Source organism: Carassius carassius, chromosome 15 (assembly GCF_963082965.1).
Source record: "Carassius carassius chromosome 15, fCarCar2.1, whole genome shotgun sequence".
Classification (NCBI taxonomy): domain Eukaryota; kingdom Metazoa; phylum Chordata; class Actinopteri; order Cypriniformes; family Cyprinidae; genus Carassius; species Carassius carassius.
This window is the reverse complement of record NC_081769.1, coordinates 31942838-32182837: the sequence shown is the minus strand read 5'-3', so window position 1 is coordinate 32182837 and position 240000 is coordinate 31942838. Positions and strand designations below refer to the sequence as shown.

General features: G+C 35.5%; 5 protein-coding genes and 1 long non-coding RNA gene across 15 annotated transcripts; 4 read left to right on the top strand and 2 right to left on the bottom strand.

Annotated features, from left to right (window-relative positions):
• Positions 1-6453: 6453 nt before the first annotated feature.
• znf385d (zinc finger protein 385D) lies at positions 6454-100613 on the top strand. 6 transcript variants are annotated; one of them, XR_009437722.1, is made up of 10 exons: positions 11676-11961; positions 14036-14210; positions 52288-52430; positions 70877-70984; positions 77002-77170; positions 92574-92840; positions 94345-94526; positions 95372-95473; positions 99910-100247; positions 100375-100613. XR_009437722.1 is itself a non-coding variant. In XM_059568525.1 (9 exons), the coding sequence occupies exons 2-9, from the start codon at positions 14117-14119 to the stop codon at positions 100138-100140; spliced, it is 1296 nt and encodes a 431-aa protein (XP_059424508.1). In that variant the 5' UTR covers positions 11676-11961; positions 14036-14116; the 3' UTR covers positions 100141-100613. The 6 variants fall into 6 exon arrangements, 5 of the variants coding, with proteins under 5 accessions (XP_059424512.1, XP_059424508.1, XP_059424511.1 ...); XM_059568525.1 differs by having other exon boundaries at positions 99910-100613; XM_059568529.1 differs by lacking the exons at positions 11676-11961; positions 14036-14210 and adding an exon at positions 6454-6642 and having other exon boundaries at positions 99910-100613.
• A 14760-nt stretch (positions 100614-115373) lies between these two features.
• Positions 115374-122279, bottom strand: rab5ab (RAB5A, member RAS oncogene family, b). The gene is made up of 6 exons (XM_059568524.1): positions 122191-122279; positions 119418-119647; positions 118315-118466; positions 117618-117740; positions 117367-117460; positions 115374-115926 (listed from the first exon to the last, which is right to left on the bottom strand). The coding sequence occupies exons 2-6, from the start codon at positions 119581-119583 to the stop codon at positions 115811-115813; spliced, it is 651 nt and encodes a 216-aa protein (XP_059424507.1). The 5' UTR covers positions 119584-119647; positions 122191-122279; the 3' UTR covers positions 115374-115810.
• A 1345-nt stretch (positions 122280-123624) lies between these two features.
• Positions 123625-126662, top strand: efhb (EF-hand domain family, member B; the record flags this gene model as incomplete). Its single annotated transcript, XM_059567196.1, is given in 7 exon segments — positions 123625-123684; positions 123920-124098; positions 124195-124277; positions 124280-124330; positions 124459-124588; positions 126211-126294; positions 126396-126662. Coding segments are annotated over 7 exon segments (708 nt in total), but the record flags the coding sequence as incomplete, so codon positions are not given.
• Positions 126663-131422: 4760 nt separating this feature from the next.
• Positions 131423-136582, bottom strand: si:dkey-82o10.4 (uncharacterized protein LOC797793 homolog). The gene is made up of 5 exons (XM_059567129.1): positions 136085-136582; positions 135175-135246; positions 134973-135099; positions 134200-134344; positions 131423-131923 (listed from the first exon to the last, which is right to left on the bottom strand). Exons 1-5 carry the CDS (start codon positions 136457-136459, stop codon positions 131845-131847), a joined length of 798 nt encoding a protein of 265 aa, XP_059423112.1. The 5' UTR covers positions 136460-136582; the 3' UTR covers positions 131423-131844.
• A 31306-nt stretch (positions 136583-167888) lies between these two features.
• On the top strand, positions 167889-225081 carry satb1b (SATB homeobox 1b). Of its 5 annotated transcripts, none has more exons than XM_059568521.1 (13): positions 167890-168312; positions 178563-178801; positions 181745-181921; positions 183362-183488; positions 184766-184814; positions 189218-189329; positions 190079-190156; positions 194012-194463; positions 201138-201350; positions 205489-205560; positions 206532-206687; positions 219346-219552; positions 224026-225081. In XM_059568521.1, the coding sequence occupies exons 2-13, from the start codon at positions 178591-178593 to the stop codon at positions 224587-224589; spliced, it is 2418 nt and encodes an 805-aa protein (XP_059424504.1). In that variant the 5' UTR covers positions 167890-168312; positions 178563-178590; the 3' UTR covers positions 224590-225081. The 5 variants fall into 5 exon arrangements, with proteins under 5 accessions (XP_059424506.1, XP_059424504.1, XP_059424502.1 ...); XM_059568519.1 differs by having other exon boundaries at positions 184766-184889; XM_059568520.1 differs by lacking the exon at positions 167890-168312 and adding an exon at positions 176429-177344 and having other exon boundaries at positions 184766-184889.
• Positions 225082-231707: 6626 nt separating this feature from the next.
• LOC132157866 (uncharacterized) lies at positions 231708-233643 on the top strand. The gene is made up of 3 exons (XR_009437635.1): positions 231708-231890; positions 233382-233441; positions 233528-233643. It is a non-coding gene; the product is annotated as an uncharacterized LOC132157866 (long non-coding RNA).
• The last annotated feature ends 6357 nt before the right edge of the window (positions 233644-240000 follow it).

Here is a 240000-nt window from a genome sequence, read left to right as displayed (position 1 = left end):
AAAATCATGATTGTGATTCTGAATCGGCTACAGGATGCTTCGTTGAAATCACAGGAAATGCAATTTATTTAAAATCCAATTCAAAGCAATTCATCATTCACATGTTTATTTTTTTATTTTTTGTGGCAAAACAAATAATGAACTATTTGAAATAGTTATGTATATAAAAACAAATTCTAAATTTAGTCTTATTTTTTGATAACTTAATATGAATATTGATATAAATTTTTTTTAAAGGTATTGATTTGATATTTAAATACCTAAAAAAGCAGTTCTGTTATCTGAATGTTCCAATTTAAAGTCTTCAAATATGAGCCAAACATCTAGAAAAATACAAATCATTTATGCATTAAAATAATTAATATATATTATAAATACATTTTTACATATATTTAATTTTTAGACATTGTTTTGACATTATGCAGAACTTAAATTCATTTCACCTTAATTATACTTCCTTAAATTCAAATTGCATTCACAGTTCTGCATCCTGTTTGATGCCTCAATAATAATAAAAAAAGATAATCTTAAAGTCGCATGTAATTTATTTTTGAATGGTGCATAATCCTGGTGAGATGCTTTGATTCTGCGATGAAGAAAGTTTGAAATACAAGAGATCCTTTTAGATTCACAGAGGAACGTAAGACAAACACCTGAAGGATGAAAGCAGACTCTGACGGTAATGTGGCTCTTTGGAAAGAGAACTGAAAGATTCTTAGCAGGGAGACTTTGCTCTGTTGTCTCTCGGGAGGAATGAATCTGTCACCGCTGTCACTGTTACTTGATTTAATGAGATAATGCTTTTTCTCCCCCTCCAAACAACTCCAACATAAAAGTGCTGTAAGGGAGTTTTTATGGATTGGCTGGCAGAAAATGTCCCAGCGGTCTGACAGATATCAGTGAAAGCTGTCTCTGTGAGAGAACGACACTCTTTAAAGCTCACGAAACAACCTGATGGTGCGACATTAACGTTTAGCAAATCAGAGGAGTTTGAGTTTGAGCACTTTCTGTCTGTCAATCATGTCGAGCGTTCAGCTTCAAGAGCGTTTCGTATAGGCTAGATAATGCATCCTTTCTGAAGTCCTGCTAAATTACTTTGTTTTATTAATTTGACTTTTTTGTTGTTGTAATAAACATAATTATTTTTTGCATTGCTGTAATGCAATTTATGGAGACGCAGTGACACATTTTGTCCTGAAAGTACATTTGTATGAAGCGTTTCGGGACTAAACAATTATATAATTTCAATGTCAACAATATGGTTTTCAGGAAATAATATGGTCATGAAAGTTTGAATCTATTGATTCTACGTATATATAGATAGGCTACATAAGAAAACACTTCTTTTATCAGATTAATAGATGTATGTTTAATAGTAAATGTTGTCAATTAAAAAACTACACAAATTTAAAAGTTTAGATTTTTTTTTTTTTTGGAAATTCCTATCATAATTAGTGATTGTAATTGTAAATTACAATATTTTGTATTCTTTTTAAAATTATTTTTCAAATTTATGTTTTAATATAATAATGTATTAAGGTATTAATACAACAATAATAGTTTTTTTTTTTTGCATTGCATTGCATTGCAGTAATGAGATTTGAGGGTTTGTTCTACATTTTGTGATTCATGGTTGTTTCAGTAAAGCCTCCTGAGTCAAACTGTTATTTTATTCAGGGAAGGGTGTTTGTTTGCTTTGAAATGGCTTTTTATGTGATGATGGCGTGACGGTGAATCTCATTTCTGCTCAGGTGAGTATGAAATAGAGGAATATTTTCAATAGTTTTGAATCTTTTCACTTTTGATGGATGGATGGTTTCAGTGTTTACAGTAAAGTGTTTTTTAATAAAAGATAAAATGTAGTTTCCATATATATAATTTTTTTTTTTTACTTTTTTTTTTTTATTCAAGATCTCTTTTTTAGCAAGTCAAGACATCTGCAGTCAAATGCTGCTCAAGACTAAAATACTGAATAAAGTAATTCAGTTTAGTTGATCACATCAACTTTGGACTATAGACACATTTCACAGCCATAAATTGGCACAATACTAATTGTAAACTACATTTCTTTACTATAAATGTTGCTTGCTTTTATAATTTGTTATATAATGCATTGATATTCAATGAATTTAAAACTGAAGCAGGCTTGTTAGAGGGCTGTAATATAATGTTTCTCCAGCAGAGAGCAGTAGCGGATTGGAGCGTCATGATTTTCTGAAGTAAATTAACTCTATTTAACTCTAACTCTATATATAACTCTAAAGCTATTTGCTTTTGTTTTTCATGTTATATAGAAAATACATCACAGATGATCAGTGAAGCTCCTCAGCTATAATCCATCTGCCTTGCCTATTTAATTTGTTCATAACCAAAGAGCAATTTCTGCATTCAATTCTGGAAAAAAAGAAATCTAATTAAAAACAATGGCCTCATCCCATTCTCCAAATGTTTGAATTGCAGCTCAGGTACAGCAGAAGATCAGTGGTGTACTTACACTGCAGTCTGCAGCTTTTCCTCGTGTTAAAAACGTATTTCATAGCACAAGTACTTCTGTAGTGGCAACTGATTGGCAACTGTTATTTTCTTCTCAGCCGTGGGAGCAGCTCAGAAGTAAGCCATCAGCGGCTCTGTGCTCAAGTGAAAAATGGATTTTAAAAAAATCTCATTTTCCTCATATTGGAGGCGTTTATTTTACAGTCCAGTACAATTCCAATAACGCACGAGCAGTTTGCTGATGGTGGCAGGACAGTTTGGGTCAGAGGAGGGCACTGCTGACATTTCACCATGCTGTTTATCGATGTAGCCCTGTAGATCTGATATGACATGTAGTCAAAAAATGGACACTGGAAATGTTTTTAGGCATTGAAGGAGCATTCTTCTAAACCTAAAGCTACTTCTTCAGAGGTACTTTCTTTATACTTAAATTCTGCAACAATGATTTTAAATATTCAGTGAAAGCGTTCAGAAGCATATATATATACACTGTAAAAAATGACTGTGATTTTAACGGTATAAAACTGTGAAAATGCTACAGTACAAACCTGTTTACTGGTTAACGGTAATTTCCTGTAAACTTTACAGGAAAAAAACGTAAACTTACATTCCCAGAATTCTCTGCGTTGCATTTCAAATTTTGTTTGAATTTGATGGTTTTTCTTTGAAATAACTATGTTTCTTCTTAATTTTTTCTCATCTGTTATGTTAATTAGGGTTGTATGTTACATAAAATGTTGTTAAATTAATGGTTATTGCATATTTCAGTTTAATGAGTCTCACCATGATGGTGTTTAGTGCTTGTGTGAATGACACCGTGCACCTTCTATGTATCTTATTATTTAAAAGCTGCTTGTGATGGGCTTTGTTTTACCACATGACTCTCTCATCACCACCTGCTTTTGGTGGTTACCAGTGTAATACAAAGGTACAAAACAGATTTCAGTGCTTCAATAAGTTCGTATATTAATATTATATCAGTTAAATTATGGCATTAAACTGTAAATATAAAATAAAACATAAAATATATATACTGTATAGACACACACATGACATTTTCTTACAATTGTGAGTTCTGAAATTAATTATAATATCAACATATTTAGCTTGTTTACTTTGTAATTATCATTATGAATGTGTATAAATTACAACTTTAAAAATAAATATTAAATTAACTAGTAATTAAAAATTAATCACATAATATAATTAATTAAACAGACAGGTTTCTGCAATTATTTGTGATGAACAACCTAATAACTTAATAAAATGATTAGGTAATGATAATATGTACGTATGTATGTGTACATTTGTGTGTGTGTGTGTGTGTCTAATAGGCACCTAACATCACCAGGTGTATTGATTAGATGAGTCATTTTGTCTGAATTACACCGCACAGCTTATCTCACATATAAAGCACAGATTTACTTCTGATATAAGCAATGCCAGACGCTTGTCTTTGTAGTCTTGCTATAACAAGGAGACTGAAGAGTACTTAATAGAAATAAATAATAAAAAATTGCTGCATCAAAGGGTTTCTTCTCGCCACATGCCAGGGTTTCTTTGAAGTGCTCTGAATAACAATTTAAGACAGAGATCTTAAAGTTTACAGGGCCAGTTGTGGAGGAAAAGTCTCTTTACGAGGCTCAGGATAAGACCTGCTGCCAGGGCCGAATAATACAATGTCAGATAGAGGAACGAGAGAGAATATGCTGCTTCTTTTCTAACTGAAATGAGGATGTTTTGGTTCCAAATTCATGCAATCCTTAACACTAGACTGATGTTCAATCTAATATCTTCACCCTGCAGCGCGTCGAGGGCATCTTCAATATGGAGAGGATCAGGTTTGTGTTCAGAGATGGATAACTCGTTCGGGAGATAAAGTAGATGATAACTTAGACGATGGTGCTCTTTACTCTTTCTGAATGGCGGGGTGGAACTTCAAACACACATTTATCCGGCTCAGACAGAGTCTCGTGGCTCTTAATAATGAATCCTGTGAGAGATCCTGAGGCCTTTGGTGAAACTCCCTCCAAACACTCATTCGAGCGTCTCCCACACAACATGAATGTTTGTTTTTAATCGCTCTTAAGGGAATTTGTGTGACTAATATTCCCGGGGCCATTAGCAAAAGGCCCATTAGCTGTAAATTGCTAATAAAAATGTAATGAACTGTGTTTTGAATATCTTTTCTTTGATCTTAATGGACACGTTTGGCAAATTACAGGTGTTTTTGTGACCTTTTGCTGGTCAGGACACATTTTAAGGCTTTGTTTTTATTTCCAAACCATTGCATTGAAAGACGCAAAGCAATATTTGAGACTTTTTGTCCCCTTAGTCTGTTAAATAACTTAATGTAGTCCATAAATTAGCGTCATTAGTCTCCAGTGATATTACTGAAATTATATTGTGCAAATGGAAAGATTTGTCGCCATGTGTAGTAATTATAAACTTGCAAATGAATTTTCTATTAGTCAAAAAGCGTTTTCCCTTTGCAATTAATTCAGGGTGTGTTTACTACTAGAAACTCATTTCTTATCAAACAGACGAGCAAACATCAGACTTTTTACAGCCGTTCATGCCAATTTCTTCTCATTGACTCGAGAGCTGACTATTGTGTTTGTTTCACCTCAGGTTCAACTTCATTTCCTCTGTGAAAGTCTAGAAGTGTCGGCTTTCCACATCCGTGCCAAGTTTGGTTGTCAGCAGGGTTTAAGATGAATTAAGAGAGAGTTTTACACCCAGAGGAGTTTCTGCCAAGTCCCTAGAGATCCAAACCTGCAAGGTCAGCTAATCCAGTCCTGACACACGACTCTCTGAAACTAGATTGCCAAGGGGCTGTAGATTCCTTCGGTTCAGTTTGAGTTCTGCACAGACTCTCTCCCAAATGAAAGTTCTTCAGTGGTTCTTCGGAGGACCATACGTTCAGCAAAGAACCCTTTTAAAAGCCATTTTAACTGTATACGATTTACACTGTACAAGGTATTATTGGACTTGGTTATATAGTTAATTAGATATTAAAATAAAAATTATTTATTATATATATATATATATATATATATATAAAATTAATAAAAAATAATTAATTATATATATATATATATATATATATATAATTAAAAAGTTAATAAAAGGTTATTAAGTTAATAAAAGATAATTCAAATAAATCAAATCTATATGCACACACACACACACACACACACACACATATATATATATAAAACAACACATTTTACCAATAAAAGGATTTAAAAAAAAAGAAATAACACTTAATCAGTAAGGACAGAATTAATCAAAAGTGGCAGTAAAGACATTTATGATGTTCTATTTAACATATATTTAAAATTTATATACATTAAAAAATATATTAAGCCACAAAACCTTTTTAACATTGATGATGAACATTTTTTTCTTGAAATCAAGGATTGAAGACTGAAAAATCATCTGAAAATTCAGCTTTGCATCAATGATATATAGAAAAAGTATTTATTATATAATATTTCACAAAATTACTGTTTTTACTGCATTCTTGATCAGATAAGTGCAGCCTTGGTGAACAGATGAGGCTTAATAAAAACGAAACATATGGAACCTACTGTTACATGATTCTTCTATGGCATTAGGCTCTAAATTCCTTCTTTTTTTGAACCTTTATTTTTGAATAATAATGCTGAGCAGGATCTCACTAGCCTAAGGAGGAGCTCTGACAGAGCCGACTGGCCTCATCGTGCCTCTCATCTTAAAAGTAGGAGTAGTCTGAGCTTAACCTTGAGTTGATCTGGAGCTGATAGATGGATGGGGCTGATTGGAGATAGTGGTCTCTGCTCTTCTTTTCCCAGGGCGACAGGAGTTGGTCCTTTACTTCACCCTGGAGTCATGCAGATGTTTCGGGCCCGGGCAGGATAAAGCTAAAGGTAAGCAAGGGGCTGGGATTTGTGCGGCGGTTTCACTGCAATCAGCTTAGAGAAAAAGAAAGTTATTCCGGTCCCTAAAGCTTCCGATTGTGCTGTGCCGATAGCAGCGGGTGACAGGAGCACTCATTGATTATCTGTCCCAGAGCTCGTCTGAGAGACATTCTCTTCCTCCGGCCGATAGCAGAGACTACAGCTAATTGACCTTGGAGCGTCTGCACTCTTAACGGAATATTAACAGGTCTGGAGAATGCTTTGTGCTCCGCATTGTGCAAAAACACAATGGGAAAATAATTGATTTGTGCTTCAGTTGCATGTTTTTAATTAAAGCATTAAGTGCATGTGCTCTACTCGTTTATTTTTAGCAACTGCAGACTCTTTTAGTCCAGCAAATCATTTTAGTTATAGACATTGTGACGAGTGGGGCGGGGCCGAGGGACATGGGAGCGAGGCCGGTGGAGTGATTGGAGATGAACTACACCTGTTCGACCCACCGGTCTCGAGGCCCACGGAGGAGATGGAAGGATATAAAACTGGAGCGACGACAGTGAAGGACGAGAGAGGACCAGGTCTGGGCTTTTAGTTGTGTTTTAGGTTTTATTTGCGCGCACCAGTCGTCCGTGAGGGGCTGGTGCGCTGTTTTTGTGTTTATTTTGTTATTAAAATGTTTTTGATTGTCCGCCGGTTCCCGCCTCCTTCTTCCGGATGAATACAAAGGTTTAATCATTACAGACATACATACATTTATTTATTTATGCAAAAAGAAGTCATTGGTAAATGTAAATGCATTGTGTACTTAATATGTAAACTATTCAAATGAATGATATTATGTAAATACATATTTACTTAATATTTATATATTTTATTCATATAATATTTCTTTACATAATATTTATATATATGTTTGAGCTATTGATTCATGCATATTAATAAAATAAATGACGAAAATATTACTGTACATTCAAATTTGTTAATATTATAAATGACAAATATATCACTTAAATATTATATGTCATGAATTTTTAAATATATAAATATATATACAGTATATATATACATGTAATGTGTATTTATTTAATATAAATAGTATTATTTAAATATTTTAATAAATATTTATAAAATAAATAATTGCCAGATACTAATACAAAAAAATAAATAAATACTATTACTAATAATTATACATTTTCTTTTGTGTGTTTTATATATATTTATCTGGCTAAAAACAATTATGCAAATATACATTTAAAAGTATTTATTAATATAATTTAAATAATACAATTTAGAATATGTAAAATTTACAAATTACTTAAATTTTTTATTTACATACAATTTTTTTTAAAATAATCTTAATGTTTCATATTCCTAATTTATACTATGAATAGTATGCATGAATCAATTCATATGTCCCTTCACTGATATTTCCATACTATAAATGTATAAATATCAGTGAAGGTACATATGAATTGATTCATGCATATTATGAAACATTAAGATTATTTAAAAAAATTGTATGTAAATAAAAAATTTAAGTAATTTGTAAATTTACATATTCTAAATTGTATTATTTAAATTATATTAATAAATACTTTTAAATGTATATTTGCATAATTGTTTTTAGCCAGATAAATATATATAAAACACACAAAAGAAAAAGAAACAGCAATGACATATCAATAAAGGTACATATGCATTGATTCATGCATATTATTCATAAGTTAAAATGGCAATGTTTAACATTAAAATTGCACAAAAATATATATATATATATGATATTAAATTTTAATTTGTTTGTGAGCTAAATAAATGCTTAAAATGTACAATTCATAAGCATACTTTCATATCATTCATAAACTTAAGGAGGAATATGATAAATCCCCACTTGATTTTTTCCTAATCATCATTTGTTTAATGTTCACTAAGGTTTGCCAGACTCATAGAAGAGGATCCAAAATGTCAATTTTCAACAAGTTTTTTGGGATGGCTGGATCACTATTAAAGGAGCTGTAGAGAAGATAAACAGCTAATACAAAAGAACTGCTTCTTTCCGAACTCTTTCTGAGAAGGTATGCACATCTGAGATCATTTGTTTCCATCTCTGGAATAGTTTCCCTCACACCTTGTGTAATTGTCCTATTCCCACTTAAAAAGTTACCTCTTAAATTATAAATCATCTCAAACAGTCTCCTAACTTGGCAGAATGCTGTCCTGGATAGCTTTAACTGACCATATTTCTGAAATGAAAACTTCTGAGGTTAGTTCAAAATAGCAATCATATTTTCATTATTTTAACAATAATTGTCATTATTGTTAAAATAATGATAATTCTGGTATGCATATTTTGACCAATCAAATGTCAAAGATCTCAATATGTGCTCACACTTTTCCTATATATATATATATAATATGTGATTTTTTTATTTATATATAATCTTCACACTAAAAAAAAATGGATATTTTAGGAACTGTTTACTGAAAGGTTCTTTGTGGAACCAAAAAATGGTTCTCCAATGGCATCACTGAACGCCCCCCCACCCCCCATCATTTTTACATTTCTAACATTTACTCACCCTCAGACCATCCATGATGTAGATGATTTTGTTTCTTCCCAAGATTTGGAGAAATGCAGCATGCCATCACTGGATCCTCTGCAGTGAATGGGTGCCATCAGAATGAGAGTCCAAACAGCTGATAAAAACACCACAATAACATTTACATATTTAGCTGACGCTTTTATTCAAAAAAAACTTACAATTGTTATATATGTCAGAGGTCGCACACCTCTGGAGCAACTAGGGGTTAAGTGTCTTGCTCAGGGACACACTGGCGTTTCACAGTGGATTCGAACCCGGGTCTCCCACACCACAGGCATGCGTCTTATCCACTGCGCTAACACCACCCAATAATCCACAAGTTACCCACACCACTCCAGACCTTCAGTTAATGACTTGTGAAGTGAAAATCCTTGAGTTTGTTTATTTTTACCATTGGTGAGCAAGAGATGTACTGTAATGCTACATTTCTCCAAATCTGTTCCATTAAAGAAACAAACTCATTCACATCTCTGATGACCTTTTTTCAGCAAGTTTACATTTTTTAGCTGCATAGGAGCAACACCTGAGATGAAGTTCATACTAGAATGAAACACAAATGAGAACCCCATTAAGTCTCCTGAACTATGAAAGAGTATCCTCTTAGCAATAACATTTTGGTCCGGGCAACCCTGAGGCTGCTGTTACATTTAGACAGACTGGTGTTTACCGAAGCCATTCAGGTTAAGTGCTTCTGTTGAAGGGTACAGCTGCCCTACTCCCACCTGGGAAAAGAGGTAATGCAATCACGATCTCCTTGCCAAACTATAGATTTGAAATGAGCTATATGCTATCGGTAAGCGCTGAAATCTGCTGTTGGGAAAGCCAGAGCGGTGACGTGGCTTTATATCGCCTCCTGCCCCTGTAGCGCTGAAGAGTGGAGAAAATTGCATATTGATAGGCGAGTCATAATTAATGATGATGAGCTTAGCGGCAATGCTATCTGCACAGGATCCCATCCAAATGCAGGGTGTGATTATGCCAAAGGCTTCATGTTGAGTCGGCCAGCTATTTGTCAGGCTGTTTCACTTGAATCTGTGGCAAAGTTTTTATTTGGTAGCTGCACTGAATGAAGCAGCACGTTGGATGGTCAGTGGTTCAGGAGGGACCTTATGAGATGAGCTCAGGCCTGGTGTTGATTTCAGAAATCAGTTGATTTGTTATTGACTAAGAAGCTTTGAGTAGTTACAGCTGGAGTAATAAACTAAGACATTTATGTTTGGTTTTCCTTTTGTTTTGTAATGTGTCTTTCATTCCATTCCAACACTCATGCACTGAAAATAATAACAACACAATACTAAATATTTACAGTTTATGTTTATTACCTGTAATATTTTAAAACTGTATTTATACTGTATGCAGCTGAGAAACTGATCGAGACGTACACCTTAATGATAATTACTTTATAAGTTTTACATACTGCATCACTGTTTTTAATATCAATTTGCCTACAGACTTGGATGAACTGAGCAATAATTTTTTCTCATATGTTGCCTTGGGGAGTCTGATTAATTAGCGAATCGCTTCATCCTAAATGGTTGAGTTGGAGAATCAAATATATTTTTGGTGAACCACTTTTTTTTTTCTAAATGATTCTCTTATATGTTGGCGATTCAAATAAATTTTTGGTGATTCGCTTCATCCTAAACGGTTCTCTTTCTATCATAAATTGTATTTGAGAGTCTGATTCATTCTATTGAATCACTTTATCTTAAAGGGACAGTTCACCCAAAAATGAAAATTCTGTCATTAATTACTCACCCTCATGTTGTTCCAAATGCATAAGACCTTCGTTCATCTTCAGAACACAAATTAAGATATTTTTGATGGATTCCGAGCGCTCTCTGACCCTTCTGTAACTTCCTTTAATTTTATTAAATGTCTTCTTTTGTTGTGAATATGTTGTATTGTGACACATTAATGTTGCAGTCTTCAATTTTTGCTCTGAACCATATTATGTTACACTGGGGAGTCGGATGCATGTTTATTGCGATCTTTGGGAAGTCTGATTTACCCTTGTGAGTCGGTTCGTCCTGAACGGTTCTCTTTATGATGCTTTGGAGTTTTGAGAGTCATTTTAGGGAATCGCTTCTTTCTAAACGGTCTTCCCTGTGTTTAACACTCATTCCCCTGATCTCTCTTATTATGTGTAATGCTGGAAAGTCCGGTTCATTTTCATGAATCAGTTCGCTGAGGTACATTTACAGATACAAGTCCTTGCAAAGAATTTCAGGTTTTCTATTTTTAAATGGAATATTTTGTTAAATTATGTTTTTTTAAATTTTTTTTATCCCTTTTTTTAGTCTGTGTTTAGTGTAAATGTATCTGTTCATTGAATTTGTATATAACTGTATCATTGAACAGTTGGATAATTTAAATATATATTACTCTTCAGCAGCTTAATTGCAATTTGTTTTAAATTCTATGTTAGGTAAAAAATGTTAAGCCTGAATGCACTGTAAGTCGCTTTGGATGAAAGCATCTGCTAAATGCATAAATATAAATATATAAATATATGACCTGCTAGACTTAAATATGTTCCTTATCTGCATGAAAATGATAGATTTAATGTATATTTAAGTGATTGGTTTGATATGTTTGCATTATGTGATATGCAGATTTCTCATGCATGATGAATGTTTGTATTGAAGTTTTGATTTAGTTATGATGCTGAGGTCTCGAAATTTTGCTATCGAGTGATCCCTAGTGTGTTCTGGATGCCTCGATTTGATATGTCTGGGCTGGTGTGTATCAGGTAATATGTGTGTGTGTGTTTGTGGGCCGTGGGGGACAGGGCTTTGTGAGAGTGATGGTCCGTGTCTACAGGACCACAGTGAGGACAGTGTCACTGTGACTGATGGCGGGAGCTCTGAGAGGGGCTGTGGTGGAGGTAGTGGAGCGTGTAATGAACGCTAACTCACTCTCTGTGGTTTCCTCTTCCGTCACATCCTTGTACAGCTCTCCTGGGTCAGGTACACCCGCTGAATGCACAAGCGTCTGTTTAATGAGCTGTGATAATTGCACTGCTTTGCTCATCCAATCAGAGTTTAGATTTGCACCTGGACGTTTTAGAATCTTAATTTTACTGTTTTGAATCTTTTTAATTCAAGTGTTTTATAACATCCTATTTCGGTGTCTGCATCAAATCACATTTACTAAAGTGACTTTATTTACATATAAATTGATTATGAATAAGGCACTTGGTATTTGTAAAGTAGAAAAATAAATATTTTGTTGACTAATAATAATAATGAAAAATTCTCATGCTGCAAAGCAGGGATTACCAATTCTTTTTTTGTCAGCTGAACACCTTTTATGACAAAATAAATTTTTTATAAATATTTTAATAATGAAATATTTTATCTTTTTTAGTAAGTGTTGTATTTTTGCTCATTTTTATTTATTTGTAATATTATATTTAAAATATGTTTTTATACTTAACTAATCTGAGAATCCCGGTTTGGGAAACCCTGCCTTAATATATATATATATATATATATTTCTTCTGCTCATCAAGCCTGCATTTATTTGATCAAAAATACAGAAAAAACAGTAATATTGTGAAATATTATTACATCTTAAAATAATAGTTTTTCTATTTGAATAAACTTTAAAAAAATAATTTATTCCTGTGATGCAAAGCTGAATTTTCAGCATCATTCCTCCAGCCTTCAGTGTCACATGTAACATCAGTCTATCACATGATCATTTAGAAATCATTCTAATATTCTGATTTATTATGAGTGTTGGAAACAGTTCTGCGGTCTAATATATTTGATCAATAAAAGGTTAAAAAGAACTGCATTTATTCAAAATAAAAATAAAAAAATTCTAATAATATATTTTCTAATAATATATTTTCTTTACTATCACTTTTTATCAATTTAACACATCCTTGCTGAATAAAAGTATTGATTTTATTTAAAAAGAAGAAAGAAAGAAAAAATTACTGACCAGTAGTGTATATTGTTATTACAAAATATTTATATTTAAAAAACATAGCTTCTTTTTCTTTTTTTTCTGTTTTTTTTTTACTTTTTATTCATCAAAGTATCCTAAAAAAGTATCACATGTTCTGAAAAAATATTAAGTAACTGTTTCCAACTTTGATAATGAATCATCATATTAGAATCATTTCTAAAGGATCATGTGATAATGATCCTAATAATTCAGCTTTGCATCACAGAAATAAATGATAATTTAAAGTATAATATATTTTAAAACAATTATTTTAAATTGTAATAATATATCACAATATAAACATTTTTTTCTGTATTTTTGATCAAATAAATGCAGGCTTGATGAGCAGAAGAAACTTTCTTTCAAAAACATTAAAAATAGTAATGTTTCCAAACTTTTGCTCTGTTCTGTTCTGTACTGTACTGTATATATATATATATATATATATATATATATATATATATATATATATATATATATATATATATATATATATATATATATATATAATTAAAATTAATGAAAATTACATTTGTAGAAATTGCTACTTTAATTAGTCAAGGGTGCATTAAATTGATCAAAGGTAAATACATTTATAGTGTTACAAAAGGTTTCTATTTCAAATATCACCTGTTCCTTTAAATTTTCTATTTATCAAAGAATCCTATCAAAATGTATCATGGTTTACAAAAAAAATTTAAGCACAGCAACTGCAAATCAACATGTCATGATCATGACATCATCACTTTATTTATATGTAAGTTATGTCTGTTAAATAATCAGAATTGATTTGCTGTTTTTGAATGTTTCAAAGTTCTAAACTTTTATTCTAAATTCCACAGAGTTGATTGTTTTCAGCACATTGTCAGTCTGTTATTGTTAAATCATGGATTGGGAATTTTCGTTATCTCAAGCATCACATTAAAACAAAGCAATATCTGATTGGTCACTTAACATGTCAATCTTCCTACTTGTCAGAGTCTCTTCCTGACTGGTTCTTTGCCAGAATATACAGACAATACTTACGCTAGTCAAAACTCTTTCTTCATATCACTAGTTCTTCAACATCCCTCTGTTTTTCCTCAGCTAGTCTCCTTTAGTGTGACCTTGTGGCCAGTGCTGTGGTGGGCTCACCGTGACACTTCATGCTGCTGGGTGTCAGCGCTGATGATGGTTGGCCTTCAGTCCCAGATGGCTCCCATATGTTTGAACACACTTTCAGAGTTTGTGATTGATCCCTTCCATGCTAAACACCCTCACGGTACACACCACACCCTCTTCCATGCATATTCACTCAGTATGTTCTTGGCTTTAATAATGCACACACACACACACACACACACATTGTTTATAGGCTGGTACTTTTCATACGCGTCCTTGCTGCATTGACAGGTTTGTGTGATGAATAGTCGAGCACTTGTCTTTACCCGTGGTGTGCGTTCTGTTCTCTTAGAGCGTGTTTTAAATACAGCTTGTGTCAAGTCAAAAGGTTCCTCCATTCATCTGCAGACACCAGCGAAGTGCTGCATGGGGAAAAATTGTGCAAAGGAGGCAGATACCGCATTATGAGCTGCAAAATATATGATGTGGTACGAGCAGCAGGAAATAGTAGGTTCTGCACAGTAACTTAACTAAAAAATAACTTTACCTTTTTTAGCAGCTTGACAGTAGCTCAGAATTTTTTTTTTGTATATTTTCAAATTTTTTCAAACAGTATAAATCAATACACTTTTATATTAATTTAATTTAGTAAATGTAATATATAATACAACAAATGTATATTATATGTTATGTTGTTTTAGAATAAAAACATCAGTAATGCATTAACACAAATCATTAAATTCAGTTACATTCAGTAATAAAGTTGTTAATTGGTGAGGTTGACACAAATGGAGAAATATATGTGCATGTCTGTTTAAAGACACTTAGCAGGGGGTTATTTATTTGAATCACTTGTACAAAAATAGAAGTGCATTAATGTGATTTTAAAAATAAAAACATTTTATTGCATGTAAAGTAAAAATGTTAAGTAATCTATATATATGCATATACAAAATTAAAAATATATTTTCCTGCTTTATCGTTGTTAACTAAAACTAAAATGGTTAAAAAGTTTTTGTTAATTGAAATAAAGCTGAAATAAAATGTTAATAATAAATACAATTTGAAATTTGAAATCTTGGCAGAAATAAGTTAAAGCTAAATAAATAGAAAAACATACTATAACCTTAAATTAATAAAAAAAAATAATAATGAAAGTGCATATCACAATTGCTAAAACTTATATAAATATTTTATTAAAATGTAAAAAAAAAAATTAAGCAAAGATTGTATATAAATAATACTAAAATTTCCTTTTAGTGCTGCTTTTTATTAATTGTTTTTACTGTGGTTTTACAACTACAACCGAACTGCTTCAAAGATTGGCATGCTCAAAAGTGCCTCAACTTCACAAAAGCTTCCCTAACACTCGTTCTGCAAACTTTTTAAGGAAATGCATCATACCTGAATAATAAATTACTGCTGGTTCTGATGCAGAGGAGCATTGTTTCGAAATGGAAAAATGAGGAATGCTGCATGTGAAAGTTGTCATGAATATGGAGATGATAAACATCTGGAGTCTGTGTTTGTTCTACGGCTCTTCCAGCTTGTTCTTAATGTATATATTAATGTCCGTTGGTTTAACACGTGGCTCATGAAAGTGTCTGATGAATTCTACTCATGTCAGCTCTGTACAGACCAGAGCGCTGTCAGACTCTGCTGCAGTGGTTAGTTAAGATGATTGTGGGCTTTGAGCTCTCCCAGTGGACTCGTGCTGTGTTTTCAGAGACTGCTCCTGTTTTACATGCGGTCTAACCAGGTGTGATTTGATATATGGTGACTTTGTTCTAATCATCTGGGAGAAGTCTGTAAGTCGTTCAAATTCTAGCCCGGCCCACAATTGGTCCAAAATAGCTTGGGGCTCAGCTTATTTCTGCATAATCTGAAAACTAATATAACAAGTATGACACAAAGTCTATTAGCAACCATAATAGCAAAAAATAAATAAATAATAATAATAAAAAAAAAATATATTTTTTTTTTATTTTATTTCCAGAAATTCTGTGTTGTCTATTTAAATACTTCTGGATTTATGATTTATAATTTTTTTTAATTAAAAACAGTGGTAATCAAACAATTTATTTTACAATTACAATTTTACAATTTTACAATTTATTTTTTGGCAAACAAGTCCAATTTTTATAACCATTTTATAACAGGAAAAATGAATAGAATCAGTTTTCGTCTTATTTCTGCAGGATGTAAAACAACTAGTATAACAAGAATGACAGAAAATCTCTAGATAGCAACAATAATTGCTTAAAAGTGAAATATTTTAACTTTTTGATCATAAGTTGAGTTGATCACTTCATACGCAAATACATCTGACTTTGTTGGAAATGCTGGCAGCATTTTCAGTTATTATGCACAGTTAATTTCTGAATCTGATTGGAATTTGATTACAGAACACAAAATTTCAAGTGGAATTTAAGTGTAAGGAATTACAATCAAAATGGAATGTGAAAATGAGAAAATAATAAATAAATACAGGAAATTGTGAGGAAACTTCTCATGCGATCATCTCATCAGTCTTAGCTTGGGGTGGCATTATCGTTATAACAGAAAATCTTAGAGAGATCTTTAGACAAATGAGTTTTCTTTCCAGCCCTGCTCTGAAGTCCTGTATGAGATTAATGGGATCCCTTCAGGAGGGCTGAGAGCACCAGGATGACAGTATAATTGCTCCTCTTTATTCCCGATGCCTGGAGTAGACTCATATAATCATATAAATATTATATGGTTTACATTATCTTTATGCATTTGATTGTCATATTCAACACGTAGGATATGAGATGTGCTGTTTTTACTCATCCAGGGGGGTCATTCCTATTCTGAAGTACTAAGTTTAAAAGTTACTACAATGATTTCCATCTTAAAAGAAATGTGAGTTTAATATTTTAGCCAATATATTAGGACATAGATTATTGGAACATGACCTACACTGGTTTAATGACCTCACCGTTAGATAAAACCAGAAGGCGTTCACCGTATTGGCTTGGCACGCCGTCAGGTCTTTTATTTAACTGGATGGTTTTGAATTTCCCTGCCTCTCGCCGTGAGGCTTTTAAACGAGCTCAGTTTGTGGCTCAGCATTGAGGGGGTGAGCGTCCATCAGTGGCACGTACGGGACGGGAAACCTTTAGCTCACTGTTACGATTGTTCTGGGAAGGTCAGGTGCAGCGGAGTGGAATGAGAATAGAATGAGATGACAAGGCTGAGAGATAACACACAATAGAGGGGAACCTGGGTCACGGCACTTTGTTTTACTGGATCTTTAACACTCAGGACAGACTCGGCTATGATATAGTGCTCACAGCAGTGCTACTCACTTTAAAGGTCGCCCTGCTGTTGCTTCAGAGAAAATTATCCCTGCAATGATTGATCCTTATAAATGCTGGAATAGCCATGCATTTTTGTTCTGGTTATGCTTACATGTTTTTGCTCGCCTTGATGGTTTTATGGCGTATGTTTGATCATGTTTTTTCTCTTGTGTTTGCATGCATTTTAGTTTTTTAAACAAAAGCTCTTAGAAATTTCTGAAAGAAAGAAATCTACTTTTCCTTGATGCCTGTCATCTGTAGTCATGGTGACCGTTTGCATAATGCATGCATTGCACTCGGAGTCACAAAAGAGCACGGTGCAGGCATGTGTTGATTTTAGCAGTCGAAAATCACCCCTGACTGCGTTTTGGTCACAGAAAACCGACAAAGTGAAAAGAGCTTAGAAAAGAAATAGCTGTATTCTATTATTGACCCTTCCAGGATTTGGTGATCATTCAGTCACATGATTTAATTCATATGCAACCAATCCATTATTAATCAACATCCATTATTTGTGATAGCTTGAGGTTTGATCTTATTTCTGCAATATTTCTGCATAATATGAAAACCTAGTATAATAAGTATGACACAAAATCTCAACATATGCAGCAACTATAATTGCAAAACAAATTGAGCCAAATATTTATATGCTTACTGCATGTTCAGGTGTTACCGCCTGTTTCTGAATCTGATTCAAATTAAAAAATGTGGAATTTAAAATTTCTAAGCTTACAAACATAAAACCAGATCAACACTGCCCCAGGATTTAGAGATGTTTTGATTGCAAGAATTAATGCAAATGCGGTCAATTCATTATTAATCAACATTTATTATTTGTGATAGCTTGAGGTTTAATTCTTGTTTAATATTTATGCATAAAATGAAAAAAAAAGTAGCAAAGCAAATATGACAGAGCCTCAACATAGCAACTATAATTGCTAAAAAAATATTTCTATTTTTATTCTGTGAACAATACATTTTTTAAACATTTTTTCCTGCCGTTAATTACGCCATACGCAAATTCATGAAATTGGAGGCAAAATTGTAAAGTTTAATTTAAATGTAAGGAGTTAGAATCAGATTTGAATTTGAATATTTGAAAATCCAAATAAATAATGACTGGAAGTGTAGTTTTCATTTTAAATGTTTTCAAAATCATCTTTTGTGTTTTAAGTATTGGAACAATGTGACAGAATTGGAATCATTGGTTGATTTCTTTATTCAGTAATTGAAATTCAATATCCTATTTGCTGTGGCCAATTGAAATTCACTTACTATCATAGATACTTTGATTTAAACTCGGTGATCCAAATGGCACGAGGGAAGTCGTGGCCTGGTGGTTAGAGAGTCGGACTCCCAATCGAAAGGTTGTGGGTTTGAGTCCCGGGCCGGCAGGAATTGTGGGTGGGGGGAGAGCATGTACAGTTCTCTCTCCACCTTCAATACCATGACTTAGGTGCCCTTGAGCAAGGCATCGAACCCCCAACTGCTCCCCGGGCGCCGCAGCATAAATGGCTGCTCACTGCTCCGGGTGTGTGCTCACAGTGTGTGTGTGTGTTCACTGCTCTGTGTGTGTGCACTTCGGATGGGTTAAATGCAGAGCACAAATTCTGAGTATGGGTCACCATACTTGGCTGAATGTCACTTCACTTTCACTCACTCACAAACATCATTGCGCTTTTAAAATAAGCCGCCACATCTGATCCATAACCAGAAAATGTTCCGACATCATTGCATGGCATCGTTTTAGCAGCGTAACTCAAAACAGTGTTTCACCAATAATAGGCTGTGCATTCACCATGAGGAAACTAAATCAAGAAGATCTGCCTCATTCCTCTCCGTTTGCCCACGCAGAAGCTGCTCTTGCCTGATTGTTTTTTTGGGGTTACAGAACCGAGGAAATTCAAGGTCTCATGGCGAGTCTACAGTGAGAGCCTGGCCTTAATTACAAAAGGATGATGGGAGGGAGTGCAGAGACGGAGGCTTGGAAGGCAAAGATTTGCACTGGGATCAAAGGGTAGATGAGGGATGACGAATATCCGAGAGCCAAGGACTGCTGGAATTCCATCTAACCCTCAGGAGATAGAAGTGTGTTTCTCGCCGATGTGCTTGGCGAAAGGAGAAAAAACGTGGAAATACAAAACAGGTGGAGTTTACTTGCTTAAAAGGCTAACAGTCTGTTGAAGCGCAGCACGGATCTGCATCCAGATCTTGCATATTGAAGGATCTGGTGTGGTAATTATCGTCTCATCTTCCCGGCGTTCGCAATCAACAACCCGGCGTATTTCAGCGAGGCAAATCTGCATATTTATTTGCTAATTTCCTCCCTCTGTTGACCGTTGTTCACTTCAACAGAAGCTGAATGCTTCGAGAGGCCTAAAAAACAGGAAACCGAGTCTCTAGGCTTTTCCTGATTTCAAACATGCACGCTCCCATCAGCTTTGGGAAGGCATCCCAGCTCCGTCACTGCAGGACTCCTGATGGTTCACACACTGAAAGCCTGGGTGGGTTTTTATGAGAGAATTCATTGTGCTCGGAGTGCTGAAGGACCCAGGCTTTTGGGGGAAAAAAGCAAAACCTCTTAGAAGACGTGCCAGAAATGTGACATCCAGTGACAAACCTTTGTTAGAAGAGCATTTAGTTTGACAAATGACATTTTGGATGGGATCAGGAATATGGAATTGATTATTGCGCTTGCTTGTTTGTTGAATATGGGCCTTGTTGAGGGGTTTGCGAAATTAGCCGCTGCCTGATTTGTTCCCCATTGTGTTTGTGTGACTAAAAGTTCTGGATATGAGGAGAAGAACATTTTAGCAAATTTAAACAAAGGGTCTTGAGGAAATTGCATTCACCTCTGAATTTTAGAGGTCATAAAGAGAGTTATTGAATTTTTTTTTTCCCTCTGAGCCGTTGTCAAAGCGATGACATTGGGCCCCGCTATATGTATTAGACTATTGGAGAAGAATAACTAAATTTAGCCAACATCTTAAACAAGTCCATATGAACAAAAGACATCTGTTCTGATGGAGCCCATCTGATTCTCGTTTCAAACCTTTGCATGAATTTTCTTTCTTTGCCTCTTGCTTATTTTATTTGAATTTAAGACATTGCTTGTGCCACAGTTTTAGGGAAATATATTGCAAATATACGGTAATGCAATGACAGTAGTTGTTGCCAAAATAAATGTTGCAGTTCCTTTCCAATCTCATGACCTCCAGCAGGTTTCATTGCATGTTTAAAACTGGAATTACTCTGGCTCTCAAAGGCCTCTTTGCTATTCTGGCACTTTTTAAAAACTTTTATTGCATAATTGCCTTTAGTGAACAAACGTTCGAAGTGAATTCAGTAAGCTAACCATCTCTCCGCCTCAGTACACAATGTTTTTTGGCCATGTTGTGTGTAGAGTCAGTGTACTGTTCTCTATCTGAGGAAGAAATGTAATTTCGCGGACAGAGTTATGTATTGCATTGCCCTGCTTTTTCAATTTCCGGCCCCAGCTGGCAAGTCGGCGGTCCCATTTTTGTTGTTTCCAGTATAAGTTCTCTTGATTTGACTTCGCTCTCCAAAAAAACAGACCACACTAGAGTTTTGTAGCTGTTGCAATATGGTGCCAGAAAACAACTAAGCATCACTGTAAAATCTTTACAAGGTTGTAACTAGTTTTTGTGTTGATTTTGAGTGATGATTCAGTCAGCATTGTGCAACATTTGGTGTTTATAACGATGCTGGGAATGGCAGGCTATTGATGTTCTCATATTAAAATAAAACACCAGATATTATGTAATCAGCACATGGCGTCTGTTATAGAACAAATGTAGCAATTTGAAATTATGCATAAAGCTGTTTAGATCTGTAGCATGCAGAATTCCAAGTGATGCAACTTGAAATTGATCTTGAGATATATATATATTTTTTTTAAGTTCTTTATGTCCGAAAAAGATCAGAAGTTTTAAGTTCTTTATGTCCGAAAAAGATCAGAAGTTTCACATATTAGTCTCAGGTGTGTGTAACATAATGTAAGGAAAATCCTGAAGAGACACTAGTCTAATGTGATTTGCTGGTTTTAACTGGTTTGCACTGGCCTTCCTGCTCTAGATGGTTGTTAAACTCAGATAATATAGTATATATAATACTAAATAAATATACTGTTCAAAAGTTTGGGGTCAGCAAGAATTGCATTGTTTTTTATTTAGCAAGTATGCAGTAAATTGATCAAAAGTTTTTAATATAATTTAATATAATTTAAACATAATTTTAATAACAAAATATGTATATTTTATGAAGAAAATGTATTTCTTTTTACACAAAAAATATCAAGCAGTGTAACTATTGTTAAAAATGATAGTAAGAAATGTTTCTTGAGCAGCAAATCAGCATATTAGAATGATTTCTGAAGGATCATGTGACACTGAAGACTGGAGGAATGATGCTGAAAATTCAGCTGCGCATCACAGGAATGAATTACATTTTTCAATATATTTGCATAGAAAACAATGTTTAAAATTGTAATAATATTTCACAGTATTACTGTGTTTGACTTTACTTTTGATCAAATAAATGAAGCCTTGGTGAGCAGAAGAAACTTCTTTCCAAAGCATTCAAACATCATACCAACCCCTCATATATGTTCATACATTTGTGTAGATGATGAAACATGCAATATTAATGTTTTACAGCAGCTAAAAATGTAAATGTTTAAGTAATTTACACCTTTAGAAACTTACAAATGTTTACAAATCCTTTGAGATGCATATCATTTTGAGTTCATGGTTGGTTTGATTGTTTTTATGATAAATGCTTCACATTTATTAATGCTTTCACCTCATTGTAGATTATAAGTATTTCATTGTGTTGACTCCTGAATGCACACACACACACACACACACACACACACGCACAAACACACACACACACAAATATCAGTAAATGAGTGAAACACATGTTAATGTTTCCCATAACATCATCAGTGTTCCACTGATTTTTCATGCATGTTGAGCCCTGATGATAACAATATTCAGCCGTGAAAATGACGTTTATTAGTCCCATCTGGAGTCCGTTTATAAATACATTTTACTATTAAAAATGTCTGTCTTGGACAAAGGGATTCTGTCTGGGTTTTGAACTCGGTTACCTGCAGTTGTGACCAGAATTAATGCATGCAACAGCTATATGTATGTAAATGGATTTACATTTTACATGCTGTTGATATTGTTCATTTAGGTGTCTATTGAAAGCTATGGAAATGAGATCATCCTGGTTTAGAAGGTTGAACATCCTGACCAGCTGGCGAATGCTTACAACCCCTTCGGAAATATTAAACAAGACCAGCTTGACTAGTGGAAACCAGCCTGATTGCCTACTAAGAGAAGCAGACCACTATACGCTGTTTTTACTGCAGGATTTACTTCCCATTTCCTCCACTTGAGTTTGTGTGAAGCACATGGCCAGTAAATATCCATCTGTTTATCTCTTTCAACTATTGCTGTTTTTCTTGTTTGTCTAGAATACGTATATTCTCAAAGGACTCTCTTATGAATAATTCACACTCTTCTCTGCTTCTCTTCACACTAATGTGACACAAGAAGAGGAGTTTTTAAATAATACAAGGATACAGATGTCTGAGGGCTTCCATTTGGCACAGATTCATTGTCTTTCCAATAGACTTGATGGGTCATGCTTTGTTAAGAGGACACTTTAGTCTCCAGCGCTTCCTGGATTTCACTTCTATTCCACTCTGTTCATAGCATGACACTGCAGAAACTCAATTTAAAATGTTTCAGTCCAGTGCTAGTTTATTTTGACACAGTACATCTACTTCTCTTTGCAGTTTCCTCTTCGCATGCTATACAATTTAAAGAAACAGCACAACCAAAATTTAACATTGTATATGCCACCTCTTTTTTCCATACTTTCAAGAAGTACACTATGGGAATGGACTGCTCTTGTGGTGTATTTATGGTGTTTTTAGACTATGACAAACATTATGAAATCATTATGAGAAAAGAGCTACATGAAGATTCTCCATTTGTGTTCCAGATAAAAAAGAAATGGGCTTGAAATCACATGACGGTGAGTCGAAATGTTTTTTTGCACATATTCCATTATCTTGAGTCTCTGGGGGAGTTTAGAGATGCTTTGTATAAATAAATAAAAAATGTTGTGCACTTCAGCTCTTCTTTATCCACCTCATGTCTTTCAAAAAAAAAAAAAAGAAGGGAAAAAAGATTTTATAAATTTAAAATTTATAAAGATTTATAATACATTTTTAAATTATTTTTAAGCTAAGGAATCATGCTTTTTTGGTTTGTATATGGTATTTTTGTGAGTGTGGTTTTTTTAATCACTATAAACTGTTGTCATGTGGAAAAGATGCATGCAATTTCTCCTGGCACAATAATAGGCATGACAAAATATTCATTTTTGGCAGCATTCATTTATCTTGAGTTTTCTGAGGAAGCCGAGATGCTTTCTTCAAATAAATACACATGTTGCAGTCTTAAGTTTATTATTACTCTACTGGGGGATATTTAGTTTTTGCATTTTAAATCATGCAAACATTTCATGAATTCTTTCTTCACCTCATGTCCTTCCTTCTGAGAAAGGAGATCTTGCGTAAAAAGAAATCGGACATATTTTCAAGATTTCATATAGACTGCTTTTTTTGGCTCATTTATGTTTTTGAGTTTGACGTCAGTATGAATTGTTGTTGAAATGAGCTGCATGCAGTTTATTATTTTGTATCCATATAATAAAGAACATGGATTTGGCACAACATAAACATTTTGTCATCATTCACCCTTATTTTTATGCTTTCTGTAAATAATTGCATGTGTTAATTAGTCTGAAGTTTAATTGTACTCTACTGAGAGAAATTTTCGTTTTTGTGCTTTAAATCATGCAAAGCACTTCATTGCTTCTTTCTCCAACTTATATCACTCTAAAATTCCTTCTGTGTAAGTTTTTGATACTTTATACCACAAGAGTCTGCCCTTTTTGCTGTTGTTTGAGTTTGACGTGGTCTTTATGAATTGTTGTCACACTGAAAAGAGGTGCATGCAGTTTCTCCTTTTATATTAACATTAAATTACATCATGACTTTGGCGCAACACAAGGAACAATAATGATGACAAAATAATAAGAGTGTCTTTATTTTCAGTTTTCTGAGGAAGTTCAGAAATCGTTTGTGTAAATAACTACACGTGCAGTCTAACGTTTAATATTATTTTACTAAAGGAAATATTGATTTTGTGCTTTAAATAATAGAAACACTTCATGGCTTCTTTATTCACCTCATGTCACTCAAAACGTCATTCATGTTTTTTTTTCTTTCTGCATTTATGATGTTTTTGTGTGTTTTTCCAGCATGACTGGGTCATTATGAATTGTTGAAAAGAGCTGCATGCAGTTTGTTCTTTTATATCCACAGAATAAAGAACAACATGGATTTGGCAAAACCTGAACATTTTGTCATCACTCACCCTTACTTTTGGCTGAAAACCCTTTTTTGTCACTCTTCTGGGGAAGTTCAGAGATGCTTTGTGTAAATGAGTTCACGTTGCATATTATTTGTACATAAAATGTTGTTTCAAAATGTCTTCTGTGGAAGGAGATCTTGGGAAAAATCTGCCTTGATTTCAACACTTTATAGAGTCATATAGACTGTTTAGTTTTTTGCTTCAATTATGTTGTTTTCATGTGTTTTTTGATCTTAACGTGGTTGCTATGAATTGTTATCATGTGGAAAAATCTGCATTTTCATCCTCATACAAAAGATTGTCATGGAAAAGGCACAACATGAAAGTAAATGATGGCAAAATGTTTATTTTCGGTCTAATTCCTTTCCTGAAATTGAAGGCATGCATTGTGTTTGTGGCATCAGTCAGATTGAAACCGCGTGTGTCGTCCTCCTCCCAGTGTCATCACTCAAGGCCTTTTCCATTCAGCTCTCTGACTGGTAATTACAAGCGCTCATCTGTGTCTGCCTAATAAACATCTCGCTGGAATTCCTCAAGGACATGCTTCCCTCCACGTCCCACCCGACACAATGACCGTTTCTCATCTGTCATTTAAGCAGCATCCCGTGCAACTCTCGTCCTTCCGTCCAATCTTCTCTTCCCTGTGTTGGGATGGCGATTGATACTGAGAGAGGAACGTTTTCTTTTAGTACTTGGAGAATAATTGGTCCTGTAATTATTTATGATGATAATGATATTTTTTGTAAAACCATGTGTTCAACTACAAGTCCTCTGTTGATCGATCTCTCAAATAATGATTCTGTGGTGCTTTTATAACGTTGATCTGTTTCGTTGACAAGACAGATCAGGCTATGTTTTGCTATGAAACAAAGTCTCAGCCTTTACATGTGTCATTTTTTTAAGTTGTGACAAAGCAGCACTTGAACTGATCATCTCTTCCTCTTTACTAGTTATAGCACGAAATAAACTTGAATGAACATCAGAAGGTATTTTGCTTAAATTGCTAAAAAAAACATCAATACACAGTATTTTTTAAGTTCAAGTCCACCGAAGTTAGTCTACTCTCCTGTCTTATTTGTTTGTTGGACAAAATGGCAGATTCTGCATTATGATTGGTCAGATTGCCTGTCAATCAAACTCCCGGTGACGGGTCAGTTGGAGATTGTTGGATTTGCCGTCGTTTTTGCTGTTCTGTATGAAATGTAATCAGTTGATTTTGATTTGGACGTGATTAGAGTAATGACTTCAGGGAACAAGTCAGGAATCATTCACTGATTCTGTCAGAGATTCGTTCATTGTCTTGAGAAAGGCTGATGGCCAAGACGTTGGTTTAATAAATAAAGAAGCCTTAGAATCTGAGTTAAGTTGACTTAAATAGAGGTTTGACTTGCATCTTGATATTTAGATGTGTTTTTATATTTTGATTCAATTGTTTCAAGCCAAATAGTGATTCCAACAGATAATTCAAGAGTAGGAGATTTGTTTATTTCTTTTTTTCTTCTTGAATTTAGCCTTTTTCTCTTGTTTTTTCTGTATTTTGGTCTCATTTATTTCGTTTTTATTATTGTAGTATTTATTTATATTGTGTAATACGCACTTTGCTATGTGCTTTTGTTTTCTTGAATGTTTATATTTAATAATACAGCTGTAATTTATTTATTTATTTATTTTAATTAGTTGTCAAGACAAACCTTTTTGTAAGTAATTGTTTTTAATGTAATATTTGTGTTTTATTTTATTACCTTAGCTTCATTCAAGTTAATAAAAAATGTTCTGGTGTATTTTAATACAGTGAAAGGATGTAGACGTTAAACACTCGTTAATGTAACAGAATGGTGTGAAAATCTTTTATTTTTCCAGAGACACTTTAGTTTCACAGGACACACAGGAAAACTTTAACAGAAGAGTTTGATCTTTATCAAAGTCATCTTTCAGTAGCTGGAAGGATAAGATCATCAGTCTTGGGTTCAGTGGCTTCCTGCCGATTTATTGTATATAACGGCTGTTAGAAAACTGTAAATAACCTTGATCTTTTGATTGTCCCAGATTTCAGCTAAATTTATGGACTTGAGGATATCCTGTGGAAGATCTTTGACGCTGGAACAGCATCAAGAATTTGGAGACGGTCCCTGAAAAACATCATAAAGCCTAGTGGCGTAAAAGCAGTTTGAGTGTGATGATGTTTGATAGTGGAGCAAAATGTTGCGTGAGAGCTAGGGCTGAGCGATTATGAAATTACGCCACATTGTGAACATTGTGCTATTTATCTGGCTGTTATGTTTCAAATTTGTGTCAGCCTAGTTTTGCAATTCATTCCCTTGTCGACTTTACCTTGTTAAGTGTTATTAAGACAGTAGCATCTCTGGTTTAACTTTAAATAGCAAAAACAGTTGGTTAGGGAATAAAATAATATTGTGAAATAGGCCTTTTATTAAAATTTGAATATAGCAGTTTTCTATTTGAATAAATTGTAAAATGCAATATATCTCTGTGTTCAATGCTGAATTCACAGCATCATTACTCCAGTCTTCAGGGTCCTTCAGAAATCCTTTTTAATTTGCTGCTCAATAAACATTTCTTACTATTATCAGTGTTGAACACAGTAGTGCTGCTTAATACTTTTGTAAAAAAAAGTGATACATTTTCTTTTTCAGGATTATTTGATGAATAAAAAGTTGAACGTTGAAAGTTTATTTAAAATCAAAATCTTGTGTAAGTTGTGTTGCATTAAGATCTTTACTGTCACATTAGATCAATTCAATGCATCTCTGCGAAACCCCCCCCCCCCCCAAAACATTGATTCTAAACTCTTCCAAGTAATTTTTGCTGTTTATTGCTGTGTATTTTCGTTTCATTCAGTGACTCACCAAATCACTTATTTAACCAGTTCGTGTTAAATCACTGATTCATGCGTTGCTCGAAGAGGTGCCATGGTTAATAACACCTATTTATGTGATGGTGCTTAGTTAAAAAAATATGCCACAATAAATCAAATATTGATTGTGTGATTAATTGCATATGTCATTAAAAACAGTCCTAATAAATATTGTGATGCATATTAAATATCATCAACAGGCTTACAGTATCAAGATATATTGGAGTCGTTTTGTCCAGCTCTAGGCATAAACACAGTTCAGACTGTGATGATGTTGTTAATGGAGTGAAATGCTGAGTGGGTACATGAATCCATTAGAAAGCTTAATATCAGACTCACGCTGCTCATCCAAGCCGTCGATGATCACCTTCTACTACAAAGTGTGTCTGAAATCAACTTGCCCATAAATAGCAGTTAGAAGAGGCTGGTGCTTTATGACCATTCAGAAGCACACAGGAATCACTCTGGCTCTTTATAAAAGCGCTGTCTCTTCAGCATGGCGTCTAAAGCCGTGTGTGGTTCATGCTCACCCCTGGCCGTGTGTATCCCTCTCTCTCTCCTGCTCGCAGGAAATGTGATTACAGACAATGTTTTGGTCCCTGTAGGAGTTTCGCACGGCCGTGTTATTTCCTCTGGCACAGACATTATCAGCGAGACAAACTCGCCAAACATTGTCCCGACTCTCCAGTCGATATCTGCATCCCAAAGCCACCTTTGTCATTTTAATTTCGTCTCTGCTGACTCGGCTGCCCGTAGTACGCGGGTTGTATTTTTTCGGGCTGGTTTTAAACTCGCGTATATCAAATCCATATTGACCTGGCGTGCTGAAGGCTTAAGAAGCTCTGGCAGAAATCAATCGGCTTCATCTGTACTTTCCGATCCGTCACCGTGTGGCTCTGCTGATTCATGTTTACAAAATCTCACCCGGTGCCAAACCCCAAATTAACGGCCAATTGGCTAAACTAAAGCGAGCAAGACAGCTGTGGGTTATAAACATGAAAAAAGAGAAACAAGAGCCTGAACCGATTGAGATAATTGAATTTATTACATTAGTTTTCAATTGGTTCTGCGTTACTCTCCACGCTGATGATTTAAACTGTGAGATGCTGGATATTGATCTCTGTCAGCAGCACTCATTGTTTGTTTTGGTAAACTTTACAGCCATTTATTTTGTTGAATATTTGTTGTCAGACTGTGTCAATTTTCCACTAGGTAGGCAGCATGGTAATAAGACACATTAGTTTGGTCAAATTAAAAGACAATTTAGAAAACAAATCCATCCAAGATAGTGTATTTAGTAAGCAAAATATTGGTTTCTATTCATTCTATTAAGTTAAGAATTGTTTTATTCAGTCAGTGAATCTATAGTGTAACTCAGATGGAGAATTACAGAGCATGAGTTGTTTTTTGAGCATGTTTTTTGGAGAAAAATATTAATGTATATTTTGATGAGTTGAAAATTGTTTTATTCAGTCCAGTGATTCTTTAGAGAATTCCCTCAGATAAGACTTGCTTTTGAGTCTGATCATAAGATACCGCTTTTGGGCCAAATTCAAAGGCATTTGGAAATAATCCGTCCAAGATATTATAGAAAAGTTGATTTGTATTTATGATATTGAGTTGAGAATCAATCAACGAGTCAATATACAGTGATTAAAAGAATAAGATAGATCTTTTTTTATATAATTTGTTTTAGTACATTTTTTATTCATATTCATTCAAGTTGAGAATGTTTTATTTGCTCTGGTGAGTCATCAGAGAATTCATAAAAATAACAAAAACTTTTTTTGAGTGTTTTGCAAAATGTAAATGTAGAAAAAAATCTATTCAGTATAGTATATAAAGTTTGAGAAGCAGTGATTTACATTCATTATGATAAATTGAGAATTCTGTATGTATTTTTTTTTGAGAGAGAGAAAGAGAGAGAGATTGATTTATGTCCTTTCACTACCAGAAAGTATTGATAAAACAATGAAAAAGAGATACAAAATACAATACAAAGTGGACTATTTATCCAGTGTTTGTGTGTGCTGTATATTATGCTGATGCTTTCGAGAACTGTCTAAAGATTCATTATTTCTCTGAGCACTTGGTTGAATTCTATTTATGCACAAATCCTTCACTCCGTTCTTCTTTCTTTCTGTTGACTTTCGCTACAGAATTTAGATGAATGGCTTTAAAATGATATAACAAATTCTGAGTTATGACATCTACCAGCTGAAACTGACCCTGCTGACCCCTGAAAGCTTTCATGCGCCTTCCTTTGCAGTTTTTCTCGCTGTTCTGTGTGAACGCCCTCTTGCTTTTTTACTTACATTATTTACAGGACATGTGCCAAAACTAAGTGGTTGTGTAAAAGTTCAGGCCTGAACCGCAGATCTTCCACTGATAATTCACAGCACTTCTTCTAAAATATCTGTACATTAGGCCACGCTGTTGCTGCAGGCGCTTGCTTCTTCCTGTTTGACATCTGGTGTAGTCCGTGAGTTGAACATGCTGGAGTGGAGATGATGTCAGGCCCACATAAGAATTTAATTATCAGCTGTTCAGCTGGGAAACGGTTCTGTAGGATTTGGCTACATTCATCTTTTTCCTCCCGTCCCGAGACTTCTCCATGAAAGGAAATGGTGTGTTCTTGCGTAATGGGTGACGGGGCACTTATAATTCAAATGAAAACAAATAAACGTTTTTTTTTTATTTTGCCTTGCAGTTGCTAAAGTATTGAACGTATATCTGGTTTCTAGGATGTTCCAGATGGTTGTAAAGATGGTTACCCATATAGAACATAATATTCTAAACCCCAGATAGGGCTCGAGTTCTTCCTTTAATGTAAATTGAACTGCACACTACAAGACTTGCACCATGTGGCCGATGCTCTTCAAGTGTGCAGTTGCAAACGTGACATGAATTTCAGTGTGTTTTAAAATCTGTTCAACAAGTCCTTAAAGAAATAGTTCACTCAGAAATGAAAATTTGCTAAAATCCAACATGTAGATGAGCTTGTTTTTCATTAATAACAGATTGTAGAAATTTTGCATTGCATTTATCATAGCTCACGACTGGATCCTCTGCAGTGAATGGGTGCCGTCATAATGAAAGTAATCCACACTACTCCAGTCCATCAATTAACATCTTGTGAAGTGAAAAGATGCATGTTTGTATGAAAAAAATCAATCAAAATGTTTTTAACTTGAAACCATTGCTTCCAGCCAAAATATGAGTCCATAAATATGAGTCGCATTAAAATCCACCCAAATCATTTTTTGAAATCTGTGCCGATTTCTCTCCTGATTCAGATGAGACAACTTTTCACTAGAGGAAAGAATATTATTGATTATGGATTATTAGCCAGAAGTAACATTTAAACATTTAACATTTAAAAACTTAATTTATGATTAAACTAATGATGGATTAGCTTATTATATATGCAGCTTTTTGCACAAGACATTAACTGATGGACTGGAGTAATGTGGATTACTTATTGTGATATTTTTATCAGCTGTCTGGACTCTCATTCTGACGGCACCCATTCACAGCAGAGGATCCATTGGTGAGCAAGTGATAGAATGCAAAATTTCACCAAAACTGTTCTGATAAAGAAACAAACTCTACATCTACATCTACATCTTGAATGGCCTGAGGGTGAGTGCACTGTGGGCAAATATTTATTTTTGGGGAAATACTGTATTCCTTTAAAAAACAAAAAGATATAGACTACAGTATATAAGTATCGAGTATCAGCTCTCTTAAACAAGTGTACACTTAAGTTCTCAATCATGTGCATAGTAAATGATTGCAGGATGAGTTACAGTCAAAATTCAAATACTTTGGGTTTATGGTCTAAGTTTGTTTGATCACAGTCTGAAAAAAAGCACTTTTTGTGTTGTTCTCTTGATGATTTGTTGGTGTGGTTTGACTGGATTCAGCACAGCTGGTTAAATGTAGGTGATTTATCTGCAGTTGTGAAACGCTGAGACACTTTTGGTATTTAGCAGTCTGATAAGATCTTCTGTGCGACTTCTGTTGAAAGCGCAAACGCTTCTTTGAGCCCCATGATATGAAACGCATCTCTGAGCCCCAATAAATAACTACCTTGTTTTCTCACAGCTCTACCTATTTACACGCAGCAAAATCTTATTAAAAAAGAACGGCATGAGAGAGTAACAGCACGAGGAGGACAGCGATCGCCGCCGGAGCGTGTTTAATCTCAGTTCTTAGAGCTGTACGAGTGAAGTGGGGAAGTGATGCAGACAGAAATGCGATCCATATCACAGTACAGTTACCTCACTCAAAATGTGCTTTTAATAAAAGAGCTTTATGCGAATCTTTGGACTACAAGGATCAACACAAGAATTTTCATACATTGTACACATAGGAAGTGTGTTACAGTGAGTTTACTGTTTACTGTTAGGAGGGTTTTTCACGCACTAATCTTGGTGCATTAATAAATATCACAAGAGCAATAATGCGGCTGTCCTGAATATCATTATATCTTCAGGTATTCACAGTCTATCTATCTATCTATCTATCTATCTATCTATCTATCTATCTATCTATCTATCTATCTATCTATCTATCTATCTATCTATCTATCTATCTATCTATCTATCTGTCTGTCTGTCTGTCTGTCTGTCTGTCTGTCTGTCTGTCTATCTTATTTTTTTTCCATCCATCCATTGTTCTTTCTATCATTCTGTCTTGTTCCATCCATCCATCCATCCATCCATCTATATCTTTGTCTCATTCCATCATCCCTTTTTTCTTTCTATCATTCTGTCTTGTTCCATCTATCTATCTATCTATCTATCTATCTATCTATCTATCTATCTATCTATCTATCTATCTATCTATCTATCTATCTATCTATCTATCTATCTATCTATCTATCTATCTGTCTGTCTGTCTGTCTATCTGTCTGTCTATCTCAGTCTTTTTCCATCCATCCATTGTTCTTTCTATCATTCTGTCTTGTTCCATCCATCCATCCATCCATCCATCCATCATCCATCCATTAATCCATCCATCCATCCGTCCATCTATATCTTATCTATCTATCTATCTATCTATCTATCTATCTATCTATCTATCTATCTATCTATCTATCTATCTATCTATCTATCTATCTATCTATCTATCTATCTTAGTCTTATTTGATCATCCATCCATCCATCCATCCATTGTTCTTTCTATCAGTCTATCAAGAATTGTCTATCTGTTGATTGTTCTATTGTTCATTCTATTTCTGTTGTTCTATCATTCTATCACATTCTCTGTCTACAAACCTTCAAACTTCAAGGTTTTTAAACTTCTTCCCCCAAAACCTTCAAACAGTCCTTTGTCAAGTCAGCATTCAGAGATTCTCTCGAAATATTTAGTTTCATTAGTTTCTAGTCTAAATAACTTTAATTTGACTTCCCTTAAATTTTGAATTGTGATTCTATTGAAGTACAACCTGTACACTGCACAACTTTAGTTTATTAAAAAAGCACACTGTAACCTTGACATGTTGCCTTTTGATTTTGACATCAGTTTTTGATTTAGCAGACCTGAAACAGCTGCTGATCATAGAGTTTGATGGGAGCTGCTCTCTTCATGTTTCATTGGTTGTCTTCATGTGTTTCTCTGTTAAATGTAAACAGCATATTCACCTCTGCATCTGTAGGCGTCTGTCAAACCCTCACACCAACCATTACAGCCCACAGTCACAACCACCAGCAGCCATTAACACTCATGCTTGTGTGCACTTATATCAGAATATATTGTTTTAGACTGACATTCTGATGCGATGAAAACAGGTCACTGTATTATTCCTGCAGAATGACTTCACCCAAGGCCATTTCTGCTGATGGAATCATTAGGTTATTTAATTTATATATGAGAATGGCTTTTGTGTTTACATCTCACAGTGAAAGTAAGAAAGGGTTAATGATGTTATATCTATAGAGAGAAGGGAGATTGTTTTGCTCCAGTGTTGCTCTTTTTGTTAAAGATCAGGTACTAATGTTTATTTTGCTTAGAAGAAATAAAAATGTACACAAATAAGTAAAGAGATGTTATATAGTAAGTGTACAGAGTAATACAATGAATGTGGATATCAGCTCAGTTCATGTAGAGATTATATTGAAATCTTGATTGCAGTATTATATTTGTGAATTGTTTTGGATGCAAACTTTGTCAAATCTGAGCACAGTTTGAGGAGTCTGAGAAACAATGGTGGATAATGGTGCTGATGTCACTTTAGAGTTCAACTGCCTGCCGTCCCGTGTCTCTTCTTATTTACTGTATGTACATTTAAACTCTATTTACCAGATCGAAATTCATGTGTTCTGTTTTGTGAAATATTCTGTGAAAGATCTGAGTGTATGAAATGTGTAAAATCAAGTGTGACTACAGAGAGTTGGATTGCTGAAAGCACATTTGGACCTGTTGGAAATCCTCAAAGGTCAGCTTATGTTTCTGTCAGAGTTTGTTGAAGCTTTTCTCCATTTTCACTGATGGAGCCTCACTTTCATAAAGAGGTCTTCATTTGCACTCTGTTTCAGTTCATTTATATAAAGGAGAAACAAATGAGGTGTGGGTAACTTTGCGTTTGAGTTACATAGAAGCTTTATGTTTGTGTGTTCACAGTATGTTAACTTTGCGTGTACATTCTGTATCCAGCAATGCAACACACTTGGCTTTAACTTCCATTTCTAGTGCCATGAATGATCACAGAAATCACAGCTGCAATCTCTCTTTTGATTTGGACTTTTAAAAATTGTATAAAAATTCAAGATAACAATTATTTCGATTTAAAAAACCATATATGTCGTATATTCTATGGCATCTATTTAATTTTATTCTTTTTTTTTAATTATATTTTTAAAAACATGCCAAAAAATGCAGTACAGGAATCTGTTTTTTTATATTTTTTTATAATTGTTTAATAAAAATAGTTAATGCTATATATACTGAGTTTATTTATTTTATATATAATACCCTATATGTATTGAGCAAACAATAAACTATTTTTGTATTTAAATGCCATGTATATGAATGCCATGTATACTGAGCAGGATTCACCAAGTAGTTTATTAAATTATTATGTATTATTATTACTATTATGAATTTTTATTATTTAATAGTAAATGCTTTATGTATTGAGAAGGATGTGTGAAACAAGTAAACAGTAAGCTATTTATGTATTTATTAAAAATAGCAAATGCATGGCTCTCTACACGTTATTTAACTAAAAATGCCCTATACTGATTAGGATTCAGTAGTCATTTTTTTAAATAAAAATATTAAATGCCATATATACTGAGCGGGATTCAGCAAGCAGTTTATGTTATAACATTTTTATATGTATTTTGTTAATAAAAAATGCTATGTGTACTGAGCAGGATTCAGTAAACAAGCAAACAGTAAACAAGCTGTTAAGTAACTAATTAATTTATTTTATTAAGACATATAGCAAATGCATGGGTCACAACACATTTATTTTATACATTTATTATTTATTTATTTATAAATTTATTTATCCAAAAATATACTGAGCAGTTTTGGTGTGGGACACTGCACTGGTAAGTCACAGAGAAGTACTTTAAGTTAAATCTCTCATCCTCTTTTGTGTATCTCAGATCGCCGTTCCTCACAACACACACAACCTGCCAGTTGATCAGATAGCTGCGTAACTAATGAAAAGCGTCATGAAAGTGACAGAGAGATTAATGAAGTTTCCCATGCTGCACTTTGCATGTGGTTCACCGTGGGCTCCTCTGGGCACAGCTGCTGTTAAATGCTATTCATGGTGACAAATAATGCTCTATCTCAGCAGTGACACCTCAGAGTCAAGGTTAAAAAACACATTTGCCAGCCTGGATGAGCGAGGATCTGCAACTATAGATATGGAATAAATGTATTTACTGGCAGCCGGCTGGAGGCGGGACGAGAGGCACGGGAGCGATTGGGAATTTGGGATTAATTGAAAACATCTGTGCGACGATGCAAAAAATCTGCCATCTCCTATAGCTGCAGGCGAGTGTAACGCGCATCCCATAGAGGCAATGAGTTCTGTTGTTGCTCTCTTTTTTGTTAGTGTTTTGTTTGTCCTTACTCTTGAACTCTGTTAAGTGGATGAGAGCACGTTACGATCTGTTTTAGCTCTGCATACGTGTTTGTTTTGTTGTTTGCAAGCAAAGCCTCTGATTTGTAGGCAGCGCATGCGGGCGGCTTTCAAACGGTCAATTCCTCCTGACCTTCAGAAAGAATTACAGTGAACCAATCAAGGAAAAATCTGAGTGAGAGCCAAGAGGGGAATCAAGGTCAAGTGTACGTGTGTTTTTGTGTCTGTGATGACATATTCTCTTAAGATCTTATGCAGACATGTTTTCTTGGTTATTTATATACTGCCATTGACTTATATAGTTTGTATTTAAAGACTAAAAGTAAAACCTTTTGCATATTTAGAACATTGTTAGTGATTTTTTAAAGCCAGCATCACAATTATAAATTGCTAGTGCTGAAAGCGGTAGTGATCTGGACCAATGCTTAGACTTTTGTTGCTCTAGCAATTGTTGACCAGCAAAGGGGCCTATATATCGGGGACCTGAGCCATATATAGAGACTAAACTAGTAAGCCACTGCTGCAAACCACCCACAACACAATCACAGCAGTGCAGAGCACTCCAGCAACAACTTTGCAACCAGCTTGAATACTCTAGCAATGACCTAGAACATACGACACTTTAGCAACAAGCCAGGGCACATTTTCTAATGTAAATTTGAAAATCATATACCACTAAAATACAACAATGCCAACATCTCTGGAAAGAGGTTGGGAGAAGTGATATTTATGTTGGTCAAGTGAGCAGCTCATGGCAGGGACTTCTGAAATGGTTGAAACTAGCGATTTGCATTTTCCCAAAACATTGTGTTCAAATATTTGTGCTCATAAAAAAAATGAATATTCAAAAATTTGTTTATTTAAAGGGGACATGAACTGAGAAATCTAAATTATCTTGATCTCTTGACGTATAAGAGGACATTGTGCTATACGTTTCAGACCCCAAAACTTCCTTGTTATGCCGAGTTCACACCGCACGATTTTCAGACTCGTCGGATCTGGGGTAGCATTCAGTTGCTGCTGAGTTCACATTGCATGATGGATCAGCATGACTTAACAATAGGAAGAATCGCAGACAGCTCTGTCTGGTATGCAAACTATGTGTCACAACAAAACACACCCAAGAAATTATAAGGAAATAATGCAAAAACTTGCATGTTTCAGACCGGAGTTCTTGTGCGAGATTACAATTATTTTAAAAACTATAGCCCGCAAATTGTCTGTGTGCTGATTTCCAGCTACAAGGAGAAAAAGAAAAACAGATTATGCAGAAGGGAGATGCGGGAAAAGGGATTGTGTGTTCTTCAAAGAGAGTTGAGGTTAATAATAATTTAGCAGTAACTGTAATGCTAATGTTGCGGCTGGTCAAAAGCAAATGTTTTTGCTTGTTTCTGTATGATATAACTACACATATCTATTAAAATGCTGATATTTTGGTCCATACCTCCTCCCCGAAATTCCCTCTACCCTGTTTCTTGCTCTCTCATTGGCTGCAGGACATCGCCAATGTAGTTTTCAGTCAGAAATCCTTGCACACAGCGTGATTGTATATTGTGAGAGAGGCAAATGCATGTCTACTCAGAAACCAAACGATAAAGAAGCTCCGAAGACAACAAGGTGCTGTGAAGTGCTAAGTTGTGAAAAAACAGTCTTTACATTGCCTTCCTTCTGATCCCAAGATTAGTAAAGAGTGGATGAACTTTATTTTTAATATTTAAGTTCATGACCACGTCAGTAAGAATCTCCTTATTCTGGGAAATGCAGATGAAAGTACCTTAAAGGTTTACTCAACTGAGCTTAGTCTTGTTTCAAATGTATGTATGTCTTCTGCTTCTCAGGACTAGGGACTCAGAACTCTGCGTTTTAGTGTTATGATACTGTAATTTCTAACTTTGATACAATACCTTGAAAAATGCTGATATCCAATACCATTTTTGATACAATAGGGGAAAAATGGCACAGCATTAAGGGCATAACATTTTCAGTCATTATTTAAAGATAAATATAGGCTAGAACATGACAATGAGTTATATTTGTACATTAATGACAATGTCCTGAGGTGGTAAAACACTGGAGAAAAAAACTGGCATAGTTCAAACATACAGTTATAAAAGTGTCACTGAAGTTTTACAGATGCATTATTCATATCTGTCATTGAAGAATATTTATTTCTCTGAATAAATACGCAAATGGGTGTGTTGTAGTTTGCATCAGTTTTAAGGTTGCCAAACACAGTTTAGATGTATTTTTGTGATCTGTCTTTTTTCACCTACTGCTGCTGCATACAAAGGTCCTGAGGAATTTTTATGGCGGTCACAGGCCAAAACTTTAGGCATTAGTCTCTAGATGAGTGAAGGGCACAAACTGCATGTGGACCAATGAGAAGTCTTGTCCTTCCTGGGCTTGATGTTTTCTTCTTGAACTCAAGAGATGTCTGGCCATTGTCTTAGCATCTTTATCTGATGGCGTTGATCAGTTTGCTTATGTTGGTCCACCAAGATCCAATCAAGATGTAGCAAACCGTTGTCCAGTGTTATGGTCGAAGTGGGGGCCCCACCCTAAACTGGGCCGCGGAATGTGCTGTTCAACACCCACAACAGCCTAGCAACCATCTAGCAACAGCCAAGTAACTAGCTGTAATAATCTTTCAAGAGCCCAGAACTATCAAGCAACTATCAAGGTGTGCATAATAAACACACAGAACACTCTAGCAAGCAGCCAGAGCAGGTTACTGACTGTCTAGCTACACCATAGCAAACAACAACACCATAGCAACACTGTGGAAACCACCTAGTACAACCTTAGCAACCATGCAGAACATTGTAGCTCCAAATTAGCAATGCCATAGCGACCACAGAAAACACTCTAGCAACCAGCCTGAATAGCCTAGCAACACCATAGTAACAACTTGGCAATCATCCAGAAGATAGAAGCAACCATAGACTGATGTAACACCATAGCAACTACTCGGGAGAACCTAACAACTATATAGAAACCTGCCAGAATTCTCTATAGTTACCACTTAGACTAACCTAGAAACCATGCAAAACATGGTAGCAACGACACAGCAGCAACACAAACAGAACAGTGGAGAAACCATCCGGAACACTCTAGTAAACACACCTTAAAATCTAGCAACCATGCAGAACATGGTAGCAACCATATAGCAACAACGTAACCAGAACAGTAGAAAAAAATCTGAGCAACCTCCTAGATTAACCTAGCAACTATTTAGAACATGGTAGCAACGATATACTAGCAACATAAAACAAAACAGCAAAGAAACCACCCAAAAAAAACTCCTTGTAACCACATACAAACCACCCAACACATGGTAGCAACCATATAACAACAACATAAACAGAACGGTAGAATATACCCTGACAACCATGCAAAACATGGTAACAACAGACCTAGCAACCATGAAAAATGTGGTGGCAACAAGGACAGCAGAGAATACCCTAGCAGCCATCAAGAGCACCCTAGCAACCATACAGAACACTGTAGCCATGATATAGCAACAACATAAACAGAACAGCCGAAAATACCCTAGCAACCATATAGCAGCAACATAACAAACAGAACAACAGAGAATCCACCCAGAATACCCTAGCAACTACCTAGAGCAACTTAGCAACCATATACCAACAAAATAAACAGAACAGAAGAAAATACCCTAGCAACCATATAGCAGCAACATGACAAACAGAACAACAGAGAAACCACCCAGAATACCCTAGCAACCACCTAGAGCAACCTAGCAACCATTCAGAATATGGTAGCAACCATATAGCAGCAACATGACAAACAGAACAGCAGAGAAACCACCCAAAATACCCTAGCAACCACCTTAAGCAACTTGACACCCATGCAGAACATGGTAGCAACGCCAAAGCGACCAAACAGAACACCCTGGCAACCAGCCAAAAACACCCTAGCAACTGTCGAGCAACCCCACAGCCAAAAAAACCCTAGTAATGTCCTGCCAAACGCTTTTGCACCATGACAGTGACTTCTTCTGCAGCAATGCTCACATTTTCTTACTAGATAAATTATTAAAATAAAGTATAAATAAAACTCCAGGTTACTTTATGAGGACATCACTAGATAACTGTGTAGAGACATATAGAGAGAGAGAGCAAGCATGATAGATGAAGTAGGGAGGTGCTGGAAGAGCGAACAAGAGATAAGAGAGAGAGAGAGAGCGAAAGAAAGAAAGAGAGAGAGCCATGCCTGAGGAACACTCAGACAGAACAAATGAGCAGCCGTGGCTCGACTCCCGCCAGAGACGCTGATATCGGCACGCCGGAGAGAGCTGCTTCACCAGGAGTCAGATTACAGCGCTCTGACACACGGCTGAGGACGGAGGTGCGAGAGCAAGACTGATAGTTTCTCTGAAGTGGGATCTCCTTTCACACACAGAGAGAGGGACAGACAACTAACGAGGTGTTGTTGCAGTCCTCGTGGTCCCTGTTCCCACATGCACAGATGAGATCATGGATTCACTCTTGACGGCATTGTTGCATGGGGACGCCACGGATCTGGACGCATGATGACCATGGAGAGCATGTTTATGGGTAAGTTTGAAAGTCTGTGGTTTTGATTTGTAGGCTCCCCGTCTGCCGTTCACAGCGGGGGTTTCTCGAAGGGACATCAGAGGAGCGTGGCTCGCGTGCCTCACCAGACACCTGATTTGTTGCGGTGGAGTTTACCAGAGCGTGAAATCGTGAGCTACAAGAAAACTGAAGGGATTAGGAGATTTTAGGAAACGTGTGGCTCTGTGTCTCAGCATGTCGTCTGGAAATGAAGCTTCCCGCTGAACAGATGATTCCTTTCCAAATGCGCGGAGGAATGGGAACAGAGCTCTCCATGGGAGATACAACAGATCTGTTGCTCTGAGGGTGAAGCCGATGCATTAGATGCAGGTTTTAGGGGCTTGAAAACATGATAAAACTTTTTTAGAAATGCCAGAACAAGTACTGGGATTGTTAAATAACATGAACATGAACTTTTAAGACGTTAAGTTTATATTTGTATGAATTTAAAAGGCAAAGTTTGTATTTTTTTAGATGCTTTTTACCATTTGTTATTACCTTTCAACTTTCTTTGTTCTTAAAAAATAATGCAGTTATTATTCCTGTTATATGAAGTCTAGAATGTCCCTCTGCTGCTTAACATGTCACACCATACACCAGATGCAGGTGGCGTCTCATGATGCACAACCACTAAATCGCTCACAAAACCATGTCCACTGGAAGTGATTGATTCTGCTTTTGATGGAAACCTTCCTTCCTTTTTTTTTTTTTTTTGGTATTCTGTGTTGTGCAGCCATTTTTTTCAATGGTTCTCTATTTAAAAATAGTTTTTACTATGCATTTTTTGTGCATTTAAATAACTTCTGAATTAAATAACAGCTACAGTACCTTGACATTTTTGGTCCCTGGTGTGCAGCTTCATAGTCAATGCAATGTGGTGCAATGCCTATTGTGTCCAATGTAGACATGGGTTCTGTTCCAAAACCCACTAAGCTGTCTACAAAGGCAGAATTTTAAGGCATCAGAGGTACATATGCAGTTTATAAAAGATTGCAGCTTGATATTTGGCCAAATTCTATATCAGCATTGCACGCATCCGGAGCATTGAATGCCACCCCACAGTGCATTGCAGTGAGCTTGGTTGTCAAGATGGGGTATAAAACATATACACATAATTCATTTGAATCCTAAGTGTTGATAAAAATGGTCAAATTGACTATTTTACCCCATATTCATTATTAATTAGAGTAGCTTATTAGAGTATTGCATTGTTTGCTCAGTAACATGAAATTCCTTTTTTATAATTTTGTATCGTGCTCTGAGATCCTCTTATAATGTTTGAATAGGCGTGGCAGATTGACTCGAAAGTAAATGCCTGCTGCTATGATTGGTTGAGTTTGTTTGACAGCCTACGTCCTTCACAGATTGTCGCTGCTGTGATTTAGGCTAAAAAACGCATGAATACTATCAAATATCAAATGATCTTCGTTAAAAATAAAGTTCATCCAATCTTTCCAAACGTAGGTATCAGAAGGAAGGCAATGCAAAGCACTGGACAGCGTCTTATTGTCTGCATTTGCTTCTCTCGTTATTTACACTATGTGCATGAATCAGTGAGCGGAGCTAAACAGGCAGTGATGTAGAAGCAGGCATTGATCTTCTTCTGCGGAGACGGTGTTTAGCCACACTATTATGTCATAAAGTGCCACAAGCTGTCGTTTTGGCTGACTGCCTTCAATAAAAGCTGTTTTTAGACTGACGAGAAAGTTTTGAGTTCTGAAACTTTTACAATTACCTCAAAATATCAGATTTATTTTGTCATTTCATGACCTCTTTAACTTAGGAGCGCTATTGGTGTGACACCCACAGTGCTGCCTATGAAGGGATCTCACTAGATTTTGGAACAGACCCACTGTGTAAGGTTGACCTAGAATGAGTTTTTCTATTAAACTGCAGTACTTTCCCTTTGTTTTTCTATGTAAACACATGCTAGATGGACATCTTTGACTTGCGCTTGCATTTCAAAAAATGTAGCACTCAAGTTTAAAGAAATTCAGCTTTAAAAAAATGCATCTTGAGACCTTGTGTTGTTTTTCCCCATTCCATTGCATTTTTCAAAGCTAAAACAAAACAGTACAGACGTTTAGCATTTTCATATGCTGCTAACCTTCAGGGCAAAAATCAATATTCATCCAGTGCTGCTTGAGCAATCACACGGGTGCCAACTGGGATTAAATCTGTGTTGGTTCTGGTACTAAAAGGTCAAGAAACTGTCTTAAATAGACTTCTTTTACCATTGTAAATCTCAGAAGTGGGCTGTTGGACTCCTGTGGCTTTAGGGCAGTGTAGATCTTGTTGTGATGTGGGTGATGAAGGCAGAGACTACAGTGTGGTTAACCCAAGATATTTATTTATTTGGTTTATAACCTCAGATTGCAAAGCACATGGCTGGTGGTTCCTGACCAGTGCTAGTCAGGAGTCAATTGTAATCAGGTTTGCATGCAGTTTTTTAATGACATTTTTTATTTTCGGAATAATTGAGGCTTCTGATTCTTCACGTAAATGATGAATCATACTAAACCCAGTGCACATTATCAAAACTGGCCCTTAGTGGAATGTGCAAAACAACTTAAGCTTTATGAACTCCATCTGTGGCATAATATATCGATTCATCCCTCAGTTTGTCAAAACAAACAAAAATTCAGTTTACAGCCATGCATTTGTATTGGAAGTCTAAGATGTGAGGCATTCCAGAGGGATACAAAGCAGAAATGTGTTGAAGAGCTGTGCATGTTTATTATTTGAGCTGTTCAGTTGTGTCAATTATCCTTTTAGCACTGGGACTACTTGTCTAGATGAACGTCTGCTTATGCGTTATCGACATCATTCCTGTGGGTGGATATTTCTGTTTATACCTGAAGCAGTGTCCAGTCTAATGATAGGATTTTGAAAGAAGGCTGTGCAGGTTTTTTTTTTTTTTTTTTTTCAGATGATTTTAAAGGGACTAAACATGTAGCCTGAAAGTATGTTTGCATTGCAAACATTTGATTCACAAAATGTACCTTTATGCTGTCTGCTTAAAGCAAATTAAGTTTCTCATTTTTGTCTTCATCTTTTTTTTCTTTATTATGAAAATCTACAAACTATAATAAAAAAATAGAAATTGAAAATATTGCATTAATAAATACGAATGTATTTATTTTATTTTTATCTTGTATAAAATAATGCATTGCTATTTTCAAGCATTTAATTATTATTATTATTATTATTATTATATCTATTTTATGTTATATTATATATAAAAAGAATGCACACAGCTGTTTGTCCAATTTTATTTCAGCAGTATAATGGTGTAGTTATGACATCTACCAGCAGGGGCAAACTGAGAATCCTAACCAGCTAAACCTTGATTCCATAAAATGAGAGGAAATATTGCATAGATCTGTTAGACTGGTTTTGTTAAAACGTTCTGTTTTGTTATCCTTGGTGCTTTATTTTTTATTTTTGTGTATTTTATTGTTTCTCCTAGTGTAATACCTCAGAGACATCTTTTGTAAGTGCATTGCTGTAAATAATGCAAGATTTCAGCTTGTTTTCAATCTGAAGGACATGAAGTTGTTGTATTGATCTAAACATGTTGTATATTATACACTCTTAGGATGTGTTTTGACAGACAGTCCAGCAGGAGAGACTCTCTGAGCTATGCAGTGTGTGCTTTGAGTGCAGGTGTGTGTGTTTTGTCAGAGATATAAAGGGACATGGAAAAAAAGCAGACAGGATCAAGTCTTGGAGAATCCTAGTGACGAACAAACAGAGCGGATGTGATTAATTATTTACAATATGGAGACGATGCTATCTCTGACACACACACACACACACACACACACACTTCTCTCTCCTTGGTTTCATAACTGCGATGATGCGACCGCTGCAGCAGTGGGAAGCAGTGTGTGTTTAGAAATGTTTCACAGAGCTGATGGGTGTTGATAGAGTCGGTGAGAACTGAAACAGGTGGGTGAGAGTAAAATCAAAGTTCGCGCTTGGATTTATGTTTTTAAAACTGTGCAATCTTTTTTCTTTTTCCCAAATTCGATCATGTTGGGTTTCATGTGTCCTATTTAGTTTGTAATCTCACACTATATATTACACTCGTGCATATATAGTGGCTTTTCATTGTTTGATATGTCAAATAGCTATTTTTACATTACACAAATTTCCATTTTGGGAAAATGTATAAACAAGTGCTGTAGGGAAGCACTTAGATTTGAATAATATTTTGCAAAAACACATAAAAAATGTATACTTTTGCTTGAAGAGAAAACCTTTTTTAATTTATAAGACGTTATGTGCATAAACTACGATGCAAACACATTTACCAAGTAAAAAGATGTCATGTGACTGAATAATAAGCTCTGAAGTCTGATATGCGTTTGAAAAGCGCTAGTATTGAGAGGTATGAATCACATAAGGAAACCGTAAAGACCTGAATCATTAATTTCAGATAAATTACTTCACTTTATAATAATCTAAGATGCACATCTGATTGTGTTTGTTTTTCCATTTTGATTTTCTGTTCTGATTAAGACCTGGAGCCTGAAAAGCAGAAATCTTCTTGAGACAGAAGATAAGAAATTCTTAAGATAAGATGTAAGAATGTTGAAACACACTCAATTCACTCAAAAACGTTTTTCTTAAGAATAAAATTATTATGTAGTACTTGTTGAAGACTCATTGATCGACTCAAAAAACATTGCAAAGGTTTTACTGTCTGCAGATTACCTTTATAATAATCAAAATAAACAGGCACACTATTTTCATCAAGATCCTTTAAAGGTTATTTTCGTTGAATTTTAAGAGCATTCTTTTCAAATCAAAAGGAATTCCGGAATTCAGAAGTTTTGTTTTCAGAACATTCTTAACTCTCTGCTCCCTGTGTGCCTGTCAAAATGACTTTTATCTACTGTATTTTACATAGATTAATAAAGTTTTTTTTTTTTTTTAAGTTTGGTATTTTTAGAGGATTTATGGTATTACTAAATTATATTTATGAAATAGTTGTGATCCATTTAATACCTATTAACCACTTTTTTGAGCGTTGACGTGCAGACTTCAGGTTAGTCTCTTTTTAAAAAAAAGACACATGGCGGATTGTTGCTGAAGGGAAGTTTTACTCTGAAACTGTGAGTAAGCCTTAAAAGCCATAAATCTTAGTTATGAATTTTAGGTAGAAAAATACCATTCTAACAGGTTTTGTTTGGGCGCAGTACCAAATGGTTCCACAGTGTGATTTTTTTTTTTCAGGACCATTTAGCCCTTTTGAACCATGCCCATGTTTTTGTGTGTGTGTGTATTAACATATTATTTTTTTTACCAGGTTTCGTACCATTGCAATGAAGAAACAATAATAAAAAAAGAGGGTTAAGAATAAAATTATGCAGTTATTCTAACTTAAATGCATTTGGAAATACTAGATATTCTTCAGAATGTTTTGTGAATCCAGCCTATGTATTATAAGATTATTTCATATATAACATTCGTTTATCATGATTTCTGTTCTCTGGTAAGTGAGGAGATTCACACGCTGACAGATAATGAGGCAGCCAGGGGTGAGAAGAGAGGTATAGCATCAGGAGGAATGGACGATGCATAAGTGGAGATGGCAGGGTGAAGCAGACCATGCTAACCGTTGAACCCTTGACCCCTTTCTGTAAAAGCGTGAGAGCTTGTTTCAGCGCTGAGAGCGAGGTGGTCTCCACAGACGAGGAGGTGCTGAAAATACAGCTCACCAAAAGCAGCGCAGTGACTGACTGCAGGGCAGAGAAGATTGGACATTTTCCACATTACTGTTATTTGAAACAGAAAACAGAGCCGTAAAAAACTGACTCTCGCTGCAGGCACGGAGTCAAAAAAACCTCGTAACAATCAAAATGTTCTCATCAACTTAATAAGTCGTGTTCCCTTAAACCCGAGTGACACGCTGCCAACATTCATGTTTTCCCTGTTTGCCTTTTTCCAGAAAGAGGCTTTTGAGTGTTGTTGCATCGTGTGCGCACCATAATCAAACATCGTAAAGCTTTTCAAAGCCCTGAGGAGATAAAACCCAGATGCTTTTGGGTCTAAAGACGCCCTCCTGGTTAGCAGCGAGTTCCTGTTGTCACTCAAGCCGCGGTTTCACTTGCATATTTAATTCAGTTTTCTTGTTCAGTGTCTGACTCCGTAACAGCATTCCTTCAGCCTGATGTCGTTTGACATGTCAGAGTTGAGTCGCCGACACGGAGGCCTGAGGTTGACATGCTTTGTCAAGGGAGAACGAAGACGTGCTTGCACTTGCACAAAGGCATGTGGCACAACCATTTAGGGCTGCAGCAAGGGCGTGTTTTTGATTATTCTCTTGTTTTATTATTTCTCTCCTCCCCGCAAGCCCAAAGGAATTGAGGAATTAGTAACGTTTTGTTTTGTAATCCATGTCAGGCTGGTGCTGAGATTTCAAAACTCAAAGAAATGCACAAACACTGAGATTTTTTGAAATAGGTCAGCATGCGATGTCAACGAGATCACATTCGTGACTTTTAGATCTCAGTAGTTTCTTTAATGAAATCAAATGGAGACTTGCTCTAAAGTCTCCCACTGTTTTCCCAGAAAAAGACCTTAATAATCTAATTTCAGAGGAGATGAGGCTGGTATGCGTAAGTGATAGAAAAATTACAAAAGAGATTTCATTAATATCTCCTTTTTTTGTCTCCTATACAATAATGAGTTGGGTAATGAGTAATGAAAAGGGAAATCAAAATGCTGACATTCCAACTGAATTTCTAATAAACGATAGAACTTTGACCAATCAATCTGATGAAATTGCAAATCAGTTTAATCAATATTTCATTAATATTGGCCCTAAATTGGCTAAAGAAATAGTCAATACTAATCAGGTGGATGTTTTGAGTAAAATACCAAACACTGATAAAACTATATTTATTCAAGTCACTGATGAAAATGAAATAATTTCAGTTGTCAAAAACTGCAAGACTAAGATGTCAGCTGACTGGAATGGGCTAGATATGTCAGTATTAAAAGATATTATTGAATGTGTTGTAAAACCAATCGCTTACATTTTTAATCTTTCTTTACAATCGGGGGTATTTCCAGAAGGAATGAAGATTGCGAAAGTGATTTCTATTCACAAGGCTGGTGATAAACAGAAATTCACGAATTATAGACCTATTTCCATTCTTTCACAGTTTTCCAAGATCCTGGAGAAAATATTCCATAAAAGATTATTCAGTTATGTAGATAAGCAAAATATTCTTTGTGAACAGCAGTATGGTTTTAGACCTGATAGGACCACTACCTTAGCATTAGTGGACCTTGTAGAAAAAATATCAAATGCTATAGCCAATAAACAATATGCTGTCGGTGTGTTTCTAGATCTAAGATTATATGGGATTAGAGGATATTAGAGATATGGGATTAGAGGAGTGGCCTTTTCTTGGCTCCAGACTTATCTGAAGAATAGATCACAGTATGTCCACACCAATGGCAATGATTCCCAGCTGCCAACAATTATCTGCGGGTTGCCACAGGGGTCAGTGTTGGGTCCGTTTTTGTTTCTTATGTATATAAACGATCTTTGTTTAGCTTCAAAAACATCAAACCTTATTTTATTTGCTGATGACACCAGCATGATTAGTTTTGGTAAAAATTTAGAAGCATTGATAGATATAGTAGAAACACAATTATCATTGTTAAAGAAGTGGTTTGATTCTAGTAAGTTAACCCTTAATTTAAATAAAACCAAATTTATAGTTTTTGGAAATCGTGCCATTGATGTGGGTATAAATTTAAGAATAAATGATACTGAGATAGAACGAGAAGCTTGATGCTTGAGGCTTGAGGCTTGAGAAGCTTGAAGCTTGATGGCCTAGAAGTTTGTGGAAACACTTATAAAACAAATCTTAATCTAATAAGTATCATTCAAAAAAGAGCTATCCGCATTGTGAATAAAGTGGATTACAGGGCCCATACAAATGAGGTTTTCATTAAACTAAAAGCACTAAAATTGAAGGATTTGGTCGAGTTTAAAACAGCACAATTTATGTATAATATAAGCCATAATAGGTCACCAGTGCATATCCAGGGATTGTTCCAAAAACGAGATTGTGTTTATAATTTCCGAAAGGAAGAAATGTTTCCAAATACATATGTGAGAACGAGTGCAAAGCAGCATTGTCTTTCTTTTGTTGGGATTAATGTTTGGAGTAAGTTGGACCAAGAGCTTAAAGACTGTAAAACCTTAATTCAATTTAAAATTCTTTTGAAGAAATCAATTATAAAAACAATACATTGAGAATGGATGCTAAAGATGTTAATGGATCCTGGGGATGTTGATGATGTTTTTTTTTTTTTTGTGTGTGTGTTTTTTTTTCTCCATGTATGAGACATTAGCAGCTTTACTGATTATGTTTTGTAAATGCACTGGGATAGGCGCAATAAACTTTAGCTTCTGTCTTTTCCATTTCAGACTTTATCTTGATTTATGTAATCATTTGTTAAATGTTTAAATGTCTGAATAAAAAAAGAAATCTGAAATCTGAAAAAATCAGAGTTCAAATGGAGATTCAGGAGAGTTTCAGAAGATATCTTAGAAAATTGTAAAATACGCAATAAAAACTAAATCATTTATGGTTTTTCATTTTAGTCAACACCTAAATCCACAAGTTAAAGGAGATCTAGTTAATATCTTAGTTAATAAATAGTTGTTTCTTCTCGACAATAATGCGATCAAATATAGTAGAAAATAAAGTCTAATTTTTATTTATTTATTTTTTTAGCGTAAAGTTTTACAGTTGCTCCTGAGAAAAAAAAAGATCTTGACCAAAACATTGTTTTTATAGACAATGGGGTCAAATGGAGACATTAGAGAAAACTATGGAAGCCAGTTTCTGCGACTTAATTTAAAAAAAAAGTAATTGCGACTTTTTATCTCACAATTCTGACTTTTTTCTTGCAATTGTGAGTTTATATCAAGCAATTCTGAGAATAGAATCAGAATTATGAGCTCGAATATACCACTTCTGCCTTTTTTTTCTTGCGATTGTGAGTTTATATCACATAACTCTGAAAAAAAAAAGTCAGAATTGTTATATGAAAAGTCACAGTGACCTTATTTTTTATTCTTTATTCAGTGGTGGGAACTGGCTTCCATAGAAAACCTTTCAATTTCTCCTGAAAAAGGACCTTAGTCATCTACAGGAATTTCTAGAGTTTCAGAGAATATCAGAACAATTGCAAGCTATGCAATCAAAAGAATAAGAGAACATTTGTTTCATGGATTTTATTTAGATAACCTTATGTGATATAAAAATCAAAAAGTAAATATCGTTATCTTCTTTACAGTAATGAGATCAAATTGAGACATTAGAGTCCATTTCTCCTTAGAAACAGACCTTAGAAGAAGTTGTAGATTTTAGATAGCACCTAAACCAATGCATTAGAAAATCACCAAGGAGATCTCTCAGTTGTTTCCTCTAGACAATAATAAGATCAAGTACAGACTTTCTCATAATTTTCCCACTTTCTCCTGAGAAACATACCCTAATAATCTCATTTATAGAGTTTCAAAGTAGATCTAAGAAAATTTCAAGCTTTGCAATCAAAAGAAGAGTTTTTTTTTTAATTAAAAGAAACATTTAAAGGAGATCTTCTTAATATCTCAGACAACAATGAACAAATAGAGACTTGGTTCTTCTGCATCTCAGATGTTTCTCCTGAGATGTGTGTCTTCTTTTGAATTTCACAATAGATCCAAATATTTCCCAAGAGGAAGTTTGAAAGAGATCTCAAAACAAACTCAGACATTTTTCATTTAATTCCTATTTAACCAAATGATTTTAGCTGCTCTTCACATTAATCTATTTATTTTAGCAATTGACTCATTTTTGACAAAAAGCTAAACTGATACTTTAATGAAACAAAGGATAAAGTCACTCCTAAGCAATGCATTTTTCAATGGCATCACATTTCTGCATTGCTTTGGGTTTTCGGTCTTTAGTTTTTCTTCTTTGGCTTTTGTCTTTGTTTGGATATGGAATGCTGTTTCTTTTTCTTGTGCGTTAATGGGATGTGCTGTAAAGATCTGCCTTTCCAACGCCACCCTCACAAACACTCATACTGTAATAAAACAAGCCATTTACTTATGTTTTCTGCCACTGGTTTCTGTCTCTCCCACTTGGACTAGTGTTTGTGTCTACAGCTATTCCAGATAACAGCCAGTCCGGAGTCAAGGGTTTTCTTCAAATATTTATAGTAACTGGAGAGTTTGTTGAAAAGTGAATGATATGGCAGATGGTTTTGAGAAACAGGTACCAAAGTCAGGATGTCATCGCTGGTAGTGTTCAGATCCTCAGTGGAGATTTCGCTGCGTGTGTCAAAGACATGTTTTGGATCATCACATCTTGCCTGAATCGATCTCATGAATTGTGTGCTTACTGTGATTCTGCCAAACTACCGTGTTCAACATCCGTGTTTCGTCCTTGAGCAACATTATTATCAATCAGATTTTTAGGGAAAGGCCAAAAGTTACTGTAGTTTTCAGTTTGCTGCCACATCTCATGCACAGTTCAGTCGATGACCGGCTTATAGTTTAAAATTTGCTAACATTTTAGATTAGGGATGTGTTCTTTATGTTAAACTTCTCCGCACATTTATTGGCATTCAGTTTGTAAAGGTTATATGTTTTATATGTCATGTATCGACAATAAAAGCATAAATTATTCTGTCATTTTTGTTTATATTGTTTCCTCCAGCTTTATCTTTATTTTAACTTCATTGTTATCAGTGTTTCCATTTAGTTGATGGATCTGTTAATAATGAACAGAGATATTAAAAGCAAACAAAACAGCTAGACTTATTATATTTATTGGGTGCTTTGGTTTTACGTTTCCCACAATATTTTTTTCTTATTTTTAGTAGCTACCTGTTATGTTTACCCGTTAACGTTTTTTTTTTTTAGTTTGCATTAGCAAAAATATACAAAATAGATAATTACAAGTATGTATTAAATACACCTGTACCGTAATGCGGTCAGGTGGTCAGAGGGGCGGAGTCAAAAAATAAGAGGCATCGATGATGTCATCCAAAAAGGGAAACGAATATTGCTTTAATTTGGAAAATAACACCAGGAATGCGCATCTGGCTTTCCACCAGATCAGCCGATTTGCTCGCACGACAGTTTACTTGTTCAAAGGGTTATGTGGATAACATTGCACAGTTCATTTGGAGCATTTGGCTTCCCATAAATCTCATAACTAAATAAAACAGGCTGTGTGATGATGAGGAAGGATAATTTGGCATACAGATATGAGACACGTCAGCACTTCTAAAATGAACGGCTAAAGAAAAACACACTTAATGATTAATATAGCGTTTCAGCGTCAGTTCAGGCCGGCCATGTAGTCAAGCTCTGCTATCAGCTGATACCCAGATCTAACAGCTGATCTGATAGCTAAAGCACTCAGTTGGTCCATTTCAAACAGGGCGCCCTGTTTAAGTGCATTTTCAGTCTGCTGCTTGGCTGCTTCCACTGCATTGCTTGCAACCCACCTCCTCCATTCACCAATGCCATTCAATGTCATTCTGTTTTCATTGATGCATGCTCTGTTATCAATGGGAGATTGTCCCCAGAAGCTGCTGACGTTCCCTGACTAGCTTTCATGGAGCTCATGAAAAGGATGGGTAACTCAGAACAGAGCCATACCACCAAATGTAACTTTAACAATCATGCAAATAAAAGATATACAAATTTGATTTAAAGAATTGTCTATTGTATTTTTGACTCAAGTGGTCCTGACTGAAATATTTTACTCTCCAGTGGTTGCACATGTGCATCATCTCATAACCAAGCATGACCTCTCTGTCTGTCTCCGTCCTCTTCAGGTAACGCGTGTCAGAGCGGACTGGTGCCAGCGCTGGTTCGAGCCCCTCTGCCCACTGTGCCACCCTCTCTGGGCATGAAGCACTTCCTTCCCTTCCCTCTAGACGGCGGCTCCACGCTCAGCCTCATTCCCAGCTTCAGCAGCGTGAGTCACACAAACACACTCCGTCTGGAGGTGCTAATGAGGTCCACTCTGTTCTCGTGCTGGTGGTTTGAAGAAAGTGTCACTTGTGATGATTGTCATATGAGTACTGGTTGTTCTAGGACTGTTGGTTGTGCAGTGCATTCTGGAAATTTAATGCCAGCTGTTGACTTGTGTTGTGGACTTGTGAAGATCATATAAACATCTACTGCATAGTCAGCTGGATGTGGGAGATGATAGATGTAGATATGGCTTATGAATAATGATGAAAGGAGAAGCACAACTAGTTTTATTTATTTATGAAAAATCACAAAAGACATCTATTGAATGTCTTGTTTTACTCATACAGTAGATACCAGAGGCCTTTGCTTACTGTAGGAATTGTTCTGTACTGAATTTCAGAAGAGATCTCAAACTATATGATATTAAAGGGGTTGCAATAAAAAGATCTCAAATATTTCTCGTTAAATTCTCAAAAGGATCTGAGCTGCTATTTGCATTTGTTTTATAGCTCTGTAGTTTTAGAAGACGCATCTGAGACAAAGTTGATTATATTAAACAAACCATAACTGAGAACTCCGTCACTTCTGAGCTACAAATGAGAAACCTTGCTAATCTGCTCCCTGATCTTGGTCTGTTCCCATAAGAAAAAGGTGTCAAAAGAGTGGTATCTCTTTAAAATCTTAATTGTTTCTCATAGACACTAATGAGAATAAATGAAGAGAAATAAATGAGATGTTCTCATACATGCGTCCTTTGAAAATAACTCCGTAATCTCCACTAGAATTCCAGAAAATAACTCAATAGTGTTTCAAATCGTGCTGAGATTTGCATAGATACCATGCTATCAAAATCCAGATCTCAATATGAACTCAGACATCGCTCATCAAATTCTCATCAAAGACTAAATCATGGATTTTGTTAGTTGTAAAGCTTTGCACTCTTACTGTATGACTCATTTGTGTCTTTTTACTTCTCATATGGTATTTTAGAAGAAACATCTGAGACTAAGTTGATACTTAAATGAACCAAAACTGAGAACTCCTTTATATCTTCTGAGCTCTGAAGGGAAAACCTCATATAAAAATAAATAAATAAATCGCTTCTCGGATATTTCCTTATCTGAGAACCTAAAAATAAATCTTATGTCTTCTCTAGAATACAAGAAGAGAACTCAAAAATGTCTCTAAAAGTCTGTAATGAGAAGTGCTATGAACTCTGATAGACTCTGAAGACTAAATTATAAATGTTGTTAATTGCATAGCTCTGTGCTCTTACTGTAAAATCAGAGACACATTTGATTCTTAAACAAATCATAACTGACAGCTCCATTACATCTCCTGAGCTGTGAAAGAGAAGCCTCTGAGAAATACATTTTCACTGTGATGCTTCAGCCTTCAACTGTGTACATTAGAAAAAGAAGTCAAAACTATTTCGGTTGTATCTCCTAGTCACAAATGAGAATAAATGGAGAACAAAATTGAGAGAAGCCTCCTACTTCTCAGATACTTCCATAGAAAAAGACCCGAGAAATCTCCCAGATCTCCTCTAGAATTCAGGAAGAGATCTCAACAATGTCTCAAACTGTGCTCAGATTTGCAAAGATACCAAAGCCAGAAACCTCACAATAAACTCATCTTCTGCTATATATTCTATCATCACTGTGTCTAATTGGTGTTCTCATTTTTTAGAAGAAGAAACATCTGAGACACTTAAATCAGTCAAACCTGCAATTTGAACTGATTCTCCTGAGCTTTATTAGAGCAAGCTCTGAGCAGTCCTCTGGGATCACTTTTTGCTGCGTTGCTTTGGGTTTTTGTCAGCATGAGAAATATATTTTGTGAGATGCTGGTGTGGAACTAAAGCACTCATCAGCTCTCACCCATCGTGCCTCCAGTAGATGGGAACCTCTCTGATTTTTCGTCTGCTAAAGTCTGAAAAAGCACAACAGACAGGCCATGTTGTCCTAAGACGGCGTATCGCTGGGAGGGAATTTGGCTAGAGGGGAAACTGAACTAGCTGGACCTGCGTTTGGAAACTGGAGTGTGGGATTTTTGAAACATGCTGGTAACAGATGCATGTGGAGCGAAGAGGCACAGTCATGCATCACAGAAGAGTTTAGTCATACGCACACACACTTTTTGATAGCGGTTCAGAGAGAAGCAGCAATGGTCGCCAAGGCTGACATTTGCTCTGGATCCCTAATCTGTATTTAACAGACTTTTCCTTCAATAATGAGTTGTGCATTGGCCATCCTCTGGAGCCGGTAATATGATACTAGATTAACTCACAGCAATCTCTCTCGCACTCACTCTTGCTCTTATGCTATTTTGGCGAAGCTTGCTCTCATATTGAATTCCAGAGTTGGCTTGATCAAGGTTGTAAATGCGTTTATGTCCCATTCTTTTGTTTTTTTGCTCAGTGCACTTTTACACGTGGCAACAGATTTGTTTTTGCTGTTCTTGAGTGCAGAAAATCTGCAGTGTAGATTGCATTGGACAAATTAAACTGGACGCCTCAAAATAATATATTGACAGTGAATATTCATTACAACTTTCTATTGTGTTATGGAATGCAAACTAAATTCTAAAAACCTATAAATCATGCTTCTCCCATGTTATAAAATAGTTTAGCCGAAAAACTTCAGAAGTTAATCACTCTTCAAAGCTGTAGAATACTGCTAGCATACTACTTACTGCAATGCAAACTGTGTTGTATGGACTAAATATTACATTTGCAACACATTTCCTGCCTTTTTAATTTGCCAAATTGCATGTAGTTATTTTTAATTCAGTTTTGCATTATAATCTATTGACAGTAAATAGATTTCTTGCTTTATAGAATGAGAATGAATTTGCAGCAAAACAGAATCGCTTGTTTGGTGCTGTTCTTTTTAATGAATCAAGTAAGTGTTTGAGTTACTGTCTTTGAGTTTTATTGTCCAAAACATGTAGTGCAGGCTTGTCAACCATGTTCTCTATTGCAAAATCTGCATGTATTAATAAGTTGTTGCTTCTGTCTGCACTCATGTGGCTTTGTTACACATCAACAAAGCCATGCTGAATAAAAGAAAGTGTGTCGGACATCATAAAAGTTTAGGAAACAAATATAGTCTCACTGGTCATAGTTTAATCATGTTCTTTCTGTAGGAAACACTGGTGTTCAGTCACCTCACAGAGTTTTGTGTCATGATCAACTTGAGCTCGTTCAGATGGAGCGAGAGGTTTTCGCTGTGTATGGGTTAATGTGTGTGTGTGTGTGTGTGTGTGTGTTCAGGAAACAGTGAGGTCAGATCTATAGCTGGCTCTCAGAGGCATGTTAAACTTTCACTGGTTCAGAATCGTAAACACAAAAGGAATCTTATAGAATATGACGGCAGGGATTTTCCAACCCTAATATGTTAACAGCAATTTTACAAGTCTGGAATGATGTGTTTTTTCCAAATAATGTATATAAAGAAGCCTGTAATGTACTGTATACATGAAGCCATATAAATTCAGTTATATTAGAGCAGAACTAATTTAACTTTAAAGTGCCTTTGCTAAATTGATATGATGCATAGTTACAGATGGCAAATACACACAAAATAGGTTTATAAACCTTGTTTTCTTCAAGAGATTTTGTTCTAACTAGCTGTGAACATGACAAGCGATGCATGATGGAACATTTTATCAGTCACCGAAGACGACTTGAACGGAATACTAGCATATTGCCTGAAATACATTAAAAAAAATCATATATAATATAATAATAATAATAATATACTTGTAATAATTAGAGAATTATTAATTATAATAATTTAAAATGATTTTTTCCTCAAAATTTCAAAATACATGCCTGTCCAAATAATATTAAAGGGGTGGTTTACTGTTTTTGTTTTTCTAGGCTTGGTTGTGTTTACGGGGTGCAGTCTAACATGTTCATGCCTTGTTTTTATTTTTGTGCTCAATGGTATGTTTGTTTGTTGTTGTCTCATACTTTTAAATATGCTTTTGTTTGTAAATGCTACTGCTTCTGTTAGCTTTTAATATACGGTAAAAATGCTAATACTTAAAAATTGTATTAATAAATACTAAAACTATGTAGCTTTTCTATTTTCAAAATTATTAAGATTTGAATAATAACATTTTATAACAGTAATAATTTTAAATAATTTGTATTTATATTAATATTTTTATTAATACTTATAATATATATATATATATATATATATATATATATATATATATATATATATATATATATATATATATATATATATATATATATATATATATATATATATATACCAGATGATTCCTCACATTGGAAAAATAGATGTTGAAGTCAAGTGCATTGCATTGTGGGATACTCTTGTGTGTTCTGCAGTAATAGTATTCTAATCTGGACATAGACCTGATTTTGATGTTTTCCACAGTATTTCACTTTCACTGCGCACAGAAACATTCTAGACCCTGCAGACGTGTGGCATTGCGCCTGGTTAGTAATACATTTAGACACAGACTCTCTGGGTTGTACTGCAATATAACACGGGGCTACTAGGACTGATATGAAAGTTATGAAACATCAGACAGGAGTTTTTGGAAAGCATGAGTCTCAGGTGGACCTTGAATCCGGGTGGATTAAGTGTATTTGACGCAGATCCAGTGAGGAAAAGTCAAGCAGTGCTTTTAAAGAAAAAGATATATGAGGGCAGAAGATAATATCATACCAATATTATGCATTTCAGAACAAGTCCAGTCCGGTTTTTTCCATAATGCTCTGTTCAGAGGCTCCGAGTGAAGAACGACGCTCTCAGGAGTGTCCGAAAAAAAGAGATGAGAGCGAATGAATGAGGCTGAACAGTTTTCGGTTAAGGCCCAAGAAAATACCATTTATTTTCCCTGAGGCCTGCATTTGTCTTTGAGAAACAATACAAACTCTATTTCCCCTGTAGAGAGGTCTGCACTATGCTATTGATTTCTCTGTGGAAAATTGCTTTGGAGTGGAGCGCTGGGAGTGACACACGGGCCTCAGCGCCGTCCGCTCAAGCCTGTTTACCCCCCGAACACACAGCCGGACAGCGCCTGTTCTTCTCTGTTGCGTTAGACCGGGTTTGTGAGTTGATGAAAAGCTAAAAATGAATTCAGTCATAGAAAAGGCAAGTCAAAATTCATTTGTAAACCGCTTACACAGTACACATTGTTTCAAAGCAGCTTGATAGAAAATCATGATGTTAACGGAGGGTAATATAGTTGCATGTGACAAATAGAAAAATCAGGCAGTTTAAAATCAAAAGTAAAATAAAAATAAATATGACTGCACTGTTATAAAACAAAAATGAAATCGCAAAATGGCTCAGTACTATTATTGAATCTCTCTACAAGTTGATTATCACGTTCATGGATATATTTAGATGCAAATGTAAATGGTTTATTATTATTCTTAAAAAAAATAAAAATAAATCATTTATTTGAATATTTTTAGTTTTATTATTATTTTATATTACATACAAATGTGCTGTTTATTGAATTATTTAAAAACAGAAAATCTCAGAGGATACTTTAATAAAAATCGGAAATACCTGTATTTGGCTAATGAATAAGCTGAAGGGATAAGGTGAGTGTGTGTATGTGTGTGTGTGTGTGTGTGTGTGTGAGTGAGGTTAAGCGATGTAAACAGACACACACAGCTGTGCAGGTTTCTCATTCCCGCCCTGTTGTCTCTCTCACGATGATGCTTTGTTCCCTGGTGATCTGCCAATGGTCTCTCCCTGGTGGAATGCACTGATAATACCCCAGCTTTTTACGCTGATGTTTTCCTGCCAGTTCGTCCGCGCAGCTGAGCATAATATACTGCATTTTGATTAAAACAATTTGTGCTTTTGCAGATTCAGAATCGCTGGGAGAATGGAGATGTATTGGAGCCCGGAGGGGTTTAGTTGGCTAAATTGAAACGTCTTTCAAACCCTGACATATTCTGTGAGCTGTTTTCCACACATGTGAAACATTCCTCGGGGTCTGAATCATCTGTATTGTTGTTTTCAGTGACCTCAATGCATGAATGAAACGGTTACAGTCCTCTTTGTGACACCCAGCAGAATCAAGTCTGTGATGTCACGATACATCAGGTTTACATTGACTGCTGTCACGTTGATGCATTTCATGTTAGAAACCAGCAGCTGTTGACCTAAAGTGGGTCCCACATGCTGGGACGGTAATTGCTCTCTGAAATTCAATCTAACACCACAATGCTTTACATTTCAGGTGCGTATGACTTTGACAGATATTTTTGGCTGTTTTTCCCGCTTGCTTTGATTTCACCCTACTCCAGCTGCTCCCATTTTCTTTTTCACATCTAGTTGGGTTCAAACCACAGTATGCTTGCAACATCAACACTGGAAAACTGTTGCATCATCAACAGTTTCAGTTAAAGGCGTAGTCAACAATTTACTGAAAGTATACTCACCCTCAAGCCATTCAGAATGTAGATGAGTTTGTTTCTTCATGGGAAAAGATTTGGAGAAATGTAATGCATACCATCACTTGCTCACCAGTGGATGCTCTGCAGTGAATGGGTGCCGTCAGAATGAGAGTCCAAACAGCTGATACCACTGGAGACCATCAGTTAACATCTTATGAAGTGAAAAGCTGCATGTTTTTATGGAAATCATTCTGACGGCACCCATTCACTGCAGAGGATCCACTGGTGAGAAAGTAATTTAATGCAAAAATTTTCTCATAAAGAAACAAACTAATCTACATCTCGGATGGCATGAGGGTGAATACATTTTCAGCAAATTTTCATTTTTGAATGAACTATTTCTTTAAGTAAATAATAAGCTAAAAGTAAAGATTGCGACCTCTTCCTGAGTACATTAAGTAATAGATATCAAGTTAATCTAATGGGTAAATTTCAGTTTATATCCTCTAGAATGTGTATGAATGTTTCTAAATATTTAATATTATACATTTAATAAACATTATTATACTACTGCAAATATCCTGAATCCTATAAATCTCAAGCTGGATATAATATTCAGTTTTAGGCTATGGACACTTAAAAAATGTGTGCGTGCAATCAGTGTTTCTTCACGTAAACTAATAGAGAAGGCAGTCAGAAGTTTGAAATTCTCAGCTGTTGATCACAATATTGTCAGTGTTCTTGTATAAGACTCTTTATATCTCAGCTTTATATCTTTAAGTGTATTTGGATGCATTTAGCTTTTGTGTTGAACCACAAGCTCTGATGACAAACAGACTTGCATCCAGACAAACAGCTCTTGTGGGAAAGTTTGCACATTTGCATGTTTATATAGTGTGCATCGCAGCATGTTGCTCTGCTGAAGAGGTTTATGCTGTCACGCAAGCCTCTTTACACCTGTAACATGTAATGAAAGGCCTCCCACCTTTAGTCTCCGGAGGACCCCACTTAAGTCTTCCATGCAAGCTTTTCGCTGAGATTTATGAGGTCGACGAGAGTTTAAAAGTGCAAGGGCTGTTTGAAACGTCAGCCTACCGCCATGTTTGCCTTTGCTGTAACGACCTCACCCTCGTTCCCGTCCCATCCCTGTTTTACATGCAAGTCTACAAGGACATACAACCATGTCCCGCTTTCCTTCAGGGTCAAATGGAGTTTCTGACTCTGTTTACATGCAGCCCGATAATCCATTACTAATCTGACTCGTGGCTCAGCTAAAGAGAAAAGGCTTCATGTAAACACCTCAGGTGGTGTAGATCCTAAATAATTCACTAAAATGAAGAAAAACAGCCTTGTAAACAATTGAATCTGGCTACTCTCACAGTCTCATACAAAAATAGCTTGCTTGCCTGCATGCATAGCTTTTATTGTGTTGGTTAAGTGAAGTTAGAGATGTAAGAAGAAAGCTTTCTTGGCATATTTTCAGATAGAAAGGCAAACACATATTTAGAAAGGTAAACACTTAATGCAGAAGATGTGCTGATTTGTCTTGTCTACTCCGGATGCAACTCTAGACACATCTTTGATTTACTGTCAGAAGTGCCAAATACATAACAAAAAGATTAAAAAGCCAGTGGAGTCAATTTTTAAAAAAAATCACTTTTTTTTAGGGGAGAAGGTTTTTAAGGGTAGGTTTAGTACCAAACCTATTAAAGAAAACTGTAATACTTTTATTCAACAAGGACACATTAAAATGATCAAAAGTGTCATTTATAATGTTACAGAGATTTCTATTTCAAATAAATGCAGTTGTTTTGAACCTTTTATTCATCAAAGAATTATAAAAGTGTCACGTTGTCCACAAAAATATTAATCTGCATGACAGTTTTCAACATTGATAATAAGAAATGTTTCTTGAGCAGCATATCAGTATTTTTTTGAAAGGTTATGTACACACACACACACACACACACACACACATATATATATATATATATATATATATATATATATATATATATATATATTTCATTGAATAATGACTTCAGTCAGTGTCAGTCTTTTCCTCACTTAAAGCTATTATATGTCTTCAGAAGGCTTGAAATATAGAGTATGACTCAGATGGACTTGTTTTATTATGATTTTATCCATTTTTGAGCCTTGGTTTCCACCTACTGTACTTACATTATGTGAAAAACCACGCTTAGATATTTGGCTAAACATCTTTTGTGGCATACATGAAATGCTGGTGAGTAAATAATTATAAATTATTTTAATTTTTGTCTGTACTGTTCCTCCAGTCCTGTAAGAAGCAGGACAGTTGGTTTCACAGTGTCTGATGCCTAGTGTTGTGTTCAGCGGTGTGTGGACATATTCTCCTTCCTCTCTTTCACACCATAATCAATCTTCAGAAAGCACGGGCGAATCGCCATCAGGAGATGAATCAACTCATTTCTGATGTCATGGATCTTGTTAAGGAATTCTCAGCCCATCTCTGTGAGGAACCATTCTTCACTTTAAATGGAATTTCAGTGGAATTCTGCGAGAAAGAACCAGTTTGTAAATGGGTTTGAAGAAATATTCACATATTTACAATATATTCAATAGTGCTGTCAAACAATTAATCGTGATTTATCACATCCAAAATAAAAAAAAATGTTTTTGTTTACATTACATTACATTAAACAATTGTTATTGTTTACATTATATATGTGTGTATACTGTGTATATATATAAATACAAACACATACAGTATATATTTTGAAAATATTTACATGCATTTACATGTATATATAGATATGAACATAATTTATATTAAAATATATTTAATATATAAACGTAACATATTTTTATTAAATATATATACATGCATGTGTGTGTTTATATATACATAATAAATATACAAAGCACACACATTCTGTGAACAAAAACTTATTTTGGATGCAATTAATTATGATTAATCGTTTGGCATCACTAATGTTCAAGTTTATTTTGACAGTATACAGCATCATGCATATTGCAGTTATTGTATTTCATTATTTATTTAACCATTGCATTTTCTTTCTTTTTTTAATTCTTTTCTTGTCTCATGCTATAAGACTATAAGATATGTCCACCAATGTCTCTTATTTGAACTTCAGAAACAAAAAGAATTGGAATGTTTGATTCATTTCAATTCTAAATTGGTTTAACTATTTGTTGGCATTATTTAAATATATATATATATATATATATATATATATATATATATATATATATATATATATATATATACCCTGCGATTGTACTTTTGGTATACTAAACTGGTATACTTAAAGTCTGCTAAACTTATTTTGTGCTTAATGCAATTTAATTTTGTGAAAGTCCAAGGAAAGATGAACTGAAGTATTTTTGATTGTGCTAAAGTGGAACTATTGCAAATATACTCCAGGTACACTTTAAAGGTATATATAAAAATGATTAAATATTCTTTCATGCTCATTAATAATTTCAATTTAACTGATTTTACTGCTTATAATAATCATTTTGAATTTACTCAGCATCAGTGAATTTGCTTTCAAATGCATAAATAGCTCTGGTTAGCAGTGCCAGTGTCCGTCTTGTTTTTAAGTTGTTCTGCGAGTCTGAAGGCGTAGAGAAACTTTGGGAGGTCTGCGATAGGGCCTTTTGTTGGCTAAATGTTGTGTAAATCTAAACATAGCTCTATTGTTGGAGTGTTGAGACCTGTGTAGGAGGCTCTGCTGCTGAATCTTTGATTATGGTACATAAGTTCAGCGCAAACCCCACTCACAGAGGAGAACCGAGATGGAGATGAAGATAGAAGTGGGCAAACGCTTCTCATAATAAGCATAAACCGCTCCAGAAAGCTTGACCTCAGGCTAGAAATGATGAAAATAGACCCACAAGTCCACCTCTGTAGATTACTGAACTGCATTTACATTGTTTGGGAGGTTAGACACATAGCGTTTATATAAACCTTGAGTTGAGGAGAGACTTTCACAGCTGTTCTGTCTCTGTAAGTGTTAAACAGATCAGTCAAGCATGTGCTAAATGTACTTTCTTAAGAAGTGTTCCTAGTCTTATTGTGCGTGATTAATCAAGGCTTGTTTATATTCATCGTCTTTTATCTTTTATGCTCTTCCTCTGCCACAAATCACTTTTATTTGATTTTTTTTTTTTAATTTAGTCCGTTCCTGCTTAATAAAATCGATACAACTAATAGATACAACTATTTAAAATTATGGAATCTATTTGAAGAGTATGCAAAAAAAAATAAAAAATAATAATAAAATCTAAATAATATAATCAAAATAATGAGAAATTTGCCTTTAAAGTTGTGCAAATGAAGTTCTTAGCAATGCGTATTACTAATCAAAAATTAAGTTTTAATATATTTACAATATAAAATTTACAAAATATCATCATGGAAGATCATGGAACATGATCTTTACTTAATATCATAATGATTTTTGGCATAAAAGAATAATATATAATTTTGACCCATACAATGTATTTTTGGCTATTGCTACAAACATATCTGTATGACTTCTCACTGGTTTTGTGCTCCAGGGTCACATTTTTGTGGAAACTGTGATACTCTTTTTTTTCTCTTTTTCCGTAATTCTTTAAAGAATAGACTGTTAAATAGAACTGCATTTATTTGAAATAGAAATCTTTTGTAACATTTTAAACGTCTTCACTGTTACTTTTGATCAATTGAATTCACCCTTGCTCAATACAAGTATTCATTTCTTTCCAAAAACAAACTGTTCGAATGGTAAATGCACGTATTTTCTCATTGAACGTTCTTTTTTTCAAGTCAAATGATTTGCTAATGGCTGTTTTAAATGACACGTTTGCCACTTGGGAATCTCTGTTTGTAAAGCATCGTCCCAGACTCTGGTCAGTGTGTGTATATCTCAGTCCTGCAGCCGCAGCCACCGGCGGAGAGGTGAGCTGTGTAATGAAAGGGTTTGGTGGAGCAGCAGGTGTGTGATACGGCTCTATTCAGGAAGGTCTTTGTGTCTGCGTGGGCAGAGCTTGTGCTCAAGCACCTCAATAGAAGCTTCTGCTGCGATGGCCATTTACCCATCAGCCTCGGCTCTCTGTACCCATCTGTCAGAGAGTGCTTTTCTCAGTTCAATAGACTGTGCTCTTTATCCTTCAGAGCTGTTCTTTTCACCACAGCCAGATCCTGTCCGCTTTCAGATTACTGCATTTTGGACATTTTGATTAGTCGAGTATTGAGTACCTTTTTTTTTCTTTTTGCAGATCTCTGGCACTGATTTTGTGTGTGTGTGTGTGTGTGCTTTTAAGCATCCAAAATAAATACTTTTGTGCATCCAATTTGAGTCACTTTAAAACGTGGTTCTAAAAACGTTGGGGTAGTTGTTCCACAGACTGAAAGCCAAAATGATCGTAACACTGTTTTCTGTGTGAAATGTCATGCAATTAACAAGTTTTAACATGTTTGCTGTCATCATCGACCCAGACGTTGTTTCATTCTCTAAGGCTTCTCCTAATGTTCCTCATTGAGAGCTGTGATTTTATATTTATATATCTCATTTAATTTCAGTTCTCTTTTGCTACAGCCCTCTGGCACATGCCATAACTCACCATCATGTGTCCAATAAGTCAGATAAGCAGTTCAATATTTCATATGTTTCCCTCAGATTTGTTTGGATGTTATCTGGGTCTCACGGGTGGATGATTCCTGCTCATACTTCCACGCCGCGGCCGAATGTGGGATAATGTTACATGTGTTTATCAACCCGGCGGAGATCATGCTGTTCATCATCCTGGCCTGGCCTCCTCATCCCGATCTGAATTGCAAATTTTAGCGGTTAAAATCAATAGACGCAGGGACTGGGATTCACACGCGTGGGCGTGTAATTGGGAAAAACATAAGGGCTGGTATTGCTTCTGACAGGTCATTTATCCCACTTTAGTTAATGGGAAGAGTGGCTGGTGTTGGCCGCGGCTGGATTCGGCATCAAAATGCTTTCTCTTGTGCTTTGTTTCTACAGAATAAACACTTTGCAAGTTGTGCTGATCTGTTTACCTGCCAGAGTGGATCCCTTAGAAAGGCTCTTACAATAGATGCATTCATAAATTAAACAATTTATTTATTTAAAATAGGCCTTTTGAATAATTAATCACTTGTTTTAAATAAAAAAAAATGTTTACTATTTAAAAGTGTATGGTTGGTAAGATTTTTTTAAATGTTTTTTAAATAAATCTTTTCTGCTCACCAAGGCTGTATTTATTTGATTAAAAATAAGGTAAAAACAGTTAAATTGTGAAATATTATTACAATTCAAAATAGCTGCTTTCTATTAGAATATGTTTTAAAATGTAATTTATTCCTGTGATTCTAATTTGAATTTTCAGCATCATTACTTTAGTCTTCAGTGTCACATGATCCTTCAGAAATCATTCCAATATGTTGATTTAATATTAATGCTGTTCTTTTTAGCTTTCTATTCATCAATGTATCCTGAACAAAATGTCAGACATTATTTTCAACACTGGTAATAAATCAGTATATTACAATGATTTCTGAAGGATCATATGACTCCGAAAACTGGAGTAACAACTGATGAAAATTCTGATTTGCATCACTAAATTAAATTATATTTTAAAGTATATTAATTATGTATTATATATATATATATATATATATATATATATATATATATAATGTCTGACATGGAGAAGAGTGAAAACTCCCCACATGACCTCTACCTAGCATCTGAACATAACGAAACAAATGCACATTGATGAATTTTCTTCCATCTTTTCAGCAAAATGTAAACAAATGTATAGCGGCGGGCAGCGGGAGGATGATTTAAGGCAACTGTGAATATCTTGACACCCTGGAGTTTCTGAGATTCCAGTTCAGGAAAGAAAAAAACAACAACTGATTTGGGCATTTGAACATGAATATTATACACCACAATGCTCTTGGGCACTTAATGTGTCAGAGAAACCTTTTTGAAGTTGCCCTTAAAGCAGTTTAGAAAAACAATAAGTGCATTTTAATCAAGGGATCTTGAAGTCGTAGAAGTAAAGCTTTTATGCCAATCTAATCAGTAGGTTGTCTTAAAAGGTCCCTGTATGGAAACGATATACTGAAATTTAATCATTTTTTCTTTTGTAAAATTGCTCTGACTCTTACTTCATGCTTTTGTATTTATTGTGCATAATTTAAGCATTTTATTCAAAATTTAAAAAAAAAACGAATCTTTTCACAAACTTGCTGTCTCTTAAACATCTTTCCTTTTACTACTTACATTGCATCATAACTTTAATGCATGTTCTTGATTTTATTGTGCATAAACAGTGGTTCCATAATAGTTTTATCAGGCTGTGATGTGTGAAGTCATGTGAATGAGTTTTATCTTGCTCTTACTGATGTTCTAGTTGCTTATTCCAGGTTCTCTACTGGTCTTAAAAAGTCTTCTGTTCCACAAATTAAGGCTTAAATCAGAGCAGAAAGTCTTAAATTCATAAAATCATGGCATTACAGGTTGCATGTATTTTTTTATATTTTTGTATTGTTTTCTGGAAAAAAATATTCAAACGTCCTTATCCCAAGCAGTGGGTTCAGAAGGTACAATTAAAGTTATTTCAGTATTGTAGTGGTTGGATGCAGAGTTATTCAAACTGTTTTGGAAATAATAATAATAATAATGGAGAAAGTAAATAATATTAAATAGTAATAGTAAATAATGTTAGAAATTGCATTGCTAATACAACACATTTATATTTGGAGGCCATATTGACATATTGCATTTTGGGGGCATCGAACCCCCAACTGCTCCCCGGGTGCCGCAGCATAAATGGCTGCCCACTGCTCTGGGTGTGTGTTCACATGGGTTAAATGCAGAGCACAAATTCTGAGTATGGGTCACCATACTTGGCTGAATGTCACTTCACTCACTCACTTATATTGTGATCCATTCAATTTATTCCATTCAATTGTCTTTATTTGGTCTTAAAAAGGTCTTTTAAAGACTTCATAAACCCTAATATAGATTGAGTGCGTTTTTTTGCTTTGATGCACAAATCCTAGAAAACCCTGGCGATTTCAAAGTATCATGTAAGTGGTTATTACTGTTGTTCTTGAGTTGTTGAGCTTTTGTAATGAGTTGATTTTGATGGTTATCAGGTTTTTATTGTGCATGTAAACGCTTTGAATGAGAAGCAGCATTTCCTCGCTGAACCTGGCATGTTTGGAGTGTGAGGTCATCGCCGCGCACAGATGGTTAATCTCTTTTTCTTCTCTCTCTCTATGTTCGTTCTTTTTATCGCTCTCTTCCCGCGTTGTTCGCACGTCCTCCTCCGAGTCCTTTGATTTCCCTGCAGCCCCTCGTTGGCAAGATGGACGTGCTCCAAAACCTGCACCCATCCCGCTCTTTTTAAGTGCCATCTCGTCCTCTTTTTAGAGTTATGCCGCAATTATATTATGTAACGTTTTCAGATACGCTGTCCAGCAATTTTCCATGCTCATTTCAGACACATACATGTGGTACCAATATGGCATGGATTCGTACGAAATTGACATCAGAACATAACATACTGTGACTGATTGGCCTGATGGGGTCTTATAAAGAAGAGTGTATCAGGTTTCTAAACTGCGTGTCACTTCTCGGAGCTTAAAGTGGAATTGATTTAGGAGCCTCATCTACAGCTGGCCGCAGAAGACGATTGTGAATCGAAAGTGATTTTCTGCTTGTGTAACACCGGCGGCTGGGCTGACATCTGACTGCAGCAGGTTCAAGTTGTTGAACCATCATAGAACAGACGTCAGAGGAGAGAGCGCCAGTATTTCAGTCTGAGGAGATGGAGGCAGGAGGCGAATGCTTATCTGATAGATGGACAAATGAAGGCAGCAGGCGGTGGCTGAGAGCATCTGTGTAATTTCACAAGCTCATTGAAGACCGAGATGCTCTCAGCACACCAAAGACCACCCCGACGATGTCATATCCTGTTTCACCGTGCCTCAGTTTTACACTGAGAAGATGTGTTTTAAGTTTTGATTTAAAAGAGGAGAGTGATGACACCATTTTTGATCGATACCGGTAAGCTATTCCAGAGTTTAGGGCCTGCTATCGCCAAAGCTTACCTCCATCTACAAACACAGAGTGCTCTAAGGTTGTCGCATCTAAGTTACCTAGATGGATTGTGACAATGTAAAATGTCGGATAAATACATTGGTGCTAAGCCATTACAAACAAAAACTAAAATGTAAAAATTGTATCCTCAGTTTGACTGGTAGCCAGTTCAGAGATGTTAAAATGGGAGAAATGTGATCGAGTTTTCGACTAGCAGTCAACAGCCTGGCTTCACCATCTTGAACCATTTGAAGGCGTCCAATAGATGATTGGTTTGCTTCATAATAGAGTGGATTGCAGTAGTCAAGGTGTGAAGTAATGAATGAATGGATGACTATTTCAAAGTTCTTTAGAGAAAGAAAATATGTAACTTTTGAGAGAGATCGTAGTTGATATAAACATGATTTAACAACAGAATTCATTTGTTCATCAAACTTGACACCTGAATCAAACAACACACCTAGATTTTTCACACATGGAGAAACATAAGAACTTAAGTCGCTGAGGTCAAAGTCATAAAAATCACTTGGACGAAACAGTTCTACTTCAGTTTTATTCTCATTTAAGGCCAGAAAATTGTGTGTATGCCATAATTTCACTTCCTGTAAACATGCTAGCAGGATCTCTATTATGTATAAAGGGGAGGTATAATTGGGTGTCATCAGCATATAAGTTAAATGATACTTCATTTGATAAAAGATGGAGCCCAATGGCAGCAGGTATAAAGAAAACAATGTTGGATCAAGACTAGATCCCTGTGGAACACCACAGTGTGCTGCTGAGGAAGTATACAGGTCCTTCTCAAAAAATTAGGATATTGTGATAAAGTTCATTATTTTCCATAATGTAATGATAAAAATTAAACTTTCATATATTTTAGATTCATTGCACACCAACTGAAATATTTCAGGTCTTTTATTGTTTTAATACTGAAGATTTTGGCATACAGCTCAAGAAAACCCAAAATGCCTGTCTAAAAATATTAGCATATTTCATCCGACCAATAAAAGAAAAGTTTTTTAATACAAAAAAAAGTCAACCTTCAAATAATTATGTTCAGTTATGCACTCAATACTTGGTCGGGAATCCTTTTGCAGAAATGACTGCTTCAATGCGGCGAGGCATGGAGGCAATCAGCCTGTGGCACTGCTGAGGTGTTATGGAGGCCCAGGATGCTTCGATAGCGGCCTTAAGCTCATCCAGAGTGTTTGGTCTTGCGTCTCTCAACTTTCTCTTCACAGTATCCCACAGATTCTCTATGGGGTTCAGGTCAGGAGAGTTGGCAGGCCAATTGAGCACAGTAATACCATGGTCAGTAAACCATTTACCAGTGGTTTTGGCACTGTGAGCAGGTGCCAGGTCGTGCTGAAAAATGAAATCTTCATCTCCATAAAGCTTTTCAGCAGATGGAAGCATGAAGTGCTCCAAAATCTCCTGATAACTAGCTGCATTGACCCTGCCCTTGATGAAACACAGTGGACCAACACCAGCAGCTGACATGGCACCCCAGACCATCACTGACTGTGGGTACTTGACACTGGACTTCAGGCATTTTGGCATTTCCTTCTCCCCAGTCTTCCTCCAGACTCTGGCACCTTGATTTCCGAATGACATGCAAAATTTGTCCAAAAGTCCAGTGCTGCTTCTCTGTAGCCCAGGTCAGGCGCTTCTGCCGCTGTTTCTGGTTCAAAAGTGGCTTGACCTGGGGAATGCGGCACCTGTAGCCCATTTCCTGCACACGCCTGTGCACGGTGGCTCTGGATGTTTCTACTCCAGACTCAGTCCACTGCTTCCGCAGGTCCCCCAAGGTCTGGAATCGGTCCTTCTCCACAATCTTCCTCAGGGTCCGGTCACCTCTTCTCGTTGTGCAGCGTTTTTTGCCACACTTTTGCCTTCCCACTGAGGTGCCTTGATACAGCTCTCTGGGAACAGCCTATTCGTTCAGAAATTTCTTTCTGTGTCTTACCCTCTTGCTTGAGGGTGTCAATGATGGCCTTCTGGTCAGCAGTCTTACCCATGATTGCGGTTTTGAGTAATGAACCAGGCTGGGAGTTTTTAAAAGCCTCAGGAATCTTTTGCAGGTGTTTAGAGTTAATTAGTTGATTCAGATGATTAGGTTAATAGCTCGTTTAGAGAACCTTTTCATGATATGCTAATTTTTTGAGATAGGAATTTTGGGTTTTCATGAGCTGTATGCCAAAATCATCAGTATTAAAACAATAAAAGACCTGAAATATTTCAGTTGGTGTGCAATGAATCTAAAATATATTAAAGTTTAATTTTTATCATTACATTATGGAAAATAATGAACTTTATCACAATATGCTAATTTTTTGAGAAGGACCTGTATTTTTCCAATTCCAATTTTTTTCATTAAAATATTGATTAATTTGGGGAAAAAGTATCTTTGCCCAGCCCTACATGCAATGATCTTATATGCTTATATTTTGTGTAAAGCAGGTAAAGATGTCCTGACAATATGTTCATTTTTTTATTTTAAAGTAGCTTTTTTTGTACAGCAAAACTCTGAATATCCATGTTCAACTAATTTTGTCATATAAACTAGTGACATTTAATCTACTTGGTCTTCCCAGTGCTGATCTGTTGCTCAAACGAGATACACTTCACATGCAGCTGTTGTAATTTCAGCAGACCTTTTCTGAGTGTATAATTTTGATTTGGGTTCTCATGAAATTCTCAGTGGAGTTTGTTTCCCCTGCTCTTTCCCTGCTGTGTTGATTGAAGAGTGTGTGTGTGGAAATCATTGGCCTTTAACGTGTTACAGACTGTGCAACCACAAGTCGTGTTTCTGATAAAGCTGCCGGGGGCAATGTTTTTATCACGCTGTCCGATGGGTAACAGAGTTGACATTCAGCGTGCCGCTGGGCTGAATGAGGCTAACAAAACTGCTTTTCCGTTCTCTCGTCTCCTCAGATGGATCCAGTTCAGAAAGCTGTTTTGCATCACACGTTCAGTGCTTCAGCCTCCTCTAAAAGGAAAGCTGTCTCGTGCAGCGTGTGCCAGCTGAGGTTTAACTCGCAGGTGAGTTCTCTTCACCGTGACCCGTATATTCTAACCTAAATCCACCGCAGAAAAGTACAAATCTAATTATCCAATGCAGTCAAGGTTATGTAATAAATATCACCATCCACGCATTACTCTGATTTTGTGTTAGTTTTACTACGATGATCAGTTTCAAATGCACTGCATCGGTTTATGAAACTTCATGCAATAGTTTTCAAAAGTGAAACTTCTGGCATTAATTGCTCACTATGCATGATGCTTATTTTCATGAATATGAATAAACACAGCTAAAAAATTAAGTTTGATTGCAAAATGATTCACAAATGCTCAGTTTGATTCTGATTCTTTTTGGTATATTGCAGTTACAATGTACCTTTTGCTTAAAGAAATAAATTTTACAGAACAATGTTTTGATTCAAACGGCTAACCTTTCTTTTTTTACCCTAACCATTCATTAAACAAGCCGTTGCATAAGAATCATTTGTTTTGAGAATTGGTCTACACTGGAGGTGGTTTCATGTGTTTGATTCACTAAAAAGAAATGAGACCACACAGGTCACACTACACAGTATGTTTTTGACTACTTAAAAGAGCCGGTTCATAAGAGTTATTTGTTATTATATTTGTCAGACACTGTATGTGTTCAATTCAATTCAATAAAAATAATCATAAGAATCATGAATCATAAGATTCATTTGTTTTGTGAATTGGATTTCACTGTTCAGGCCGTATATATTTGATTCACTATAAAAAAAAAAATGAAGAGCCATTTGTTTCAACATTGGCATACATTGGTCGGGTACTGTATGCGTTTGATTCACTGAAAAGAACTGGTTCGTAAGAGTCATCTGTTTTCAGAATGAACCACATTGGTCACACTGTATGTTATTAATTAACTAAAACATTTGATTCACAATAAGGAATTTGACTATATTGGTTGCACTGTATGTTTTTAATTAACTGAAGAAAATTAATTAGGGTCATTTTTTTGTTTGTGATTTTGGCTACATTGGTCAAGCTGTATGTGTTTGATTCACTAATACGAACCAAAAAGTCATTTGTATTGAGAATCTGTCTACGTTGGTTGCAGTATATGTTATTAATTCACTAAAAAGAAGCAGTTCAAAAGAGGCATTTGTGAATCGTACTTCATGCAGTACTAGATTTGCTAAAAAGAACCAAATTATAAGGCTAGTTTGTTTCAAGGATCTGACTGCATTGGTTGCGCTGTTTGTTTTTGGTTCAGTAAAAAGAAAAGATTCATGAGTCATATGTTTGTGATTTGGATTGCATTGATCACAGTCTATGTGTTTGATTCACTAATGAACTGGTTCATAAGAGTCATTTGTGAATCATACTACAGTAAATTGGTCACACCGTATATGATTCATTGAAAAGAACCAAATTATAAAGGTCATTTGTTTTGAGAATCTGCGTATATTTTCATTCACTAAAAAGAGATTTGGATACCATTGGCCACGCAGTATGTGTTTTATACATTAAAAAGAATCAGTTCATAAAAGAAATTTGTTTGTGATTTGGTTCACACTGTATGTGTTTAATTTAATAAAAAGGACCAGTTCATAAGAGTCATTTATTTTGAGAATCTTACTATTCTTGTTCCACTGTATTGATTAACTAAAAATAACCTAAGAGTCATTCGCTTCAAGAATCAGTGTGTATTTGATTCACTATAAAGAACCAAAGTCATTAGTTTTGGGAATCAATATCTTTACCCAGCCCTACATACAGTACAAAGATCTGTAAATACACTTTGTATAAAGCAAGTAAGAAGGTCCTGCCCATGCATTCGATCCATTTCTACTGTCATACATTATATATGTCATACTTCCAGCCATCTATTAGACTCAGACTATAGATCATCAGGTTCATTGAGGATGACTTTGAAATGGCCTAGAGGACAATTTTATCTTCTGTCCTTATCCATCCCTTGTCATTTACCATTCAGGAGAACTTCTTCCTGTGTGCCATGCTTTCATCCGCGGTATTTAGTCCAAAATAGGATTATTTAAAAACAGCACTGCCCATATCCGCTCTATTAGGTGCTCATTTACAGCGTCACTGTCAGATATTAAGTTGTAATATCCACAGGACCGAGGCCTATCGCACAGCAATCACAGCTCATTAAGCACATCCATCAGGATCCTGTGACAGGAAGAGTGGGCGGGGCTGACGTTGACCAATCACACACCCTGTAGCTCTCCAGCAGCCATTCACAGAGAGCGTCTGGGAGAGATTATACATTCAAATCACGCCGTATTCTCAGCAAAACTTCATTATCATTGGCCGTTTGTGCTCCAGCTTCCAATCAGCTCTAATCTGAGCCTGGGAAGCTTTATGCGGCACATTTTCAAAAATTAAATGGCTTCTGGAGAGTTACAGAGTCCAGCCAGGCATTGCAGGCGACTTTTGAAAATGACGATTGGTTTTCATATATCGCCACAGGTCTGTTTAAATATGAGACACTTGATTTTGGATTCTTCAGGGCGTATGAATTAGAAATACAGTATAATGGGAAGGGAGAGAAAACCTAGTTAGTTCTTGAAGTGCTTTGCTCTTTGCCTGCCAAACACTGGCTGTGGCTCTAATTTGCTTTTCCCATGATTGATTGATAGCGTCATTTAACAGCGTCCCATTGCAGGTGCCCATCTTAGTTAAAGGCTCACGGGGCAGTGCTGACTAACTCCTCGTCGGGCGTCCGCTCTCGGCCGTCACAGTGCCAGCTCTTCCGTGTCGTGCATTTAATGAATGGTTCTGTGTCACTGCATTCTCCCCTGTGATTGGCCGATGGAACAAATAGCTGGAAGGTGTCGGGAAACATCCCATTAATCTTGCTGTTAAAGCCCTTTTCATAACACTATGCTGCTCAAATGATGTGTTACTTACAAACCCCCCCTGATATAAATCTATATGATTATGATCCATATCCCACACTGCTATTTATTCAAATGCAATATATAAAAAGGAGTCTGATCCGTCATGACATCTTATTGCTTTTTATAAAGGTATATCTCTCCTTAATGTATTTACAAAATTACCTCTCTGGCAAGCAGGCGGGTATTGTAAAGAAATAAGACGTGAGAGGAATGTGAGTATGGAAGCAAGGTCTGAACTGAACGCTCACCAAACACCAAATGTGAGGGAACAAAATCAGCTTTGGCAGGAAACCAGCTTTTTAACCAAGAGACATAGACTAGCTCATAAATGATGCTATGGGAGATGGAATGTCATCAGTGTGCTATGGAGAAAATAATGCAAAATGTGGTTTATAGCCAGTAATAATTTTTTGTTAATTTTTAAAATTAAATTAAAATATAGTTGTTCGGAATTTGGAAGTTTTTTTCTAACTTACTTGCCATGAAAACATTATGCAAAATACAGTTTAATGGCCAGATATAAATATATTCAGATTTATAGTTAGATCATTTAAATTTTTTTAAATGTAAATATTCAATTAAATATACTTATTGCTACTTTTTTTTTTAGTTTATTGGCTTTTTTAAATTCGGTATCATTAAAATTGAGTTAAATCAAAAAGTCTTACAAAATAACTTTATATTATTTAATAAAATAATAAATAATAATTACAAAACATTTTCCATTTCGTTTTTTGGCCAAGTGCATGCAGAAATGTTCAATTTCAACCCAGAGTTTACATTTCGGTGCATCCCTAATATTTATTTTACTCACCAAGTTATTTCTTGACTTTAGCATTTGTGTATACTAACATGCCTGCCTTATTCATTTATTTATTTTACAATTATTTAATAAATAATTATTGTAGCTTTTGTGGTTATTTCATATTTATTACCTATTTTTATTATTCCTCTTTAGTTAACTTTTTCTTTATAAGTATTTATTGTATTTTCAATGTATTATTATGTTATTTTATTTATTTATTTTTCAAATTTACTGGCAAACATTTTATTCTGGATCTTATGAATATAGTTTCATTTTTTTATGTCATCATTAATGTACAGTTTATTTATTTATTTATTTAATATGTAGTTCTGGACCCTTGCATCTATCTGTCTTTGTTACTCATATGTCCGTCTTGTTTTGGCACCAGTGATGTCAACGACTGCCTTATTTATTCATAGAAGTGTTTTGCCGTCTCTTGATAGTATCCTCCCCGCTGCTAGCAATGTCAGACAGGCGTCCAGGAGTTAGCGCTGAGGTAAACAAGGGCAATTGAAAGACTTTGCGAATGGCACGGTCCAGTTGAGCCGTAATAAATCTGGTTTGAAGGTGAAAGCAAAAGGCACAGAGCATTTGAAGCTACCTACATTGTGCCAGTGGATATTAAAAGATTTGTTTCCCACCAGGTCAGCGACGATGAGCTGGAAGTTTTATGTATGGGTCTGTGTCATACGGGATAATAACCTCACGCACGGACGACTGGGAGAGGCCATTCGTTTCTTCTCTGTCAGACTCTTTATTCCACACCATCACTCAAAGAGACTAGTCCAAAACCTAGTGAACTGTCTGCTGTCTACATAGGGAGCTGCCTTTTAAGGGAAAATCCTGACTGAAATCAAACCACCATAATCAAGCGATTCCAGTGAGGAGACTCGATTATATGCTACTGAGGTTGTAATTTAATACATAAATAATCATAAGATACATTAATATTGGGTAAAATAGTCAACTATTTAATTATATAAGCCATAATAATGAATGAATCAGAAGTAGCGCTGTCAATCGGCGGAAATTGATAGTCAAATTAATTACATGATATGCTGATTAGTTAATCATTCCAGTTTAAGCAGGCACTAAATGCAGCGAATTAACACTGTGAATGTTTAATTAAAGTCATTGTCATTCTTTGCTGCACAAACACGTCTCCTTTATATGTAAATTAAGCTCTTTATTGGTTGCACCTTATTCACAGACTGTGCCGTTTGACTGATGCAATTAAATTATGCTAAATCACATTTCAAATTCATCGCAAGGAATCAATATTTATTGATTTATAGAAGACATTACTATTGGCAGATAAAACATTGAATGGGCATAAAATGAAGAAGCTGGTATTGAACTGCTCCAGTGATATAAATTTTTTCTATATTGGGATTGCCTTTTCTGTGAAGAATACATGCAATGCTGGCTTAGAATATTGCAAATGAAAGCTCGAGTAAAAACAGTCAAATTTAGTTTCACAAAATATATTAAACTTTATACTTATTAATTTGAATTAATACATGAATGCATGTTTAGTTATATGTTGGTACCCTGTGTTGGGATTGATGAGCGCAGCTACAAACAAAGCTAAAAATGTTTTTTATAATTTATTATTCTTTAATAATTCTTTATATTATATATATATATATATATATATATATATATATATATATATATATATATATATATATATATATAAATTTAATAAAATATATTATAACATATTTTATAATATGACTTTCTGTGTGTGTGTGTGTATAATTAAAAATGTAGATATATAAATATATTTTTAAAAATAATTGCTATTATCCAAACCCACTCACTTTCTTGATGTTTTCATAAGCAGTAAAATTGATCTTATATTGAAAAACAACAGGTTCTCATCTCTATTAACTAGCATTCATACCTTTTTAATTTCTTTCTCCAAATTTACACATTTTTCACATAGAAAAATTGGAAAGATGTCCTTTTCGTGGTGCTGCACACCTACGGTGCCTTAAAATGCGGCATATGTAGGCAGCTCATTAGCTTTTGGAGCAGATCCAGACAGTCGACACATACAGCTGAAGCACAGAGATGCTGAACAATGTGAACAAGCAAGCAGGCTTTTTCATACTGAGAGCCCCGTGTTACTGGGCTGCATTGAAGATGGGCGTCATGTCACCTTCACCCTCACTGATGTGTGGTTTGATATCCATAAAATATAATCATGCTACATTGCAGCAGTGTTTCCAGCAGGTTGCTTGCTCATGGCTCCTTCGGCTCTGTCTGCTGTTGCTAACACCTGGTCCGGGCTGGCCCCTTCATGGGTTGGCCTGTTTTGTGTTTCCTAGAGCCAGGCATCGGCCCACTACAAAGGCACCAAACACGCCAAGAAGATGAAATCCTTGGACGCCCCGAAATGCCTCAAACACAAGAGTTCCCTGGTCACCAAAAATACCAACAAGGAGCCGCCTAGAGGACTCTCTCCCTCCACAGCGGCCAGCAACACTGACAGACAAGGTAAGAGAAGAGACATTATCTTATGCTTATAAGCATCACTGTCACTGCTGCTCATGCTTGCTTGAATAAATCCCCAACCCTAAGTGTTAGATTTAGTGTACAACTATTCTTCGACTGTGCTTAACAAACATGTTTGATACAGAGAGCAGAGAGTGTTTTGTATCATTTCAAAAGGAATTATTAAGATTAGCAATCATAGAATAGCAAGAAAGGTTTAAGATGTAGTCACATTTACTGTTGCTCAGAGAAACTTTGCAGGTGAAAGAAAATTTTGCTTGCAATCTCGGTCTTGTAAGAGACAAAGTAATTATAATGTTAATAAAAAATACATTACACAATGCATGTAAACGAAACTAAAGATTTTTTTTCTTTTTTTCAAAACTTGACAGACAATCAAATGGCAAATAGGTGTGATCACATATACTCTTGCTCAGTGAAAGAGAAAGAAAGCTGTTGCAGCAATTTTGCATGCAATCCCTGCTTCTTATTGAAGACAAATTTATTTCTATAATTAATAAAGAAATAGTGTAGACATAATGCATGTAAATAAAATTAATTTTTTTTCTTTTCTAAATTGCAAAAATATGTGGTCACATTTTGCTCTATGAAATTTCACAAGTGTAGGAATGCTGTTGCAGTGGTTGCAGTAATTTTGTATGCAACATCAACAAAAGAACCGCTGTCTTCAGATACAAAATGATGATTTATATAGTTAATAAAAAATAATGCAAACACAATGCATGTGAAGAAAACTAAGTAACATAAATAAATAAAGATGGGCAGACATTAAAAAGGCAAAATAAATAAATCTGTATTAGAAGAAACATACATAGAAATTACATGTGGTCATAATTACTGTTTCTCACACAACTTTTCAACTGAAAGAAAGCTCAACTGGATGGGATGAAATGAATGATAATAATATTAAAACATCAAAAGCCAGTCTGCTGGCTAGCAAACAATTCAACTCTAAATAAATGTTTTGTTTTGAAAGAAAACAAAGATGTATTTAAAAATAAAAACACTGCAAGTAAATTAATTTTCTCAAAGATGAAATGGCAAAACATTCACTTACTCACTTACTGATTTTAATGATCATAAAAGATGAAAATCACTCTCTGGCCATCTGGGATTTTGGTATGGAGATAAGGGTTAAGATCATGATTTGTCTTTTTTCTTTAGTATTGCAGCTCACTGTTAGTGTATATTAGCACCATTTGTTGTTTGTTTTGGCATCTCAACATTTGCACAAATTGCCACTGGAATTGTTGTATTTTACTCACAAAATTTCACTGAGAAACCATAAATGTGACCACAGTTTTACACTGAACCTTACGTAAAGCCTAGCAGTCAGTTGCAAAAATAAAACCCTGGCGATAGTACACTTGATATTATAACTGAAAGATTTGTTAACTAAAGGGGTTTCTTAATACAAAACGTATCATGAAGACTTAAGAAACCACCCAGAACACCCATCATCGGCAAGTTTTGCACGTGCAAAGAGCACGCCCAAAAATGCAAGGATCTGTGCGAGCTCTGCGATTTATTGCCGTTTTGTGCTACAGAAGAAGCATTCATCAATTTCCCTGGACAAGAGTTGACCTCCTCTCCTATTTCTGTCACAAAGATCGCTCTCTGAACTGGAAACAAGAACAATGTTCCAAGAATCGGCTTAAAGGCCATAATTTGAGGCCTAGGCAGGCGTTATGCAGTAATTGCTTTTGCACTAGTACAGTACTTCATATTCATATGAAACAATTCATATAAGGAATAAGTGACCATAGCCCATAAGCACCACCACACTCACTAATGCATACAGTATGCATCGACATGTAATTAAGAGCATTATAAAAGGTTTAGTGTTATCAATATGTCAATTTATTATAAGAAACACAAGACTTTAACAGCCAATGACATTTACAGCTGGGGAGGCTCAACTGATTTTCTACTGTTTAGTGTTAATCACCATCTAACTCAACCAGTCAAAAGCTACATTTAGCCTTAGATGTTATATGAATATGCATAGGTTTTATTAGCTGACAATAATAATAAATAAATAAACATAATATTGTTTTTGAAAAATTTGGTGTTATTGTTTTGGCAAGTTTAAATTAAAACTAAGGATGATTTGTGGTGTTATTGTAAAAACCATGGGTAATTTTCGTAAGGGAACCTGAAAAAAAGAAAAGAAAAAAAACACAGGAATGTGCCTGAAAGTGATAAACGGACCTTGTTTTTACCTAAATGATTTATAAGTTATTTTAATATATATTAAAAATGTATAAAATGTTTTTTAACATATAAAAGTTTTTTTTTTTTTGAGCAACTGGGATGGTGCCCATAGACAGTAGATGGTGCCCCCTCTGGGAGTTGGTGCCCTACGCAGACTACGTACTCTGCGTGTAGGGAGCGACGGTACTGAACACCTTTAATATTCACAGACAATAGTCCATATCGAGATTTGATTAAATGTACAGCTCTAGTTTTGATTTATTCATTCAAAAATGGCCGAATTCCGTTACGTTCTGCTTTATACAGCAAGTTCCATTTGTGACTGATTTCCGCGATTCAATCCGCTTTGCAAACACTGACGGGGTGAATTTATGAATGAAAGTGTGAAAGTTCTGACACAAAACGAAGTTGTTATGTATCCTCGCGCTTTTTAAAAGTCGGTAATGTATCACGTAGTAGACTACACCACTGTAACGTTAGTTATTTATCATCTCAAAGTCTGTGCTTTCATTAAAGCTTAATTTCTTGATAGATAGATAATACATTTTTACCTCTTTCCTACCTCTTTGTCTCATGGTTCCCTCGCTTCGCGCGCACTGAGAAAGTTTTCCAAACAAATCAGTCTCTTGCATACTGTCTAGTCTCTTGCCGCTCTGGCGTCCTCTCGTGCTGCTGCATTCACTGCAGTCGGACATTGGAGATTCACGCTCGTAAATTTTCAAATTGGCCATAACTTTTAATTAGTTTCTGCCAACTGGGGTGGCAGCAGGGGTAGATCCGGTAGATCCGCCCCTGGGTGGTCCAGTATGACTCTTAGTGCTGTTTCAGATGGTCCAAAGCAAACAGCATCCTCCTGTGTGTGTTTGTTAGCGATCCAGGGGTTGGCTGTATTCTCTGCAGGATTACAGCTGGATCAGGTTGCTGGAGTCTAATGGCACAAAATTGTGAACGTAAGCACATTGTGGAATTAGGTGCACTCAACACAAGTCTGGAACCTGTTCTGGAACCAATATTTTTGTTCTGCTTGTTTAGGCCCAGCAGTCAAGCTCGCCTAATCAAAATGTCTATTTGTGCTCAAACATTTTAAGGCATTTTAAGGCAAAAGTGTAGCCTGAAGTCAGAGAGACGCTCCTTCACAAATCGTTATTGTCTTATAAAGCAGGGCCTCATCTCTATGAGTCAGAGGAAATGCAGTTTGTGTGGACTTGTAGATGCAACACATAAACACAAATAATGCACTAACGTCAGCAGTTTGTGATCTCTGTGCATTATGCAATTCATAACAACACATTTCTATTACCAAAAGCTGTTCTTGTCAACACTTTGGGGTGAGTTCACTAAACAGTTTAAATGGTTTTGCATGCAATCTTTCAGTGTAAAAAAAAGAACCCTGATGCATGTAAATTAAATACATTTTATTTTTCCTGCAAACAATTATTGGTATCAATTATTTTGCAACACATCTGGCTCCTTTTCTGTTTTTTATTTATTTGTCAATGAGTCAAAAATATTATTTATATATTTTAAAATTTACTGCAAGAGACAAAACTAAATATAATTGCAAAATAAATGTAGATTAAACTTTTTTTTTTTTTTGCAATTTTTTTTTCAAAGGAATAGTGCACCCAAAATTTGCTTAGAATGTACTCACCCTCAGGCCATCCAAGATGTAGATGAGTTTGTTTCTCCATCAGATTTGAGAAATGTAGCATTGCATCACTTGCTCTGCAGTGAATGGGTGCTGTCAGAATGAGAGTCCAAACAGCTGATAAAAACATCACAATAATCCACCAGTATTTCACAGCACTCCAGACCATCAATTAACATCCTGTCAAGACAAAAGCTGTGTGTTTGTAAGAAACAAATCCATCAAAAATCAATAAACTTCAAACCATTGTTTCTGGTCAAAATACTAGTCCATGATCCATAATAACACTTCCTCCGGTGAAAAAGCCTGTTTTCCTCTCACATCAAAATACACCCTCATATTTGTTTATGGATGTTTTTGCTTGTAAACACTTCTTGATCTGTGTTTATTTCTCTCCTGGTTATGGATTATGGATTCATAATTTAGCCAGAGGCAACAATTTGAGGTCTCAATGTTGGATTTGTTTCTTACATACACACAGCATTTCACTTCTCCAGATGTTAACTGATGGACTGGAGTTGTGTGGTTTACTTGTGGGTTACTGTGATGTTTTTATCAGCTGTTTGGACTCTGACGGCACCCATTCACTACAGAGGTTCCATTGATGAGCAAGTGATGCAATGCTACAGTACATTTCACCAAATCTGATGAAGAAACAAACTCATCTGCATCTTGGATGGCCTGAGGAAGAATACATTCAAAGCAAATGTTTATTTTTGGGTGAACTGTTCCTGGGAGGAAGTCCAGCTTTATCTTCTGCAGTACTTTATTTAATTGCGACTATATGCATCATCTTTTTGACTACATGGAAATCCAGGTTAACCACGCACTAAATGCACTTAAATAAGAATATGCTGCATTTAAATTAAGCAATTTTTATTCTTTCCCATGCAAACAAGCCACCTTCTATGTAAATGAGACTCATTATTGATTGCACCTTATTCATAAAGCAGGTGCTTTTGTGGAGTGATGCTGTGCATTCGCATTAAGTATGTTAGATCGTGACAGTGTGCTGCATCCTGAAATCTTTAGTTCTCAAAATTAGATTTTGCACCATGCACATCGCAAATACCACAGGTCTTTTGTGTACATTTGTGCTGTGCAATTTGCATAATATCTTTTTAGCGAATGGTGCTAAAACAACACATGCATCACATGCAAATAAATTGTGCTGTCGTGAGTGGGTGCAATTCATTTTAGTCAATTCCCCCCTTTGTATCTTTGGAATGGAAACGCACGGATCGGTGACCTACCTCTGCCTTTATCAGAAAACTAATCGAGCCAGTGTATTGTTTGCATTAATAAAGCCTGCGAATAAAGAAGGGCACCGTGACCCAGTTGAGTACATGATCACGCAGGCCAGAAACCTCCCGATAAATCACGCCACATCCTACCGAACACAGCATCACACCCGGCCGCTTCTCTCCCCTTCCCAGTGTTTGTGGCGAGCTAGGCATTTGTTTGTCAAAATGCCACTCAGTAATGAATATTAATGTGCATAGATGTCAGAGAGATGAATTGTGGGGGCGGCTGAAAGCTGCATTATCTAGAGTTTATTTGCTGCATGTAATGAATAGCAGAAGCTCAGACACTAATAGGGTGGCTTCAGAGAGCAGATAGCAGCGCGCAAGTTAGTCTGCTCTTTTGGAGTGGCTGTTTAATGTGTTAAATTCAAGGTTTTCTTTTTTTTCTCTTATTAAATAACAGTCATTTGTCAGGGCTGGGAACTGAAAAATGTGTGGGAAGAGAATATGTGTGCATTTGACTACATACTTTGCAGGTATTTGTCATCTTCCACCTCGATGTCACAGCATTCTTAGGGAATTTCTTAGCTTGGGGCTTATCTGTGAAGGTCATACTAAACTTCAGTATGGAAATTTCTTCGGAACTTGCAATATATGCAAAAAAAAAAAATATTTAATTAACTTTTAATAATCAATTTTAAGTTTTCACTATAAGGATCAAAATGTGAATATTGTAAAATAACCAATATCAGTTTATTCGTATTTATCATTTTTTATGCTATATAAATACAGATACTATAAATAAAATTATAATAATATGTATTTTGCTAATTTTGCAATGCTTCATTTTTTCAGTCTGTGGTGTAAAAAGTTCGCAGTAGCAATTAAAGAAAAAAACACTTGGTTAGGTCTAAATAATGATGGCCCCAAATTTTTTATACATTTTACTGGTAGTCCACTGTATAAAAGAAATTAAATTTAAACCCAGTTTATTTTATTTTGCTATTCTTACTTACATAAATGAACTATAGTGTCCTGCACCCACAAAAAAAAAAACTAAAAAAAAAACTATAAAAAAATATATTTGGTGTCTGATTAATTTTTGGTTTGACTAAATAATGTTTAATTTATTATTTATAAAATATCATAAAGTATATATAAATATATTACTGTATATGAATAGTAGTAGTATAGCATATAATATTTATGCTCACACACACACACACACACACACACATATATATATATATATATAAAATATAAAATTACGCAGTATATATAAATATTTTATATTATTTATAAGAAATATTTACATTGTTATTTTATTAAACATTTACACAAACATACATATTAAATTATTACATATGTATTTTTACTTAATACTTCGAAAAAAATGAATAGTTTAAAACTTTGGGAAGCAACAAAAGACAAAACTTCATGCAGGCAGAAGGGCTTGTTTTGTTTACATCTACATTTTGTTCCAGGAAAAGGGATTTACAGTTTAGTAGTAGTAACTTTGTAGAAATAATGAGTTAGTGAACCATTATTGAACGTAAAAGCTGGATTACTTACTTTTCCCTGGTGCATCTAAAACATTTGAGGCTAGAAAAATACACTAAAGCAGCTCCAGATGTAGCCATGCCACAGACGTGTACAAATATAAAATGGAACAAAAGTAAGAAATTGTAAGAGCTGAAAATGACATCTAATCAGTGAGACAGCAGCAGCACAAATGTGTGCTATCTGAGGCAGAGAGAGAGAGTACGGTCCTTTGATGTGATGCCCGAGACGTGCAGAGGGCAGAGAGAGAGAGAGAGCTGCTGTAGATGAGGACGGTGTGTGTGTGTGTGTGTGTGTGTGTGTGTGTTTGTGACAGAGACACCCTCATCTCTCTGTTCCAGTCCAGTGCCACAGGAAATGTACCCTGATATTAGCTATAAGAGCAGATTGTCAGAGGAAGGACGCCAGCTCAGACAGCTGCACAATGCGGGCAGAAAGCACAAGTCAGGGAAGAGAAAAGAGGAGACGCTTTCACGTTTTTCAGGGCTGCATTATGGACCTGGATGGTCCTCTCTGGTCTCTAAAACCACACGCTGCTTGAAATATCACCTGCAAATCTGATGATGCTCAGATCTTTCTCGTGAGAAAAAGAGCCCAGGGATCTTACATGTGTCCGTTTCAGAAAAGAGCCTTTGACTGTGTTCAGATTTAGTATGGTTGAGAAACAGGGCTTCTGCAAGTCTTAAAAAAGGATAGAAAGTCTTAAAATCTTGAAAAAGAGGGTGCATGCATTACTAAAAATGAATATCTTCATGATTTTTATCTTGTTTTCCTATTCCAATACAAATTTATTTCCAATACAAAAACATCCTTAAATCAACATACATGCAAAACGAAGAGATGACGTCTTGTTTTCTGAGAAAACAAGAACAAATATCTGTCAGTTTTCTCTACTTTGACTTTAGTTTTTGCTAACTACATTAACCCTGGTTCAGATTTGCCAAGATCAAAAGTCGGAAAACTTAACATAAACATAAACATTTTTCATCAAATGATCTGAGTTGCTCTCCGCATTCATTTCATAGTTTTATACTCTTACTTCATGACTCATTTGCTTTCATTTTTATTCCCCTTGAGGCATTTTATCAGAAACATCTGAGACAGAGTTGATAGTTAAAGGTGAAGTGTGTAATTTCTGCATCACCAAACAAAACTGCACAAGTAAGGACTACCTTACAGTCTGTATGAATAGTATAAAAAACTAAGATAGGAGAAAGTTATAGGGAGGAAAAATACACAGAGGAATCCAATAGATTTGAGAAAGAGCAATACAATTTTATTTTGAGAAGAGAGATTTGCAAACTCCAACTGTTCAGTCATCACCAAACCTGATATCCTTTCCCAGCATCTTCTCTGTCTGCAGCGCTCAGCCTTTCATCAGGCACTGAACTGGAAAAAAGCCTTACAAACACACACTTACAGCCTGCTAGAGATGATGATGATGATGAAAATCAGCTTGAAGTCTCTTCTGCTCACCAAGGCTGCATTTATTTGACTAAAAATACAGTAAAATAGTAAAATATTATTGCCATTTAAAGGAAGTAGTTTCTATTTGAATATATTGTCAGATGTAATTTAGTCATGTGATGTAAAGCTGAATTTTCAGCATCATTATTTCAGTCCTTCAGAAATCATTCTAATATGCTGGTTTATTCATATTGTTGTAAAAACCATAATGTAATTTTTCAGGAATATTTGATGAATAGAAAGTTCAAAAGAACAGTGTTTATTTTATATAGAAGTCTTTACTGTCACTTTTTTTATCAATTTAACTCTTTCTCCACCAATGAGGGAATTGTCTGGCTTCCTGTGTTTTCACTGTTTTACGGTAGGAGGCACTATTACACATCTTCTGAAAGAGTACAGAATCTCAGGAATCAAAACATGGTGAAGAAGAAGCAGAAACAAACAATCACATGCAAACAAATGCATATGTAAAATAATAATTGATGGAAATGATATACATCTTTTTTTGATCATTGTTCTGAATCCAGTCCCAGTGTGGACAGACTGATTGGCTGTCAGTAAAAAGCTGTCGTGTCGTGTCGTGGCGTTATGGCAGCAGCACAAATGACCTCCTCACCGGTGTTTCACAACAGCTATTACTCTCTATAAAATATGGAGAATTTCTAAATGAGATATTTGGGGCAATTAATAAAAAACAGAGGTCTGCCAGGAACGTGCGGCCCTCGGGGACTGATTTCACAAGTCAGTGTGATTCATAATGGGGTGTAATCATTATAATTAGAGGCCTTATTCCAGCATCATGGTGAAAATGTAATCAGAACTCAAGGGAACTTTCTGATTAGTTGGTATAATAACGAGGGTGGAAGGATTATGGAGACGTGCGCTTATTACTGCCCCCGTAATTAAAGAGCAGAGATTGGCAGAGCGTTTAGGCACATCGGTGGGACTGGAGAGGAGCTGATGGAACGAGAGGGTCTCGTTCTTTGGGTTATACAGTACAGACCAAAAGTTTGGAAACATTACTATTTTTAATGTTTTTGAAAGAAGTTTCTTCTGCTCATCAAGCCTGCATTTATTTGATCAAAAATACAGAAAAAACAGTAATATTGTGAAATATTATTAGAACTTAAAATAATAGTTTTCTATTTGAATATACTTAAAAAAAAAATTTATTCCTGTGATGCAAAGCTGAATTTTCAGCATCATTCCTCCAGCCTTCAATGTCACATGTAACATCCAGTCTATCACATGATCATTTAGAAATCATTCTAATATTCTGATTTATTATGAGTGTTGGAAACAGTTCTGCGGTCTAATATATTTGATCAATAAAAGGTTAAAAAGAACTGCATTTATTCAAAATAAAAAGAAATTCTAATAATATATATTCTAATAATATATTTTCTAATAATATATGTTCTTTACTATCACTTTTTATCAATTTAACACATCCTTGCTGAATAAAAGTATAGGTTTTATTTAAAAAAAAGAAAGAAAAAAAATTACTGACCCCAAATTACTGACCAGTTGTGTATATTGTTATTACAAAATATTTATATTTTAAAAACATAGCTTCTTTTTTTTCTTTTTACTTTTTATTCATCAAAGTATCCTAAAAAAGTATCACATGTTCTGAAAAATATTAAGCAGCAGAACTGTTTCCAACTTTAATAATGAATCATCATATTAGAATAATTTCTAAAGGATCATGTGATAATGATCCTAAAAACTCAGCTTTGCATCACAGAAATAAATGATAATTTAAAGTATAATAAATTTAAAAACAATTATTTTAAATTGTAATAATATATCATAATAGTAATTTTACTGTATTTTTGATCAAATAAATGCAGGCTTGATGAGCAGAAGAAACTTCTTTCAAAAACATTAAAAATAGTAATGTTTCCAAACTTTTGGTCTGTACTGTACATCATTCTTTATTGGGTTCCTTGAGAAAATTAAATATATATTGTTTAATTATTGGTATCATTTAATTATCAAAAAACAAAAAACAAACAAGCAAACATATCTTAAAGATTAATATTTTGAAAAGTTATGTTAATTTCAATCTAATTTCTGTAATTTTATTGGACAGAATGTAATATTTATTTTTGTGAAATTCTAAATTCTAAAACTAATAATAGCATTTTATATAATTGTTTCTAAATATATTTCCATATACTTTTTATGTTTTATTTCAGTTTGAGTTATTTTAGTACATCAAGGGGCGGATTAGCGAACAAGGTTTAAGACTAGTCCTAGACTAAAATAAATGTTAGAGCTGTCTAAACTGAAAACAGCCTGCACTGACATTAAAATACATCAGTGTCATTTTTTGGTCTTAAAATGCACCCAGGTGATGCTTTTTGTAAAGGTGCATTTGTAAAAACTACTTAAATGCCCTAATTTAACAAAGCCCTAGTCCTGGCTTAATCTAATCCCTATCTGGGAAACCATCCCCAAGTAAGTTAAACTAAATGAAAATGGCAAGTTTTTTTTCTTAATTAATTTTTTCAGTTAATGAACTGAAGTGAAGTGACATTCAGCCAAGTATGGTGACCCATACTCAGAATTCGTGCTCTGCATTTCAAAGTGCACACACACAGAGCAGTGAACACACACACACACACACACTGTGAACACACATAAGTGTGTTCACTGTGCGTGTATATATATATATATATATATATATATATATATATATATATAATCTTTTCAAATGGCAATATAATAAACAATTTTATCAAATAAGATGATATTTTAGAGTGTTTATATAAGTCAGTCTTTAAGGCAAAAGTGTATTAAGGCTCTTTAGCCACAATTGTATGAATGTCATTGCATTTTACATTTTTATAAAAAGAACTGTTATATTTTGTGAAGAAATGCAGGGACAATCAGTTTTTCCAAAAAGTGTCTTTCCATGTATTTTAGGGCTTCGGAAAATATGATTGGTGACATAAAAATGAACTAGACTGATTGACCCAGATCTGTTCTGCCAGCTTCAGCACCTTGATAGAGCAGATTGATCAAGGCCATTCCGGTCATTAATGAGGAAACATTGATCTCTTCGTCTTTTTTCTTCTCTGATGTTCTCTCTCTGTGTTCCTCCTTCGTTTGACTCACAGGTCACAGCAGAGTCTATAGATCACCAGCACACTGACAGACAATCAAAGCAGCCTGTACTCTCACAAATTACCCTTTAATGACTTATTTTCACACACAAATGCTGCTCGAATTGATCACACGTCGTAGTTTGGGATGTGCCAGACTTCCTGTAGAGTTGGCCGCTTATGATCCGAGCCTCATGATGTTAGAGGAAAATAAGGCTAATGTTCAGGTCAGCGCCGCCGCTCACCTCATTTACTCTTTATCTGTCGTCAAAAGAGAAAAGCTGGATGGAAACATTATCTAAATTGCGTGGTCTTTTCAGAAAATACATGTAACCACATAATGTTCTTGCAGCAAAGATAAGATTTGTTAAGATTATGAAGAACAGTGCTGCTGTAGATCTAGTCTTTATTATTTGCATTATCCTCATCAGTTGCACACAGTAAAGAACATACTGCAGAGCCCGTGTAATCTGATTCATAAACAAATGACTCTTTTGAACCGGTTGTTTTTAATGACTCAGCCAAAAAGACGAATTAGTTCTTGTTTGAAATGTTATGTTGTGTTTGTTTATTATATAATCAGATCTATTTATTTGAGGGTTTTCCTCAAAAGTAATAAAAGAATCATTAATGGAGTCATTAGGGAACTGGAATCATTTAGTGGAATGTGATTCATAATTGGTGAAATTGCCTGTGATTCAGCATCCTACTTAAAATAGGACATAATTTTTTCCAGATGATGTGCTTCTTCGCACACATCTTTGCACTGAATGTGTGCTCACTAAACCAGTAGTTGAAGAGAATTACTACCAGATAGGAAATAAATATTAGATGAAAACGTGCATTTAAAAATGTAAAACTGAATGTTAATGTACATTAACATTAGAACTAAATAAAGTTCTAAAACCAAAATAAAGTTCTAAAACTTCTAAAAATAAACTAAAGCTATAATAGAAAAATCTAAATCAAAACAAAAACTAATAAAAAGCACAATTAAAAACTATGAAAACTGAAAATATAAAAGTGAAATGATAATTTCATTTGGTAACATTAGTTAACTACATTAGTTGACCTACTAATACATTTTTCACAGAGAAAAAAAAAAAAAAAAAAGTTAAAAAGTTACCAATTGACTTTGAACATTAGCAGTGGTTAATAAATGTAAAAATATATTGCTCATTGTTAGAGTACATTAATGCATTAACTAATGTTAACAAATAAGATCCTATATTTAAAACCTGGAAGACTTTGATATACTGTATATTATTTGATATAAATATTTCGAATTAGGGTGTTCATGCACTTTATTTTTTTATTTTAAAATAATTTATATCAATATTTCGAATTAGGGTTTTTATGCACTTTATTTTTTTATTTTAAAATAATTGACTCGTTTTAAGTTTTCATTTTTAAGATTTCATTATTAGCTATCTATATAACAAACATGCATGTATCTGTAAACAAGTCAAAAGCAATCTAAAAATAATCCAAAAGTAGTCAGAATATTACATTGCTGACTTCAATTTTCATGATGTGATTTGTAACAGATTGGGCTTGCAATTTGTAAGTAAGTAAGTGTTGTAATAGACCGAGTTAGTTGTCTTACTGGTTGACGTGGATTGTTATAACGGTTGTTACTTTTTTCCTGTCCAAACCCTCACCTGTAGAGCTTTGAGAAGAACTCTTTTGGTTTCCTGTTGTTTCTAGTTGAGTTCCCGGCTCTTACTCACACTGGTCAAGCTCGACTGAAGTGTCCGTGCAGCTGCTGCTGCAGATTAAATAGAAACTGGAGTGTAAATGAAGTTCTCTGTGCCGAGCCGCCATGGTCAATGATGCTTCTCTGGTGGGAGAGAAATGGCTCTTTTTGCCATCTGCGCTGGCTCTCCACTCCACGGCTCAACAAGCTAATCTCCTTTAGCCAGCTGGTGAGCCCTTCAACATGGATGAAGGATTCTGGGCTATGTTTAGGGCTATATTGGTGGAGTTAGGGTTAACTAGGGCTGAAACGATTAGGCAAAATTATCGACACTATTCACAAAAAAAAAATTTAATTGTGTGGTTGAATAGTCTTTGATCTCATATGACCTAATGTAAGTGCGCTGTAGCACAAGTTTTCTTTTATACTTCTTCGTGGTTGTCCGCGTCAACATGCAGTACACATGCAGACCACTAGTCTGCAGTGTCCACGCGCATGTTGCTGGTGTAGCCCGCAGTACCACGACAAAAGCCGAAGAAGAAGCGGATTGTCGGAGATGGCGGCAAATAAATATCAAATCATTAAATCATTATTTAAAACTGCAAAATTAGACAACAACAGAACAGGAGAAGATGGCATTCTTTCCATTTCCACAAGGACTTGTACCACGGCAGATCATCATTGTTTGACGCGGAAAACAAAGTGATGTATAATGCTGTGTAGTTTAATAAATGAAATTATTTTATTTTATATAAAAAGTTGTTACATTAAAATATATTAAATTGCAAAAAATGCACACAAAACTCAAGTACATACGGAGGGAGGGATTCTAGTGGACCAATCACAGAGCTTGTGGTCCACGTAGAATTGATGCGCTGTTAGATTTTTGGAGACGTGCACGTCAGTCTAAAGTTTACTTATTAATCAGTGCAATATTTTGCTTATTATTCATTCTGAAAATCATTAGATTGATTGATTTTCAAAATAACCGTTTGTTGAAGCCCTAGGGTTAACTAACTGGGCTTAGTTTGAGCGAGACGTTCGGTGGCATCCATGCCTCTTTTTCTATTACAGATGATCCAAAGAGGAGCTCTGGGATAAATAAGAGACTCTACTTAACGGGTCACCAAAATTGAACGACATAATTCAGTATCGATTGAGTCCCCAGGGTCTGAAATGAAGAGAGCCTCTGTGTTATTACTGTACAAAGAGTTCAGACCCCTCAGACATTGATCAGAGTCTCCTGCCAAAAGCAGACCTCATCTGTGGAAAATCAGTGGCAGTTTATCTCATTCAGTGCAATTAATTTCAAAGTCGACCACATTAGGTGCTTCTGGCGTGTGGCGCCATCGATCTTGATATTTGACACAGTTATTTTCCAGCACAAATAAAGGAAGTTTTCAAATAAAAGCAAGTCCAACACTTGGGGAAAGACTCACAGCCAGAACGCGAAAGTGCTGTTTGATGGAATAATGTGCTCATGTATTATTGGCAATGGCAATGAAGGAGATTTTAGAGGTCGACAAGTCATCAGTGGCATCAGGGTTTGTGTTTATGTGTGCCTGCTGCACATTTATTCAACCAAAACACAATCCAATACTCATCCATCCAGTGGACGATGTAATGTGTGTATAATTAGAAAAATCTGACTTGTATTTGCACCTCAGTACCATTCAGTGCAGTGCTTCAGTTAGAAAAATAGGCACCTGTTTATCAAATATTTATTTAATTACACTTTATTTAATTGTGTAATAATTTCATTTTTGCATTTGATTTTGTTGTTCTATTTTTTTTTAAGTTTGAACTAGATTTTATATTGCATAGTCCGTTTAATTAAAGACTATAAAAATGAAAAGCTCTTGATTTTAATAATAAATTAATAACATTCAAAAATGTTTTTCTTTCAATAGTCTAAATCATTTTCTCTTTATATTTAGAATCGATATATACAATCTAAATGGTTATTCATAATAAATGATAAGTTATTGTTTGCTTGTTAGATTGTAATAAATTATTTTATTATATTATTTTGATATTTTATTAATTAATATGAACTAATAATTATTTGTTTTTAGTTTTGTGTGTGTGTGCATGTGTGGGGTTATTTATGCTGGAAATTGAGCAACAGAGTTTTTGATTAATCTTTCCGTATAATACATCTTTGTATAATCTATTCAATTAAGAACATTAAAAATGAAGGGTACTTAAATTCAATTATTTTCTCTTTATATTTGGACCTTGATGAATGGAAACCAAACAAGTATTTATAATATATGAATGATGAGTTTGGCATCAGTGCAAGAACAGCTTCACATTATGAAACACTTGAGATCAAAACAAAGGACATGCAATGATAACCCTAAAACTGTTATTTTAAACTAGATCTGCTGTGGTATAAACACTGAAGTGCTATCACACTTACCAACAGGTCATTTGTCTTTTACAGGTGGGAGTCCTGGAGCACCTGTGGCCCCTTCATCACCCTCTTCTGCCCTGGGGTCCGGCCCCAGCGTGGAGCCCACAGAGCCAGAGTCTACCTCAGTGTCAGGAGGAGAGGACGGCCGGTCCATCACGCCCAGCCCGCCTGAACCGGAGGAGAACGACCCCGCTGTCAGTCCAGAGACAGAGGATGAGAAAGCACTGCGTCTGCTCTACTGCTCCCTCTGTAAGGTGGCCGTCAACTCTGCGTCACAGCTAGACGCGCATAACAGTGGTGAGCAGCTTCTCAGAGCATCTGCACTGAGGCTTTTCTGAACTGAACAGGATCAGGTCTTACTCTGACAAATGCAAGACAACAGAACTGAAGTAAAATAGCCTTTAAAAATTGCCTTTTATCATGTCGTTGTTGCTCTGCAGTTTTAGAAAAGCAATAAGTAACTCAAGTGATCTTGTCATTGTGAAAAATTTCATTGTGAAAAATTGAGTCAAAAAATGTAAAAAAAAAAAAAAAAAAAAGTACTACTAAAATATCAAGCAAGATACTGCTCCTCGGTTATGATTTTTGGCAAGTTGGGTTGTGAGGAAATTTTTCAGACTAATTACATCAACATGATAATTAGCAACACAAACTACAACACACGATTTTGGGAAACACTTTAGAATAATGGTCCATTAGTTAATGTTAGTTAATTTATTAATTAACATGAACAAACAATGTTCAATTTTGATTTGAATAATGCATTAGTAAATGTTGAAATTAATATCAACTAAGATTAATAAATGCTGTAGAAGGATTGTTCTTGATTAGATCATGTTAATTGAAGTAGTTAACTAACATTAACTAATGGACTAAAGTGTTACCGAATTTTGTCATCTGTATTTTTTTTTTCAAGAAATTAATGTTTTTCATTCAGCAAGGATGCATTCAATTGATTAAATGTTGCAGTAAAAAACATTCATGTTACAAAAGATTTCTGTTTCAAATAGATACTGTTCATTTGAACTTTCTATTCATCTGAGAATCCTGAAAATCATGTTTTTTTTTACAAAGAAATTTGAAGCAGAAATGTTTCTTGAGCAGCATATTATTCTGATTTCTGAAGATCATGTGACACTGAAGACTGGAGGAATGATGCTAAAAATAAAGCTGCACATCACAGAAATAAATTACATTTTAAAATGTATTCAAATTGGAAGCAGTTATTTTAAATTGCATAAATATTTAACATTATAACTGTGTTTTGGTCAAATAAATGGAGCATTGGTGAATGGAAGAAACCTCTTTTAAAAGCATTAGAAATCTAACTGACTGCCTGTTCTGAAACAGATAAATGTTGTGATGTGGAGCTGCTTGATTTGGTTCATGGTTTGGAACTTTTGAATGATTTTTTAAAAATACATGGAGAAAATATGGAAATACATGGAATACATGGAAAAATACAATACGCTTATGGAGAAAATGAATCATAAAAATACTGAAACCAAAGCTGTGGGTCACAGAAGCTGCTTTTCCTTCGCTATTTGATCCAGCTGATCTGTATAAAAGGTTTTTTTTTCAAGTATTAAAGCAAAGACCTTTAGTTCAAGATCAATGAGAACCATAAGTTCAGTCACACGTCTCTTTTATTCCTAGTTCTTATACATTTACAGTAATTGAATTTGAAATGTGATGCATCAGCACTAAAGACCATTTCCAGCCCTTACAGTTTTATTTTCCCTGGCGAATGCATATCATTAAGATGATACATGTTTTGAACCTGCCATGTTTTGTTCCTCAGGCACCAAACACAAAACCATGCTGGAGGCTCGGAGTGGGATCGGCTCCATCAAATCGTTCCCCAGGGCCGGGCTGAAGAGCAAGCTGACTGCCCCCACTAAAGCAGACACAGGCCTGCAGAACAAGACATTTCACTGTGAAACCTGCGACGTGCACGTCAATTCAGAGACGCAGCTCAAGCAGGTGACTGTAGCATGATGTGGCAGCATCAAAAGCATCGCTGCATGGATTTCAGTCAAATAGTGTAAAGATCTCATTTGACTACAGATTTTACATGTAAGATTTCATTTATAAAGTAACCCTAGTGTTTTCACTCTACTGGAGGAGTTTAAGGTTTGTAAGGTTTCAAGATTTTAGTGAAATATAAACTAGAATAATAGAAATAATTAGCTATTTTTGATGTACAGTACATGCTTTAAAGCAGAGGTTAAACCATGGAAAGATTAAAAAGTAGAAAAATAGCTTTTTGAAGAAAATGCGTGAAATTCCTTGTAATAAACAAAAGTTTACAATAAGTATTAATTGCTTTTATTTGTTGTTGTTATTGTTGATATTATTATTTTTTATAAATTATTATTATATATATATATATATATATACACATATACAGTCATGTGAAAAGTTAGGACATTAAATTCCTGTATCAGGACATGTAAAAAAAAAAAAAAGATCTGGTCCTTGGCAGGTCTTAAAGTTCGGAAGATAACGCCTCAGATAAACAACACCATGACATGTTGCATCATGATAAAATGGTAAAATTGATAGATAGATAGATAGATAGATAGATAGATAGATAGATAGATAGATAGATCATACATTCAACATCATTCAGTCTAAGTAAATAATAAAGGATTGAATATTCTGTGATTTGTTTAGCTATAAATGCTTGCGTCAAATAATCTGGAGTGCAAACTGTATTCTAATTTGGTATGAAAAGTTCATTACAGCATTAAATGCTGTTATAGAATCTGTAAACTGTGTTTGTCAGCTCATCACATCTGTGTCACGTTCTGTGTTTGTATCATCAGCATATCAGCAGCAGACGCCATAAAGACAGAGCTGCGGGGAAACCAGCCAAACCCAAGTACAGTCCTTACACCAAAACCCAAAGAGGAGCCACCAAACAGACAGTAGGTCCCTGTGTCCTTAACAAAGAAAACAAAATGAAAATAAATGGAGAGAAAACTGATTTAGCAGTCTTGTTCATTTCAACACAAATGGAAACAATAAAGGCAGTTCTGTTTCGTGTTGCAAGTGGTACAGAAATGATGGGGTCAGCCCAGAATATTTCAAAATCAGATGTTGCATGATGGAGTAATGCCATATTTAATAACAACAACATGAAATGATTTCACAATACATTTAACATTCACGATGTGACACAATTCAGAGTGGAAAACGGTGCAGTGGAAATAATGAATACCAGGACTTCATTAGTGTATAATATTTATTTTTATATACTGTATATTAAATAATTGTAAAAAAAATTATTATAGGGTCGTATGATCTTTAAATGTTTAATGTACAGTATATAAAAAAAGTCAGTACTATTGTGAAACATTATTACAATTTAACATATCTGGTTAATATTTGAATATATTATTAAAATGTAACTTTTTCCTGTGATTTTTTTTTTTTGTATGTCAGCAGGGAAAGTTAATTCTGAGACGAAGGAAACCATTATGTTTTGATGAACACTTCTCGAATAACACATCCTGATGAATTATACATATCCAGACCGTTTATTAAAGCGATAGTTTTCCCAAAAAAGAAAATGCTGTCATTGTTTACTCACCCTTGGGTCGTTCCAAACCTTCACGCTGATATTGTTTCCGCTTTGTTCCATGCAACAACAGCTGATAGTGACCACATCTGTCAAGCTCACTGTGAAAGATTTTCAGTGAGTGATTTGAATATCTGTACCTCAAACAAAACCTGTCATATGACCTGGAAGTTAGCGCATGCATGAGTCATGTGGACAACTGTTGTGGTGCTTGCGGTCACTATGAACCGTTGTTTTATTGAAACTGTTTGGTGTTCCACGGAAACAAACAACCACATATGGGTCTGGATCAACATCAACATAGTGAGCTATCGCTGGAATCACATAACATATGATTGCATAGCATTGTAGGGTTTAACTGCGATACCCATTTGACTACAGATTTTACTAATGAAATTTAATCTGCACACACAAACATAGGCCGATGCTCACTTATTCCATCAAGGCCACGAAATTAGTACAAAGAAAGTACCAAGTACAAAATGTTTTTTGAGTTCAATCCTAAATCAGTGCTACTTTGTTTGTACTTGCAGACTTGATGAAATACATCTACTATGAGCTTTGGCCTTTATTTTTGTGTGCATATCCTTCTTTCCTTTTCTTTTATATTTATAGGTATTATTTGTATTTTTTAATTGTTAATAATGAAATAAGAAATGAAAATTATTATGGAATTTATTTATGTGAAAAACAACATTAAATATGTATGGTGCAATTGCATTTAATGAACATATACAATAATTTAGATTTTTTTTTATTGTTATTATTACAATTATTATACTGGTGTGTGTGTGTGTATATATTTTTTTATTTTTTTGCATTTATCATTATTTAAGTTTTTTTTTCTCCAAATCTTAGAATTTAATTATTTCTTTAATAGTAATATTTTTTAAATAAAAAAAATGACTTGTAATTTTGTCAAAGAGGATATATATATATATATATATATATATATATATATATATATATATATATATATATATATATATATATATATACATAAATATACATACTGTGTGTATATTAAAATTAAACACAATAAATTCTTAAAATAATATATATATATATATACTGTGTGTATATTAAAATTAAATAAAATACATTTTGGTTTTGTGGTCCAGGGTCAGAAATTTGTATATATACACACACACATTATATATATATATATATATATATATATCTATATATCTATATATCTATATCTATATCTATATCTATCTATCTATCTATCTATCTATCTATCTATCTATCTATCTATCTATCTATCTATCTATCTATCTATCTATCTATATATATATATATATATATATATATATATATCTTCTGACCCTGTACCACAAAACCAGTCTGAAGTGTAAATATCAAAAAAAATGATTTATACATGCTGAATATATAATCTTTCCATTGATGTATGGTTTGTTAGGATCTGACACTATTTTGTCAAGATAAAATTATTTGAAAATCTGGAATCTGAGGGTGCAAAAAAATCTAAATATTTAGAAAATCGCCTTTAAAGTTGTTTAAATGAAGTTCAATTCAATTCAATTCAATTCAATTCAAGTTTATTTGTATAGCGCTTTTTACAATACAAATCGTTACAAAGCAACTTTACAGAAAATTATGTTTCTACAATATTTAGTAGTAGCTAGTAGTTTGTGCACGTTTGACAGGATTTTAGAAAAAATAAAAAATAATAATAATACAAGACGTAGTCAGCTAGATGATGAACTATCAATATTATTAATTAATAGTAATTATATGATGCAGTCACACATGTAGCAATAATTGTTAGTTCTGTTTGTTGATTCAAGGTTAGGATCATCTGGGGTCCTCTGAGGGTCAGCATCATCTCTTCTCAGGTGTTCTGGATCCAGACTGGAGCTTGTGTAAATCCCGTGGCAAAACATAGAAACAAAATAGAGACATCATTAGCATAGCTGCTGATCCAACAAAGTAAAATTAGTTTAACCTAATTAATTAGTTTAAGCTAATGAATAAAAATGCACATTTGATCAGATGCAACTACACTCACAATTTAAAAGATACATTATTCGTATGCTTGGCGAAAGAGATGTGTTTTTAATCTAGATTTAAACAGAGAGAGTGTGTCTGAACCCCGAACATTATCAGGAAGGCTATTCCAGAGTTTGGGAGCCAAATGTGAAAAAGCTCTACCTCCTTTAGGGGACTTTGCTATCCTAGGAACTACCAAAAGTGCAGCGTTTTGTGACCTTAGGGTGCGTGATGGGTTGTAGCGTGGTAGAAGGCTAGTTAGGTACGCAGGAGCTAAACCATTTAGGGCCTTATAGGTAAGTAATGATAATTTGTAACTGATACGGAACTTAATAGGTAGCCAGTGCAGAGACTGTAAAATTGGGGTAATATGATCATATTTTCTTGACCTGGTAAGGACTCTAGCTGCTGCATTTTGGACTACCTGTAGCTTGTTTATTGAAGAAGCAGGACAACCACCTAGAAGTGCATTACAATAGTCCAGTCTAGAGGTCATAAATGCATGAACTAGCTTTTCTGCATCAGAAACAGACAACATGTTTCGTAGCTTGGCAATGTTTCTAAGATGGAAGAATGCCGTTTTTGTAACATTGGAAATATGATTTTCAAAAGACAAATTGCTGTCCAATATAACACCCAGATTTCTGACTGTAGAGGAAATAACAGTACATCCGTCTAGTTGCAGATTGTAACCTACAAGATTCTGTGTAGTGTTTTTTGGTCCAATAATTAATATCTCTCTCTTATCCGAATTTAATTGGAGAAAAATATTTGTCTTCCAATCTTTTACATTTTTAACACACTCTGTTAGCTTAGATAATTGGGAAGTTTAATTTGGTCTCGTTGAGATATATAGCTGAGTATCATCAGCATAACAGTGGAAGCTAATTCCGTATTTTCTAATAATATTACCCAGGGGCAACATGTATATTGAAAATAGAAGGGGACCTAGGACGGATCCTTGTGGCACTCCATATTTTACTGATGATAAATGAGATGACACCCCATTTAAGTAAACAAAATGGTAGCGATCAGGCAGGTAGGATCTAAACCATCTCAGAGCCTGCCCTTGAATACCTGTATAGTTTTGTAATCAATCTATGAGTATGTCATGATCTATGGTGTCGAACGCAGCACTAAGATCAAGTAAAACTAGAAATGAGATGCAGCCTTGATCTGACGCAAGAAGCAGGTCATTTGTAATTTTAACAAGTGCAGTTTCTGTGCTATGGTGGGGCCTGAAACCTGACTGAAATTCTTCATACAGATCATTTTTATGCAGGAAGGTGCTCAATTGAGCATACACAACTTTTTCTAAAATTTTAGACATAAATGGAAGATTTGAAATAGGCCTATAATTTGCCAGTACACTAGGATCTAGTTTTGGTTTCTTAATAAGAGGCTTGATAACCGCCAGCTTGAATGGTTTTGGGACGTGACCTAAAGATAACGACGAGTTAATGATATTGAGAAGCGGTTCTTAACAATGTATATTACTAATCACGTTTTGATATATATTGAAATTTACAAAATATCTTCATGGAACATGATCTTTACTTAATATCCTAATGATTTTTGCCATAAAAGAAAAATCTATAATTTTGCTACAAATATACCCCAGGGACTTGAGGCTGGTTTTGTGCTCCAGGGTCACAAATATGAATCATGTTGAAGAGTTTTAATATATTATTATATATTATAATTTTTATATTTTACTAGTTAAAAAAATTAATTAACAAAATATTTAAAAACCTGTCCTCTGTCCATCAGGTGAAGATGCCAGCAGGTAAAGACCTGTGTCCACCGCTGACCACCAGGATAATGCCGTCACACCTGGCAGCTGTCGCTGTTGCAGCCGCCGCCATTGGCTCCGCCTTCCCGCTGCGTGCCTGCCATAACCCCGCCCTCTTTCAGACTCAGTCCCTCCCTGCCGCGCTGCTCCGCCCTGCACCGGGGCCAATTAGGACTGCTCACACGCCTGTACTGTTTGCCCCTTATTGACCTTTGAACTATGACCTCTGGGGGATCGGATCATTAACCCCTCCATCTCCCCATACTAAGATCCAATGCGCGATATCGCAATAATTTAAAGACAAAAAACGAACCAGGTAACTATGCATCATCATTTACATGTGACACACTGACGTTAAGCTATAAATGTATTGGTGGAGATTTGATTTTTATTTTTGTTCTTTCTGTATGGAAACACCATGATTCATCATTATCATTGCTTAGAGTACAAGATTGATTTGTAAATTTAAGGTGAGTTTGGGAACACAGAGATGTTAATAATGGGGGAAATTAAAAGTTGTATTTCTCTGCTGTTTTGCACTTTAAGTCTATCTGTTGTTGATTTTAGTGCTTTAGATGTCTAGATCTCTACCTGTTTCCAGCTGTTGGTGTTACAGCTCAGCAGGGCTTCATTTGTCAATGGACCCGCTTCACATTTCTGTGGTTCTTAGAAACAGTCACCATAAACTCACAACTATAGTTGTGAATATTATTTTTGGGTTCCCATTAGCTTCAGTAGAAGAAAAGCATTTCTATGACTTCAAAAAAAGAGGAATAAATATCTATTCATATATAATATCAACAAAATCCTATCAAAATCATAATCAATTACGCTGGTCAGAAAATAGAAATATGTCAAATTTGTCATCACTCCCTCAAAAAACTTTTTGAAACTTTTTTTACTCTGAAATTGATTTTTATTTTCCAAAATTAAGAATTTATTATTAATCAGACATTCATTCAACAAAAATAATTTTAATCGTTGTCTGTTCTTAATAATTTAATTAATGAAACATTTGTCATCACTTCCTCAAAAAGTTTACTTAGTAACAATTTTCACTCAGAAATTTCAGGTAATAAAGAAACATCAGTTACCACATTTAATTAAATGAAAATTTTCACCTAAAACTTTAATGCAGAGGTCAAAAAATGCAAAGTATAGTGTTATAAATGTTCATGAAAATAGTAAAAAAAAAAAAACTTGCTAGTTTTACAGTGTTGATAACTCTGGAAGTGCATATGTGAAAAAGGTCCATTAAGACATAATGGAATACGTTATTGGTGATGGATCTGGCAGGTTTGGGACACTAACTGTGCATTTTTTTTATACAGTTAAAACTTAGTTTCAGATAATAACAAAAGATGTCTTGTGACTGATCACGCTCACAATTGTCATGTTCATTTTGATCTTAGGAATGTTAAGGCTGCTGACATCAAAGACGGTTAAATAAAAGTTAATTACACTGATTTAAGGCCCTCCAAAAATGGTCAGTGTTTGCAGCCCAATTCCTGATCCAGATCCAGCTTTTCCAATAGAAATTAAGCCCTGTTGAACCTGCTTGTGAATGTGTGTGTGTGTACAGCAGAACTTGGGGAAGATAAGAGGGTGATTTCCAAAGTAAAATGCTGCTGATTTATGTCAAAGCAAGGTTAAAAATATAGTGGGATGTTTGCTAAACAGATGGATATGTAAATGTGCAGGAGTGTGTTTGTGTGTGTGGGAGTGTGTGTGGGGTGAGTTAAGCATCTTTTCACCTGAAGTCGTCCCTGGAAACATCTCATGAATATTACATGAGCTACTGGGGCCACAAAGCTTGTCTGTCTCTTCTTGCAATGTGAAAAATGATAAACATTTTCAAATAAAGAATCCTGCTTTGTTAACTTGCTTGTTTAAAAAAAAAAAAAAAAATCACTTAAATATGGAGAATGTACATATATACATATATATATACACACACACACACACACACACACAACCCTTCAAAATTTAAATTCCTAATTTTGAACAAGGACACGTTAAATTAAGTCGCAGTAAAGACATTTATAATGATACAAAAGATTTATATTTCAAATAAATGCTGTTTCTATTCATTCAAAGAATCATGAATTAAAAAAATTATCTTGGAGAAAAAAATATTAAGCAGCAAAAACTGTTTATAACTTGTGAAAACCAGAATATCAGCATATCATGATTTCTGAAGATTATGTGACACTGAAGACTGGAGTACTGATGCTGAAAATTCAGCTCACGGGAATAAATTATATTTTACAATATAATGTAATACAGCCATTTTAAATTGTAAAATTATTTCACAATATTACTGTTTTTATTGTATTTTTTTAATCAAATAAATTAAGCTTTGTGAGCAGAACCTAAATGTTTTGAACACTGAATTTGTTTAAAGGAATATTTTCTTCAAAATTAAAATACAAATTTACATTATTTTCTTTATTCTTTGAAACACAAGGAGAAATATAGGATATCTAACAAGACTATCTAAACTTTCTGTAAACCCCTTAAAAGAATAGTTTACCCAAAAGTGAGGTTGTTTCCTCATCAGATTTGGAGAAATATAGCATTCCATCACTTGCTCACCAATGGATCCTCCACAGTGAATGGGTGCCGTCAGAATTGTTCCCCCTTATTTTTACAGCTTTTTGGTTATTGCTTCACAAGACGTTATTTGATGGTCTGGAGTGGTGTGGATTACTATGATGTTTTTTTTTCAGCTGTTTGGACTCTCATTCTGACGGCACCCATTCACTACAGAGCATCCATTGGTGAATTTCTCCAAATCTGATGAAGAAACAAGCACATCTTCATCTTGGATGGAAGAGTACATTTTCAGTTTTGGGCGAACTGTTCTTTTAAAAGCCTCATAAAAGTAAACCATGCGTTTATTCCAAGTCTTCTTAAGTCATATGATTGCTTTGTTTGAGAAACAAACCCAAAACTTGGTTGTTAGGGTAATTTTTTCCTATGCATTTTCGAATCTGCAATCATGTATGTAACACTAGAGAACCAACCATGTTTGCCATTAAACGTCGACCTCACTGTCAACCTTGGTTGTGTGGAAAAACAAAGCTCAGATATTTTGCAGAGCATTTCTTTCATGTTTCACAGAAGAAAGAAAATACAGGGTTGCAACGACCCGAGGGTGATTAAATATGACAAAAAATTGCTTGCTTGCTTGCGAACTATTGCATGAATGGATTGTGCCGAGAAAAAAATGCACGCCAATTATCTCAACTTTGCTTGTTTTGGTCCACGAGCCGGTAAAAGTGAGTCACACTTGCAGTTGCTAATCAGCAAATCTACAATTTACCTCTTTTCAAAACAAGACAAAAGTGCCTATAAAAAGCCAATATAAACTGTGTTTTTAAACAAGCAGTGGTTTCCAGGAGGTTCTGTATGTGTTATGAAACGCCACTGCCATCAATTTCACTTTCTGACATTCCTGTATGAGTCACATTTGTCAAAAGCTCATAAGTTAGCAGACACAGGGCTGAATAACTCATACTCTCCGCGGACTTTCTCGTGAACTTTCTTGAAACCTCTTACATAAATCCATGCCATGACTTGATCTGTGTTGAAAAGCGGCAGGTGCGCCGGTCCAGAAGTGACAGAGCCAGCAGTCTGATGAGCAAACAGTAATGCTAGCGGAGAGTGAAATGCTGGCGTGGTCTTGCTGTCCTTCAAACCATAATGGTGAACATCTGCATGTAGGAGTCGATATGTTCTGTTTGAGCGGAAGGTCAGTTCCATGATAGAAGGCAAGCTGTATACTATCCAAACCAGGAGCCAAATCAGATTCCAGTTATCTGGATTTTTTTTCATTGTTGTTGTGTCATTTAGACCATTGCTGAATTTAAAAAATGAATAATGTGCGTGGAATATCCACATTTTGACCTGTATGACTTTTTCTTTCTATTATGAAAACATATACTTAGCAAACACTGTCAAGCACTATATCATGGTCTATATGATGCATGCTATATGAGGTCCTCTGTAGCCATGCAATAATTTGTTTGAGAAACAAACTGAATTTTTAGGTAGGCTTTTTAGTGATTATTTACCCCTCCCCATAGCTATTAAATGCATATGTTATGCATAAGTAGTATTAGTCATAAGTAGCACAGGTATATTTGTAGCAATAGCCAACAATACACTGTATGGGTCAAAATTAATTATTTTTCTTTTATGCCAAAAATCATTAGGATATTAAGTAAAGTGTCAATTTTATGTATTTACGTATACGTAAAAAGCAATTTCAGAGGTAACCTTATGACTGGTTTTGTGGTCCAGGGTCACATTTATTATTAAAATTTTAATTTTTTATATTTCAGTGCAATTTAAATATTTAGATTCACTACTTTTCAAAATTTTGGGGTTAAGAGATATATATATATAAGGCTGCATTTATTTGATTAATATTAATAAAAAATTAATAATGTTATTACAATTTACAATTACTAAATTACTAAAATTAGTTTTCTTTTTTAATATTTTTTAAAATGTAATTTATTTCTGTGATCCAAGCAGAATATTCAGCATCACTGCTCTAGTCTTCATTGCCACATATTCTTTCATAAATCATTCTAATATGATAACTTGCTGCTTGCATTTCGTATTAAGTTGAACACAGTTGGGCTGCTTCATATTGTGTTTTTTTTTTTTTTTTTTTTTTTGGAAAAATGAAAAAAAAAAAAATCAGGATTCTTTGTTAAATAGAAAGTCCAAAAGAAATGTAATGCTACATATTTTTGTAAAAATGGTAGAAGATATACTGTATTTTATTTACTGCCTATTTTACTTAATGTATTCGCGGTAACACTTTAGAATAGGTAACACTTGTTAACTATTAACTACGAGATTTCTCTCAATAAATTCTTAATTTGGTGCTTATTAATAGTAATAGTAAGGTAGTTGTTAAGTTTAGGTATTGGGTAAGATAAGCGATGTAGAATAAGGCATTAATATGTTCTTAATTAGCACTAATACATGGCTAATATTCTAGTACTATGCATGCTAATAAGCAACTAATAGGTTTTACCTATTCTAAAGTGTTACCGTATTTACTGTCTATTTTACTTTATTTAATACCAAAAATGATCAGTGCATGTGGTTCTTTTTGACAATGATCTTATCATGAACCATTATCCAATATTTGTGTGCTTGGATGTATCCTTGTATTTCTGTGTATTCTGAAGCTTATTTCATTGTTAGATTAGAAACTCTTTCTAGCTTCACATGTAGAGACCCATGTTAATGCATATGTTGGACATTAAAAATGGTGAACAAATGAGGTAAAATTTTGCTGTCCTAAAAACAAACTAACTATGTTGGTAGTAGACATCTAACAAGTCCTTAATATGTGTCCACATAGTGGTTTGTGAAGACACAAGTGTGAGTAAATGATGACAGGATGTTCATTTCTTGGTGAACTATTCCTTTAACAACGCTGACAGACTCTCTGAAATGTGGTTGTGGAAAAATGCACTCGTTTCAACATCGATCCATAAATGAATGCTAACGCTATTTCGAAAGCGTTCATGATGCATTTGAATCACAAGATGTTTTGAGAAGGCCGTGTGTGTTTGGGATGTCATTCACAACAAAGTGGATTTATTTCCAGAAATCCATTTTTCATACCGTCCCGGCACACAGTAGAACACTTTACTCAACAGTCGAAGCCTCGCACTTCTCTTCAAGTGCCTGGGGGGAGATCTAAAGAAGACTAATGGAACATGACGATCCTCGGAGGACGAGCGGGGAGATTCAAGCGCTCTGGTCGCCTGTGCACCGCTTTGATTTCTGATCATGACAAATGCAGTAATTAGCATTCTAGTCCAAGAGGAGTGAGTTCTCTTTATTCCTGCAGGTTTGTAGTAGAGCCTGCTAAGTACGTCTGGCCTGTCTTCATCCCTGCTGCCGTGCCGAGAAAGACTGAAGCCGGCATGAAGCACATCCTGTGCTTGCATCCTGTGTTTCCAGCTGGGCTCTCTTGGATTTTAGGCATTGTTTTAAACATTAGCACACTCGAGATGATGTTATCCGTCATTGGTGCACCTGACATGACCAAAGACAATTACAGGTTGTAATAAGCGAACTGAAGTTGCTTTTAAGCAAGATGGATAGAGTAATCTGTGACATTGACTCGAGAAGGCTCATTTGATCTGAGCTTGGAAGAAGGTCATTCTTATTACTTTGTGGTCAAGTATCACTGTGTTACTCATACTTTGGGATTTGAACAAAGCCTCTAGGCCTGAGTATTGTTTTTAAGCATCTGGCTTGTCCTTGTTGTTACGAACATGAATGATACTGTATCTCTAACTGTGTTTTGTTGTTGAGGAGAGGTGTGCTTTTGTTTTGTTAACCAATCAGACTATTTTTACTTGAAACAACAAGTATATATATATATGGACTCTTTTGACTAATAATTGTGCATTTAGAATTAACTACTCAGAGGAAAAAATACCTTTGCAATTTGATTGTGATTTTGAAATGCCTCTTTCTGATTTGGTCGTTTAAATACTGTTCATAATTAAATTACGAAGCATACTGATGAACATAAACTGGAAGGACAGTCAACACCTCAGAGTCCATGAGAGATCTGGATGTGTGCAGCTGAAAATATATCATTAATTGTATTTTGGATCAGAAGTTAAAGTGCAAAACGCTCATTATAACACGAGGCTTCAGCTTAGACTACAGGAATCCAGATATTAAAAAAAAAGAAATCCCCAAGTGCCATTTAAATCGCTTAGGCACAAAAAACTTAACAATCAATGAAAAAAAAATGCATTCACGAAGTGAAATGACTATTCAAAAAATAATATAAACTGCCAACCATCTCCTGTATAAAATAAAGACTTTTGGATCAAATAGCAATGTTGGTGCCATTGAGTCGTTAGCAGCTAATTCTATTAAAGTTAATTTCCACATACCTGTATCTTTAATATTTTCCAGTCTGAATGCATTATGCATGTTCACTGTGTATACAGTGCACCCTTAAGAGTTATTCGGAACAGATCGTGAGTTCGAACACAATAAAAGCTGTCCTAAAGTTAAGAGTAACTGCACATTATGAGGTTTTACTGCTGCCTGCGGCTCCAGCACTAAAGCCCTGACAGAAATTATACCTTGTTCTGTTTAGCTATCGTTAACCTCCAGAGTTCTCACTGGCAGATTTCAGTGTCATTAAACCACAGCGTTTCTTTGAAAAGGACGGAAGGCCATCAAAAATGCATTTGCTAAATAACCTAAATGCAGAGCACTCAAAGAGCGAGTGCACTTAAAGGTATAGTTCATCCCATATTCCATTTCCTCACCCTTGTGTCATTTCAAACCCATAAGACTTTCTTTTGTGAACAATTTGTTGTCTGACTATAGAGGGTAGACAGGGCCAAAACTCTAATCAGAACGTGTAAAATGTGACCGCGTCAATATGCACTGTTCATCCACATTAACACATCATTTTGAACACATTAATTTTGTATTAGCAGACATGCACTTTCTGTCCATGTTGAGGCATCTGTTTTCACAGTATTTCTTTAGTACATGTCAAGACGTACAGTTTAACTGCATAAAGACGACAAATTTGAATGTGTCTCTCAATGCGCACACTCTGGCTGTGCTTGAATGTGTAAAACTTTTTAAAGCAGATTTACCTCTAGATTTACCCACATATCAATCCTTTCTTTAATTTACTGTTGCATTGCTTTACTGATATCTACTGTGCTAGAGTAAATTAATTTCAGTCATGACTACTCTGAGAGTTTAGCGTGGTAATATGCAGGGTGCGATTTGTGAAAAAAACAGAGGGGGGCAATGGCGGACTGGGACAGTAAATCAGGCCGGGAATTTGACTCCACCCCAGGCCACCTCTGTTGCTGCAGTCACCACACAATTCATGTGTCCACCAGACTGATAAACTCTTTGGCTCTTTCAGTTGTTCGAATTGGGTTATACTTAAAAAATAAATATAAATCCTTACACTGTTGACGGGCCAAATAATCAAATGAAGTATCAAGGCATTCAATGTCTCTATCATCTTTCCCTTAATCCCCCTCTCTCTCACTTTGAGTTTCTCTCCAATATGAAATAAGCACTTTCAATAATCTATATTAATTATGCAGCCATCAATTGTATGTCCCAATGATCACAGTCCTACTACTGATGACCTTATAAATCATAAAAGCACATATTTTTCTAAGAGTATAGCCAGCATGTTTAGTTTTGCTAATAGTTTAAACTTTACCTGAAGGTTCCTGCTCTGACTCAAAAGCAGAACTGTCCACCCCCTCTTGTTCAAAGCAGGAGCACTAAAAGCACTAGTGCTACTATTGCTTCCTTCGTCACCTTCAAAATTGTAATGGTAAATGGACTGCATTTATATAGCGCTTTCAACAGACCACATGGCCATCCAAAGTGCTTTACAATTTGCCTCACATTCACCCATTCACACACTCATTCACACACCGACTGCAGTGTCAGCAATTCAAGGCGCCATCCAGCTCGTCGGGAGCAGCTGTACACTAGGCTACATATTGTAGGCTAGAAATGGAAAATAAAGTTCTGGTCAATTTTGGCACTAAAAAAATACTTTATATACTCCCCATATGTAAAACAGTGTGCTAGTTTGTCATTAAGATACTCTTTTAAAACATCTATCATTATATACATTTGTTATATTATATAAATCATTATATATATATATATATATATATATATATATATATATATATATATATATTATAGATTTTATCTGTTGTAAGTCGCTTTGAATGAAAGTGTCCGTCTGCCAAATGATTATATAAATATTAGGGTGGAACAGTTCAACTTTTTCACAGTTCGGTTTGTTTCACTGTTTTAGAGTCACGGTTTCGGTACCGTTGTATGTGCTATGTTTATGGAAAAACTATACTTTCAATATATATATATGTATATATATATATATATATATATATATATAGAGAGAGAGAGAGAGAGAGAGAGAGAGAGAGAGAGAGGTTATATGTAGAGGTTTTTTTTAATCGCTGTTGTTGTAATGTCTGGGAATCCAGAATGCGCATGCATCAACAGAAACATATATTATTTGAACCCTGTTTGTTTTACGTGTTATTTTTAGTAAACCATATTACAGATGCTTTGTCAGATTTAAATTGAACAGCGGTCCCAGCACGTGCCGAACCGTGTGTGGTGAACTGAACGGTTTGTTTTTTTCAGTGAAAATTACATAGTAATAGAAAATTACATAGTAAATATAAATGTAATTCTGACCGACCTTCTCCTTAACTGGTGAACATGACTGGGATTTTGCAGCAACTTGCTGCGTCTGTGGCCAGGGCTTTTCTCCTTTTTATACGTTCCGTCTCTGCTGCTCCTTTGTATTTACCCAGTAGCAGATCTACACAGGTGGAGCTGGGGAAGGTGGAGGGTTTCTGAAGTGTGCTGCCACTGCTACAGCAAGCACTAACCAAGTATTGAATGTTGATCAGCAAGCTCATTGGCTGCTGATGCAAAAATAAACCAATCAGCTGCACCAATGTGAATGATGGTCTAATTGTATCAGCTTGAGTTAGAACCTATCGGCCTGCACCATCTAGTGTTTCATGACAGAATTTGTATTAATATTACAATGCAAATTAAGACTTTTCTGCTTGGGAAAGAACATTGAATTAAACAACTACAAAGGACATAATAAATCATGACATAAGACTAACATCACACCAAAATAAACCGATGCATTATCCCTCATGAACAAATATGTCTGAACTTTGCATACAGTATATGCAAAAAAGCGTACCATTACAACATCCTTCATAAATAAACATGATTTCTAATGTTTGTATACATATGCACCAACGGACCATAACTCTACATATGCAAATATAGTTTCAAATACAGTGATTTTATTGGCTGCTGTGCATGTTGCATTAACACAAACAAACAGTGTGTGCAAATTTCATGCACTCCACAAAGACTTTTGACCCTTGCCTGCCATACAGTTGAGCTTCTGCTGATCAATGTAAATATGTGAATAAAAGTCTATATTAAATCTGTTCAATATATAAAGCAATCAAGTCTCTTCAAAGAGTTTGGACTAAACTGCTCAATTCATGTGTATTTGTTTTACGATCTCTTCATGAAAGTTTTGAATCATCAATGTGGGAGTTGTGTAGACTGTCAACGGAGGGGCAGAAATCTATCAGATTTCATAAAAAAATATCTTAATTTGTGTTTCAATGTAGAAAACAAACTTCATTTGTGTTTCTATCATTTCTGGGTGAGCTGTACCTTTAAGGCCTTCAGTGAGGAAAAAAAAGTAATCAACTTCTTAATGTTTTCCATAAAAACTTTATAATGTTTGCCTTAAGGCTGGATTAAGGAATATGGAGGGTGGGGAAAAAAAGCATAAAATCGATCGTTAGGAGCGCATCTCAAGGGTCTAGGAAAGAAAAGCCTGAATCGCTTCAGATGTTTCCAGTTCATTTCCATAAGAGATAAAGAGTGTTTTTACAGGCGTGATGTGAGTTATTCACACTGTCTGACTGTTGCTAAGGCTTTATGCATCACAGTAACAGCGGTTTTGGTTCTGAGGATGGCTGTTTCCAAACGGATCAGGACCTATTTCAGGAAATGTGAAAATTACAAATGCATGCATGTTACATTGTAATTTATTGCATAGGATAACATGACATATGACATCTTATGAAAAGGCTATTTCAGTCCCATCAACTGTCCTTGACATCCGCAACACATTTGACTTCCTCATTCAGATATATATCTGATTGAAACAGGATTTTAATGAGAAAACAGAGATTTTATCCATCAGGAATTGACTGGATTGGTGTTGGGTTCTAGAATGGAGTCAAGTAGCTGGTAAGGAGATGTTTTGAAAAGATGGCTTCTTTTTTTTTTTTTTGCATAACACGGAATTGTTCAACAAGCACATAAATATTTTTGTAAGTTTATAATGGGGTAGATACTTAGGGTGACCAGGTGTCCCAGTTTATCTAACATTCTCAGTTTTACAAGGTCTGTTTTGACTAATTAATTCCAGGATTAAATAATGCACGGAATCAGAACAGAATGAAACAATTCATGGATAGTGTGTAGCATTGTAATGTTGAGAAGTTGCATTCACATACTTGCAATAGTCTGATTTAGCCTAAATGTAAATTCAGATATAAACCTGGAGATAATAATAATAATTATATATATATATATATATATATATATATATATATATATATATATATATATATATATATATATATATATATATATATATATATATATATATATATATATATATATATTATTTGCAGTCCGTTCTGTCCAAAATTAGAATAAACTCAATAAAACAAAAAAAATAAATTTAGTTATTATTCTCAATTAACTTTTGTTTTTATATTTTCAGTTTTTAGTTTAATTTGTAAATAATTTTTTCATATACTTTGTGATTTTTTTTATTAGTATTTTCAAAAATGTTTTTGGTTTATTTATTTATTTTTTATTTCCTCTTAATATCAGTGCTTTTCTAATTTGTTTAGTTATAAGTTTGCATTTAATAGTTATATTTTATTTTATTTCAGCTTTATTTCAATTACCAATTTGTATAATAGTTTTACTTAACAATATCAATTGTGCCAGGAAGAAAGTAAAATGACACTAATGACATCGACTAAAATGAAAAACTCTTTTGTACCCCTGTCACATTTTCACCCCCCATGAAGATTTCACAGGAACACCCTCCACCCTCCTGTCTGTCCCGTTTTGAGTCTTCAAAAATCTGCTCACCCTACAGATATCTGACACCCTCTCTGCGACGAGGCCTGTTTGACACAGTCCTCTGGTTCTTTTCATTCAGAGGGGATGAAGCGGTGAGTGGAGTGACAGTAATATATGCGGCGGTCAGAGTTATCATCTTAATAGGACTGTCAGCGTGATGTCATCTCAGGGCTGCGGGTGACAAGCGCGACAGGAGATGCATATCGTGGCAGAAAACAACTCAGACGTCCACAATGTCACCTTGTTGTTTCAATGTCTAAACGTTCACAGAAGCAATAAGTGAACTTCAGAAGCTTCTGCCTCTAATATTACTAATTCTCAAGACACTGGACAAAACAATTCACACTTGTCATTAATTTTGAAAATAGCAGCATTTCTAAGAAATTAACTAGAGATGATCAATAGAATGTTGTAAACATAATTGTTTAAACAATTTTAGATAACTGTGGTTATATTTTGTGTTTTATTTTAGTAGGCTAATATGTAGCCTAATGTATTTTATGAAGAAACATGTTTTTTCAGTAGGTCCTACTGTAGCACCAGCTAAAAATGGCTCCTCAGTTTGTGAAAAGTTTGATTATTTTCTAAATTTATCTTCAATAGATGGAGCTGATCTGTAGTTTAAGTTAATTTATTCATTGAAGTCAAAACTAGATTTGTCGAATATTTATTAAATAGTTGTCATAACAATACAAAGGTGCACATTTTGTGAGAAAATGCAAAAAGCATGAGGATGAAATCCTGTAAACAATGAACAGATCAATCCAAATGAATTCCTATGCTACTTGAACTTTTTCTCTTCTGTAGTCTGTTATCTCTGAGTGCTTTCTGAATCAGTGATTGGCTACTTGTAAGAACGAGTCGGATCGACCCAGATGAATTGGGTCATGCCCAATTTGCATGCATATTGATTTTGATTCACACAAACCACAATGGCCTCTGGGTAATTTGCATCACCTGCACACCAAATTACCCTGGTTCAGTCTGACTGGAGCTGCAGTGGAGCTCATGTGGAAAAGCCCAAAGAGACACACACAGAAAACTTTTTAAATCACTTTAACCGAGTAAAGTGTGAGTTTTTCTGAGGACAAACCACTAGCACATAGAGCAGAGCTGGGAAAGCATCCTGCTGCCATCTGCTGGATAGGAGGAGCACATGCAGGTAAGGGAAAGCGTATAAATGTTTTCAAAATTGAGTTTTAAATGTATGCATGAAAAGCGCGTCACAATGGGTTCACCAAACCAATAAATCTGCATATACACAACTATTACTATAAGTTAACTATGTTGTAGCCTCTTATGGCGAAAACCTTCCTTCATACCATCGTTTCTCAGTCTAAACACAGCCTGCACATCAAACACTGACTTTCTATAGGGAATGCTCTGGGTGCAGTATTGCATTTTGGCTTTGGTGTTTTTAGCCAAAGATCTAGACCTGGATAAGACACTGAAAGTGTGTCATTTCTGTGCCACTTGCAGGATTTACAGAAAAATAGGCCTACCATATGAATTAAGAAAAGCTGATGGTGCATGTTATAGCACTGCGGTGCTTAACTAAAAGTACTTAAATGGTTGTTCTATTTCATCGGCCCTTTTGAATCCTATGTATTAAAGAGTATAGCTGATATAGTTGAGTGGTCATTTAGCAAATGCTATTACCTAAAGTGCCACACAGTAAACCTAATATAATGAATGTAGTCAAGAGACCTTCATAAAAATGGAGGCCGAGTTCAGGGTCCAGGATTTGTTTGAGAAGATGTTTGGACCTCATTTGCTTTGCTGGCTTTAAGTTCAGTTGAACTTTGTTGACCTTATAGGCTGCGCAGGTTAACTACTGCTTACTGCCAGAATATCCACCAAACTGCTCACCTTGGTCTCAGTTGGTTTACAGGAGATGCTGGATGAAGATGCAGTTGGAACCGGTTTTATACTATACTTTTTATTTATACTAGTACCTGGACATTAAACATTGATCAGTCCCTCAGTGTTAATGCATTATGCTGCTGAATCTGTTTGATTTACTGAACATCTGCTAGTAAGTGTACTGACCACAGCTACCTGTGGTACTTCAGGATAATGTCCACTGTAGTCCATGATCAAATCGTTTTGGATACAACAGGCAGCCACAATTTTATAATTAGAAAAAAAAAAAAAATGCAACTCAAAATTGTGCAATATAGCCTAATAGGTTCTTAGAAATAAAAGCATTGAGCATTTTGAGAGAAGGTACAAGCCAGATCACTGACTAAATATCAAGTTCATTTGAAACACTAATAACATTTCAAAAGACCATCATTTAAACATGATTCTCCGTTAAAATAAACTTCAAACTGGTAGTAGGATTTATGAGAGGCTGTACAGTGTGCAAATTACTGACTGTCCGTCATGACACGCACACCTAAATGATGCAGACATGCAGGGTTGGTTTCTGCCCACAAAACACTGGAAGATCTCCAAGTCATGTTTTGAAGCAAAAGCTCTCACCGAGTCTATGTCTGACAGCAGGTATCATTTAAATCTGCCCACAAACACACGCCTTTAGTCTTCAGAGTACATGTGAAAACACAAAACTGCACTGCATCACTGACCTAATCAGGCGGTTACAGTTTGCTCATGACTTCCAGTAAGATTACAATAATAAAAAAAAAAATGTAATTGATAATTACCAGGCCCACATAGATATTGTGCAGGATTCAGATGGTCACATTTTGACACATGGAAGCATGTTTCCACCATGGGATAAAAAATAAAGGTAAAGGCAACTTTTTATCTCTCAAATTGTTTTTTGGACTTTCAATGCAGAGATTATATTTTGTAATTCAGACTTATTTAATAAAAAATAAAGAATACAATTCTGAGGGGGGAAAAGTCAGAATTGTGCACTGTAAACTTTTATCAAAACCTTTCATCAGAGTTTTCCTAGAACCAAAATGTGTGTATAAACTTCAAAAAATTTCCAAGACTATATCTTTCAATTCTGAGTTTATATTTCTCAGCAGTGAGAAAAGTCTGAATTTTGTGGTGGAAATGGGTTTACATACCAACCCCTGCATGCTTTTCTAAAAATTAAATACTTTTGCAAAATAAATGATTTTATATGCACAGCTACCAATAAACGTGTAGTCCACTGAACCGGTTTTAGCATTTGAATCATCAGAATTCAGTAGATTTTGTCCCAGAAAATGCACAGAGTCCATCTGGGCCTGGCAATAAATGTATAAGCATAAAACAGAGTTGAGATCATTCATCAAGCAGGCTGAACATATTCTACCGTCTGCCTTCCTTGATTTGTTCTTGTACCCAAAAACGATATATATCAATTCAACAAGCCATTTGTAAGATCCCTTCTGCCAAAGAGCTGGACGACTTTGAGTCACGCTCATGAAAGCCCAATATTTTCAATATCATGGCCATACTGTAATATGTGGTGTATTGAGGACACAGCAGATGCACTAAGGAATGCCTTACTAGAATATGAAGCTACTGCATCCAAACTACAACCCAAAACCAACTTAGACCGGCTGCTGATGGAGACGGTGGGGGATCTGGTGTTTCTTAAACAGCTTTTAAACTCTTTCTCTGATTCATTTTTAAGTCATAAGCAGGCCTACACGAAATCTGCATGCAGATTTCCACAGAACTGTAATGCATTCATGAAGATTATTAGTTTGCTAATTTGATTATCTTTATAGTTACCACGAAGGATAGCTTCATTTAACACATTGCTTGAATTCATTTTTGCAGAAAACGTCTGAAGAATGCGCCTGGGCCTGGTTATAAGGTAATCAGTTCCACATACTAAACGCATACAAACACACTCAATTTCACTCTCTCGTGCACTTTCATCCAGGTTTGTTCTCCTGCAGAATTAAGTTAAAATGTGTATTTAGCATTTGTAGTGATACATGCATCCAGTAGACTGATTTACATATTTTTTTTTCTTTCTTAAAAATAAAAAGTAAAAAAAGTATTAGAAACACAGCTATACAGAGTCTTTAGCTAATCCAAGGAGCGAGGGATTGGAAGGAGGAGCCCCGTGTCCAGATGTGATGCGGTTGGTTAAGAGGTGAGGACCGTCGCGGTTTAGTTGCTACAGCAGGGACCTTTCGCGGGCTGTGCTGTTTCTGTTAGATCCACACCTCTGCTGCGTCCTGTGCTGGCACCTGCAGGCTGGGGCTCATTCTTGGGTAGTTTCTTTGCTAAGGGGCAAAAACACATGAGAGGCATTTTTTGTAAATATAAGCAATGATGTTTCATTATGTTTGCAAGCTAAAGGGTATAATTTTCAAAATAAAAATTTGACTTGTTTATTCAAGCCATCCATTTTTATTATTATTGTAACCGATTTAGTAGAAAGATAGCATCACTGCTCATCAGTCAATGGGTGCCGTCAGATTGAAGGTCCAAAAACATCATAATCCACAACACTCAAGTCCATCAGTTAACATCCTGTGAAGTGAAAAACTGTGCATTTTTAAGAAACAAATCTATGATCTATCAAGATGTTTTAAATTTTAAACTCTGACCCAAATAATATGAGTTCGTAATCCATAATAACACAAATTTATTATTGGTTTAGAACTGAATATTATGGATGGATGGAGGACTCGCGTTTTAAAAACATCTTAATGGATTTGTTTCTTACTAACACATCTTTTCACTTCACAGGATGTTAAATGATGGACTGGATTATTATTGTTTTTCTCAGCTGTTTGGACTCTCATTCTGACGGCACCCATTCACTGCAGAGGATCCGTTGGTGAGCAAGTGATGGAGTGCTACATTCAAATCTGTTTAGGCAAGTTTATTTGAGGCACATTTCATTCACCATGTTAATTAAAAGTGCTTAACATAAGGACTTATAATAATAATAAAAAAACCACAACAATAAAGTTTTTTTTTTTTTAAATGATTTAAAATGAATTAAAACCGTTACAAACAGAAAATGATTCTAAATAAAAAAACAGTGCAAAAACAGTAAATATACAGCTAAACAGATGAGTTTTGAGTTCAGATTTAAATGTGGCTAATGTTTTAGCACATCTGATCTTCCTTAAATGAAGAAACAAACTGAGAAGATTTTCAGCAAATTAGATTTTTTGGTGAACTGTTCCTTAAATATGAAATGGCATTAACAACACAATGTACTTATAAACTGAGACACATTTTCTTGAGTGTAACCAGATATTCCAGGTAACACCGAGACTGCAGTAATGATGCTGAAAATACAGCTGCGCATCACAGGAATAAATAACATTTTAAAATATTACTGGTATTATTTAATTATATAATTATAAACTTATATTTTAATTTAGCAACTTATAAAGCATTAAAATGTTATTAATTTATATATTAAATCTAGTGTAGTACTGGCAAATGTAAATTTTATATAATTGAATTTTCATTTTGCACTGAATGTTTCTTACATGTATGGGTAATTGTAAATAAATACATTGCCACTTTACATTGCATTGTCATTTTGCATACTACATTTTAATATTCTAACTTTTGCTACCCATATGCTTCCATAATATTACTGTATTTTCATTGAGCAGACATAAAAATGTGTTCTTTCATAAACACTAAAAATCATACCAATCCTAAGCTCCTGAATGAGTCAAACTGGTTGATAAACTTACCAATGGCCATAAAAATCTCATTCACGTTCATTGAAGTCTTTGCCGATGTTTCCATAAAGAGCAAACTGTTGTCATCTGCATATGACTGTGCATCCTGTAAAGCCAAACAACAAAAAAGAAGTCACACTAAACAGACAGTTCTAATCAACTGGAAGTCTGCACGGCATGTTTGTTTATAAACCGTTCCACATCTCATTTGTAAAGCCAACAGGAAGTGTCTGCTCCTCTGTGGCTGCTTAAACACCGCAAACCTGAAAGTCCAGTGCTCTCTTGTTGGCAAGGTCTGCCTTGTTTCCAGCCAAAGCTATTACAATATTTGGACTGGCTTGTCTCTGAAGCTCTTTCACCCAGTTTTTCGCACGTGCAAATGATTCCTGAAAGAAGAAAAAAACATGCATATCTGTAAAGCATTTCCTGGATTCAGAGCTTTCTTGTTTGTGCTAAAAGGGAACATATTATGCCTTTTCTCAGTTATTTTTCTCACAGATCCCAAACTTTTTCAAAACCATTTTTCAACCTCACGCTGAATTAATTGGGATGTTTTTTTGTATTCATATAAAAACCTCTTTTGCATGTGAAATGAGTAACGCCACTTCACAACATTCACACTCAGGTTGCAGGTTTTCTGAAAGGATTTTAAACTTTAGCATAGTTTCAAATAATGCTCTATTTGGACTTAAACTGAACTGAATCGACACTGAACTGTCTTGAGCTAAACAACAACACTGTTGTCTTCTGTAAAGCGGTTTCTGTAGATCTGAACCAACACAAAACTAATGTTGAGAGACTAGCAAAATGTGAATTTTTCTCATATTTGAAGACGCCTTCATGTTCATTTCCCATTTATTACTGTATTATACATCTGTGTTGTGTATATAATCCCTTATAAATAAATGTGACTTAACTGTCAATTAAGCTGCAGAGTAAACAAAACGGGTTAGGACTCACTTCATTTGTGATGTCATACACCACTATGGCCGCCTGTGCTCCTCTGTAATACATCGGGGCCAGACTGTGGTAACGCTCCTGGCCAGCTGTATCCCAGATCTCAAACTTCACTGTTGTGTCATCCAAACATACTGTCTGAGTCAAGAAGGCAGCTAGTGGAGAGAGGACAGGGACGGGTCAGATCTTGCCATCAGTAGCTGGTAATTGCTTGTAATTAGGGCTGGGCAGTATGACTGTATATACCAATGGTAGAAATGTTTAGCCGTTTGAGATGTTAAAGTGTGTTGATAACTAAAACTCTCTGTGCTGGTTTACTGTTTTCATTGTGTATATTTACTTATGACAATTACAATGACAAATGTGGCTCTTCAAATCAGAATTTACAGTTCATTATCTTTTATAATATTAGATGTTTATTTAACTGGTTCTCATAGTTAACCATTGGCTCATCATGGGCCTCATTTATCAATCTAACACAGAAACGAGAGCAGATCCGTGAACACAAATCAACTTACGACAGAGTTCTCATTACTACTATAATATACAATTTTGGTCATCCTTCCCATCCACAAGTGAAATTACAGCAAAAATTATTAGTTATGTTGTTATACAATTACTGTAATATAAAATTTAAGTAATACCGCCCATCCATGAGTTAAAAGACAGCAAAAATAACAAGTTGAATATAGTGACATACCGTTACTGTAATAAGATTTTGGTAATTTTGGCCAGCCATACAGCAAAAATAACTAGTACTAGTAAGACTAGTACCATTACAATAACACAATTTTGGTTGTACTGCCTATCCATATACAGTATCAAATTAAATAAACATTTGATAAAGCACGACTTGTGAAAACAAACCACAGCAGGCTTTGATTAGCTAATATTTTGTTTACTCTACAAATCAAAGTGATAATAAAATCACTCAACTATTCATATGGAAAAGTATGGCTTTTCTTTTTTTCTTATTTCTAGCAAAAAAAAAAATATACACTATACCATTACTGTAATGATTTTTGGTCAAACTGTCCATGCATAAGTGCATTAGCATCACATGAGATATGGGTTATTATAAACAGGCAATATAATGCTTATCTTACCTCCTATTGTGCTTTCCTGGAACTCATGAAACTGTCCTTTTACAAAGCGTAGGACTAGACTTGACTTCCCCACAGCAGACTCTCCCAGGAGCACTAGTTTGAACTGACAGATTTTGTTGCCAGCGTTCGGCCCGTTAGGTCTCGTTGCTCCACCTCTTCCTGCCATGACCCTAAGCCCCAATCCCCTGTATTGAAGTCAAGAGGTGCTTCTCAAACGATCTCTCCCAGATCTGCGGGAACAAACATTAATAATCCAGTACCGCTCGTAAGATGACACTATTACGTAATGTAATATATCGGGGTGTCTTGGTTAGCCAAATACAAGCTGAGGATAACAAGAGTTGCACAATATACGTTGGTGGCCAATTAGTAACAATATGCTGTTTTCTATATTCTGTAATAAGCATAATCCTGTGAGTTGAGAGAGACCCAGATCTTCATTTCATGTATTGTAGACTGTAAAACTGATGTAGTAAGGACATCTATTGTGTAGTTTGTCATGCCATCAATTAAATCCATCCAGTGTGGTCACATGACTAAATCATAGACAACAGACATTGTTTAGGAACTGCCACGGTGTTAAGCCTTAAATATCCTTTGTGCTTTGACCCAAAAACCCACTGACATCCTTAAAACCAAAGCCATGAAGGGGATGGAATACTAGCTTGTTACATACTGATTACTGTATATTATGGAAGGCCATATCTGCTACATGAGAAAAACATCATAATTATGAAATAGACATAATTATGACAAAACATTAAATTGACATGTCAGAATTATGAAACAAATACATTGAAAGTAATAAATATCACATTTAAAAAATTAAGTTATGACCATATTATAATGTCAAAATTATGACATTGTTTACTGCCAACTGATTTTAGTAATAATATAACTTAATCTGTTAACTGTCGGTTCCACTTTTTGAGCATAGACGTAAAAATGACAATTCCAACTTAAACTGTTATACATTTTGAATGCTTTGGTCCACAGACTTAAGGTTGGCCACTTTTTAAAACAGACACTTGGCAGATTATTGTAGAAGTGTATCATAAAAAGTTATGGAAGTTTAAGCTTATGAAAATTTAAAATATAATTTAAATATTTTATATAAAATCTATATTTTACAAAACATTTTTTAATCTAAAACTGAAATTCTGAACAAGTTATGTTCCAAATTTGAGGTTGATATCTCAAAAAATGAGCTTTCAGTGAGATTGTTTGGGCGTAGTACCAAGATTTTCCACCAGTTGACCATCAAACCCCATTAGTAACCATTTAAGGGCTCCTTCATTCATCGTTAAATGGTTTGAGTGACCTGAAACATATTTATACATACTTTACTCAATATTTATGAAGTAGACATCAGAATCAGAAGTATTAAGGGTCAGTATGGCAGTATTTGATTTCAATTCAACCTCAAAAAACTCGCAAGTTATGCTACGAGAACCCTGGACTTGCGTTATAGTTCACAATGCATCAAAAAAGGATAATCTATTGTTTTTTCTATATATTCAAAAGACTTTTAGACCTTTTTTTTCCCCTCAAAAAATACAATGGATGTTATCTTTTGAACACTCTCCATGAGATTTTTCATGACTTCATCTATGCATCACTATTTAAAGGTAAAGGTCAGAATGCACTCTATGACTCTGAGTACTCTTCTTGCATATTAATAAATTGCACTTGCTCTGTAAAATATTTCAAAAATGACTCATGAAATATCGCAAAACAAGTCTTTAAGCTTTCCAATGATATACAGTTTGTTAAGATTACTTTAGGTTCAGACTATTACTTTCTAGACTCTTGAGTCTACACACTGAAGTAATGTGGACATACAAGTTTTTCACTTTTTGGTGTATACTTTTCAGGTGTTTTTGTAGTATTGTAAAAGTACTAAAATATAGTAGGACATTCAAAAGAAAACTTCCATAATGTATACGCACCATATATACTGCAGAAACTGTAAGAATAGTGTGGCGGTATGCTTTTCAAACACAGCCTAAGTCCCTTTGACTCTGGTTCACCTCCAAATGCCTACATTACATTCTAACTATACATAGTTTACACACAACCCTGTGATATCTTATGTGATAGAAAATAACAGGTCCATTATTGACACTAATCAATCAATGCTTGTTTTGTACTCAACTGTACATAGCAATTTATTTCCATTTCACATCAGAATTTATAGGATATGCTCAAATTAAATAAACATTGATAAAACGTTACTCATTTGACGTTTAGCATAATCTGCAACAAGTCAAATCTGGCTCTTCAAAACAAACCGCAGCAGGCTTTGATCGGTTAATGTCGTGTTTACTGGACAATTTATTAGTAAGTCAGAGCGATAACAAAATAAAATCACTTAATTATTTAGTCGTAAATGTTTATTTAATGGCACGATATGAAGCTGGAGTTGCCTATTTGCCTGTGATGCTAACTGTGCTAATTATATTGTATGTTTCTCTCTAATACACACACGTAAACACGCACAGTCAACTCAATGACAATCGTGTTCCGACGGTGTTTTGATCGGGTCTGTCAGTTTCTCAGATGCTCCGGTTCCTAAAAGCTAATGATGCTAATGCTAAGAGAAAAACAGGCCGCGCGCTATGCTCGCACATACAGCACTGAGCGTGACACCTCATAAATAAACAGTTAAAATGCAAGAAATCGGAAATAACTTGACAACAGTGTTTCAAAAACAAACCAAAAAACATCCAAATTAACATAACCGTACAAATGTTTAAAGCCCAGAGACTCGTACCTTCCTCTCTGTTCGTCCCAACTTCCCTTTTTACATCAAAACTGATGATGACGGATCGGATGACTGGTCTGACGTCAGACTCATCGCAGACAAATCGGCCAATCAGAACAACGCTCATCACACATTTTGTCACAAAACACAGGATTATAATTTTGTATACAGAGATTCTTTTTTATTACTATCATCATTATTATTATATTGCACATTTAATTTAACATTTGAAATTCACTAAAGTCATATTACAGCCATGTATATTCATTATTAGTAGTTAATGAGCCTTTTTAGAACAATGTGTTAAAACAACTTTTCTCTTGAAAACAAGTCTTTAGAAATTTTTAACGAGTCTTTTTCCCCATTAAAAGCGCATTGGCAACTTAGGTCTTTGTTGCAGGTAGATAATAGACACAGGATAATTTTAGAATATAAAACAAACTCTCTTAATTTGGAAATCGACTTTCTGACAGGTGAACGTCTGAGAGGCTGGCGTCATTATCCACTTGACGCCGCATTTCCTCAGCGCATTGTCTGACGGAAAGGTAAACAAACACCGCTACATGTTTGTAAGGCATTGTAATTAGTGCTGCTGTTGTAAAGCAGATTTTTGTTTGGATGGTTAATTGGTTGTAAGTAAATCTGCATTAAATGTGTGAGTGTGTAGGCATGAGTCTCCACCTGGAGACGCAGAGACACGTTTCCAAACATCCGCGCGGTATGACTAATTATTTTTCAGGGGAAGTTTAGATCTTGTACATAGATTTCTTAACTTTAATTATGCAACCAGTATTACGGAATTTTTGTCTTGGAAAAGTTCATTTATTTCAGTAATTCAACTCAAATTGTGAAACTTGTGTATTAAATTAAATGCACACAGACTGAAGAAGTTTTAGTCACTGGTTCTTTTAAGTGTGGTGATTTTTGCTCACTTTTAACAAAAACCCACCAATTGTGTGTGGTGGCTCTTGATGCCTTGACCCCAGCCTCAGGCCATTCCTTCTGAAGTTCACTCAAATTCTTGAATCGATTTTGCTTGACAGTCCTCATAAGGCTGCTGTTCTCTCGGTTGGTTGTGCATCTTTTTCTTCCACTGTTTTTCCTTGCACTCAATTTTCTGTTAACATGCTTGGATACAGCACTCTGTGAACAGCCAGCTTCTTTGGCAATGGATATTTGTGGCTTACCCTTCTTTTGAAGGGTGTCAAAGGTTGTGTTCTGGACAACGGTCAGATCAGCAGTCTTCCCCATGATTGTGTAGCCTAGTGAAACAAACTGAGAGCCCATTTTGAAGGATCAGGAAACCTTTGCAGGTGTTTTGAGTTGATTAGTTGATTGGCATGTCATCATATTCTAATTTGTTGAGATCGTGAATTGGTGGGTTTTTGTTAAATGTGAGCCAAAATCATCACAATTAAGGGGGCTTTCACACTGGGGTAACCAAATGATCCTGATATTGCCTGCACACTAGTCTATGGTGTGAACACTAAATCATCCATTAATGTAAAGACAGTCATCATGTCAAATTGTTTTAGTGACCATATTCCTTCTCACTGCTTCATGTTTAAAAGGTTTTAACTTGTGGTTAACCAGTCCTATATTTCACTCAAAATATTAAATGTTTAGAGAAAACCAAGTCCATTTTATACTTTATAAAATCCCATGAATATTTTTTTTGTTTCAAATGTAATGGATGGAAAAAATGTGTTGATTGTTCACTGTATGCATGCATTTTCAGGCTGGATTAGTGATCAATCCCACACCAAAAACATGCTTTCAAGAGAGGCTGCGTCATTTTCATGAAGTCAGTTATGCCGACTATCAAAAAAAAACTCCTCTTGGGAGGTCAGAAGTTCAAGGCCCTGGTTTACCAAGCTGGCTCGATGCTGAGAAAACCACTTTTGGTGTCGCAACGCTCCAGTGTAAGAGTAATAGTGAAACCTCACTAGCATAGTCATGCACAGTATAGACTCAATAATCAAAAGAAACAACAAATCTGTGAATTCTCTTAAATGCTGTGTCTAACGGTGATGAGGTTATCAATCCACCCAAAACCACACATCAGGTGAAGAAGGGAGCGTATGAAGGCCATCAGCTTGCTCGCACGGATCCTATTTTGTAGTTCAGTCAGATCGCAACCCATTTCGAGGTCTCAGTCTATGCTTAAACCTTGTATTTTTGTTGTTGTTGTCTTTTTCTCTTGTGGTTATTTTGGCATCATTTCAGAAAACTCAGATGGACAGCTTTTGGTTGCATTTGTTTTTTTTGTTGTTGCAGGAGAACGTGTTGACAGAAAGCACAGCTGCAATCACTATAGGAGAGATGGTAGGTTTGGTGTCCCAACGCCTCATTACAATGATGGGATAACTATATCCAGATCTCTGCGGTGGCCCTGGGACTCACTAATGTAAACGTATACACACACACACACATGCACCTTAACTTACTGTATATTTTTCTTATAGCTGAAGATCTGAACACAGTGATTTATTGCATTGATTTAAGGTGATTTCATATTTCTATTTTCAGATTAAATTGAAATGTTTATATTGTTAAATGTAAATATTTTAGAAACCATATTACAGAATGTAATTGTGTGTGTTTATATGTATGTGTGTGTGTATTTAATTTTTTACACTATTTAAAATGATTTCACTTTTTTATAATAATAAAAGTCCTGAAAAAGTGATTACTTTTTTTTCTTTTTTTTTTTACAAAGATATTAAGCAGCAAACAACATTTTCAAGACTGATTATAATAACTATTATTAATAATTGAACATTAATAATTACTGCAATGCAAATCATCAGAGAAGGAGACTTAATCTTTTAAAAAAAAATCTATATTCTATATAATCTACAGTACTTTGCAAAAGTCTTAGGCCACTAGTATTTTCACCAACAAAAAATAGTTTTAAGTCAGTTATTTATATCTTTTGCTGTATTGTGTCAGTAATATCAGTTTACATTTACAAACATTATTTTTGCCATTAATTGTAATCCAGTGAGAACTTTGTTGGCACAAGGAGTCAGTGCTCCACACAGAGATCTGATCTGATCATCATCAGTCTGTCTGGAATGACATGAAGAAACAGAACAAACTGAGACAGACTCAATCCTGAAGAACACTGTTTTAGATTTCAAAAACTCTGGCTTTTTAAGAGCCTATAGGCATCTCGTAGAAGGAATCTCCTCCGTAATCATGTCCATCAAGCTGCAAGACGATGAGTTTGAGTTTACCGGTTCCCACACACCATACACACATGAAGTTTCCACCATTTGGAGTTGGGGTGCTAGCTGGGCGCCACGTTGGTACAAGTTGGGATTTTGCCTGTGAACGTACAGGGCTCTCTTCCACCCTAAAGGCATATAGCAAGGCATGAAGCAAGGCACCGAAACCCACAACTGGTCCCAGGGTGCCACAGCAATATGGCTGCCCACTGCTCCGAGTGTGTGTTCAAGGTGTGTGTGTGTGTTCACTACTCTGTGTGTGTGCACTTGGATGGGTTAAATGGAGAGCACACATTCTGAGTATGGGTCACCATACTTGGCCACATGTCACTTCACTTCATGTTATGTTGATGCTTAGCCTAAATCATTTTATCAGGAGCATTCACAAAATAATTGTCAGCATTTAATTAATGTGTAAATGTGATAATCTGTTAACTTGCCCAGCCCTAATATATACAGTACACACATAGCACCATATGTAGGGGAGTATTGGGCCATTCACCCCACTCTTAATCTAAACACAAGCATCCAGAAAACCAGAGATTAATTGCATTGTCAGTTGTAGCTAAATGAATGTATTTTTGGAATAACATTATGCCTCCAGAAAGGTAACAATGTTGTAATTTTAACTATTTTGACAGCTATTTTGAATGTCTGCAATCTTCAGTATTCTGTTTATAATGACAATCCATATTTTTTTTTTCAAGTTTTCTAAATAAGCCCCTAATGACAACTAATATAGCAATGTGAATGACAACATTATCAGAAATGAGCAATTAATTAATCTTCATGTCTTCAGGCACAATAGTGCAAAATTAGTTTCCAACCGCTGCGACGACTTCAGAGAGAAGGCTTAGCTTCAAACAGGCGAAGTTCATGATCCGTAAGTCATGGTTAAGAGCATTTTTGTTAAATACTAATGATATTTTCACAGTTATCTGCCACTGTGTAAATCATCTTTTCTGTCTGTGCATTAATTTATAGAATTGCAGAGACGTTAAACGTTCCCGGTGATCACACATTTGGAGTCTTGATGAAACCTGACAGCTTTGGTAATTTAAATCGTCTGTCGCTTTCTAAGTTTGATATGTCAGATATAAATTAGCAGCCAGTATCGTAGAGAGTTTATGGTTTATTTTGGGTTGGTGTGAAAACACTGTTGGGAAATTTTAACATGGACTTTCTTATAATCAGAGCTCAAAAACATTTGTTGTATTTTAAATAAAGAAAATAAAACCCATTTTCAAGGCAGTTAATCATATTGAGGTATGTTCTTGAATTGCTCATTTTCCAGTTTTACCTATTAGGCCTATTTCTTTGATGGTCTGTTTTAGCAAGTAAAGGCCTTTTAGTATAATTGTACAAATGTCCACCTTCAGCTCGTGCTTCACATGTAATTTTGCTGTGAAATCATTACTCATTTTTATAAAGTAAACGTACAAATTACTTTTTTATATAGTTTGTAATATTTCGTGATGAACATTTATTATACTGAAGCAACTTGCAGGTTAACTTGATTATACATACATAATCTTTTCATGTTGAAATGTGAGTATCAAATTTGATCATTAGGCTTTTGATGAACATTAATTTGTTTCTTAATCATTATTGCATTGCACTGCATTAGTTTTTGAAACTACAAAGCTTAGATCAGAAAACTGAGCTTTAAAATATCTATGCAGTATTATTGAGAGGCGTAGGCTGACAACTGATATTTTAATCATTTCATGCAAAGAAGTCTGCTATACTGTTAAAAAGATCTCATTGATTTGGTCACACTTTTTCCAATTCTCATTATTAACTAATTATAAATAGTTAAGTAGTTGTTAAATTTAGGCGTGGGGTAGGATTAAGTACTGTTTAACTACTAATAAACAGCCAGTATGCTAGTAATATGCATGGACGTTAACAGTGAGAATTGGTTAGTAGTGTTACCATTTGTTTATATTGTGAGCTATCAGAATTTCACCATAGTTAACCATTCATTTCTAATGAAACTTATGCTGAAAAATAAGTTTCATCAAAGCAAAAAAAAATAATAATTTTTTTTTAAATAAATAAATAAAAATCTAGATTTGATTATCCTTAATTGGAAAGACAAACTGCCAATCAACCGAGTGGGAGCAGAACATTCTCACAGGAGGTGAATTAAATGTGCTTGCTCACAATGACAGATCTACCAAAATAATTAATTCCTAATTCCTTTCCTGTAAAAAGTCTTTTGGCATTTTTTGGCATCAGGAAGACTCCAAAAACCCTATCTAGGCCCAGAACTGTGCAGAACAACTTCTTCACCTCATCTTCTCTCATCAAAGCGTGGGTGTACTTTCCTCGGCTGCTGAGTCTCACACAAAACCTTTGAATCTCCTCCGTATTCAAGTTACACAAAGCTTTAAAACAACCTCCATGCTTTTTTTTCAGGATGTTGTTTAACCATTTCTACAGCCTCTGAATTATACATCTGCTCAAGACTTTTCTGAGAAACCTGTTGCATGCAATCTGCAACATGACTTCTGTTGTCTGTTTGATATAGTTTCTATTTTAATTCAACTGTACAAACACCTACTTTCAGCTTGTGGTTCAAATGTCTTTTTACTGTGAAATCTGATTTGTATAAGGTAAACCTAAGAATAACTTTTATATTTCAAGATGAACACTTAGCTGGACTTCATTTGATTTTACTTGATTATCCATTATTATTATTATTTTTTTTTTTCAAATATTATCATCAGGCTTTTGAGGAATGTTTATTTGTTCATCTCTTCATCAGCTTTGATCATAAAACTAAGCATTTAGTTATCAACAACTATAGTGTATTATGAGATATAGAGTGACAACCAATATTTATAATGTTATGTATAGTCTGCTTTACTGTTATAAAGATCTCATTGATTTACATCACAACCATCAGCATTTCATCTTAATTCTGCATCTACGACTGCATATTTTTCTCTGAGCCTTTGAATTAAATTGAGCCGTTTTCCCCCCTCCATATTTACACTACTGTACATCATACTATATTTTAAAATATATATATATATTTCATATGTCAGACTTTGCAGGGTTAAAATTTAGAAAATGAAACTTAGAAAAGTACTATTTTATGAGTTTCTTCTGATTGCTTCTCTTTAGTACATGATCAGACATATGGAGTACCAACTATATGGGCTGACCTGGCTGCTCCTCGAATCAAATGTGTCAGCAACAGGACAATCTACGGAGACGAAGCAAAAGCACATGGTCTGCTGCACCCTCCTCTGCATTCCCTCATATGTCCATGAAAAAGAGTTTTGTTTAGTCCTCAGACTAAAGATGAGGTGAGTTTTGGATGACAGTCATGTTGCATTATGATTTAAAATGATTTTATGGTGTCTAAACAATTATTCCAAATGGACTAAAGATTGCGTTTCACTCATAGATTGCAAAGATTTTCCAAAAAGTGGGTCTCAACTTTGCTGAGAAGACGTTTGAAGAGATCCATATGACATCCTGCTGGTGACGTATGTGTGGAAAGCTTTCGAAATGTGCTTTGTGAACTACGGGCAAATTAAACACAAAATTTTATTGCATTTTATTATCCACCGTTAAATAAAGACTGCTTGGCAATGCTTGGCGACACCCAGTGTTATTTTAGTATTTCTATTTATAGTTTACTTTATATATATATATATATATATATATATATATATATATATATATATATTCTCTCTTGACTTACATTTTAGTTCATATTTTTTTTGCATTTCTGACTTTTTTATTTGTCTAACTTTATCAATAATTTATTAGAAATTTATAATTTAATTAGATCAAGCTCATGTAACAACTTTTTATGGTTTTAGTTTAAGTTTAAGTTAACTATAAAAACCCTGGGGACTCCTCAATTCAAAGTTTGCCTTCATTCAGATCATGTAAAAGCAGGTGAGGTAAAGCTCTAGGTGCCTTTCATGGGATTATATCGGTAATGTGATAAATGCAGAAATTGCCTCTGGAAAGGTTTGTTTCATTTGTACAATAATCGGTGTGGACACACTAAACTAGTAATCATTACTTCAGCATGAAGTGGGTTCAGACCCTCATGACTTCTGCAACTGCAGTATTTTATTAGTTCAGATCCATTATTGGGTCAGCGGTAATTTCGGCCATGTTATTTGTTTAGTTAAGTCTCTTGTCAAATGAAGCAAAGTGCTGCAACGGGCCTGACTGCAATAAGAAGTGCCCTCAACGTAGCGTAATAATAGCTCAGCTTAGTAATGAATTTTTGCCTCCCAGGATAACTTTACTGAGTTAACTTAGGGGACGTATGCTGCATTTAGAGTTTGAGAGAGATGGAGATTGCGGACAATTAACATTTTCTCCCAAATGACTTTAACACACAATGATGATAAGTGGGAGTCTGTGTGCGTTTGTTTGCTTTATCCAATATAGTTTGGGCAAGTGTTGTAATCTGTTATGTATAATAATATTATTTGCTGCCTGGACATTAAAATACACTTATTCTTTTGCTGGTTATCAGGTAAATGATTAGATCTCTTGGACTAGTGAATCTCAATCTCTTTTGTTTGACACATTGAACATGAACCTCTTTATTAATACACATCCTGCTCCTTTTCACAATCCGATCCATATTCTATAGTTAAAATAAAGTCCTGCCCAACATTTTGCCTTTCCAGTCACTTCAAAATGTCAGATTATAGAAGTAAAATGGGTTTTGAGCTGCATTTCGTGTTGACTTTTAAATGCACCAGAGTAGAGATGAATTCATCTGACTAATTTGGCAACATCAGTATAACCAATATGAGTTAATGTTTAGTACAATAAACAGATTAATAATAACAGCAGAGTCCCTAATCCATGATAAAAGCCTAGAGGAGTGCAAAATAGCTTTTGTTAGGCACATTAATGCTTTCATTTTCTTTTGTTCAGTTCACTTGTAGTTGAAGCCAGCGTGATTAATTGCCTAATATGGTATTAACATATTTATTTCAATTGAAACAGGAGGTATGATATCCACTGTTAATCATATTATGACTTGTTTGCACACACGTGACAAAACACCCACGCAAGTTGAACAGAACAATCCATTACTGCCTGCAAAAATTATAATAATCCCACAGCCATATTTCTAAATGATTTAATGAATTTCAGTCAACGATAATTCGATGACTCCCTGTAAAGCCATGAATGCATAAACAATGACATGCCATAAAAGAGTTTTCCAGAGAAATAGGATGACATCCACGCATGGGTGAGAACGTCTTCCTGTCAGTTTAACAAAGGATTTATTTTAATATCTAAATTAGGTGATAATTGGTCTCAACAACCATCTGTGGTTCTCTATGATCTGAACATATCAAATATCATAATTAATTGTCGTTGTTTTTCTTGTTGCAAATCTCATTTGCTTGATCTGAAAAAAAAGTGACACTTTTTCAGTTCTGTTTTGTTGAGATATCGGTTTAACTCCAGTCTCTGCTTAATGGAGGTGCATTAGACAGATTTGACACAGAAATTATGTTATTGAAACTTGGAAAATGCAGCTCTGTAACAAACTTTCGCCCTTATTAATCACATGACCCAAGGATATCTGTAACATTTTTTTAAAAAATCAACTAAAGTCACCAATATTAATTATAGATGTTTTAGAAAAGCCAAGAAAATTAAGATATGAGCTGTTGTGAGATTTTTATGACAATAAGGCACATTTAAAGCCATCTCATCCCATTCCCATTGTATGTGTTAATTTTAATCTGATTTAAAAAAAAAACAAAAGATATATCATTGCATCCTGACAGATCTTTCTTATTGCATTACAGTTATGAGAATAACATATTTTCCAAATTATAGAAAATTTGTGAAACTACTGCAGAAACTCTTAATGGTTCAGAAAAATGGCTTTATTATCTTTCTGTAATACATTTACAATGTGAATTTCAATTGAACTAAACTTTGTCTTTGTTATGATATTTTTGTTTGTCACGGTTTAAAAAAAAAAAAATAAAGTCAAAGCAAAATTAACTTATGATGGTTTCTTTATTGGAATATCAAGTGGTTTCTGGACCCATCTGAGCTCTGACACAATCTGTTTCTGTGGATGTAAAGGTGACATTGCTGGAGAAACATGGGAGTGACTCTATGACTTTGCTTATACTGGAATTAAGATCTGTTTCAGTGGTCAGTGCTATAGTACATAAAGTACAGGATCCGATCCCAAAACATGCTGTGATCTGATCGCATAAATCCCATTTGTACTTTGAACTTTAAGAGACCCTCCCTTTAAAAATCCAGTCATAAGAGAGTCACTTGAGACCAGTTACTAACAGCTGTAAACATTGCTTTCATCACCTTACCATTTGTGATCAAATACCCAGGATGGATGAAATATAAAGTGTTTGTTTTAGTCTGATAAAGTGTATTGTGAGGGGTCGTGTGAGTTTTACTCTAGTTGCTTCCAGTGCCACATCCGGGTCACCATCCACTCGGGATCAGCTCCAGCAGTCAACTCACGATAAAACCTTCAACAAACACACAAGCTGTTAATATTTCCTTAGGGACCAGTATATACATTTAATGTAGGTCATAATTGTAAGATATAAACTAAAAAGTTTATCCTGAGATACAAAATTGCTATTTTCTTTTAATAAGGAAAAAAAACTGAGATGTAAACAGCCAAAATATGCTAAATTGCAATTCTGACTTTTTTCGTCTTCGAATTCTGAGTTTACATTCACAATTCAGACTCGGATAGATTCAAATTCAGACCCAGTTATGAACCAGTTCGACTGATTCACTTAAAAGAATCAACTCAAAAATGATTCACTTTGGATGACATGCAAAATTTATGCTAAATGAACAGTCCCTTTGTCCAAATACCCACACTTGAGTTCTTGGCCACTTTAAGAGCACATGCACACCACTAAGTAAGTGCGCAAGACTGTACCAAGTCTTAAAAACGCCAAAGCGCAGTGCCCTTAACGAACACTAAATCCACTCATACTTCTCCAGAGTGCTATTCGAGGCTTAGTGTATCCCATAATGCATCATGTTCTGGAAATGAACTGAGAGACTTTTTGCCGAGAGGTCAAGGAAACCTTTCAATGTGAGTTAAATATTTAATATAATAGACTAATTGGATATTATATAATTTGCAGAAAAACAAAGTGTTGCATGTTTTGCTGGTGCAAAGATGGCTACTGGTGAGATTTATTTTTTACAACATTTGCAACTGCTTTTTATCACTTAATTAGAAGCACCAATATTTAATTTGTCTTGTTATAGGTAGCACTGAATAGACATTTAGAAGCTTGTGGTCTTCATGCTCACTTGAACACTTGGGCCAAATACAGGAAACACCAGCATCCGGATATTTTGTCAATCTGACAAATTGCTTATTACGGAAAAGCTGTTGCATTGCAACTGATGGAAATATGTGGGGGGAGAAGGGTAAGTATTGATTTATTTTGACAGTTATCAATAATTTCAACATTGCTGCATCAATATTGTAATGCACAGGATAATCTGGGGAGTTTTATAAATCATAAAACGATGAAAAAACTCAAAGGGTGTCAGAACTCAAATCACACAACAGAAAAAAGACTTGAGGTGCGAAAAAACGTGTCACATCAGACCCGCAGTAGGGTGATCTTAAGTATGACACTTTCACAAAGTTAACTTAGAGACAGCACTCTAGCTGAGCGACAGTCGAGTAAAACGTGCTAATGTGACAGATGGAAAGATGTTTTGAAACACGACAGAAAGAGAGGAGTATGCAAACAGCTGAGAGCGAACCTATTAGCATCTATATATCCATCAAAGCACTGCGGAAAACAAATGTCTGTCATAAGGGAGAAATCCATTAAGTACATTTAAGATCATTTGAAGCTGTGCTGGCATTCATCAGTCAGACTTATGGCTGTGTGCAGTTTATGTCAACGCTCACCAAAATCTGTGTCTATGGGGAGGAGAATTTGTCACGCGAGGTGCTTTCACAGAGACAGTTTACAAGTGCAATGAAATGAAGAGCGTTTGACTTCTAATTATGTTTTGAGTGTGACTCTTTCAAAGAGTGGTATATGAAACTTACTCTATAGAGTGCCAAACATACAGCCACTATAAGCATGTCTGGACTGAAAACTAAAGCGGGTACACTGTAGCAATTTAGTCACATAAGTGGTGCATAAACAAAGAAAAACCAGGAGAAGATCTCAACACTGAAATATTCATAAGATGTCAAAAAACATGTCAAGTTCACATTTCACCCCAAAATCAGAAAGATGAAGAATATGATGCTTATGTATATTTATAACTAATTAAAAAGTAATATTTTATGCAATTTAAATACAATTCTTTTTATTTCTAGATTTTTTGGGTTTGTCTTTGATATCTAGCTTTAGATTCTCTAACATTACAATTATTTGTGTGTATGTATATATATGTGTGTGTGTGTGTGTGTGTGTGTGTATATATATATATATATATATATATATATATATATATATATATATAGAATTTCAATCAGTTTTAGTTATTTTGTACATGAAACTAAATGAAAATGAGAACTGTGGCCTTGGAAAGTAGCTGAAAAGAGGTTTTAATTTTAGATTTTATTATAGTTTTAATATTTAAAAAATTATATATATTGTTTTTAATGTCTATTTTCTTATTTTATTTTAGTGCCCTTTTAGAATATAATATTATAATATTTATTATATAATATACATACATAGATACACATAAACATCTATAGTTCTTCATATCTAGCTTTAGATGTATTCTGTCTCAGCACACTTACTCGTACACCGCTGTGATGATCTTCTTTTGAGGACCATCTTCTTCAGTTAAGTCCATCTTGAAGATGCGGATGCTCTCTGGGTCCTCAGGTACGTCTGCGCTGGACAGATACCAAAGCCTCATCGTGATGTAAAGAAACTTTCTTCCTATAGAAGAACAAAAGACGTTCAGTTCACTGCTCACCCATAAGGATCAGATGCATTAATCTAATGTTGTAATATGATAATTAAATGAGAATAAGGTGATTTTTTTTTATTATTTTACTTCTAATTTATGAAAAATCTTTCAGTCATGTTTTCTCTCTCTAACCAAATATTTAAACAATGTATTGTTCTAATTTGTAGTCAATTTCTAGATTATATAATTTTTTGTAATATCACTTTTTGTAATATCTCATTAATAAAAGCCATCATCCTCCAGGAAGTGACATCACTTTGGAGGGAAACATCAGCACTAACAGCAGTGAGTGTTATCAATGGATTTTCGATTTAAACATTAAATCCTGTCTTACATAATTACAGAGATCAACATTACATCAAAAAATATAAAAAGAATAATACTAACTATAAATGTGAATCTTCTTATAAGCTTCATATTTCTATCCTCTTATGTTTTATCTTGTTCATTTCTTGCGTTGCTGAAGTTACAAGTTTCTTGAGTTTTCTTAAGAATATTTCTAAAAGTCTGCTGTATTCTTAGAAATCCCTGAAGTTACAACACAAGCATATTTAACATTTTTAAAAGCTTCTGCATGAGAGGAATGGACAGACTCACCGCTCTGATCAAAGAATACAGACACGTCCTCGGGCAGCAAAAATATAATGTCATCGAGGGAAATGGCAAGATGTCTTCGTTGGGCCTCTGTCAGAGTTTTACATTTCTTTCTGACACTGTCAACAGCCTGTAAACAGAAAAAAAATGTAAAGGCCTTGTATGACTTCAAGTGTTTGCCAAACCACTAATTTAATGAACTAACCTCTTTCGACATTACACTCCTCAATTCATCAAAGTTGCCTTCGGAGATCATTGTAGACACATGGACTGCTGCCTGTGGAGAGAGATGTCATTCATAATCACAGTTTAGTGCTTTATTAATCATGAACTGATATATCTGCCAGGCTGAATTTGGCCATTTAGAGATTATCATATCGATTTCTCTTTTAAAACATTATTTTATTGAGTAATCAACATGTAAAATAAGCACTCATTTCATTTCTGAAAAGCTTTGTTCTGAAATCTCATTTGCTGTAATTAAATTGCATTATTTATTGACCACAGTTCTGTCTAGACATCATTACAGGAAGATCGGTGTTATTTCATACTTTTGTTTTTATTTTATATTTAATGTTGCGTTTTTGCCTCGGCTCACTTTTATTTTTTCTGTTTTCATTTTAATTTTATATATTATATTTTTACAATTTTATATATTTTTAAGCTGTTTGTAATTTTTTTTTTATTTCAGATATTTTATTCTGTAGCTGTTTTTTGTACATTAAAATAAGAATGAAAAATAATGCCTTAGCAACTAGATGAAAAAAAAGTATTTTGTGTGCTTTTTGATTTTTAGTAATTTGGTTGTTTTAGTCATTTACATTTTTTAAATTACTTTCAAAATAAAAAAAACTAGCTGAAATAAGTTTTAATGTTTCAAAATATTTTTTATTTTATTTCAGTTTATATATATATATATATATAATTTTTTTTATTTAATTTTTTTTTACATTTTATCAGGTTATTTCACATTTTTCTTTACTTTCTTTTTTCTTCCTTTTTTTTTAGGAAACTAAAATAATCCTTAAAAGGCTTATGATTATGATATGGGACATTTTATCACATCCCATGATTTAGGAATTTTTTTCTTTTTTTAGCCATATCATCATACCAACCTGTTTCACTCCACTGTCAAACTCCAGACTGAACTTCAAGTCAAAACACAATTCAATTAAAAACAAGATGATCTTATTCCTGACCCACGCGATGGGATCCGGGATGCCCACCACTGTGATGCCAGGATGCTCAGTGTCCTTAGTGTCCCTGTCTGCATCTTTACTATAAAGTCTGCAGTGCTGGCCAGCAGACGGTCTGCGCAGGTGATGCCACGCGCGCTTTGGAGAGGTCGCGCAGCTGGCATGAGGGCGCACGCGCTGATGCCCCCATAGCTGCCGGTGGATATTGTCTTTAACTGACACAATACTCCCCTTCCACGGACAGGCCAAGAATGCGAGTTCCCGACGTGCAGCCAAACACGTGATTCGTTGCATCACGGACGCGCATTTCTTTCGCAATTTCGCAATGCCGATCTGGTCACTGTAAAACTGGTAAATTACAGACGTACCGTCCTCAGTGCCGCTTCCGGCAGGCTTATGAAACTAACTCACTGTACCCATAATGCTTTTGGTTTCTCATCACTTGTGTCATTTCTCCAGTAGATGGAGGCAAAGCCCCGTGCCTCCCGTGCGCGCTCCCGCGCAGACGCTGGATGGCATGAGGATGCTGATGGATGATGGCCTTGCAATGTAAGTAGCATTTATTATGAGGACTTATAAATAAATAAAGTATACAGTGCAAGTTTTCGTTTAACGTGAGTAATGTTGGTCAGAATGTCATATGTTTGTTCACTTAAGTCGTCCCAGGTTGACAATATAACGTGCATTAAATTATTTGGATACTAAAATCGCACTTAAAATGTATGAATGTCGTTGCATTAGTTCAAATCTCTTTGATTGCGCTTATAATGTATGTTCTTCACAAAATGTTATTCTTATATTTTGCTCAGTGACTCAATCAAACGGTGTTTTGGCGGTTTTGAGGGCATATATGAAGCCAGATCTACAAAATTAGACGATCAGAAAATGTACTTTTTTCCCTTCATTATAAACAGTATTAGAGACACCGGGGCTAGTTGTTCCAGAGTGATTATTGATGTTATGTCATTCTATGCATAGACACAAGTTCTTTACTTGTGATTAACGATAAACATTGCAAAATGACTTATTTTGTAAGATGGACTCACAAAAAACTTTTTATACAAGAAAATTTTTATTTTTAAAATTCATTAATACATTTAAATAATCTTTCATAGAATCGTATGTTTAAAATCTAGAATTTTTGTCTACGTTTAATTGTTATATTTACTATATTGTTGAATTGTTTGATCTGTAATTGCACATATAATAGTCGGTGAAGCTAATATGACACTAACTTTAAATACAGCCAACATCTTGACTACAAAAAGGACTACTGAGCATGCTGTCATGCTGTATGGGGAAAGATGTCACCATTAAACAGCCTATTATAAATAGGCTTTTAGCCACATTCAAACAGGTAAACAATTATTAAACAAACAAACAAAAAAAAATTACCAAATACAAAAAAATTCACATTTTTTAAATGCATACATTTTGACATTTTAAAACACCTGTGACAACTTGCCCCAACCTTGGGTATAAGAGAAAGAAAGAAAAAACACCCCTGCCCTGAGAACACAGTACAGTCTAGTGTGCTTTTTACAAAAATCAGTGGGAATTTGATGAAAAAATCCTGTATATTCCTGTAGACCTTTGACTTACAGCTGAAGCAAAACCTTTGGGACAACTAGCCTCGGTCTCTCTATCTATTGTTCTATCATTTAACCTAGCAAACTTCTTTTTGCATTTTCCATCCATCTGCATGAATATGAACATGTGTGAACTGTATAATACACGCATTGAACGATATGATGAATGAACTATTGAATAAAAAGAGGGATTTGAGCAGGTTAGGCAAGTGTTCCTGTTGAATCGTCTAATGCAAATGAGTGACACAGGTGGGCAAGCCGCTTTAAAAGTGCCCCCCCTCTCCGAAGCTAGTGGCATCACCCAAACACACCTCACAGGTGCACAACATCATTGTTTCAGAAGCTTAAATGTGATCAGCAGAGCAAAACATCATTAAATTCCTGCTGTTTCTGCTGATTACAGGTCATAAGCTTTTGTATTTGCCTGCTATCTGTGTTTTCTTTTGAAAATGATGATTATTCATTCAGGGTTGAGGCATAAAAACCAAGACTACAGACACCTGCACGATTTACCCGCCCCTTTAAATTCTGTGACTATTTTTATTGATAAATAATTGCTATTGCAGCTCATCATTATTGAATTTGCGCTCAGATATGGAAACCTTTCTAAGATGTATTATAGTAATTATCTCTGTCAGTCTGAAATGCTTTTACATCTGTGGCTTGAATGAACAGAATAATAAAAATCTTGCAGCAGTTCCGATTTCAATTAATTACTTCGCCAGAGTGATTACAAACTTTAGGTCATGATTTTATAGCGGAGAGAAACTCAGAGTGCCTTCAATAATAAATAGCAGAGGAAAAAGTTTTATTCACACGTAACCTTTTGCATGCTTTGTTATCTGGATTTCATTTTGGACTTGCAAGACGAAAATAGTCTTGATTGCAGTGATCAAAAAGCAAATAATAAATGGGAAAAAAGGCATAATTGAAAAACCTGCTCCCAGTTTTTGCAATGACACTAAATCAGTTTGCATATTAATGCCAGTAACATTAATGCATGAATAGTGTTGTACTTTTAAACCGTTATCTTACAAAACATTTAAAGCCTGGCTTATATTTGTTTGTACACAAAAATATGAGAGGTATATGTAAGAATATGTTACCATGTCATGAGTGACATACTGTAACTTTGACGCTGGATAATGAGAAAATCATTGCAAATGCCAAAGCAATAGTTTCTGATTTTTTCCCCAACGGATTATTTTTTTCTTGTTTTTGTATCTATGCATAAATTAAAAAATCTGCTGAAATTTATTATTCATCTGAGATGTGATTAATATGCAAAATTATGCAAATTAAGATGCAATTAGGCTCCAATTCTCTAGTGGAATTTTCCATTATAATTTAATACAAAGTAACAGAGTAATTGGTGTCACGTGTAATTACGGTTACTCAAGTGTACTTTCAGGCATGCAAATGATGTGCTATATGTTGGTTATCCGATGCAAATGTGATGCTTTAACAAGTTGGGAACGCCAAATATCCGACAAAAACCTGTGTGGAGCAAATATATTGCATTTACCTACTATAGTATTTAATGCCCAATGTCTGTAGATGCCTAGCTGATATGAAATACTTTTGAAAAGTTTCTTCTGTACTTCATTTAAAACTATTTTAAACAGCAAATGCATGATTAATTAATCGAGAGCCTGCGTGGTATATTTCGACTTTTTAAATGCATGTAAAATGACCAAAAATGTCCATGTGTAGATTTGAACCTAAATCTGAATGAAAATATCTGATCTATAAGTCTCAGACTTTGCACGCAGCTTCAAGGGACAAAGCTAGAGAAGAAGAAGAATTTCAAAACTTTCCGGGGCGATTAACACAGACAGGGCTTCTCGAGTGCCTTCGAGATCAGCTCCTTCTTGGGAGGTAAATTGATTTTGAATTGTTACATGGCTGGTTACATGACTTGCTTGACATCTAGCCCAATGACATTATAACACAGATGCTCGCTTCATTGAGCTATGCCTTTCTTTTCTCGCTGTACATCCTCTCTCAGAACAAAGACTTGGGCTCCCCGCGCCCTCCCTCCACCTCACCGCCTCCGCTCCGTCCCCCTGCCCGCACAACTCTCTCAAAGAACATAATCCCTCAACAAAAATCGACGCACAAAGGAAACTTGAGCTCAATCCTATAACGCACAGCCGTGGCAGACAATACCCCCCTCCCACCAGCCCATCCGTGCCTCTTCAGGAACGCTAAATGCCCTGTGGCAAAAATCAGTGTTGATCCCTCCCAGCCTGGCTGATTAGAGGCGTCCCGCTCTGGGTTTTGCCCATTAGTGTATGGCACACCGTACGGGCTGCCCACTGCAGCGCACCTCCAGTTCCCCGTTCTCAAGGGCCCGGTGATTGATTGCTCAAAATGTATATGCGTAATGTTTTTTGCACTCCTAAAGATAGTTTGAATCCGGCCTATATCGTATCCCGTTCCCCTCTTTGACATTTCCCATCTCCTTTGTATGTATTTTTATGACTTGCATGCATAAAAATAGGGTTTTGCGTGATCAAATTCTGTTGATTTCATCAAGTTAGCATGATCTAATTGGTTACAGATGCGGTTACATTGAAATTTTGTAAGTGTATGTTTTCATAACTTTTATGTTCTTACATTTTACACAATTGTTTTTAAGGGGAGAAAACTTCATATAGAATATGTTGGTTAAAAAAAACTGTGTAAATTTGTTTTGGTGAGGCCAGTGGAAAAATTGGCCAGGGAAATCCAGACTTGCAGTCCTTGCTGAGTGCTTATTTTTCCATGCTGAAAACTTATACTGCATATATAATATAAGCATAATTTTGTTTTTGTGAAAAAATTGGCAGGGCACAAATACAAATCCAGAATAGAAGAAAATTGTTTATTGTTTAACTCTGTATATGATTCTTTGGGGAATATAAAACTTTTTAGGGGGTGTCTAAATTATATTATTTTGGGTAAACAAAACATATTCTGCATGATTTTTAGCAGCATATTATGTAATTTTGTTGTGGTGAAGACAGTGGAAAAATTGGCAGGGCAAGTAGAAATCCAGGCCCCCTCAGAAAAAAATATTGCTTTGTATATGGTTCTTTGAAGAAATTTAGTTTTTGTCTGAAATTGTTTATCAGTTAGGAAAACGTATACTGCATATAAAATATCTTATGCTAAAAAGCATAATTTTGTTCTGGTGAAAAAAAAATGCCATTGCAAGTACAAATCTTTGAGCTTTTGGGGTTTTTAAATATGATTGTTTGGAGAGTAAAAAAGCATTTTTTGACCAAAGTTATTTCTGTAGCAAAAGAATTTATACTGCATGTAGAATGATGCTAAAATATGTTGCTATATTGCTAGAAAGGTGTTATTTTGTTGTGAAAAATTGGCACAGCAAGTAAAAATCCAGGCCAGCTAAAAATTATATTGACCTTATATTGCATATAGAATATGTTTCTTTTTTTATTTTGGATGAAAAAATAGTGAAAAAAATCGGCAGGCAAGGAGAAATCCATTTTCATTGTTAAGCTCTGTATATGGTTCTTTGGAGAATAAAAAGTGTATTGATGGTTCATTATAGTTTGTTTAGATCTTTTCTTCAGAAATGATAAATAAAAATATTTTTTTGTTAAACTTCGTAAGATTCTCCTGTGACTTTGCATGGAGCTCTAAGTGTATTTTTCCTGCTTGAGGTTTAGAAATGTGTATCTGACATGTTTTCCTTTGTGTGCCAGGTTTACTTATGACCTACTGATACCCAGATAGTCGATGCATCTTGGATTTCCTTTGCATTTGTAGGCCAGTCTATCTAAACAAAGCTGCACAGATGATCTCGTATTCAACTCGCTGCCAAAGTTGAGCATCAGGTGTTCAGATATGACTGTCAGAAATATGGGGATTGAGGTAAGGTGCAACAAAAGATGCACAACCGAGCAAGGCAGGAACTAAAACTGGGTTTGTGGCATCAGCATTGTGTACAATAATATAGGGCAATGCAAGTTTGTCTACGTTGTGTTTCCTGTATGTGGCAGTTTAATAATAGCACCCCAGCTTCCAAAATGCAGAATAATGCTGCTACATGAATCTCAGCCAAGGCATCTTTAATGCGTCCCTTTAGCTTTGGGCATGCAAGTTCACAGTGGGGGAGCGTGGGTGAGGCCGATGTAATCTCATGTTCGAAGCGTAAATGTTCAGCCCGGTTCGTCTGTGTGGTCTTTCTCTTTCTGTGCATTCGCAGAATGGCAGACGAACGCAGCCCCGTGTGAAGATTACATCGCCGACAAACACTGCTTGCAGAAACTAGGCCACGCTCTGATGTTTTTGAGAGTGAAGGAACCACGCTCTACGTCCTCACCTGGCTGTGATCTCACCGATGGGGAACGTGCTCCGAGTCGGCTCATGTGGGAGATTGCGTTTTGGTAAACGTCTCTAGACGGCACGTGCCTTCTTGTAGTGATTAAGAGAACAGGAATTATGTTGCATAATGGAAAATGTGGCATGCTAACGTGTCTCGTAACATGTCTTAGTAAATCTGTGGTCGCACTAGATGCAGTTAAGATGGTAAAGTCGTTCTTGAATCTCAGATTAATATGGGAAGACAATATTTGAGTGCAATGACCAGTAACACTGAAACCTGTTTGATAACAGTCAACAGTTGTCTGGTGAGGTTAGTAGTGCAGAAATAAAGTTTTAAACTTATGCAGTTAATATTTCATGATACAGGGCTTAAAGTTCTCCGATTTCTGGCATTCAGCGTTTGGCTGCGGGAAAAAATAATCCTACACTTAAAAAAAAAAAAATCTTGGTGATTGATATCTCTTTCGAGTCCATGAGTTCACCTACCAATGGTATGAGAGGAGTTACACTCTCAACCAAACGAACATTATTAGCCAATCAGAATGTTTTGCTTATATAAACATGAGACGTGTATCCAATTGCAGAGTCGCAGCCCTGATGAATGGAGAAGCTCGACAAAAAGCTGCGAGTCAGTGGCAATGTTTTTTTTGCAGTGGTTAAAGATGTCCATCTAGTGCATTTTTACATAGAAAAGCTAATTATAAAGCAGCGGAGCTTTGTAAAGAGTTCAGAGTAATCATCTCATCTCCATAAGAACGATATGATTGCCAGAACAAATTTACCTGGATTTTTGAAAAGGTCCTGTTCACACATGATCTATTAATGGTAGCTTACCTGTAATTTACTAGTGAAGACTATATGTGTGAAAGGGGCTAAACTTTTCCTCTGTATATGCTGTGAATTTGAATTAACGTTCGTCTGGAAAAACGTTATGCTTTATCTCACTAAAACTGTAACGTTAATCATTTATAAACCTTTGAATCATTTAAACCTTAAAAAATATCAGATTACTCAGTTGTTAAAATTATCAGTAGATTACTTGATTACCAAGATAATAATAAGTTACAGCCCTAGATTAGCTAAAATATTTCTAAATACAACTGCATTGTTTTACTTTTTGTAATTTAAAAGTTAAAATAGTAACCTTTTAAAATATTGTCACATTCTAGTAAACCAAGTATCTGTATTTTGTCTCATCTCGTGAGCTAAGTGTAGTGGAGCCTAGTGTCGATAAGCGGTGATAGAGCTCATAATTTTCCAAGTGATACAGCTTTCATTCTTCAGGTCAACCATATATTCATGAAAAAAAAAATCTTTTTGAAAAAAGAAAGCAATAACTTTGCCATAGTATCCTTTCAAATGTTAAAGTTGCCACAGTCATTGCATTGCACAAAAAGTTCAGGCTCAAGATTTTTTTTTTTTGCATTAACCTCTGATGATATGATGCAATGAATAAAGCATAATAATAAATTCATAAATAGCTAAATATACTTTATTATATAAAATTAATTTTGGTTAACATCTATAGTTTGCACATGGCTTCTTGTGATTGAGAGCGCAGAAATTATGTTTCATAATAGCTACTTGGCACCTACAAGAAATAAAGAAAATAATCTTGTGATTTCTTTAAAGCATTATGTAAATGAGACCAAAATTAACACCCAAAAAGGCATATATTTTAGAATAAACAAACTATTATAAATTATATAATTTATAATTATAAATTGTAATATTACATTGTAGAACTGTACCACCAATCAAATTAAATAATTAACAGTGCAAAATTACAACTGTGTAATGACATGAAATTTGAAAATACAATTAATAAATGTTGGAAAAATGCAATGCTACTTATTAAACCTGAAACTAATCCGCCATTAGGTGGCAGTAAATAACTTAATGAGGGAATCATTGATTGATTGAACCGATCCGTTCAAAAAGATGAATCATTTAGCTAAAGTTTGGGGAGTTTTGATTTGAGAATGAGCAAAATAGTTTTGCTTTCGTCTTTGTTTGGAACTGTATTCGTTGGTGAAATACAACAACAGTTAATATTGTGTCTAAAAAAAGTAAGTAACTTGTTAACTAATTGTTTATTGAACTATGTATTTGCAATCGTGATACTCAGCAAAACAGCTCACTTGTGATGCTTCTTATATCATATGTTATAAATAAACTCAACAGTTGAACATTTACCTCATGTATTTTCTGTGAGTTTATGTGTGCGGTTAAGCTTGTTTTGATGTTGAATGAAACGTTAATATAATCAGAATCAGTCTCGCGTTTCGATGCTTCTTTTCTTTCTTTTTATAATCAATCGAAGCAATGTAAAATAGTCCGAATATAAACACTAATTATAGATGTACCCTAGTGATTCAGGACAGGCTAAAAACACGGTTTGGAAAATGGATTCATGGTGTACTCGCTTATTATATACAATTTGTAAATCTTGAACACAAAAAAAGTTACGAACCGCAGCTCTGATTGGTTGTTTCTTACCGGGAGCGGTCGAATTTCTGCAAATGGAAATAGGACCACTTGGAGGAGCCAGAGGAGCTTGATTTTTTCACAGATTATCTGTCTCATATTCTACTGTCAGGACATAATGACAGGTTTCACAAATACATTTTTACAAAAGTTACCTACTTCAGCTTTAACTTGTCCAGTCCGGCATATAAAGATGTCTTTCACTTATTATAGTAAGGCGTCACGTCAATATAGGACATTTGAACACATATAAACGAATTAAATTTCACATTTTGCTGTTCGTCAGTTATTTAGATAGATAGTAGTTACTATGACAATCGTTCGCATTGGGCTTTATTTTAAGTTAGGTAAACACTACTTTTAAATGCTCTCAATAAGAAAATTTTACTTCCAAAAATCGAACATTTGGCGTAACTTTGCTATGATAGCAATTTCCAGTTTACTGCACAGAGGTTACCAAGGCCAATAAATGTCAGGATAGGAGGCTATTGTGACATGAAATCGCTTATACATTAACTTAAATAAATATAAAAGGATATATTTCTTAAGTATAATTAAGTGAACATACCAGGAATTATCCTCTTATCTTCAATCGTTCTCGGCTGCTCCAGTCGGCTGGGTTTCTGATTTGAATGATGCGCGCGCAATCCCATAATGCCACACTACAGTAAGTTAGTGTATAAAGCAGGAACTACAGTGACAACACCTGCTGCTTGTAAATGAATTACAGTTGACGTGGAAATATACTTTTTTTTGACCCATAATGCATTGCGAATTACAGCTGCATCTTGTAAAATGTTTATACAGTAAAATTCTGTAAAATTTTGCTGTAGAAACTACAGCAATTTTTTACAGTGTGGGTGACGGGTTTGTTATGAGTAAAAGCATTTCTGTAAGCGCAACACTTTATCAAACATTTGAACAATAACAAAGTGCCCACATTTCCCAAAAGAACTACATTTCAATTGTGTGTCGTGTTACACTTTGGAGAAAAGGCAACTGCTAAATGGCAATTAACAACAAAAAGCGCTCTAGAGAGTAAAACAATTTTTCTCGTTCTTTTCTCTTTCTCCTCTTTTGATTGTTCGTTTGAATTAACACCCGAATAAGTGAATCATAAAAACTGACAGTTGGGTTTCTGGTTCAGCTTCTCAGCTTTTGCGTCTATGGAAGTACACAAACATGAAACAGACATTATTTGAAATATTTGCTCAGCAGATGTGTGTGTTTTTTTTAAATAAGTAAAAGAAAAAAAGTGGTTGGGAATACACGCTGTAATTTGGTTCTTCTCTTCATGGATTACTGTCACTCACCATCAGCCACTCTGTGTGCTTGCCAGTCCTGTTTGCAATTTCTGGGCTTGTGCTGTACCTTGAAATATTTGCCAAATGGATTTTATAGAGGCTGTAATTAAATTTAGTCCACCTTCACATGGTTTAGGAGGGCAGAGGCAGCCTCTCTGCTTTGAGTGGGTTTTCCTGGTGGTTTTCTCAAACACGGTAAAGCCTTAATGTCCAGATTAACACATCGATTTTGTGATAATGTTTAATTTTTGAAGAGGATTTGAGGGGAATTTAACAGTGCCAATATGGACTGTTAAAGTATACAGGTTTTCCACAAAACATAAAAACATAACATGAGCTGCAGTTTCTTTTTTTAATACCGAGTATTAATCTTTATTTTTATAGTTTCCTTCTTCATTTTGTATATATATTTTTTAAGTTTTAGTAATTTTTTTTTGTCTATATAGTCTACATATATTTAATTTTTGTTATATTCTATTTTATTTCAGATTACATTTCTTTTATTTAAAGCAACTTTTTTTATGATTTTAGCTGCAGTTCAAGTCTTGGTTACTACTGTATAATAAGACTGACGACCTGTATAAATTTAGTTTACAAAATGATGATGCATATTCCATAATGCATATTCGCAAACTATTATTTTCATAAACTTCACCTCTACTTTAAAGGAATAGGTATCCCAGAATTTGAAATGTAGTTTTTACTCATCATCATGTCGTGAAATGAAACACAGAAGAGGATTTGAAGAATGTTCAAGCTGCTCTTTTGCATATTATCACTACATTATTATCCATTTTATTTGTCAACAGAAACGTATAATTTTAAATAATGCTTTCTCTAATTCGAGTGTTTGTGCATCCGTACATGAAAATATAATAATTCCTCAATCATATTTTGCAGGATTTGAACCCTAATCTGGCGTACAAGCGCATCATGCTACGGTCACAGGTATGTAGGTATTTAATTTCTGTGTAATAAGAAATATAAAGCGTACTTTTCAAATTGGCTGTATATACAGAGAAATGGTGCAGCAGAAAAAAAATCCTTTGAAACACTAATTAAACAAAGAAAGTAGCGCTTTCTTATAAATCACAGTGTGAGCATTAAATGTGAGACACATGCACACATGACACACATACGCAAATTACTTCATGTTGGCCTGTAATTACCACTGGTTCGCTGGCCCTTTTGGATAGCAGTTATGGTGACATAATTCATTAGTGTTTGCCCAAAGAAATGATTTGAAATCTTTAAAGTGCTTCTTCAAGCATAATAGCTATTAAGGGGGCCACATGCAAGACTGAAGTGTTAAACGGTTTGTTGAAGTCAGCTGGGGTACAAGAGATGATAAATATAAATTATAGTTAATATACTGCACCAGTGGTTTTTAAAAAATCATATGCTGCTGCTGACACAGAAGACTGCAGCAGCGGCAGCCCTTCACGGATGCACGCCACAAAATGCACAACGCCCACAAACAACACTTTCACAACTCTGAGAGGTTAGTGCATTGCTTATGCCTGGGTACACAAATTTGATTACTAACAACATGTTTTGTACACCTGCAACCCACATACAAACAATAGTGGGTGCGTTCACAGGGTGCAAATACCCTTATTTGATTAAGAACAGTTGAAAACTTTGCACTTTAAAAGTAGTTTTTATTCTTTTCTTTTTTTCCGCTCGCTATGCAATCTACACTTCGTGTTGTTTGTGTTTGTAACTTAATTTGTTCAAACCGCACGTTATAACTAGTGACAAAGCCTTCTGGTAACAATATGTTTTTCCCAATGCTGCGGCAAGGTATTTTTATCATTTATGAGCTTAGGTGCAAATGAATAAAAAGCAGACAACTGTGAAAAGTGGTCACATGACAAGCAGAGCAGGTGAATATGTAGATTTGGTTTTGTGATTTATACTTTTGTCTTTGAAAACTTGAAAGGAACGTCTTGGTCTCAGAAATGAGGGGCTCCCAAAATGGAAAATTGTAAGAATCTGACCCTGAAAAATATATTAATTGATTGATTTTTCATATGGATTTAAAATAACGTGCCATTTCAGATTTTTTTATGTATAAAAATTTTTATATAACAGTTAACGAAAACTAAAACTGAAGCTAAAATTAACAATGTCTCCGTTACTTGAAATAAAGTAAATATCAATGGAAATAAATTAAATATAAGACACAGCATTTCTCGTTTGAATTTAGTTTAACTTGATGTAGAAAAAAAACTGTATGGCAATGTTTTAAAAAACACTGAAAATGACAAACAAAAAACTGATTTTAACTAAAATGAAAATATAAAATTAAAAAAACTGATTCGAAGTATTAATAAAAACTATAGTAGTTTTCATACAAACAACATACTGACATAAGTTATGCATCTATTATTATTATTATTATTATTATTATTATTATTAATTATTTTTCATAATTGTTTTTTATTTTGTTTTTCATTGTATGGATGTCTATGGTGGTTAAGTCCCCGATTATACTCCAGTTTTGCACCTAATCTGGATTTCTGGACTGAATTTGGTTGAAAGAATGACGTAGCCTAATAGCCGCTCCCACCGGCAAGGCCTCCTTTGTGAGTGTGGCTTGTTCATTGTCCGCATGGGCCGACTAGCACCATATATACGGCATTCATCACTTTGTCTGGTCTTTGTGTGTCTCCTTTTGAACCAAACAGCAGGAATTATTAGTGGCTTAACACTGAGAGGGTCCCGATGTGGCTCTGACGGCATAAGCCTCTTCCCCAAAGCCGCGCTGCCCTTCCTTATCCAGGGATAAAAAACACAGAGCATGTTCTTAACATCGTCAAGATAGTGTTGATTTAGAATGAATTTTGATTTAGAGTGAGAGAACGGTGTATTCCCAGAATCGGCTGACGTTTAGGGAATTCCTGGGATTGATATTATTATTATTAACGTCGCTGACGTTCTCGTAAACGTGGTTTTCCGGTCCGGGGGGAGGGAGGCGATACTGGCTCACCACACCTCGGCGTCTCCGGTCTCGCTGATTTTGGGAGCGTGTGAAATCCGTGGCACCTCTCCTGCATTCCTGGCTGAATCGGTGCCATATCTGTGATGGACTGAGGCAGAAGAGCAGGCAGCCGGGGATGAATACGGCTTAATCTTTACACAGGCCACATGTGTGCGCATGATAACATGGATGCTTTCTTCCTGTGCTGGGTTATTCTCATCCGGCTGCCAGGTTGCTGCCTCGAACAGCCGTGTTTTGCTGCGATATTTAGCTTGCACCAGAAAAGAACGATGGAACCTCCTAAGGAGGGGGTTTATGCATGTTTTTGGAATTGGAGGCAAAAATTGCTGTAATTCCTGACACATTTCGAGAGACAGATACGGCGCCTTTTTTGCTGCAGACAATATGTAAAAGCAACTATAAATGGATGGTTGGCTTCTCAGAAGCTGATGTTTGATTTAAGACCTTGTTGTGATGGAGATGAGATGAGGTTATTTTTGGATTCTGGTGACAGCCGGATTCTGTTTGATGGAATCGACCGCACGGAGACCCGTTGGTTTTGAAATGCAGAATTTATGGTTTTGCATTCACACGTTGTTGTTTTTTCCCTCTTCTGTTTTTCCCAGGATCACTAAAACATTAATTGTGATTGCATTACCATAAATGATTCTATAGCATCTCCGTCTGTAATTAAGGCCCGTGTTTCTGCGGCCTTCGGCCTTGAGTTTGGCTGAACCCCAGGTGTAGATCTCGGCTAGTCTAATGAGCAGACACGGACTCCTCTCCTCTCTGAACCGCAGCCGTCCTGCACCCGGCTCAATTAAGAGGATGTGCGGCGATATTAGCACAAAATTAATAGAGTCTCACTAATTGAATCTATCAGATTCAGTGGGTAGTATATCTTCTACACAAACACAATTGTGTGTTAGGACAGATAATGATGGTCTTTATAAGGTGCCACTACCAACCCAGTCAGTGCGTCCGTTCTTCATTAGCAGTCAGAATCAAATAAATGTATTGTAATTTTTCAAAATTCAATATGCCTATTTAATTGTTTTGTTTGTTATATTTATTTTGGATTAATGTCTTAGTTTGGTTGCATGTTATTTATTAATACATGTATTTATTTGCAAGTTTTGTGTATTTATTTGTTTGGATGTTTTACTTATTTTATTGGGTTTGTTTTCATATTTATTTATTTATGTTTGCATGTTGTAATTACGTATGTGTTTATTTCAACCTAGGTCTGTTAGCATGCTTTTGATAGTTTTTTTTATGTTTTATTATTTATTTGTCTGTATGTTAAATTGATAAATGTTTTATAGGAGTGTTACAAATTTAGATTTATTTGCATATTTTTATACATGTATTTAGGGTTCCATAATTTAAAAAAGAAAAAGATGCTGCTTTATGCACATCCTCTTTTGAGAGATTTCACTCTGTGCAAACACTTTGTTGTAATTATTATTTTAGCACGTATTTCTCCTTTGCTCTTTGATGTTGCTGTCACACAAAGACATCAGAAATCATGACATCTGTTTCGAAAGCACGTTGTTTGTTTGCAGTAATAATACATCTGCATCTCCTTCAGTCACTCCTTAGTTGTTCAAGTAGATACAATTGCAGTGTCAGATGCACCTCTAATTGAAAATTTAATTATCTTTCTGAAGCCATCAGCTGTCACTTACGATGATCAGATACTGGTGTTGTCCCTCGGGAGCGACGTTATTTTGGTGGTAATGGTTTGGGACTCTACATTTTGTTGCATGTGAATGTTTGATCACTGAACAGACCATTTATAGCTCAGTCTTTAATTGAAGTTAAATTAGCGGTACTATACACAGTGTTTAATTTCACATAGGAATTGTTTTTTTAAACATGGCTTGACTAACACAATCAAACTTTCCATTAGTCCACTTATGTCTCTTGATGCCTTTGTTATTTTCTCATTACACTTTATTTGAAACTCCATGACTCCCAAAAATTTCAAGAGAACGGGATGAAATAATCCGATATGTTAACTATTATTCAATGAGGAATGCTTTACCAGGAGTCATGAAACCTCGGCAGGCAAACACAACATTTTATTTGAGTGTTTCTCTCAATCGCTTTGGCTCATTTTTCTCTAAACTCTAAATGCAACAGTCACAACTGTTTTTATTGGACATCAAAACTCAACTGCATGTCTGCGAAATGTAGTAAGTCATTCATGCTTCAAAATCTACTTTTTGTGTCAGTAAATTTCCCAGTGCCACCGTAATGAAGTTTGCTTCCCCAAAAAAGAACACTTAAATATGAAAAATGACTGGAAAAGTACTCACTCTCAGGCCATCCAAGATGCAGATGAATTTGTTCGTTCATCAGATTTGGAGAAATGTAGCATTACATCACTTGCTCACAAATGGATCCTCTGCAGTGAATGGGTGCCATCAGATTGAGAGTCTAAACAGCTGATAAAAACAATCACAATAATCCACACCACTCAAGTTCATCAGTTTATGTCTTGTGAAGCCAAAAGCTGTGTTTGTAAGAAACATAATTAAGGAGTTTTAACTTCACACCGTCCAAACGAGTCCATAATTCATAATAACCTGTGAAAAAAACATGTACCTGTTGTCCTCTCACATCGCTAATATATTTGGATAGAGGACTCATATTTTAGCCCAAAAGCAATGGTTTGATGTTAAAAATGTCTTGATGGATTTGTTACTTCCAAACACACAGCTTTTCACTAAAACATTAATTTATGGACTGGGGTGGTGTGGATTATTGTGATGTTTTTATCAGCTGCTTGGACTCTCATTCTGACGGCACCCATTCACTGCAGAGGATCCTTGGTGAAGTCTGATGAAGAAGTAAACTCATCTACATCTTGAATGGATTTCTGGGTGAATTTCTGGTTGAACTTTTCCTTTAATTTGAAAGTTGAACAAAAGTGATTGAAAAAGCTATGTTGTACTGTGCCATAAATGATTTGCAGTTATGCTGATGATATGCAACATTTTATATATATATATATATATATATATATATATATATATATATATTAGGGGTGTAACGGTAGGTGTATTCGTACCGGACCGTTTCGGTACAGGGCTTTCGGTACGGTGCAAGAGTGTACCGAATGAACGAATGCAATATTTTGTGCGCGGAACATAAGTACATTTTCGTGTTTCCAAACGAACATATTAAGTGGCGGAAGTCTCCGCGTTCAGCGCAAATCCTGCCCTGCAGCTGATTCTAAGGCCGGTGACACACTGGCTGCGTGGGGTGAGCATGGCGTTTCTGCTGCCTCGCTTTTTCTGTGTCTTTACACACCAGAATCGTGCCTGATGCGGCGCTGGCGCGCTGCTGCTACTGTAGGTGACATAGAGGGAGACCGCCGACAGACCAGGATCTTGTCTTCACGACAACAGTATCTATACTTCATGTTGAGCATAAATATGAAGCCTACTGATAAAGGACACCGTCAACAGTATTGACGGCAAAATAGACTATGTTTGACAGGTGCAATATGCCAGTGTGTCACCGGCCTAAGGTTTTCAAAAGGCATCACGCGAGTGTAAACATCACTACAACTAGGAAAAAAACGATTGTAATTCAAACGCAGCTCCCGTCGGCATTTAAACAGACCTTTGCTCTTAATTCCGATCGAGCCAACGCAATAACGAAATCTGAGCAGGTCTAAAAACTGAAACTGTTGATGCTGCACTTTACACTTTGGAAAAGTTATATATATATTTTTTTAAATATGAGCAGGCCTACAAGCTGGGATTGGTAATGCTGCACTGTAATCTTGGTTATTTATTTATATTTTTCATTATATTTTATTATATGATATTGGTTTGAGACTGAGAGTATTTTATTTAGTGGAGAACTTTGCAGCAGTGTTTTATTTCTTATTCTTTTTTATTTTATATACATTCCTGAGCAAGCTCTGCACTGGTGGCTCTCCGATCCCGCAGCTGAATCCTCTTTAGGAGATGATCCTGGTGCTTGCTGGACTTTCTTGGACGCCCTGAAGCCTTCTTTACAAGAATTGAACCTCTATCCTTGAAGTTCTTGATGATCCTATAAATTGTTGATTTAGGTGCAATCTTAGTAGCCACAATATCCTTGCCTGTGAAGCCATTTTTATGCAATGCAATGATGGCTGCACGCGTTTCTTTGCAGGTCACCATGGTTAACAATGGAAGAACAATGATTTCAAGCATCACCCTCCTTTTAACATGTCAAGTCTGCCATTCTAACCCAATCAGCCTGACATAATGATCTCCAGCCTTGTGCTCGTCAACATTCTCACCTGAGTTAACAAGACGATTACTGAAATGATCTCAGCAGGTCCTTTAATGACAGCAATGAAATGCAGTGGAAAGGTTTTTTGGGATTAAGTTAATTTTCATGGCAAAGAAGGACTATGCAATTCATCTGATCACTCTTCATAACATTCTGGAGTATATGCAAATTACTATTATAAAAACTTAAGCAGCAACTTTTCCAATTTCCAATATTTATGTAATACTCAAAACTTTTGGCCATGATATATATATATATATATATATATATATATCTGTGTGTGTGTGTGTGTGTGTGTGTGTGTGTATGTGTGTGCATGCAAGACCCCAGAATGAAGATTATTTATTAAGTTTAAATGAGTTGCACTTGCAGAATGTGGCAGAAATTGTAATTCTTTCAAGACAAATTCATTCAGAGACAGTTTAAGATGAGACATCGTCTCTGTACAGTATTCCCACGGCATGAAACTCACGACAGATTCAGAAATCATTTTTACTGTAATTAGGGAAATACTCTAAATGTCATTTAGAATCTTCATACCACTACAATGAATTCCACACTTTGGCAATTAGTCACTGTTACTCATCGTTTTCGCTCTTTGTTGTGGCACTTTCCGTTTCAAACCTCCTACGGCTTACTTGAAGCAAACCATCGCTGGTCTTTCCACAACAAGCACAGGAGCCACTTTTTGTTGATTTGTGCTTCTATTTGTGACAAAATTCACAAATAGAATGAAAGGAAAGCGATTAGCATGCTGTTCAAAAAGCAAAAACTTTGGCCCTATTTGTTCACAGTGAATGCATGTTTACAGCACCGTCTCGTTTAAAAGTTGATGATGGGTATCTCCTGAAATTGAATGATCGCATTACGTTATGCATTTAAATTAGCTTACCAAAAATGCATACATGCTTCATTATACTCGATTTACCAGGTGTTCGGTAAACTCTGAGTATCCAAAACAAAGTGTAGTTATTTTAAACTAGCTGTTTAAGAGAATGAAGGTATGGAAGGAAATGTATGACCTTAAGATTTTGTGGTTGCTTTCACGTTCATGTGGGTATTTCCTACCAATTATAAAAGACACAACGGTATTGCGGTCATGAGCATTTCTGAAACTACATACAGTCAATATTGACTTTGATTGTCAACGTTTTATCTCACCTCAATGACGTTTGCATGTCATTTTCACCTGTTTCCCAAATTTGCAAGCCCTAGCCTAATCTTTAAAACCCAGATTTTATGTTTTAACCGATATGCTTCAGCAAGCAAACGTCGGGCTTCGCCATCCATGCTGTTGAAGAATGCCGGTATGGAAGTGTCCAGCGTTGGCATGCACTGCTTTTGCCTCCAGTGCTCCAATGTGCGTCGCTGCCATTCACCCGAGCCTTCGCATGGTGTCAGACGGCGATATGTGGCAGGAAAGAACGCTACCTCTTATCGGCGCCAATCCAGATTAACTCAAAGACACGCTCCCCCTACATTTCTGGGCCCACTTGCTCCATATTTGGGCACCGTTAGACTTGTTTTTGAGCTGTGGCGAACCTAAGGCAAAGGGAGACCTGCAGCCAAGGTGCTCACAATTAGCCACGTTTCCCAGGGCTGCAGGCCTGTGGGTTTACTGGACTGCAGAGGCTTAAACCCCCTCGTGTCCCTTCGGGAATCTCGGCCAATTCGGAGCCGCTGGCATCCCTGGAGTGATCCCTGAGAGGTGGATGGGTATGATACGCCTTCCACAAGAGGCCATTTGCATTGTGCTGAATTCTGAAAGGGATAAAGGAAGTGTGTTGGCTGGAGGTGTTTGAGAGCGCGTGGACTGACTGCCTTCACTCTCATAGTTCTGTCTTCTTTGTATTCACATGCGCTAGCATTCAGAAGTTTGGAGTTGGGTAGATGTTTTAGTATCTTCTGCTAACCAAGGCTGTTTTTATTTGATTAAATGTACAGTAAAATTGTTAAATATTATTACAATTTAAAATAACCGTTTTCTATGTGAATATACACTACCAGTCAAAAGTTTTTGAACAGTAAGATATTTTTTTTTTTAAGGAATCTCTTCTGCTAACCAAAATCCAAAGTACAGCAAAACAGTAGAATTTTGAAATGATTTTACTATTTGAAATATTCATTTTCTATTTTAAATATATTTTAAAATGTATTTCATTCATTTATTTCTCTAACACTAACCCCCCCCCCCCCCCCCAATGCTTTTGAATGGTATAGTGTATAATGTTACAAAAGCTTTATTATTTCAGATAAATACTGGTCTTTGATCTTTCTGTTCATCAAAGAGTCCTGAATTGTTTTTAACTGTTTTAAATATTGATAATAATAATAATAATCATAAAAAAATGTTTCTTAAACAGCAAATCAGCATATTAGTTTGATTTCTGAAGAATCATGTGACATTAAAGACTGGAGTAATGATGCAAAAAATTTAATATATTTAAAATAAATTAAAATAGAAAGCAGTTATTATGAAAAATCATTCCAGAAATCATTCTAATATGCTGATATGCTGAACAATAAAAAAATTTGTTTTTTTTATGGAAACCGTGATGCATTTTATGTTCAGGATTCTTTGGAAGTTCAAAAGAATAGCATTTGTTTGAAATGGAAAACTTTTGTAAGATTATAATTGTCTACTGTGATATTTGCTTAATAACTTGAGTTTTAGTGAATAAAACTATTAGCTATTCATTAATGAATAAAAGTATTAATTTCTTTAAAAGCTTGAACCATAGTGAATGCACTGCAAAGTTTCTGAGTCGCAGCTGCATTTAAATGTGTCACTAAATCTCTTAAATTATCATTTATGTGTGAATGGAATATTGGAGTTGCTACTTTGTTTGGAATTGTTTACATAGTGGTAACCATAGCTCCGTTTTAGTCTCATGCCTGTAACACAAGCAAAGTTGAACTTGTTTGCTGTTTTCCCAGAAAGATTCATTAGTGGCTGTAAAGGTATTGAATGGGTTGCACTCGGCTGAGAAGATCCTCCTGGACTTGGTTGTCACTTGTTGGTATTAGTCATGCAGGGTGTGGGAAGAAATGTCAAGTTTTACTTTTAGCTTTGGGATTTGAAGACACTGCTGGTCTCATTGGATTGTACAGTATGTGTTTGGCCAGGTTTAAAAAAATAAAGTGCTCATATCTTATGTGCTCATGTCTTAAAGTGCTCATATCATGAGAAATCAAATTGATCTTTTGAGGTTAAAATGTATTGATGAAAACAGCTTTCAGAAGTCAACACTTCTGAATTGGCATCATTTTTGACCACAAAATTGGTTTAAATGTAGCTTTCTTGTCAGCTTAGACAAGGTGCTGTATGCTGCTGTTACTCTTCATAAGAGCTATGCACATGCAAAAAAGGTCCAAAAACTGTCACTGGGGTGGTACCCTTTCAATAGGGACTAATAGTATGTATCATTTAGATACTAAAGGCCTATGTACTGTTAAACGGATAGTTCACACAAAAATTTGATGTTTATCTGCTTACCCCCAGGGCATCCAATATGTAGGTGACTTTGTTTATTCAGTTGACAAAAACTAAGATTTTTTAACACTAACCGTTGCAATCTGTCAGTCTTATAATAGAGGTGAATGGGAATCACAGCTAAAACATAAAAAAAAAAAACATATACAAACAAAACCAAATTAAGCCCTGCGGCTTGTGACGATACATTGATGTATAAAGACACAAAACCATCGGTCTGTGCAAGAAACGGACCCGTATTTATATTGTTTTTTACCTCTGATTCACGTAATGTCCGAACTGTTCGAACTGTCCTAAGCACGTCCTCCTTAGCTGGACACTCCTCAACACTCCTAAATGAGACTGTAGAAATGAGACTGTGAGAGATAGGTGGCGGTAATGCACTTATAAGTCTGCGATCCGCCATAAAGCAAGAAGAAGAAGACGCCTCACCTGCCTACTTGAGAATGCGCTCAGGACAGTTCGAACAGTTCGGACATTGCGTGAATCAGAGATAAAAAAAAAACAATATAAATACTGTTCAGTTTCTTGCACAGACCGATGGTTTTGTTTCTTTACACATCAATGTATCGTCACAAGCCGCAAGGTTTAATTTGGTTTTGTTTGTGTATGTTTTTTTTTTATTGTATGTTTTAGCCGTGATTCCCATTCACCTCCATTATAAGACTGATAGATTGCAACGGTTAGTGTTAAAACTCTTTGTTTTTTTCAGCTGAATAAACAAAGTCACCTACATCTCGGATGCCCTGAGGGTAAGCAGATAAACATCAAATTTTCATTTTTGGGTGAACTATCCCTTTAAGGTAGTAATATGCACCCTTTAGGGATAAATAAGGTACAAAAATTTACCTTTTAAAAAGGCACAATCCCAGTGACAGCATTTGTACCATTTTTTTCTGAGAGTGTAATGATTGTCCTGATTGTAACAGCTTGAGTGTCACATTTCAACACAAATTGTTTATAATGTTTCCTGCAAAAAGGCTGTTAGTGAAGGGTGAGGAATTTATAGTGATATTTACAGGACAGAGCTGTATATTGGAAAGGCATTAACATATGGATAGTTCACACTAAAGTGAACTTTGTGTCATTATTTACTCACTCTCATGTTATTCTGAACCTGTGTGACTTGCTTTCTTCTTTAGGACAGAAAATAAACTATTTTGAAGAATATTTAATATATATATATATATATATATATATATATATATATATATATATATATATATAATTTTTTTTTTGTGAAATATCAATTTGTAACTGAGAATACAACATTTTTTTCAGCCTAAAGGTGTACCGAAACCATAAAAAAAGTAAATAGACATAAAAATAAATAATGATAATTTATGGCATTAAAAATTCCTTTGGTCAAACTATAAGTGGACCTTAGAAAAAAAGAAAAGAAAAAGGAATTATACATTTATGATATGGCACTGTTTTTGCACAAGTATTACATTCAAATCGACAGACTGTAATTCTTAATTCAGAAATCATTTCCCTTCTTTTCTCTGTCAGCTCTACCCAAACGGTTTTGATAAATTTATGCAGGAAGTGATTGTGAAAGAGATTTATATCACGATTCATCTGCAAAATAATCAAATCATTACCAGCTAATGACAGCAGGTTGACGGATGATGTGGATATTTGCCCGGTCCCAGTAACGCTAGCGCCTGTAGACACAGAAGACGCCGGCCCACATGTCACAGCTACGGCGTAATCATGTTTCAGCTGTTCTGAGATCAGCCGCGCAGACAATCCTCATCTTAATGAAGTCGTCTGAGCCAGTGGCAATTACTGACTTCTGTCACTATCACCGGGGGCAACGAGGTTTGGGAGAAGCGTTCCCTTTGGTTGAGGGATCCCCCATTGCTTTCAATGGAGTGATGTAGAGAGCTTGTCAAAAGCAACATGGAATATCGAAGGATTAATTGGTCGGAGAAAAGAAGTGGAAAGTCTCTGTCAAGAGAGCGTAATTGAAACTCATTTCATTCTGATGTAATCAAAGCAGCGCTCTGCTCAGTTGTTTCTATTGGTTGATATTGGGCAAGTTATTTTGTGGTGTATATGTTTAATTCTGATTGAAACATTTTGCATCTGCATTGTTCAAATTTTTTATGTACTACCACTCAAAAAAATAAAAAATGTTGTTTTTGAAAGAATATATATATATATATATATTTTTTTTTATTATTATTCTGCAAGGATGCAGTAAATTAATTAAACAGTTGACAGTCAAAACATTTGTGATCTTACAAAAATATTTATATTTCCCAATTTCTGTTCTTTTGAACTTTCTATTCCTAAAGGAGTCCTGAAAAATAAATGTATCATAGTTTCTACAAAAATTATGAAGCAGCAACTGTTTTCAACATTGATAACAAAACAAAATGTTTTCTTGAATTAGAATGACTTCTGAAGGAACCAATATTAGGCGCTAATATATACCTCTAATTTATGTGCAAAGGGGTACTGCCCCAGTGACAAATATGTTCCTCTAAGTTACTAAAATGCATCCTTTAGGGGAAAATAAGGTACAAAAGTGTACTTTTTGGAAAAATGCTTTTGTACCTTTGTTTTCCTTGAAATTCTAGTGCACAAAGATAGTTTTGCCAGCTGTGGTCACTATCTCTGGAGATCTCACAGAAAATCTCACAGAAAAAAAATAATTGCATACAGTTTAGGAACAAATAAATGAAGACAGACATTTTATTTTTACTTGACCTGTTTCTTTAAAAGAAAAGAACATGTAAAAATATACCTTTCCCTAATCTATTTAAAAACTTTAAAAGCCATGTTATTTGTCAACCACCCATCTGCACATTTATTAAAGAGAAAATGGAAAAATATACAAGTTTGCTTAATGTATTGTATGCGCTAAACATCACGTCGCTGCTTTAATCTTTGCCACTGTAGTCTTATTGATGTAATACATAGGGGACTTTCTGGAGAAGAATTAAAGAGATGTCATAAACTGTCTTTTCTCAGATGAATGTTAATAGAATTGTGTCTGGAATGCGTTTGATGGACGTAATGAATCCGATGCGTCCTGCGCCGCTGCCCGATGCGCTCATGATTGACTGGAGCACAGGTGTGCTTTGATGCCTACAGATGTTGCCATGGTTACATGCTGTTTTCCAGCCCATGCAATTAAGCATAATAGATGAACTTCACTCCTCAGCAAATTAACAACAGGTAAAATGTACCGTAGTCGCCGATATTCTCCTCATAAAAGCTTTCGCCAAGTGATGTGTTGCTGCTTGTCAGTCGAGTGTTTTTAATGGCAGGCAATCGCTGGGTTTGTTTGTGAGCTCCCAGCTTCAAACTCTGTGGAATTTTAGGAATCAGTATGTGGTTTGTCTCTTCAAATTACTGTAATAAAGTCACATTTATCTTAAGCCCAATGCTTGAAACGGGTCATAAATCTGATGAAAACACACGAAAAGAAGAAGTGGCAGGAAAAACCCTCCCTGAACAAATTGGAAACTTTCTTTGGTCTGAATTTCAACACTGAATATCACAAGGCAAAACTTAAAACTTATAGATAATTTATTATCTATTTTATAGTATACATTTCAGTCAGTGTCTATAAGTGTTATAAAAATTTTTGTTAAGATACTATTGAAGATTTTATTAATATGTTTAATTTTATACTTTCTTTTTTTTATTTAAATTTGACTTAAGTTTACACTTTTTTTGTGTTTTTGTAATTAATTATAATATTGTTATGTCTATAAAGTTTTTTATTATTATTTTATTTTATAGAAATTTTGAAGTAATAATGAAGTAAGTTTAAGGGTTATTAAAACATTTTATTTTAGTTAAAGATTATCTTATTTCAAGTAATTAAAAAAAAATATTATTATTATTATTATTTCTAACTGTAATAATCCTGATGGAGATACATTCTTATGCTTGTTTTTTTAATGTGCCAGCTAATAATGTCCAGGCTCTTCTCATGCAGGCTTCTTTATCTGAGCTGTGCTTCTGTGACTTCAGAAGTGTGTGTGGTTTAATTAAGCAGGAGTAATGGACTCTCTGCAGCTCGCGTGTCCTGCTGGGACTCAAACATCCTCATCCACTGCATGTCAGTAATTTGGTAGAGAACTGAAGAGGATGAAGATTTAACTGTACAGTTTTTCTCACACTTTTTCTTTCACACTTTTTTTCACATTTGAAGATATGTATCTTAAATATAGTGATAGAATCACATGCAGCATTTGCACTTTTAGGGCATGCTGTTTCATGCAATCTCTGAATTTTGTAATTTTTGTAACATCAGAAAGGACAGTAAATCTAGCACTATTTATTAAAACAATGTTTGTGTGTATGTATGTATGTATATACATACACACACACACATACACACACACATATACATATAATTTTTAAAATAATAATACAGAAATTTACATATGCAATCATGTCACCCATACGCTAATACAAAAATTTACAAAAAACAACAACAACAAAATAAAATAAATGCAATATAAAATGTCATGTAAAATATATATTATTACATGATTAATATTTATAGTGTTCCTGTAACTCAAATTGTAGAGCATTGCGTTGTCAAGCACAAGGTTGGGGGTTCGATTCCCCGGGAACACATGATAGGTAAAAGAAATTGATAGCCTGAATGCACTGTAAGTCGCTTTGGATAAAAGCGTCTGCTAAATGCATAAATTTAATTTTAATTTAATTTTTAATTTATATATGTATAATAAAATGAAATCAAAATTTAAAATATGAAAATTTAACCACATGCCTCCTCAGCCATATGCTAATACAGGAAAAGTGAACAAATTTTTAAATAAATATATAACTTTTATATATATATATATATATACAATTAGTTTTTTACCAAGGAAAGTGGCATGATGAAAACCACTTTTTTCTGTTTCAAACTTTCACATACCTTTAGGTTATGATAACATTTAAAAAAAAAAGGTTTTGATTTTCAAATATTTATTTATTTTTTCTTCTCAAAATGCAATAAATCCATTGAATCAATATGAAAGTTATTTTTCAGTTGATCCACATATAACAGCCTCTGAACTTGGTCAATACTAATTATATTATATCATAATCAATACTTATATACAGGCACTGGACTAAAAATACATTCATCAGTCATCGCTTCCAAAATGAATTCAACCGGTCATCTTGGTAATGCTATAAATTAATTACAGCAATAAAAGAACATTTCATCATGAACAAGAACAAGAACATTAACAACATCACATTATACCACAGAAAGAGGATTTACCAGTAATATTAATCACAGAACCGGCTTTACTGGCGAGATGCGCATGACAATCACATTCGATTTATTGTGCAGCTCTTGTTTGTTGAACACAAAGCACAAAGTAAAGGAATAAAACTAAGATGCAGAGTGTATTCAAAGCGCTGCCATTACTATCTAGCGTGCGTGGAATGGTGCATTGTGATTGGTTGTTACTGTCTAGAGTACGTGGAATGGTGCGCTGTGATTGGTTGAGCGGATATATCGCATTCTGCAAAAAAAGTAGACTGGCGTTTGTCGCTGTTTGGGAAAAATGGGAGAAAACATGACATGATAACTCTGCAAATATCGTATTTTGCATAAAATTTTAAATTACATTTTCAATACCAACCAGAAACAATACTGATTTTGGCCAAGACAAAAAAAAAAAATTTAGATGTATTTCGCATTTTGGAATTAAACTCTTCATATATATATATATATATATATATATATATATATATATATATATATATATATATATATATATATATAATTAAATAATTAATATTTTATAGTAAAATGTTAATGGGCTAATACAGCCAAAAAAGATTAAAAAAAATGTTTTTGAAAAAGTTATAGAAATAAATAAAAAATGCATTGATTAATTTGAATAATGAATTGGCATATCATGTCATTTTGATTGACAGTTGTTAATTTTTTTTTTTTTATAAATTAGCAAATGGTTACAGTTTACCTTTTTTTCATTATTTGTTTGTATCTTGCACTGTACGAGAGATGCATTTTTTTTTTTTTTTTTTTTTATTGAATTTGCTCGTTCATCAGTTTCACACTGTTGAAACCTTTTCTTATCTAAAGAGATCTTTAAATCAACATCCTGTCAGAGCCTGTCATGGGTGGTATCTCTGAGAACCGGGCTATCAGCGTCTGAAACCCTTCTGCTTTCATGTCTGGGGAGTAGAAAGCATGTTGAACCACAGCAGAAATCCAGCCATGATCAGAACTGTGCTGATCTAACAGCTGCTGGCTCAACATGATTTTCTGAATGGAGTAATTCAGCTGCTGTGAGCATACTTCATGCGCTTTAGATGAGACTGAGTTTTACTAAAGGACCAACATTAAATGTCACGTCACACAACCTGTCCATTTAACCTCATTTATACTAAGTGTTGAATTAATTTGTGCCAGATTTTGAACTTTCTTTTGAAGTTGAAAAGTCTATGTATTTTGCATGGCTATATAGTTTTTTTTTTGTTGTTGTTGAATTTATGTTAGAAGGAGCAGGTGTCAACTTGTAGGTCATGACCCAAAAAGTGGGTGACAGGTCTGTTATGATAGAGAAAAAAAACAAATGCCAACAATTCAGTCTCATGACAGCAGAATGTGTGAGTTCCATTTGTGAGTTAAACCTTGTGTTGTGTTCCACTCATTTTGACCCAGAGAGGATTTTCTTTTTTTTTCTGAAAATGCTAGTTAATGTTATTGGATTGAACTAAGACTTAGTGACTTTGCGCACACAGGGATGAACAACTTCCTGAAAAAAAAAAAAAAAATGTTTAGAAATTTCTCATGCTATATTTTGACCAAACATTGGCTTCTCAACTTCAGTTAGCTCAGGTTTTGTATTTCTTTTTGGACTGATTGATCATAGGCCTCGTTAATTTGAGCACATGCACCTCAGCTTTTAAGTAAACATTACCAAAATTATCCACAAATAATGCTTTTTCACTCAAATCCCGAGGTGCATTAGCTCAAATCAGTGCGCCCTATGATCAATCAGATAAAACAGAAATACAAACCCTGTGCTAATTGAAAGAAAACAAGATTAAATCCAAGATTTGGTGATAATGCAGCATACCAAAGGATTTACAAGCACTTCTGCTAATTTTTGACCAGGAACACCAAATTAGGTAACGGATTCAAGAGTTGAAATAACAATGATAACTGTGCTTTTCACATACTCTAAAAACTGTAAATTGTTCAGCAAGAACAACAAAATAATAAACCATTCCAAAATCAGACGAGACCTCTGATATTTTGCCCTAGGCATATTTTGTAACATAGTAAATATAGCCTGTAATTAAAATGTACCCACTGGATGAAAACAACAGCAGTCTTGCTGCTTCTTTAGGCTGGCTGTGAGTTGTAAACATTCATTTCAGGGTGTTGTTCGGGTTGAGAGGGAAGGCTTGGGATCTTGTGTTTGGACCTGGTGTTCTGAGTTTGATTTATTTCTGTTTCTGTACAATCTGCTGAGTTCATTTTCAATCTTGCGTTTTCCTTTTACTCGCCATTAGACTTGGCTGGCAGAAAAAATAAGACTCTGTCAACACAATTACGCTGACTTCCTGTGTCAGACACCCACGCCGCCGTTTTAACACCTACTGTCAGTGCGCGGATGTACCCCAGCACCGCTAATACTGCTCTGTTAGCGACTTCTCCGACATACGCTCTCTGCTGTTATGGCAGTCGTGGCAGACGGCGTGAACTATTTTGTTTTAAAGTCAACATGACATCGAAATTAACCCAATTCATTTCCTAATAAGTGTGACTTGTGCATGTTATACCACATAAAAAAAAAAAAAAAAAAATTGGCACGTAATGATTTGAACCCCCCATGAAATCACTTTCCATTTTGGTTGACGTCAAAAGCTTTCTTGTTTTCAAGGCTTTACCTTTAGCTACGTGAATCTGCTTGGGTATTTACCCGGTGTATTCTAGTATATTTCTCCATAGTTCATAAAAAAATAATAATAATATTTTTATAATAATAATAATTTAATAAAAAAAAAAAAATGTATGACTGGTGGTGTTCTCTTCCAGATTTCGAGTAGTGAATTTGACAATTATTCATTAAATAAGAATAATAAAAAAGTTATATGATATATACTTTATATGTAGCATTTATACATTTATTTATTATTATTATTAATATTATTATTATGTTTTTATTTCCCTTTCTAATATACTTTTAAATAAATAATTACACACATATAGATAGATATAGCATTTATACATTTGTTTTTAATTGTCCTTTATTCATTTACTTACAAAATAATCAAATGAAAAATAAACACACACACACAGTATATATGCATTATTTTGTGTGAGTAAATACATTTATATTTTTTTTTATATAATAATATTAATAATAATATAATAATACATGTTATATATGTAGCAATTTTTTTAATTCTTTAAAAGGCAAGTTATATATATTTTTTTAATTTCTATTAATTTTGTATTTATTTTCATTTTTCTCTCCTTTTTGACAAAATAATCAAAGAAAAATAACAAATAAAACCACACACACACACACACATATATACGTACGTACATACATAGCCTACATGTACAGTTTATAATACAATAATTTACAATTTGTGTAGCATCTAATGTTATGTTAATATTAGTTTAGTATAGATTCTGTGCAGTCAGTGATGTACACATTGTTGATGATGTTTCACATCGTAGCTGCTACTGTACTGTGAACTTTAGCACGGCTGCAGTGCTGCATTATCCAAGCATCACCCAGGACTGTCTGTTTTAAAAGGCTTGTTTTAGGATTTGCATTAATGTGTGTAAATCAAAGCTGATCAATGTTTCTCTCCACCAGAACACATGAAGCCCTCTTGTGGTCACTCTGGGAACAGCGCATGAAAGTCTTGTGCCGTGTTCTCAATCCATGATGGTGAGTTGAATCCAAAGGCAGTCCTGCAGTGTCAGATATTCTCTGTGCTCTTCATACTGTATCACTCTCTCACACTCAAGAAGTTTCCCCCGATCTCTCCAGCTCGAAACTGATGTGTGACGGTGATTCATACAGAGAACCTGAAAATTATGAATGCCACTGATAAATGAAACCATCTTGGCTTTTGTGGAGTCCCGAAGCCACTATTTGGGCGAGTTTTCTGAGAAGCAGTTACAATGTGATGGTGACAAGAAACGGCTGTAACGATAACGGCAGTTATTTGAATTAATATTTGGCTAATATGGCAAATAATAACTCTGAATCGGTTCACTTCAAATGAATTCACTTCCGTTTTGTAAAACAGAAATATGTGGTCGCAGACGCAGGCAGATTTTCTCTGCAATTATGTAAATTTTGGCCTAGTTATCAAGTCCGAGGTGTCATTGTTTTTGGAAATTTACAGATGCTTGTTTCCGTGATGTGAGGTTAAACATAGCACACTGTAGCAGCCGCCTTTCCGTTCATACGACAATAATACCGCAACAAACACACAAATGCACAAACATATTTGGACAGACACCTTTAAGCTCGTGCTGTAGCAACAGGTGATGCTTGCCAAGTCCTTTCTGAAAGGTTGTGTAGGTGAGAACGGACAGCGTTGGAACACATTTTGTTCTGTGTTTTTTTGCTTTAGTTTTTTTTTACGCTGCACCCTCAGACTAATAATATTCCCACATGTGTCTACTAGTAAATAAAGTTGCTTTGAAATCCACAGCTCATCTTTAAAACGTGTAAATTAGTGTCAAGCAGAGTGCTGTTGTCACGGCTGACCCCAGTGCTTACTAAAACATCAGTCTTTTGCATGCATTTTTTTTTTATCAATTCATTTAAAATGTAGTTTTAAATTGCAATCTGTGGAAATATAGCAGACGTGTCTGGTAATAAAATATAGGCCTGTTTAGTATTTCTTTTGTGGGCCAAATAGAATCACACTGATGTCTGCATCAAATGAATGGCACCAGTTCTGTCATTTAACATCCACACATCAAATAAGCTACCTTAAAATGTTATCTGAACACAGATTCTGTCACTTCAGGAGGCTGGTGGTCATGTATGATGATGTTACAACACTTTCTGGTCTGCTCTATTCATTTAAGGTTTCCTCACGTTGCATCATGTTTGTAATTTCTATATGGTAACAATGCATGTTTGTATTCCAGTAATGAATAAGCATTCTGACATTATTCTGTGTCTGTAGATGCAAAGTAAAAGCCTGAAAGGATTTTCACACCCAGTCCAGATGAGTATACAAATTCGATTTCTTTCAGATCACAATATCTAATCAGAATTGTTTTTATTCAAAAAAAATAAATAAAAATAACACTTCGTCTTTAGAATCAAAACAGTGTGCAGCGTTACTTATTTCCCCTTCATCAAAGAGAGGAAATTCTGAAGCACTACTGGAAATCTGCATCGGAAATGATGCTATCTGATGTATGTTTATGTCGAATAAATGTCAAATGAACTATGGTGTAAAAGCTTTCTAATAACGTGAGCTTCGGGTCGGATGACTCACATTTGAAAGGATTCATTCGCATCATCATATCTGGTGCAAAACTCCTGCAGAGCTACAGTTTGAATAGTTTCTTTTTCCGCATTGCATATTAAAATAAAAATCCATATGGTAGATCTTTATGTTTTTATCGCGAGATGGATGTTTTGAATCAATATCTGCGACTTCTAGTAGCTGGAGAAAAGGATAAAATATTAAAATCATTTTTAATGAGAGAAAATTGTAATAAAACATCTTTAATATTGTGCTGCGAATTACAACTTTATGGCATAAATATCCGCTTTAGTGTGTATCTAAATTAACGATTAAAATGGAAAGTAATCTACAACTCCTAAATCAGCACTCGGACAGAACTGAGATATAATTCTATTATGCAAACTTTAAAAATTAACCTACTCTGAAGTGACAGAAATGATTATATGATCATTAGGCTATTATGAAATAGCCTAATATAGGGTTTGGAATATATTAACATCCGCTTCAAATGCGCATTTACTTCTTCTTCACAAGATTGTGTTCCCTCTATATTCATCTGGTTTTTAATCTCGCACGCGCGTAATTGAAAACTTATTGATCTATAAACGAACTTAAAAAATCAAATGTTTTCTAGGATTAAGATCCGCCAGTGTGTGTGAAGTCGCACATGAAATCAAATGACTAGAAGTGTTAACACACCGTGGCTGCTGATGGCAAGTTTTAAATAATTTTATACAGTCCTCCTTCCTCACATTTTTTAACATGTGGTGCGTAAATATGAGAATGGCTGAGTGTGAAAGTGGATGAGTCCCTGGAGAGCGCGCATGGAGACGCGCCGCTCCAAAAATCAAAATGGGGCAAGAAGACGCGGTGCGCCACAGCTGGCAGATCGTCTTATGTCGACGGGGAGGGGCGGTTCGTTTACCTGACACCCCTCTCATCGAGCTCGAACCCTCCCCCTTCTCTTGCGCTTCTATCCCGCATCGCAGCCCACGTTGCGCGCAGTCCGTGCGCTCCCAACTTCAGCGGTACGCGCAGGGACATCTCCATCTCCATCAGCGAGCAGAGCTGCGGACGCGTGCCGGCTTTGGATCTCTCAACGTGGGGACGAAGTTAAACGAGCCTTCTCAACTTTTGGATGGAAAACGAGCGCTTTGTCGGAGATTGCTAACTCTTCTAAGGTATCGTCGTATTCTTTTCTTTCTCGGATGTCTCTGAGCATCTGCTCCGAACGCAAAGCTGCTGTATATTTAACGACCAGTCAGATCTGTTTGCTGTCCTGTCTTGTCGATAGATAAACAATTGACATCGAGGGGGGGAAATCGTTCGTGCATACGTTCAGTTGCAACTGATTTTCTTCTATTCGTCTTTTATATATCCAGGTATTTTATGCACTGGATATTGGTTGTAAATCTCTAAATGCAGATTTTTATTAAAAATTTAATTACATTTTTTTAAAGTGGCAAAAGTTCATATTAGATAGTGACCTGGCAAATGCGATTATTTATAACCATGCATGTTCAGGATATAAAAGCACAAACCTATTGCATTTAAGTAGAAAAAAAAAATCCAATTTTATGGAGTCAAGAGGCAGACATGCTCCTAAATAAGATGAAATGACTAATATGACTAAATGATTCTAAATAAACCTGACTGTCAGCCTGCAGTGAATCACACCACACTGTTTTCTTTTTCTGGTGTGATGTAAAAGTTTACGTCTCCGTTTTAATAGGAGGATGTAATGCTCAGGACCCCATGCAACTGAGTGTGACATCTGCACTTGTAAACATGAGAAAGGTTGATAAGCATTTACGTGCAAGGAAAAAAAAAGGCGACAGATCTGACTTTAGGGAGTTAAGATGCAGACACACATTTGTGAAGAACAATATTTAGGGAAATGCACGTTAGTCAGAATATCTATTCTTTTTGCACTCATTTAAATTTCTTTAAATCAGACTGTCAGTACATTTGCTTTAGGGAGAGTACTACTAATCAGTGTGTGTTCAGCAGCTCAGCACCACAAATAATCATTCCCAGCTGAGATAAATACACTTCCAGATTTTTGATCTGAAATGCATGCATTTAGGCACTCTGAACAAATAATAAAAATATATATATAAATACACCTCTGCGCTTTTAATTCATATCTACCACTCTTAATTGGCAATTATATGGGGTGTGATAGAATAAATTATATTACAAAGTGGTTCATTAAATGTTACATTTAAATTTATGTACATTACTGTTATGGTTATAAGTAGCGACCGTACATTACTATTATTATGTTTCACTTTGGTACGTGGATGAAGAGCAGAGAGCAGTTGTAGGAAGTGCATGATGTTCATCACTCGTGGGCAAGATGCTGTCCACAAATGATATTTGTGAAAATGTAATGAATTAATCAGTGATAATTTTGATCGTATGGAATTCAGTCGAGGACTGAGGAATATTATTTCTGAGTGTGGCTGACACACTTTTTGCAATCTCATTTGCAGTGCACAGTATATCTGATTCCTCATTAACAGGTCAATGTGGTAAAAACAAGGTTATTCTTCTTGAGATTACTAGTTATCGGGGGTAGAATTAGTGCGGTTGATCTGGTCAGTGTTTCTCAGAATAGAGCTTGTGAATAGAGCTCTTCCTGCCAGCGTCAGGTTTGCTTCTTGTAAGTGCTGTTTGACATCAAAGTCACTACTTTTATGCAAGTTTTCTTCACTTGTTTCATTCTGACATCTTCTCCACGGTGTCGTGTTAATTTACAGTCTGCTGATGTGAAACCGTGTGGGTCCCCTTGATCTCGACTTGAAAGTTGTTAACCATTTTTTTTGTATTGGCATCACCTAACCCCATTTCCACGGCTGGTTGTTGTTGTTCAGATACTCACCCTGATATGATAACCGAGCCTTAATCATCATCTGCGATGATATCGCTGTCCCAAATCTCAGCACAGTGGCATAGTCTGGCACGCTCAGATGGACCTTGAATAACGAAGACGCTACGGCATACAGACGTGTGTTAAGACTATAGTCGAATACACGTCTGCTATGATCAATGCTGTCAGTTAGGCCCTAAATGCGTAGCACATCCTCGAGCAGCAAATAACAACAGGAAGTCAGAGTAGCTTCTGAGAGAGAAGGTGATACTGTTTAGCTCTTTGTACTGCAAGTGGCCTTCAATTTGGGGGTCCGAAAGGTCAAACTGCTCTCTAAACCCTTAATAATCCAACTTCTCGCCTCTTAAAATCAAGAGAGACGAAGTTGCATCTTTGTCAGGGAGAAACACCATCCCTGGTCGCCCTCCCGACCCTTTGAGACCAATTATCCGGCGCGGTGCATCACAAATTTCCAGCGTGCACCTGAGAGTATAATCAAGGCAACTCGTCCTTGATGAATTATTTCCACTCCGTCTCGCATGATTTGTCCTGTTGTAAGTGACAGCAATCGAGGTGCAACCTAAAATTCCTCGCCTCCCAGATGAAGAACTTCTTGGTTGGTCTGTGTCTGATTCATGTATAGCGAAGTCAAGAGTAATTTCTGGGGTAAAACCATTAATCGCCTTTACCACGGCGGTAATGAACGCTAGGCTGAAATAACAGCTCAGCAAAGAGAAGAATTATACTTGTGGTTAGAGCACGGTAAATACCTGTTTAGCTGCCAGAGTATGCATGTATTAGACTGTCGCCAGCAAATAAGAGGTCTGTCTCGTTTTTTAATATGTGGCTGCTTGGAGATTCCACCCTGTTTGGAAAGAGCTGTTATGATTTCTGATAGTTAGGAAAGGTAACAATGAATCAGAGACTTTTGATGACAAGCTCAAACCAGTTTGGGAAAAAAAAAGAAGAAAGGAAAATCAAGGATTGTTTGTGCATATTTGGGCTCTGAGTCAAGCATGTAAAAAGGCAGACGATCACATGCAACTCGAGAATAATTTAGCAACGTTTTCCAACTTTTATCCCGAGACGATTTGCATATATCAGCAGCGATTTGACGCTCGTGTTAAAATCCGCATCTCATCTCGCGTTTGATTCCTCAAGCGCTATCTCTCTCTCCTTTTTTTATATTTTTACGTGTTTGCCTGCTTTTATCTGGTTTTGAGAATCGGCGCCGGATCTTTTCAGAGGACAAAGCGTCATGACGATTTGGTCATGCTTAGGCTAAATGACATTTGTGTAAAATCAGAAGAGCAATATAATCATTTTCCACAGCACCATCACTAATACAATTTGAAATACGCACTCAAACCTTTTAAAATTTCACATAACCTAAATTTAGACACTCCATATGTTTTGATCTCACATTATTGTCTCCTATTTCTATGCTTGTCGTTATCCGATCTGTGTAGGTTTTCTCGAATCCTTTGTTCTGGTAAGGCGACACAAAGAAAGCAGTATGTATCAGAGGAATGCACATACTGCAAAAGATCAGGGTTTTAATACCCACCCACATACTTGCAACAAACAATTAAAGAAGATACTCTATTTTACAGTGCAAACGCACACACATGCACTTGTAGAGATTTGGAGGGACGCAGATTAACGCCATACAAATCTTTGCCTTTGCAGTGTAGTCAACTGAAAAGAAGCAAGGGCTTTCATTTGTTGCTTTTGATTTCTTGTGCACACACACACACACACACATATAACAGAGAAGGAAGAAGTATATTGATAAAACTGCAAATCCTTCCTATTGTCTGCAGGCCTCTGATGCTGTTCACAGGATGGTTCAAGTTTGAATTTTATACTTCCATATGCTTTTATGCATAACTTAAAAGGTACATTTTCTCCGTGTATATGCATGTGCGTGCTCCCTGTATGATTTGAACCCGTTGACCTTAGAGTTGGTGCCGTGCATTTTTCAAAATAAAGGTTCTGAAAAGGTGTTTTTGTGCAATGGAATTTTCAAGAGTGCATGCTTTACTGCAGAAAAAAAGACAAGCATACTCACTATCATACTTGATTGCATTTCCTGCATTCATTTTGCGGGAATATCTTTAGAACTGTGTGTTAAATGTTGCAAGTGAGAGTATTGCACTCATTTTGAAAGCATAATAAAATTAGCCAAAATGTGGAGACACGTAAAACTTTGTGAATGACGGGCGTTGCAATTCTGCTAAAACTTCTGCGGGCACAGCATCTGCGTGGGCCCACGCGTTGCATCTCAGCAAAGCTTGGACAAAAAGAGCTTCACAGCGGTTTTCTCTCCCTGTCGCTTTAACTCTATTAATTGTTGATGCGTCGCAATCCACGAGGCAGAAATTAGAGGGCTAATTATTCGATCATGTGATGCTGCCCCACTGCAGTGACAGAAAAGTAATTTCCCGGGCCTTGAAACTGATCTCGCTTGATCGTTAGATGACGGATTTGTTTTATAATTCGATAAAAGAGGGGAATAAACAAGCCGATAAAGAGCCTCTTTCGTGCGCTCGGAGGGAGTAATTGTTTTTAAATAATTAATACAGATTCCTGAGGGAGATTCAAAGAGCAGGATCTTTTTGTTGTCATGCGCTTGTGTGCAGCCGGACTTCAGCTCTCGCAGGCTTTCACTGATTTAAAAGCCTCGCACACTTTATTTGGCAGGTGTTCAGATGCGAGCAAGCCACAGGGGGACTTTTACAGTGCACACTAGAGGTTCAACAACACAGTGTGCACTAGACAGAAATGACTGTTCACTGTGCTGCATCGCTTTATGTCACTGCATGCATTAAATAATTAGCCTGCACATATAAAGTGATGGAGTTAGACTCCCCTCACGCATATAAGTCTATTACTGCAGGTTATTTTTATTATTTAATACACTTACAAGTCATGTGAGTCATGCACAGTCAACTGCAAACTACTGTATTAATGTGCTCGAGTAACACAGCTCCTCTATTCTGTCTAAAAATATGCCAGCCACCAATATTTAGAGACTGTAATGAGTTCCACGTTTTCGTGTTTCCAGGAAATGTTTGTTTTGAATGCCTCTAATGGAGATTTGTATACTGCCCATTTGCCTCCGCATTGATTCAGTGTCTCTGTTCGGTATGTGGTGGGCACTGATGACTCTACCCCATGCTGTTTGTGTTATCAAACTGCCGAGATGCTCTTGGCTCTGATTTATAACACTACCTCAAATAATCTTGTTAATGCACATTTAACATTGCGGAAGTGGCAAGCACATAGACTAAACAACACCTACGCGTGCGAGCAGTCAGAATAGCACTGGTGAAATGTGCCGAGTGATAAACTGCCTCCAGTGCAGCTAAGAAGAGGAAGACTGTACTGTCTTCTTGTCATAGGGGTTTCTAACTTTGGATGTACACTTACACATATTGTGTCACTTTTCCGGGGGAAACCGGATGATCTCGAATAAAGGCAAAATAAGCAATGCAACATCCTAGGATGCTGTAAAATAGAAAAAAAGGTGTTAAAGACCTCTTTGTTTTAAGTGTTAGGAGTGTTGAAGAAATGAATAACTCTTTTTTAATTCACTTTTTTAATGTTACATTTTTTTATTTTAAGAATTATGAATTGATAAAAAAAACAACATTTTGTTATTGTTTCTTTTTTGCTGAAAACCCCTCGTAAGTTATTTGATTACAATTTTACAAAAAATTTTCATGTCAATATAAATTGACATCAAATTCTCAGACATTCTAGGATAAATGGAAAAAGGCTAAATAAACAATACAAATGTAAATGAAATTAATAAATCTGAGTTTTTGCAATACATTTTATTTAAATTAATTTTTTGCATTTTTTTTAATTAATAAAAAAAATCTAATGTAGTCAAAATTAAAATGGGGTTTTGTTAAATGCATCATTTTCTGTCTGTCAAAATAAATAAATAAAAATCTGTGATTTAATTATGACTAAATATTTCATCTGACATCAGTATAAACTGACATCAAATTAAGATGGTCTCTCAAGTTTGGATACCCAAAAATTCTTAGATAATATATTTTATTTATATTAGTATGGCTAAATAAAATGGTCACCAATAAAAGTGTCAGAGGAGGCAGTCCAGTACATATTTACAGTGTTGTTTGTGTATTGCTTTTGTTCTGCATTATACATGTGTATTTGTTTATTATTATTATTTTTTGAAGCACTCAGTGTGCTACAAATATTGGCATTTTCAACTCTTCAACTGTGTTTACCCTTCTTTAAATGGGCAAGAGCTGAATTATAACCACAGTTGATCAAATCATTTCTGCTCTGTGAATCTGCATGCCCTTCTGTATGTCAGAGTTAGTGTTGTTGGGCGGTGTGTGTGTGTGTGTGCCAGGGCTCTTGGCAGTGTCTGCACCTGTTGGCAGCATCAGGACCCTCCTGGCAAGGCCAGCAGAAATTGTGTGATGCTCTTGTACGAGTGCAGAGGAGACTGCAGCCACAGCACGTCAACATGGCGGCCACGCTCCGCTTACCACTGCTCCCGGCCGCGTTTCCATTTTACTGTGGAAATAAGAGTGGACCGATGCAACTACACAATCCGTTTATGATTTTGAAATTTATATTTAGAGCCAATGTTGGATTTTAGGAGCAGAAACGCACCAGATAAAACTGAGCTATGTCATATTATTTACTAAGATTGACGAGTTTTAGCTACATATTTTGACATTTTGCACTGAAATACTGATGGGTCTTGTGTAAAAGAGCCATTGTTTTTGATATAACGTTGACTATATTAGTTTTGGCCTAATCTAGAGCGTCGCTGTAGCTGCTGCGCCACCCAATGTGTTGCACATGGACTAGCATCTCAAGACAACAAAAACAAGCTCAGTGCAAATTCACATCAACGCCGGAAACGTGTTTTGCATTGTACGAATGGCATATCACATATGTTGCATTCATACGTGACATAAAAAAACAACAAGGAAACAAAAACTATCATTTACCTATGTCGAATCAATGAACGTATTTCACGACCCCTTATAATGCATTCACCTTTTTTGGTAATGGCTCTTCTCTCACATTTCCTGTTTTTAACAGCAGTGATACTTAGTGTTCTAGTTCAGCACCTCTGCTGACTTCATCTAGCTTTATCACCTTCAGTTTCATGTCTATGCATGTTACACACTCCTGCTTTTAAAAACACATTTAACTCTTTTCACTATAATTAATTATTGGGCCATTAGTCATTATAATTGTTGATTCTGACATGGGCATGCGCTTGGTTACCTTTAAAACTCATCTTCTTTTTTAGAATAAATAAACAATATATTTCACTCTCACTTGACATTATAATAACATACAGTAGCAGAAACAAAGCATCCGGGTTCTTAGTCTTTTGAGTCAAAAAATGTGTGTGTGTGTGTGTATGTGTATATTACTGGTATAGGCTACTATTATTTATTTACATATACATAATGATACATTCAGTATATTCAAAACAATGTTGAAATCATAAACACAGTATGTTAGTGAATTTCAGATTTTGAAAGTTGTTTTAACCAGTCAGGATGTGGAGTGATTAAATTTGACCCCTGCCCATATTTCTGCATGTTGTCTGTTGTCTTTATGTCATTGTGTTTTTATTTATAATATACATTCCAGAGTAGATAACATGTAACGCTGGTGTAATAATTTGTTTCTTTTATTGTATTTGGCATCTTTTTAAAATCAATTAAAGTTGGGAATGATTTCATTCCTGTTTTGATGTCAAAATAATCAAGCGTTTAATAACCGATGCATTTATGTCTTTGTTTTATTTATACTATTTTATAAAATACACGTTTTTACTTTTCACTGCATTTTCTCATGAGTAATCACATTGTAAAAATTGTTTGCGTTAATTTATTCTTCTATCATATTTGCATAAATTAGATCTTTCTCTGTGTGTGTGTTTGTGTGTGTGCGTTCAGGGTTGGTCGTTTGCTGTCACCTGCACATGTGTGTGTGTGTGTGTGTCATGCACCAGCATCACTGACAGATGGCGTGTCCTTTTGCTATAAGAAATATTGTACACTTGAGGCTCTTTTTCAACTTTTTAAAACAGAACCGCGCCAAAACCCCTACTATAATATCATCACATTCGTTCGTACGATCATTCGTTTTTTCTTGCTTCCCCTGGTTACGCTGATCAACTCATTATTAACATCTCAATACACACCATCGGGATCAAAATGCACGCGCTCACGAATAAAGATGGTTTATTTCGTTAAAAAAAATGATTGTATTGTTCTGTTTCGTGCATGTGTATGTGTGTGTACAGGATGTGTGTAGATTCAGTAATAAATGCAGAACCGCCTCACTCTAATCAAGCTGATTAAAAATTCCTGCGCGCGAGCAGGCGGAAATCCACCACCACCATCACCCTCATCATCATCATCCTCGTTCTCCGGCACTTTTACTTTATTTTCGCGTCCATCCTTCTCCAGGACAGCGACAGACGCGAGAGGACCAGAAATCCGCGTCAATCGCGTCGTTTACGAGGTTTAGAGATGAGGAGAAGCGGCAGGCAGCGCGGAGAGGGAGGGATGAGCCGATGCAACTCATAATTTAATGGGGACAGAGAGAAAGAGAGACGGAGAGAGAGAGAGAGAGAGAGAGAGAGAGAGAGAGAGAGTGAGAGAGGCAGAAGGGAAACAGAAAGAAAAGGACGGAGCGCGAATGTTACAAGTGTAACAAGCGGAAGATACAATGTAGCGCTGACGTGCGTCAGGAATGTTCGGATGCTTTGACGTTTCATTCGACGTTCGAAAGTGTATCGCGCACTTTTAAAGCTGCTTCGTATCCGCAGATCGGCTCGAGATGAGACGGCAGGTCGCCGGGGCTTCGTGCTGTTGTTTGGCCAGATGAGAGGCGATTCACGAGCGCTTCTGCTCCTATAGGCTCGTATTGTTGAAGCTCAATGGGATGTGTAGGGAACGCTGGGGGTTACTTTAGTTTTTTAGCGTTATTCTGCGCACAGAACGGACGGTGGATGTGATCGTAAACTCTATTGAACTCTAGACTCGCCGGGGATCGTTGCATTTCGGCTTGATGCATGCGTCTACGGTCTTTAGCTCTCATCATATTTGAAAGTACTTTACGCTTCGTCTGTATGGTTCTAGCTGTATTATGCACCGTAATTCATGGCTTAGCGTTTGATATTAGGTTTTGGTTGGACGATCTGGAAGTTTTCTATGTCTCAGAATAGAATAGCTGACATAAAACTGATTTTCGAGTGAAGTTTGTGCTCCTCCTGCCAAAACTTGTTCATCCACAGCTCCTTTATATGTTCTTGTTAAAGTGGTGAGTTCAAGCTTGTTATTTATCTTATTTCTTTGATTTACTGAATGATTTTAATTATTTGTAAATGTTTTCTTATATTTAATTTATTTATATATATATATATATATATTTAATTTATAAAATAAATAATTTATTTATTTATACATTTTACTTTTATTTTTATATATTTTTTATTAAAAAAATATATTTTTCTGTATGCACACTAAACATTTTTAACCATTGATTTCTATGATATGGATCTAAAATGTAATGTATCTAGTTATATATGTCATATACCTGAATCAACTTGCTTTAGGTTACAGCAATGAATTTTAAGGGTCTGGGGAAGTTGAAATATATAGGTTTTTAAGATAACACTTACTCATTTTTACTATAAGTTTGTTTCCATTCACATAGAAGTATTTACTTTCTACAAAAGTGCACAGAGTTCCTTTTTTTATCTATATCCTCTATACCTGTTTTATTGGTTTTTAAATGATCATGTCACATACAGTAAGTTCATCGACGTGGAATTCATTGTTGCATGTCCTATGTCTTGTTTGGCCTGTTTGATGAAATCTAACCCCGTCTGTCATGGTGTCTGGAGCAATGTTCCTTATCGCTGCGAATGCAATGTTGAGACAAGGTCTTTTAAAGATTACTTTTCCAGTAATCTTAGATAATCCAACGCCTTTCTTTTGTTTTGGCATTTTAGGGAAACTTTTTTTTGGGTATCATTCAATACAAACAGTTGAAACCAATAATCTTTTCACTGTGATTAACACGCATGTCTCAACCTAAATCAGGAATTCATGGTCTCTTTTAGTTTTAAAGATCTGATCCACTAAATATTTCAAAGCCTGTCTCTCTCGTAAGGAAAGGTTTGTTGTATGGTGCGCTGATCACTGAAGTGGACTCCTGAACATTAATGCGACTGTACAAAAACTAGCTTGTTTGCTCTCCACATGGGACTCTGCAGTGGGTTGGATGTGCATAATACATGCTTTTAGAAATGGGAATGTGATCATTGCATGAAACATTGTAAATGCCATGTAACATTAGGCTTGATTTGACATTTCAGTCTACATGGAAGGGACAGAGTTTATGTTGCAATTTCATTGTCTTTTAGGTTCAGTAATCTTTATAATAGGAAGGAAAATGTTTATGATGTTTATTTTATGGCACTTGATCATCCAGCCGCCCTGACGCCACTGCTTTTCTTGTTATTTTTCCCTTCAGGTGACAGTGAGCAGTGGTGCTGAGAACCATGGAGCATCTCAGCGAAACATGCCAGGGGATGGAGAACTGTGAGATGGTCAACAACCTGAATGACACCAAGGCCCCTCCGGCCAAAATGGCCCGCCTGGAACAAAACGGAAGCCCGCTGGGCAGGTCTCGTCTAGGTAGCACTGGAGCGAAACTCTCCGGAGTGCACTTCAAACCCCCTGGACATCATCTGAAGGCCTGCCACAAGAGGGGTGAGTTTGCCTTTTCTTACTACTTCTTACCACTTAAAAAATAAAGGTTCCAAAAGGGGGTTTTCACTGTGATGCAACAGAAGAACCATTATTTCTCGCCCAGAGAACCTTTCAGTGAACAGTTCTTAATAGAACCATTTTAAAGTGTGAAGAAGATTTATAATATCTGAAGAACCTTTTTTCACTATAATGAAAGTTATACTATTTCACTGCATTTGAAAGTTTTCCATGGATGCTCTTCATGGCTCTTCAGGGAACCATCAGTGCTAGTAAAAAACCTTACAAAAGTGAACTTCCTCAAATTCCACCATTCCACCAAAGGTATTTTATAGTGGAAAAGGTTCATTGAAAGGTTCTTTGTGGAACCAAAACTGTTTTATTGCATCACTAGAAAAAACCCTATGGAACTTTTATTTCCAAGAGTATGTTTCCTAACTAGGATGGAATTGATTTTAGTGAGAAGCAATTTGTCTGTCCATTCAAATTTGGACCAATGATATTTCACAATGGGTGGAGCTACCAGATATTTAATCACTCAGAAACCCAAGTGGCCGACAAATTGTTCCATTTTATTTTGTGGCCATGGACGGTTAGGACCCTTTTTTATCTGCATCTGGTTAAATTATGATGTAAACATGCAAAGTAGTTTGCTCATTTTATATATTTGTTGCATAACTTTGCCACCAGCAGGATTTCTAAGAGTGCATTTAGTAGTTATTGTAAGCAAATTTGTATTGTTTTAATAAAAAAACAGTTACTGTAGAAGTTTATCTGCTGCTTTGAGATGACACACAAAAACTTTTCAAATCAAAATTCTTAGTAAATGAACCCTGATTATTTTATTGGTTGCTGATTTGACATTTTAGAGCATTGCTATTTATTTTAGCATATTTTTCCTGTGGAGTTATTTGAAGAAAAGGATCACTAATAATAATAATAATAATAATTTATACATATATAAAGGAAAAACGTTTTAGTTGCAACAGCTAGCGTCAGTTGTTCATGTTCCCCAACCACATTAATAGCTCTCTGGGTGACCGTTATTATTATTTAAGGGAAAAAGTGAACTTTTGCTGAGTGCTTGCTGAACTTTGGAAGCTACTGTATTCATTGTTTCAGCTGAATAATATTTACCATGGGCTTTTCTCAGCTCTCTGGGAACAAAGCGTGTATTGATCCTGAAATGAACCGACACAGCAGTCTTTATTGTTAGATCTTTATCTATTAAAAATGGAAAAGCTTCAATTCAGCACATTCCCTGGCATCTGCTTATGATTACCCTATTTATTGATTGTTTTCCAGAAAACGGTCGCATTCTTAGGAAACTGTGACCGCGTGGAGCAGAAATATGATTTATTACGATTGCCCCGGATAGATGGCATTGATATTACCCCCAGCCTGTATTAAACCCTGTAAAAATAAAGATCCTGGGTCCAAGAGATCATGAAGTTCCTGAAATTTCATCATCGCAGTGTTGCAGCTGGCTGGTATTATGTGATATTTGCACAGTAAACCCGAACACATGACAGCTTTGGATGGAGATTCTTCGTTTTTTTTCTTTTTTTTTTCTGATAGCGGCACGCTGTTTACACAGACTCGTAAACCTCAGGGCTATACGGTGCATTGGGAGCCACTGCACAGCATCATGGGAAGGGTACTGGGATCTGCCTGAAGAAGTATTCTAATGTGATTTGAGCACCTTAACAATAAATAAAGCGCTAAAGCCGCGATGAGCTCTAACCTTTTAGTGTGCTAACACGTTTAAATAGCAGAGCTGTTTCGTTGACGCCGTCTACGCTTGTTGTGCGTTCTGATCTAATTATGCATGTTACAATGCTGCTTTATTGCAGCACCATTACAGTGGATGATAACCAATTGATAACAGCCTTGCATGGAAAAAAATAATTTCAGGCAAAAAAACAACAACCCTATTTTGATTAATAAAACCTTTTTTTAAAGATATTTTTCACAAAATAACAATGACGATGTTTTTTCAGATGATCAGCTTTAATGCAGTTTTCAAAATAAATCAAGTGTCAAGTTTTGGTTTCAATGACAAAATGTAGCCTTTAAAATGTATAATATATATATGAAAAATATGCTCAAAAAATTCAATGTCAAAGCACTTATAAAGCACTTATTAGTACATGTATATTTCTTTGATACTGTTATTTTGCAATATTTTTTTAATCTTTATTTTTACCTTTATTCAGCAAGGATGCCTTAAATTGATTAAAAGTGACAGTAAATAAATGTATAATGTTACAAAGGATTCTATTTCAATTCAATTCTGTTTAGAAATGACAGAAGCATCTATGAAAATAACTCAAAATCTGCAAATGAGTGAAAAATATTTTCAAATGCTCCATTTCACAAGTTGGCTTATGTTTGCATTTTCATAATTCTAACCTTGAAAACAGGATTAGGCATATACAATAATATCACATGTGAAAATCGGCTGATAATGGAACTAATAGTTGTAAATGATCTCAGAGGAAAACAGGAATCGTGTATTTGCAGTGGCTTTTCTTCTAAATACAGGGACAAAACAAGACTTCTCCACCCTACAAATGTGTGTCAAAAGCTAAAATGCTACAAAATGCATAATTTTGTAAGGATAATATGATGTGATAGAGACAAACAGGCACTATTTTTGGAATCAGTGTGGTGGTGTTATTGGAGGTTGCATGCAAAGGCAAATGTCATTATTAAACCTATTGCCATATATGCTTAGGATTCAGGGGTTTTCAAAATTGTCAGCCACATAGCAACATGATATCATTAAAAACAACTTAATTCTTTTTTTAAACTATTCTTTGCATTTGCATGAATATGCAACAAAAATAACACTGTTGTTTAAAGTCTGTGGCATTTTAGCATCTCCCTGTTGTGTTGCATGCTTTCTATGCAGCGGTGTGAAGCCTGCTGTCTTGTTTCTGCTAGGTAACATGCTGCCAGTGTTTTGTGTGGTGGAGCACTACGAGAGCCCCATCGAGTTTGACAGCAAAGAGGAACATGCTGAGTTCGTTCTGGTCAGGAAGGACATACTCTTCAACCAGCTAATCGAGATGGCCCTGCTCTCCCTGGGCTACTCACACAGTTCGGCTGCACAGGCTAAAGGTACGGCGCGTTTTTATCATCCTAAGCAAGGCGTACAGACACATTGTGCACGGCAATACCTATTCATCCAGAATGTGTGTGTTTTTAGCTTTTTTTTGCAGTCAGATCAGAATCATGAGTCATAAAATGCCGGGCAGATGCTCTGATATTTTTGGAGGCTAAACAGAGATATTTTTGGAGTGATTTGTTGGCTGTGTTTTGGTAGTGCATGCATGCTTCTGCTCGGGCTGACCTGATGCCGAGGTCAGGGGGTTGTGGGTAGAGGCAGGAACAGACAGGTGCACCTCCTGCTCTCTGTAATCACTCTTCTCTCAATGGGAACGAGTGTGGAGGTGGGCCTGCGGTTTCTAATTGCTCGCTTTATGGAGTTGGGGGCTATTTTAAGAGCCGTAGCCTTCAGCCTGTAATTTATTGCAGGCTGTCCATCATAATTTCTTTTTTCTTTGGATCTTCTGGATTCTTATTTTTTCTGTTACCCATTTAGTGCCAGTTGACAGACAACATACAGTATGGTGGAGCAATATTTTTTTTAAAGAATGCTGTTTTGCAACCCTGTATAAAAAATACCATGGTATAACCATAAAAACAAAGTTAAGGACCATGACTGTGTTTTAAAACCTTGTGGGCAACAAGTCAACATACACATTTCATACAAATATAGTTAGTATTCACAAAAGACTCAATGAAGTTGAGTTTGGCAATGTGATGTGTGATTAAGTTAATGTGATATTCATAAATCAGTACATAAAACAACAATAGGAAGCAGGACAACACTGAATATAATATAAAATATTTATTGAGCTGCAAATCAGCATATAAGAATGATTTCTGAAAGATCATGTGACTCTAAAGACTGGAGTAATGATGCTAAAAATTCAGTATTGTGTCACAGAACTTTTTTTTTTAATTAAAATAATATTTCACAATATTACTGATTTTACTGTAATTTTGATTAAATAAATGCAGTCTTGGTGAGCTTAAGAAACCTATTTCTAAAGCATTAAAACACTTAACAGTACTTAAAAATAAATATATTAGTTAAAATTGTCAATCTTAATTATATTTTGGCCTTAAGTGTATTTATAACCAACATTTCTCTCATTTCGCTTGGATACTTTTTTTAATGAACCATGTCGCAATGCATTATGAGATTGTGTTGTCCAAAAAACATGCATGTGTTGCTGCCTGCTATAATTGTAGGCAGTTCACTAGATTTTGAGTGAAATCATTGTGATGGTTAAACCATGGTATTCTTTGAAGTATGCTACTATATAAATTAATATTTAGAAGCATGGTGCAAGAATATGGTTATCAAATAGTGCTTATAAAAGTATTGTAGCTGGCTTTTTTGTGAAGAGCTAATAGAAATGTGCAGTCCTTCATGACCGTGTGCTCTCGTATGTGTGTCTGTCTGTGGTAAATGGTGTCGTCTCACCGCAGGTCTGATTCAGGTGGGCAAGTGGAACCCCGTGCCTCTTTCCTACGTGACGGATGCACCCGATGCCACAGTGGCGGACATGTTACAGGATGTGTACCATGTGGTCACGCTGAAAATCCAGCTACACAGGTCAGTGTTTCCCATGTACTGTACCCACAGTGCCGCCACATACAGTACTGTTTTTCCCACAAGCCACTGGTGTGGGCACACACAGACACACCTCTTCCTTTTTCTGTAGACATCCATGTACATCTGTCTGTCTGTGTCTCTGTGTCGTCTCCAGAGGCTGTGTGGCTGTCTCACACTTTAAGGTGTGCCGGATCCAGTCTCTCCTTTTCTTTCTGTGTGTGTGTGTGTGTGTGTGTGTCTATGTGCAAACATTGACGTGTTAATTGCACATTACAGCAGTACTACCACTCATCCAATCACTCCAGTGTTTTAAAGAACTATGAAGCCATCAATATTTAATTATTAACCCGGGAAGCCTTTATTAGAACAAAAATTCAAGATTTAGAATGTCATTTTTACTTGCAGCGTCAGTTTTTTACCAAAAATAAGCCATTCATTTACATTGAAGTATGAATCATACAATAAAAATAAGTGATTTAGAAATTTTTGTTTTGTACATTTTCATATTTCTATTCATATTTTTAGTTCATGTTTCATTCAAAATTAATGTATGTACACGCACATCCAAAACAATAATAATGACTATATGTATTATTTATTGTGATAAGTTGAGTTTGGTGTTCCATCATTGTTACCAAACAGGTTTCCCTATCTGCCATTGGCCAGTTGAACATCTCTGAATGGTGTTTTTTTTTTTTGCGTGGAGTGTTGCGATATTTTTTTGGCAGCTTGCCATTTATTGCATCCTATTGAACAAGCGTTCATTAATGAAACCCTGAATGCAGCTGTGTTTTCTCCGTTGATTCGTTGGTGGATTTTTTCCCCCAACACATGCATAAATGTTCTTAACACTGTATTTTTTTCTTCTTTTAAAATAAAATTATTTAGATGATAGTGGATGCTGGTCCTTTTTAATGCATCTAGCATCTAAATCTAGACGGAAACACCTTAAATTGTTTTAGCAAGCACATCAAGGCAGGAAGGTAGAAGTAACGTGAAATAATAGTCGCCACATGCAGCTGATGTATAATTCATGCATCAATACAGCAGATGTGTTGTATAAAGTAATTAACTAATCAGAACAATCAGGAGAGAGAGAGAGAGAGTGGAGAGACTCCAGATGCATCTGCTTCATGCGCCAAATGAAATCTGTCTGTCTTAGAGGGACGCTTGCAGCAGCAAACCAAAGCCCAGTGCTCACCGTCCTCTCTCTCTCTCCCTCTCTCTCTCTTTTGTTTCCCTTTTTCATCTCTCTTTTGTTCTATCCCTTCCTGCAGTTGTCCTAAACTGGAAGACCTTCCTCCAGAGCAGTGGACCCACTCTACAGTAAGAAATGCGCTCAAGGAGTTACTCAAAGACATGAACCAGAGCTCTCTGGCAAAAGAATGTCCCTTATCACAGGTGCTGGAGCCTTCCACGTCTAGTTGCCAAGATTGCAAGTGTCCCTTTTTCAAATGCCCAGAGTTTGACAGAGTGGAAATGGACAGAATTGCCATAGAAATCCAAATCAATAGCCATTGTCATCCCTGTAGATTAATGCACTTTATTCTGATGCTGTTGCAGCAGTGCTAGCCGCTGTGAATGTGAGTATTGTTGGGTAAACAATGGGCGAACCACAATGATCTTGATAACGCATTACAAGCTGTGAACTGTTATGGGTGAATCTCACGAAACCTGTCAACATGTCGTGCTTTAACCTTAGAATCTGTGGAAAAAGAATTATGGTTGCTTATGCAAAAATTAATTGTTTTTACTATATATTTATGTCAGTTACAGCTCATGTTCTTATTACCATAATGAAAAAAATAAATGTTTATATATATATATATATATATATATATATATATATATATATATATATATATATATATATATATATATATATACGTTTTTAAATGAACTATTGAAAATTTATTTATACATCATGCAAGTATTTAATACTTTAGATTTTAAAAATAATAAAACATCCAGACTGTTACAGTGAAGGGGAATATTTTAGGGGGGAAAACAGCTTAATTGTGGTTAAAATTAGCATTTAGTTTTGTGAATTTAATATTAAAATAATATATTGATACAGCATGATAGTGTTGTTTTGGAGTCACTATCATGTTTATTTTATTTTACTGAATTATGCTGATTTTAAAAAGTCTAATAAAAGTGAGATGTTGAACATCCAGACTATTAGCGTAATGAGAATTGGAGGGGGAAAATCTGCTAAAGCAAACAAACCAAAAAAGCATTGGTCCTTAAAATAGGCTTAGTTTTGAATGTGAATTAACTTTTTATTTTAAAACTAAAAGATTATTTTTAAATAAAGTATTTAAACAGCATGATAGTACTAGTTTTGCCATATTTTTTTACATTTATGCTGATATAAAAAGTTATATATATATATATATATATATATATATATATATATATATATATATAACGGTATTACTGTAATAAAAATCTCACCAGAATTACCTTTGAGAATAATCAGAAAAAAGTGAAGCATGAAACATCCTGACTATTACATCAATGAGAATTTGAGGGATAAAAATCTGCTTAATAGTATTGAAAATAATGGATACAATTTTTTAATTGTCCTACGATTGAATTTCTTTTGATGATTTATCCTCTTCGATTTTGCAGTGAAATGTGATCTGGGCATGCTTCCATGAGATTCACCCTTAAAACCACAATGTATTTTAAGGATAGGCGAGTGTTTTAGCTTGTGTGTTGGTGCAGTCGCAGTCTTATTTCGTGTCAGGGAAGCCCGTTCTTTACCTGCAGGTGTGTGTGTGTGTGTGGTGATGTAAAGAGTCCCAGGGTGCTGTTCAGGCAGCGCAGGGGCTGGGCCGCTTCACATCTCTCTAATCACTCTGTTTACAGTCCATATGTGAGCTATTCCCACTGAGCGGCGGCCCAGTACTTACACTGAATTAGAGTCCGCTCACAGCTCTCTTGCTGTAGGCTGGGCGGCCCGCAATCGTGTGCTGCAATTTTCGGGGGTGGGGGGAGTTTTCTGCTTTTGTTGTTTCTGATTTTTCACGCTGGCGTGAACGAGGAGTGTCTTTTACTAATTTTAGTCATTACTTCTCAGTTAGAACAGGATGCCTTGTCTATTTTAGGGTTGTCTTTGATGGGTAACCTAGTAGAGGTGACCTTTTTGTTTAGGTGAACAGTCTTGCTGTTGAACAGGAAGAGTTGGAGAGATCAGGCCGATTTAAGAACGAACGCCAACTTTTATAGGATTAGCGACGTCTTGATACTCCGAACGGTAATCCCTGCTCTTGAAAAGGCTAATGAATGGAGAACCAGAAGGAGAATTAGACCAGAATGGATGGAGATTGTGAATGTAGTGCTTTTTTTCCAAAGCTACGTTGCATGTTTAAGTTTATATGCTAACAGGAGCCGTTCAATGTAGTGTAGTTGGTGAACTTTGTGTATGAATAGTTGGCTAGTCATTCTTAAAGGAAGCCTTGTGTAAATATGATGATTAGATGGACTGTCTTACACCAACCAGACATTATTCTTAGTAAAACTACCAAGTCAGACAGACTTCAACTGAATCAGGGGTCTTAATATGTTGTTCAAAGTTGAAGTAGTTTTTATTTGACTCATTATGCGAGAAGTTGACAAAATGGCCAAAAAAAACAAACACTAAATGCACAGATGTTATGAATGCATGCATGTGCTTTCCCATGACTATACATTTTCTAGATATTATTGTGTGATTACTGACAAAAAAAGAGATATTTTGCAGTACTCATAATATATACGCTAATATTACATAACATGGATAATATAATTATATATGGCAAGGCAAGGCAAGGCGAGTTTATTTATATAGCACATTTCGTAAACAATGGTAATTCAAAGTGCTTTACATAAAAGAAAGTAAAATAGTCATGAAGAAATAATAAAACAAAAATAAAAACAAGCAATTTTAAAACTTTTATAAAATATCATAATATCTTCTCAAGCGTACACAGAGATGTGTATTTTGGTGAGTGGTTAACCCTCGTCTAGCTGGTCCTGCTGAACTGTGCACCTGTTCGTGGTGGAAAAAGGTACCAAAAGAATTGTTCTGCCTGATGCTGTTGGAGGACCTTTTAAAATATCCATGTAGTGCCCTAGTTCTCCAAAAGCATTATATGAAACTTAAAATGGCTCAGTTTTCATCAAGTTGTGTACCATAAAAGAAAATTTGGTGATTTTAGAACAATTTACAAGTCCATAAGATGTCATAGAAGAGCATTTTTAAATTCCTTATGATGTCATAGGAGATCTTTTTCAATCATTTTAACATTTAAACTCCAATTTCAATGTCAGTAAGAACATTTACATGGTAAGAATAAGTTCCAAATGATGTCATAGAAGAGTCTTTTTTTCCATATGAAATCATAGAACAATTTCCATATTATTCCGTAAGAAAATGTTTTTTAGATCCATACACTGTAGAAAAGCCTTTGTAAATTTCATGTGATTTCACAGGAGAACTTTAAACTCCATATGATATAACAATATTTTTTTGTGATTCATATGATATCATAGTAAAATTCTGTTTGATGTCATAGGAGAACTCTTTTTTTTACTCTTTATGTATGGGAGAACAGAAGAATCATGGAAGAACAGTTTAAATTTCCATGTTATGCAATAAGCAAATGCTTTCATATGATGTCATAGAAAAGGTATTTTAAATGTTATTATTTCATAGGATACCTTTTTTAAAATACCATACTTCAAATCATTGATGATAAATTAATATCATGTTCTATATGTTATAGAAGAGCCTTTTTATAGTCCATACATATGGTGTCACAAGAGAATGTTTAAAACTCACATATATTATAGAAGTCTGTTTCATAGAGAACATATATGATTTTGAAGAAAGTAAAAAACCTATAATCTGACATCAAAAACAAATCTCCAAAGAAGCTCATAGTCGCATCAAGAACCCTTCAGAGGGAAAATGAAGAGATGCGTAACTGCTGCTGAGGAGCCTTTATTCTGAGAGCGCATCTCTAGGTCTTCAAGACGCATCGGAGCATTTGGAAACAGGAATGCTGAAGTTATCCATAAACTCAAACTCTATTGTAAGCCGCAAAGCCCCCCTCCTCCCCACCTCCGAGTCCCCAAGTGCTCATGTTATAAATATGATAAAGCTGCCGTACCTGTAATTTAAAAACAGATGGTTTCATCTTTTGAATATTTATAACAATCAAAACAATTTCTGCGTTATGTAGCCCAGGGCTATTTAGGTGTTAAGTGTTAGGTTTAATGAAAAAGAATCTCAGCTTTTTTTTTTGGAGTGGAATGTATTAAAATAGAAGAAGAAAAAAGCAGAGTAGATGAGTAGGAAGCTTGCTGTTAGGGCAGCGAGGAGACGTGAACTCATTGTGTGGTCTCAACATGCAACTCCGGCTGTGAAAACAGATTGCGAATATGAGTTGCATTCATATAGGGCAGAAATCCCCAAAGCATCATCTGCTTTGCTGTCTGCCTCACATTGCCTCCTGGATGCATCCGCTTTCAAACTCTGTGGCATTTGTTAAAGGGACATGTCTTTTTTAAAGTTGATATTACTGCAGAAAAAATTGTGCATGAAAATTTTTTTGGATCAAGATATGACACTGATACATATAATGCTGAGTTGTGTGTAGTACAGGATTTCTTCACAGACTTTGTTACTTTACTGTGAGTAAACATACATTTTAAAAAGCGCATACAATTTTGTCTTGCAGAGTATGATTTCTTCGATTGTTAACAGCACTTACTATGCAAATGTGTCTGCGGCAAAGTGTCAAGAATTCGGACGCTGGTATAAACATTTCAAGAAGACAAAAGACATGATAGGTAAGCAGAATGCTAATCGCTCTATCTGTGCTGCCTGTCTATTTGTCTATCTATCTGTCTGTCTGTCTGTCTGTCTGTCTGTCTGTCTGTCTGTCTGTCTGTCTATCTATCTATCTATCTATCTATCTATCTATCTATCTATCTATCTGCCTATCTATCTGCCTATCTATTTGTCTGTTGCTCCCTATCTGTCTATCTCACTGTCTCTCTGTCTATCTTTCCATCTGTAGCTCCCTGTCTGTCTTTGTCTACCTATTTTTGCTTCACTGACTGTTAATTTTACTATTTCTCTCTCTGTTGATCGATCTGTCTGTCCATTCTATTTCTGTGTATCTATTGACTTTTTGTTTGCCTGTCTGTCTCTCTTTATATGTCTGTGTATATCCGCTTGACTGTCTATCTAGTCTTTTCAGTGTCTTCTTATTTTTAAAGTACCTCATTTGTTTATTCTTTAGATTGAGTTAAAATGCGAATCTAACAAAACCTGCCAAATATAGATCTACTGTATGTTTAAGACAAAAAGGCTTTTTGACTTAAATTTCGTGCAAGTAATAATCAACAGCACTGTGATTTTGAGCTTTTCTAGTCTTCAGACACGCACCTGTCAATCAGGTTGTTATATTGCAGCTCTTGACATCTGCCTCTTGTTTCCTGTTCACACGTTCACTTTTACCCCCACTAACACTCTCTCTTTCTCTCTCCACAACTGTGAATGCGTGTGTTGCGTGTTTGTGTGTTCGTCTGCGCAGTTGTGCGCCAGCCCTCCCAGCTGGAGGGCTACCTGGGGACGTGTGTCCTCCATGACAGTCCACGTGCCACCACGTTAGGTAGGTCACGTGACGCACCGCAACGCTCCCCACCTTATTATTCATGAGCGAATGTGCTCACATTCTGATGCCGGCGACACTGTGACTGTGTTAAAAACTCATGGCAGGCCGAGAGCCGCATGAACGAGACGATTAGCGTCAGATGACGCAGTCTGCCACGATAAAAACATTCACACAATGCACAAAACCAACAAACAATTCGGTCTTTTGTTATAACACTAAACGTCTGCCAAGTCAAGTCAAATTGTTTGTATAGCACTTTTTACAATACACATTGTTCAAAGCAGCTTTACAGAAAATCACATGAATGTTTAGAATATCTTAATGGCTTCATGCTTTAGAGTCGCTTTAGCAGATTTGAGTGGGGCGATAACATAGTTTACATTTTGGAATGATATAAGCAGCTGAGACTTATTTTGACTTTTGACAAACATCTGCTACTTTGATAAATATATGTATGTCTGTACATATATATATATATATATATATATATATACATATATGGGCAATAATATAGTTAATTTTGTGATTATATAAACAATCATACAGCCAAGATTTACTACATCTGCAAGCTTTTATATAACGCTGCGCAATAAACAAGATTTTGAGATTTGTCATATAGTGATTGAACTCTTTAAGTGTCTGTACTGTATATGTCCGGGTGTATAAAATACATATGTGTATCATATATACTTACTTGCAATTGCAAATTGCCTAAATAATTTTTTTTTGTTTTGTTTCATTTTGACCTAAACAAGCAAGTTTCTAGCTATAAGAAATATATCTGTCCACACTGAATGCAAATAATTCTTTTTTTAAAATCTCAGCCAATCAGAACATATTTGATGTTTAATATAAAATTATGCGCAGCAGTATTTTAAGACAATGAGATTATAATGTGTAATTACACAGCTTCATAACTGAAATTGAGGAATTTTGCATTATTGAAGAATCCATAGTTCACCCAAAAAGGAAAACATGTTGTTCCATGTTTCCTTCTTCTGTTGAACACAAAAGAAAACATTCTGAAGAATGTTGGTAAACAAACAGTTGCTGGTAGCCACTGACTACTATGGAAGTCAATGGCTACTTGTAACTGTTTGGTTGCTAATATTATTCAAAATATCATCTTTTGTGCTCAACAGTAAAACACAACATGAGGGTGAGTAAATTATTTTTTGGGGGGGGGGGGGCTATCCCTGTTTATTGCTGTGATGTTGTTTTGAAACAGTGTGTACTGTATGAATCCCTACATAAATAAATAAATTTGACTTGACTTTTCTCCGAAGTGACTTGTATTGCATTCAGGTTATACATTTAATCAGGTCATGCATTCCCTGGGAATTGAACCCATGACCTTGGCATTGCATTATTGTCTAAACTGCAGGAATGCAGAGCTACGGTGTAGTTATGCCAGGGTTATGGGTTTAACTCCCAGAGAATGCTGCGAATGATATAGTGCATGTCTTGAATGCACTCCCTATTGTAACTGGTGCGCAATGAGTTGCGTTTCACAAGTGGTCAGTGAGAGGCCGGTCTCGCAACATCTTGCGGAGTGTGGCGAGCCATCTCTAGCGCAGCAGCGCTCCTATTGAAACGCAGCCGGGCTGGAGAGCGAGCGCCCGCCGTGCCGTGGGGTTTTACCTCCCTCCCCTCAGCCCACATTCTCTCTCCCATTGTGCTCCTAATCCCAGCCTGCTTTGTGGTGAATTCCACAGGAGGGACTCCGGTTCTCTGTCTGTGTCGCCGCCGCTGCCACTGCTAACAGGGCCTGTGAACACTTTCTTCCAACCTTTTCAATTTGCATGGAAAAGCGTGTGCCCCCCAGCAATTTTCAACACCAAAAAGACAACTGAGAGGCACACCGTAACATCAGAGCACAGGAATGAGGGGGATTATGGGAGAGCTTTGATTATTACCCAAATTTTTTGTTTGTTTTTTTCCTTTCCCTCTGACTTTCTGCTGATATTGAAAAGAACAGCCGCGGCTTTGTGCTCGCTGTCAGTTAAGACACATGTTTGCGTCCTTGTGCTTATTGTGCGTATCTCTGGAGAGTTTCCATGCTCTTAATCTGGTTTTTATCTTCTTGTTGAAATATTTATATTTTGATGATTTGCCATAATGCTTTTTTTGCGCTCCATAAAATCCGTAAGATTGTGATGGAGTTATACAGCGGGTTTGCTAGTAGGTGATGGGCATTGTATTTCTCTCTTTTTTTTTATGTAATATCTTTCAACTGAATAACTGCGTTTCAAGAAAGCACAACACTTTAGTCCTTTAAATGATTGGTTTGCTATATTTACTCACCTTTACGTTGTTCCAAATCCGTATGCTGTTATTTTTTACATGCAACACAAAAAGAGTAATTTTAATAAATCTTCATCCAGCTCTATTCGATATTCATAGTGACCACATCTGTCAAGAAGCTGTGAAATGCACAAAAAAGCACACTAAAAGTAGCCCATCTTGCAGAAAAGTGACAGATTATGGGTTTAGAATTATTTCATACCTTCATAAAAACGTTTTAATTTTGAGATTTTCAAACGGTTAGCCGCTAAACACTAAACTTATGGATTTAAAAGAATCAAAATCATTTATAGCCTCAAATGGCATCAAATAATTGCCATATTTTCAATCCGCTCAGTCTGGCCTGTTTTAAAGGCCGTGCTTTGGGCTTCCAGCGCAACAAGGTTATATTTAGACTTTCCCAAAATTTCATATTAGCCAGCTTGTGTACCTTGTTTTATAATTAAGAGCATAAAGGACGATTCAAGTGTATGGCTCTCTGGCTCGGTCCATGTGAAGACGTTCTGCTCGCTGCTTTAGCAGAGCACCCACACTGCCGTGTTGTTATTGCTCACATGATTTGGCCATGGACATTATAAACTAATTTCTGGTGCTGCCAATTTATGCAGATACAGGTCACACACTGTGCCCCATTATATTAGAGAGGTTGTACTGGGTTACTGTAGTAATGGCAGGCTGGAACAGGCTTGATTTAGTGTTTTTTAGCTTAAATCTTTTGCTTTTTGACTTCAGGTCATGTCCAGCTTGTTAGTATTTGCTTTTTGATATTGATGCGTTTTGGGATGACTTCTTTTCATCATAGAGTAGTGACAAGGCAATTAATCGCTCATTTAGAGAATATTAACATGCACATTTGTCCAGTTAAGTGTATATTTTTATATATTTATTTTCTTTTTTCCTTTCTAATTCAATTCTAACCTTTTTATGATTTAGTAATGGCAAAAGTACTTTTGTTACCCAATTGATACTTACATAAAAAAAATAAATAATAATAATGTTAATATGTAATACAATTTTGAATTGCATTTGGATTGTAATGTAAACACTGTCACTTCATCGTAAAGTCCAGTGTAAACAGGAAAGATAAAAAACATTAAGTCTCTCCACATTAAACTTAATAGACCTACCACTGTCTATTTTGTTGCTTTATGACAACACAATATTGACAAAAAAAGAGAAAAGCACTCACCGTGTTCTCTATTAATGACTGTTTACTTGAATAATCACTTGAAGCAATATTTACTTAATTGAGAAATGCTTGCACTACATGCCACTAATTTAATTTGTTCATATTTATATTAATATTTAACTTTCTGTAATGAAGGGGTGGATTCAGTACCATATTAGATGCTGTGGTATTGAAATTAGTATCTAAAATCATGAAATACCACAGATTTTGTGATCAGTTACTTATTTTATCTATATATATATATATATATTGAAAACTGAGCTCTTTATTAGACTAACGTCATCAGCAGCTTTTACTGAGGCAAGGCAAGCCAAACCCTGTTTATTGACATGCTTCATCTTCTTTGTGTCCACCTATAGCTGAGATGGACAGTCTGTCTGATCTTTCTCCACCCGGAACCAACCACCTCAGCTTCAGTCAGCAGCCCATCCCGGGCAGCACAGCCGAGCAGTCCCCGTCCCCGGTGCCCCTGTCCCACAGCAGTCAGGCCCCCAGCCGTGCCCAGCTCCCCAGCCTGCACCCCGGCCTGGTGTCCACTCCCATCAGCCCCCAGCTGGTGAATCAGCAGATCGTCATGGCTCAGATCCTCAACCAGCAGTACGCTGTCAATCGTCTCCTGGCCCAGCAGTCCCTGAGCCAGCAGTACCTCAACCACCCGCCCGTCAGCCGCGCGCTCAACAAACCGCTCGACGCACAGGTGTCCACCAACTCCGAAGTCTCATCAGAGATCTACCAGTGGGTCAGAGATGAATTGAAGAGGGCAGGAATCTCCCAGGCCGTGTTCGCCCGTGTGGCCTTCAACAGGACTCAGGTACAAATATTTGCAAATATATATATATATATATATATATATATATATATATATGAATAAGTCATATACATAGGAAGCAGTTTAGGGTATCAGTTTGTGTACTTGCAGTGCTAAAGGTTTGCAGCATCATGCTGATTTCTAAGATATCATCTCTTGGACAATCCCATAATTCACTGCAATAAGCAGAGTAGAATATATCAATCCAAAATGCTGGACAAAACAAAAGTCTTAAATGCTGGGAAATATTGATTAAAAAAATAGTCCATTCTAGTCTGAAATAAGAAGAACTGATTGCAATAATTATTTTTTTAATAATTGATTTTTGAGTGAAAACCAACCTGAAGAATTTTGAAAAAACATGTGAATATGCATTTTAACAACCAAATCAAATGTGTTAGGTGTATAGTTAAAGTGTATAGTTAAAGAGTTAAAACAAAGGGCCCTATCATACACCCGGCGCAACGAGCAGCACAAGTGTTTTTGCTAGTTTCAGCCCCATGCAGTTCTAATTTTTTCTTTACTGCGCCACATTGTTTAAATACAAAATTCATTTTGCACTCATTTGTGTGCCCATGGGCATGCTTGTCTTAATAAGAGGTGTGTTCAGGTGCTTTGTTGGTGTGTTGCTATTTTGAGAAACTGAAAATAGACCAACTCAAACCTGGTCTAAAGTCTGGAATTTTTTCTTTGTTATTCAAAGAGCGCGTTAGTAATATTCGCCTATAGGCTGGTGCACAATGCATGTACACTTTGCTTATTACACACACAGGGATGCACTGCAGCACACAAACATTTTTAATAATGAAAAATTACATTCCGCCATATAAATAACGAACCCGCCATGGCGCAAGTGCAACTGGCTTTTAAAGGGGATGGGAGATGAGTCTCTGATTGGTTTATTGAACGTTATGAAAAACACCCATTACTCATTAAGAGAATAGGGACTACCCATTTAAGGCGGGCGTACACGGTGCGAATTCGGATGGTCGGAAGATGTCCATGCACACAGCACGAGTGAGTTTATCTGAAAATCATACGGACGAGATGATATACCACACGATTTTACAACCTGCGAATTCCAGAAGCAATCGCACGAAGTTGATAGACGCGTTCGACTTGAAGCACCGCTGCACGCACAGAAGGATCACTGTATGACATTAAAATACAGTGAGAGCGATAAGAGAGCACACATATCCAATGCATTCGAATCGCTCTCGCTGTACTTTGATGTCATACAGGTGATCATTCTGTGCAGCGCTGCTTCAAGTCGAACGCGCCTAATATAACTGCTCTCCCTCTCTCATAACTGCATATAAAATATTGATACGAGCCGTGACTGTTTCCTACACGTACAGGTTATTTTTCAGCGATAGGAAACCGGGACGTTTGGTCACCCTGTGTGTGTGTGTTCTTGTATATGCTTTATAAATATCTGAAATAGGTTTTACAATGTAAACATGGTTTGTGAGGACAATTCCTGTGCCCTCGTAAACCAAATGGCTTTAAAAAATACTATACGGTGTTTAATAGAAATTTTAAACATGCATTTTCCGTGATGGATAGAGGTAGTGTATGGGGATATACAGTATAGAATACCGTTACGTCTATGGAGAGTCCCTGTAAACTTCATATGCGTGTGTGAGTGAGAGAGCGAGCGAGAGAGAGAGAACTAAAAAGGCATTGGAACACGTTGCTAGAAACATCATACAGCGCTCGCAGTTCCTGTCAGACTTCAGCGAGTTTATCCTCCTGGTCAATAGTCCACAATCGCCGTGGCGCTGCCGTCTTCGCCTTTCTTCTTCTGTGGTTTTCGTAGTTCGTGATTGGTCAACATCAATAAATCAACAAATCGGCTCGTTCAACCGTGCACACATCACGAATTCAAACCGATAGCTCACGAACTTTTTAGACATGTTTAAAAATGATCGGGAGGTCGGGAAGTGCTCGTAAGCCACTCTGCTCGGCTCGTAATTCATCGCAAATGATACGAGCCGTGACCATACGAGCATACGCGATTTCCACACGATTGAAAAAAATCACATGGGAACTCATCCGACAGCAAAAATCGCACCGTCTACGCCCGCCTTTAGACCATGTGCCAGGGCACGCTGACCATTTTCTCATCGTTAAACTACCAAAAGTGGATTCAGAGACGCCCTGAGTACACCTGTGCCGTGCGCTTTAGACCATGCACTTAGATCGTTAAAATAGGGCCATAGTAAATTTAAAATAAAAGTTATCATAGGCCATATTTGATGTTTGGTGCAGCCCAAGCATGTACTGTAGAGTGATCCAAATATGTGTTTTATATCAGTTAGGATGCTATCAGCTGTCTGTGTAGGTGGTGTCCAGTAAGGCAGCTTGCTTGGTTTTGGAGCATAGCCATTAAAAATATTGTTTTTGTAGATTATTTTGTTGACGATTATAAATGCTGAATCATTTCCCCAGCTCCACCGCCCCAGCCCCATACATCAGCTGTGACATGTTCGTGTGATGCTTGCCACTACACGCTCTGTACATCATTAAAATTCAACCATGCCTCGCTAATATAGTGACAACAGAACACTTACAGTTAGATGCTTTATCTGCTTTTATTTAGGGATCAACACAAAGAACCCAATCATCCTGTAAATGGCAGGACAAAGATGAGTGAGCACTTTTATCACAGATATTGCATCTCATTCTTCAATCAGAAATGTCCTGGCTGGAGTAACTGATCACTGACTCCCGTCTTTGAGTTTGTACACCCATGGTTTTGACCTTTTTTAATCACTACATGCAATCTGTTTTCAGCGCTTAGCTGGGACAGGACACTTATTAGCGGTGTGAGCTAAGGCAGACATCACTATTATTATTGCTCATTCAAACGATTACATTTTTCAACCAAAAACTTGTTTCTCACTGCTTGTCCTGTTATTGTGCATGAAGGATACCGCAAATTGTGCACATTTGAGTGAGGTGTGCACATTTCTTCACTCAAAAGACAAAATATGCTTTTGAAACTATTTGAGTATTCACTATATATTATTTGAAAACTGATGCTAGACAAAATGAGCGCAGAATTATTGCCTGATGAATATATGAGTGTATATATGAGTGTACTACTGATAGTGGAAATCGTCAGAGATAATTAATCAATATCTGGTTCATGATAGGTTAATATTACAATGCTTTTCTTGTTAATTACTTTTTAGTTATAAAAAAATTTCATACAATTAGGGTCAGATTTTTTTTTATTATTATTATTGGAAAGACCTCTCTAATATTCATGCTTTTTTTTTTTTTTTTGCAAAAATACTGTTGAAATTACAATTTAAAATAACTGTTTTCTATTTATGCATTTATTCTTTCATGAATAGAAAGTTAAAAGCAGTGCTTATTTGAAATATAACTTTTTTTTCTAACGATGTAAATGCGTTTAATGTCACTTTAAGTCAATTTATTGCTAAATAAAATTATTCATTTATTTCAAAAGAAAATCTTTGAGTTTGGATTTTTGTCAATTAATCGAGTATGTCACTGTACTTTTTCCTCAAAATTTTATTGTGCAAACTAGGGTTATTATTATTGTTACCTAAAACCAAAACCCTAGAAAGAGTTCATTACTTTTTTTATTTCAGCTAGTTGCCGAGGCAGCATTTTTTCATTTTCATTTGATTTAAATTAAAATACTAAAATAACTAAGACTAACTCTTAAAACTTAAAAATGCTATACAAGCATTAAAAATAAATGAAGAAAGAAAAACTAATAAAAAGTAAATAAAAAATTACACAAAAAGTGAATTAAATTTAATATTAAAACAGAAAAATCAGAAAAAAATCTACATAAAATGTTAAAAAATACAAATAAATAAATAAATGAAATAAAATTTAAAATAAACAGAAAAATTAAGTAAAATATCACAATACTCTTTCCCTGTATCAATTCATGAGATTATCCAAAAACCCTAGAAAAAACTGGGAAAGTTGTGGGGATTTTTCACTAGTTGTTAATAGTACAGTCCCGCCTTGACAACTGTCTGCCATCATCAGGTGAGACAAAGAAAGACGTACCTGGCTGTGTGCCAGCGGCGGGGGGTGGGGGCTGGCTCGGCCGCGGACGCATGAGCGACTGTTGCTGGAGATAGCAGGAACATAATGTCTCGCGACGTTCTGCAGAAAACCCCCGCTTGGCAGGAAGTGACTATGATGTTGTGTTAGAGTGATAGGAATCTATAGGAATCAGGGACCGCGTCATGACATGCGTGTTTGCATAAATTGGCATTTAGTTGCACTGGGAATTTGCAACCTGCATTTGTTTGTTTCCACAGAACTCTTAAATATTTATTGTACATACTTCCCCACAAGTGGAATGATGGCTGCTTGTGATGGCATGCCGTCTAAACGTTTATGTGTTTGGTGGTCCATTCGTACACTTTATTATGCAAAGTGCATCAACCATTGATGGTGTTTGATAGTATTTGACTGAAAGTGTAACTGACTCATTCTAGCTTAGCAACTGTTGCCATCTACCAGATTTTCAGGCTAGCTTTTTTCTAATGTACACTACTGATCAAAGGTTTGGGTCTGTAATAGGGCTGGGCGAAATGGAGCAAAAAATATATCTCGATATATTTAGCTATATCTCGATATATGATATATATCTCTATCTTTACAGGAAAAATAACCCCCCAAAACTACTGCAAAAACAAATATGCCAAATATTACATGTTTAGGGCCCTATGAAATGTTTTATTTTTTCTTCAAATGTTTTATTTTTTCCTCTTGCACTTTTAGCATGTGTAATTATTTAAATGCATAAAACAACTTAATTTGTTAAAATGTTTTCTTAAAATAGCCTTATGAAATGTTTTTTTTCCCCTCTGAAATTCTGTGTATTTACATTTTTCTGGTTATGAAATGAAGGCATAAAACATTCATTTAATTTATCTTTTAATAATTGAAAATTAAGCTAACTTTATTTTTTGGTAAACAAAGGGGATTTACTATTAAAAATAAAGCATCTAAGAAATGTCGTGTGATTATTCCTTAAATTATGTTCGTTTCATTTTAATAGTAGTAGTAGTAATAGGCTATGTACATTCTGCTGAACAATAGAAATAGATTTCTGGCAAATACTTTTATTTTGACGGGTTTACCTTTACAGTTCTGTGTATGTGATACTACAGTCTATGATGTGAAATCACCCTAGTTGTTCTCAAATCAAACGGTCAGATGCTCATGAAGTGACTCTCAGTGCAGTTCTGGAGATGTTGTTCATGTGTTCACGTCTTTATTTAGTGAGAGGAAAGACACTGAAATCACCAGAGCGTCACACGCGCTTCCGTGTGTGTAATAAACAAAGACGCGCTTCTGTGCCATTCATTAACACAGACAGCAGAACATGCAGGATTCATATTTAAAAAGACTTTTCTGGCTTAATATTTACAGATATTAGTCCATATCGCGATTTGATGTGAGTGCAATGACCTACTTTGGATTAATTCATTCAAAATTTGACAAATTCCGTGACATTCTGCGCTAAACCGTAAATTCCGTTTTTATGACTGGATTCCGCGATTCCCTCCGCGTTTTCTGCATCGCGGAAATCATAGGGCCCTACAGTAGACATCTGCATGCTGTTCGTCCGACTCCTTAAAACCGAGGTATCTCCACATAATGGAGCCAGTTACCCTTTATTTTTGAGACTATTTCTGTAGCCTCCGGGCTGGTTGAGGACGCTACCATGTTAATGAGACAACACGCGAGGGGAAGGGGAACAAAATCAAGGAGACGGGGCGAGCACAGCACAAAGAAGGCAAACAAGCAAAGTGGCGGAATCAGAATTAAATATAAACAATATACGATGTCAAAATCCATATCGTGTTTAAAAAATATCTGTATATATCTGAATATATATCGCCCAGCCCTAGCCTGTAATATCTCTTTGTGGATTTGAAATTCAGATTTAGTTTTTATCAAAAATACACTTAAATTTTGAAATATTATTGCAGTTTAAAGTAAGTGTTTTCTGTTTGAATATATTTTAAAATGCAGTTTATTTCTGTGATGTAAAGCTGAATTTTCAGCATCATTCAGTCTTCAGTGTCACATGATCTTCAGAAATCATAAAAATATACTGACTTGCTGCTTTAGGAAAACATTTCTGATTAATAATGGTGAAAACTATTATGCTGTTCATTTTTTTTTTTTTTTTTTGTAAGTTTTGTGTTATTTTTTTTTGTAATATTGTAAATGGCTTTTTTCACTCTTTTGATCAGTTTAATGCATCCTTGCTGAATATAAGTATTCATTTCTATTAAGCATTAAAAATGATTAATAAGCATTATTAAAAGGTATCAAGTATTAGAAAACATGATGTATATGTTTTCCATGTGCCTTTTTTTCAGTGACTTTAAGAAGCGTTTCTGATTTTACCACAAATAATGTTTTAATAACACTGTGTTATAATTGAACTTCTTTTAAAAGAAAGGCTTTGTAATTTTAAAATATCCATTACATTATTAGCACTACATGAGCATATTTTACCGAAAGCAGTTTTAACAGAAATATCCAGTTAATTCCTATGGGATATTCAGGTCACAGATGGAGTGGAGAGAATGTTTTAATTGTTGCACTTGTACTGATTGCTCTTTGCTAAGAGGACGATGCATGTATTTCTGTGTCTCTCACAGGGACTTCTGTCTGAGATCCTCAGAAAAGAGGAAGACCCCAAGACAGCGTCTCAGTCGCTCCTGGTCAACCTGCGTGCCATGCAGAACTTCCTACAGTTACCGGAAGCGGAGCGCGATCGCATCTACCAGGATGAGAGGGAGCGCAGCTTGACTGCGGCCTCTGCTATGGGCCCCGCGCCCCTCATCAGCACCCCTCCCACACGCCCCGTGCAGGTAACACGCTCACAATCACACCCGAGTGGGTGCTGAAAGATCAACTTTTTTGTACTTTGTAGAGTAAAATGCGTGCTGTAGCCTTGATGCAAGGATAAAAAAATAGTTTTTTTTTTTGTCTTGCTTTCCAATCTTTCCATTTAAAAATTAGATCTGTTTATTTGGATAAATGTCACTTATCAAAGACAGAGAGAATATATTATGAATTAAGTTCATTCATCTTACTCCATTGGCAAATGTTTTTTCTTCTTCTTGTTTTATGCTTAAATCTAACAGATATAAATAGGTTCTCTGTCTTGTTTATTTATAATTTTATAAAAAATGGAAAAAGAAAACAGACTGTATCTTGAGTTAGATTTATTTTTCATAGATTCATGTTTTATGCTTAAATCTTAAATAATTGTCTCTCTTAGTTATATCTTATAAACTAAAAATTAATAAAAAATGACAAATAAGTTAAAAAAGTTATAAATTATATATTTATTGAAAAACATAAATTATGAAAAGAAAGTTTTCTTTCTCTGTTGCCAGATTTTTTTTTTTTTTGCATAAATCTAAATGGGTTCTCTGTCTTATTTTTTATAAAACAATTTTTGACACACACAAAAATATTACAATTTAAACTCCAATTAAAACAGAAAATATTAAAATAAAGTCTAATTTAAAATATGAAAATGTAAAATATACTAAAAATAAATATAAAATACATCCTTTAAATAAAATACATTTATTGGGATACATTTTACTAATCAAAGACAGAGAGAATATATCCTGAATTAAGCTGATTTTTTAACTTTGTGTCTTTTATTTATTTAATTTGACATCAAGGTGTATGCCGTCCCTCCAAACTTTCTTGCTCGTTTTGCTAATAAACATTCTACGTTCTTATTTATTTGGTTACATATTATACATGTTTACTTAGCCTATTTCCAGTTTTGTCCTATTTAAACTTTATGTAAGTTATTTGTTATTTTATATTAGGCATAGTCTGCCCTATAGCATGGTGTATTTTTATTTGTTTTGTTAATAAAAGTTCTATGTTTTATAAATAGGCTAAGGTGAGTTTGACGTTGTATTTTGTTGCTGCATTCAAGCAATTGACGCTGAACTGCTGCTAATTCTACAGTGAAAGTAAAATGTGCACGGCACTTTTAAGCTATACACTGTAAAGTGAAGGAAAGCGAGGGCAAGAGGGAGAATTCAAACAAGCTAAAAATGAACAATTGCTTTACGGCTAATTGGCGTTATTTGAAAGTGAAAGTAAAATGCGCACGCCACTTTTACAAGCTATTTAAAAGCAAACGAAAGCGAGGAAAAGAGGGAACGCCCTCGCCCCCGTGGTGATACTGGTATTACCTGTGTTGTCACACGTCGATTAACCTGTGGAAACATTTCCTCTCCATCACAACCCTATTTTATTTATCAATCTGACAGACTTGAATAGGATCTCTCTTATTTCTGTCTTGTTTATATTTGTCAAATTTTCATCTCAAGAAAATGTGTGTTGATTTAAGGATGTTTATTTTTTTCTGGAAGGCAAAGTGAAGATACTGATTGCATTTTTTGGGGGGGAATAACTTGATAATTTATTCTCAGTAAGACCAAAAACATGCATTAACAAAGTAAATGGGGTCATGCTGAATTTAAATAGATTCTGTATTCTTACTTATGTAAATGTAGGTGGAATTGAACACACAGACTCCGTTTCAGCCCAAATATTTAGCATGCTCTCACTCACTAACATAATGAGTGATTAGCTAAGGTATGTTTTTCATCAGTCATCGTCAGAGTGTTTGCTTTGCACACACTGGAATTAAATCTGTAAATTCCTGAGGACCCCCACCAACTGCAGGAAAAATGACTAATATCAGAATTACTCACAGCAGCTTTACTCACAAGAAAAGAGTTTAAGATTGTACTAACAATGGAAGACTGAGGAAACCTGTTTGGTAAAGGCCAATATAATTTTTTTTTCTATTTTACATTATATTCAGAAATGATGTTCTGTGGCTTTGAATGAGAGTGCATTATAGTAATGTGTTTGTCAGGAGCTCACACATGATGATTCATACAAACACACAACCACAAGCACACAATTACAACATCACAACTTGGACTGTGTGTTTACAAATCATGACTTACATGCAGTCAGGTACAGATGCATTGATCCATAGGTAAACACTACTGGCAAGACCAATTTATGTCTGTTTTCAGGCACTAGTCAATTTTGAGATTTGTTTATTTGTCTATGTTTGTTAAAAGAATACATACAAAATATACATTTTAAATGTTTTTATTTATTAAATTGAAAATTTGTGGCTGTAAATTTTTGTGACAGTACATGTCTTTAAAGGCTGTTTTCTCAAAATGAGCCAGAAATCTCCACTTTACAGTTATATTCTTATTTATATTTCTAGGCATAAAATGTACACATATAAAACTGTATGCTTAGACACAGGGTGAAAATTATTATTATTATTATTATTATTTTTTGGCTGTTGCCAATATTTTTTTTACTTATGAAGTGATAAAATTAAATATCCAAAATCCCATCTGCATAAATCTTTAACTCTAATGTCCCCTTTAATGTCATAAATTCAAACAATTTTGAAACTGGCTTTATCTAATGTTCATATTTCTGTTATGTAATCTTATGCCAATGAATGCATATTTTATTATATAATGCCTCTTTTGCGCATTTACATTTAAGACAATAAAAATCTGTGAATGGTTTGTAATCAATAGTAGTTTTAGTAGTAGCTTGAAATATTACTTTTATGCATTGTAAATGTTATGCATTTAGCAGGTGCTTTTATTCAAATATTACATGCACCGCCATTATTATTATTGTCGATTACTAGTGCAAGAGTGTCGGTACATCAATGCATCTGTACTTTGGAGGAAACGTTTAGTGCAGGAAAGATCTCAGGAAGCGTTTCTTTCACTCCGAGCTCTTCAAGCAGGGCCGTAAAGGTATGCAGAGCCTCCTTCAAATGTAGTTGAGTGTGTTTTAGTGGATCGGACACAAAGCCTTCCTGTGTGTGATGGACTGAGGAGGCTCTTTTATACAGGAGAAAAACTCCCTCACACACAGAATGTGTAAAGACCGAAATGTCATCAGTGTTCACTCAAGTGTGCACGCAGTTGTGTGTGCGCTTGCGTGCATCATGTGCTAGTGTGTGTGTGTGCAAACCAGATGCTGCTTTCCTGTTCAGATCCCATTATCAGATGGTTCTGTAACCTGATTATTCAGCAACTGCGCATAATTCGTCAGTCTCGTACAGAGCTTTGCAAAAGTCTCCATTATCTGATGATATTTGTATAAATTGGTGAAATTTTTAATCAAAAGGGCATATCGATGCACTGCTTGACACATATAATGGCTGTGTTCCAAAACATAGTGTGCTTCCTTGATGCATAGGCAGCATCCTAACCGAAATGGAGGATTATTAGTTACTGCTTTGGAACATTCTACTTGGGCAGCAAAAAGCATAATTTATATATATATATATATATATATATATATATATTATAAATATTGTTACAAATACTTTTTTATATGCATGTTTAGATTAGCGTAACGAAGATAATGCTTTGTCCGTCATTGGCCTTTTTGCATAAAAATAAATGCGATAAAGCAGTTTCAGGTAGAGGGAAGTCTTTGGATGCATGGCAGCTTGATGCTGACAGATATGAGTGAGATGTTTGCAGGATATTTTCTGCTGTAAATCAGCAGGGTGGCATGTCTTGCAGCGCTGCAAGGCTTTTATGACGCCCATAAAAACAGATGCGAAGGTATGTTTCCCACATACGTTAATGGATCGTCAGACAGTGTGTGCAAGTTTGAGCACGCTCATCCCTTTATAATTAGATACGGTCACAAAATAACTCTGCCTAGACACTGATGCTTCACATGTAAATGACTGCTGTAGGTGCCACTGACAGCCTCTTCAACGGCCCTGCGGTGGCAGTTTGGAGCCCCTTCATGTTATAAAAAAAAAATTATAGCCATGTTTGCAAGTCGTTTTGATGCAGAAATAGAATAGAAATCCGATCATGTGTTTATGTGAGTATTCCGATCAGATTTAATAAAGTGTTATTTTAACCAGTTGTTTTACATATTTGTGTGTGTTCACAGCCCAGAAGAGAGGAGTGTAACAATTTGAGACCAGAAGACTGGAATCCCAGAATTCCAGTGGGCATCTCTCCTGTGAGTGCACATATGGTACATTGTTTATGCAGAAAGTGATGCATGATTTTGTCCTTGATTATATACCTATGTACATATGTATTTTTTTTAATTATCTAAAATAATAATACAATTAAAGAGAATGCATAATAATAGTAATAATAATATGTATAACTTAATATGTATTATATATATATATATATATATATAATTATATAATTATATATATATATATATATATATATAATTATATATATATAATATATAATTATATATAAAAATATATAATTATATATAATAATATATATATATATATATATAATTATATATATATAATATATAATTATATATAAAAATATATAATTATATATAATAATATATAATTATATATAAAAATATATAATTATATATAATATGTATATATTTTTTAATATAAAAAAATTATAGTTGTTTTATTATTATCATCTCATATACAGTATGTGTTGTTCAAACGTTTTTAAATGCAGTCTCTTTTGCTCACTAAGACTTCAGTTTTCAGTGTCACATGATCTTCAGAAATCATTCTAAAATGCTGATTTGCTGCTCAAGAAACATTTCTGAATATTTTTATCAATGTTGAAAACAGTTGTTTCATATTTTTATGGGAACTGCAATAAATATTTTGGGGGGATTCTTTGATGAGTCATTGAAGCGTTTATTTGAAACGGAAATCTTTGTGACTAAATAAAGATCTTTACTTTCACTTTTGATCATTTTAATGCATCCTTGCTGAAAAAAACGTATTCATTTCTTTCATTCAATCATTCATTCATTAATAAATCTATCTTACTGCTTTAAAGCTTCTGAACAGTAGTATATGAAATAATAATATCAATATTAAAAAAATATATATTTATTTATTTATTTGTTTATTTTACCATTTTGTTTGACTGCTGCAGTAAAAATGTAAAAGTATATCCATCTGCCTAACTTTTTTCTTTCTCTTTACTCAGGTGAAGCCTAGCCCTCTGTCCTCAGAGTGGAACGGGAAATCAGAGAACTGTGTGTTAAACATCAACTCCTCCATCTACGACGAGATCCAGCAGGAGATGAAGAGGGCCAAAGTGTCCCAGGCCATGTTTGCCAAGGTCGCCGCCTCAAAGAGCCAGGTACGGCCCACTCTGACTTCGACTTTCACTAGCCTGTCACACTCAAAGCGTTCATCCGGTTGACAAAACATTGTCAAACATTTCTGTGTACAGTCTTCAGAAAGCTGAGATAAAAGTGTGAAAGGAGAGCTCTGTTAAGCTTCATAGGTAGCGCAGCGCCGTAATGACTTGCGCCACTTTATTGTGGGTTTGCGAACAGCAGACAGTATTGCAACATAAAACAAATGTGTTTATATAATTCAGCTGTGCAACGACCACACCATTATCTCACATAGCGAACAGCCTTCTGCTGAATACAGGCCTCTGTGAGAGACATTACCGTCTGTTTTAGCCTATTAAAACTAATTAAAGAAACGCAAGGCGAGCCCCATTATTAAAGGTTTCACATATCTATGTGCACACTTAAAGATTTTCACAATTACATCTGATGGGGGGGGGGGACGCGAATAAAAGCCCTAAATTATCTAGAAATATCAGTAGGTTTTTGCTGATTGCACTGATTACGGTGCCAGATACTTTTGTTTCACCAAATTACAGTTTGATGCACAAACCACTGTTTTTGTAGAAGGGAGTTCAAAGCCGAGAAGGGTGGAGGAGAGGAAAGACAAACCGGGGCATTTATTCACGTAAGATTCTCGTATAAAATGACGGTTAAAGAGCCCCTCTCTGTCTGAGCCTGTGTGCTCCATTCATAGCTGGTGTGAATGTGAATTGAGCAGCAGATAAGAACTGTGCTAATTACGCAGCTGAAAAAGGGGCCTGGGAGAGCACTTATCTCCAGCTCCATCTCGTAATGTGTGCTCCCCGGGCAGCTGGTACCCCCTCCTTCCCGTTTCCAGCCCCCTCCGCGAGGCCCACGGGGCCCTCCGGCTGAATGTCCGGCCGGTGCCGAGCGCCTGGTGATGCTGGGACCGGCGCAGAGATCGTAGTCACGAAACGGCCGCTGCGGTGTCGTAATTAGTGGTGGGGAAACTCTTTTCCAGTTGAGGCATGACGATTGAAGAATCGTAGAGGGAAGTCAACTGGTGATTACTGTACGTTTTCACGGTGATCGTTCAGTTTGGTCACATTTTGGGTGCTCATAATGAAGAATAGTGATCATTCTTTTCTGAATATACACATTTAGTCATTCTACAAGCAACATTTCTGTTGAAAACCGTTTCAAATTTTTGTGGACATCATAACACAATCTTGTAATTCCTTGATGAATAGAAAATTGTAAAGAATGCCATTTATTTGAAATAATACCTTTTTGTAGCATTATAAATGTTTTTAATGTCATCAGTTTAATGCATCATTGTTTAATTAATTTCTTGTAAAACTTTTTTTACTGACTTTTGAACGATAGAGTATAAAAAATAAATAAATATTTTTTTAAATGATAATAATAATACTATTTTTATATGTAGTTTATAACAGGCAAAAGCAATATATGAATGAGGTTCCTAACACTTGTCTTTTAAGAATATAAAATGGCAAAGAAAAAAATTTGGAAATGCATTCTGATCGAAGTACAATTTATGATATCTGAACTTAAGTAGGATTACAAACTGTGTAACACTTTACAGTAAGTTCCTGTTAACTAAAATTCAAAGTTTCAGTACAACATGCCAAAATAAAAGTTTGGCTTAATTTGACAGAAATGTATTGTACAGTAGAATTTACTTCTAAAATTAACAACAGCAATAATATAGTTATTAAAGAATATCACATAATCATAGAAAATGTTATTTGATTTGTAAGGTTTATAAATTCATGTGATTATCACCGTTTATCAGTTTTATTTGAATTTGTATTAAATCATATAACAGTATACAGAAAAAAAATAATAAAACTGAAAACAGAATTTGGGAAAAAATACAATTGAATTTGGGTGAAAAACTTTTCATAATGTCACTTTGATGACATTTAAAATATCAGTTAAATTGTTAAAGTTGTATGCACTCATTTAATTATAACAGTTTTAAATAATAAATACATATTAAATCAGATCAAAAATCGAAACCGAAACCAAAGAATTTAGGGGAAAAAAATCATAATTTCATTTGAATGATAATTGCATTTGGTATACATGTTAAAAGACAATAATATAATATAATATAATATAATATAATATAATATAATATAATATAATATAATATAATATAATATAATATAATATAATATAATATAATATAATATAATATAATATAATATAATGTTTGCAAATGGACTCTTTTTGCAAAATGTACCCACAAGCTGTGTTTGTGTCTGTCCCTCTTGCCCCCTGCCTGACTGAAGGACCTCGGGGTCCTAGACGGCGTGTGGTGGGAGGCGTTTGCCGTATGGTTATCTTCCGTGGCGTGTCGGATTAATTGGCGCGTCCATCAGTGCAGGAATCCTCGTCAGTAGCCGAGGTAGACTGCAGAAGCACTGGCTGCAGCACAAGCTAGAGATCTGGCACAGGCCACGGGTTTGGCTTCCGCAGCCACAGGGCTCCAGGCTCGGCCCAGCTCTGTCCTCAACAAGAGCCATGGAGATGGGAGGCGCAGCGCTCGCCCCCTGGGCTTTAACCCCCTCAAAGTTTGAGGGGGTTAAAGAGAACCATTGCATGTGTGTGTGAGCGTGTGTACCTGCTTACTCATGTGGCTGTGTGTACGGCTTTGGTGTAAATGAGTGTGTGTGTGCTGATGATTGGGGGATGGGCACTGGATCGGAGCCATGCCGTCCCCCTCTCTGGGCACACATCCATACAGGACGTGAGTGCCAGGCTTTATCTATTTGGTGGCACTTTCATATTCCGAGTAGCATTTCAATTAATTTCTCCTCCTGCACCACAGAAAAACCACCGTTTCTGCAGCTTGTAAACTGAAAAAGAAACATATAAAATGTTTATTTGTACACTCTCATTGTCGTCCAGAGCAGAGTTCGTGAAATCGTGACATTTTGGAGGTGAAACGCAAGCTGTTGAGGTTCTTAGTGGTGAATTGCCTTCCTTCCCTCCTTCAGTGCAGGATATTTTTGTCTGTACAATTGTAGGTTTTATTTCGAAGTATCATTCATATGGTACAATTTATGAATTTAAGTTTAAGGTCAACGTGAAGTGCTATTCACAACTGATTTTCTTACATAATCTAGTGATTTATTAAGGAGTGAAGATAAGATTGCATTCCTTTACCTAAAAAATACACTAATATTGTGAAATAATATTTCAGTTTAAAATAGCTGCTTTCTATTAGAATATGTTTTAAAATATAGTTTATTTACTCAATTTTCAGCATCATTACTCCAGTCTTCAGTGTCACATGATCCTTCGGAGATCTTTCTAATATGCTGATTTGCTGCTCGAGAAACATTTCTTCCTAATTATTATTACCAAATGTTGAAATCAGCTTAATATTTTTGTTGAAACCATTGATATTTTTTTTTCAGGATTTATTGATGGATAGAAATATTGGAAATATTTGGTAACATAATAAATAGCTTTACTGTCACTTTTGATTTAAATTATTGTGTCACTGCTGAATAAAACTAATAATTCTGATTTAAAAAATATCTTACTGACTCCAAACTTTGGAATATTAATGTTTATCAAGTGAAATGTTAAATAGATCATTTTCAATTCTAATAGTTAAAAAATCTTTGTATATAATTGTTAGTAAATAAATTAAGAATTTTAATAATAAATTTAATGATGGACATTTCAGAATAGAACCAGGGATATGGAGGGAACAGTAAAAAAAGAAATAAAGGATGAAATAGAGAATGTTTATAGTTGTACAGTTTAATCTAAAGATTAAAAATTATCAAATGCATACAAATATTTTGGAATAACATTCACTGATGAATCACTCACAATAATACAGGAACATGTAATATTACATAAAAAGGTTCAGTTTTGATTTCATGTTGAGTAGATTTAGAGGTTTGTTAAATTCCCTTGTTTTGAATATGAGCAATTGTGAAAGTGACGTATGACTGAGCAAACACCACTAATACAGACATGACAGCGCCAAACTGGCATTCACAGAGCTCTGCTGGGGCTGGGAGAATAGAGAGAAGAGGGGCATTATGGGAGTTGTGCTGACACCCTCTGATGGTGAATACAATCACGGCCCCTGTTGTCAGAAGACAAGCCCTTTAGAACCCAGGGCCGTTCCCTCAGAGTGACCTGTCTCTCTCTCTCTCTCTGTGTGTCTGTATGTCTCTCTCTCGCTCCTGGAAGAGGCTGTGGTAATTAGCAGGGCTCTAATGAGACAGAATGTCAGTGATCTGCTGCAGTACAGGGGGGCAGGCGATAGGCCGGTGTGTGTATGAAGGGGGGTAGAGGAGGCTGTGCCATCTGTCACTGAGCGCCTGGCTCGCTGCTCTCTAGGGGGGAACAGTGGGTCGGCAAAAAGTGAGAGAGAGAGATATTTAAAACTGTGCAGGATAGACTGTATATCAATACAAAACTGGTGGTTGACCGATATAGTTTTTTTATGCCAAAATCATTAGGATATTAAGTAAAGGTCATGTTGCGTGATAAGATATTTGGTAAATTTCCTACTGTAAATACATCAAAACTTAACAAAAATAGTTTTATCTCAGACAAATATTGTCCTATCCTAACAAACTATACATACATTGAAAGCGTATTTATTCATTTTTCAGATGTATAAATCTCGATTTAAAAAAATTGCTTCTTGTAACTGGTTTTGTGGTCGAGGGTTACATATCGTCTATTTGTAGATAATCAGTTGTTTTGAGGCTGTGCTGATTTTTTGGTTGATTTAACAGTTTTGGTTTGTCACAATTGTAACAATTTCATTGCCTTGCCAACATAATAAACCCAGCATTTAGTAAACATTCTAATCATAGCATTTCTTATTTTTTTCTTCAAATATTTTAAGAAATTTTAATTGATTGAGATTTTTGTTGTTGTTGTTTTTTTTTTGCATTTTTTCCGGAAATTTTAAAAATGTTTGTTTAGTTTTAGATTTCTTTTTTTGTCTTTCATTTCCCAGTTTCCAATAACTATTTATAAAATATTAGCATAATACACATACTGTGTGTGTGTGTGTGTGTGTGTGTGTGTGTGTGTATATATATATATATAATTAATTTAATTACATTTTTTTTTAAGGAAGCTACATTTATTCAAACATTTACACTTGTAATTAACCACTATACATCAACCTAGTCTATCATTCACACAGGTAATTTTTTTGCAATTTTCCGTTTTCAAATATAGTGTAAAATAAGTATTTTTAAGTTGCTTATTTGTTAAAATTACACTTTATAATGCATTTTGCAGCACCTGCAGTCTGAACAACAGTGTCAGTCTTTCTCTTCCAGGAAAACAGACCAGCAATACTGATGACATCACCTTGCACTTAGGGGTGTTGTGCAGATTTTTGTTTAGTAAAATTGAGATTGAGTCCCTCCCTCCCCCTGATAACACCTGCGTCTGACTAGCAAGTAGGCTGTGATGTAAACTTCAGTCTATTGGCTATTCATTTCATCGGTTATGTTTGAGCTGTTCCTGTGGGCGGGGCCTAAGTCACATTTATTTGGCCTGTATTTCCAGGGCAGGTCTAGACGCATCGTCTGCAGCCGTGTGTCTGCATTTACTTTCATTAAGGCACGAGAAGCCAAAGCCGGATGCAAATGAAATTACGCTTCTATATGGTAGTTCCAACGGCCCCTATAATTTCACAGAGAATATATATTTTTCATTATCATGCTTCATTTTGAAGAGTTGTTTGTTTACAGTTATGAATTCGCTGCCTCCCAGGGGCGTGTGCGAGGCAGATGGGAGCGGCGGGCCTGTGAGAGCGGAAATAGGGCCGTGACTGTTTATTAATTGATTTATTTATTTATCTGGCTGCCTGGTTATTAGGTTGCCTGGGAAACAGCTGCAGTTCCCCTGTATTATTAAAGACACAATATTCGTGAACCAGAGACCCAGATGTCTGGGAAATTAATTCCGCGTATGATTTATCGCAGCACGCGCCTCCAAACGAAGCTTTTTCCTTGTCGTTTAACGCGTTTGTTGACCGTCTTCTGGTTCTCCGGCTTGTTCTCCATCTGTCTGCACTCTCTCTCTCTCCACTGCATGCAAGGTAGTGTTAGAGGTGGCCCGGTTTCTCGTGCTCTCCTCTGTCAGACCACACAGGGCTTGTTCTGAGGCCCATTCTCGCTAATCTGATCAGGCAGGCAAATACGCCGGGAAAAGCGGCTTTAATGATCCCCCTAATTACCTCAAGTCAATACCAACTGTATTATTAGACTCCGGGAAAATATTCCATTAGAGTCCCCCCCGTGGGACTCCCCGCACGTAGCGATGTCACGCGCCGCTCGCCCCCATGCTTGTAATTAATTTTATTTACACACGCAGGAATGCACAAGGTCGCACCTGCAGCCCGGAGCCGCCTCGCCCGGCCCCCGACTCGCCCGCTTAATCAGATCTGTCATAATTACCATTCTGCATGCTTCTGACACACGCTGCGAAATATTTCAATTTAACTGCAGCCTATGGCTGTGGCAGACGCCCACGGCGTATGGATGCGGACCGGACCTACTCTGCACTTTGCCATCTTTGCTCTCTTCCTTCAGTTTTTTTGCAACTTTTTGGACATTAGTGACCAGATAAATTGGTTCATATCTGTCCATTAGTTCCATTTTTGACCAATGCTCCTGCACGCTTTGTTTCTTTTACTCACCCTCACGTCGTTCTGCATGACTTTCGTGCAAGCATGCAAAACAAAAGGTGCAGTTTTGAAGGACATACAGGCCTTTCTTTTGTATATATTGGAAAAAGTAAAAAAAAAAAAAAATAATGAATTCTGTTGTATTTCAGAATATTCTGAAGTATTCTATTTTCTTAAAAAAAAAAGTTCATATATATTATATTAAAGATATATTTATAGATATACTTGCATAATAAATATTGTATATATATATATATATATATATATATATATATATATATATATATATATATACACTACCAAAAAAAATGACACTCTGACCCCGCGCAATGAAACAATTAATCAAACATCCTCAAACGCTTCAAAAGCCTCTGTTATAAAAGTTAACGACTTGATATATTTTTGCCGTTTTAAAGCAAACTTGTGTTAATTAAGAGTGCTGTTGGAGCTGACATGTACAATTTGCAGGTTTTATGCCGTTTTAATCTATAATTCAATAAGATCAGGCATGATTTATCTGCTTAATTACTCTCTGATATTAGCAATTAAACTCCAGCTTTGAATTAAATCTCAATCACACGCTTATAATTGATGGACTAGCGTTTTCTCATAGGTTGCTTGTGTTTCGAGGGCTCCTTGCAGGCTCTTTGTTTGAATTATGTTGCGATCAACCTACTTACACTTTGTGTTGGGGTTGTTTTTTGTTTTCCTCCAGGTCTCTTGAAAAAGTTAACCTAGTTACAGGCCACCAGATCTGCTTTATCCTCGCAGAATTTTGAAGAAAAAGTTGTTGACATTGTATTAAGGTGCAAGTATTTATAGTTGTTTTAAGGCAGATGTTTTATGAGTTAAGCTTAAGTTAGTCTCAGCCTCAGACGTCATGCCCACGGACCGTTTGCTAAACGTCTGATGCATATAGGACACAAAAGTGGAAACATTGTGATTTGCAATCAAATACAGTTAAATCTTTTTAGTTATTTTTGGTTTACTATCTTTTAATCATCTGCTAAAAAGCATTTCTAATGTTTTAGCAATGTACTTAAAGAACAAAATATTTACAATAAATGACGCATGCTTTAATATTTTATTTTCTAATGCAATGCACTTCTGAAATTCTGCTCAAGCATCCAAATACTTTTTGGGGCCAAAGTGTATCATAACGTCTAGAAAGCTCACAAGGAACATATTAACGGCGTCATGCATGTCGTTAAGCAGGTTTTCAGCACAAACTGTAACAACCCTTTTGTCTCTCTTTAGAGATTTCAGATATATATATAGATAGATAGATAGACAAACAGACAGGCATTATTGATCCCTGAGGGGAATTTGTCATAAAAACGGAGCTATACATTTACATTTATGTTGCAATCAAACCTTTTAAGCTGTTAATTGCTTAAAAGGAAACTCTCTCTATCGCCCCCTTGAGTTCGGAGGTGTGTCAGTGTTTGCAATGCATTCCCATCTTAAATATATTTGTAGCCCAAGGATGAAGGCCGTAGTGTGTTTGCTTGACCATATCTGTGGAGAACGGATGCGTTTCTGTGTGTTTAGGGTTCATCTGGGGCACTGGCCTCATTTTCTTTTCCTCCATGCCAAGACCATTTGAATAAATACTGGGAGCAGATCTATTTGCATAGTAAGATATCCAAAAAGGCAGTCCGTCCTCTGCCTATTTTTGGCCCGCTTTTTTTTTTTTTTGCTTATTGTTGCAGAAGATTCACATATGTTTCGCGAGCGCATTTATATATTTCAGCCAACAGATGGACTTGACGCGCATGCGGCGGGTCCGATTCCTTCGCTCATACATCCGCAAACCCCACACACATTCGCTCTTAGAAAACAGGTTTGAACATACTGTATTATCTTTTGAATTGATCTGCATGACACTGTCTGCCAAAGCTGAGTCGGTGCCAGATTCAGGAGGGGCGGTAGAGCAGGAAACAATAATGCTTTGTCTGCTGAACACTGCAGCCCTCTGCCTGACATCAAGATGTTTGTTTCTCGCTTTTGTTTTTGCTTCAACGCGCTCGAGACTGAAGCCATAACAATGGATTAGCATCTTTATTTAAAAACAATGGAAAAGAGCGAAAAAGCTAGAATAGTTCTTTAACATCTGCCCCCAGACTGCAGTTTTTGACAGACATCAGCATGAGTTGTGTGTTTGTTTAATAGAGGAGCCTGGGTACGCCCTCAGGTCTATAGGGGCCGTATCGCCACCGAAACTTGCTGACTTGTTTGAGAACGCCAGCCAACGATGTGATGACTGATAAGCGAACGGCCGTGGCGTAGAGAGCAGAGCGCTGGTCTGGAGACAGCCATGACCAGCTGATCTGACATCATAATTCATATATGTCTGTACTTTATAGTAAGCGAAATTTGAATTGGTGTCTGGAGGTGTACTGTTCGTCAGCTGTGGACACTTGTATACTGTATATTTGCCATATACAGGAAATATAAAATCTAAAATTACATATAAATAATTGAATTATTTATTTAAATTTAACTAGAATATCAAAACAACAAAAATTTCAGCTGTGTGCACTGTGTGTGTTTTAAATTAATACAATTAAAATTTTAAATAAAATAAAAATCTTATTTAAGAAAAGTTTAAGAATTTTTTTACAATGTAGATATATTTATGTCTCTGCTTTAGTTATTTATTTAAATTAAATCATTTAAATTAAATTCTTCTCATTTACTTATATTGTTATATTGTTTTTTGTATTATTATTTTTTGTTTAAAAAATATAACTTAAAAATGTTATGTTATTTATATTTTTTTAAATTATATAAAATATCTAAATTTCTATATATATATATATATATAAATTATATTTTTATTGGTGGTATTTAGTGTAAATTTAGTGTAAACTGATCTGCTTCAGTATTGTTTAATGCTATTACCCTCACCAAGAGGTACGAAATTATTTTTGGCACCAGATAAAATGTGATTCTATTAAATCGCTTCAATTTTGTTTTAGTTTGTAACATTAAAGTGGCTCCCTACTTTTCATTATGGGTAGTTTATACCGTAGCAAGGACGTTTCCCAATAACATTGCCCGATACTTATCTCCAATACAATTTTCTCTAAGGTATTTGCTTGACGATCATTGCTAACCAAGTACATGCTTTTAATGCGTAACCAAGTACACACTTTTAGTGCATAGTAGAAGTATACAAACTGGGATGTGGCCCATTGATGCTGGGGAGCTGTTGGCCGATTCGGGACTGGTGGCGACATCGAGATCCAAGTGATTTGAGACGGGACTCATCTCAGGAGTCTGAGGCCTGGCAGAACAGGGTGAGCGGAGGGGACGATAAGGAGCAAATGAGATAATAAAAAGGTGTTGATGGTGCCATGTGACTGATGTGGAAAACCACAACTGTCTGGGGCTCCTGAACTCAATCCCAAGGTTATTAATGTGTTCGCTGGCATCTGGGTCCAAGCGAGGGGCATAAACACCACGCTGTTCTCTCACAGTAGTGTCCTGTGCTTGTCTCATTGGCAGCTTGTGACCGCTCAGCCCTCACACGCATAGACACACCGTATCCTGCTTAGTTGAGTGAATCTTACGCATGAATTCAGCCATTGTGCGGAAGAGAAATATTTTTATCAGAATGTACCACTGCTATTTATACTCCGAACACAATGGAGGCTCTAATGGGCTGCCTGGACCCTCTCTTCATGTACTACTTGACCTGTCCACCCATCCACGGCCTTTATGGACGTTTGGGTAACATAATCTTAAAGTTGAGCTGTAAATAGGTGAAGCTCACACAAAATCTATCAAAGAGACAAAAGGTCGTATTTCACCTGAAAATAATAATGACGAAAAAGAAAAAAGAAATCAGATTTGTCTTAAAGTAAATTAAGTTTAAAAATATTTTATTTTATTTAAAATAATTAAATAATAAATAAATAAAACATATTTTTTTATTAAGCTTGTCCTTAAATGTGGGTTAATTCATATATTTAATTTGATTTTAAATATACTATTTTATAAATGATAACTTTTTTTTACCAAAAAGTTACCAAAATCAGAAGATCTCAATATGAGCTCAGACATTTCTCATTAAATTGACTTCACATTTTCGTAGCTCTTTACTCTTACTGATTAGTCATTTTTATTTCTCATAATGATTTTAGAAGGAACTTTAAAACAAAGTTGGTGCCTAATGAAGCATCTGGGAACTAATGAAGCTCAACCTCTGAACAATTTTTGCATCACTAGCCAAGCTATAATCCATGTTAGTTGTTAGTTCTCAATATTTTCCAAAAATAAACATCATCCTTTATAGTGTTTGTCAGATTTGACCAACCAAATCCCAGTAACGTTCCCGTATCCAGGCTGACTGTGCGAGCGCTCACTGTTTATGGTAAGACAGTGGAAGCAATGCAATTGGACAAATACAAGCAGTTTTTCAGGTCTTCGAGGCACAGAGAGCATTACTCTGTCAGTGTGGCTGCCCAATGCAAATTGTTTATTGTTGTGTTTTTGTTCTATAATGCAACAGCATTAATGCTAATACCTCTGTTGACTTTTTGTGGTTTGGTTGAATGTTGTTGTTTTTTTTGGTGGCTCGTTCTTTGGCTCAGTGGGATTTGTTTGCCGTTTTATCCGCAGATGTTTGATTGAGGATTATTTTATGATAGTGCGCTTAATGGCTGCGATAAGGTGTGTGTGTGTTTGAAGCACGTCGGGCTACAGACATCACAGCAGGAACACGACTCAAATCCCCACGCTTGCAAATAAAACAAAATGCGACAATAAACGTGGCAGAGGAACAAGGTGAGCTGTGATGAGCCTCTCTCGCTCGCTCTCTGGGGTTTACGTGGCTTTTGGGAGGAGCAGGAACATGGGACAACAGAAATGCTGAGTTATCTTTGCCATGCAGTGCTCTGGTGTGGCTCTGGCTCCTGCTCCGTGTGTGTGTGTGTGTGTCTGTGTGTGTGTGAGTGTGCTGGGTAATCCTGTGGAAATGAAAGGTGCTGCCACACACTGGTCTGGAGATTATGGCATCACGTTTGTAAGTGTGCCAGGATTCGACTGCTGGAACACACACTAGAGCTCCCTTTTCCTCTTTTCCTAAAAGTAGGATTTGACCACGCTTTATATTAGGAATGGGAATTTTAAGGAATTTAATGGTTCCAGTTCCTTAACCAATCGATTAATGTTTCTTCCAGTACTTTACAGGTAGAAACTCCTCTCTCAAACTAAACAAAATCAATATTTAGCATATATACAGTACATATTTTTGTTTGTTTACTGCATTAGTGCTGAAAGTATTGTGTGAGAAGTTATTAAACTTATATGTTTGACTCATTAATATTGATTATGCGATTATGTTCACAGAAAATGTTGTGTATTTGCATTGCAGCCATGCTTAGTAAAACTCAAAATATAATATTATCCACTAGACAGTAGGGTAGGGAAGGTGTAATGTTAAAATGGTAACTACACTCTTGTGTGTTATGTACCTTTCCACGCTAGGTGATATATAAGAAAAAATCTAAATATTCAGTGAATACAAAATGGGGAAAAAATAGTTCAAAGGTTTGGGTCCAGTAAGACTTTTAATACTTTTATTCAGCAAGGAAGCATGAAATTGATCAAAAGTGACAGTTAAGACCATATAAAGATTTCTATTTTAAATCCATGCTGTTCTTTTGAACTTTGTATTCATGAAAGAATCCTGAATGTAGCAAATGTTTCTTGAGCTACACATCTCATGATTTCTAAAGGATCACTGATGCTGAAAATTCAGCTTTGCATCACAGGAATAAATTACATTTTGAAATATATTCACATAGAATATAGTTATTTTAAATCATAATAATATTTCATAATATTTATTACATTTTTAATCAAATAAATGCTGCTTTGGTAAGCATAATAGACTTCTTATCAACCTAGAAAACATGACATGAAACATGAATTGTCTTCAAGTTGTTTAATTTCAAGTTCATCTTCATGTTCTCCTGCAGGGCTGGCTCTGTGAACTGCTGCGTTGGAAAGAGGACCCGTCTCCGGAGAACCGCACGCTCTGGGAGAACCTGTCCATGATCCGCCGGTTCCTCAGTTTGTCTCAAGTGGAGCGTGATGCTATATATGAGCAGGAGAGCAACGGAGGACAGCAGCACCATGCGGACAGACCTCCTCACCTGCTGCACATGCCCACAGACCCATTACAGGTCAGTGTCACAAACACACACAGAAAAAGGTGGGACTCTTTCAAAAGCTACACCTTTGTCCATTATTTACACCTAAAAAGTGCATTATAGTACATTAAAAGTACACATTAGTACGTCAGGTGTCCATATTAGTTACTAAATGTGACCGCTTTTACCCCTTTTTTTCCTTAGAGTGTAGTATTCAAGTTATTTTTCCTGCCATTTCAACTTGAAATGGTTTACATATGGTAACCATATGGTAATTTTTACCAAAACATGTCTAATTAAGTCTGTTTTGATCATTTGAAGTTTGGAGGTGCCGTAGAACTTTTTCAAGCGCTGGTAATTTTGCGCTCCGCTGCTGTGTAAGCAAAACAGTCATTAGCAACATCATTTGTGTGCATTTAGATATTAAGGACAGCTAGCTATTTTAATAAATTCATCTCTATTCCGATTCCATATTTAATCACAAAAATCCCACAGTTCTTGTGGTTACAGCTGTGTGTTTGATCAGATATTATTTTGTTTACTCGCAAGCATATGGTCATTCCAAGAAAAAAGCATGTGGGGAAGAAAAACATTCATTCACTTGCATTTTCACCACTTAAGGCGACGAGATGCGTGCGTGGCTGCTGGAGGTTTAAAGATTTGCAAATCAGATTTCTACTAAAACATGTGGTTACACTCGACAAAACGGTAGCATTAATTAACATTAGTTTACTACAGTAGTTAACATTAAACTAAAAATGAACATACTTCCACAGCATGTTAGTTCATGTTCATTTCAGCATTTACTACTACGTACATTGAAAGAACTGATGTAGAAAAACAAAAATCACTAAATAAATTTCACTGTATGGAAAAAAACATTAAATTAAACATGACATTTTGAACTTGAAAAACTAAAGTAGTATTTTCTTGTCAAATATACGCCAATAATATTTTTTGTTAGTTAGGCAACTCTGAAAAATACTTTTAATATGCACATATTTCACATGGTTAGTGTTAACTAATGAATTGACTAATGTCAAGACCCTACTGTAGTGTCATCAAGCATTTAAATAAATGCTACTGTAAATACATGCATAATAAATCCATAAAACATGATATTTCGTACAGTACTGCTTTAGCTAATTCCCTAGACTTTCATTGAATGAGGAAACTCAATATCAAAGGAACACCTTAGCATTATGGTAGAAACTTCTGCATCAGTACGTTTCAAAATGTAAAATCCTTCAAGTTAACGCATGCCAGGTGTACAGAAATCCTTCTGTACATCATGCTCATGTACCATTTATTTCTGCTCATTGTATTCCAGTGTCATTGATATGTTATCAGGGGACTTGCATATTTACAAAAAATGTTATCAAGCGTTCCCGTTCCTCTTGGGAATGTCCCAGGAAAAGCAGTCTGTATGGTGTATGGAAAACAGCAGCTGCCGGTTACAATGGCCTAAACTCGCGAACAATGGCGCATTTCAGAGCAAATGTGTCATATGTTTACACCGACGTGAAAGTGGCCTAAACACAGACACTGATAGCGCTCACACACCACACATCTCTCGCGACGAGATCTTGCCACATATTGAGGCTGTATTTACCACGTTAAGCAACAGCTTTTGAATAGGGCTTGATAAGCAATCAACAGACCGGCACTTTTTATGCGAATATTCTGATGAAAGAGTTCGCATTCGTGTTAACAGCAGAGCATTAACATGAACAGGTAAAGCTATAAAATCCGCACATCTGATTGCTAGAGGGGGACGACGTAACCAAAATCATATATCATAAAATGAGTCATTTTATAGCACGGTAATGGTATGTTTCACAATATATTTATTTTTGCTAGAAATTTATTTCATTTCATTTATTATTTTAGGAACTTGTCAAGTGATGAAACACAAGTTCAAAACATTAGACTCGAAAGAGTGTAACTTTGATTCAAAAAGAGTAAGACTCATTTAAAACTTTTGTAAATCAGCTAACTAATTAATTGGATATGAAAGAATTTTAATATGGAAAAACAACTTGTAGCTATTTTATTTTATAATTTTAATGAATTAAAACTAATACATTATTAGATATAGAATTTAATTTTAATTTAATTTATTACTAACAAATTAGTGATTCTGACATTATTGCCAAAACTTCCAATATTAAACTTGATAACAAAAGACAACAGTAAAACTAACATTATAATTGGATATGTGAAATAATTTTAAAATGGGAAAACCTATGTTGGACATTTAGCATGTTTCTTATTTTTATTTTATTTTATTTTTTATATTTATTTTATTATTTCAATAGACTCATGAAAAGCACAACTTGAGTTTGACATGTAGCAGGTTTATTAAATTATTTTTCTCAAACCAATAGAACAAATAAAGCCTTAAAAAAGTATTACGTCTAAACACTTTAAAACTAAAAACAACTTAAAAATGTTTTAAATGTTGGACACTAGTTATGTGGTTGGACACAAAAAAATATTTTATTTATTTATTTAATTAAAATAATGGACTTAAAGGTGCCATCTGTCATATCTGGCAAAAAAATCAAGTCATACTCCACATTCCATACCAGATGGGGGCAGTATGCCTCAATAAAGTGAATTGGTCTACTCTAGAGTAACAAACGAGAAACGGCAGTCTTTATGCTCCGCCCCTACCTTCACAACAACCCTAGAGCATAGCTGAAGCCTATAAGACAGCGGTTCTCAATTGCAGTCCTCGCGCCCCACTGCTCTGCACATTTTGAACGTTTCTCTTAGAGCTTCAGACATTTGTTCTATTCGTACATAAGTGCCCTGCGAAGTGGACATCACAGGATATTCAGCCATGATTCCAGTTTGAAGTGAACGTAGCTATATGTTCCAATCAAAGTGCATTGAAGTGTGCAAGACGTGAATTTAAATTGTATTGATTTACAGAGGTATATGATGTCACAGTTGTCCATGTTTAAAGACGCTGCACAGCACAAATCAGTGAATGAATGTTTCGATGTGAGGTAAACTTCAACAGATTTCCCCTGCTCGGAGAGTAGGGAGCAATGAACATTTGAAAAACAGTTCATGCACGGAGTTCATTTCTAACGAGCTGATTATCTGAATCAGGTGTGTTAACAAAGAGAAACGTGCAAAATATGCAGAGCAGTGGGGCGCGAGGACTGGAATTGAGAACCGCTGCTATAAGAGGACGTTTTGCCTCCAGAGGAACATTGGGTGATGTCAAGTGATTTTGAAACATGACATCTTCAAGCTACTCCCCTTCACCTTTACCAGTGAATATGTTCATATTCGTTTTGTTCATATTACATTGAGTTGTAAATACACATTATTGGAATTAAATTAATTTGACAGACAGCATTCTGTCAACATCATTGGTCAACATCAGACAGCTGATGTTGACCAAGCTAGCGCCAACCAACGTAACCAGAGCTGCCAACTCTCACAAGCATTCACCGTGAGACACACGCAATTGACTCTTTTCACATGCTTTCACGCCACACATCAATTTTCTCACGTACAGAAAAACCACGAAGCAAAGAGGACACGGAGACCAACAGACTAGTTAGAGCAGGTTACTTATGATATAAAAAAAATGGGTAAGTTATAGCTAGCTAATTATCAAACGCAGCTACGGTTAGCCATCGCTAACATTAGCACGTTTATAGAACAGCCTTCGATACATTTCTATGTTATAACTTCCCGAAAAAAAAATACACAAACATATAAAACAAACTTCTAGCGAAATACTAACAGCATCTAATTTACCAATCCAAAAGAAATGTTGCAAGTTCGGTGTCGGACCTCATTTCTTTCAGGTCCATCAGTTGTCTCCAGCGATTGAAAGCAGTGCCGATGTTTACTCTGGTTCGGCTCCTTTTTATCGGATTTGATTTGTGATTCCGAGCCTGGTTGTTTCCCTGTAGCGGGTGGTGGTCTCTTGCAAAGGGCTTAAGTCATCCTTCCGCTCTCTTCCCTGAACTGAAATTAAGTAGTGGGCTGTACTTTCCACATGATTGACATCAGGTTAGATTACGCCCACAAGCCGTGCGAGTTATTCGTGTATTGTAGGTTGGCTGGTGGTTATGTTGCCTGCATACCGCCTCCCATGGCCGAAACTGGTATTACGACACCTGTCGGGCTGGGGCTAGTAATGCTACTGCTAATTAAGGTTGATATCTCTGCAGCACTATAACTTTACATTTTTTTAATGACATCATCGCCCTTATTTCTTCTCATACTTTTGATGCGTGTAGGTCATTTTTTGAATATTTTTAGCTCAATTTTTGCACATGGCACCTTTAAACCAATAAATCATATTATTCCAAACAAATAAATAAATGCACATCATTCCAAAAAATATTGTTAATGGATGCTTGAGTTCAAATTCATTCAGTACTGTTGTAAATAGCTTATGCGATTAGATACGAAAAAGTATTTTAGGATGAAAACTCAAGTTTGACATGTAGCGTCTTTGTCTCTTTCCCCTATCAGACTCATCAACAGCCTTCATCTCAGCTCCAAGCACCACTGCCCCTGCTGCACCCCTCACAGCCTCCTCTATCCCAGCAGCCCCTGCAGCATCAGCAGCATCAGACAGGACCGCGCCTGCCCCCGCGGCAGCCCTCCACGGCTTCACCCGCCGAGACCGAGGACGAGAGCCGCTGCAAGAGCCGCCAAGGCAACCGCATCTCCATGGAGGCACTGGGCATCCTGCAGAGCTTCATTCAGGATGTGGGCCTGTATCCGGACGAGGAGGCCATCCACACGCTCTCGGCACAGCTGGACCTGCCCAAACACACCATCATCAAGTTCTTCCAGAACCAGCGCTTCTACATCAACCACGCCGGCAAGCTGAAGGAGCCGCCCCTGGGCTTCCCCTCCAACCACAATAAGGACGAGGGCCTGACGGACTTCAAGGAGGGCGAGCTGCTGATCGAGCTGGACGAGAGTGTGCAGACCAACAGCACTATGTTCTCCATTAAAATGGAAGAGCACCTGGCACCCGAAACACACGCCATGGGACAGGCCCAAACTGAGCAGGAGGCGAAAGAGTAACCGACGGCTTCCTTTTGCTTCTGGTTTTAATCTCGTTCACTCTTGTCTGTTTTCCATGAGCGAAACTGTAAGACTTTTTACACGAGACTGAATATTACAGAGATGATTAACTTTCACAGTTTTGTAAAGCGTGGATTATTTCACCGTAAAGACTCGTGCAGCGTTTCAATAATCTGCACAACCAAACAAAATGTAAAAAGAAAAAAAATGAAAGGAGTAGGTCACTCCTAAATGAAAATGTTGTTTCCTTTCAAGTGAATGGCGACTTGGGCTGTCAAGCTCCGAAATGCACAAAGGCATCATAAAATGAGTTTGATGAAAATCATTTTTCATCTCTGTAACTTAAATATTTAATTTTATTTTCTTAAACTTTTTATGAATGGTTATTTTTGCAGTAAATACAACTATAAATATATATTTTATTTCTCACACTTCTCTTCATTGTTTTTTCCCCCCACTTATTTCTTTTTTATTATTTATTTTAAATTATTCTTTTTTTATTAACCTAATGGACTAAGACCAATAGTACAAATTATTCATAACAAATATACCATGGTATGAGTAATTTTATTACCACGTTAAGAGTATAAATATCACAAGTTGGTTATCCAAACTGTGTTGATGGCCCCAGTTCTCATTCACTTGCATTATATAGAAAAGAGCAGCCAGGCTGTTCTTCGGAAGTCACTTTCTGACAGAATTTTCTTGTTTGCGTGAACCATTCCTTCAAGCAAACAGTATGTTGCTGTGGATATTTGCTGACTGCACTTGTTGTCTGTTGTTTTTACACTGATTTTGAGCTACTGATTTTAAAAAAAGGAAAGTCAATGGAGTTTGATAGACTTTGATGTTTACGTATGTGATGTTATAACTGGATTTTTTTAATGCATGACATTGGAGAAGAGAGGTAGACAAAGGCCTTAATGATGAGGTACTGAGTCGAGCACTGCTGGCTAATGAGTTCTCTTTGAGAGACAGAGAGAGAAAGAGGGAAAAAAAAGATGTCTCAGTCTCTGGAACCCTACGACCTGCAGGTAAACCGAGGGAAAACGGCTCAATCTTATTTGGTTTGAAGACATAAATATATATATATAGACATATATTAATTGTAAAAAGGTATACAGTCTTAAAGAAACTATGCCAACAAATGCCTTGTACTATATGGCACTGCCGATGTTAGATTATTTTGCAAAACTTTGGTCACTGTAAAATCCTGGATTCCCACAGTTTCAAATGTGAATCACAAGCATCGTCTTGCATTGTTTATTTTGCGTTCTGATGTTATTACGTTTGGGGAACGTTTGCGTTACCCGGCGCTTTTTGTTTTACTTATCTTTTTCTATTTATAATTGTAATTTTGATGGGCAGTAAAATCAGAAGTGTCTTAACGTTTTAAATGGAAAATGTGCTTTAACGGTTGCCTAAAAAAAGTGCTGTATGTCAAGCAACTCATGCTACGAGCTTCACAATTCATCTTGTATGCAATTTTTACTATCATGCAAATAAGCTTAGGTAACCTATAGAGAACACCTTAGAGAGAAAAACATATGCAATTTGTGTGAAATCGATGTTTGCAATGTGTCTTCCTTTGGTTAATGATCCAATTCAAAGCTATTCCTGTATAAATATGATGTAAAAAAAGTGGTTCTTTTTTTTATGAGTTTATTGCAATGAGAACACCAGTTATTTTGTTACGACTGACTGTTTTATAAGTGTTTCTCGGTTTCTTTATGCAGAAATGTTCTAACTAGGAGTGGTTACTGATTGTTAATGACACAATTAAACTGTTTGTATTGTACTCCGAATCTTTGCGTTAATGTGCATTCGAGAATATTCCAGTCAGACGAGTGCTTCTACTGTGAGGAAACTCCCGGGTGGAAGGCGGGAGGAAGTCGTATTAGAAGCGTGTTTAAGGGTAAATAGAGGCAGGTGTTAAGGCCCTGTTAATGAGCTGATCTGCGGGGATTGGAGGTGTAAAGCTGTGAGTCCCTATGAACTCCAGGTGAAGCTCTGAGACAGTATGGAAATCTGGCTCGCCCATATGGAGGTAAATCATCGGTGACCTCTGTGATCACGGGTTGTCTGAAAACATCACTGTGGTGTTTGCAGGCATTTTTAGAAATTATGTTAGCAGAAATATCCTACTTTGTTGCTTTTGACTCCAGGAGGAGGGTAAGTTTAAATGGAAATAGCTCTTAAAACAATTCAACGTACTGCACAGTAAATGACTTGTTTTCTTTTCTTAGAAACTCTGTATATGCATATACATGTGTCAGGAGAGTATGTACATAACTGTAATATATGAAACACGGTAAATACACAATTTTGCAGTTGTGCGAGTTGTTTGCTAAACTGAGCACAAGCGTTTGTTGTCGAACTCACAGCAGTTCATTATTATTGCAAGTGGGGGAAATAACTTTTTTTTCCTTTTAAAGTATGTGAAGTTAAATATTTCAATGTGTACTGTACACTAGCAGGTAACAAATTTCATGAAAATGTTAAATAAAATTCCTTACACCATAGAGGCCCTTGACTGAAATGTGTTCCAGTGACTGACAAGCTTCTCCTGTTTGTATTGTAGATCGTAAAATTTCATCTTTGAAATCTGATGAGATCACTTGAATGTTCTTAATAGACTTTTCTTTTTTCTCACTTTTCACTACAACCCCTAAAAATTAATTATGATTTCAGAACATTACACCACATTAAGATGTTTATTAATAGCAAAAACAAATCTGCATAATTATCTTTGAAACAAACTACTATGTCCTACTATATCAAACAATAATATATATATATATATATATATATATATATATATATATATTATATATATAAGCTAATTGCCAAGGTATTTTTTCTCATTTTCATTTAGTTCAATTTGAAGTACTAAATTAAGTAAAACTAAAAATATTATATATATATATATATATATATATATATATATATATATATATATATATATATATATATAATATTATTGATATGGGCATATTGAAAAAAAGAGAGAGAAAATTTTGCATAATACAATTCATTTCAGAAACCTTAACAAAAACTCTCTTTTGTAAGGTTTCACAGCCATAATATATTTATATTTATTACGTTTTTTTATTAAGTAAATTATTATTTTTATCTTCAGATAATTTTCATATTTATTTTCTGTCACAAGTATGAATACAACACAAAATATACTCTGTTTGTTATTATTGTATTATTATTACATTATAAAAAAAGACACACAATCCTTTTTTCCAATTATGTAAAAAAAAACAAAAAAACACCTGTATTAGACAGTCCAGATGTTTAACGTGGTGGATGACATCTTGGAATTCACATGCAGGAATTTAGCATATGTATCTTACAGTATACATGCAACATACTGCAGAAAGAATTATATATTAGTATGCTTTCTTTTCTCAATATTTTACCTGGAGAATAAATGAAGACTCAACAGGTTGACATGATAATGGCAGGTTTTGCCTCATAGTGGGAGTATGCAACATTCACCCACCAGCCCTTTGGGACTGCACAGTAAATCAAACAGGAAATGCAGCAGAAACACTAATAAAGGTATTATGATGTGATCTTTATGGAACTGCTCTGTGAAAATAAGTTCTCTGTCTTATGGCGCTCCATTCACTAACTCAAGCTTCCCAGCTGTTGGTTTTCTTTATAGACAAAGGCCACATAAGGTGTGATATGGGCTCAATGTTGAGATCATGCTGCCCGTGTACTTTCTTAACAAATGTTTTTGGTCTTTTTGTTAAGAATTTCAGTGCATCAAGTGAAATTAGGCATATGGCAGATTCTACAAATGACTCAAATGCACAGGAAACTCATGCAAATTATTTCAATATTACACACTGATAGGCTAGACAGAAAACAAGAAGAACTATTTTTAACTACACTTTTAGGCCATCTGATAAGGACTTGAATGCATTCTGGGATTATGATACCTCTTAAAGAAGTGTTTATACTGTATTTACAGTGATAAGGCAGTGATTTCTGACATGAGTGACAGCATGCATTGGCCGAAACAAGAAAAAAAATTATCAGCTTTCTTTCTTTCTTTCTTTAGTATACTTAGTGTCTTTAGTATAAAGAACTGTCTGCAGAGGTGACGTTTGTCAGTATCATTCGTTGTTGGTGTTACTGAGATCTATTAGTCTTTACCATAATAGCCTGGCAAAAATGATTTCATTATAATATACTTGCATGATTGTCTACAAATCTTTGAAATGTATTCTGAGTTTTATTTCATGTCATTAACCTTGTAAACTTCTAGATGAAATCCAGTGATTGCTTCATCTGAATGTCAAGCTGACCAGAGTAAATCTCAAAAGACAGATAGAAATGCATCCTGTCATATTCAGCTGTATGTAGAATCCGTTCAGGGGTTATTGATGTAATGCTTCAAATGATGTACAGTTATTATAAATTGCTCCATTTTCTTTTTCAAAATCTGGGACATTGAGAGAGTCTGAAATCAGCAAACTGCCTTATGTAGGGCTTCTTGAAACAACCTTATGGATAATGTGTATTTTTGTTTACCCTTATATTTCAAGTTAAAGTCTACTGAATTCTCTCTTATGTTATTTAAAGTTATATGAAACATCGTTGTTAAACTAATTTTAGCGATGTTTTGGAATTATATCTTGACTTTACCAAAGACAGCACTGAAAAAAAAACGTATCTCTTATAATAATTGAAACATCTCTATGTGTTTAATTTTATGACCAATAAAACAGGTTATTCAATGCTTGACTTTACCATATTAGGTATAGCATTTCATTTGATCAAAAACTTTCTGTGATTTTTAATTATTTCCATGTTGAAGCTGTATGTTTCCAAGATCTTTTGTACCATTAGTCAAAACAGAATCTGAATTTGAATGTAAATTCACGTAAAAACATCTATATGTTTTTCATGTTGTGAGCGCTAATAGTTGGATTTATTTAATACCTGACATTGCCATATTTTAGTATTGCTTTTTAAAGGTGGGGTAAGTGATTTTCCAAAGCCCTTTAGAAAACTGATTTGGGCCAAGTAGCATAACAAACGTGTAGCTAATCAGCAGAAAGGGGCGTGTCTACTCATGATGTGGAGAGCGTTAAGTGCACAGGACGGATGTTAGCTAAGCTAAAGACAGAGATGGTGGATAAAAAATAAAAGACAAACAAAAGAAGGTTTAAAGAGTTAATTAATTAACTCTTTAATAAGTTAATTAAAATGAACATTTTGTTACTAATCACCATTTTTTCATCGAGTGTGGTATATATATACAGGTTCGTAGCCAGCCTATTGAAAGGGGGGGTTCTTTTTTTTTCAAAAAGTGGACCTTTTGTATTTAATTATAAGGTTCAAATACTTAATTTTGGTGACCTTTTATGCACTAATTTGTGCTGGATTAGTTTATCAGCTGGTATCTTAAGCTTTCTTGAGATAAATGTTATGTGACATAATTGTTCTCCAGCAGTTTTATTGACCTCTTTGCGCATTGAAAAAACTGATTGATCGATATGAGGAGGAATATACATTTTGGTAAGTACTGTATCTTTCAACATTGTTCATTCGTGTTTATTTACTATTAGCTAGAGATGATCGGTTCACGTGCCACTATAGAGATCTGTCACGTCACATTTACAAGCGCCCAAACTTATTGCTTGAATTTTGTAATAAAAACTGACAGAATCTGAGAGATGAGATTATTTTTATAACATAAGTATCCTGCTCTGTCTTTTCTGTCGGTCTCTGTGTCCTCTTTGCTTCGTGATTTTACGGTGCGTGAGAAAATGGCTCCAGAAAATTCCATTGGCTCCAGTCTGCCGGTTTTGGCCAATCACAAAAGTCGATATTGCACAGCCAATATCACTGAATTTCCCACTATCTTTTATTATTATAATTACGCTACGTTTATATGGCTATTATATTGTAGACTATTGAGTGGATATAATATAGAAATCCTTTTAATGAAAACCCCCCCCCCCCCATCATTCAGAGGCGATGCTTCTTTGCCGTTGCATTGAAAATTGTATTGCGAGAAGAACTCTCGCGCACGCGCGCACACACACACACACACACACACACACACACACACACACACACACACACACACGTCCAGCTAAAATAATCATATTAATTTGAAACAGCAACCATATTTGTCACAAACATTGATTAAAACAATGATGACAATAATCACACATAAAATAAAAAATAAAAAAACGACATATTTTCAGATGTTTCACACTTTTTTGTTATGTATATAATTCCATATATAATTCCACATGTGTTAATTCATTGTTTTGATGCCTTCAGTGTGAATCTACAACTTTCATAGTCATGAAAATAAGGTGTGTCCAAACTTTTGGTCTGTACTGTGTATATATATATATATATATATATATATATATTGGAGAAGGCAATACCTCTCTTGTCTCCTCAGAGAAAGCTGCCCTGGTTTGTACGTGTTGCTGTTGTAAATAGGAGAGATGTGTTGAACAAGTGAACAGCAGTGGCTCTCAGCACAGCTGGATGGCCTGATAAAACCAGAAGAGCCATCCAGTCCAAACAGCCTGATAGATTCAAAGCTAGCACAGCTCCTCTGAGCGCACATCTGAAGAGGCAAGAGGGCAAAGGCAGTCTGGACTTGAAACCTTACTCAGTAGCCAGAATCTGTCAGCTCACCTGCCATGAGTTACATACTCCAAAACTGCACATGAGATGCAAACTGCTTGTACTTTTTTTTGCAGAGTTATATGTACTGTGCAAACATTTTTTCATGCATGAAGAGTTCAGATGACATACTGCGTTTGTCAAAATGTGCAACCAATACTGCTATTTGTCATCTTTTATTTACCCCCGGGTTGTTCCGACCTCGTTTTTCTTTCTTCCGTGAAACACAAAGATGTTGCATATCGTTTAACATGCTACTATTAAAAATTACTAGACAGTATAAAGTATGCACTGTACAGAAGAGAGTAGGCAGTGCGCTAGCGTTCCATTCTGAACGCAGCCGAGGAGTGTAATCAGATTCAGGTGGACTCGGGAGGTCCAACCAGATTTAAGTCTGTGGCCTGATGACTAATTAGATCTGTAGTCTCTTGATCAGTTACTTCCAAGCCTGTGGTCTCTGCACTGAACAAGCATTGCTCAGCTCAATTAACCCACCCCAAACTTGGCGCCTTACAAAAATAATCAAATTTAATGGTGTAATTGTGCAGCAAGGCACCATTTTACCCTGCTTTAAACCTATGCAATAGACTCAAACCTGAACAAAGCACTGATGACCCTCTACAAAGCAGGTCGGTGGAGATCAAGATATCATCATGCTCAATATTTATCAGCGACGATCTCAAACACCTCCACTTTGCGGCTAAATTGAGATGTTGCCAAGCAACCGCATGGTATAGTGCCAGGAGCGCAGCTTTACAGCGTCCCCAGTTGTGTCTTTTATCTCTTAGAAACACTAGACTGTCTGCCTTTTTCTGTAGAACAAGTTTAAAGATGTCACACAAAACAAGCAAAAGCATACTGCGTTGTGTTCTGATGGCAAGTTTATGTGGTGGTGTGTAATTGAGGTTTCCGTGTGTGCAAATAGTGGTTTGCCAAGGTCAAAAACTACCTAGCAACCGTTCAGAGCACCCTAGCAACCACATACCTATTTGCAAAAATATTGCAACACGTGTTTTGAAAAGGCAAGCATAATGCATTTTTTCATACGTATATACTTTAATGTGTTTTCTTTTGTACATTCAATTATTTTGCAAATTCAGTGAGCTTTGCAGAAGCAGACAAACAAGAGTTTTCTTTCAAATTAAGAATATTTTTGCCTCACGGACAATAGAATGGGCGGGATAAAAAGCCCATAGACTCACAAATGGACATTTTGAGCCATTTTTTGCTTGCCAGCAGGCAACCACCTAGCAACCATTCACAACACCCTATCATGTGCTAAAACAACTTGCATAACAACAACTGGGCATTGTGAGGCATGTTTGAATAGGCAAGCTTTACTCATTTTCTTAAATATATTTAAGTGTGTTTTGTGTCTTAAATTTAATTATTTTGATTTTAATAATTTTGATTCAATTATTATTATAGAAGAAGACAAACAGACAATATGCTAACTTACTGGAGCAAAATATGAGTATTTTTGTCTGCCAAACAATATTCTAAGCAAAGAAATCTCAGACTCACAAGCGAAGATTTAAGCCATATTTTAATCGTATCATAGATCATATTTACATTTCTGAGCCTTGAACTTGGTGGTTCTGCTGTTGTTTATGCCAGGTCAGAGAGCTCTCAGATTTCATAAAAAATATGGATTTGGAACAACATGAGGGTGAGCAATTAATGACATATACATATATATATATATTTTTTTTTTGATTGCACTATCCCTTTAACTTTTTAAATTATTAATATTTTTGCCTGGCGAACAATACAATGGGTGAAAGAAATAATCAGGCGTGGGAGAAATTTGAGCAATATTTTGACTTCATAGTGACCATATTCTAAAAACACTTCACATATCCCCGCATTGTGTTTTGATTGAGCAAGCATTATGTATTTTCTTAAATATCGTCTTTAGTGTGTTTTGTTTTGTAAATTTCCATTGTAGAAGCAGTCAAACCTGAAAAGTTAACCTTTTGGGTTTTTTTATTTAAAAACATGAATATCATTTTAAATGTTTTCTTTGAAGATTTATAACGTTCTTGCTGTCAAGTGCTTATGTAAGCAGCATACACTAACGAATGCTGGTTCACTGGCTAGTTTTTTTTTTTTTTCAGCAGGAATGGTTCAGGCGGGGTAAAATACTCCGAACAACACAACCATAGCCATTTACTCACTAGGTGTCCACTTATTCATTTTCAGGAAATTTAACTGAAGTGGCGTTTATTATCTGAAGTACTAATTGAACCTATTTTCCTTTTCGAAGCCTGTCTACCTGCATTCATTTTAAAGCAATAACTCATGGATGAGCAACACCACTCATTGGCAACCACTCACACTGATGGCTCCACTTATGTGGTGACCAAAACAGCAGCACCTCCCCACAGTCAGATCACGAATCGCAGTGACTTCATCTCCACGTTATGAAATTAAATCACGGTCAGTATACAGTTAACCAACAGTTTTCCTGCAAGTCTTGAATTTCTTGTAGGTCCTAATGCACAGATCCTATTTGCATCAAGACGGTCTAATATAAAAAGATGATTGCTGCAGATAGTTTCACAACCTTAAATTCAACATTAGCAGTAATGATGTTTTAGTTTTTTTCTGTAATATGTTGTAACTTATACTAAGTGCTAGTACTTGACTAAAATATAGTTAATTCAGTTAGATATTTAAGTAATCTTAAACTATTTTATATTGTTACAAAAAATTGCATCGGAATGTAAGAAAATTAGTCATAAGTTTTCTTATTGGCAGTTTGAATGGTGAATGCGTTTTTTTTTTTGGTGGTGGGAGGGACTCTGTTCTTGAAACTTTTTTTTATTTAATTTATTTTTTTATTTTTTTTGGAGCCATTGAACGGATCACTTTATCTTAAAGCTAGAGGGGAAAACTATTTCAACATTGCAATTTGTTGCAACTTGTTTAATGGAAGATCAGGGTCCTTAAGCCTTAAGCAAAACCAGTGGGTTAATGAATACAGTTTCACTTTGTTACTCAAAAACTCATATGATGTTCTTTGAAATGTGTTGTGTAGCTGTTTAAAATCCTTTTAACAATGCTTAATTTAACAAAAATCCTTTGCCGAGGCATTTGTAAAATGGTAGGTAAGTCGGTGGCTAAACCGCTAACATTAGAGCCTGACAGTCCTTTCTGCAGTTAATGTGACAGGCAAAATAACACTTCATGTTGGGCTTCTCACACCTGTTTGTTTAAACTATCAGTGAATATAATTTCCACCTGGATCTACTTTAGCCAAACCAAGACAAAACCACAAAACAGTACGCCACTAGACCAACCGAACACATGCAACTTACACCTAGCTAGCCATCATGAAGAGAAAAAAAACACACGTAAAAAAAAAAAAACAAATAAAGATAAAACCGGAAAAATGGTTTTAAGTGTTTGAATGGATGAAACAGCTGTGGAGGGATGAATAACTCGTTAGCTCTGTGCATTTTAAACCATTATACCCGCACCTCTCACCTAGCCTCATTTGCAAAAAGGACAGGATTGAGGTGCTAATTAACGTGATAAAGAGTTGAGCAAATCTGATGGTGGCGCTGGATTTTTGAGGGGGAAAAAATAATCTTTTACATCTGTATTCTCCAACACTCAGAAAGGTGTGACTTTCATGTTTAATTAATTAAACGTTCTCTTTAACTGTATCTTGACAAATACAAGCCAATTAGAAATGGAGGAGAAATGTTTGTGACTAATTAATGGTTGATTTCAGGGGGAAAAAAAGTCTAAAACTTGGAACAGATTTAACTTGCAACAGTAGTCTCACACCTGGATGTTCACAGCACTAAATGCTGATTAGCAGGAAAATGAACCATGGTGTGGTGCAGTTAAAGTGAAGCATCACCTCTCAATGTTTTAAGGGAGATGAATAGGGCTAATTCAGCAGCTATGGGTGGGGCTGTCGCATTAATTGAACGCAGGCGAAACTCCAAAGGAACACATCTCTGTTTTGTGGCTGATTTACCTCGGCTTGTTTGAAGCCCGCTTTTAAATAATTACTCCTCAAGTGGTTTTGCTCTTGCTTGGGGGTTATTACAAAATAAAAGGCCTTTCCTTGCATTTTTTTTTTTTTTACAAATATTTTCAACTCTGTGCATGTCATGTCAGATTTGCAGTATAGCTTTAATGATCAGTTCGTAGGAAGAAATGCCAGAGATTTTAAAGTATTGTATTTTATTATTATAATTATTTTTATTTTTTGTACTGTAATACATTTAAGCTAGTTTCTAATTTTCATTTTATTTAACTTGCAGTAAAAAATGATAATAATAATAATAATGTAAAATGATTTACATTAACACTGATGTGAAGTGAAAAAGAGAGTATCTTCAAGGTTTTGATGTAAATTTTTGATGTTTATGTTTGCATTTACTAGTCAAACTTGAGTGTTTAGTTTTATTTGTGGTTTTTGCAAAGATACAAAGAACATATTCATGTTCATATTTGTGAAACTCTGGTGATAAACTGAGAAATTAACTAGCATACATGATTTAATTATGCCTTATTAGTAAGACTTGACTTTAGACCTGAATCCTGTTATTTGCAACTTAAATAGACTAATTGGAATATGGCATGTCGGTTTTAATTATAAGATTTGTCCAGTTGTGTCATTTCAGATCAAGGAAAGTAAAATGAAGTTTAAAATGAATGAGATGAGGGCTGGGTAATATAGCAAAAAAAATGATGTTTGTCAACCAATTCAATATATATTGACTTAGTTGTTACAATAATTGTCTCTTAGTCAAATTGTTTGAAACTAGCATTACTAGTTCTTTAGAAACAGAAGTGCATAGCAATAATGTGAATGTTCACAATGTTGTTTCATTTTATAGCCAGAAAAAGACTATAGTTATTTTTGAGCTGTTTGGATATGTATTTATAGGGTGCAATATGTAGCACTTGCTTTACCAGAATATTTTTGAATACGAATGTGCATAACACATGTTGAAGTGCTTTAATATGGTCCCAGGAAATTTGAGTTTTTTTTCCCCCTTCTTTTTTGATGTATGTGTAAGTTTATATCCATCGTCACCCAATAGTTCATACGCAGTGCATAGACTGACAGAACAAAAGCCCAGAGTCATTAAATGCCACAACACACACATCAGTCTCTCGTACCACTGAATTGTTAAATGATGCTGTACAACATCATCATTTCCCTAACTAGACAGCTCCACAATTCATCCAGAGTGCATTTCTTCTCTTATCTGGAGCTGCGCTTTTCAGACACGTCATTTCCGAGTAATTCACACATGCTGAAACTCGTTTGAAAAGAGCAGAGCGACACAAATAACATCACCGTCATCTGAGGCAGGATATGCTCTAATAATAAAAGTCTGTCAGAGAAATTCACAGTATTGAGTACAAAACGAGATTTCAGCACGGCCATAAAAATGCCCTTTGTGCCTCAGCGTTTCCCACAATTCAAGCCGAGCAAAATGATCATTCTCTTGGGAACGGGATCTGTCGTGCTTTTCCAAGTGCTGAATGTTCAAATCAATGAACTCCAAAAATAATGCAATCATACTTTCAAAAAAGAATTTCATATCATCTGCTCACACTTTAGTTGTGTTTCAACATCTTTTAAAATGGTGATTAGTTGATTTGAAAGACTTTTGAGAAGTTGACAAGCTGTGGTGTGACATGTTATACCTATTTTTAAACCATTTTTCGGAATCCTTTCTTAATTGCTATGCATGCGTCTTTATGCACTCATATTAATTAAGAGACCAAATGTTTTGTCTTGTTTTCCAGTCAAAACATGTATAAATATCAGATGCTTGAATTACATTTATTTTTTCAGAAAATATATCTTAAGTTCATTTTTCTTACCCCACTGGCAAATAGTTTTGTCTTGTTTTAAGCATAAACCTCTCTCAGTTCTGTTAGATTTATGCATAAAACAAGAATTAAACCATTTGCCAGTGGTGTATTAAAAAAAAAATTATTCAAGAGATGTCTTCTGATACTTCTTCACATTATATGCAGTTTTGCTTATCTTGTTTGAAGGATGTTTTAAGTAGAAAACAAGGCAAAATTACTGATTGAAAAAATCTTTTGCATTGTATTAAAAGCAAAAAGGTGTTTAAACCGGGTCTTAAGATATACACCTTTCCTTATACAGTCATATTAACCTGCAATATTGATGTTCATTAAGAAAAGAAGTTCACAGACACGTTGTGTGCCATCTAAACCCATTCAGTGGGATTCAGTTTTCAAGTGCATGTTTATATCACACCATGCACTTCTCGTAGAAGTGTAACTTTCAAGTCTGTGCACCGGTGCCATCGTCGTTATGAGCGCTAGCTGTTGAACAGGGCTGTTCTGGCCAAGCAGATCAGCTCTAATCATTCAGATTTTAAAACCTGTGTGTTTAATGCACAGTCCCTTGGCTCTTAATTGATTCTTAGAAAGCCCCTATCCGGTACGTCGCCTATCCTGCATACAAATGCATGACTTTCTATGTCAGCGCCATCTACAGAGGCAGTGTGAGAGCAGAAGGCGAACGAGGACAGAGCTGTATGAATTTTAATTGCGCTCACAGCCACATAGCCACAGCTACAGTGACATGCTTATGTTCCCCGAGGTATAAAAATTTAAAACCAACTAAGTAAAAAAGAAAGTTTCTGTAAACGGGTGGGGGGGACATATAAGTGGCATAGCCGAACGAGTGGTGCGGGCTGCCTCAATTCCCCAAAGATGGTTTATTATTCCATGCTAAAATGAAGCGGGGAGCAAGAAGTGGTAGTCAGCGAAGCGTCGGAGTTGCTCTTTGAAGGCATTAAAAAGCTGAACGCACAACAAATACCAGATGTTCCAGCATGCTTTATTTATACTGCCATCAGCTATGTTCTGATGTCCACGAAAACACTTTACAACAGTTTTTCTCTGTACAAGCTGAGGCCTTTTTAACACATGCTGTAATATTCCATGATTTGTGTGCTTTGTTGTTGCTATTGATGTGTGCGGCCCATGCAAAATGAACTTTGAGCTGGTCTTGCAAACTAATGCAGAAGCAGAACATAAAATCAGTCAGTTTGAAGCATCAATTAATTTGTTATTGCTCATAGTTAGAGATTTGTCTAAGTTTCTTGTTAAACTTTGGCCTGTAACTTTGAAAACAAATAATACTTCAAATCATACGACAAGAAGGACGAGGATGGATATTTTGAGTGTCTTGTGTAAGTTTCCACAGATCTGCAATTGCACCTACTGTAATTAGACAAATATGATATTTACTAAAATAAAAAAATGTAATCAGTGTAATATTATGCTTTTTCCGAACTGACTGCCATTGCATGGCTATATTTTGAGTAACTTTCGTAACCTTGCACAATAAAAATGCATGATTATTATTGGTCAATGCCAATGTAAGTCAGTGAAATATTTATTTATTTACTTGTTCAGTTTTTTCCAAACCAATTGCCATTACATGGATGTTTAAGTGAAAGAGACGTGACATTCAGCCAAGTATGGTGACCCATACTCAGAATTCGTGCTCTGCATTTAACCCATCCGAAGTGCACACACACAGAGCAGTGAACACACACACACACACACACACTGTGAACACACACCTGGCAGCCATTTATGCTGCAGCGCCCGGGGAGCAGTTGGGGGTTCAGTGCCTTGCTCAAGGGCACCTAAGTCGTGGTATTGAAGGTGGAGAGAGAACTGTACATGCTCTCCCCCCACCCACAATTCCTGCCGGCTCGAGACTTTAACTCACAACCCTTCGATTGCGAGTCCGACTCTCTAATCATTAGGCCACGAATTCCCCCTTTTGAGTATCCTTTGTAACGTTGCACAATACAATATAATAATAATACAAATAATTATTACTGGTTTATAACAATACATGCCAGTGCAATATAATTCATTTCTATTTGTTTAAGTTTTTCTAAATCATTTGCTATTGCATGGATATTTTGAGATCATTCTTACTGGTCAATACCGATATCAGTGTCAGTGCAATAGTATGCATATATAATGTTATTCCAAACTATACACAGATCTTTGCGCTTGCATGTAACTAGACCAGTATGATAATATTTGTAATATTCTAAAGTTTCTGCTGTTTTTTTTTCCAAAACAATTTGCAATTTTCAATATTCTGAGTAACTTTTGTGACATGGCACAGGAAAAAACTTTCTTTTTTTGTTTTCTTGAATAGTTACTTAAGACTTTAAGCAGTGTTAACTTCATTGAGATAGACTTGAAAGTTACATTCAATTGTTTAATGTATTATATTGCATTATATATTATAATTATTCAATTATTATTATTTATGCAGAATCTCACTCAGTTTTGTTAGATTCATGCTCAGAACAAGAATAAAACTTTGCCAGTTTGCTAAGAACATAATTCAAAATGTTCTCTGAATTTTGGCATCAGACTTATTATTTCTTGCTGAGTAAACTTATACAGACATGGGCCCTGAGTTATATTTAAGAACAAGTTTTATCAAATCAGAACAAAGCCGTGAGTTTTTAACCATGAAACTGAATGACAAAAATAATGTCACGTCACATCATAGTATCTCTTTCAGCATCCTCTCCAGTTCCCCGACCCAGCGACCGACAGATTATTGTGTTTACACACCCGTACATGTATAAAACACTGGCTCAGACACTTTTTGCTTGAACAGCGTGTAATCTGAATAGATGTTTGTCGTTGAAGGGCGCATTGTGTCGTTTAAATGACAATAAAAGC

Coding starts and splice junctions, on each gene's coding strand:
- znf385d (XM_059568525.1), top strand. CDS start 14,117: ATGATGGTTGGCCTTCAGTCCCAGATGGCTCCCATATGTTTGAACACA. Junction 94,527..95,371: donor CAGAGACGCAGCTCAAGCAG/GTGACTGTAGCA, acceptor TTGTATCATCAG/CATATCAGCAGCAGACGCCA. Junction 95,474..99,909: donor GAGGAGCCACCAAACAGACA/GTAGGTCCCTGT, acceptor TCTGTCCATCAG/GTGAAGATGCCAGCAGGTAA.
- rab5ab (XM_059568524.1), bottom strand. CDS start 119,583: ATGGCAGGAAGAGGTGGAGCAACGAGACCTAACGGGCCGAACGCTGGC. Junction 117,741..118,314: donor TGTATGACATCACAAATGAA/GTGAGTCCTAAC, acceptor TTCTTCTTTCAG/GAATCATTTGCACGTGCGAA. Junction 117,461..117,617: donor AGAGAGCACTGGACTTTCAG/GTTTGCGGTGTT, acceptor TTGGCTTTACAG/GATGCACAGTCATATGCAGA.
- si:dkey-82o10.4 (XM_059567129.1), bottom strand. CDS start 136,459: ATGCAACGAATCACGTGTTTGGCTGCACGTCGGGAACTCGCATTCTTG. Junction 134,345..134,972: donor TGTATTCTTTGATCAGAGCG/GTGAGTCTGTCC, acceptor GTTCTTCTATAG/GAAGAAAGTTTCTTTACATC. Junction 131,924..134,199: donor ATCATCACAGCGGTGTACGA/GTAAGTGTGCTG, acceptor TGTTTGTTGAAG/GTTTTATCGTGAGTTGACTG.
- satb1b (XM_059568519.1), top strand. CDS start 178,591: ATGGAGCATCTCAGCGAAACATGCCAGGGGATGGAGAACTGTGAGATG. Junction 183,489..184,765: donor CTGAAAATCCAGCTACACAG/GTCAGTGTTTCC, acceptor CCCTTCCTGCAG/TTGTCCTAAACTGGAAGACC. Junction 194,464..201,137: donor TGGCCTTCAACAGGACTCAG/GTACAAATATTT, acceptor TGTCTCTCACAG/GGACTTCTGTCTGAGATCCT.